At 48.1% G+C, this 269371-nt stretch overlaps 5 protein-coding genes across 17 annotated transcripts; 3 read left to right on the top strand and 2 right to left on the bottom strand.

The window, feature by feature from the left end:
- Nucleotides 1-89296: 89296 nt before the first annotated feature.
- Nucleotides 89297-131007, top strand: WNT2B (Wnt family member 2B). Its single transcript, XM_077839143.1, has 5 exons — nt 89297-89478; nt 112692-112912; nt 119918-120195; nt 122997-123261; nt 130778-131007. Exons 1-5 carry the CDS (start codon nt 89297-89299, stop codon nt 131005-131007), a joined length of 1176 nt encoding a protein of 391 aa, XP_077695269.1.
- Nucleotides 131008-145772: 14765 nt separating this feature from the next.
- ST7L (suppression of tumorigenicity 7 like) lies at nt 145773-188442 on the bottom strand. 9 transcript variants are annotated; one of them, XM_077839135.1, is made up of 16 exons: nt 183348-183418; nt 181981-182035; nt 177302-177384; nt 175427-175589; nt 174476-174548; nt 173580-173695; nt 170385-170463; nt 169413-169567; nt 168579-168676; nt 167424-167538; nt 165641-165713; nt 164725-164827; nt 156812-156962; nt 155349-155441; nt 151511-151650; nt 147147-148962 (listed from the first exon to the last, which is right to left on the bottom strand). In XM_077839135.1, exons 2-16 carry the CDS (start codon nt 182000-182002, stop codon nt 148909-148911), a joined length of 1518 nt encoding a protein of 505 aa, XP_077695261.1. In that variant the 5' UTR covers nt 182003-182035; nt 183348-183418; the 3' UTR covers nt 147147-148908. The 9 variants fall into 9 exon arrangements, with proteins under 9 accessions (XP_077695264.1, XP_077695263.1, XP_077695261.1 ...); XM_077839137.1 differs by lacking the exons at nt 147147-148962; nt 181981-182035; nt 183348-183418 and adding exons at nt 147011-147128; nt 188235-188431; XM_077839136.1 differs by lacking the exons at nt 181981-182035; nt 183348-183418 and adding an exon at nt 188235-188436 and having other exon boundaries at nt 174476-174530.
- Nucleotides 188443-188641: 199 nt separating this feature from the next.
- Nucleotides 188642-207795, top strand: CAPZA1 (capping actin protein of muscle Z-line subunit alpha 1). Its single transcript, XM_077839192.1, has 10 exons — nt 188642-188770; nt 197948-198011; nt 199492-199543; nt 200559-200622; nt 202086-202292; nt 202933-203012; nt 203417-203495; nt 204100-204171; nt 204972-205034; nt 206685-207795. Exons 1-10 carry the CDS (start codon nt 188732-188734, stop codon nt 206823-206825), a joined length of 861 nt encoding a protein of 286 aa, XP_077695318.1. The 5' UTR covers nt 188642-188731; the 3' UTR covers nt 206826-207795.
- An 8017-nt stretch (nt 207796-215812) lies between these two features.
- On the top strand, nt 215813-233003 carry MOV10 (Mov10 RNA helicase). Of its 2 annotated transcripts, XM_077839346.1 has the most exons (22): nt 215813-216077; nt 218983-219079; nt 219576-219694; nt 220142-220380; nt 220923-221163; nt 222826-222924; nt 223334-223496; nt 223652-223806; nt 224160-224336; nt 224457-224604; nt 224719-224880; nt 225427-225530; nt 225994-226091; nt 226435-226554; nt 226895-226997; nt 227397-227514; nt 227634-227825; nt 228352-228426; nt 228911-229036; nt 230430-230518; nt 231366-231487; nt 232069-233003. In XM_077839346.1, the coding sequence occupies exons 1-22, from the start codon at nt 215944-215946 to the stop codon at nt 232116-232118; spliced, it is 2931 nt and encodes a 976-aa protein (XP_077695472.1). In that variant the 5' UTR covers nt 215813-215943; the 3' UTR covers nt 232119-233003. The 2 variants fall into 2 exon arrangements, 1 of the variants encoding a protein (XP_077695472.1); XR_013348532.1 differs by lacking the exon at nt 232069-233003 and having other exon boundaries at nt 230430-230716; nt 231366-231438.
- A 2022-nt stretch (nt 233004-235025) lies between these two features.
- Nucleotides 235026-268951, bottom strand: RHOC (ras homolog family member C). 4 transcript variants are annotated; one of them, XM_077839182.1, is made up of 6 exons: nt 268822-268951; nt 241043-241200; nt 240266-240386; nt 237742-237872; nt 236949-237144; nt 235026-236543 (listed from the first exon to the last, which is right to left on the bottom strand). In XM_077839182.1, the coding sequence occupies exons 2-5, from the start codon at nt 241196-241198 to the stop codon at nt 236971-236973; spliced, it is 582 nt and encodes a 193-aa protein (XP_077695308.1). In that variant the 5' UTR covers nt 241199-241200; nt 268822-268951; the 3' UTR covers nt 235026-236543; nt 236949-236970. The 4 variants fall into 4 exon arrangements, with proteins under 4 accessions (XP_077695308.1, XP_077695305.1, XP_077695307.1 ...); XM_077839179.1 differs by having other exon boundaries at nt 235026-237144; XM_077839181.1 differs by lacking the exon at nt 268822-268951 and adding an exon at nt 266784-266804 and having other exon boundaries at nt 235026-237144.
- Between the last annotated feature and the right edge of the window lie 420 nt (nt 268952-269371).

Below are 269371 nucleotides of genomic sequence, written 5' to 3'. Positions count from 1 at the left end.
CGTCTGAGGACAAAGCAGGGATTTGAATCAAACCTGTCTGACTTGGCTTCAAAATTGCCCCCCGAGCTCCAGCATGTTAGTAGTATGGCTAGTTCTCAAAGAACAACTCTCCCTGCCACTGGGGCAGCTTTTCTTCTGCAGAGTCTCATGTCTTGCTTTGCAATGTTCCCACAGGCCGCGCGGCTCACTCTGGGACTGAGCAGAAGGAATCCAGCTGAAAAGCTGAGTCTGATATTTTTCATCTTGCTCTGAAAACAAAAGGGAATTTGTTTCATGTGGAGTCCAAAGTTCTGTTTACATGTTAATTATGCAGCCCCATGTGCTACTAATAAAGAGCTTGAGAAGCACTGTGCAGAGCTGCATGTGGGAATGAACTAGCCTTTAGACTGCACCACATCCTGCTGGAGACTGCCAGACATGCCCAGCGTTGGGAACAGAGGAGATCAGTATTTACTGACATCTCACCTTGCCTGTGTCCCCTGCAGTCCTGTGTATGGGTGCCTAGTCGCTTCTCTGCCCTCCTACCCTTACAGCTCCCAATAAGAAGTTTCTCAGACAGCTAAAGGCTTGGAGACCACAAAGCTCCCACACTGATCTGGGGGTTTGGTTGGAATTACACCTGCTTTGGCTTGGTTGGTCAGGTGGGTGCAGGTTCCATTTGATTGACAGCTCACAATTGCCTTTCTGAAAGATACACTCTTGCTCAACCAGAAGTTGCAGACTTGCTGCAGACATCACAAGGGGAAATTCTCTGGGGTTGTGTCATGCAGAAGGTCTGTCTAGATGATCAGAGTGGTGGTCCCTTTTACTGGACCAGGCCCACGTATACCCATCAGCTAGAAAAAATTCATTGCCCCCACAGGTTGGAGTAGACACCTACCTGGTGTCATCCCCAGGGTGGATGAAGATGCAGGAAGTGTTGCAGTTTCTCTATGTCATGTTTAAATGTTATCAGGCATCCAGTCAAAAATAAATAAAATCACAGAAAGGGCCAGGACTCATAGAAACACAGTTTAATTTTGACCAAATTCAGCAGAAAGCTTCTAAATACACTTGAAAGGCAACTGTGTGATTGTACGGCTTTGGGCAGTCTGGGACGTATATAGCACTCTGTGATGTATTTTAATGTGTTTTCCTGTACTTGTTTTGCCTTTGGCTAAAGCAAAAGTCTATAGGCACGTGACAGTATAAGCTTGTTCGATACCCTATAATACAGCAAAATACTGGTCGTTAGCTGTAGAATGGACTGATGTGAGAAGTTGGTCTATTTTTTATTAAGTTATGCAGATAGATAGTTTGGATGTTATCTGCTCGGCCAGAGACCTAAGTCTAAGCACACATGGTACAACTGTAATTATCTTCTTCCTATCAGTGAATACAATGACAATACATGTCAACTACTTATAACAGTAATGACTCTTACTGGAAGGGCTGTAGAATGTCTTCTGTGGAGAATAAAGTATAACCCTGTACTCTCATGTAATTGCTACATCGAACTAGGTGCTACTGACAGTCTAATACACCCCTTGGAGCAAAATAACTCCCCAAAATAGTCCTGGTCGTTTGCAGATGGTTAAAACATCAGAATCTGTCTGATTTGCTCAATATTCTGTCGCTATGCCCAGTGCTGTGGGGTCCATCGGGGCACCCCAAATCTTCTCTGTGACATCTTGTTGCACAGGTTCCCTCAGCCTGATGCTGCACCATGCTTAGGATTGCTTCGGGATCAGGGGGCAGCACCATCATGTTCTGTGCTAACACCCATCCATTGCTAACAGGGGACACATGAAGATACCAAGACCAGACTGATAATTTGCACATTTCAGATGCTGCCTGAAGGAGGCCAGTGTTGGTGTAAGTTTCTCACTTATTTGGTTATTCTTAGCAAACAACTCGCAGTGCATATTACCCAGCGACACTTGTTTTTTACCACTGTACAATAAAGACACCAGTAAGACAGAGGCTGCTGACTGAAAAAGCCGCAGGCGAGTTGGCCTGCATTTACCTCCCTGCAGGTCTTGCTAGGCATACTATTGTGCAAGGCCTACTTGATCCAGCTACTGCTTAGTTTTTCATTAACTCCTGGGTTAGGTCAGGTGTGTCCATGCCATGAATTCAAAGGAATGGTTCTAATTGATAAAGCCACAGTTGGGTCATCTTTGGGGTGTGACCATGGCTGAGAGTTTCTGCTCTTTGCCCTCAGAATTGCTCATACTGTATGTAGTGGGAGTAGCTTATAAATGACAGCCTGGAGTTAGGTTACTGATACACCACAGCTGATATTTCACGCTTGTTCTTGGAATGGGAAGAAATCACTTTTCTGTTGCACAGAGCTAGGCTCGGAGAGAGTCTGGCTCACTCCCCCTTTGGCTTAATGAGAAGGGATTTGAATAGCGATCTCCCGCCTAAGTGCTGGACTCTGAGGTATCCTTCAGTCTTACCTTGGGAAGCACATCCACTTTAATTACATATTAACGGGAGAAGAGTCCTTGCAAGAAGCCTTCTCTAGCCTGGTGGTTTGGGTACTGGCCTGGAATGATGAAGACCCTGGTTCAAGTCTACCCTCTGGCATAAGAGGAGGGAGATCCCTCAGGCTTCACTTTTTGAAGTGGTTCCACTTGTAATTAAAGATTAATAGGGCAAAAGCCAGTGGCTCAAGCAAGATGCCTTCCCTGGTCTAGTGGTTGGGCTAGTGGCCTGAGATGGTGGAGGCTTGGGTTCAATTCCCACCTCTTCCTTAGCAAGAAGATATTTGAGCAGGTGTCTTGTTACCTCAGCTTTCCTTTTAATGGACTATTAAAAAGCGAATCACTCTTTTGCCCCCCGCAGCCGGCTACCCGCCCAGGCGGTGGGAGAGCCCAGTTCCAATCCCCCCTCTGCGAGGGGGTTGGAACAGGGCTCTCCCACCTCCCAGGGACCGCCCCCCCGCCCGCCCCGCCCCCCACCCCTCCCACCCCACCCCACCCCACCCCACCCCACCCCCCTCTAGAGGTGAGAGGCCCGTGTCTGAGATCCCCTCCTTTTCTCAGGAAGACAAAGGCTCCCCCGAAGGGGAGGGGACCTAAACAGGAGTCTGCCACCTCCCCGGTCACCTGGGAGATGGGATTTCCCCATTCAAACCCCTTCTAAAGGGGCAGAGGGAGGATTCGAACCAGGAAATCCAAGGATCTCCCGCTGCCTAAGCAAGCACCCAACCGCTGGACTAGAGAGTGATCCTAGCCCGCCCCCTGCCCCAACTCTTACTTAAGTAAAGGGGAACGGCGCCAACAGGAAAAAGCAGACACGGGCCGCGAACTCGGGTCTCCACTGCCCCAGGGGCGTCTAACCTAACCACCGCGCCACGGGCGGCTGCTGGCCCCGCGCCTTGGCCCGCTTAACAGGGGCTCGCAGGCATCGGAGGAAGGGAGGCCTCCTCCCTGCCCCGGCCGGCATTCCGGACGTCGCCTGGGGCCGCCGCAGGTCGCTGCCCCGATGCCTGGCTCGCAGGCTCATGCCCGGCTGGCCGGCGGCGGCTGGCGGCTGCTCTGGGGGAACGCGCCCGGGGCTGGGCAAAGGCGGCGGGCCGCACCCGGGCCCCGTGCAAGCCAGCCGGCTGCAAGCGCTCGCCAGCCCGCCCGCGGAGCCCCCCGGCCATCCGGCCCCAGCTGAGCCCCGCGGCCCGGGTCGCCCCTCGGAGCCCTGACGGCGCTCACCGCCCCCGGCGCAGCAAACCCAGCCCGGGGGCCACACAAGCCGCCCTGCCGCCGAGCCAGCCCCCAGCCGCCCTTCGCCCGCGGGAGCCTCGCAAGGCTCCGCCGGCCGAGTCGCCTTTTGCCACACAGGCTCCCGCAGCGCCGGCTCAGCCCCGCAGCGCCCCGCGGCGCCTGGCGCTGCTCCGCCCGCCCGCCCGCCGGGGGAGAGGGGCTCGGCAAGGCTGCCGGCGGAGAGGCCGCGGGGCAGGGTGCCGCTGAGACGGGCGGGCTGCGGGGGCCCGGGCGCAGCTGTGTGTGACAGGGACGGATCACCGGCCCGCGGGCGTTTGTTTGTCTAGCAGCTGGATGTGCGTCGGGGAGGGAGAGGAACGTCTGCTGGCACTCGGGGGCTGCAGGGAGGGCTGCCAATGAAGGGATAAAACTCCTGACAAGTTTGGACTAGCAGGCGAGTTGATTAGCTGAGAGATGAAAATTCACAGCTCTGCTCTTGAAAGGGCCATGAGCTGCTGGAGACGTGTTTATGAGAGAGGAAAACAAACACACACAGGCACACACAGAGCCATCAGACGGATCTCCTCCTCACTTTCCATTAAAGGCTCTCTCCCCCCATCCTACACACCCTCTGTTCACACACCCGCACAGAGAACCAACTAGCCAGCAAGCTCTTTGGGACACAGAGTGTATCTTCACATGTGGATGCAGAGCACCTAGCACCATGGCCCCCCTGATCCAGGTCTCTGCATGCTACCCCAATGCTACTGTTCATAGATTCATAGATATTTAGGTCAGAAGGGACCATTATGATCATCTAGTCCGACCTCCTGCACAGCACAGGCCACAGAATCTCACCCACCCACTCCTGCAAAAAACCTCTCACCTATGTCTGAGCTATTGAAATACTCAAATTGTGGTTTAAAGACTTCAAGGAGCAGAGAATCCTCCAGCAAGTGACCGTGCCCCATGCTACAAAGGAAGGTGAAAAACCCCCAGGACCTCTTCCAATCTGCCCTGGAGGAAAATTCCTTCCCAACCCCAAATATGGCGATCAGCTAAACCCTGAGCATACGGGCAAGTTTCACCAGCCAGATACTACAGAAGGGTAACTCAGATCCCACCCCATCTAATATCCCATCACAGTTCATTATTACTATGAAACTTGAAGGGATTAGGAGGGAAGTTTTCTGCGGGGCGGGTGGGGGGAGCTATGTCATAACTGCGGGGTCCTTTGCAGCTCCCTCTGAAGCAGCTGGTGCTGGCCAGTGCTGGAGATGGGATACTGACTAGAGGGACCCAAGGTCTGATCCATCCTGGCAACTCCTATGATCCCAATAATAGCAGGCTGTTAAACAAGACGATACCCAAGGGATGGCTAATAGAGCCATCTTTCATTTCCTAAGGTGCCCCAAAGCACTTTGCAATTTAAGGAGATACCAAGCTCATGTAGTTCTGCCAGGCTTGCAGAGCAGCTACCTCTGGGGTGCGTCTCCTCTTCTCAGCTATAGCAGAGACCGTCAGCGTCCAGAGAAGGGTAAGGACAACGAGCAGGGTCCGAGAGAGCCTTCCCTACGAGGAGAGTAAGGCAGTTAGGACTGTAGATGAGCTGAGTAAGAGATGACATGACAGCGGTATATCAACAACAAAAAGTATTATAGAAGGAAGCCAGACCTGGATTTGGCCTTCCCACAATAAAGCCCTAAAGAAGGGATGACACCAGATGAGTTAACTCTTTCTCTAGGTGTACACATCATGATTTTCAAAGCTACCCGGACACAATGGTGCTGGACTGTGCCCTAGCGAGGATGGTGGATGGAACTGGGAGCTCTTAGTTACCTTTTGTCAACAAGGGGGGCAACCCATCATTTAAAGTGTGCCAAACTTAAAAAGGATACAAGCAAACACCTTTTTTTGCCATGTATAATTAACTTATGGAACTTCCTGTTACAAGATAACATCAAGGGCAAAAGCGTAATGTGATTCCAAAAAGGGCTGGCTATTTACCTGAATAAGAATACCTGGAGTTACACTAAGCATGGAAAGGTACAAGCAAGATCAGTCCTCTTGCTTCAGGTCAGAAACCAACCACTAACTGCCTGGGGTTAGGAAGAAAGGAGGCTGCTTTGCCTAGTGGTTAGAGCCCAGCATTGGCCACCAGGAGAGCTCTGCTTTTTGACTCTACCCCTGACTCAATGTGACTTTGCTGAAGTCACCCTGAATGTGCCTCAGTTCCACACACACACCCCGGTAGAGTGGGGCTGAGTCCCCTTTTTGCAAAGCACTCCGAGATCCTTGGAAGGATGGTGCTTTAGGCAAGTGTAAAGCACTCTGATTATCACTATTCCAATTCACTTGTGAGTTTTGAGTCTCTGTACATACACACACACGCTCAGGTGCGGCGAGCCTTGTCCAGGCAGCACAGATGCTGGTGGACTGTGCAGCTAGGAAATGGAATTCCCTGACGCAGAACACAAGCCTCAGGCAGGACTTCCCTGTTCCATCATTTCCGATAGCTGGATGCACTGACACCGTTAATGTCAGTGCATTTGGGACTGAGCCTATCAGTCAGTCCCCTAGGATCCAGCCGTAGCATTGACCTTGCTGTGCATCTCCAGAGCGGGGCCTAGCATATGCCTAGATGCGCTTCCCCTTCAGCCAGAGGATGAAGGAAACCTGGAGAAGAGCACAGGGAAGGAAAGACAATGTGGTTTCTTAATTGTGCAGGGAGCTTCCTCTCTGATGGCTCTCTTCCCCCTGTCAAGTGCTCTAAATAGCAGCCGGCATGGGGCATACAGTGCCTGGAGCTCATCTGGCTGGCAGCTGTTTGGTTTTCTTGCTTCACTGAGCCCACAGTGAGGTGCAAGTGGTGGGAGGGACACAGGGTGGAATCCACCATGGTTGTTACGCAGATACAGGAAGTCAGGGCCACCCACAGGTGACTGCTCCCCAAGGCACTGTAAGGGCTCATTGCTGAGGTCTGCAAGATACAGCGGCAAGCAGAGAGGAATATGTGCACTTATCTCTCTCCCATGCTGGGCCATTTGGGGGTCTGAGCAATTAAACACTATAAATCAGACAGTATGAAAACCAAGGTCAATACCCCAAAGCCAATGGGAGGCTTCATTGTGAAGAAAGATGACAGAGCATCGCCGTGCATGGCCGCGCTCCCACTGAACATGCACATGTAGAGTAGCAGCAACATGCATCTGTATTCTGGCTAGAAAGTGCCCTGTGCAAAGACCTCACCACTCCAGAGCAAACAATCCCTGCGAGGGGCACAAATACTCTGTGGGCCTGAGTCCTAACTGCCAGCCCCTTTAGCACCACCTGCACTGGGGAGTGGGGGGAGGCATGTCTTACATGCACTGTTGCAGCAGTTTAAACCTTTATGCCACTTCCATCACTGGCAATGCCCAGGGACAATAAAGCAGGTGTAACTAACTGACTCCAACTCTCAGACAGCTTCATGCTGCCATCTCAATATAAAGTGACCTTCATATAAGTGAGAATTGAGCCCTTCCTTTCCGGCCTGGTATTATTTTACACTCACTGTGCACTGGGCCACTGACAACACAAGGTGCAGGTCACCTGCCTGAGTGTGACCAGGTACATAGGAGCTATTGGGAAGTGGGGACACTAGGCTAACAGGCTGCACATCTGCCCCAGTCATGCAGGACTTACAGGATTTGGGGGCAACCAGTATCAGGGAACTCCATGCTCCCACTCCTGGGCCCAGGTTTCAGAGCAAGCACACCTCTCGCTGCCTGCCAGGATCTGAGCATCAGAACTGAATCCTATTGCACAAGATTGTACCTTGAGAACTGGATTAACAATTGAGGGGGAAAGAAATTGGCAAAGGGAGTTTAAAGCCCTTGTCTACTGATAGCCCATAGTCATTGCTACCTTTGATGGTACAGATTAGCCTGTGACGGACAGAGGTAAATGCATACAGCTGGAGGCAGAATTAATTGATTCAATAAGTTATGTAATTGCCTTGAAAATAAGGTAATGATTGGCTCTTGGAATGCTTTGATCTTATCAGGAAGGCAAGAAATACACTAATAGGTTTAATTAGACATTTAGGATTACATTAATTCAGTCTCTTGGGTGAGATCTTTCAGGCAATTGGCTGTTGGTTGCAGACAGTGATTCTTTAATCAAATCTAATCTTTTTAATACCCACAGAGTTATGTGTGTGTGAGATTCATACATAAAGTTAAAAGAAAAGGAGTACTTGTAGCACCTTAGAGACTAACCAATTTATTTGAGCATAAGCTTTCGTGAGCTACAGCTCACTTCATCTGATGCATTCAGTGGAAAATACCAACAAATTTATTTGAGCATAAGCTTTTGTGAGCTACAGCTCACTTCACTGAATGCACCCAATGAAGTGAGCTGTAGCTCACGAAAGCTTATGCTCAAATAAATTGGTTAGTCTCTAAGGTGCCACAAGTCCTCCTGTTCTTTTTGCAAATACAGACTAACACGGCTGCTACTCTGAAACCTCTCATTATGCATAATGTTGTATATATATTCTTTATGTGCAAGTATATGCACACATGTATATTATTTGGATGTGTAGTCATATTTATCAGTCTTTTCCACACGCTGTGGTAGACCTAAAAGACACCAGTGATGGAGAATCCACAATCTCCTTTGGAAGCCTGTTCCAGAGCTTAACCACTGTATAGTTAGAAAGTTTTTCCTAATATCTGACCTAAAACTCCCTTGCTGCAGTTTAAGTTGATAACTTCTTGTCTTACCTTCAGTGGCCATGGAGAACAATTGATCCCCATCCCCTTTATAACAGCCTTTAAACACTTGAAAACTGCTATCAGGTCCCCCTCAGTCTTGCATGCACCTAGCATAGCTAAATATTCTTTAATGAGTTCTTTCCTTATTCTGGCTTGCATCCCTCCTCTCCTGTTGTTAACATTAATTGTGTTGAGCATTTGCTCACAATTAACCTTTCAGTGAAAACTGAAGTGAAATAGGTATTAAACAGCGGCCTGCTAGGCAAGGCTGAGGCTTCTTAACGAGGCTTTGATCCCTAAGCCCTTTAGCACCCATTAACCTTAACCAGGGGGTGGGACTACTCAGGAAGACCAGTGCTTTAAAAAGCCTGCTCCTAAACAACCACAGTAGCTAGGGAACAGGAGTAGTTCACAGTAGCAGTTTTGGCAGATGAAGGAGGCATGATTACACAACCCTTGGGGTAAGTCTGCTGTCTTGTGGGTGTGGGTGTGCTGCTTGACTGAAATATACTGTGTGGTCTCTTTGTTTGGGAGACCATGTGGTGAGCCTAGTGGCCTGCTAGGCAAGGCTGAGAGCTTCTTCATGATGCTTTGACCCCATCAACCCTTAGCTAGGGGGTAGGGCATGGCTACTCAGGAAAACCAGGGCTTTAAAGAGCCTGCTCCTAAGTGACCAGAGGAGCAAGTGAACAGGAGGGACTAGCAGGAGTTTTGTGAGGGGGGGTCTAGAATACACTTACCATTCTTTAAACCTAAAGCTCTCAACAAAAGAATGAGCTACAGGAGTAAAAAGATAATGCAGGTAGAAGCCCAGCAACTGAGTGGGGTTACTCAGTTTATTGCAGTCAGTGCAGCATGTATGATTACCTGCCCTACAGGCAGGTGGTGTATGTGTGCATTTGGCTCAAGTGGCCCCTGGCCCTCAGACTGTGTATGGGCTTTGGAGACCAGGGTGGCTGAGCTGGAAGAGCCAAGGGAGATAGAGGTACATGGAGGAGACTTTCTGGGACACAGTAGAACAGTCCCACCCCTGGTCTGATCACCTCTGAGCTGTTGAGGAGGATGAAAGTCTCCAGACGGAGAACATCCAACTGGAGCAGAGGGAAACAATCCCATAGTTGAGACCCTCCTTCCACATGATGATGTGGTATCCTCTCATACTGAGGATACCTCTACAGGAGCGGGAAATCCGGTTATTGGGAAGACTGGCATTAGTCATGGGCGATGCGATCATTAGAAACATAGATAGCTGGGTTTGCAATGACTGGGAGAACTGTATAGTGACTTGCCTGCCTGGTGGCTCTCTGGAGACCACTAGGTAGACTTGTGTGTAGTGCTGGGGAGGATCTCATGGTTGTTACCTACATGTACCACAATGTCCTCGGAAAGGATAGGAGAGAGGTCCTGGAGGCCAAATCTAGGCTACTAGGTAAGAGATGGAAGTCAGGACCTCCATGGCAGCATTCTCTGAAATGCTTCCAGTTACAGGCAGAGCTGCAGGGTCTCAATGTGTGGCTGAGAGGATGGTGTAGGGAGGAGGGGTTTAGATTTATTAGGAACTGGGGAACCTTTTGGGAAAGGAGGAGCCTGTACAGGAGGGATGGGCTCCACCTAAACCAAAATGGAACCAGATTGCTGGTGTATAACATTAAAAAGTTTGTAGAGAAGTTTTTTAAACTAAGGGCTGGGGGAAAGCTGACAGGTGCAGAGGAGCATTTGGTTTGGACAGACATTCCCTTAAGAGAGGATCTATTAATGGAGATTGTCTATGTCCTGGTAAGGAGGAGAGGATGGAAGATGATAAAATACAGGTAGGATCTGACGAGAAACAGTCAAATGAAAAAGTCCCATTCAATTTGATCATGTAATGGCAGATTGCTAAAAAGTGATAAGCTTTAAGTGCTTATATACAAATAGAAGCCCAAATAAGATGGGTGAACTAGAGTGCCTCATATTAAATGAGGACAGTAATGTAATCATCACAAACTTGGTGGAATGAGGATAATCAGATATATATTGTACCCTGGTATTACTGTGTCCCATTGAACAACAGACTAGGTCATGCTGGTGGGGGAGTAAAAATCTGAAATGAACCAAACTGTACCATAGAATCTCTAGGGATAGTAATTCCATGCTGTAATAAGAATATAGCCTTATTGGGATCTATTACCAACCACCTGGCCAGGATGGTGATAGTGACTGTGAAATGATCAGGGAGGTAATAGAGGCTATTGAAATAAAAACTCAATAATGGGGATTTCAACTATCCCCATATTGACTGGGTACATGTCAAGAAGCTCTCCATCCCATCCTGAGGTGACATCTTAAATCACTGCTACTTAGAGCAGCTAGTCCTGGAACCCACAAGAGGAGAGGCAATTGTTCATTTAGTCCTAAGTGGAGCACTGGGTCTGGTCCAAGAGGTGAATACAGCTGGACCACCTGGTAATAGTGACCATAATTTTTTTTTTTTACATCCCTGTGGTGGGGAAAACACCACAGTAGCCCCAAACTGTAGCATTTAATTTCAGAAAGGGGAACTCCACAAATGAGGAAGCTAGTTAAACAGAAATTAAAAGGTACAGCACAAACAAGGAAATCCCTGTAAGCTGCATGGAAACTTTTTAAAGACCCCATAATAGAGACTCAACTTAAATGTATACCCAAAATTAAAAAACCTGGTAAAAGAATCAAAGTGCCACTGTAGCTAAACAACAAAGTAAAAAGCAGTGAGAGGCAAAAAGGAATCTTTTTAAAAAGTGGAAGTTAAATCCTAGTAAGGAAAATAGAAAGGCGCATAAACTCTGGCAAACAAAGTGTAAATATATAAGTAGGAAGGCCAAAAATAATTTGAAGAACAGCTAGCCAAAGACTCAAAGTAATAACAAAATATTTTAAGTACGTCAGAAGCAAGCCTGCTAAACCAGTGTGGCTACTGGATGATAAGGCCATTGTGGCGAAACTAAATTAATTCTTTGCATCAATCTTCATAGCTGAGGATGTGAGGGAGATTCCCAAATCTGAGCCATTTTTTAGGTGACAAATCTGAGGAACTGTCCTAGATTTAGGTTCTAAACCTCTTGTAATGAGACAAATTGATACACTAAACAGTCAGTCACCAGGAGCAGATGGTATTTACACAAGAGTTCTGAAGGGGGAATATGATAGAGGTCTATAAAATCATGTTGGGTCTGGAGAAAGTAAATAAGGAAGTGTTGTTGACTCCTTATAACACAAGAACTAGAGGTCACCAAATGAAATTAATAGGCAGCAGGTTTAAAACCAACAAAAGGAAGTATTTCTTCACTCTGTGGAACTCCTTGCCAGAAGATGTTGTGAAGGCCAAGACTATAACAGGGTTCAAAAAAACTAGATAAGATCATGGAGGATGGGTCCATCAATGGCTATTAACCAGGATGGGCAGGGATGGTGTCCCTAGCCCCTCTTTGCCAGAAGATGGGAATGGGCAACAGGGGATGGATCACTTGATGATTACCTGTTCTGTTGCCCCCTCTGGGGGAACCTGGGATTGGCCACTGTTGGAAGACAGGATACTAGGCTAGATGGACCCTTGGTCTGACCCAGTATCACTGATCTTGCATTCTAAACACCTTAGCCTGTTTGGTGTCATTCCTATGCTGTGTGCGATTGCTGATGAAGGTTGACATGGAATGGATGACTGTCAGAGCCCTTGCACTTTGACTAAGACACTCATCCTCTTATTACAAGTACAATTTGGATAATTGCAATGGTCAAGATTTTCAGAAGTGACAATTTTTTTGGTGCACAGTTGGAGACACTCTGGCCTGGTTTCCAGAAAAACAACTTCTCAAGATGTATGGTTCCTTTTTTATGTGTGGGGTTTTTTTTTTGGGGGGGGGGGGGGGGGGGAGGGTGCCCTAATCTCTCTTGGAAATCTTGACCATTCTGACTATCTAAAATCCCCTGCAAATTTTGCTTGCCTCAGCTATTTCCCATTTCCATGCTTAAGATGGCTCAAAAAGATAACCGGTTAAACACTCGTCAAGTTTTGCCACATTTTAGTGGCAGGATGAGTATCACTATTTATAGTCCTATATATAATTCCCCCACCCTGGTTCTGTCTTGGCTATTTAAATTGTAAGCTCTTTGGGGCAGAGCCTAGCACAACAGGGCCCTGGGTTTGGTTGGTCCTTAAGCACAGCCATAATAAACCTGGGGAATAATAGGATAGTCCATTTACCCAGATTTTTTTTAAAGTTGGCAATATGCTTTTGGCTCCTCCCTGATGAAGTGTCTGTAACAGACAAATAATCAGGAGCCAGGATACACCCTGCTTCTGATGGGGACCATTCTCACTGGGACTGAGGGGATCTGCCTGTCGTACTAGTTTCATTTACACACACATTCCTCTGCATTAATTTTCCCCACAGGAGCAGATATCCGGCTGTACACTACAAGCTCTTCAGTCCAAAGAAGATCCAGATGTTATGTCTGTCTTGTCTTCCTGAGGATGCATTTGAATAGAGTTTTTTTTTTCAAACAGACCTGCCAAGAGAAATACTGCCAGATCTCTACCTGCAACACACACTTCTGTCTCTGAGACAGCCTTCCTCAGCAGGCAAAGCACAGAAACGGCTTGGGTTTGTAGGCTCAGAATTGCTGCTAGAAACCCTGCTTGTGCTATTAGCTTACTATAGCTAAGCAAACAATAAAACGTTCTCTCTAATCAAAACAGCCTGTGGCAGGTCCCACTACATCAACTGGTACAGGTGCTGGCCCTAGGGGTGCAGAGATGCTGCTGCACCCCCTGGCTTGAAGTGGTTCTATCATACACAGGGCTTAGTTTGGTTCAATGGCTCTTGGCACCCCCAGCGGGTGGAACAGGCCTCCCCCCTTAGCTACAGACCTGTTGAGTCACAAGACATCCAGGGACCATCCTGTGACACCAAGGCCTGCAGAAACATCAGCTCAGGGGAAATCATGCTGCACTGGTTAGCCCTTAGTCTAGGACAGGGGTTCTCACAAGAAATATCTTGGTGGTCTCAGACTGCAGCCACCAACTATTGCTGGTGACCACTTTGACCATGTTTCCTAAAATACTGTAACTTTAGGAAAAACAAATATGCACATATACATGTCCAAATATTGTAACTGATACAGGGTTTTTTGCAAACTCAATAATAATGTACAGTTTTCTGTTTACTGGGTCTAAACAGCATAGAATTGTATATTGTCCTTTTCTTTTTTTGGTTGCTTATTTTTTAAGATGTGCTAGCTAGTAAGTCTGTTTCTGTGAAAAGGGGTATTTGTATGTTTAATATTAGTTTTCACTGCCTCCCTGATAGCTAGCAAGTCTGCTTTGAAAGGAGATTAACATACATACAGATATCACTTTTCACAACAGACTTAATCACCTCTACCAAGCTGGGGGACAAATTAAGCCCTGGAGGGGGAGGTGAGTAGGGTGGCAACTTGGGGCCAGGGGTGGAGAACTCAGTAAGGCCCAGGGGTGACGGCCAGTGGGGGTGGTGAGCTTGGGACTGGCACTCATTGCTGCATAGCTGGGGCTGGATCATGTGGCCCTAGGGGTGGAATCCAAAACTCTGCAGCTGGTGCAGGGGGGCAGAGCCTACTGCTGTATGGCCTGAGCCCCACAGCCTGTCTCATCCTCCAGTGTTTGTAACTCCCAAGGGGCTGGGGCCTAACTCTTCCTGGCCGCACTGAGAGCAGGACCACTGCTTTCTCTGTACCCTATCCCCATCACCACCCAGCAGGCTGTAGGCTGCATGAAGAACACCTGGTGGCCACAGAGATGATGGTCTAAGAGCACAAGGCTTGAGATCCCTGCTCAGTGAGAAAGAAGCACACACACTAGGCTGTCCCCTTTCCTTAGCTTAGCCCCACTTGCTGTGGGCAGTCCTTCAAATCAAAGATCGCATCCTCCCTGTCCTGGTTCCCTGCTGTGAAGTCAGCAGGGCAATAACTTTGGACACTAACACCCAGGAAAACTCCTGACCTCTGGTGTTGTGGCATGGCTAAAATTTCAGCAAGATTTTAATCTTTTCTTGGCTAAGCCTCCAGGAAGTTACATAAAGCACCTGTCCTTTCTCTTCCACAGGGCATTGTGTCCTAGCCCTCCAAGGAGACCCTATGCTGCACAGGGAGCTTTCTCCTTTCCTTCAGCTCGCCCAGGGCAGAACAGGGCGGCCTGAGATGGTTCTGCCTGCAGTCAATGGAAGGGATGCAGGGTGAAAGCTACCCCCATAGACAGCGCCAGCCCACCATCTACGCATGATGTCTGTCCCTGGGCCGTGGGCAGACCTGCTACAGGCATTCTGTGAATTTCACGCTGGAGAACGTACAAGAAGGAAGTGAATCTACCCTATAGCCACTGGTGTAGCGACCTCACGCAGTATTTAGCTTGGCCACTCTGCCCCTCCTGTGTGTGTGTGTACAAGGAGAGAAGCCCCTAAAACAATATTTATATAAAAAAAAAAACCTGCACCATCCAACACAAGCAATTTTGCTTCATGTTCCAGGAGTGCATTGGTTGATTTCCTTTCCCTAGTCATCCTAGTGCAACAGCTAAGCCCTTCCCTTTGTTGACCTAGGTTCTTGACAAATCTTGTGCGTGCTGAAAGTGCCTTACCAAGAAACAAATCCACACATGCTCAGTAACATCTTTTAAAAGCAAAATCCCCAAAATTACTTTTTCTTTTGGAAAAAGATGCCTGGAGGAGAACTAATAATGAAGGATGAAAGCTTAATCCTTGAAGTAGAATAGGACTTCTCCGCGGGGGGAAAAATGTATAAACGTGGCAGTTGTTGCTTAGTGTATTAGGTGGGGGAAAAGACTGTGTGGAAGAACTGAGAAGGTAACTTACGTTACATTTTAATGATTTGGAGGAAAGTGATTTAATGGTACTTTCATTTCTGAAAAACTCTAGACTTATAATTTAAACATTAATTGGTGCAAGCAACAGGGAAAAAATGAATGCAGTGTATTCTTAGCTAGGGTAGGTCTAGATTTGCCAACTCCTGCTGGCCTTTTATAAGTGAAATGTTAGGAAAAATAAAGGAAGCTCAATATGCGTGTAATTCAGCAGGATGATACGTACTTAAGTTGTGGAGTATTCCCATAACCACCAGCGGCTATGCTGCAATCTTTAATTCAGCTTATATTTTGGCAAATAAAATACCTACATCTTTCATTTTTTTTTCTTCCCTTGTTTCATAAATATTGATACTAATGGGCAATTCCATACAATGTTATGGTGGGAGTTCATATGCTGGTGTGTGGGCTCTGGCAGATAGGCAGAAACGTGCAGACCTGCCATTTCAGGGGAAAGATGTGGTTTTGCCTCCAACTCTCTCAGAGTGGAACAAACCCAGAACAGAAGAAGCAAGAGCAGGTATAGCTGAGCTGACAAAAGAATTCAGAAGATTTGAATACATTGGCTGAGGCTGCGTTCATCACCCTTGTGTGTTCTCTTACAGTGAGGATATCCAGAAACACTTCTACTGGCAGGAACTTTTGTGGAAACAACACATTTTAAAGGAAATGGTGGGGCACATTCACTGAAGGAATTAAATTCACCCTGTGCAGAGAGCTTGGGCTCCATTCAGGCCTTAATCTGAAGGCTTAAATGGAACTTAACTGGTGCATGGTCCTTGTGTGGGCATCCTTCACAGGAGTAAATTTCACCCACGCTGAATTCTGAACTCATCAACACCAGTATTTGCACTGGAAACCTAAACCCAATGATCACCAGTCAAGAGGAACAATACCACATAACTTGAGTGACCCATCAGAACTAATCACATCTCAAACTCTTCATGCCACATACACAACTTATAGACCAAGAACTAGTCACAGGAAGTAGCCAGTGAGTGATATGAAAGAGCAAATAAAAGTGATTAATGGACAGTTAATGCCTTTGCAGGTTTATTTCTGCATATCACATTTCAAATCAAGCACTTAATGTCAAAAGTGCATTTTCTGTATCAGATCAAACTTCAGCTCATTGTCTCCCAATGAGCTGTAAAGGACAACACAACAAAGAGATGAGCATCTATTACTCCCTCAGAGCATAGTTTACGAAGTGAGTCACAGAGCTGGTCAGGCCCTAGGAGACACAAAGATGGAGTGGAGTGGAGCTTTTTAAAAGCTAGAGTTTAGAAACAACGCAAAGAGCTATGAACTGCTGAACAAAAGCGGAAATAGGAGGAAATGAGCAAAAATAACCCAAGACCATGAGGAGTGGGCGGTGGATACAGAACCTTTCCTCCTGACGTGATTAGGGTGAATGTTTTTCAGGGTTGCAGTGACAAAAAGTCTTTGCACTCTGGTGATGTGTGTGGGGGTGGGGTCCTCAGCGCAGCGCTTAATGGACAGGTGCCCATATAACACCAGCTAACTACCCCAGTTTCTTTAGACTCAGATGAAGACCAAAGACTGAATGAGGCAGAACTCCCCCACCAGTGATCCCTCCAGCTCAGGGCTGAGAATGAGACCAGCTGGAATAGCAATTTGGAAAAGCTTGCCCTGCTGCTGCCCAAATTGTACTTGATGTAAATGCTTTGAAGTCAATGGGCTTTTGGATTGAGCCCTGTACAACTAGTTCCCAGGTCTGCCATTCAAACAATTTTTGTGAGCACTAAAAATTCCCTTAGGATAAAAGAGAGAGAGAAAGACAGTGTGACCCAGAAAAAGGGGGGGGGGGAGTTTAAAGAAGCAGATCAGGAAAGAAAATAGAAAGGTAAAAGATTCTATTGAAGAAAGCAGTTTCTTGACACAATCCCTGCCACCTGCTCTCAGAATCATCATCAACCAAACCATTCTTCTTCAAAGCCAGAGAAAGTCTGTTTAAATCAAACGTGCACCCCAGCAACAAAGCAGTTCCAGTCAAATGAAACCAAACGCTCTGCAGGTGGACAGCATAAAACACAAAATATTACATTTTCTGCAGAACAGCAATAAAACAAAAAGCAGGAATAGCGGAGGAAAAGATCAGAACAAAAAGACACATCCAAGTGTCTTTCTATGCCAGAGACATTCTGGCTGGGGATAAGAGCTTTAAGAGCTCTCCTAATGGATAGCACAGGAAAGGTGCAGAATGCCATGATATGGACGGAGAGACTGAGAGCTGCTGCTTTCTTCCAAAACATAATTCTACCTGTGCAGAGGTGAAAAGAACAGCTCCAGCTCAGGACAAGTTCTGGGCTCAATGGAGGAACCACTGAGCAGAACCCTCTGCTGGGTTTTTGTGCAGCAGGTCAGACCAGAAGATGACAACTGTCCCTTCTAGCCTGAACAACCCTATTAAGGTTTCTGTCAAATACCACAACAGCAACTGGGCTGAAGAGGAACAAACGCAGTCTATGTCATAACCCTCTGCATCTCACCCCTGATGAGCTGTGGCACATTTGAAAGGGAAGACCAAAGTGACCATTCTGGCTTCCCTGCAGAACTGACCAGCACAACACCAGAGCAGATCCTCACAAGCTGTAGGCCTGAATCTCCTTCCACTTGCTCCTGCATAATGCCACTGATTTGGATGCCGATGCTCCGGATTTCCACCAGTGTAAGTGGACCAGAAACAGGCCCTATTCAGTTATTTCTCCCAAGAAAATAACCACAACTCCCCCACCTCTCCAAAACAATCAACTAAAACGAAAAAGTTGCTTTGGATTAAAGGCAAGAAAGAGTCTGATATAGACCATAGAGTCCACTTAGCGCATGGTGTCCCAGGGCTTGTAGACAACACAGCACACAATACAATACAGCACAATGCTTATAGCTAGAGCTAGGCATGAACCGGATTTTTCATTTCACAGGAAAACATTGACTTTTTTTTCATTCTGAAACTGATTAAAATCTTCAATTTTTGTTCCCATAAAACAAAATGCTGGGGGGGAAATGTTTTGGGTGGCCAAAAGATTTAGTTGTAAAATCAAAATGTTTTGTTCCAATTTTGACTTTTTAAAATGTTTATTATAATATAAAAATTTGTAAAATTAAAACAGTCATTTGAAATGAAAAACCAAAATGTTCTGTTCTAAAAAGGTCAGAACAGAACATCTATATTGAAGGGTTTTTTTTCCCCAATTGTTCTTTTGAAACAAAATCTGGTTGAAATCAACACTTTTCCATGAAGCTTTTCACTCTTGCCAAATTGCCGTTTTCTAGTAGAAAAACATGCCATGGGGACATTTCCAAGCAGCTCTCCTGATAGCACACTGCCTGGGCACCAATGGCTGGAGTGCTCAGATCAGAAAATGATATAATTAGTTAAAATCAGATGGAAAAGTGCAGTCCCCACCTCCCTTGAACCCCCATCAGTGTCCAGACTGCCCCCAAAGGCAAGCAATTTGGATCGAAGGAAAATTCAGGGTTGTTCTCTGCAGTACAGTTACATTACTGAGTCTGATCCAAACTTCCCCCAAATTCAGGCAGTTTCAGGTCCAGGGTTGGACCCATCTCCAGCTGCAAGTTTAAACCCTTAAAACCAGCTCACCATCCATTAATCCCATTTGACCAAGAGTGAAAGGGTTTAAACTAGGCTCCTTTTGGCCCTTCACCAGTTAACTGGTGCTTTACTATTGCTGCCTCTTGAGGGTTAGTGAAATTTCACATGGGTGGCTGATAACGTGACCACCTCGTACCATCTCCCCGGCCTTGCTCGGGATCAGCACTCACAAGGCTGATGCAGTCAGAAAGGCAGAAATGGGATTTGACAAGGCGGCCAGTAATTTCATATGTTACAGGTGTTCCGCCCAACACACTGATTGACTTTGACATAAGAAGCCAGTCCTTTCTCTTAACCACTTTCCAAATGCCACCAGCCGATAATCTGCACAGCAATTCTGGGAGGGAGTTAACTCTTGCAAGGCAGGGAAGGAAACCTCTATGCATGTCCAGCAGCCAGACAGCCACCTGGGTCTTGGTTTGCCTGCCACCCCATACAAATCCTACCCCATGCACTCCTGCTACAGAATGGAAACTAATCTTTCAGTGCATGGGAGGCAATACCCAGGAGGAGAGCGTATGTGCACTTCGCAGCCCTTCAGTTCACTTCCCAATCAGTACGGTGCAAGCCACGTGTTTTCCATTAGTCTACGTTTCTCTAATCTAGATGCAGATGCTCCCCTTGCCCCCGGGTTCCAGACTGGGATCATGACAGCTTCCACACACTCCACGCCTGCAAAGAGCTGGTTAGTTTCATATCTTGGCACCTGCGGAGCTGCACAGCATCAGGGTCTCTCTGAGAGAAGATGGGAGCTCGCCCCAAATGCTCTGTAGCACTTGTTCTCTTTGGGAGGCCTGCATCTCATCGGAGGGATTAAGAGTGCCCTGGATCCAGAGGGGAAGGATTCCAATTCACTACTGGAGCTGTGGATGGGCACTGCCATTAGAGAACATCTGGCATTGGGCTCACTGGTAGGATGACCAGGCCTACAGTCAACAGGGTGATGGGGGTGCCAAATACGTCCTCTTTAGACACTATTCAGTAGTAAACTGGAATCCATCTCTTCTGCCATTCAGGGCTCCAGCCCTTTCGCCCCCACACTGCTCCCTATGCCAGGAATAGCCTCCCTTTCCTGGGACCTCAGGGGATTTCCCTCTCCAGTCCTCACTCACGTCCTCCCGCTGATCTCCGCTCCCAGGTGATCCACTCCTGGCTATTTAAAGAAAAGAACAATCCCTGTCTGACCCGGTGAGATGCCAATCTCCCTCCACTCCCCCTCCACAGGATAAAGACATTTGCATGAGAATGAGGGGTAAGGGCATGTAGGCAGCAAAACTACCAATCACTCTATGCTCACAGCTTGGTTTTACAGCCTTTACAAGTCTTTACAAGTCAAAAATTTTTCAAACATTGCATCAGAGACGTATTTGCAGACCCACCTCCACCCCCACTCCACCCCCCGGTTCTAGGATAGACATGCTCTCCCTACATACAGTCCAAAACATCCTGAGCCCTCAGCATCTGGTCCAACAAGGACAGACAAGCTCTCGTCACTTTAATTATTGGTTTTGGTTTGTTTTTTTTAAAAAAAGCCTTTTACACTATCCAGAACACAACCTGCTCTGCATTTGCTGACCGAGCTCAGAAATGCTGTTTACTGTTTCAGATTCCAAGCCTCTCCTCTCCAAATGTCTTTAAGATGTATGTCCTCATATGCCATTTCTCCCTCTGGTAGCTGTCTCCCCTCAGGTGGATCTGGAATACGTCAAAGCAGGAAATAAAGTTGTTCATGAAAAAAAGGGCCAGGGGTTAGACTCCGTGTCAGGTAAGGAGTTGACAGAGAGCGTAAGCTCCTTTGCCTGGTGATTCGGCCTGTCGGGTCTCAGCACTGGGACAGGAATCAATCTGCGCAAATGCAAAAGTGACGTCTGCTCCTAAGCCTGTCATTCCTCCACTCTGTGTCTCTGGGCAAGGCACTCAGGTCATTGGGTTTCTAGATAGGCCGCTCATTCTGGCTGCTTCAGTATCTGGGTGCCCAATGTTAGACACCTCAGGCTGGATTTCCAGAGGTTCTGAGCACGTGCAGCTCTTGCTGACGGCCTATCTAGCATGGAGACAACCCAGAGGAAAGGCTCCTTTCAACCACTCTCTGGACCTCAGTGCCCCCATCTGAACAGCCACAGCAACGAAGGCGCCAACACCCAGAGGCACACGTTGTTAGGGGGAATGCCCAGCTGCAATAGCCGCCAGAGAGCCAATTCCCTGAGCGGATTCACTAAGCAGCAGCAGGACGAACCTAAAACTCTCCTGCCTTTGCTGCTGAAAAATGAAAGCTGCATGTGACAACAGTCATCAGGGCATTCCAGTCAAGCTCTGTCCTTCCTACCATCCTCGCTCATCTCTGCGGGGCCTATGATTGCCACCCCAGAAGTGAGAAGCATTGGGTGAGAACAGAGAATTTACCACAAGCTCATTGTGTGACCAGCAGTCACAGAACTAGAGGCTTCCCCACCATTATTTATCTCTAGCGCCGGAGCCAGCTGGCGAATGGAGAACTGCACGGATGTTCTTTGTGTTTTGCACCCTGTAGGCTGCCTACGTGCACAGCTCCCTCCCCACAGGCTTCACATTCTAAACAAGCAGGCAGCCAACGCTGGGGGACATGAAGATCCCAGACAGCAGAGAGCCTGGGGCTTATTTCAATATATACTAAAGACCCCCCTGGCCACCACCCATGCATGCCTCTTTCTTTGTGCGGAGCTTTAGGCCCCCTGGAAGATGTGTGTTTGCAGGAGGGATTGCAAAGAGGAGAGTGTATGCGGGGAGAGATCTGGGGTGAGGGAGGATACATTGGGAGCGATTGGGCATGAGGTCTGAGCAGAGGAATCTAGGGCTGGGGAGGAGGAAGGGATGAGCACAGAGACACATGCTTTCATCCCCGACACTTAATGAGAACATGAAGGATAAATTGTTACTGTTGACAGCAGGCCGGTGCATTCATGCTGGAGGATTGTTCCATGCCGTAGACTTCCCTGTTCCAGCCCAGGGCTGCACTGTAGGTCTGGGAGCAGTTAATGGCTTCCAGGGCAGGGGGAGATCTTGCCAGATCCATCCAAGACAACTGAAGCCTCATATTTTGGGTTTGTCAAGTGGTGGGTGGAAATGGAAATACTGCATGCCTTAGATACGAAATATCAGGAGAACTTTGGCTCCTCATTACCACGTGCCCTTGGCAGCCAGAGACTTCAGTGCTGTCAGAAAAGGCCTAAGGTACATTTTGAGCACAATGATTTTCCCATTTGTTTGTTGCTCTGAAGAGATACGCTACATCTATGGCACAAGAGGCAGATTTCTCATCAGCACCTCAGATGGGCGTTCTGCCTGGGTTAAGAAAGTCTGTTTGGAAACACTTGCCTAATTATTCATCATGCCTGCAAAGTCAAATGGCGATGTAAGGAGCCCATGGTTAACTGCTCTTCTGTCTCCCTTGGGTGGGTTGGCTGCACTGTGCGGGATATGTTAGCAATGACACTACAGAACTAGGCCACCCCCAATTTCCCCTCTTGCCTCCTGGGGTTTGCCATAGGGTAGTGAGAGTTCTCATTGTGCATCTGTCCGTCTTTGCTAATCTCTGAAGCCCTCGGAGCACTGAAACAGATGAATGTATTTATCTGAAGTGACTAATGGGTGAATAGAAAAGGAGGACTTGTGGCACCTTAGAGACTAACCAATTTATTTGAGCATGAGCTTTTGTGAGCTACAGCTCACTTCATCGGATGCATACTGTGGAAACTGCAGAAGACTTTATATACACACAGAGACCATGAAACAATACCTCCTCCCACCCCACTCTCCTGCTGGTACTAGCTTATCTAAAGTGATCATCAAGTTGGGCCATTTCCAGCACAAATCCAGGTTTTCTCACCCCCCCCCACACACACACACACAAACTCACTCTCCTGCTGGTAATAGCTCATCCAAAGTGACCACTCTCCCTACAATATGCATGATAATCAAGGCGGGCCATTTCCAGCATAAATCCAAGTTTAACCAGAACGTCGGGGGGGGGCGGTGGTAGAAAAAAACAAGGAGAAATAGGCTACCTTGCATAATGACTTAGCCACTTCCAGTCTCTATTTAAGCCTAAATTAATAGTATCCAATTTGCAAATGAATTCCAATTCAACAGTTTCTCGCTGGAGTCTGGATTTGAAGTTTTTTTGTTGTAAGATAGCGACCTTCATGTCTGTGATTGCGTGACCAGAGAGATTGAAGTGTTCTCCGACTGGTTTATGAATGTTATAATTCTTGACATCTGATTTGTGTCCATTTATTCTTTTACGTAGAGACTGTCCAGTTTGACCAATGTACATGGCAGAGGGGCATTGCTGGCACATGATGGCATATATCACATTGGTGGATGTGCAGGTGAACGAGCCTCTGATAGTGTGGCTGATGTTATTAGGCCCTTTGATGGTGTCCCCTGAATAGATATGTGGGTGAATGCATTCCTGGCTGTACTATCATCTGATTCTCGTAATGTTAGTCACAATTAGTTCTAACATCTCATCGTGTTTTGGGGCTGATTTGTAAGGCAGCACAGTAGAGGCTAAGGTGGCATTTGTTTTCCAGCAAGTGGGCTTTTAAAAAAACACAGCGTTATTTCCAATCTGTGTTATTTCCTTCTAGCAACAAGCAGTTGTCAGAGCTGCTTTGCTAGAGTTGGTAACTCGTATGCCTCAACCCGGAGAGCGTACTCCAGCAATATATAGGATTTGGGAAGACATGGAGAAAGCATGGAGCAGGATGAACTGGGTGTGAGAGGAGATATAAATTAATCATTAAAAGCTGATGGGGTGGAGGAGGACAGCTGGGCTTAGAAACAGACGTCCAGCCCATGGGACTGTTTCAAGATCATTTGAAATAAGAGCAATCTGCTCCACATGGCTCCATAGGTCTTTTTCACACAGCGCAGCGAAGGAGTTGAACTACAGGCTCAGATTGCACTAGGGTTCTCTGGCATTTCCAACAGCGCTAGTGGGAAGTTTTCCGTCTACCCTATTTATTTAATTTATTTATTAAACCAAAAATTGGGTTTTCGACAAACAAAAATTTTTAAAGAAAAAAGTGTCTGCGTTCCATAGCCAACTTCAACTTTTGATTTTTGGTCAACAAACAAACCACACAACAACCAACATCTATATCTGGAAATACCACTGCAAGGCCTTTGTGGAAGTGGTAATTCAGCTGCCTCATTTCTCCTTCCCAATGGGCCAGACTCTTGAGCCAACATCTCCCATGATGCACCACAGTGGCTCAGACTAGGATGCATCACAGGAGATGTAGTCCAGCCAGAGTCTGGCGCACAGAGTAGAATGGAGAAAGGGGATCTAAATTACAACTTTGAGGAAGTACTATGGCAGTAACTAAAAAAAATCAATTTTGCGGAGTTTCACCTGAATTTTTTCAATTTGGGATTTTTCACAGAGTAGTCAAAATTTTCCATTGAATATACCCCATTTACCAACCAGCTCTACTTCCTCAGTCTATGATCCTACTGCACTGAAGTCAAAGGGAGTTTTGCCACTGTATACAACATGGGCAGGATGAGGGCCCATGTGACTCTCAGTGACTTGACAGCTGGAGAGATGAAGGGAAAGAAAGAAGTGCAGGAGAAGGAAGTGGGTGAGGAAAATGTGGCATTGGCTGAAGGCTGAGGCGAAGGAAGCTAACTTGCTACAGGAGGAAGCAAAATATAGTAACCCCCCTGCACAGGACGCTGATAGTGTTGCATACCACTTATAGCCTGTTTGCTGATCTTCGGTAATGCATAGGCATTGTACTGACTTTCTGCATTTCACCCAGAGAAAACAGGACAGATACATGTAATGGAATTAAAGAGTGTGTCATGCATGCTTCAACTGTCATTGTCTCCATCACAAACTATGACAGCACACCTCCAGTCATCTTACACACTGCTGATAAAACAGTTTATACAGCGTATGTCGTGCTTGGTCAGACAAGGAAAGGGAGGATTTCTCCATTGGAAGAAGCTTGGGATTTTTAAGACTTCATGGACAATATACTTCCTAAGAAGCAAATGCTCAAAGGAACCTAACTCCCTACAGGCCATGTTGTGCAAAGGTTTGGTTGTGTGCTGAAAAAGATTCTTCTTACCCCCATTTTATCACCTCTTTACACTGCCAGAGTGGAGCAAAGTGACCTTAGGGTAAAGGCGAATCAGCCCCTGGATATCTTTCTAAATGATCCACAGTGTGAAATCCTGCCTCCATCCTAGGGAATGGTAGTTTTGCCATTGACCTCAATAAGGCCAAGATTTCCCATAGATTTTAAGCCCAGGAAGGGACCATTATGATCTTCTCTGATATCCTGCCTGACAATGGCAATAGAATTTCACCCACGGATTCTGGCACTGCAATACTTCAAGGAGAAAGGACAGTGATTCTTTTTTAAAAAGACATCCCATTTTGATTTAAAGACTTCAAATAAGGAAGAATTCATGGTGAGCTGTTCCACTGGAAATAATGTACAAGATTTTAACAATGTGAATTTCTCTAGCTTCTGCTTCCAGCCATTGGAGCTCATTCTGCCTTTCTCTGCTCAATTAAAGATCCCTCGACTCTTAGAAATCTTCCCCTCTGGAGCTGACACAAATCAATTAAAACTGGACACGTGCACTCGGAGGGCTCAGAACTAAAAGATACTATCGTCTTTATTTCCCCATCCTGCCTGGAACTCAGGCTGCCAGGTATCACTTCTGGTTTCAGCCACTTGTCTACCCAGTGGGAACGTTAAACAGGTTTGTTGAGAAAAGTGTACTTGTGAGTAAACATTCAGAAAATAAATAAGAATGAAACTGCTGGAACCAGACCCAGATGCCGTAGATTAGAAAATTAAAACCTGAATAAGATCTCTGAACAAGCTATTTTTCCAATCATGAGGACAGAGGGAAACCATTATTTGGCTTTAAAAACAAGAAAGGAAAAACTGAAAATTTAAAAGAAAAAAAGATTTTTGGTCCATTGTCAAAATTTGCCCAAATTTTATTGTCAGAAAGTCTATTTGTGATTAAACACAATGAGTTATGGAAATATTAGAACAATGGAACAATCCCGTTTATTGCTCTCAATTTATTCACACTAACCACTCCTCTTAACTAAATGGAATCTCTTTTTCGATTTTATGGACTTGCAAAAATGTCTCATCACCACTGTGCATGTCATAAATACCAGGCCAGGATGTAGGACTTATGATTAGGTTTTAAAGACCCTTCTTACCCTAACCCTCTTTCAAGGGAGATTTTTATGGGGTTAGTTTGATTTGGCAATCTTTCTATTAGAACCTGCTTGAACAAGAGGGGCTCCAAATTCCTTGAATCAAGGCCAAACATCCGGATTTCTGGTTCCCATGCTCTTCACTTTCGCTCTGTGGGAGTTCCTTATCTGTCAGTCACGTACTGGGCTTATAAATTTCCTGGCAGTGTATGGAATAGAATTCAAGGGTGTGTCATGCACACTCCATCTGTCAGGTAAAGAACTGCAAAGGCAAGGGGCAGCCCAGTAATTCTGTTATCACGTGCTTCCAGCAGGCTTAGAGCTTCAGCACAGACCAGTTTTATGCCCTGTACAACAGGCCTGTTAGGAAGCAGAATCATCCATTTCCTCACAAAACATGAATGAAGTTAGGGGGAATATAATGTTTAGTACTTGGAACAGGATACAAATAGTCAGGACTCCTGGGGCACCTGGAGAAAGTCTCTTAACCCCTCTGAACCTCCAATTTACACCTGTCAAATGGCTACAAGCCCAAACTCAGCTCTCGTTTATACCAGTTTAAGAGCATTGGGACCTAACAATAGATATTCCATGGATTAATAATGATTTTATATGATGGACCCAGCATATATCTGAGAGGTAGGGAAAGCAGCATTGTCAGCATTTTTAATAAATACATTTTACAAATGGGAAGCTGAGGCACAGAGAGGTTAAGCCAGATTCTCAAAGGTATTTAGGATTGCTTTCAATGGGAGTTAGGCACCTAAGTGCTTTTGACCATCTGGGCCTAAGTGACTTGCCCAGCAACATAGAGAGAGTCTGTGGCAGAGTCAGAAACTAAACCCAGCTCTCCTGATCCCCAGTCCAGTGAATCAGCCACAAGATCGCCCTTGTGGATATGGTGATCTTAAAAGCCAGAAGCTGGCCCGTAGTGGCGATGTTCTGTGGTGGGAAGAATGACTTCACCCTGAGAACGCAACTGTGTCTGTTTAGGGAGCCATGAACGTACACCACAAATCAGTGAGGACGAAAGAGCAGCAATTTGTAAACAGATGTTTTCTCTAATCTTCTATTTTTATTTTTCTAACCATTTCTTGGCTTGCCTGTCAGGCTGCACTGAGCCAGGCCATGAGGCCTAAGAGCTGATTTACAGACTGTCACGTCAAGGAGCTAGAACCGGAGAAAATGCTACTCTAGAAGAAAATGAGGAACAGGTTAGAGGGAGAAGGTTGATTTGCTGACTGCTGTTCCATGGAGAATTCCAAGCTGCAACAATTTAGCCAGTCCTCAGCATGGTGGCATTCACTGAAGATGTTGCTGAACTGGGATGTCATGGGTAGGTTTAGTTCTTTCTGTTGTATCCCGACCAACAGGACAACAAGTGAGTTTATAGGGCCTATCTGCACCTTCCTGAATCAAGAGCTCCTATCAATGTCTTATAGCTCTTGTAACAAAATCCAAATTCAAATGCAGCTAAACTCAGTTTCCTTTGTGTCTGACACCAAGTACCATATCCAGTTATAGCTCATTGTGTTTGAATCCTATAGGCAGACATTGAAGCAGGCCCTACTTTTAGTGACATGGGTGTAAATCTAGCAGCATGCAGGACAGGTTACTAGGGATTTACAGGGCTGTAAGAGTAAATCGAGCTTGTTTACAGGCTCTAACTGTACATTACAAATATAGTTAGCTCCCAGGAGATCTCATTTTAATTTTTAAATTAAAGAGGGTGTTTTATTTTTAGAAGAAGCCAGGCTACACGTAAGCTATCCCAGCTCTTGTGAACGTCTCAGGCCCCTAGGACTGGGACACAGAACCTAGCTTTTACCTCTTGGACTCTTGTTCAAATCTGCCCAGGTCAGGTAGTAGGGCCTGTTCGGTCCCCTAACGTGAAATTAAGCAGTGGCCTAATTGGCCATCACCTAGAGAGGCCAACAATTCCACTCTCACTTCCAGAGGGGGCTCGAGCAGCTCAGAACTGCTGTGCATTCAGTGAGAGGGAAATACTACAGAAAAGGGGAGCAGAGGGTTGCAATGATTAGGGAAATGCTGTCTGTGTACAGAGGGTAAATTCTGGTTGAGGTTACAAACTTATTATAGTACTGCTGTTCCAGGAAATGCCTGTTTCATGGATGTGAAATCTATTTGCTGATGCGAGCCGTACTAGGTGCTCACCAGCCCAAGGTCAAGGGAGAGTCATTAACCTTAACAATTGCACTCTGACTGAACAATGGATATGCTAAAAAGAGGTTACCTGAGTGGGGAAACCAAGTTTCTCTGTGAGGAGCAGGTGAAGGGGAGAGTGGAAAATCACAAGCAATAGAACAAAGAAACCAGGTAGTGGTGGAGAGAGACAAACTCCAGAGACCCAGATGGTAGGACTCAGGAAACTTTGGGCAAGAGAGGGGAAGAGACTAGCATGCTTTCATAGAGCACTCCAGTTTAATTGTGAAACCAGTCAAGGTCACAGAAAGCAAGCTGAGCAGAAAAATCTCCATGATGCTGAAGGGACCCACAATCTGCTGGAGAAGGAACCTGGAGACAACCCTGGAGGACTCTGCCCAAGCCCAGAGAAACCTGCAGAGCAATGAAGAAACTGAGGCAAGGAAATGCAGACAGACTGCACATTACTCTTTACTTAGATCTAGACAAAAAATACAGACCTGGCTGTTGGGTTTCACTATCACGTGCCCTTGAAGAGTTAAAACTGCAAGCCCAGAGCACACACACACACCCCCACCCCCTACAACTGGAGTTCTGTGTGCTTATGTTATGGGAAGTCTGAGGGGTCAGTAGTGGTTCCTGGAGCTGGACTGCAGGGTCACCTCTCTCAAAAGGGGGTACTACACAGATCGGTACCCCAGGAGTTTGCCTACAGCCCCCAGTTGGCCTGGACTCTGTTCAGACTCCAGACATTTAAAAAGTACTAGGGGCCCAGGGAGGTTGGGGCAAACGCAAATGGCTGGGGTGCATCCAGCTGGAAGGGTGCTCTACCAGGGCTGTATGCGTGACAGGGGAGGCATATGCCATGTAAACCACCTGGTGAAATTTTAACTTTCTATTGACACTATTTTCCCCCTCACACTCAATGGTCTCTTTAAAAAAAAGGGGAAAAAAAGAGGAAAAAAGAGATAAAAAAAGGAGGGAAAAAAAAAAAAAAAAAGTCAGGGCATGAATGAAGAGACTACCAGAAAACAATTCTAGCTAATTGCACCTGTGTGTTAGAGAACCCCCTCCGTGCAGCAGCCTGCCAAGACTGGCTAAGTAGGACCCAGTTCTGTGCAGGGCTGCACCTTGACAGCAATGGGAACCAACACCAAGCTGTGGCTTGTAGGACTGGACCCAAAACGAGATCTAGAAGATTAGCTAATGGTTCCCACATTGCAAGCTAGAGCCTGCTACAGAAGATGATCAGTAAAAGTGTAGACTCTAGTTTGGGAATGTTTAAAACATCTATTGCGAAAAGCTTTGTAGAGAACCAATGAAACATGGACAAAATCCTCCACGATTCTTTGCTCGATAGCCGAGATGCCGTAGGTGAATGTGTCAGCGGAGGCTGAGAAGCTCTTCTGAACAAAGCAACGCTCTCTGGCAGGCTGTCCCCTCTTGTTTCATAACTGGCTGATGAGAAGAATATGCTTTGCACAGGAAGGGTGTATGAGCCACAGGACCTCTCTTGAGCCTTATAAACTGAAACAACTGTTTATAATATTCCTAAGTGCTGTTGCAAGATGATAATTCTTGGATGGGGACAATTTACTTGCTTTGTTTTTAAAGTAAGATGAAGTTACAAAATAGCAAGTTCTAGAAAAATTATTTTTCCCCTTGTGCGTGCTGACCTCTCTCCAGCCCATTTATTGATAAGTGACCTATCGTTCCCAGAGCGCTGCATGCAGTGACTGAAAACAGGTCAGATATTATTACATGAACCCCAAGAACAAAACCCCTACCCTGGGCGGCTTGCAATTGGACTACAGCAATAGGCAGCTCATGCACTGAAACTGCTGCTTATCACAATCACCTCAGTAAAACCTTTGGCCTCCCAGGGGCCATCTGTTTGGCACATTTACACACACCACATCTCCGCCTATACTTAGATTGTAAGTGTTTCAGGCCAGACACCATCTTATGGGTTTGTGCTTCACCTAGCACCATGGGGTTGGGTGCTTGTACGCCACCACCACCATATATATAATAGCGGAAGGAGAAATATGGTGAGGTTAAAGGGGAAATGGGAAAGCCTGGGACAGGCAGGTGTTGGGTAGGGAGGTCTTTGGTGCACGATGACTGGGCAACTCTAGGAAATCTAAGGACAGCTTGGATGGAGCTGCAAAGTGAGAAGAAAGAGAGAGGTAAGCCAGGAGATGAGCTTGGATGAAATACAGGGAGCAGGAGGAGAGAAGGGGATTAGTTTTGCATTGTAAATGGGAAAACAATGACACGTTTAGGAGAAGAAGTGAGGAAGCCAGTGCAGGAGCAGCAGAGGAGAGGTATATCAGCCCCTGAGGGAAAAGCCCTATAGAATGTAATACAGATGGAACTTAAAGGGTTCTAAGGAAATTATTCTTGACTTCCGTTACATGGGTGTTTGGAACCTGCTTACAGAAAACTGATCATTTTCCATAAAATTCTAGGGGACTTTTCAGAAGGGGCAGATGAGGGAGATATCAGCCCTTTGGACTAGACCTGTTATACAGTTCATTTCTTCCCTCTACCTTACCTTGTCATGTTGCTCATGAGAAGAGTCAAGTCTGAAGTCATTATACTGCACCCCTAGGGATGTAAAATAGCAAATGGTTAACCAGTAAGCATTAGTCTTACTGGTTAACCTGCCCTGTTAACCCGAGCCATGCCGGCCAGAGCGACCCCAGCCCCAGCAGTAAACCAGTTAAACAATATCACTTTAATCGTTTAAATGGTTAACTTTTTAAAACAATATTTACATCCCTACCCCCCACTGCTGGGCTGGCAGATGACATAATTCAAAGGCGTTTGCAGTCACTTTCAGACTTTTGTTTGGATACATGAGACATCAAGGTCCCTACAGGAAGGTAAGAGGAAACCACAGCCCATATGCTCACCTGTAAAATAAGGCCACTGCCCTGTTCTTTATTTCTCTTTCACCTGCCCCAGGTTGTTCTACAAAAATGTATAAATGTTACACAATGTTGCATTTAAAGAAAAAAAAATGACATTTTCAGATTTTAAAGCATCACCCAAAATTTCACAATACGGGATCTACACAGAGTGTCACAGAGACCCAACTCATTTTAGCCAAAGGCCCTGCATATTTGGGCTGAGTTGGCAAAAGATGAATTGACAAATGTCTCATGCCTAGCCACAGTAAACTCACTTCTAAAAACTGGATCTCAGTGGAGGCTTTAATGGTTCTCAACTGACAAAGTTGAACTTTCTGGGAAAGCTGCTTGGATTAAAAATGTTGAAAGTTAAAAGTTGTTGACCTTCTGGATAAAACCACTCCTCTGTGTACATTTCAGATCCCCGGGAGAGGAAATCTTCTACTGGAAACAACCCCCCCCCCCCCGCCCCTCTCCCCCCCCACACACACAGTTAGCACTTCACTGAGGATTTACTGATCGTGGAGTTGCTTATATCAAGTAAAACAAAAACAGCAGCAGCAAAGCAGTTACAGAGCAAGGAAACAATGGCTAGATATTAACATCCCTTGGCTAGATATTAACAAAAATGTGGGAAGAGCCTACTGTCGTCCGGGACGCTATAGGACTGTTCTGGTTGCATCTGGGGTAGTTACTCCAGGCTTTACCCCCAGGATCCTGAGCTTTACTCAGTAACTTTAGGGTTTGGAATTGGAAGCTAGTCTCTGGGAGGTTAGGGACGGGACTTTTCTGGCCAACGTTTTGCCTTCACCTTCCCTCCCTCTCACCCAGAGGAAAGAAAACCTGCTCCGACGTGGGAAGGGAGATGAGACCAACTTGCTGTGAAGTCCGCAAGGGGTCTCGTTAAAACAAGCTGCGAACCTTGGAAATACAAAACCCGAGGATGGAGGGATGGAGTTTGGGACGGGATTAAAATGAAATCAGTGCTGAGAAGTGGTGCTAGCGTCTTTGCGGCAGCCACTGAACAGGTAGAATGTGGGCAAAGTGCCTCAGACTTCTCCCACTGGGATGCCAGCAATAACCCCCAGCCTGACCAAGACTGATCACCCCTAGGAGTGAGTGGGCCAGTTGTAAAGATTCTCGCCGTACAGACCTGTCTCCCAAGAACTGGGCCGAGAGCCCTCCCCCCCCACCCCACTTTTTATACCTCAGTAAAGAGCTGCTGGGTCATTACTTTCGGTTGCTATCATTGGAAACAATGACCTAGTGGTGAAAATCTTTATGTCCCGATCCCCTCTCTCATGGAACTTAACAGGGTTCTATAGAAACTGAACAGGATGCTATCAAAATTACTCTAAAAGCACAGAGTTTAATAGAGAAGGATGCCCTTTATATAGGTTCTTTTGAAACCAACCTCTAGAATTCTAGAACAGGGATAAAATTCTATATCATGTTCTACAGGATTGTCAAAAAAGCCTATAGAAAGATTATTAAATTCTGTAGGACTTGTCCTTAAGAACTGAGGCAGCAAGGTCAGTGTCATGGAGTTAGTTTTCACCCCATAAAAAAAAAAAAAAAAACTGAAGCTTTTATTTTCTTCCTGCTAATTACCTACCTGGCCCTATTCACCGGACGTACCTAGGTATACACCTTATACTTTCCCCTTACAGTAACCACTCAGCTCTCTGGGCTGTCCTCAATCAGATGGCTTTGCTGTAACTCAGAGGTATTTCATCTGTTCAGTATCTTTGGAAATTGGGAGTTGGGGGAGGATGTCATATTGTGTACAAGTGACCAAGTCCCATTCCCCCCTTTCCTGTTCAAGCAGGTTCACTGCTGGCTTTTTGGTGGAGCTGAGAAGAACAAATTGAATGTCCCTGAGGACTAACCCAAGCCTCAGATCTCCCCAGGTTCTCTAAAGAGCACTCCAGAGTAAGTAATTCTGCCAGGACTCTCACTGCAAGAATTAGGAAAAGAGTTAGGAATTTTTGGGAAGTTAGTAAATAAACTATCTGTGGCATATGGGAGGAGGTTAAAAAATGCAAAAATATTCTATACAGTGTCCTCATTGCATTGTTCAGTCATTGGATAATTCAGTTCATAAATCAGAAATGAGCTAGAGCGAGAGGCTGGAAAGGAAATGGGAGACCTGGGAGAAGTGAAGGAAGGATGGATGGAGGAGTGGGACAGTGGTTACTGGGCACAGTTATTTCTCCCCACTGCATTTGGGCTCTTTCTAAGTCTGTTTTCTAGATTGGAACTCACTTTGCAGCTACAAACCCCTCTCCCAACCCTCTGTCTGTACTGCACGCAACTTGTATTTATTCCCTTGCAGAACATGGCTCTTATAATTAGTTCCCTATTTCTGTACTATACCTCACTCTGTCGGGGCAGCCGTTTAATACTTCACACGGTTTGATTATATGGATATTATGTGGGGAGGGAAACCAGGGAGAGACAAACAGAGCGAAGGAAGGCATCATGCTCTTTTAACCCCCCAAACATGGGGAGGCATCATAACCCAGACAAGACTCAGCCAGCTCTGGGTACCTCTGCAGCATCGGGTGAAGCCAGGCAGTGTTCTAAAGGGAGGTTAAGAAATCCATTAAACCCCAAAGCTTTCATCTGCCTCAGAGGATACTAGAGGTTGATGCCACGCTTGCAGCTGAGCTCTGGCAGGTGTGACAAATGAGTAAGCCCGGCCCCCTCGCACGCGGAGAGACGCAGGGCAGAGTGGGAAATGTTGGCCAGAGAAGAGAAGCAAACATCAGGGGATAAAAATGAAACCACATTGACTTTCCTGATTTATGGACTGATTTTAAGACTGCAGAACCCTTCCTCACACGAGTCAGCCACGCTGCTTGCAAGAGGCAGCCGTGTTTACCTAGGAGGGTCCAGCAAAACCGCCCACAGGGCAGGCCAAGAGCGAATGACAAAAATCTGAAATGTCCCCTGTGAACTTCAAAGTGCCGGGTCAGAAATAGAGGGATGCTGAGCCTGAGCACTAATGGGCACAGGCACCTTCAGCCTCTAAGTATTTCCTTTCATGTCAACCCGAGAACCTTTAAATGAGGCCCCAGTTCAGCTCCTAGGAAATGCTAGCTCAGCAGCATTGGTCAGCGGAGCAGACAAACTTCGTTTCTGCCTCAGGAACTCAGCGCTTGCGTTAGGAAGTGCTTGTCTAGGGGATTCAGTTGTGACCCCCAGTTGAATCCTGTCCTATGCAAGGTCTTAGCTAGGACGGCAACTCTGAAAAGTCCAGAGAGGCAAGATCACACCCCACTTTGGTTTAATCCTTATCCCCTCACTCAGTTCTGCACTGTTGCTGGTGTTTGACACGAACAATAGAGGAGATGGGACATGGTGGATAGAGCTGCACAAAAGAGCCACAATTTCATTCCAAGTATTTGTCCCCCAAGATCCCCCTCCCCCGGTCAAATATTCATGTACATGATCAGGCAAAATCTAAGGGGGTCCTTCAAAGTGCCACGACAGCTGTAACGAGTGTGAGGAACCTCTTCCTTGAGTCCTAGCAGATTCCATATTTCACCCCATGGGGGGCTGCAGCATTTCCCCAAGTGGGAAAAATAAATCCTCTGACCTACCATTTGGACTGTCAGTTTTTAATAGCACTTTAGGATCCATGTGGGTAAAAAAGTGGTGCTGGGTGCTAAGTAACTCTGGCAGAGAAACAGAGGGGTACATGGGGTGATCAATGCAAAATCACCATCCTCACCACACTCAATTGCCACCCGCACGGTTGGTCATAAGCCACTTGACACCCATGCAGGGAAAAGCAGAGCTCAGGTAAATTGTCGATGATCAGGGCCACACGGTGTCTGGCACTTACTAGACAGGTAGTAAGAGACAGCATCCACCTCAAACAAACAGAAAAGTTAAACCAAGGGAGGGGAAACACAGCCCAGAATAGGGAAAACTTGCCCAGGATCACACAGTAGGTCAGAACGGGGAATAGGTCCCAACTCCCAATCCAGTGCTCCACCTATTAGAATGGGGCCCTGAGGTCAGCTGGAGCCTCTAGAGGCTACCAGAACATGAATAATAAGAATCAATAACAAGAATAAGTAAGTGTGCCGATTCCAGCCGGTGTACCTCTGGCCTGTTTCTCAGGCCCACATTAAGTGCTGTGAATCACATTTGCAACAGTGACATGCAGGCGCTGTGAAAAAAACCTTAATATTTAACACATGGACAGAGCCCAGCTAGAGGAAGGTTTGAGGGTTTTTTCCCCTGCCTGTAAAACTCCAGTAGGTACAAAATGAAAAGCACAGCCCAAGCATCATGTGTCTGACATTTGGCTTTTTAATCCATATGATGCTGGTCTAACAGCTCACAGTTCAAAGGTTAAGCTCTCCAGTTCCTCTTTTTGATCTGCGTCTCTCACATTATTTCCATGTTGTCGGACACAAAGCAAAAAAAAATAAAAAATAAAGAAACCCTCTGAATTATCAGGGTGGAGAGACACTAATCGCTTTCCCAGCTACTCCCAGGGTCAACTCCAGATCACTGGGAACAGAACCGCACCCATTTTACTCAGACTTAGAGTTCAAAAGGGTAAGAAAGGACTTCAGTTCACAAGGCTGATGTCCTGAAAAATATATGTGAAAACGTGAAAGTTCAAGTGCTACTGGCATGTCCACGCTGTGGCAATCAACTTGCTAAAAAAATTGGCTCCCTTCGTGCCATTGGCTTCATCAGAGCCCAGTACAAGGGACTGTAGAAAGGCTCCACCATGATGCAACACTCACAGCCCAGGACTTTCAGCATCCTGGCATAGACCTGTACCATGTGAGCTAAGGAGGGACTTCATTAGCGGAGAGGAGTAATAGGCCAATGCCTCCACTGGGTACGGCACTAAAAACAGAGGCAGCTCACACTTTACCGGTATACAATGTTCAGCAGGAGCTGCAAAAAGATTGGCCTTTGCAGACTAACTACACCTTGCCCCTTCTCTGCCCCAGAGCTCTAGAGGAGATGGACAAGTTATGTCCAACCTATAGATCTTCGGAAGAGTAACTATGCATGAAAAATAATCAGACAACAATAGCCTGGGTCCTTGTAACAATTGTATCCCACTTCACAATCCACATCCCTCCAAAGTAATTGCAATCAAGCTGGACTGACCCATGCTTAACCGGGCAGGAAGCTGGGTTTCTGCTACTTACAGCTTGTATCATTTCTTTCCTGGTCTCTTTCCTTTTCCAAGGATTGTTTCATTTGAGTTTCTGGAACGGTGGAATTCAAAACTCAGCTCCAGGAACCCTTCATTGTGACACAAGACCAAATTTTCAGAAAATACTCAGCCACCAACACGTTGAGCTCTTCTCAAAGTCTTGCCCCCTAGTGCATCTTCCATGTGCATGTGTTAATCCCTACCCGATCATTCCACCTGGGATGCCCAGTTCTGTGCCTGCTCCGAGGCTTGCACTTCTATGAGTTTGTCTCTTGAAAAAAAGAGTAAGGAGGAACTCTGTTAACATCTTGTGTCTTCCTGAGCTTGTCTTTCGCTGGTTCAAACTGCAGAGTGAACTTCTTCCTGGAGGAGGGGCTGTGGGCAAAAGTAGCCAGCCTTTCCACTTCAGAGGTGGTTATTAGAGGTGGGGGAGGGGGTGGTTAAGTTTCACCATGTATAATTTTAACTAATTTTTCATCAAAATTTTTAATTTCAACTGAAAAAGGTCAAAATTTTTCAGTTTCTCAAACAGCTATAGAGCTCCTTAAACACTTCAGAATTTCAACAAAATTCATCTTAAAAATGTCAAATTTGGACAAAGAAAGGATGAATTTTTCACCCCACTGATGTTCCTTTCTTGCAGTGTTTGACTAGTTCGGTGTTTTATTTCAGAAGGGTTGCTGCGTAGATTCATAGAGTTTAAGGCCAAAAGATCTATCCTAGCCTGACCTCCAGCATAACAGACTACAGAATTTCATCCAGTTCTTCCTGTATTGAGCCCAATCATTTGTGCTTGGTAATAAAGGAAAGAGGCTGCAGGCTAAGCCAAGGCCTGAAATAAGAGAGAGACACCTTTGCCAGATGTCTGAAGAAGTGAATTTGCTGCTAGAGTTCACACAGTAAAGGAGGGCTTACTATGGATAAGATGCCTCTATTCTTTCGACACATCTTTCTGTTGCAAACTCAACCAAACTCTCCTGATACGTACACCTTCTCCAAGCCCACAAAAACCATGCGCAGTTGTCATCTCTTTTCTCTGAACCTCTCCACAAGGGTTTGGAGAGCAAATAGGGCATCAGTTGTACTCCTCTCCAGCATAAATCCATATGGACCCTTCAAAATGTCAACAGTTCCATGCAGATGCTTTACAATCACCTTCCTCCATCCTTTCATAGCCTGTGACATCAGTGTAATCAGCAACCGTTAACACACAGCGTGATCGCTCCTCTGTTTAGAAATGAGCACCACAAAGCTTCTGCACCATTCCTCTCCATATTCTCCTTCCTAAGAATATGATTGACCAGACTTGTAAAGCACTTGATGCCTTCCCTTCCCAGTGACTTCAGTGCATCCATAGGTACTTCATTTGGCCCACAATCTATTTTTAAAAAGAAATCAAATTGGAATGGGTCGATAAGTTATGAGACTGGCATAAGTTAGGAGGTGGCTTTCCTTCTTCTGCAAGTGTGTTTGGAATCACCAGGTCCAGTGCCAGACAAGCCTGTAGGACTGGTTCCTCCACAGAGTTTCTGGTTCCAACACCATGTCGTCCATGGACTGTTTCCTCACCAGCCTTTGTAATTCCCCCACCCCTGTATTCACATCTCATTATTCCAGGAGTATCTATCCCCTTCACACCAGTATCCAGCCTCCTCCTTGCATCCCCACTGCTCTTTTCATCTTTCCAGCCCCAAAGTTACAGACACCAGAGCCCTGACTAAGCATTGGGAAAGCAGCCAAAACACTGAGGCACATCAAAGAAGCACCAAACATTTTTAAGCTTGCCCATCACTAGATTTTGCTCGCTCATGTGCAGCAGCACCAGCTTTAGGAAGCCTTCCTTATTGTGCAAGTCTTGTTATTGCGTCAGTAGACTGACAGCTTTCCCCTCACTGCACAGTCCCACAGAAGTCACTCAGAGCTGCAAATCATCATCTAACATTAACATTAAGCTAAACTCTCATGGCATCTGCTAGCTTTCCACGCAATCCATGGCAGGCAGGCAGCAACCAGCACCACTCACCTCCTCGCTCCGCTAATGACCAACAAAATAATAGTGGCTGGTTGCTCCCAGTCTGCCAGCTGATGCACGTACACAGGGCCACTTGGCAAACGGATTTATATTCATTACCAACTAACGAAACGTAATTGGCTGACAACAAGTTCAATTGCTGCCAAAATCCAACATGCGGCCTGCAGATGTCCCTGGGAACAGCAAACCCTTTTGGAAGGTTAGCGCAGTAGAAAAGGTTACCCTTAAATTTGGTACAGATGCTACTCTTGCCATTTGAAAACCATTTTATCTATGGATTTTCTTTTCTCTCCCCCCCGCCCCAAGGGAGAAAAGCATAAATTCAGTTTCAAATCCTGTCCATTAACATCATCTTCTGGTTCAAATTACATGACTAGGGTTGTTTTTTATGTGTTGCAATTTGTCTCTTACCTGAGGGCATTTGAGGGGGGAAAAAGTGAATCTAGCATGAACTCAAGGAAAGAACTGTAGCATACAGTTAGCTGAACGGTCATCAAATTCTCCTTGCAAGGTTAGAACTAAGCTCAAATGAAGCTAGATTCTGCTAATTTTTTGCTAGTAGGGCCAACGGTAAATCCCTGCCAGGGCATTTCCATAAGTGGTAAAATGTTGGGGGAGCAAATGAACTGAACCTCAAAATAAAAGGGCTCGTTCCTATCCTGATCCTGTTGAAGTCAGTGAGGAAGCTGCCACTGGCAGTAATGGCAGGATTAAACAGAGAGTGAGCCTTAATGCAGCTGCCCTTGCAAACTTTCCATGTTCTTTTGAGAGCAGCAGACAAGTAGCAGTTGCCTGGAGAGTAAAGTTAATGAATTTCACCAACACAGCAATTAGAGACTTTGTGAGAAAGATTCCACGGCAAGCACATAACAGCCTCAGCTCCTGCTAACGTGTTATTCTGGGTAATCCAATTGTGCAATTGTAAAAAAGAATGGAAGATTAAAGCATCTGTTATTTATTTCCAGAGCCAGCGGCAAAGGGGGTGCCTGCATGGTTTTTCAATGGGAGTTGACTTCAGAGGAGATGCTTTTGTTAAGCAATTCCTCTAAATACTTCTCAACATAGTAGCTAATGAAACAGCAAATTAATGTTGAAAACTTCAGGCCACTCATTCATTTGCAAAGTTAGTCATGGAGGAGAGTGGGTGGGAACGTCTAGAAAAGAAAAGTCCAACAGCAGGCTATTTCTGTATCTTTTCACTTAATGCCCATGTTAACATCTAAAATCAGAACTCGAGGTTGGAAACATTCAGTGTATTCCTTCTGGTGGGTGCAGGATGGCTCCCAACTGCCATGTACAGCTAGGATAGAGAACACCCAAATAGTGGATCTTCCACAACTTCCCTTGGGAAGCTAGTCTTGAATCTAAATGAAAAGGAAGGATTGGCCGATAGTCAGGGCATTAGCCTAGGATTTAGGTGATCTGGGTTCAATTCCGTGCTTCACCACAATGGAGACATTTACACTGCAGCTGGGAGACTGTTTCCTAGCTTAAGCTAGCATGCTAAAAATAGCAACATGGCAGGGGTGGCACAAGCAGCCACTTGGGTTAGTCACCTGAGTACAAGCCATCCCCAACCCCCGGCCTTGCAGTCAGGCTGCTAGCCTGGGCTGCTGCCCCCAATACCATGGCTACGCTGCGGCTCTGAGCAGAGCTAGTGCAGGTCTGTCTATCAGAGCTGGACACACACTCCCAGCAGAGTTCCTGTGTCACTGGGGGCCTGATGGGAGTCAGGAATGGATTGTTCCCCATCAGTACAAAGGGGATAACAGCACGGCCGTCTTCAGGCACGTGCACAGAGAGTTCAAAGACAGGCTGTGCCTGAACGGATGGAAGGAACTCGTACTGGGGCCAGAGCTGCAATGGCCTCTTAGAATGATTAAGTTTCCTTTAATTTTCCTAGTACAGTCACGTTTACTCTTAAGGGTCAATTCGTTGTTGTCGTATGCCAAGGAAAGCCCATCCACGTTGCTAGGATAACAGATGCTTTTGTATGAAGTCATCTTCTGTCTGTTCATTGGAGTGGTTTGCCAAACCCTAGCCAGAGGTTTACAGAGGATCCTGCTTCTTTGCATGCAACTAGTTCTTGCTTCTTTTTTTCCATTACTGCACACATATTAGTATCTGGCTTGTGGACAAAATCTCCCTTCCTGATGCTGTTGTCTCTTTCCATCTTGCCAGGACATTTCTCTGCAGCAGACTCCAGAGTCCAATCCTCCTCCCATGAAGATTCCAGCTGAAAGGAATGGCGTGGCCACTTCCAACCTAACCTGCTGCTAAACTGATCGTGGCAGTGCGGGCTCTCTCTCTGCAGAATAGAAACAAAAGGACCTCCTTGGGAAGGACACCTGGTTTTCAGTCAATGCTCTTTCATTCCCAGATGAACAGAGTTGTCAAGGAGCATATCATCATTTCTGTATAAAGGACAATCACTAAGTAATTACCAACTGATTTCATGAGGTTGGACTAACCCCTGACTATAGAAAAGCTTTGGTGATGGTTATCGCTGAGCAAAATGCAGCAATATTCCACTGTCAACGGCTCATGGAGTGTCTCAGTCTCAACCCGGAGGCTGTGACCGTCCTCCCATTGCTACATTGTCCAAAGCCCCATTGATGTTTGCTTCTCATGTTTCGCTTTCCTTCGCTTCAAAAAAAGGCACAACTTGCTGTAAGATTCCCACTTGCGCAGCGGCCTGTTACCTGGCTTAGCACAACCAAATGGAGCTTCCTTGACACCGGCAAAAAGAAAAGCAGTTTAAAAAACCCAAACCCTAACAAACCCATCTCAGCAACAGCTTCCCCATGTACCCAGTGGGAGCTTCTCAAGACCGGGAGGTATGCTTTTGCCAGGATCCAGCCCGAACATTCTTGAGAAGAGACATAAGAATGGCCACACTGGGTCAGACCAGTGGTCCATCTAGCCCCATATCCTGTCTTCCCAACAGTGGCCAATGCCAGGTGCCCCAGAGGGAATGAACAGAACAGGTCATCATCAAGTGATCCATCCCATCGCCCATTCCCAGCTTCAGAGACAGAGACAGAACAGAGTTAAAGCTTGAAGCGATCTCTATTGACTTGCTTTTAGTTTAAAAATTCTTTGGAGCCAGGTTCCTAGCTCTGGCCCCATAGAAGGAAAGCAGTGAGGAGCCTGGTTCCAAGTTCTCAGGGCCAAAAATACATTAGAAGATAGTGGCACATCAGTACCTTAGTGTCCTTAGAATAAATTTGAATTAGGAAGTTGGCATTGGTTCCCACAGAGCTAAATTCTTCCCTTAGTTACATCCATGCAACACCCTTGAAGCTACAGCATAGATACGGCCAGAAATCACCCCAGGGTGTTAAAGCACTGACTGATAAACCTCCAAAATGTCAGAGGCTTGGCCTGGGACAAGCAAACAATCATCCTCTCCAGTGCAGCACTGGAACATCTGCAGACAAGAGGGTTACTCATGTTCCTGCTGAAGCCAGATTAGCTATATTGACTTCAGTGGGAGCAGAATGCTGGCGGTCTCATGGGAATAGGCTCTTACACAGAATTTCCAGGGTTTCCTGGTGCCTGTCTAGAGAAAAATACAAGCACAGCTTCTCACATGGCATTGGGACCTTGCAGGTTCTGACTGTGGGAGCCAGGGGGGAGCGGAGGCCACCACTAAAACAACTGATAGGGGGAGTGAGGGAATGACCAGGCTTTTCACACTTTAAAACAGGTTCAGCTCTGACTGCAGTTGAGTCAGATGGACTTTGGGGTAGGAGCCTTGATCAGGTTCAACTCAAGTTAGGTCCAGTGGGTGAAAGTTCAGACTGGGTTTGCATTTTGGGCAAAGGGTCATTTCAGGCTAGATTTTGGATGATTGTTTGGGCTGGGTCAGCTTGGAGTTTTCGACTCAGCTTTGGGTCAGGAATGCAGAGGTGTTGGGAATTAGGAATGCATGGGATTAGGAATGCAGAGGTGTTGTATCACACTCATCCCCACTGTGTGATCTCTATGCCCAGTCCTAGCGTGAAATATGTATTTTTACAATAGACCTGGGGGAAAACGTTTTGCTTTTTCTCTACTTTCCCCTTGTTCCTTAACTACATCATTCTTCGCTCTCTGTCCATAATACAAGAGTTGCTCATAGGCTCAGGTAATCAGTTTTCAATATCTGTAATATCCCACTCCAGATTGTTTGTAAAATCATTTAAGAGACACGGAATGGTTGGTGTTATCTTAGGGTTTGGTATTGCCGCCCATCACCTTAGTACCTGGTCACCTTCAATAAATTGGCTACAGCACCTGCAGGTTGTAGCTCTCTGCCCTATCTTCCTCCTAGAGTTTGTACTGCCAGCCCATCACCATAGTTCCCAAACATCTTCTGCAATAAAATAAGTTGGCAATAAAGCAGCCCCTAAGAGACTTCTCAAGTCTCTGGCTCTTTCTCCTTTTCGGAGGGATACAAAGATCTTCTTGGGGGAGGTTCAGAGGTGGGTGCCTGGTGCTGTGATTGTCATTCTTGTTAAAGTAGAAAAGCTTTACCAAACAGGAAGGTTTGGCAGCATTTCCTAAAGAGTTTAGATTTGTCTAACCTCCTCTGGAAGATTGTTCCACAGCTACATTGCTCTAGCTGAGAGGGTTTTATATCCCCAACTGTTGCGTGCTTTGTCCTGGACTTGATTCATCTGCGTTGTTCTAGAGGACTGCTGGGCTTCCTTCACGGAGGACTTTGCTCCATTCATAGAATATCAGAGTTGGAAGGGACCTCAGGAGGTATCTAGTCCAACCCCCTGCTCAAAGCAGGACCAATCCCCAACTAAATCATCCCAGCCAGGGCTTTGTCAAGTCTGACCTTAAAAACTTCTAAGGAAGGAGATTCCACCACCTCCCTAGGTAACGCATTCCAGTGTTTCACCACCCTCCTAGTGAAAAAGTTTTTCCTAATATCCAACCTAAACCTCCCCCACTGCAATTTGAGACCATTATTCCTCATTCTGTCATCTGCTACCACTGAGAACAGTCTGGATCCATCCTCTTTGGAACCCCCTTTCAGGTAGTTGAAAGCAGCTATCAAATCCCCGCTCATTCTTCTCTTCCGCAGACTAAACAATCCCAGTTCCCTCAGCTTCTCCACATATGTCACGTGTTCCAGACCGCTAATCATTTTTGTTGCCCTCCGCTGGACATTTTCCAATTTTTCCACATCCTTCTTGTAGTGTGGGGCCCAAAACTGGACACAGTACTCCAGATGAGGCCTCACCAATGTCAAATAGAGGGGAACGATCACATCCCCCGATCTGCTGGCAATGCCCCTACTTACACATCCCAAAATGCCGTTAGCCTTCTTGGCAACAAGGGCACACTGTTGACTCATATCCAGCTTCTCGTCCACTGTAACCCTTAAGTCCTTTTCTGCAGAACTGCTGCCTCACCATTCGGTCCCTAGTCTGTAGCGGTGCATGGGATTCTTCTGTCCTAAGTGCAGGACTCTGCACTTGTCCTTGTTGAACATCAGATTTCTTTTGGCCCAATCCTCTAAATTTGTCTAGTTATCATTCAGGTGATCCAGGGCCTGATGCAAAGCTCACTGCAGCCCATGCAAAGACTCCTGGACTATGGATCAGACCCCAGCTGCAGAGTGCAGGAGAGAGATCTGCAGTGCAGACAGATCAAAGGGGATACTTGCAAAGACTGTTTGATGTCTAAATTTGTCCTGTACTAAATGTTTCTGAGAGGGCATCTAATCTGAAGAGATTAAGACCAAAGAGACTGACAATGAGAGCAAGATGCTTAAAGGAAAGGATGGAACTCCTGCAAGCACCGTTGTGCTGCCAATATGATAACAAAGGGCTTCTACCAACTGATTCCCTGTGCAAAGCTCACGGGCCGGGGTAAAAGCCAAGGGTCCCATGCTGCCCCCAGCAGGAATCAGGGAATCTTTCCATTTGTTTCTCCCCATTTAAAACAAATGCCCTTCTCTATAACTAGAGAGTAAACATAACAAAAGGAGGCAGAACCACTCTGCAGAGAAACCCACAAGTGCACTTGGCTGAAAATGCTGATTCCTGAGATATACCCTGGGAGTGCAGCACTTGTGTAATCCACATCGTGTCTAAGAGGAGTGTCTGGGGGTGTCCTTTGTTGGGAAACTTTTAGAAAACACCAATAACAAATGGTTCTGCAATCTGGTCCATCCCCAAGGCAAAATAATTTGCTGCTCTGAAGAATTTTTATGAGCCTCAGGGAATAAGCCAGCCCTGGTGGGGATGACTCCAAACTCCTCCTTTTGGGTGGTGGAATGTTAACGAGGAGCATCCCAAGACCTGGAGGGAGGCACAGGGTTTCTGGGAGGCGGCGTGGAGCAGCACACCTGGGGAGAGGAATCCTGGGGGGACTGGACTGGACTCCAGGATGAGAGGGGGAAGGTTGAGGTAACTGTTTCCTTGCAATCCCTGTAACACTCTGAGCACGGTTTGTATCTTCTTTCAAAATGAAGATCAGATGTGATTGGAAGAAATGCACATTGTATTGGCTCTCCATTTGTCAAGTCCTTTCCCCGAAACAAACAGGCAGGGATTAAGTCAAGGAGATTTATTTCTTCGGACGAGCTCTTTGCACGCCACTATTCTTCTTTATTAGTTTTGACACTTCTCCTGTCCTACTTCTGGAAGGGTCGAATGAACCAGTATCATTTCGGGGGTTGAGGGGGGGGAGGGGAAATCCATGAGCTGTTTTATAAACCCCCCCAAAAAACCCCAATATGTACAGTGGTGAAACCAGAGATTGCGCCACGTTGATTTTGGATTGTTTCATAACCCAATGACTGACTTTATTTTCCCTCTTTGACAATGTGTATACTGTTGTACCAGCAGACCCTCAAGATGGCTGAAGGTTCAGCTCGGCTCAAGTATCAAAGTCGGCCAAAAAGTTCAGATACTTATCCAAAATGTATCTACATGTGTTCTAATCTCTTGATATCAGACTCTCAGGAATCATCGAATGCAGCTAAATACCAACACCATTTGTGTCCACCATGTCAAAAATATTAGGGCCAAAATTTTAAGTTGGGCTCCAAACCTCATATTTAAATAGTGAGCGGATTGTCACAAGTGTTGAAGCTGCACAAATCCCATCTAAGTCTGAGTTTCACAAGATGGCTCATAACTAGAGATGGTTCAAAAAGTAGGATTTTTCTGCAGAAAGTTTTGACAAAAATGAAGAAAAAATCATTTTTCCTATTTCCCTCAAAAATTTAGATTTTTTCAGCAGAAATTTGAATATTGAAACATTTTGTCCAAAAGCCGTCATATCTCAGCAGAAAACTCTTTCCAGGGGAAATATTTCAGTTTTCAGGTGGTTTTTGGTTTTTTGACCAAAAAACAGATGTATCCTATGGCAAACAGACACTTCTCATGAAAAATTTCACTTAGTCAAAACACCCAGTCTTCCAACAGAAATTAGTTAGGATGTTTGAGCAGCCTCCAGAGATAACTACTTAGCTCGGCCAGGTCAAGTCTCAGCACCCAACGCAGACGGATTTTCATTTGGTTTGGTTTGGTTTGGTTTTTTAAAGCACTGCTGCTCATTTTTGCCCTAAGGATGGGGAGGGAATCAGCCTTCCGTTTAGTAAAAATCCCACTCTTTCCATAAAACATAATACATGTGTTTCCCCCCAACACATAAGAAAATGTTTTAAGGCAAGACTTTAGAGATAGCACCAATCAAGAGGTGATGGAGTTCCTATAGAATTATAAGCAAGTTCGAAGTGTCTACAGAGGACTCTAAACAGTGTCTTCTATTTATTCTGTGTGTCCTTTGAAAATGTAAACTTTAGTAGAGCCTGGAAGCCTTTCCATCTCTATGGCCTGTCAATCCGGCACCTTTCACCACCACTAAATTCACAGTATAAATAATTAAGGGATTACACAAACAGACAGAGCTCCCCCTTCCTGAGCAATGGCTACAGGTTGCCAGATAAGCCCTTCGGCCTGCAAAAATCACGTATCACCTCACTCCCAGAGGCACATATCAAACCCCCCCCCCCATGTCCCTTCCCACCATCGACACCCTGAGGGCACAACCCACTCATCTAAGGAAGCCCATCCCATCTTAATAGCTTCCGCTGTCTTTGCTGCTTTGTTACTTCTGGGCATGACTTTCCTGCCGCAAAACATGCTGGTGTTGCTGGGGGACAGGGAGAAGAACGAGGAGCAGAGAAAATGGGGTCCATGCCCTCTTCCCACAATGCTGTTTTGAAAGCCTGATTCTCCTCGTCATGTGCATAGTGCCAAGGCGAACATGGGTGGTTAAGCTACCTAGAAAGAAAGAACCAACCCCAAACCAGATCGTACAGAAAACATTCCATGGGCCACGTTCCAAATCACAAGATGCTGCTGAAACTAGTGCTGCTGGCTGGCATATTTCTCGCTAAAGAAAATGGCTTCAGGCTGTTAGAGCACCAGATAGGACAAGGAGTGATTTGCTTTGGGCTTTTCCTTTTTCATGATTTATTTCCTATTTTCTTCCTTCACCGATAGCGGCCACTGCATCAGAATCGTTTTACAGAAAGCTTCTCGTGCCTGTGTGAGCACACACATTGCAAGCCAGGCTCTCCCCCAACCCGCCATACAGATGTCAGGCCACCAGTAAGAAAAACAGTTAAGGTCCACTGCAGTGTAAACAAACGTCGCGGCTTATGAAGGGCTCTGAGAAGATCATGCAAAAGACACCACACTGACAGGGATGAAATTGGGTGTGGGAGACCAGACCCAGCTGGGAAGCATGTGCAGAGAACGGAGATGGAAATGGTTTTTGTTCCCACAAAAAATGTTGACAAAAAAGTTTTAATAGAAAATTTTCTTTGAAGGTTCTTTTTTTAAAAAACCCAAACATTTGGGGGGCAACGGATATTTTCCCATGGAGACTGCTATTTTGGGGGTGGGGGTAGAGAAGCAATTTTCCACTGAAAAAAGTGGATCAGTCTTATGAGCATATTCATCCCAGGGGGAGAAAAAAGCCTAGTAACCTAGTAGGGACTTGTCACATATTCGGTCCAATAATTATTTGACTTAGGCTATGGTGAAGTGGGTGGGTTGAAAGGGGTGTGTGAGAGAGAGAGTGGGCGGGGGGACTATGGGGATTAGTTTTATCATCCGTAAATATTGTGGGAGGTAAAAGCAGCTCACTGGGGGTGAAATTCATTATGCAAAGGCCCCATGCAAGGCCTAGGTACCACTGAAGCTCTGGCCTTTGCACAGAAATGAATTACACCCCACAGAGGTGCCCAGTTGTCTGACTCGTCAAATCCCTTCATGACTAAATTGCGGACATTGCAAAGTCATACCAAAACTGCAAGCATGCTTCACTGCTGCCTCATTAGCAATGCGTGATGTGGCTGGCGAGCAGAACTACAGGAAGGAGAATTTTACTAAGCATGCAGAGAGGCTCGAGTCGCATGCTGGGAGGCCTGTGTTATTCTGGTAGACTGCGCTCCCAAACTGGGATTGAAGAAAGAAGCCTTGGTGTCAGGAGTGACCCACTTATACTCCTGCTGCCACCATCAAAATTCTAGGACAGCACTCGCCACTGACCCAGTGAAAGGACCGTCTGGCCCAAACTTGCTTCCACTGCCATCCAAGGTGCTAGTTCAGGATGTTGGTCTCCCCGTCAAACTGTGCCCATAGCCAAGAGAAACTGCTCCCTGCATGCAAAGCTGTGAAAAATGTCAGACCTCCCAGCCAGAGCAGATCCAGTTGGATGGACAGAGCAATAACCCAAGATCCCGATAACCTTGCCACCTTTCCTAAGAACCTCTCTCACAAGCTTACAGAGAGCCAGTTGTCGGGTTTTGCCAGCATTAGTAATGATCCCAAAGGGGAAATTCAAAGCAGACAACTGTTACTGTGACTGTAAATTAAGGTTTCTGGGGTTTCCCCATAAGCTTTTAACATCACTCAGGAAGTTAAGCTAGTAAGTAGGAAATTAGAAAGGAAATCTGTTTCTTCAGTCACAGGGCAAGGGAGTAATTGCTGGCAAGTCTATAAAACTCCCCCAAAGCCTTAGCAGGCCCTCGCAGGGCTTCCCAGTTAATGAAACCATGATGTTTCCATTCCCGTTTTCAGAGGGAAGCTGATGACTTACTCCACTTGAGACCCTGCGAAGCCCTAAACACACAGACAACAACAGGAAGGGACAGGGACACCAGCATTACTTACTGGGTGAGTCTGCTTTGGTCTGGCTCAATGGAATCTAGCCCAACGTACAAGTGACGCGTAGACACGAGCCGTGCTCCAATGTTGTTAGCATAGAAAAACGAGTAACACAAGAGTGAGCTATTATTAGGCATCACTATTATTAATTGCTCCCTTTTTCTTATTGACTTCCTAATTATTGACTCTAGTGGCTATCATCAGGCTGATTGGAAAACAGAGGCACCAAATAGTTTTACCAGTAGGTAGCGCTCTAAGTCCATCTCTAGTCCTTAGTCCCTCACTGCCCTTGTGCTGAAGGTACCATAAACATGCTGCTAAATAATTTCACAACATGCTGACGGTCTCTCTCTCTCTCCACTGAAACCCAGCTGATTTTGACATGAAGTTCTGACTACTACTAATGGAATTATCTTGTTTCTTATTTACCCCCAGTAGAAATTATAGTTCTTTTCAGGGATGACAGCTTACATTCCTAAGTGCATCCCCCCCATACAGGTGAGCTGTGCACCTCCATCACTGCGGGCCTTCCAGTATGCCTGACCAAACTGATCTCGGGAGCTTCATTATCTTTCAATACCAAGAAACGGTCCAGACCTCAGCCTTTGTGCAGGCACTCCCACCGCAACACAAACCTGGAATGCGTTTCGCAAGAGTTCATTTAGCTGTTTTCTCCCCTCATTTTGTGCATCTCTGGATTTACTGGCTTCTGCCAAGATTCACGACTAGCGCTGTTCACAGGGAGTCTCCATCAGGACAGAAATCAGGATGCATCAGCAATCAGTTCACTCTCAGCAAATGTCGGAGTCACTCCAAATGCTACCATGACTGGTGCTCTCTAAACATGAGATTGCACCAGCTGACAATTTTTCAGCCTACTTCCTAGACCAAAGTGGTCAGGAACCATGCGTAGAAGTTTGGTATGAAAATCCAGAGAGTTTAGAATCCAACCCTCCCAGATGTTGAGGACATATTAGCATCATTTAGACTTAGGACCCGATGCTGCCCCACCAAAGTCGGTGGGAGTATTTACCTTCCCTTTAATAAGGACAAAGCCAGACACTTCTTACCTGGCCAGCAAGGATTTTAGTGTTCAAGGCATTAGGTAAAGTCTCAGAAGATCTAAGTTCAATGGCTAGCTCCCTGAGTGACCATGGACAAGTATCTGTGCCTCAGTACCCCATCTGTAAAATGGACATAATGATAATCCTCTTCCACACTTGCCCATTTAGAGTACAAGCTGTTTGGGGCCAGGGTTGTCTCTTTTTAGGCGTCTGTGCAGTGCCTAGCACATTGAGGCCCCAATCTCAGTTGGTGCTTCTAGGCCCTATCCTCATACAAATGAATGGTAATATTACCCCTGTGTGAGGATAACCTCTTTTGTACACTGTTCATGAAACAAAAGCCTCTGTGGAGCTGCCACGTGGTGGTTCTGGGCACACTCCAAGAAACGTTCTCCAGGGTGAAATGCAGAGAACGAGCAGCATGGTCTTTCCTAGAAGAAAGTTCTGATGCACTAGGTGGACTGTAAAAAGCAGCGGTGTTAGGCAATTCTTTAACATACTAATAGCAGCACAAGAGCAATCTCCCACTGGTGGCAGGATCCAGTTCATTTTAGTGAACAGGCTGGATTTTCATTAGCCACAAAGGAAGAGGGAGGGAAACTACATATACATAGAGCAGTGCTGTCAATTCCAGTCACGCAGACCAGACAATTCATTACCTGGAAAGGGTTAACTGCAAATTTCAAAAACAGTCCAATCTAGTTTCTGTCAGTCAGGAGGATATCAAATGGCCAGGAGATTAATGGGCGAGGAGAGATGCCATAATGCAGTGTTTACATTCAAGATAGAGCCGAGAATACCCTCACCTTGAGTTTTAGTTACAGCATCTTGTTCTGCCAAGCTCGTAAAGTTTCCCAGATGTTAAGAGGGGCATTGTGAAGTGAGACACACACACACACACAAAATCATATCAGCAGGAACCAAGGTGGGGCTGTAGCACTGTGGTCAAAGGAAAACATGACAGCCAAATATCCAGCTAGCACAATCTCTGCTTAAGAACAGACTTGTTCACTTGCACCTGGAGTGAATTCAGCTGGCATTTTGTAACACTGCAGATGGACTCGTGTTATGCAGAGGCAGCGCAAGCTGCAAGAGCCCCACAAAACATTACAAGTAAGCTGTGTAAGAACAGCAGGACAATGGACCAGATAGATCAGGAGCTTGGGGAAGCTCCTTCACTGGAGGTTTTCAAAAGGAGGCTGGACCATCTGTCTGGGATGGTTTAGAGCCAACAAATCCTGTGTCTTGGCAGGGGGGTAGACCAGATGACCCTTGCGGTCCCTTCTAACCCTATGATTTGTAACCGACAAGCTTAGGTAGGCAAAATACATGGCCCATTATCACTGCAGAAATATTCTCATGCCAAAGCCACTTGCAGGAGCAAGAGTAGGAAGCCCTGTCAGTTCGCCCCATCCGGGAGACCACCACAGCCTCCCCATTCTCATGCCTCTGGACACACCCATTTGGGACATGGACTCACACTGGAGCAAAGACAGGGCGCTCCTTCAAATCCAGATTGAACCTGATCACCTTGCTGAAGTGCATCTTCCAAGATGAGGGTTGCCCAGGCTATTCTAGGTCTTCTCACCACACCCCAGATAACCACACATGATGGAGCTACCAAGAGGAAGCCAGCTCTCTGAGGCCAGGCTCTGGCTTATGTAGATGTTCTGACATCACCAGGATGGGGGCCTCCAGGCAAGGTCATTAATCTGCATTAGCAGAGCAGAACACCCATTTTCACTGAGCTGACAGCTGGCTGGAATGTGCCCATCCTCATTACTGCTAGCAAGAGCCAGGCAAGGGCTGAGGGACTCCTGCTTTTATGGAGGTGTCTGAGGGATCCACTTCTGCAGGTGCTTTGCTTCCGCCCTCCCCCCAGCTAGGCTTTAGCTGGTGTGGATGCCTCAGTCGCATCTCGCCCTGCACGTTACCCATCGTTCCTCCATCAACTCACTTCTCCCAAATTCACTACTGTGGCTACATGGACTCTTAGTCTCATCAACAGTTTCATTCGGCTCAGGAAGAGATCAGTTTTCAGTTTCAGATCAGTTTTCCAAAGCCACCCCAAGGGACCTAGATGCCCAATTCCCATTCATTTTAATGGAAGTTGGGCATTCTAATCACGTAGGCAACTTTAAACCTCCCAGCACGAGCTGTTTGACCCGATATAGACACACTGCAGCCACACTGGAGCACGAACCCGAGGCCTTCAGCACCAAAGCCACTAGCCTCTGCCACTTGAGCAAAAGAAACTCACTTTGCTGTAAGCAGCAGGAGATGGGAGTCCCTGCGGCAGCCACTAAGATAGGACAGGATCATTCACAAAGGTCGTTAATTTGGGGCTCCTCCATTTTTGAGGCACTTCAGGCCTGATTCTCAGAGGAGCTGAGCACCCAGCTACTTCCATTGCAGTCCATGGGATCAGCAGGTGCTGAGCCCCTCTGTCAGGCACTAGATGCCTCAAAAGCTGGGTACCCCCCAAAAATATTTGTTTTTAGGTACTCAAAATTGTTGGACATTGGTGAAAATTGTGGTCCCAGGTATCACTCTTGCATTATTGGTTTTAACTGCAAACGCAAGGGCTTGAATGTATGGGACCCACGGGTGCTATGCAGCAGTATTGTGAATCTATGGGTGCCTGCAGGGTGACACACACGCCCCTATGCCTACACACATGCATGGTGGAACACACTTTATGGAGCAGTAGCTACTACTGTGTAGCCAGTAGAATGCCACCCACAGCTGGCTGGGATGTCAGAGCAGCTCTCTACCGACCCAACCAACAGAACCAGCTGGACACCTGTGTCTATGGAGCATTGCCCGCTGGTTACCGCCTGTGCACTGACTGACGGACGGAACAGCATCTGCATAGCCCTGGCTCAGATGAATATGCAGCTCGCATGCCTGCGGTAGATTCTTTTCTCAGTGCGTTCCAGGCCATCTCCATCTCCCACAGTGGACAATAGTGCACATGCTGCCTCCCAGCCGAGCTTCAAACAGCTGATCCCTGTAAGCTCACACCAGCAGCTTTTCCCATGGACTAACTCAAGCTGCCCCCGCGCCAACGCGCGGCCCCCACTGACTTGCCACAGACGGTTTGTTTTTGCTGAAGAGCTGCTGTAGCAAAAGTGCAATACCAGCAAAAGCTGGCAGGGAGGCAAGGGGCTGAGTAAAAGCCCTGATAACACACTGTTTATACCAGGAATTTATTGGGGGGATAAATCAAGTGAGGAAAACAACAGATGTGAACTCGCTGGATACACTAACGAGGAATGATAACAGACAGAGGATGGCATTGTGCCCGCTGGAAGTGCCATGGTCACAGACGTCTGCTAAGAAAGAGCAATGGGCTTAATTACACCAGTCGAGAAATTCAGTGGCACAAAATCTTGCTCTTGGTGGCAAAGCTGCATCGACACTAGTGTGAGCCGAGTTACACAGGAATAACCAGGAGCTGAATTTGGCCCAGAGTGAATTATTACGGAAGAGACCATTGCCAGGAGCCTTTCCTTGCAGGCTGGGCAAGTGGTAGCAATAAGCCCGTAACCTCAGCAGTCTGGGGATGACCTCACTCCACCTCCTGCCACACTCAGCCTGTGCATTGCACAGGCTCTCTCACCTTCAACTTCAAAGCCCACCGACACCCTCTCCCCTGTGCTCAGGATGCTTTTGGAGTTTGAGCACATTACAAAGGGCACCAGGTGGAAATCCCCAGGATGCAGATGACTAGGGCTGGGCACAGCTTTGTCCAGGATCCGGCATGTCGGTCACCAGGGAGCCACGTGCCACATGCTGGCATACACTGCAATTTACACCCCATCGATTAGGATCCCAAATTCCTCCCCGAGTAAGGAGTTATTCCTACTGCCAGTCACTCTAGGGCATATCCCACACACACATCCCATGCTGAAGCAGCATTCAGCTGCATTTATTTGCACTACAGGACCGTCTAGGGGCCCCATTGTCTGAGGCATGCACAAACTGACAGTCCCTGCCCTGAAAGAGCCTACAATCTAAACAGGCAAGACAAACAAAGGGCCGGGGTGGGAACAGAGCCACAGAGAGTGAGATGAAAGGAACTCTGCATTGATGTCTTTAGCAAGGGGAGGTTGCTGTTAATTCCTTTCCTATTTTGATGGAAACAGATAGATTTTTATTTTCCCAATAATTACTGCAAACAGCCTCAAATGCCAAGTACTATAAATTGGGAATGGATTCAACCCATTCCTTGTTCAGCAAATTCAGAAATTGCACCAGGCTACATCTGAGACAGCTGTTTCCAGGAGACTTTAAAAATAAAACAAAAAAAACCACACACCTAGAAATAATTGAGAATATTTGTAAATATGAAAAGGTGGGGCTGGGGTGGGCTCTTGATTAGCTTGGGAAGGCTTTGGACAGTTAGATCCCTACATGACCTGATCCACAGAGCTTGGCACAGACTGGCTGTGACAAAGGCATCTCAGAAATCACAATTTGTATGAAATCCAATTCAAGCCAAAGAAGTTCGGAAACCAGCCAAGTTCGTGAATCCAGGCCCTGTCTGCAAAGTGTTACAAGAAGGCAGTTTGCTTCTGGGGCTCAGAGAGGCTGTTCAGTAAGCTCTGGACACAGAGTGCTCTGGGTAGCACAATAAACCAGTTGATCATCACTACTCATTTAGGGAAGTTTGATTCAGCACCATAGAAGCTTTCCTACCTGACCTCAGGTCCTGAAGCTGGAACAACCTACTTACCCACTGGTGCCTTCTGCAAAGCTTAGGCTGTGAGAAACATTTCTGCTAACACAGCCTGGACTATTTCTTGTGTTCCTCATCCTCATTTTGTGCCTGACCTTGAAACTTCTGAGCACCTGTAACTCCCCATATTGCCACCTCACACTTCCATCTGTAGATCTCAAAGCACTTCACAAAGGAAACCAGCATCATTATACCTATTTTAGACCTGGGGAAATTGAGGCACGAAGGCCATGACTTGCCCACAGTCACCCAGATACAGAGCCAGGAATACAGCCCAGGTGTCCCGAGTCCCAGTCCAGCACCCTGGGAACAGCATGGCTTCCAATGCAGTCAGGTGTTCACATACAGGCCTTGTCTTTCCTTGAACAGAAAAGAAAGCCCCTGTTCCTTACAACTCTCATCCGCTCCTGCTGCTTGTTCCCCATCTTGGGGCTGAAGCCTGGGTTTGTGGCACCACAGGCCTGTTGACATGAGTTGCTTGGTAATAACTGGGCTGGCTTGTTTGTCTGAGCTGGAGGAGTTCCAGGAGGACATGTCAGCCTCAAGCCGGAGTCACCCACTCAAAGGGCCACCCCTCGAAACACTGAAAACTACTTGCTTCCTTCACCCCATGACCATACAGCACAATGAAATTCTCAGCTGCTGAGCGCTTGTCTCACTATCCCTTAGCCAAAATTTGTGCACATATCATAAGAACGGCCATACTGGGTCAGACCAATGGTCCATCTAGCCCAGTATCCTGTCTGCCGACAGTGGCCAGTGTCAGGTGCTTCAGGGGGATGAACAGAACAGAGCAATCATTGAGTGATCCATCCCCTGCCATCCAGTTCCAGCTTCTGGTAGTCAGAGGTTTAGGGACACCCAGAGCATAGAGATGCATCCCTGACCATCCTGACTAATAGTCACTGATGAACCTAACCTACATGAACTTATCTACTGTCATTCCTTTTTTTAAATCTAATTATACTTTTGACCTTCACAACGTCCCCTGGAAACAAGTTCCCCAGGTTGCCTGTGCATTGTGTGAAGAAATACTTCCCTATGTTGGTTTAAAACCTGCTGCCTAGTAATTTCATTAGCTGCCCCCTGATTTGTGTATTATGTGAAGGGGTAAGTAACATTTCCTTATTCACTGTCTCCACAGCATTCATGATTTTAATGCCCTCTCTTAGTCATCTCTTTTCTAAGATGACCAGTCCCAGTCTTTTAATCTCCCCTTATATAGGAGCTGTTCCAGACCCCTCATCATTTTTGTTGCCCTTCCCTGTATTTTTTCCAATTCTAATATATCTATTTTGAGATGGGGTGACCAGAACTGAAAGCGGTATCCAAGGTGTATGTGTGTGTATCATTGATTTATAAAGTGGCATTATGTTATTTTCTTTATTATCCATCCCTTTCTGAATGGTTCCTAACATTGGTAGCTCTTTTACCTGCCTCTGCACAGTGAGTGGATGTTTTCATAGTACTGTCCACAATGACTCAAAATCTTTTGATTGGTAACAGCTAATTTAGACCCCATCATTTTGTTTGCATAGTTGGGATGATGTTTCCAATGTGCATCACTTTGCATTTATCAACACTGAATTTCATCTGCCATTTTGTTTCCCTGTCACCCAGTTTTGTGAGATTCCTTTGTAATTCTTCACAGTCAGCTTTGGACTTACGAAATTACTCAGAATACTTATCTGCAAACTTTGCCACCTCCCGGTTTATCATTTATGAATATGTAGAACAGCACTGATCCCAGTACAGACCCTTGGGGGACCTGCTATTTACCTCTCTCCATTGTGAGAACTGACCGTTTATTACCACCTTCTATTTCCTATCTTACCCTGTTCCTGATCCAGGAGAGGACCTTCCCTCTTCACCCTGCCTGAAGTGTACAGAACATCCCTCTCCTCTGCTATAGAGACACACCCCGACACACATTTGTGCTTGTCACCTTGGCTTTGGGACCTTGTGCTCTCTTGGCCTGTGGGATGGAGTGATCACCATGGAGATATTTGGCCTGACTCTCCAGGGGCCTGAGCCCTGTAGTTATTCACCACAGTGCGAAGCAGATAGCAGTCTACCCTTCGATGTGTTAGCACTTTGCACCCACCTTACACAGGTGTAAGTGACTGCACAGGGTTAAAGACAGTAGAGAATCAGGTACAGTGACGTAGAGAGGTTAATATGAATCTCATGGATCTCAGGGTCCTTTAGATGATTTCTCCATCCCCACAGCCTCATGGGCTGCACTCCCTCCTTACCAGAGCACCTGCCTAGGCTACAGAGCAATAGGTGGATGTGATGGCCCTAATTCAGCAAAGCACAAGCTCAACTTGAAGCATCTGCTGAGGTTCTGTTGCAATCAAACAGCCCAAAATGGTGTGTGGAGTCAGGGCCTTAGCCATCTTCCCACGCACCAAGAGCCACAATTCGAAGAACAAAGACTGGAATGCAACAGGGAAAAGTAACAGAGCCCTTCAGCTGCCAGCAGGCGTGCATGAAGGAAGGTGTTCGGGGGGCACATGGTCTGGATTAAGCATCCATCCGGAGCGGGTGTGGGTTCCATACCTGTGTATCTATAGCAGTTTAACTATACTGGTATAACTGGTAAGACTTTCCCATGTAGACAAGCCCTAACTACCACATTCTAATGCATTCCCATAACTCTTTGCACACCCCCCTCCACACATCATGCAAGAATATTAATGATCAGTGAGCTATTAGTTTTCCAGTGAGATATTGCATGCCACCTTTGAGGCATACGACATGACAACACTGAGGTGTAGCGAGTACATCAGGCCTGACAAGAGCTGCCGACAGTAGTGAATCACCATTGGGTCCCTGCGTTGCACTTCCCCACCGTCATCTTAAATAATGACATCACATGTTCAATCATATGGCCCTTATCCTACAGCTATCATCCAGAAAGATCCCAAAGCATCTCACAAGCTGGGCCCATATGGCACCCCTGCAACACAGCCACCTCTGCAGAGGGTGGCAGCCACCCCAGAGTGAGGGCATTTCTACCCAAAGACCCCTGGGTGGGAATTTCAAAAGCCGCCAGGTGACAGTCAGGCCGGTCGGGGCTTTGGAACAGTCTACCCCCACTATGCTTGTAAGAGACAGTCTGGGATCTTTATGGCGAACTCAGTTCTGAAGCTTTATCCAACAGACCCATGCACAGGAGCTCGGGCTGCATCCCTCATCCCAGTCAAGCAGCAGCCACCAGAGGCTCAGCTGGTGTAAGTCAGCATAGCTCCTTTATGCTCAGTGGAGCTAGGCTCCTTTCTAGTCGCTGAGAATCTAGCCCAAACTGCTGCTAAAATAAAAGCATTAGGTAAAAAGCCCAAATGTAGAGAGAGGCCTAAACCAAAAACCCTGGAGCTAAATACTCCCCACCCCCAACTCCTCAAAGTTGTAGGATGTTCAGACCCAGATGTGAGCTGAAAGGCTGAGAGAAAACCTGGCCCCAGCAGAGCTGAGAGGGGGCAGTATGGACTTAGAAATATCTTCCAGGTCTTTGCATTGTGGAATCTTAAAACACATTAAATCCAGTTTCATATTCTAATAACCGCACCCACAACCCAGGATGGGGAATGTACATCTAAGCGTGTGCATCATTTAGGAACATTTTCCACGGAAACCCAAATGTGAAATGCAAACCACAGCCAAAGAGTTAAAAACCTAGGGATAGAGCATAGAAAGGGAACCCACTCAAACCATCATCCCAAACCCAGCCCTGGGCCAAATGCTGAGGTTTGGAAAAACTTAGTAAAATGTTTGTTATTACTGGTCATTTGTACTCCAGCCATGCCTAGGGGTGCCAGCCAGGGATCAAGACCCCCTTGTGTTGGGTGCCTGCTCACGGAAACAACAGAGCTTACAGGATAGGTGTGAGTTGTATTTCTACACTTCCAAGGGCCTGATTCCCCCTTTTGCAGAGTCCAGGACAAATGAAACTGGCCACCAGCAGAGACTCCTGAGCAAAAGATCCTGGCCCTTCAGAGGAGCCAGAGCACGCCTCTAGGACTCTCGCCTGGTGAAAGGAGGGTGACTGCTAACCTCACTTCATATAAACCAGGCACAAGGCACAGCTTCTCCACAGCCTCCTTTACATAGGTTTCTTGCCCAAACACAAGCAGTTCCTCAGCCAGTCCAAACTCTGCCAGCTCTTCTCCTCTTCCGGAGCAGCAGATCCAGGGCAACCTTCCTGGGCAGTGGCCCCTTGCTCCAGGGCCCCACCCCACAGATTAGCTCCACTCCCCATCCACAGGCTGACCCAATCACTCCTCCCTTTCCTGCTCCTACAAATCTCTCTAGCCTCAGGTGTAGCCCTGCCCCTGTTAACTGGCTCAATTAGACCCGTTGCTCTGACACAGGGGCACTGGGCCTGGTCTGCTCACAGGGACCCGCTACCCTGCAACACAAAGCTGAAGGCAAGGAGTCTCCCACCTCGCTTCACCTAAGAATTCCCTCAACACCCTCACCCACACTTCCATAGCCAGTTAAAAATTCATTCAAGATACCCTAAGGGTGTGTCCCGGCAGCAAGGGAGGAAAAGAGAAATTATCAAGGCTGTTTTCACTCTTGGGAGGCACTCAGATACCACAGAGATGGGATGGAGGGACAGACAGACTCACTCCCATGAGCTTCATTGGAAGTTACATGGCTCCATGGGTATCTAACTAGGTTCTAGGGTTCAGCCTAAAGCTGCCAAGGCACCGAGTTGAGAGATTACCTCACATCTGCAGTCTCACCAGACACCCTGTTCTGACTGGGAGGTTTTCAGACCACTTGAAGGGTCTGATTAGTTTGAACCCACCTCCAAGCATCTCTGAACAAAGCCTTGGGACTTTTTAGGCTTCCCTATCGCTATGGAGGCCCTCTCTCAGAGGCCCATCATCCCGCAGAGCCAGCTCCAGCATGCCAGCCTGTGGAGAGCCTCCCTTACTCTGTAGGCTGCAGCCAGGGAACGTACAGGACCCGTCAGCTAGATCATATCAAATTCCAAGCAACGTTACTCATCAGCTCTGTCGTGTTCCCCCCCATCATCAGTAGACACCACCTTTGCAGAGGAGACTGACAAGTGCTTGTGTGTCCACTGTCAACTCCAATAAATAGCATGTACTTAATACAGTACTGAGGGAAGGGGCGTGGAAACGCTATCCAGAAACAAGTAGTTTTGATATTCCCTGCCAATCTAATGGCTCCGGTTCTCTTCCTCACAAACAATTAGCTGCACTCTGCTACAGGAACGCTTGGCTGCAGGGCTCGAAGGAGAGAGATGAACTGGCACTAATAAACCACTGACCCCCCAGTACGTTGCTCTAATAGTTTTCCTGCACGAGCCTGCCACGACGTGGCACATTGCTCAGCATGCTGGTCCCTGTGAATCACGCACCATTAACATTCCCAGAGTGACATCTCCAACATACTTCAGGGATAAATGGGTTGCTGGCCTATTTGCAAAATGTTTGGGATAGATTATTAGGAGGTGAGCTGGCAGGGAGCCAAGACCTGACTCATGGTGACCAGACTCATCTTGGTTGTTCCAGGTGCTCATCCAGCCATCAAGCTCAGATCCATCCAGACCCCCAACCCCAGACAGTAATAGCCCGGATGCCGCTCGACCGGAGACAGCGTCACCATTAGGAACCAAACACATAATAACTTCTCAGACTCACTAAGGGCTTACATAATCTGGAGCTGTAGGATAAATGGAATTGTGCTGAACACTGAAGTTACTTTGCAAATGTTTACATATCAAGACTGCTTTGCTCTCTGCTAAGAGAGCCCCTGAGCCTAGTGTGGAGGTGAGGAACCCTGGGCATGTTACGAGTGTATTGCACTCAGCGTCTCAACCCATGTTTATCCCTTTCCAAGATGCAGCATCACCACAAAGATTAAAAACTAACCAATGCAATGGCCTGCAGCCAGTTCTCATCACAAAGCTGGCACTGTGTCCCCCTTGAGGGAGGCATAAGCCCTCCCAAGAGAAAGGCAGTTTATACTAATGACTATTTTTCCCCGTTAGCATTTCTCCTGGTTTGTATTAGAAGAGCCACAGTCATTGAGGCATGTGAGAGCCATGCAGTCGCTTGCTTGAGCTCGATATGGGAAAGGTTTTCTCCCATCGTAAAACACAACAATAACTGCAGAAAAGAAAAATGGCTTCTCATATAAAGGGCCCATCCAGATGTCACCACCTCGGCATTAAGACCTTCCTTTCCCTAGCTGGCAGATTGAGCAATGCAAGATTTTCCCTGTGGATTTATTCCTGAGAGTTATTTGCAGATTGCAGTGGGCTGAGCCCCACGCCCCCCTTACATCCCGGTAACAGCTTCATTGAGGTTTTCAGCTGTCCAGGCATCATGGTTATTTCAACACTGAGAAAAAGGAGGAGATTTAAATGGCATCATTTCCCTAAATATAAACTCCCTGCTCATCCCCACATAGTCTGTGTTGGAATGCGCAGAGATACACTGAATATTAACCCTTCGGGTGCTGCAGACTTACACATGTCCAGCTAAGCACGGCATTAGTGAAGTCCGCAATTAGAAAGGTGCCACTGATTTGAGCAAATCAGTATCTTACATCTCTGCGATCGGATAGTCTTATGTTATTGATATTACAGTAGTATCTAGAGGCACCAAATCGGATTATGGTCCCATTGTACACACCCATAATAGTATCAGTCCCTACCCTGAAGAGTTAAACAGTTTAACCAGATAAGACAGACCCAGGGTAGACCAGGGGAGGTAGGGAGGGGGAACTGAGGTAGAGAGAGATTAGAGTCTTGTTTTTCCAAAAATGACTAGTGATTTATGGTAGGACACTTAAAGAGGCCTGATTTTCAGGAAGTGCTGAGCCTCCACTCCCTGAAATCAAGGTCCCTTCAAAGTGTCTTGTGTTGGTGCCCAAAATTACTAGTCACGTCTGAAAATTTGGGCCCAAGGTCACACATGGAGTCAGGGCAGATTCAGGAATAGAACAAAGTCTGTCTTCTAATTGCATGACGACACTGTCTGACATACAGCATAATGCTCTGAAATGGAACCTAAAATCATCCAGTGCAGTATTTGCCGCTCACCTCCAATTTAACCGCTGCATGCGGTTGTTGCTCAATCCTTGTATTTTAGATTTTCCCGTATGCAGGTAATATTTCTGCATCTGCTATTGTGACTGAGTGGATACAGAATTAAGGGTCAGATTCAATTTCTCCATCAGAACAAACCCACGCGCCAGTGTTAAAATCAAAACAAAAGACCCCATGGCAACTTATCTCTTCTTAATTAAACCTAGAGTCTTGACATTACATGACAGCGTGGAATCTCTATCATCACCGAGTTATGCAACCCAATACGACTGCCTCAGATTTCAGTGGTTAGAAAAGAGAAAAACAATTTAAGACAGAAAAGAAATTGGGCCAGTTTTGTAAATATTAAGATTTCAATTTATGAAGAACAAATCTAACTGGCAACCCAAAGCTCCAATTCCTAAAAACCAATAAACCGGTGGGGAAGCGGACATATAGAATCCCCTGGAGAGGCACCTAACACAAAGCAAGGTAAGAGGCCAGAAGAACCACAAACAACTTCAACCCTTATCGGTCCCTTTCCACGACGACTGATCTTTTCAGAAGCGCTCACATTTTTGGCTTTTCCGGCACAACCATTAACGTGCATCCTGGGTCAGCAAAGAAACCGATGCTAGATATGTTACAGGCCATAGCAAAACCTCAAGTTAGGCATTATAAACGTACGCTGCTTATGAGGGAGGAGATGCATTTCACTAGGGATGGGCGAACCAGCATGGATAAAACAGCAATGGACCTGAACCTCCACTCCAAACTGAACCGAACCCCTGATGCTTAGTTACATTGAACATTTACACACTCCTAGGAAGGGTAGAATTCATTGCTTGATTACAAACTGTAAACAGCCGTACAGAGGAAGCCATTAGCAGTGCACAATGACAGTATATTTTATGGGTCCTATAAAAACCAGGAACTCTGCTACATATTCTTGAGAACCACTTAAGGCATCATATCTATTAACTATTTACACACATACAACACCCAGCACTGTCTCCACTAGATAATGTGGGTCATCAGGCCCTCTGCACCCAGGTGCCTTGCACACAAGGGATGGGAAAGGATTTTGAATGGGTGTCTCAAGATAACCAGTTCCCATTGGCACCTTCCATCCATTGGTCACTGGTTCAGTTTGGTTAGTATCACTGGTAATGGTGTGTGTTGCATGTACCCTTTTCTCCCACATTTTCTTGTTCTATTCCTCATTGAATGCTCTGGTCTAAAACCCTGTAGCTGGCCTAGCTAGATGCAAACAATGGGCCTCCCATAACCATCTCTTGGAGCATGTACAAAGCCTTGCCACACACTCACAGGTCCATAGTTCAACAAGGTTCTAATCTCTGCCTTCACTTGTGTAACCAAACAGAGCCCCACCATAGCCTTTCTCTGTTTTTCCATGTGGTAATTAGTTGGGGCTGGAAAGGAGACGGATTGGGGGGGCTATGTGATTTGGAACTGATAAATTCCCCCACTGCAACTAGCCAGCGCTCCCCAGATCCAAACTGAAACTGACAAGGAGAAATAAACATCAGTCAGAGCCGAGCTCAGGATTTTGTTCTTGGCCGGCCTTGGGCTATAAGTCTGTGCTAAGTAGAAGGCCAGATATGAAATCTCTTTTGGAGGCACCTGTAAAGTTCTGTATCAGTCCATCAACAATGACGGGAAAATCCTAGGTGAGACAAAGCAAGAGATCAAGTTTTTATTTAGCCAACTGAGCCCAAAAAGCCCTTCACAAGACTCTAGCTCTTGTAATTCTTCACTGATAAATGTGAAGTTCTGAGCCTTTAGCATGTTGGGCAGCTGCTGCTGCGAAACATTAGTTAGAAAGAGAAACGTCACTGGGAATTTATTGCATGTACTTTCTCCAGTGTTCTCAGAATTTTCACACTTGAAATAGTTTACGTTACACACATACATCAGCCTCGCATCAGTCTTTTAACCCCAGATTTGCTGTCTCAGGCTGTGTCAGTGGGTTTTGAAACAGGTATTCTTCATGATTAACTCTGACATCTGATGATTAGGCTGGAACTCCCTGTATGTAGAGGACTATTTTCATAAGTGAGAAGGGTAGGATAAAGAAATGGAGCTAAGAAAGGGAATATTTAGGCGGACTACAAGAAAAGTCTTCCTAACGGTAGAGATTTATTAGCTGCAGGACAGTCTCCCTTGGGACAATGGATAGGCCTCATTACCACAACATTTAAAGCAAGACTGGGCAAAGCAACAAAAAACGTGCTGTAGAGAGCTTACTACATTAACAGGCAGATGGAGCGGAGCCCTGATAGATCCTTACCCATTTCTGACTTTGGATTTCACAGTTGCAAGGGGATGGAAGTCAGGAAGAAGGTGTTACTACTTATTCTGCTCCCAACTTCCCCTGGATACATTCATTACGGCTGGACAACAGGTTTGGGGGTTGGTTGCTTTGCTTTTGTCAGAACATTTTTATCAATGAAAAGGGGCTTTTGCAAACAAAATGAATTTCCCCCTCCCCCAGAGAATTTGCATATTAGTCAGAATATTACGATTTGGTCATAACTTTGCTTTTTAAGAAAACCAGGCACCTGAAAATATTGGGCAACATTTTTGCTTTTCCAGCATCGAGGAAGCGTTTGTCAAATGAATGTATCCCATGCTCCCAGCTGCCCCCCTCTCTCGACTCAAATATTCAGAATAAAATTTCCTTCATAGAATGAATACCCAGCATGCGGTCTCATAGCCCCCTCCACAAAATCCAGTGATCAACCTGTGAAATAACCCTATCCGATTTCTTGTTCGGAGAGGTCGCCTCCATCTGCAGTGAGGGGGTGTGAAATTCCTAGAGGTGAGAGGAAGATCACAGCAATGAAGCTAAGGATAAGGTAAATAGCACTTAAAGCCTAGGAAATCCACAGCTGGGAAGAGGAAAGACATTGCCTGGCTGGGAAGCTATTAAACACTGCAGGCCAAATAGCAGAAAGTGGAATCAGTGTGCAGGATCCCCCCCCCCCCCGCTACATATAAAACATGTCCAGTCACAGCATATGCGTGGCCAGCAGCAATACTCAGAGATCTGGCTAATTAGCTATCTTGGAAAGATGAAAAAAGCCCACACATTCTTATATTTTTATAGGGACATTAAACAAACTTCCAGGGTTCTTAGGAGTTTGCTTCACATTTCGTTACAAGAGAGGTGGGGGGTCCCTTCGGCTCTTGACTAATAGGGTGAAAGGTGACACAGACGAACAACAATGTGCTCCATGTATGGGTCTGCGCCTGGAGGGACACAGGGAAATCTCCCTTGGAAATAGGAGAATGCACACCGCTGCTGGCAGGATTAGCCATGCCGCAGGACAGCTGAATCAGACACAGCCTTTAATAGGATTACTCACTTGGGAACTCCAATCAAACAACTAGCTAGGCAGGCTTTGCTCTGGACTCCCTCTCTGCCTGCAGAGGGTCCCTGCAGCGTCTTCAGGCCATGAGACACATCCATGTTTTGTTTAAAATGTCATAACAAAGGGTTTTGCTGAACTCTTGGCATTGATGGGAGGGTGGAAGGGGGGGGAAGAGAGAGGCTTGGTTTTCCATTATATAAAGAGGGCTTAGACAGCGTGAGCTCATCCTGGTGCTCCAGTCACCACAGGGACATCTCACTGAGTGTGACAGCGGGGCTTCCACGCTCCCACAAAGTGTGGGTGTGTCTGGACTCTGCTCTTCAGGGGTGCTGAGCACCTGCAGCTCCCGTTGACTCCAGCTGGGGCTGCAGGTGCTCAGCACCGCTGCCAATCTGACCTGTGAAGTTTAAGATTCGCTGCGTGGGATCTGGTCCCCTCAAATGTTTTTCCGATGAACTCCGGGGCCCAGATTCTGTGCCCAGCAGCTCCCCAGTGTGTATGCAGACAAGGTCAGATACCGTGTGGCCCCACTGAAGTCTCTGGAAGTTTTGCAGTTGACTTCAGCAACAGCTGCAGGTTTGGATGCAATCAACAACCCCATGTCAGCTTCTCTGCTAACTTACCTTTACATAGGGGTTCTCGCTGAAGTAAATAGAGCTAGGCTGACTGACACTTGATGAGAATCTGTCCCTGGGCTTTTAAAATGAACCTACTATGGAAGGATTCAAAGAACAGCTAGCTAGAAATGGCCTGTGGTGACATTTTTGAGCTCACCTCCCCAGGATTTGTTCTTCTCACAACTTGATCTCCTCTCCAGCCAGTCAGAGAATGTCACAGAATCCCAGGATTCAGACAGGGACAGAAGTGTGAGGGGCAGACAGGCCTCTACAGAGCCCCTCTGTGAAATAGGGGGCCTTTCAGAATGTGTTAACACACACAAATAAAGGGCTCCCACCTCCCACCAGGGAAATTACTCAGACTGCCCTAAGCCCTAAATAGAGACCTTCATACCTTAGGGATGATCTACAGCAAAGACATTCCCAGACTCCAAGACCCTGCTGCTCTGGATTTCTCTGAAATGCTCTGACTTTTGTTTTCATGCTAAAAGCCCACCCCACCCCCTCCCCTTCACTTAGGGGACCCCCCTCCTTATCTCCACCTTGCACCTCACACACACACACACACGCAGGGCTCAATCCCAATCTTACCCATTCCGTGACTCAGTTTGCCATCGGTACAATCAGCGTAACAATGGTCATCAAATGAGGACCTACCTCATAGCAGGTTGTGAGGCTTAATTAATATCTGCAAAACAGTTAGAGCTCCTTGGCTGGAGGGTGCTGCATAAAGCACGAACATTATGCGTGAGCCTTTATAACACACTTTGGATAATAACAAGACTTAATTCTTCACTTCTAAGGCTCTCTCTTCCTGAAAGAAGGGATTCAATGACAATATTTTAAGTCATTCCAGATGAATGGAAAAACGTGCCCCATGAGAGAGATTCCCCTTCCCAGGGGATGGGCCCTGGAGCTCTGTTACACACACACACAGGTTCTGTTACTGCCTTCCACCATGATCCGCTTGCATTCATTAGGAAAACTACAACTCATCTGGGTTTTTGCAGCAACACAATCATAGTCTTACAAAGTAATTCTCAGCAAAAAGGATTTGTATACCCAGTTAAATTCTCTCTGCTCATGGCAATCTCACACTAGAGTGGGATTTAGTTTTTTAGTGGTGTTTCTTCCCCAGCAGCCAGGCTCATTCTGTTCGTATTATACAATATACCCGGATTCTTACCAAGATCCCTGGGGCCCACAGCTCAGTCAGGCCAGCCATAAAGGGGGCACCACTCAGCTGCACCAGCTGGAGAAGAGCAGAGCTGGAATTTGCTTTCCCCTGGATGCTCCTCTAGGATATCTGAACGCATCATTGTGCTGGCAGGGGGTCCCTGCACAGATAGTGCTTCTTTCCAAAGTGCTTCAGGGCAAAGGGAAACACACTGTAAATGTTGCTGGAGTCCTGCAAAATTAGACTGGGCACAGTTCTAGAAAACCTTCTGTAAAGAACAAAGATGCACTGGTCTCCTTGGATGACAAAGCTGATGGGATCTAGCCCCTTCTAGAGCCTGATCCAAAGCCTGTTGGAGACAAACGCAGTCTTTCCATTGACAATGGATTTTGGATCAATCTCCTAATTCCCATGACTATTTGAACCCCACTGAAGTCTAACCAGATTGGCCTCTGGCATGTTCCTGAGATGGGGTTTCGGCCATCTTATTCTTCCCAGACACACTTCTTCCCTCTGACATGTCCCTTGATGGCTGAACTGTGAGATCCATAGTACATCATCTTGTGTGGGACATTCCCCAGAGTACAATCTGGACTGTTGAACAGCAGTGTCCCCTGAACTCTCTAGCCTGGGATGTCTTTTCACCGTTTTACTGCCAGAACAGCCACTCTTGGTTTGCTCATGCAGTCTTCAGCATGTGAACTCGCTCCCAGCTAAATACCCAAACGCTCTCCTAGCCACTCATGAACGACATACAGGGCAATACCTGAAAATTCTTAGTCCCAGCCTTGTTCCCCAGAAATGTGTGTCTTGCACTGCTCAGTATTCTCCTGGACAGTACAAGCTCATAGTCAGTCTGTCATTCCAACCCTGGGTAATGATAATGCAGCAGTCTGGTTATCCCCAATGGATTCCCACACACACTAACCCAGGTATACACTGGTTAAGATAAACACAATAAGATACGTTTACTAACTACAGAAAGATAGATTTTAAGTGATTACAAGCAATAAGGCATAAGAGGCAGAATTGGCTACAAAAGAAATAGAAAGATAGAAACACAAGCTAATTCCTAAATGAAATTAAAAGCAAAATGTCTTCCTCACACCGAGCTGCAACAGTTCACCAGCTGGATTCACCCCACCCCCACCCAAAGCCAGGGACCCCTCCTCCAGTTCAATCTTCTTTAGGTATTTGTTGATGCTGTAAATAGGGAGATGGAAGGAGGAGGTCACCATCTCTTATTTTTTATCCCAGCCCCCTTCTTTTCTCTTTGAGGATTCCCCCTACCAGGGCATAGATGAACAGCCCCCCGTGTATGTGATATTTGAAACGTTCCTGTGATAGAAACAAGAGATTTACATTATACCTTCCCATTGCTAAAGAATGGCCAGTTAAGCAGGTAATGGCCCACTTGACTTTGTTGATACCTGTGCCTGGGGGGGCGTGTGAGGGGGTGCCAGTGTGCCTTTGTCACTGAGAAACTGGTTTGTGGGTGTTACCCAGAACTACAACATATTTCAGTAACAATCATAGAGCAAGATCTCATTTTACATGCGGTGTTGTTACACACTTTGCAACAGAATAATATTCAGCAGATTATGAGTTGTCAAATGATACAAAATACAGCATGGCCCTATAAAAGTCGTGAACACGGGGTACAGGGTACCCCAACGTGCACTTGTTTCCTAGGTGCCCACCTTGTGCTGGGGTTTCCCTTTGGGTAGAGAGACTGCTGCTAAGTTTATAGAACTATTTTGTGAAGGGGAAACCAATTTCATAATCCCTCCTTCAGGATCATTTTAGGCTTTTAAATGTTATGGTTCCATTCTTTTTTCCTACACCTGAAAATGCTGCCTTGGACCTTCAATGTCCTGTATGGTTTGGATTCCAGTATGTGAGGTGGAGCTTTCCGGGACACTTCTCCCAAAGAGGGAACAAGGGCTTAGACCAGAGTAAGAATGGCTAATATGGGTCCGAGAGATGTTATTCTCTATTCCATCTTCCAAGCTCTTAATTTCTAGGGCACAAAACCAAGATGGATCTGCATTAGACTAGACATTTTAAAGCATCAGCAAGCAACAACCAAAATGGCGCAGTATGATTTCCAGTTAACACTAATTTACACCTGCCTCACGCTAGAATTGCTGCAGTAACTAAAGCTATCTAACGCTCAGGCTCTTTACACATCAGCGCCAGTGTTTATCAGAGCAAATAGTTAAGTTCTTGGCATACTGGGGCTGAAAGTATAAACACATGTTGCCCTGACTCTGTCAGATTTCAGAGGGGTTGCCAACTGAAAAGCTGATCCAATTTAGCAGGAGTTCGTTATCCAGCATAGCATGACATCAGGAGGCTTGCAGACATAATCCAGATTCCTCCAGCCTTGCAAGACGCCTATACTAGAGGCAAGGAATCAGACCATTCACTGGTATCTGCTGGGCAGGTGAATGTAAACAGCTTGGATTAGACACCTTGGGCTGGTTTCTGATCTCTGTAACACAAAGTTAAATCCAAATTAACTGTGCACTTCCAGATTTACACTAGTGACCCTGAGATCAGAATCTGGCCCCTTGTTTTACATTTTGTCAGTTTAAAAAACAAAAAGAGCTAACTTGCTTCTTCTGCAGCTTCTGGTTGAACTTGGTGTCAATACAGAATTCAGCTTCAGAGCATCCTTCATGTAAACCAGACACACACTTTCTGGAGATCAGAGTGCAGGAGAAAATGGTGTAAAGGCATTATATTGTTAAAGTGCGTGGTCTGAAGGCCAGCCAAGGAGCAAGAGTCAAGAGATATGACGGGGTAGACTCAAAAAGGAAAACCCACCGAAACCCCACCCTAGGGCTCATAACCATGAATGCAAACTTGATTCATCAATTGTTCATTAATTGATAAGAACCTTTGTTCTTCGCAGTAGCACTAAGCCCAAACTGTTCCAACACCATGAGTCAAGTTGGTTTCAAAATCATTAGGTTAAAAGGCGGGGGGTGGAGGGTGGTTTTTGTTTGCCTAAAAAGTGAAAGCTGCGATTCTGCCACCATCCCCTGGCTCCAGGGGCTGGGGCTGTAATAAAAACACCAAATAGCAGGAGATTCACAGTCAAATCTCAAGATAAATGCCCAAAGACAGTCTAATCTATCTTGGTGTAAATGAGATCCCACCCTCTCTCTCACCCCGGGGTAAATGAGGAGCGGGGGCCCTCCTGTAGTATTTGTTATTGAAGAGAACAGCCACAAAGGAGCAGTAGCCTCTCCCACTGAGCCCAACCAAGGAGAAGATCATGACAATCTTGTCATACCCAATGCCTCCCTCCCTCACCGCTGAGATCCCGCTCCCCCAATCGATGTTTTCAAGAACACATTACACCCGTGCTGTACAAGCCCCACTTGCACCAGTGCCGCCCACCGCATTTTGCTGCCTGCTCTGCCCATCTCCTCTAAACAAGCCCCATCCTCCACCCCCAGTCTGTCACCAGGCTCTTCACAGCCAGGGGATTGTCACTGTGCATTGCAGCCATCACTATGGCACCACGCAGGAAGCCGGAGTACACAGGGCAGGACCAAGAGCTGGTCTCCAGGGGATTCGGGGGGTTGGGTCTTTCATTGTCTGTGCTAACAGCCAAGGGGGGCTGTGGTGACTTTTTCACATGGCTTTAGAGCTCAGAGGATGCATTATCCGAACCCCTTTGCCCCCAGGACAGGTACAGCATTGCAAGCTTGCCTAGCAATTTCCACCAACCCCTGACCTGGAGAAAGCACTACCCACAGAGCGAAGAGGGTACATCAGACTCCATGGCCCAGTCAGCCCTGGCCCTCTCTATTGACACTACAGTATGGCCAACACCAAGGTTCAAGGATCATGAGTCAGGGCCCCCAAAATCATGAGAGTAACTTAAAAACATCCATGGAATTTACAAGATACAGGTCACGTTCCGTTTGCCTTCTGGCATGGGAGAGTTTAGGGGACATGTTCTCTGGCTTTTCACTGCAATCCCAAGGCTAGAAACATACTTTTTATTTTAAATGAAGCTGGAGACTCTCAGGCAATCACCTGGCTCCAGCAGCTGGGACTTTAACAAAACACCCAATATCACAAGACTGACTACCAGTGCAGGTTGTGGGGTGTTAATGGGTTTAGGAGCAGAACCAATCCCCATCTCCCCACACTGCTGACAATTGTTTTTAAAACAAACAGCTCCCGCAATCACTTCTCAGCCAACCTTGGCCCAGCAGCAAAGAATCCATAAATGGATGGTCCCAGCCTGGGATCCCTGCTGATGTGCTTCTGAGCTCCAGGGAGGAAAGAGATGCAGCTGCACCGAGCAGGGATGTGTCATATTTCTTTCCCCTGTACCTATGGAGAAGGCTGTACAACCCATATGCATTTTCTACAGCACATCTCAGATTTCTTGGCCAAGATTTCCAAAAGCGTCTAGTGATTTTGGGTGCCCCAACCTCAGATGCCTTGAAGGGGCCTGGTTTTCAAAGCACTCCCTGGAAATCAGCTCCCTTTCTTCCCCATGTCCACCTCCCCGCACCCCACTAGTCACTTTTGAAAATCATGGTCCCCTTCCCATAGTCCCCACCTGGGTTGTGCAGCCCAGACTCTCCCTTGGAAAGTGTATCCTGCTCATCAGGGTGCAGGACACTTCTCCCATCATGCTTTATAATAATCTGTTATCTGATCTGGATTTCTCTTGCCTTTCAGGGGCTATGAGTCAATCCAGAAGCTATGCTCACTTAAAATCCATCTTCGATAATATTAAAAAAACAAAATCTATGTGTTGTACATTTCCTACCCTAGTTTGGTTTTATCCTTGTACTGCCCCTAGTTCTTCCACTTTCTTTTCTGTGTTCCCAATTTCACAATAACTGTGCTGAAGAAACAACAGATAAAACTCTGTGTGAATGTTCATGGAGATTCATTGAGATTAGCAAGGCCATGAGAAATCTTAGCAAACCACTATGGAAGGAGAACTGAGAAGCAGCAACCCATTCCCCTCCCCACCAAAAGAAAAGGAAGCTGTACATTGGTTCATACCTGCCAGCCTGGAAATGTCAGAAATTCTTTCTAAAGGCAGAACAAAAAAACAAACAAAACAAAAAAAAAAAAAGACGCTTTGATCTTGACAGACCAGCTGTGAGTCTCCCACTGTCCTAGGACAGATTCCTAAATTCACAGCTGAAGATCTTGAAAGAAGAGCCCAGCGGATGGATTTGATTTTGGAGAATACAGATGGTTTGCACATAGTGGGCATGGTCTTCATTCAGACTAATGGCACAGTAAGGGGCCATAAAAGCCAGTGGAAGAATACTTTATACCCACATAGGCCCCATTGCACTGCCAGAGTTGGGTAAAGAGGCCTTATTGTAAATAAGAATCAGGCCCACGATGTTAGAGGAAAAGCTACATACTTTAAAGCTTACTTGCTACGTTTTGTGAACTGTGTATACATTCCGGACCGCATTGACATCAGTGTAAATCCAGAGTAACTACACTGAATTCCAGCGAGCACCACTGCTGCGAGTGGAAGTAGAATCTGGGTTAATGATGTGCAGTACAACCTCGCTAAAAGCCACTAAATAAAGTGCTATGAGGATCATGTATTCGCCTGTATAGGCTGACATCCATAACACGTTCTACTGTCCGCTGCAAGCATTATGCGTACAATATAATGAATGGGTTTCACATTGAGGAAATTATTCCTAATATTTACATGCCAACAATATTCATGCAGAATAGGAAACTGAAAGTATGTAAACCCTTAATTACATTTAGTGAAACAGCAACTCGTTCTCCTAAACACGTCAGGTGGATTAACCCTGGCCTGTTTACACACTCAAGTACTGCAGCCAAGTGTGGGCAGGAAGCGGGCCAACCTCCTCATGCTGATTAATCACTGCTTGATAAACTCTCCATTAAGGAACAGTTCTGCAGATACAGCAGACAGCTCCTCCCTTCAGACTAAGCACTGGAGAATGGACATTCCATTTCAAGGAGGATTGAGAGTTCAAGACCTGTTTTCATTTCAATTTAGAACAAAACCCTAAAATTTCAAAAAATTCTCTGGGAAAGAAAATTCCAATATTAGTTTGAGATCAAGTGAAATGTTTCGTTTCTATAGAACCAAAATGATTTGTATTGATTTTGGCTTTTTACATTTTATATTGTACACATACTACAATACAAGATTTTTAAAATGTTTAAAGTAAAAGTCATTTTGAAAGGAAAAATCAAGAGGTTTCTTTCAAAAAATATGGAAGCAGGACATTTGACAGGGTCAGCGCTCTTCCCTCCCTCCCTCCCTCCATTTCTTCTCCTCCAAAATGAAGTTTCAGTGAAATTGTCACTATTTTGCAAAGCATCTTGATTTTGATGAAATTGCATTTTCTGACAGAAGACTGTTCCATCAAAGTTTTCTGATTGGCTCTACAAGGCACATTTGCAACATAACAGAATTTTGAAGTCCCAACCAGAGGATCCTGATGTCAGATGAAGAAAAACAAAACCAAGGAGCAAAAGAAAGTTGTTAGAAATAAAGATCCTATTTTCATGAAATAAAAATGAAACAGGGGAAAAGGAAGCGCAGAAATGATTCTTCCCTGAAGCAGAATCTAAGCTGTGTTTGAACCGATGCTAAAGATTCTTTATGTGGATGAATTCAGATAGTTTAAGTCCCAAGTCTCAGCAAATATTCAGAGTTGGCATATTCCCACAGGTAATGTGTGCAATGTGCTTACTGGGAAGCAGAGGACTGTATATAAAGTTCGGTGTTATGCTGTGAGGGAGGTTAATATGCTATGTCTTTCCTTATCAGCTGGAGACAGAAGGAAGTGCCCTATGACAATATGAAGTCAATCACTCTCAGACATGTGCCATTGAGAAGTGTCCCATAGTTCAGCATTTCCCTGATTTATAAGGTTTGTTTGGAGTGGACAGGCTCTCTCACTCAACCAGATTTAATCCCCTTCACGTTTTAATGGACTATGCAGAATAGCACATGCGGTGGAGGACGAAGAAGGGTCCCTTTCACACAGAATCTCATCTCAGTGGAGTGCTAACATATTGGCCAACAGAGGTATCTGAACTTGGGGGGAAAGGGGGCGCGCGAGGGGGAAAAAAATCACTCACTTGCACAAAGAAAAGGAGTACTTGTGGCACCTTAGAGACTAACAAATTTATTTGAGCATAAGCTTTCGTGAGCTACAGCTCACTTCATCGGTGCCACAAGTACTCCTTTTCTTTTTGTGAATACAGACTAACATGGCTATTACTCTGAAACCTGTCACTTGCACAGTGTCTCTCAAAGGCTGCTTGACTGAGGATTCAAACACTTGTGAACAACTTGTTACAAGAGTGTCACTGTAGAAATCCAATTCAACCACTTGCCTCGTTATAAATAAAACAGCCACTGACCTTGGAGATTAATCAGTGGACTCGTGTCTCTGGCTGATGTCACCCCCTGTCAATGTTGGGCCCCGTCTGATCCACCGATGACAGAGGCTGTGCCTGGCTGACCTCCAGAGAGGGCAGGGTTCTAGGATTTATATACGGGGGGGAGGGATAGCTCAGTGGTTTGAGCATTGGCCTGCTAAACCCAGGGTTGTGAGTTCAATCCTTGAGGGGGCCATTTAGGGATCTGGAGTAAAGATTGGGGATTGGCCCTGCTTTGAGCAGGGGGTTGGACTAGATGACCTCCTGAGGTCCCTTCCAACCCTGATATTCTATGATAACCAATTCTCCCCTCACTGTCTCAGCAGTATACTCGCTCTCTCTATACACCACACCGCATGGGACATACCGATTGCCTCTAGGTGATGAAGGCCAAGCAACATAAAACCAGGGCTACTCTGCCTTGCCCTGGTATTTTTAGTAGTGGCGCACTGCTCCTGAGCTTTGGGGACTTTGTGACTAATGCACCTGGATTTGCCACAATTAATCTGAATCTGGTCAGTGCTGCACACGGAGCACGGCATCGGCCTGTCCACCCCATGGACACCGCCAAGAAGAGGATCTGGGGCTCTGCTCTAAACTGAGACCTCATCAACAGTCGGGAAGGCACCCAGCTCCGGCTGATTTAGTTTTATGTTGCAAGCCAACAAGCAGCACCTCCAGCTAGGGATCCAGGGAAGAGGGCGAGAGAAGCCGAACTCCACGCTGCAGAGATGATACGTGCAGCTTTGGAGGCTGGGGGACAATTACCCGGGACAGAAAACCAGGCACTTCTCTGCCTCTGAAGTTACAATCAGCTGGGTCTGGCAGGCACGCCACAGCTACATGCATGACCCAGTAGGGATTAGAGGTTGGCTCTCCATTTGCATAGCAGATATTGGTACATGAAGCGGCTCAACTCATTCCCCCACTTAGACTACTGGCTGGAAAGCAGGCTTGTAGCCTGGACGCAGCTCTGTGGCTTATACTTCAAAGCAAAAAGCTTGACAGCCACTCCTACTGCCTGCATCTCTTCCTGCCACACAGTATTGTAATTGTGGTGATATTAATAACCCCCAAAGCAGCTCAGTGACCCTTACCCTGTCACAAAGCAATGGCTATTCTTTGTTATTGGTGGGAGGCTGGGAACACAGGGCTAATTGGACTGGTAAATATGCTGGAGAAGCGTCAGGGTCATAGCTGTATGGGAGCATCATGGGGATTAGCCTTCTGTCCCTGGGACAAACCTAAACACAGTTGGCCCCCCTGCTGTGCTGTTTTCTCTCAGCACAACTCTTCTACTACTGGATGTTAGCAAAGGGGTGACTTCAGCCCATGCAGAGACCCGTGATTCTGGGTAGATGTGCGCTGGTAGGGTGTGTCTGCACGTGCTGTCGCCACACCTCCGATTGTAGCATAGAGGTACCCATAGGGTCATCCCAGCTGACAACCAACGGGCACACATGAGAGTCCCTGATGTCCACCACCTGAGCTGGAGAAGCCCCAGTGGCACTAACTAGAGGCTACGGGCCAGATTTTCAAAGGTATTTAGGCACGTAGGTGCTGCTGCTGAAAATCCACTAGGCACCTATCTGCATATATAGCAAAAGGTTTTTAGGGGGTCTAAACACTTTGGTGCGGGGACTGCCTCTTACTATCTGTGTGCCAAGCACAGTGGAGCTAGGAGTTGCAGTGATACAAATAACGAACCTGGATAAGTCTGAAATGCCTCCTTTTCAGAAACCATTTTCATGCTCTCCCCCAGGCACGGTGTTTCGTCTACACCAATATCCTGGGAATGAAACCAGCACTTGGCCAACAGCGGGAACCTGTCAGGTGGTTGCTGAGACACTGAACCTCAGGCCACAGAATCCTCATGTCAGGATGGGGACAAGCACTGGGTAAGATTTTGGTGGGACACAGCCCCTGTTTCAGGCACGTGTAAACCGGTCCCTGTTTCTCATTGCTAAGGGACCGGTTTACGTGTGTAAACAGGAAGGTTGCTACAGTTTTCTAGGCAACATCACAGGAACAAGCCCAGGGGGTTCAGACACAGAAGAGGTCCTTTTCCTCCCCCCTAAGTTCCAGGAATGGCCTCATCTATCCTCAGAAAACTTTGGTCCCCTTTGGCTTCTGTTCCATCACCACAGAGATTGGGGGGGGGGGGGCGGCAGTGCCAGGACAGAACTGGAGAGACAGCAGCCTGCACGATGCATCAACGTGGCCGGTTCAAAACTGCCCTGCGCCCTTCCAGGTGCTGGGAACGTTGCAACGGGGAAAACAGCCCCTTGCGGCTGACAGCGACATTCAAAAAGCCTTTGGAAAATGCCAAGCATCCTTCTATTTAGATACGACAGTCTGCGAAACTCCAGGAGCAGCGTTAGCCAACACCATGGCAAACCCACCCCTGCCTGGCCTACACTGGTGCACCCACCATGGGGGCATTGGCAGGGCACCTGAAGCTTCTCCACGCTGACGAGCCATCCACACAGAGCTAGGTAACACAAGAAACCCAAAAGCTCATCACCTCCCTACAACTGCAAATAAGGGGAACTGTAGTCTCCCAGCACCATCCATGGGGCACTTACATAAGCAGTTTGTGAGAGAACAAAGTAATTAGCGTGGGGGTCAAGATAATTAGGGGGAGACACTAACAAAGCACGTCTGAAGAGTATCAATAATTTCTGTTTGTTTAGCTCCTGTTTCCATGGTGGTGCGAGAGGTTATGAATGACCAATTCATTGCTGTTTTTTCCTAGCCATCTGAAGTTATTAACACAGACCTAAAAGTGAGACCAAATGGTTTAATTAAAAGTGCCTCACACTTTGGGAAGTTTAATTCCTCTCCAGCTAGAAGGAAACTTTCTTACAAATATGTATTTAAGTAGAGAGGTAGGCACTCACTGCACTAATGGGCAGTGATTCAGCATTAATGATGCTGGGACTCAATTTATTACACCATAAAGTCAGAGTTTCCAAGCAGCGGCCCAGGGTTTCATTGCAGTATTGGGTGCTCCTTCCCCACAGAGGGTTAGAGTCAGCCACTGGCTAGCACCTGCCCTGCATTGAAACCAGTGTGACTCCTTACAGACACTTTTCAGTGCCCACAGGGGGTGTCACGGGGTGCACTACTCACCACTGGTCTGGCACTTCCTCCTGGTCACCCTGGGGATTAGCTCTCGAGGTCGACGTTCCCATCCACAGATTGCACACCATGGCTGTCTCTCTCTCTCACAGGTCTGCAGCCCTTCTCCCGCTCCAGGAATTGCAGCATAGATAGCCCTAGAGCTGGCTAACTGAGTGTTCCCCACTTCCAGGGTAGAGGAGTCCTTTCTCCCTAGCATCCCTGAGCAGTCTTCCCTCTCACTGCCCCATGGTGCCACTCCCTCAATGCCCTCTACTCTAGGGTCCAGGCCAGGGACCCTCAGCTCAGCAGTTCTGGGCTTAGGGTCCAGGCCAGGGACCCTCAGCTCAGCCCTCACTGCTCCCTACCATGCCTGGTTCCCCTTCTCTCTCTGGATGTGCCAGCTCCAAACCCCTTCTCTCTTCCCAGGGAGTGACTGCTGCGTGCCGTCCTGCAGCATTTCACCAGCTACCTGGCTTGGGCCCTGCTTGTTCCTGCACAGCTGAGCCTGCTTTCAATTAGTTCCTTGCTCCCTGGCTCTTCCTTCAGGTGCAGCCTGTGGAGTTAATTGGTCTGCCTGGCCACCTTAACCCCTTTCAGTCCTGTGTGGGGAGGGTCGAGTCTGAGCCTGGATCAGTTGCGTAAATTGCTGCATGGGAGATCCCAGCAGCCCTGGAGTTGGGTGGAGAGCCCTGTTGCAAACATGGAGCTTTCACTTTTCAAGAACTGTGGCCCTTTCTCAGGTAGCTTGATCATCTTAGGTACCGGAGACATACAGCATCGGCCACCGTGGACCCATGTCGCATAGGGACGTACCCCTATTACGGAGGCTGTCAGATGCTACAGTGAGCAAGGGCTGTATAAAAACTAGAACAGGGCTATGAAATGGGCTATTGCCATTCACTCGGGGGTGGAAAATGGCCTAGAACTGAGAGGAAAGCAGCATCTATGATAGGCTTCAGTCCTGCTGTCAACTGCACAAGGAGTCCTGTTGCCAGGCATGGGTCTGAGTGCAGAATCAGGGCCTTAGGGTACGGGTGGTCAGCTAGGGGGCCGTGACCCATCACGGTATCACAAACAGTCCTCGGGGGTTGTGACCACCCTGCCCTTCGCCTACTGCTAACTGGGACAGGGATGATTGTAGCTAGGTCCCATGTAGACACTGGGGAGGTCCCAGCATGGGGAGGTTTAAGGCCCACTCTCTCGCTGCCCTAAAACAACAAATGGCACCTTTAGAGTCTTGTTGGAATCCCATCTAACCAAGAACAGTTCAGCTTCCTATGAAAAACCTTTGGCAGGTCCTGGAGACATACCTCCTTTGCTTAGATGCGCCGCACACAAGGCTTTCTGCAGAGAACTATCCTCCCTGCCCGCTTGGTGACAGAGTTCCTTGGTCATGTTGCCTACAGAGGATCAGGCTTGGCTATCAGTGTCACTTTAATGTCCTGTTCCAAAATAAGCTGTTAATAAATGGTCTATTTATAAGCAGCTGCGTCTCCTCAGAAAACAGGTTTCGTGTGAGGTCAGAAGGACTGATGCTGGGGGTTGTTTTGGGACAACGATTTTCCTCTTGAGATTCCAAGCAGCTGTGACCACACAAGGCTCAGAGTTACTTTAAAAAGGAAGTTTTAACACAGTGAACAGGCTCCCCAAGAGCTCTCTTTCCCTGTTACATTATTGATCTAGCTCAGGGTACAAATCTGAGCCCCTACACATCCTAGAATTACAGCTTACAGGGTTAGAAGCTTCTACATCAAAGTTTAGTGTTATAGCTCCAGATAACACGGGAGTTCCCATTCACAGGAGTTCATGCACGTTTTCCTCCAGCTTTGCTTTGCCAAGGGGCTGAATGTGACAAGATTCTCTTGTTCTGGGGGCTGAAACCAGAAAGTTTTACATTTAACCAAAACCATAGGTTCGCCTCACACTCACTTATTGTATGTATTACAGTAGCACTTACAGCCCCAATCCAGGTTTTGGCTCTATTGTGCTGGGCGCTGTACAAACACATAGTGAGAGACAGGCCCTGCCCCAAAGAGCCAGGACAGAGGCAGGAAGGATTACTGTCCCCATTTTACTGAGGCCTAGAGAGATTAAGTGACATGCCCAGGAAGTCTGTCAGAGCCAGGCATGGAGCCCAAATCTTTTGGGTCCCAGGCAGTGTCTTATCCATAAGCCCTACCCCTCACTCTACTGCCACCAACAAGTAGAGCTGGTCAGGAATTTTCATACAAAACATTTAATTGGAAAATGCCAATTTATCAAGACCAAAACTTTTTTGCGAGAGACGATCTGAATTTCACAACTAAAAAAAAATTGAAAAAAATTTGCAAGTTATCTAAATGAAACATTCTGAAACTTTTCAAAATAAAAAAATGCCAGTTTTTCAATTCAGAACAACTTTATTTAGGATTTAAATTAACTATAATAAAAAAAATATTAAAATGACCAAAATGGAAACATTTTTAAATTGACGAAACATTTTGTTTCTTGAAATTTGAGATGGATTTTTGTCACAACTCAGGATGGGAATCGTTTTTGAAATCTCAAAAGCTTTCATGGGTTGGGAAAACTGTTTCCCACCCAACCCTACTAAGAAGTCGGAGATGTCACAAACCAGCCCTCCAAACAGGTATGCTACGGCACGGTCCTTTGCGGGCTGGATGCCACCCACCATCAGTTCTCTGGAAACAATGTCTATAAACTTTTTTTTTTAATTTCCTCATGCTCTTCTCCTCCTTTTACAAACCTCAAAAAAAAATCAAAATCAATGATAAAGCCAACTGTGTGGGGGTGGGGGTGGGGGTGGATGTGTGCACACACACACACACACACACACACACACTGCAGCCCCCGGATCAGAGGCATGCTGACAAAGCAAAGGGTTACTACTAACAGACACAACAGCCGCCGCACCAAGCCAGTGCCAAGACCCGGCAAGAGCCAACAGCCACCTTCAACACCAAGGGAATGAGAGTTTCCAGAGTGACTGACCTGTTAAGAAAATAGTTTGTTCCTTTGAAGTTAATGAACCATGAAAGCCTTTGAAAGCAGAGCCTTGTTTATTTACGCACAGCAGCTCATGTGTATAAAACACTCACACATTCTGTGCACGCTGCTAATTTGAATGAAAGATCAAATACACACTCTTCCGGCCAGAGCCAAGCAGGCCCCGGCATGCAGCAGTTTGTAGAGCAAGACTTGGGCTCCCTCTCCTTGTGAAATCTTCAGCCACTTTGAGCCACTTAAACCCCACCGAGATTTATTCTTACATACAGTCTAACAAATACAAGCCTGATTCAACCCCCCGTGAAGTCAACAGGAGTCTTTCCCTGTACTGTATATCAGAACCTAGGGACAGATTTTCAAGAGGACTCCACTTCCATCAGTCACTAAAATAAGGAGCTATGTTTCCCAAAGATTTCAGCATAATGGGTGCAATTTGGATGCTGAGCTCTGGAAAAAATCTGACACTGACTATGGGTGCTGTGCACTGTGAAATCTGGCCTTCTGGGTGCAGCTCCAATTCTTTCTCAAGGACTAAATTAAATCACACACACACACACCCTTACCTTGCTTTTTATCAGAGCCAAATGGAAGTCAAAGCACAAAGAATGTCCCCTCCCCACTCTAAGAGCACTCTTATCTCCACTGTCCGCCCAGAGCCTCAGCCAGTCGCTCCATTACAAATCCAGAACCTCAATCATTCCAATCCTGACCAGTTTTCGGGCAGGTTCTAAGTTTGCCCAGTGGAGGTCCCATCCGTAGACCCAAGTGATGGGGCTGCCCATTTGTATTCTTACCAACTGGAAACGAATGTGCTTTAAAGCACGATACTTGCCATTTCTTCTCTTCCTTTGCTGAAAAAGAACTAAGACCAGAGCCCTAGGTGTCCATTGTGACAGCACTACTATCACCACCTAAAGAACATAGCTCCCAGCTCTTCATCCATCCTAGGGTGGGGTACAGCCACCCATCACCATTGTATCTGGGCTCCTCCCACATAGAATAGATTGGCAATAGTGCAGGCCCTTGCAGCCTTCTTAGGCCTGGTCTACATCTACAACTTGGGTCCTCCTAGCTACATTCCACGGGGCTGGAAAAACTTCCACGCCCTGTGTGACATCACATTGACCTAACCCCCACTGTAGATGCAGCGAGGTCAATGGAAGAATTCTTCATCAATCCAACGACCACCTCTCAAGGGGGCAAATTTACTACAGGGATGGAAAACACCTACCGTTGCTGTAGTAAGTGTCTGCTCTACCACGGCATAGCTTCAGCACCACAGCTGGGCCGTGGTAGGACTTCTAGTGTAGATAAGCCCTTAGAGTATCTGACTCCTCTCTCTTTCGGGGGGCATAGAAAGCTCTGTGTGTGACGGGGTGTGGGGTTGGAAGTGGGATGAAGCAAGAGGAAGAAAGGAGGAATAGTTGATGGGAACTATCGGAACAATTTTCAAGAGGTCATGATGGATTTGCCATCACTAGTAATTTTTAAATCAAGACTGTAGGAATTATTTTGGGGGAGGTCTCTGGCCTGTGTTACCAGAGATCAGACAAAATGATCCCTTCTGGCCTTGGAATCTATATTTTTTCCATTAGAAAATGCCAATTCATCAAAATCGAAAGTTTTCCCTGGAAAGGGTCCGTTTCAATGATTTTAAAAATAAATTTTGAAAAAAGTTTAAAAATAGTCAAAACATTTCTCAACATGTAAAAAACAATCTAGTTTTCTGGTTCAAAACAACTTTGTTTCAACATTTAAGTCACAGTTTACAGTATTTTTAATGTTTTTAAATGGTCACAATCAAAATAAAATGTTTCAAAATCAACATGCAATGTTCTAATTGACCCAAACTGTGTGTTGTTCTTTTATATTTTTGGTTCATGAAAATTTTCAAGATTTTGACCTTTCATCCCAATTTGGGACAGGATCATTTTTTGATCTCATAATTTGAGTGAATATCAGCCTGTTTACAGTGGGAAAGCATCATGAAATAGGAATGGTTGGTTATTATTTCCCAGCAATTATTGATGGGAAAGCACAAGACTCAGGGGGCCTGCATCTTGGCTGGTTTTATAACCCTTCCAGCAAAAAATAAATAAAAATTCAGAGCCATGAATGAAAATTCAATACCCAAGTTCCGGCACTGAAGAAAGTTACACTTCATGGTAACAGCCTACAGCAGAAACATGCCCCCCCGTGGGAAATATTACCAACTAGAGAGTGTGCCCCAGGCTATTGTATTAGGTTGAAGCGAATGGAATACAGTGTGTTCTGCTAGCAGCCCTCAGTGTTCGCTGGTCGCAGAAGCAGCCGTGAGATCATAGCACACTATACACTATGATGAGGCTTCTAAACAAATCCACAGCCTCCAACAATCGTCTATATATAGATATTTCAATTTTTTGTTCCCAGTGGGATAGCTTTATAAATAAGATGTAATGCAATATTTCAGTTGGGTCGCAGACAAAAGGACCAAGTCCCGCTGGCACTTGCTTTCTGTCACTGTAATTTTGAGAAGTCTAATTGGATTAAAAACTGGCATATGTCTCTGGTCTCAGTTTCTTAGGCCAGTGAAGTCATTATTTAATCTAACAATTGTAGTATGAAGGAAAGAGCAGAGAGCGCCTGGGGGTGGCTCTGGCTGGAGACTCTGGCAAAGCGAAGGCGGCAAAAGATCCCAGGACTCCAGCAGATACTGAGGTTTGCAGTCCCATGAAAGCAATTAGGCACCACTGAAAGTGCCTGAAAAGCCACTCAGAGGAAACCTGCTCCACACTAGTCTAGACACCTGCTGGCATCCAACACCAGGGAAGGACAAGCCAGCTAGGGTCCATGACAAAGAGCCAGCTCTTCAAGGTAAGATCAGCCTTTGTGAGTTGCCGGACAAGAGTGTTATTGTGATAAGGTGTGTGGTTTTGAACCAGTATGCAGCAGAGGGGCAGATCCTCAGCTGGTGTGGTGTCATCGCTCCACGGTCAATTGAGCCAACGCCATGCCCCAGTGGGCCAACAGAAGCAAGTCTGACTGAGGCCATGATGGTAAATCCAGCACAACCGTATTGAGCGGAGGGAAGTTGCGATGCAAAATTTGGTGACTGGGGAGATGGAGGGACCACAAGGCAGAGAGTTACAGGGACAAACAGGACCTGATGGGAGTTGAGAGAGTGAAGGGTTCCCAGTGAAGGGTAGGGTTACCACCCTTGTGCTCCCAAGCACGGAGCAGCAAGATGAGCTGCTCTGTGGGCTGCCCACTGAACCTCAGAATGTGGCATTTCTCCCATTTCCTTGCCCTGCTTTGGGAAGGGAGAGGCTCTGGCTGAGCCCCCGACAGCCACCTGCCCTGTGATTAGAAGACAACAATCTTCTGAAGAGGCTTGCAGTAGGAACTTAGCTGCCTGCTCTCCTTGCACTAAATGGCAAGGGTGAAATCCCGGCCCCCACTGAAGTTAAAGGGAGTTTTGCCACTGACTCCAGCGAGCTAGGATGTCATCTCAGTCCTGGGGTATATGGTCTCTGGGATGTCCGATTTTGGGTGCTGTCATGTGACAGTGCTAAGGAGTCACAGAAAGAGCTGTTTTCTTCTAAGACTGAATAAGGAACTTTACTGGAATAAAAAAAAACAGTGTTATCCCTAAAGCCTTCTGTCCATCTCTACTTCCAGTACCTCCTGCAGCCCCCAATTCCTGCCTGGATTTCTGTTGTAGATTTAAAGAAACAGTGCACATCTTCATGAAGTCTTGCCAACTATCACAACTTGATCATAGGTCTCAAGATATTTGGTGTTTTTCTTAAGGCTCTAGTTCTGTTCTTACAGGACAATCTCAGCTTTCATTTAAAATGGAAAGTAAGTTTCTCCTGATGCAAGAGAAAAGCTTGAGAAATGTGAATCCTGACGGCTTAAAACCCCAGCAGGCAGATCAAAAGAACCCAGCATTCATCATTCTTTAAATTCCCATGAATCCAGGGGCCTGACTCATCATTTTTGAACACTCAGGATAGTGATACTGAAACCATCAAATGGTACCGCTCACCTTACACGACTGTCTTCACCCATTTGGTTGCTGTCTGAGAGGTCTGACTTCCAAAGTGCTTACCTTAGACCCGCTTATTCCCGCTTCCTCAGGAGTTTATATCCGAAATATTTAATAGGAATGAAAAACAAGACCCAGAAGTTTGAGGGTTGGGTTAACTTTATCACAGAGCCCCGAGACCATGCATAGCACCTGGCGGCTCATCCCCACCAGCCTGTCTATTCCAATTAGGGGAATTCTCCCTCTGTGCTTATGTTACAAGGTGGAGTGGGGTCAGACTGCTCTGAAAGGAGGTGATGCCGGCGAAACTGAATACCATGGGGACTCTCCTTTAAATCCTTTCCATTAAAAGAAGAAAGCCAATTGTCTGGATCCTGATCCCTGCACAGGAAAGCTGAGGAGATCAACCCCAAAGTGTTCAGAAATCATGAGTCAGATCCCCGAGCTTTCCGCTCAGGCAGTTCACGAAGATGTTTTCCTACCCAGTCCTTCCTCTCTGCTGGGTGAGCCCAACTAACAAAACAGATCCCAGGTGCCTACATGGATGCATTAGCCACAGTGAGAAGACAAATTCTGCAGGCTCAGGCCCTCACTCCTATGCACAGTTCTCCAGTCTTCCAGGGCATTACTCAGGTGAGTAAGGGCCTTGAGGGATCAGGACCTGCGCTAGAAGCCAAGCGTCTGCTGGCAATACAAGTGTTTAAGTTACCGTAAGCATCAGTCAGTGTTAAGTGCTGCAGTCATGGTGGATTTCAGCATGTGGTGAGCGCAAGAACAGTCTGTGATCCCCCCAGCTCCTGATTTCTGTTGGCCTGCTTCTGCCTCGGGGAGCCTTGCCACTGCAGGGACGTCTGAGCTCCGGGGGCATGCAGCAGCCCTGCTGCGCCTGACCCCATTGTAGGAACACAGGGCTGGCCAGACTGGGTCAGAGCCCTGGCCCAGGGAGACCAGCATCCTGTCTGGGAAAGTGGCAGCATACGGCACTTCCAAGGAAGGCTGTCCGAACCCTGCTGTAGCGATGCACACTGGGCAAAGGTCCCAGTGATTTCAGTGGGTGTGCACAACCTGCATCAAGCAGATCTTAGACACCCGGTTAATGTTTCTGACTGAGCTACCAGTCAGGGGGCTTGCAACTTCAGGCAACAGGAAGTATTTTAACATGAAAGTTCTATTCGCTGCATTTCTCATTGTATTAACAGTCAGATCAATTAGAATCATAGAATATCAGGGTTGGAAGGGACCCCTGAAGGTCATCTAGTCCAACCCCCTGCTCGAAGCAGGACCAATTCCCAGTTAAATCATCCCAGCCAGGGCTTTGTCAAGCCTGACCTTAAAAACTTCCAAGGAAGGAGATTCCACCACCTCCCAAGGCAACGCATTCCAGTGTTTCACCACCCTCTTAGTGAAAAAGTTTTTCCTAATATCCAATCTAAACCTCCCCCACTGCAACTTGAGACCATTACTCCTCGTTCTGTCATCTGCTACCATTGAGAACAGTCTAGAGCCATCCTCTTTGGAACCCCCTTTCAGGTAGTTGAAAGCAGCTATCAAATCCCCCCTCATTCTTCTCTTCTGCAGGCTAAACAATCCCAGCTCCCTCAGCCTCTCCTCATAAGTCATGTGTTCTAGACCCCTAATCATTTTTGTTGCCCTTCGCTGGACTCTCTCCAATTTATCCACATCCTTCTTGTAGTGTGGGGCCCAAAACTGGACACAGTACTCCAGATGAGGCCTCACCAATGTCGAATAGAGGGGGACGATCACGTCCCTCGGTCTGCTCGCTATGCCCCTACTTATACATCCCAAAATGCCATTGGCCTTCTTGGCAACAAGGGCACACTGCTGACTCATATCCAGCTTCTCGTCCACTGTCACCCCTAGGTCCTTTTCCGCAGAACTGCTGCCTAGCCATTCGGTCCCTAGTCTGTAGCGGTGCATTGGATTCTTCCGTCCTAAGTGCAGGACCCTGCACTTATCCTTATTGAACCTCATCAGATTTCTTTTGGCCCAATCCTCCAATTTGTCTAGGTCCTTCTGTATCCTATCCCTCCCCTCCAGCGTATCTACCACTCCTCCCAGTTTAGTATCGTCCGCAAATTTGCTGAGAGTGCAATCCACACCATCCTCCAGATCATTTATGAAGATATTGAACAAAACCGGCCCCAGGACCGACCCCTGGGGCACTCCACTTGACACCGGCTGCCAACTAGACATGGAGCCATTGATCACTACCCGTTGAGCCCGACAATCTAGCCAGCTTTCTACCCACCTTATAGTGCAATCATCCAGCCCATACTTCCTTAACTTGCTGACAAGAATACTGTGGGAGACCATGTCAAAAGCTTTGCTAAAGTCAAGAAACAATACATCCACTGCTTTCCCTTCATCCACAGAACCAGTAATCTCATGATAAAAGGCGATTAGTCAGGCATGACCTTCCCTTGGTGAATTATTTGCATTACGGTAGCCCCTGCAAGGCTCCTTGCCACTGGGTGCTGCACAGATGGACAGCAGTGCCATGAAGAGCTCACACACACATTCCAGACACAGCACAGGGTGAGAGAGATGGGAAGTGACTTGCCCAACGTCATACAGCACACCAGGGTCAGAACCATGAAGACAGCCCATGTCTCCAGTCCCAGTCCAGTGATCTAGCCATTCGGTTATGCTGCCCTCCCCTCAAATACATCGATTTAATAGCGTTTTGTCCAAAGCAGCAATTTACCCAAGCAGGGGTGGGAGAGAAATCCTAAATTGTAAAACATAGAAACCTGGCCTGGGATGAACTCTTAGTTATGCAGCCTAAAAAGGGCAACTTAATCTCATGCTTCAGGGCATCATCTTCTCCTCAGCAAGGTTAGGAAGGATTTCTCCTACCATAAAGGGATCACTCTGCCCACAGCAACTGGCTATTTCTGCTACAATGATCAGTGCTGCTTAAACCAGTAAAGCTGGTCAGCTAAGACCCTGACCCTGCCAACATTTATGCACATGCTTAACTTTAAACCTGTGAGTAGTTCCAGTGAAGGCAATGAGACTTAAGGCAGGCCCTTCAGTGTTTACAGGATTGGGGCCAAATGCTTAACTCCCTGCAAGGATTAATTGGTTAATGTTTGCAAAGGGCTGCTTTGAAGATGAAAGGCACTGGGACAAAGTGTGAAGCATTTTTATTACTCTCTAGCTGGGAGTCAGGAAACAAGTTATCAGGGGAGGTTATAAAGATACCCTGAACCCCAGAATTTTTGCCCAAACCATTCCTTATGAGAAATGAGTGTTGCTTCAACCATCCCAATGGCCAAGGCCTGGGAGCGGACCTGTCCCTCTCCCACAGCCTTCTCTGAGAACTTGAAAGGAAATCCTAAAAAAGCCAAAGGTTAACGGGGTCTCCTTTTTTCCAGACCATGTGCTCAGAATCTCCCTCCCTCTCCCTGTGCACATCAAACCAAGGACCGGAGCCGCCTGCACTCACACCGCTCCTCTCCCCTCTGAGCAGAGCCAGAATTGGCCCAAAAACAGGACAGACAGGAAGCCACCTGAGATCCCCCCGTAGAGAAGCCGGCATTTGTAACTGCTTTTGCTACAGGTTGGAATAAACACTTTGGGACTTGGACCCAGATCTGCAAGATGCAAGTGATTTGGGGGTGAGGGTGAAACGCCTTAAAGGAGCCTAATTGTCAGAGTCTTACACTGGGCTCCCCAAATCACTCCTCACTTTCGGGAATCTGGGCATTGCTGGTTAGTGATTCACACGGGGGGAGTTCGCAGAATCATCCCCCAGCTGCTCTGGTTTCTCTCGCCCTCCAGATCGCCCCAGTAGTGGGGGGCGGGGGGCGTCCATACCTGGGCAGTAGCGTCTCTGGGCCCGGGGGAAATCAGTGACCCTTATCTGACCGTCTCCACAAGAGAGAAGCATTAAAATAAGCCCGTCCTCATAGGCGTGCGGGGCTCAGAGTTTCGGCGGAGGGAGGCCGAGGTGAGCTAGAGGGCGAGTGAGTGGCTGGAAGTCCTGTCCCGCCAGGCAGGAGTGGGGACCCCAGGGCCCGCAGGGGGTCACTGGCCAGAGGCAAGTCTGCCCCACCGGGGCTGAGCCTTCAGTGGTTCCCCCTCCCGGGAAGTGCTGGCTTGTTGGCAGTCAGGGTCCCGCCGGTCCCCCCAGGCGCAGTGTCCGGGGCAGGACGCGCACCATGCCCCGGGACAGCCCCAGGAAGAGCTGGGGGCTCCGTTACAAGGAAACCCTCCTGCTCCGCCCCCAGCCCAGCCCAGCCCAGCCCCTGCTCGCTGGCCCCCGCCTGGGGAAGGGACAGTGCCCCCCCCCCACCCTTTGGCAGAGCTGTACCCAGCCCGGAGCCGGCCGCTCCCTGAGGCGCTCGGAGCCCAGCCCAGCTCCGGGAGCCGCGCAGTGTCTCCAGGACCCCGTCCCGCTCTCGCCGGGCAGCAGGTGGGCTGGTGCCTGGGGGGCCGGGACCCGCAGCCTGCGGGGGGTGGCTAAGGCGCCCGTGGGGAGAGGGGAGCGCAGGGCCGGCTCCAGCCCCGCTGACTCTGCCCAATGAGAGCCCGGAGCGCGCTGGAGCTGTCAATATTTCTAGGCTGCCCCCACGCCCGCAGCCCCAGTGTGTCCGCAGCCCCCGCGCCAGCAGCTCCATGGAATCCGCCCCTTCCCCGCTCGGGAGCCGGCCCGCGCTGGGGGCTTAGCCCGGCTGCAGGTGCCCCCCGCGGGCGGCGCGTCCCCAAGTCAGCCGGTGCGCCCGGGCGCATGGAGCAGCCCTCCTGCCCTCGCCTGCTTCCCGCTGCCCACGCAGCCGCGGAGAGGGGGACCTGCCAAGCCGCGCTCGGCCCCACGGACGAGGCGGAGCCTGGCTGCCCCGGAGGAGTGAGGGGGGCCGGCCCCGTCCCGCGCCCCGAGGGAAGCTGGATAAAACTTGCCCCCGTTCTTTCTCTGTCTCGAGAGCCGCCCGGGGGAAGCGATGCTGAGCCTAAGCCGCGGGGCAGGCGCTGCTAGGATTCCCTGGGCCCCCCGTGGCCCCGGCTGCAGCCAGCTCCCGCGGACGGTGGCCCCCGCCGAGGGCACGAATGCCAGCTCCCGGCTCTGCTTCGCCCTGGTGTTGGTGCTGCTGACGCTCACGCCCGGAGTGGACTCGTCGTGGTGGTAAGTGATGGGGGGGCGGGTTTGGGGGAGCTGGAGCCCGCAGCCCCTCCGGGCCGGGCCCCGCTGCAGCCCCAGCAGGCTGGCTGGGAGCGCTCCGCTTCGCCCCCTGCCCGGACAGGACCCAGCCCGGACAGGACCCAGCCCCGAGAGCCGAAGGGGCGACCGGGCTCCCGCCCGCAGCCAGCGCGCGCTGACAGCTGCTGCCTCGGGCCCCGGCCCGGGCTGGTCCCCGGGGGGTCCGCGGTAGAGGGGCGGCGGGGGGTCCGCGGAGCTGAGCGCACGGCGCAGCGAGGGTGGGAAGGGCCGAGGGGGGCCAGGGCCAGGGCCAGGGCCGGGCAGCGCTACGCCCGGGTTGGCTGAGCTGAGAGAAGTTACTGCCCTGCTAACCCCCCAGCCGGGTTTGTAGCTAGCGGGGGGGGGGGGGGCGCACATTCCCTTGGCCCAAAGCTCAAACCCCAGAGCGAGCGCGTGCCCGGGCAGGGGGGATCCCGTCCCCCCCAGGCCGGCTCCCTGCGCGGGACAGGAGCTGCCGGAGCAGGGAGGTCGCTGGGGCGGGTTCCAGCCGGTCGAAGGCAGCGTGACAAGAAGTGAAGACAGAGAGGCTAGGCCCTAGGACCCCACCTATCCTGGCCCGGGGGGCTGGCCCTGCCCTGCACCCCTTCCCCTCGCGTGAGCGCCAGCCCCGGGGCGCAGGGCGAGCTAGCTGCGGCTCCGCTCGCCCCGGCTGCCACCAGCCCCGGCGCTCCCCGCTGAGGCGCTGGGTTCAGGAACCGAGGGGACCCTGGCCCCAATACAACCCCCATTCCCCTAGCAAAACTGCCCTGGGAAAAGCCCCCCTCTGCCCTCAGACACATATCCGGGGGGGGGGAACGAATAGTCCAGGCAAGCTGCTCGTTTTGCCGGTTGGTTAGGGTGCCGTCTCATGGCGAAAGCAAAAGTTTACGCTTGTTCTTGTTAATGCAGCTTTGGCACAAACAGGGCTTGAGCCTCCTACCCCCAGGATAGTTTTAATTTCAGGCTGTTCTTATTTCTCGTACTTTGGAGTTAAATCAAAGCTCCCTGAATGACTCCGGCCGGGGGGCCGCTGCGGCAGGACCAAGGAGGAGCTGGTCCCATGCCGCCGCGAGGCAGCCCCCTTGAGAGCTTGGCAGCCCAAGCTGCGATCTATAGCGCGGGGCTCCCGTAAGCCACGGAGACAGCCGGTTTACGCACCCCGGATTTCACTTCGAGGGTGGAAACCCCCGAGCGAAGAGCCGCGCGCTGCCGGCGGCCCCGCTGCCCCTTGAGGCACAGGCGGCTCGATGTACAGGGAAGAGCGGCCCGAACCTCTCCCAGTCTCGGGCCCGTGGCGTGTTTAGCCCTCGAAGAGGGGGGCTGTAAAGCTGGGAGAGGCAAGAGGCATGAAAACAGGTCCTGTTTCCCGACGGGAAGCTTGACCGGGAGAAGGTCCCCAAACCAAACTTGCAGCGCCCCCCGCAGCCACGCCAAACGCCTCGTTACCCAGGCGAGCCAGGAGCCTGCTTGCATGTCCCTGTTTCAGCCTGCACAGGGCTGCGAGAAACTCCCCCCTCAACCACGGGCCTGCAGCGGGGAGGGCTTTGAGCAGCACAGACATGGGGGCAAAGCTGCAATTCTCTCTTCAGACACACCGTAGTCACCCATTCCGCCCCCCCCATCTCCAAAACCCCCTCCCTGATGTCTCCTGGCCTGGGACCGCGGGTCACTAGCTGCGTCCATTTCAGACCAGAGAAGGGGGGTTGCAGTTTTCCTCCTTTGGGCTACTACAAGTTAAGAAAAGGAGAAGGCAGCGGACCAGATGCTCGCTTTTGTATTGCTACGAAGCCAGATCGCCGACAGAAATAGGGTGGGAAAAACAAACACGGGGGGGGGGTCCGACTTCCACAGCCAGATATCCAACCTGGCCAGGGGAGGGCGGGTCATGGCTGAATTCTGCAGCGGCCAAGAGGGGGGTCGGTAACCCACGCGGGTGTCCTTTGGAGAAGGCTCACCTGGGGGGCTTTACGGAGCGGAGCTTTCGGATCATCCTAGGGCCTCTGGTGCCGCGGATACGGATCTCTGGGGCTTCAGTCTCCCTGCTGCTCCATACACCGCCTTTCAAGTTCGGCTTCAAGGAAGAAAGCCCAGCCAGACCGAGATCAAACCCAGTTTCCCTTCAGAAGCCCCCGTCAGGTTTTGCTGCTACCAGCCTTGGCTGCACTCCAGGGCAGGTCTGTTCTTCGTCTCGTCAATGTCCTTGAGACCGGGGATTGAAGGCCCTTGCTCAGGGTAACGGTTTTAGGGCCTGACCGGGAGCGGTGGTGAAGTCAGTGGGAGCCAGGACTGGTTCAGCTCCTCTCGGGTCACGCCCTTAGCCAGCGAAGTTCAATGAGCTGTCTCAGGTTTTGCTAATCCCCGGCTCTGAAAGATCTGTGAATGCAGCTGACCCAGCCTTGGGTCGGACAGGTGGCTCGTATTAAGAATCAGAGCGTGTTAGCGAGGGCCTGCTCTGTGCTTTGGAGTTGCCAGGACCAGGTTTTTTAGGAAAGCAAAGTGAAGCGAACATGGCATCGCGGCTTTTCGTACTGCAGCTCTGGGCAGAGTCTCCGCTCCCCTGGAGAAAGGTGGGAAATTCCTTATTGCTCTCACCGGTGGGGGCGGAGGGAGAGCGCTTGAAAATCTGGCCCCAGGTGTATTTTAGGGGTTTGTAATGCCCCATCGCGACCCCAGCACCCGCAGATTCTGCCTGAAGTGAGATGAAACCCTCTCCAAATTGCTTTCAGCCATAAAGTCCCCTCCCTGCCCCAGAGCCCCCAAAGCATTTGAAAGTCTTTTTGGCCAACACACCACTGTGTTTGCAAAAACCTCTCAGCTCAGACATAAAAAAAGTAACCCCCTTAAGCAGCAAAAAATCAGTGCCAGCCCTGGGGTATCATGGGAGAGATGCCCATGTCAGAGACCAGGAAGAGCAATTTAACCCACTACATTCTTGGGCTGGGCTTGTCAAAGGAACCCACAGCGTTTAGGCACCCACAACATTTCAAAGGGTCCTTTGAAAATTGCAGCTTGAATCCCGCTCTTGAGCGGTCAGTCACTTCACTAGAGGGTAGCTTTTATACCAGAAGACAGATGGAATGCCTCTCCTCTACACTCTGCCATGCAGAAGTCCTACTGTCTGAATGGCTCTGGGCTAGTTTATTTTCTGGGACATTTGAATCAAGACAGGAGCTTTGCTCTTTCAAGAAGGAATCATCAGGAACAAGAGAACTTTGAAATAGGTAAACTTCTGTCAATCATCTCTGTGACAACTTGAGAATGAGGTCAGAGAAAACTCTTGTAGGGATAAAGCAACAGGAGCCAGTCAGTCTTCTAGTCCTCGTCTCCTTCCTTGTGAATTCCCTCAGAAATAAGTGGACAGAAACGAGAGCAAGAGTGACCAGGAAAGTGGAGAATGTGAGGTTTTCCAGAAGGCACGTGTGGCTCTTCAACATTACAGTGATGCTAAGATTGAATCAGTGTCAGCTGCTGCTCAGATACAGGGAAGCTTTCAGTGCAGTCCAGCCTGCAAAGGGCCCTCACCCAACATGGATTTAGTAGCCACTTTCTGGCTTTGCTAAAAACTGGGAGTGAAAGAACCAAACATGACAGCGAAGAGGAGCTTGTCTTCTCCCCCTGCTTAATTCTCTGCAGCAATAGCTCCTTGAGGGGCAGGTGCCATCCACGTGCTCTCCAGCCAGGAAGAGAGTCGTTCTTGCTGTGTGGGTGAGGACAATTGCATTTTCACTGGCATAATCTCAGAGACCAGCTCCACAGTGGTAACCTGAGGGCAGCTGGACTGCTTCAGCAACTGGTAAGAGGGGAGAGGCGAAGGGGGATGGGCACTGAGCTCATATCCCAGAGTTTAGTAAAGGAGAAGAAGTGGTGACATTAGACACAAGAGGTGGACTGCATGAAAGAGCGCCCCGCACAAGGGGGCTCTGACCACAAGCGTAATACAAACAAATGAAAAGGAAGAACACTGTTCCCAGCAATACCCAGAGATGGACTCGTACGGCACCTTCAGCCCATGTGGAACTGAAGTGACTGGGACAGCAAATGTGCATCACTAGCCATGCGTAACAGGTTGATCCAGGCACTGGCCTGGGGCCACCACTATCTATGGCATCTGCCCCCACCTTCAGGGCAGGTGAGAACAGATCATTCTCCTCTTGGAATGTTGTGTTTCTGATGCATGAGTTGCTGAAGAAGCAAAAGGCTCAGGGAAAAGAAGGGGAGCTGAAATATTCTCCTTACCAAGGAGGAGGGAGAAGGGAGGGCTGGTTAAAGGATTGTGTGTCTGGGAGAAAGGGACTGGAAGAGACCTCCATGGGCCAGCTAACAGCATTTGGAGTAAGTAGTAATGAGTACTGGCTAGTCCCAGCTGGTGTTTTCTATCTTAACTGAACTGGTAGGAAGAGGCCATTTATTTTTCATGGGAAGTTTAGAAAGATTTGTTGTGTCCGCCCCCACCAAAAAAAATCCTGCAACTTTTCTTCCATTTTTTCCAACCAAAAAACATTTACTTTGTTTTCCTCTGCTGCCTCCCCTACTTTTTCCTTTTGTGCAGCTGACAGAGGAGGAAAAGCAAAGAAACAGGGAGAAATAAAAGGACCCATTTGTTTTAGGTTTATGATGAAACACTGACCTTTCAAAAGGGAACAAATTTTCTATGGAAGTTTTCATTTAAGAAAAAGGCCATTTTCTGTTTAAAAATATTCAACGGATAGGTTTTGACCAGCTCTAATCTTTAGATTTTATGAAGATTTCTAGGTTCTGTGCAAACATACCAGAAGATGCAGATCATGCCTCTGAGCTCACACTCCACCATTCCTGCTCTCTCACAATATAATCCTGTCTCCACTCTGCTGGTTAGAAAATAATGTTTGGTCAGAGGGTTTATACCCCTCCTCCTCACACTGTAAATGTAACTGCCATTTTGATCACAAGGGCATGGGGAACAGGGAGATAGATGTGATCAGTGCCAAGGAGCAGATCAATCTTACATCTCCCAATAGTTTGGAGACTGCAGATGTCTGACATCAGTGTCTCCAGTGTCTAGTGAGAACATAGCAAGAGTAGGACCTGTTCTGGATGAACAAAGCTAACTCCTCCAGTGCTGAATTCCAGGCTGTTCTGCAGCATGGAATTGTACTTCTTATAGATCCATAGATAATAAGGACTGAATGGACCATTAGTCTGACCGCCTGCATAGCACAGGTCAGAATTTCACCCAGATTCCCTCAAGGGAAGAATTCCCTCCACTGCAGGAGTTCCTGATCCAAACCCTCTGAGCTTCAGGCAAATTCAGATTCAGACCAGCTTCCAAACTTGGGCTGACCCCTGGGATGAGGCTCCAGAAATCTTAGCACCTGCATGGCTACACAGGTCTGATCCGAGCACAGCATTGTAGTTGGATGCTCTCAGGCAGCCATGGGTAACTCAGGAACCCACATCCAGGTGTCCAGACTTAGGTAAACACTGCAGTGAAGGCATACCCATAGCTGCTAGCACCCTGAATGCTGCACCCTTGGAAGCTACAGATTTAGATGCGGGTCTAGCCTTTGTGCCCAGACTCCCTTCCCTCCCGCCTCTCTTGCTAGACTGAAGGGGGGTGGAATTCCCCAACATCTTCAATCAGAGCAAGGTGTGGCCATAGTTGGTATTTATATAGCACTTTACAGAAAGTGAGAAAATACCAAACCTCCTCCCAAGAGCTTACAGTCTGTTAGATATTCTAGTTACTGGCCTGCTGCTCTCCCAGTTCTGGAACTAAAGAGATCTCCTGTTCTGACAATTCAGCACCTTCTACCACCACTAAATTCACATTAAAAATATTTTAAAAGTTGGACTTTTAGAGCTGTTGAGCTGTCACTCAGATACTGGGAATTCTAAGGGATTCCCAGGAGATGGCAGGTGTGGACCTTTCCATTTTAGTGACAGATAACAGCTAAGTTGTGTATCCAGATTCTTATGGGCACCCCCCATCACCATGGTATCTGATCTCTGAAGGTCTACAATTGAAGGTCTCTCCCCCTTTTCCAATTGATAGGAGTAAATACTTCATTAGATTTAGGAGCATGTGTAGCATGTGTTCTGGGGAAGCTCCATTTAGCTCTTAAGAGCCATCTCCCATGCTCTCAAGATGACCCTCTTGGCTGGCAGGTTTTTTTTAGCTCTAGGGATGGGGTTTTGCAGAACCAGGAAGGGCCTTCAGGTGATAAAACCCTGTGTGGGTAGTGGCATTAACTCCATGCTGGCTGGGGAAAGAATTCTGTTGCACAACATTGAGGTTTCCACATTTGTTTTTGTTCCACACTGAAATACAAAGAAAACCTTTCAAATGTTTTTTGCAACACAGTTATGTGAAAATGGCTGGTTTGGGTCTGAAATGCTCAGGTGTTCACAGTTCAGGTCTCTGGTCAGATGTGACCAGTGGAGCCTTGGACCTCAGACATTCCTGATGAAAACTTTGTTGAAACCATTGTATCTCCTTGAAATATTTCAGTATATTTAGATGAAATGACTTCACAGAAAGTGTTCTGGCCAGCTTTTCTTTGAATGCTATCTTCCTTGTGATCTAGATAGGGTCGCAAGCACATCTTTTGTGCTATTGATATTACAGTAAATACTTCTGGTGGTGCATCATCACTCATTTTTATTATTGCCAAAACCCTTTAGGGATTGACACAATATGCTTGTGCCCTAGAGGAAATGCATCTCCTTTTCCCAGTCAACTTTTAAAGGAGTTTAATTGAAGGAACCGGATCAGTTCAGCCAACAGTGCATGGAAAGGAAATATCAACCAAATGCTTCACCTAAACAGCAAATTATGGATTTTCAGTGACATCAGGCAGGCCCACATTGCTTCACCAAAGCTCCAGGAATTGGCAAACTTTGTTAGTTGAAAACAGTGTTTGTTCAAAGCTTGTAGCTCTGAATATTTGTTATTTACACTACCACAGAAGCTCAAGTTCAAATTATGACATGGGCTCACTCAGAGTTCTCAAAGAGCTGTGAAAGTTTGTGGTGCCATCACATCTGGGTTTGTGTTACTCAGTGCAGTTCAAGCATCACAGTATATTGTGTTAACTAGCAACAGCAGGAAGAAAGAAAGTCATGTATAAAGACTCATGTAGAAAGCCTCCAAACTATAAAGTGTTACTTGCAACCCAATACCAGCTGATCACTGAAATTGAAAAAGGAGTACTGAGGGGAAAAATCTCTAAGTCACATTTGCCCATGAGTGCACACTAGTGTAAGGAAGCCAGCTTCATATACAAAATGACTCCAGGACTGGGGAAGCCCAGTTGCTCCCAGTCTCTGCTCTGGGATACAGCTCACCTTGCAAAACCTTACTGCAGTGCTTAATCCTATACATGATAGTGGGACTATTGTATGAAGAAGATCAGGCCCCACAATGAGCCTCAAATTTCTTTCGAAAGATTTGGGGCAGATTAGACAAATGTTGCTTGTCTATATAAACTATGCAACAAACAAACGTGGTGTATAACTTAGTAGAGTTTACTCGCTGTTGAGAGCTTGGTTACTGGAGTGTGGAAAGTCATTTTAAAATAAAGGTTTGGTTAAAGAAGAATGTACACAAACATGTGCCCCCCTCTCCCTCAGACACCCAACCCTCACACACATGCCCCAGCCCCCTATAAACTCAAAGCCACACAATCCTCCTTAGCTAACTTGTTTAATGCTAACCACAATCCTCGGAAATTACAAATATTTAATTTCGTCTGGCACCAGAACAGATGTGAGGCATCAAACTCCTTAGAGATAAAACAAGCAAGCTCATTCCCTGGCTCAGAAGCTCATGGGATACGAGGGGCCACTTGGGTTCCTTTAAAACCACAGATACAATAAGGGAGATCCTGCACTAGCACCAGTCATATTCACAATGGAATTCTGTTTAAATCCCCATGAAGATGCATCCCAAAGATCATTCCTGGGACAGACTGGCAGTACCCAAGACAGGCAGTCAAGTCAGACATTCAGAAGAAACAAGTCATTGGCATAAAGTCAACCTTAAAACTGATTCTTACAGTCAGTGTAGCTCTCTAGCGAGGGTATATTCGAGGGTTCCCTCTATGCTGATTGGCAAAGGATCTGTTACAGCCCCCCCAGACAGCTCTGGCCCACACTGTAGCAGATTATGCTTTTAGCTTGGAGGTCCCTGGTTAAATCTCCAGTGCATCTGCCAAGATAGCAGCTGTCCCAGCAGCTCTCTACATAGCTCTGCCTTATGCAGAGTGCACTGTGGTTTGCTTCTCTCTTCCACAACACCTGCAGCAAACTACAGAGCCATTCCTTTCTACCCAGTCTCATCCCACATGGCTGAGTAGGGGAAGGAGGGTGCAACAGGCAGGTTCCTAGGAAATGGACTCTCCAGATAAAAGGAAGCACATACACATCACTCCTGAATGATAGCAATTGGGGGTCACAAACCAGGACGTCTTTATGCTGAAGTGCTCTAATGCTTGCTATCCAACAATGGCTTTTTTGAAAAATAAGTGGTTGTTGTTTTTAAGGCAAACCCAGCTAAAAATGAACTCTGGCCTGTGGAGTAGTTCCAGTGTGCGTTGGTGGGAACCTATTGCAACAAATGGGTTCAGTCATTGCACACAATCTGCTCTAATTGTATTTCTTGGTTCATTCTTCAGAGGAACCTTTACCTAGACGGTATTTCACTGAAGAAAAAGAAGGGTGTGGGGGGGAACTCATCTGTTGCTCTTACAAATCTACAACCCATTATTAATACTCACTGCAGCAGTGCCTCCAGGCCTTAACGGAGATCAGGACTCTGTGCTAGGCTCTGTCCAGACACAGGAAAAGGTCTCTGCCCTGAAGAGTTTACAATCCAAATACACAAGACTGGATGGGAGAACTATTCTCCTCATTTTGCAGATGGGGAACTGAGGCACAGAGACTAAGTGACTTGTCCAAGGTCACACGAGGAGGCTGAGAGAGCCAGGAATCCACCCCAGATTTAAGTCCCAGCCCAGCGCTGGAACCACAGACCATCCTCTCTTTTAGAGCTACCAAAGGCCATTATCCAAGCTCTTGAGCAGTGTAAACACTGTAGTGACTAGGAACTCGCAAGCCCTGGCTTCTAGCTCCGGTTCCAGCATTGGTTCATCGTATAAGCTTGTGCAAGTCACACTGAAGCCAGGGATCAGGAATACTGAGCACCCTCAGCTCCAGTTGAAGTTGATGGGAGATGCAGGTGCTCAGCACCTCAGAATAAACAGGTTCCTCAGTGTATTTGCTTCCCATCTATCAAATGGGAGAGATACTGATCTACCCTTTGTAACAACTTTCAGCCTGTACTGAGCTAGATTTCATTATAAGGGAGGTTGTTTCCATTCCCTACTGCTTTCTAAGACCACATTTGTGTCTTCTCTTCAATACAAGAATACAATACAAGAATATTCCTTGGCCCAACACTCAGGAGACCTGGCTTCTATTTTCTAGCTTAGCCATTGACCTGCTGTGACAAGTCCCTTCGCCTCTGTGCCCATCTGATCTCTGGGCCTCTTTGGGGACGACATTATCTCTTACTACAGGTTTGTACCCCACTGAGCACAGAGCTCCAAGTTCAGTTGTGGTTCCAGGCACCACAGCACACCCACACAACCAACATGGGGTGTCACTAGGCCATTGGCCAGTTCTTGGGGGCAGGCTCTTTGATTCTTCAGATCCAGAGGAGACCAGTAGTTTCAAGACACTTGTTTATGAAACAATTCTCTGTAGTAACCGCATTTTGATACCACAGGCATTAGGGCTGTAAGGTCATGGAATGGGGGCTTTGATCAGGAATCAGCCACAAGGCTGGGGAAACAAAATTTAGAAAGTGACCAGAGAGCAAAGAATGGAAAAAAACACACAAATTAAATGGGGTTGGGAAATTTAACAGCATAATGCTGTGCAGTTATTCAAGTGAGACCAGCATTTTCAATATGCAGAGCAGTGGCTCTAAGTAAGGAAATTAGGGCTGTTAATCATTCCAAGGTGTTAACAATTGTAACAGGCCAGGATGGCTCCACTCCCAGTACAGCTTAATAAAATATTAAGGATTTATAACAAACAAAGTAATATCTTTCACATATATAGCACCTTGAGGTCAGACAGCTGATCATACTAGTCCCTTCTGGCCTTAGACTCCATGAATGAATCCTAAAGTGCTTTGCAGTCAGCTAGAAATTCTGTACCCACAGTAGCCAGGGCCAGGAAAGGAAAAAAAACACAGTATCCATGTGAAACCGGCCCAGGGAACAGTCATCCTGTTTGGAATTTGCCCCCTGCTTTTGCAAAAAAACCCATCATGGGCTCTTTAGCAATCAAAAGTGACCAGGATCTCCATTTTACATCTCACCTAAACAGACCTCTTCAGTCTCCGGTGTCCTCCAGCACCATACTGATGCACGGGTTCAATAATGATTCAATGGGAAGAGCCCCATCTACTGAGTCACCAGCACCCACTTCCTGGAGTGGAGAGCACCATGCTAGGCCAGGGTTCAGTGCACAGGAGGATTGGCCCTCCAAGTCTATGATTCTCTGTGATAAGTTGCAAGAGTCAGTGGCACACTGAAAATGGAAACCACAGGGACAGCGTGAAATAAATGGAATATTAAACTAGCTAATGCCACTGTGCTGAGCATCTTGCTCATGTTTAAACTAAGTGGATGCAGAACCTGGGAACCCTGCTGCAGGTCCATCTAAATGTGGCATGCGTGGGAGCACTGGATATTAAAGCAACTGAGAACCAAGGGGGATTCCACAGGGGAGCTGGAAAGGTCAGAGATGAGATGTAGAGGTTTCCTCTCTACACGAGGAAATCTTTTCCAGCCCAGCACCACCTGAAGTGATGCCCAGTGGCAGCCTGGGGGTCTGCTATATGAAGTGAATTTGTGGCCCTAGACTACTTCCTAGGGCCTGATTCTGCAAGGTACAGTGTACCCTCTAAGGGGGGGTCCAGAGCCCTTCACTCCAGTGGGTACTTGCACTCTCCCTCCCATCCGGGGGGGCAGAATGTCCCCCCCTCACAAAAACCATTGTAACACTGCCAGTCTTGGAGAAGAGGCAGAGAATGAGAACAAAATCTGGAAGCTAGGTACACAGCTGTCAGGACTTTGGAGGCTTCAGGATCAACCTGTCACTTATGGATTTGTGGCCTACTTTACGGTCTGTGTGCTGTGTTGAGGGCCTGGAGACCCCAGTCTCTTCCCTCCACAGAAGAGATTACAGCAGGGCAAAACCTCCCCTGCTCCTGCCCTTACTCCTGTCCCTTCCAGAATAGAATCCTAGAATACACCCTTGTATGTTGCCCAATATACAGCTGGCAGCAGCCCATATGCCAGAGATCAGAATTAAGCCTTTAAAGAATCCAGCTCTGATCCATTCCCCCAGCAGCTAAGATATCCTGTGCTCAAGTCATGTTTGACTGAGGTTATAACTCAATTGAAGAGGTTCTGATGGCACCGTTTGCTTAGCAGCAGAGGGATTACATGCTTAGCATTTCTTCCAAATGATGCTGAGCCTACTAGCCTGAGTAAGAATAGGTGGGAGCGTGACATAGGACAGGCATCCAACACCCAGAGCAGGGTATTGAATGGGGGAAGAGTGTCTGATGCGTGGGCCAAGAACAATGGATTGGCTGCTTTTAACAAAGCCTTGTCAAGCTCTGAGCCTGTGAAGACTGCTCTGCAGAGAGCCACAGGACAAGGCTGCCAGCATTTCTTTGCTTGATCCAGTCTACCTGCAGCTGCCAAAGCTGCAGCTTGTGACTAAGAGGTGACTATACTGAAGGGGTACAAGGGAATTCAGAGCTTCCAAACTGTCTTAAGGGAGTATAGGAAAGTTGAGTGCCAGGTACTTCAGTGTGAAGGCACCACCCACTCCATCGTTCTGTGCTGGACCTTTCAGAGCAGGTCTTAAAGCCCAGTTTGCCCTAAGCGCCTGCTCCAAAGGAGTCAATCTAAAGTCTCCTACAGACTTCAGCAGGCTTTGGATCAGCTCCGACATGGATATTTTCAGAGTTAGGCTTTACTCTGCTTTCCTTGGTCAAAATATCCCCTCCTGACTGCCCTGCTGTGCACTGTTCAATCTGGGTGATTGTGGATAGTCTGCAAGATGCCTGGGGAGCTCTTGGGATGAAAGCAGCTGCAGGAAGAGCAAATCTTATCCTGGCGTCAGTTTGCCGTCATGACCTCTCCATGCACTACTGAGAAGTAGAGCTAGCACCTTCTGCCTTGGCTCTGTCCATGCCGGAGCCGGCAGCCTGTGCACCCTTTGTGTCTGAGCTGAAGTCAGGGGGTCTGAGGCCTTGCCTATAATCAGAGGTGCATTGGTTAACTGCAGAGGAGTTTAAAAGCCAGCTTAGTTTTACTAGTGCAAATCCATATGGACACCCTTAATTTGATTTAAATCTTGTTCACCCTATTTAAGTAATTTAAACCAAGTTAAATCAGTTCAAAAACAGCACCTTCCATTGAACTGGTGCAACCCTAAATGCTATAATGCTGGTTGTAAAATGGAATTACCTTCCCAGGGCAAATCCTGACCCTTCAAAATTGACATTTATTGTGAAACAAATTGCAAAAGTATTATGATTTGGAAATAATGAAAAACATTGAAACATTTGAGGTAAACATGTTTCACGTCAGTAATGTCAAAACATTATGTGAAATGCATTCATAATATTAAATGAATATTTAGCATACAAGTCTCTATAAAAACAGACATTAGCAAAATAAAGTAAAAGCCAAAATGATTCCTTTCAACTTTCTCCCATCTAAAATCAAAGACAACAACACTGCCACAAAATGTTCCAATTTTCCCACCCCCACGAAAACCTGTGCTTCTGAGCATTAGGCTATGTGGATCCTAAAGGCAGGCAGAGGTTCCTATTATTCTCGCTCTCTGCTCCCATCAGATCACTACCAGAGCCCTGAATAATGACCTTGACTGTTGCAAGGTCAGTCGCGGGGAGGCCTGGACAGTTTCCCTGCATGCTCAGAGCACATGGCTTGTGTTAGAGAAGGAGAATCTCCGATATTCCGGAGGAGCAGCTCGTGTCATGTTGGTATTCTAGCAGTGATTCAATCCCCACACCACACTAGGAAGAGGAAATATTTTTGCTTTCAAACTAGCAGCCTGTCCCATAAACATGACCGTTCTTTTCACCCCAGAGCCGCCTTGATTTTATTAAAGCCCTTTACAATTGCCATGAAGTAAGAGCCCAAGCATTTCCACCAGAGCACCAGAAAAGCAGAAGTTTCCCGTGATGAGTCAGGGGACAAACTTAATTATTTTCAGACAGTGAGATGCTCTGCTTTGCTGACTGGCAGCAACAGATAGAGCCTCTGCAGGGCTGTTCTAGTCAGGATTTTATATTCGTCACCAGAGCACCAAAGCATCTTCCAGCCATGCATTATGCCTGATGCCTAACATCTGTCACGTTGTTTGTTCTCTCCAAGGGGAGAAGCATGTGCCATGGAGTGCCTTGCTCTGGTAGGGGGTGTCTTATTTATATCTACACACCTGTTGCTGTGTTTGTTAGCGAAGGGAAGGTGAAAAAAGCATGCCAATGCACTTGGAGTGCTGAGGTTTCTGATAGCCCTTAGCTCCTGGAGGGGTTTTATTCCCCAGCCTTGGACCAGGCCACAAGAAGTTGTGTTTCACACTGAAAAGTTTCTCCCTTGTTGCAAGTTCCACTGTCCCAGAGGAGTGTAGGTGATTACCATGGGCTTTGTCCCAGAGCTTTAGATAGTCTTTTTGATCTCCTGGGCCCAGGCCATGGAGCATTTTGAAGATAAAAACCAGACTTTGAACTTGATCCAGTATTCCATATGAAGGCAGGGCAGAGAGCAGAGGACAGGTGTGATGTGCTCATGGAAGCCTGTGTTGCTGAGGAGACTCAAGGCCGTGTTCTGTACTAGTTGGAGTTTCCTACATGCCAGAGGCCTCATGCCCATGTACACCATTGCAGTAATTCAGCTGAGAGGTAACAAAAAGCCAGAATAACTGAGACCAGGTCAGTGTCTGCCAGGATGGGGTGGAGTTTCCTAGCCAAGTGGAGATGGTAGAAAGCACTACTCATGGATGCTGCTATGCGAGAGCTCAGCATTAGTGGGGAAATCCATAAGTCCTCCCAGACTAGACTGAACTGGCCATTGGGGAAGAGAATTTGCCTTCTTTACCCGGACTATTGGGGCTGGGGTTATCTGTAGGAAAATTGTGACCCACCTTAGGTTTTTGGGTTTGTTTTTTTACACTAATTAACACAATTAAATTGTTTTCCTTTTTGCTGGTGCAGAGGGGATTGTTTCACTTGTAACGAGCCCTGTGCCCCCAGGCTTGAGCTGATGAGGAAGCGGGGCAGGCAGACTCTGCAGGCCATCGCTACAAGCAGCTTTCAGTGCGGCCCTACGGCCAAGTCAGTGGTATTTGGGGAGCGGATTTGATTTTTAAACAGTAAAAGCTGGGATGTCCTCTGGGTTATGTCTAAGGGGAGACTAAGCTGAACTCCCCCTTCTCCCTTGGCAGCTCTGCCCCCCCCAACCCTCTGAGTAGCCCCCCTCCCCTATGAAACAAAGGCAGTAGCCGCTGCTTTGCAGCCCTGAACCTGTGCCTCCATTTCTCCAGTGGACACCTCACCATGCCAGGGCGGCACTCCTCCTGAGCCGCACACGGGTGCTATAAACACGCTAGTGCAGAAGCGCCGGCTTCCCTCCCAGGGAGGCTTTAGACAGACACAGATAATGGAGGCACTTTCCTAGGGAACAGGAGAATATGCGGCTCTAATTGGGAGCAACTAGGGTCAAACCCAGCTGGCCATCTTAAGGCTTGTCGTCCGTCTGTATAAGCAGGGCTATAAATCAGGCTGCGTGATACAGAAGCAGTTCACGCACTTAGGCGAAAGCAAGTCGTGGAGGGAGAAGGGGCATGAAGATTCTAAAATTGTCAGCATTCTGGAGAATGGTTTCTTTTAAGCCTCGCAGGCGGACTTTGCTAACTTACCTGCACTCTCCCTGGGGAGCCATGTGCCATTTCTGTAAGCCTGTAGCAGAAAGCCATCGCCGGGGGAGGTGGGGAAAAGATTCTGCACTACTGCAGAGGAAGAGTCGCCAATTCTCCCAATTGCTACCAAGTTCCTTGTTCAGTGTTAGAACGAAAAGGTTTTTCTGGTGATTTTTTACCAGGGTCTCATAACCCTCCTAGCCACATGCCTATTGCTAGATATCAGTGAGGCAAGTTAATGGATGCAGGCTTTTCAAATCCATTCATGTGGCAAAAATTAAATTTATTTCACAGCAAATATTCCCAGTTCTTTGGAATATTTGGTATATTTGCTCATGGCCTCAGCATGCTGGGTCTGCTTGAAACCCAATTCCTTGTATACAGCTGCTCCCCCATGGCTTCAGCACCACAAGTCCCACTTCAACCCAGAGATGGGGAGACCTTGTCCTGCCTCTACAGAGGGTGGCTGGGACGTGGCTGGTACAGCTGAGGGTAGCATAGGGCTCATTGCTGCTGGCCTTTGCAGAATGAGAAGCAAGGACTGTCCAGGTCCCCATTACAAAAGAACTCCGAGAACAAAATGTTTCATTTCTAATTCAGGCCCAGAGAAGTTGTGGCATTTAAACACAGGAAGTTTACCTGAGCCTGGTCTATAAATGGGGTCAGCTGTTCCCTTGACTGGGGCTTGATAGTCTCACATGCAGCACAGCCCTGAGAGCTGGCTGCAGTCTCAGGTGCAAAAGAGAAGGGGCAGGATGGAGCCATAGGTAGCTGGCAGAAGAGCTGATGGGGTGTTTGCCAAGTCCTTTGGGGTGTGTATGCACTGGGAGCTCAAAGTGCACCGTCTGGGTTGGAGACAGCTTATAACCAGTTCTAAATCCTGTATACAAGTGTGCTGTTTGTCCTGACCTCCCCAGCACCCCCAAGACTACAGCGGTCACTGCAGCCACCCAGATGGCATGGCAAATTTGTTCCCATGTTAGAAACAAGGATCAGAGGATCTCAGGGACAAGTTCTGTCCTGGAGCAAAGCTCCAGTTCATGAAATACAATGAAAATGGGGCAGGACAAACAGCAGGAAGTAGTGAGAAAGAACAACTGCCTGGTGAATAAGTAGAATGATGGGTGTCAAAACCTCTCCCAAGTCACAGCCACAGCTCCCAGAACATTCCAGTCAGCCTGGGGACTGGTCATGGCAGATTGTGGAGGTATGTAACAGGAACGCATCTTGCTGGAGAAGGAAGCCATAAGACAATTCCTCTCTGCTGTTTGGTGTCACCCTAGCGCTTTCAGGATGCTGCTTGTTTCACAGATACAGAGGTGTGAAAAACCCCACACAACACTGACATAGCTATGCTGACCTAACCCCCACTGTAGACAGCTAGGCTGACAGAAGAATGCTTCGATCATTGTAGCTAACTTTATTCAGGGAGCTGCATCTCCCAGGAAACCTCAGCAGCCATTCCTGCATGCAATACACTGGTCTTTCCTCCCTTAATCCACAGGGCAATTGAACGTAGAACCTCAGGAGAAGCGATGAGGGCAGGAAAGCCCATAACCCTGGACCTTATTTCATAGCTGTAGCAGTAGGAGAGCAGGGATGTGATGAAGGATTCAAATCTCTCTTGGATGACCCAACCTAGTGCCAGCAGCCTTCTGAGAACATGAACCCTCATGGGAATTTTTCAAGAACTGGAGTGCGCGCCATACAGGAACACCCGCTGGTAGGGGGTTAAAAGGAAATGTATACTGTTGAGTAAACAGATGCGTCTGCCTCCAGTTTGTGTGTTTATCTTAGAAGCAATTTAGGGTTCTCCTTGTTTATAAGGATAGAAGTCAGCAGATTCTTAGAACAAGAAAAACAACTGGAAGCCAACATGTGACAGTTCTCTTCTGTTCTCCCTCTGCACTGGAGGAGCCTGCTCTCAGAAGCAATTGAGAGAGCCCACGTCAACTGCATATTTGGATTTGCTTGTAAGAAATTTACCCATGGGAAAAAAAAATAGTAGCAGAAGGTCAGAACCACTTTACCTCCTTGACATCTCCGGCTCTCAAAGCCACTTGCCCGTGTGTAGAGCAACCTCAGCTCTGGAGTTAGCACTCAGATTGCCAATGCTCTTAGAGTGTCTTATCCAATTGCTCCTGAAGGAAAGAGTAACAAACAGAAGGTGGAAGCTCTGAGAGTAGGAATCAACATTAGCCTGGCATCTCCCATGATCCTCCTTGAGGCTCACAGCCATCTCCTGGCAGTAGTGGGATCTGAGCTCTGTAGAAATGGGAGGTTTGGATGCTGCTCTAACAGGTCTCCTGTGTGCTATTTGTAAAGAGTAGCACTGAGGCCATAAAGCAGTGATATGTCATCGCCAGGTGTTGCACATGCAGAGCATCAACCCTGACCTCTACCTGAGCTAAACTACTAACTCCTTTAGCTGGCAGCAGCTGGGCTCTTACCCTCCATGCGACCAGCCACTAGAGGGGACATGAGACTATGAGCATGTCAAACGACACGTTTGCAGGAGTCACAGACTTAACATTACACAAAGTAGGTCTCCTATTTAGCAAAACTTGAGGGAAAGAGCAACATCCCAAGATTAGTGCCTGTGAGACTGGGTGTAGCTGTGCTCCCTTTCCACTATCCCTGGGGATGGAAGAGACACTGGCAGAAATAACCAACCATAGTAAGACTTACCTCACTGCCTGCCCCCCAGTCAGTATAGAGCTATCCTTGTGCCCATTTTGCAGAAAGGCAATGCTTCCCCTAGTTCCCCCTGCCCAGCTCTCCACTGGCTCACCCGGCCTCCTGCATGCTCTCCTCAACTCTCCCTCTCCAATATTCAGCAACTAAAATAGTCTCCCTCCCCTGGCACCTGCTTCCCTCTGTGGCTTGTCACTGGTTCCCTGGTTCTTTCCACAGGGGCTAGGAACTGCTCAGCCTTGCTCCTGGCTGAGAGACCTCAGCACCCTCACATCAGCCCATCCCCATATGTGCTTCTCCCCATAGCCTCTGACATTGCTCTGATCACCTGGACAACATCTCTCCTCCACACCCACCTGTCTTCCCTGCTCCCACACCCCTTGCTCCTTCTCACCTCCCTTCCCCATTCAAAGGTGATCATGCCAGAAGAGCCTGCCTGGGCCATCTCCACGTGCTGGGACCATTCTGCTTCCCTCCCTTTGCCTTCCATCCCCCAATTCCATGGCTGCCTAGTGGCAACTGCAAGCTGAGGTGGCTGACAGTTCATTGGGGGCAGAGGGGTCCATCAGAAATGCAAGTTTATCAAAACACAGCATTGAAAGGAGTCAGACTAAAATTCTCTTTTACAAACCAAACAGAGCATTTTTGTAAGATCAGTGTCCCATCTCCACGTTCTCAGAAAGGAAGGCTCCAGGTTTCTGTTTCAAAATGACTTGGTTCCATTTTTTAATAATTGGGGTTATGAGTGGAACATTTTGATTTTATCAGCCCAAAACAATTCCTGTCCCCCCAGCAATTGTGTTTTCTGGGAAATTTTGAAGAATTTCCATTCTGAAATGGACCAAAACCAAAAACTTTGAAATCACAGAATTTTGCATGGTGCCGTTGGAATACAGGGCTTGATTCTCCATTGTCTCTGCACCTTGTGTAGTCACTGGCACCTGGGCAAATTAGGTGCATCAAAAAAACCCAACCAAACCCAACCTCTTCCTGTGTAGCATTGTACACCTGCTTTGCACAGGTGTACATGACCATGAGGTGCAGGACAGCAAAGAAAAATCAAACCATTGTCTTTCTTCCAGATTGTGGACAGCTGCAAATAGCACTCACACAGCATGGAAAGGGAGCTCTGGGAGCCAGACATGCTGGCAAGGTGTATCATGGAAAAATGAAGAAATCAGTGACCCTACTCTGTTCTCTCATCCCACTTTCTCCTTCCAATAATATTTGCTGTGATCTGGCTATTTGGCAGCAGAGCTGAGGAGAGCAGAAATAATTATCTCACAGAATGAGAAAGGGAGTGCCCGGTGTTTATCTTGCTCAGAGGATTCTACGTGACCAAAGCTTCCTGCGGGGATAAGTTAGTCAGTTGCCATTAGCGATATGGCTTCCTGCTATGAAAGCATCTCCTTTGTCGGCTCACGGTGTTGTCTTCTTCAAGCCAGCAGCCCCCATTCGCCTCTTGCTTACACCCGCTTCAACCTCCATCACTCTGGGGACATCAGCGAAGCCATTGCCAGCTTAGACTGGTGCGAGTGGGGAGCGTCCAGGACCTGGGGCATCTTCCAGAGCCCCTAGTGCTTTGGTGAGGTTCTCCTAGGGGAGTTGGGAGGAAGGCAGTAGGAATATTCTCAGGCCTTGCTTAGTAATGCCTCCTTCTCTGGGCACCTCTTCCCATGCCCATGGAGACTGAGCATCTGTTCTCCAATTGCTGCAGCCAACCCCCCAGTCTCTCTCCTGAGACTCCAGCACTGGCCTCAGCCGTGGCCACTGGTCCCAGAGAGATGAAGATGCAGACACCAGACCTGACCTCTCCATCCTCCCCCATCTCTCTTGGGGACACATGTATTACTAGTCTCAGAGCCCCCATCAGCCCACACTGATCACATAATCCGACAGTCACAGAGCCCCCCACTGCAGCCCAGAAGCGGGAAGAACCTCAGTTACAAGACTGTGGTTCGGCCCCTAAGCAGAACCCTCCCAGCTCAGAGCAGCTCAGGGGCAAACAGTGGCTCTCTTAGCCCACAAGCAGCATCTCTCCTGGTGGACCCCAGAGCCAAGCCAGGCTCCACATGGTCTCTCCCGCCACCCCCAGCAGGCTGAGCTAGCAGGCACTCTGGTGAGCCAGACTCACCCAGGAGTCACCATCTTCCTCCTGCCCCATTTCCCTGCTTTGGGGAGGAGCCTCAGTTTCCTTTGAAGTTCTGGGGAACTTGCTTTGGGAGCAGAGAGCCCTGCCCTGGCTTTGCAGAACCAGCCAGCCCTGCCACATGCTGCTGCACATCCATGCGATGGCTTCTTGCCACTGGGCTCTGGCCCATGCTAGCAGCGCACAGAAAGTCACCCTTAAGCCATATCGGTCGATCAGCAGCAACAGGCCAGCCTGCAGGTGGGCACCTGAGCAGAGCACACCACTCAGCTCTGAGTTCCCAGCTGTGCCCTTGCCTGCTGAGTAAACGTGGGAGGGGAAAACCCCACTTCCTGTGTGCGCCCCTGCACTCAGTGCAACACTCCCAGAGCAGGCTGAACTGAACCCAGCTTGCACCCCAGGCAGCCGTGATAACCCATCCTCCCTTTAGAGCAAAGCACAAGGGAGCGGTTACTGGCCTCCAGCCCCTGGTAGTGATCACTTGGTGAGCTGCTGTTGGCTCTCCCCACCTCCCCTGCCCTGCTGCTGCCTGATGAAAGGTTGATGAGCAGGCTTGCGAAAATCATGTGCCTTGGCCAGCACAGCCCTGGCTTGCGAAGCCATAGGGAGCGGGGAGTATTATCCACAGCTCCAGCCTGAGATGACCTTGTGTTTCTGCCAGCATTTAAACAAAATATTTTTAAAAGGTGGTGGTGGGAGGGGAAGCCTTTGCTCCCTTTCTGTAGTCACAGGGCTTTCCTGGGGCTGCCAGCTATCTGAGACAGATATAGAGCACAGCCAGAGAGAGACAGTGAAATATTACCCACATTTATTGCTTTTATTATTAAAGGGAGGGTCTTATTTCCAGCCTACAGGCTTGAAAAAAAATCTGACTCCCACCCCAAGCTCTCCTCTTCCAGCCAGCAATGCAGCTCAGTGGTATGTGGCAAAGCCCATTCCCAAGCACAAAGTATCAGCTGCTTTCTGGCTGGGGTAAACAAAGGACCTAGGCAGGGCTTTTGGCTAGATCTGGAAAATTCTCCACCCAACTCTGTTGTCTGTGTTGCTTTAGAGTCAGCAGAGAAGTCTGGCACTGAAGGGGAGTTGAGCCTACTGGCACAGGCGACCGAGGACACACCATGCTTGTTTGGCAAAGGCACGTTTGCCACTACAGACGAGCCGGGGCTGCCAGTGGATGGAGAACATCCAGAACAGCAGCAGTCAGGGTTTTAAAACCCAAGTGTTTTGGAAGGGATAAAACACCCCTGCTTTGGGCCAGGAGTCAGCCTCTAGCTAATCGGGGGTGAGGGGAAGAGACATTCCCCAGGGGCAGGTCATCACTATCACTGCTAGTGCAGGATTCTTTCCCCTTCCTCCAAGGCAGCTGGTCCTGGCTCCTGGCAGAGAGGAGGCTGGTCTAGATGGACCTGAGTCTGAGCAGACAAAGCAATTTTAATGCTTTTTGTGGTCCTTTCCCCCTGGTCTTGATTCTTCTATTGATTGGCAGTAGGGGGCTGGGCTGCCCTGCTGATTTCTGGGATGTGCTTCCATATGCAGGAAAAAAGGGGGAGAGACTGTCAGTGGCTATTGAGGGCAGATCCCTCCACCCCCTGAATGTGTCACAAAAGAATGGGGCAAAAATGGGATCTCTAGAGCCCAGGGTCACTGTTACCCCCAAGATACACTGCAGGGCTTCTACCGTATTCCATGTGGCCAGCTGAGACCCCTGAATGCTGTTTGTTCTGATGTCACTGCCTCTCAACCCACCGCTGTGCTGCATGTCTGCTTCATCCAGCTGTTGCTTCCAGTCAGCCCTGTGGGTCATGCTCTCTGGGGCAGGGACTGTCCCTTTTCTAGCTTGACTGTACAGTACCTAGCACAAGAGGGGCCTGCTCCTTGATTAGGCTCCCAAGGGGCCGCAGAGCAGAAATGAATTAATGGTAATAATCAAGTCCTGCCCATGCTGGTTCATGTGTTTGCCGCACTGCTCGGAGCTGGAAAGAGCTACTTGATCAAATCCTGCAGCCGCCAGCAGAGCTGGATTCATGTGGCAGGAAGGACAGGCAGGGCTAGAGGGTTTTGCATATCAGCCAGTTCCATCAGCTGCCACCGCAGTAACTTATCCCCTGAGCTGAAAGTTCAGCAGGCTTTCACAGACAAATGTCACTTTTGAAAGCTACTGCCTCCCTCACGCACCTGACTTCAGCATCTCAGAAGGGGAACCTGCTCCCCAGGTTTCTTTGCTTCCTACAGCAATAATTCAGGTCGAGCACACAGCTCCCCTCCTCCCATTCTGGGCTTGGTGCAGCTCAGGGTTTTGTTAGACACAGAGTCCCTGATGGCTCAGCACTGCAACATCCCTACACCCTGCCAGTCTGGTTTAATCACAGCACTGGGAATTTGATACAAATCCAAGCAGAGCGCTCCAGGTCTCCCCATAAAGTACAATGAGTGGAGCGCTGCCTCTGAAGGAGAAGGGTCTGCTTGTCAGCAAAACACAGATCCTTGTAGGCAGTTTTCCCCATCCTGGCATCAAACAGGGCTAAGCTCACGCCACTGGAAATAAAGATTGAATCCCTTCTGCGTTGAGTGCACCACTCTTAAATGGCAAAAATTAGACCTTTAATAAGCAGCCAGGTAGGAAGAGATGCAAGTGTGCAGCAGAGGCGTGAAACTGGGGGGCAGGGGAGAGAATCACCACCTTTGTGCTCACACCCCCAGCCACGCCTTGCTGCAGAAGCATATTCCACCCACCATCCCTCTGTCATGGTTCCTTTGTGCCATCCTGCTGATGGGGAAAACCGGGGCTTAGCCCCCAGTCAATGTTCTCCCAAAGCAGTCATCGTAAGTCAAGTGTCTATACCAGCTTCACCAGCAGGAGGCAAAACAGTCCCTCCCAGAATGGCTTCTGGCATGCAGGGAGGGGAGGAAGGCTGGGGAGGTTGAAGCAGCCGGTTGCCTGCCCAGTGCATAATCCAACACTCAGCACAAGAAGGAGAGGAACTGGGGCACACCAAGCTTACCACGGTGTGAGCAAATCATACAGAGTGAATGGCAGTGCAAGGAACAGAACCCAGAACACCTGACTTCCAGTTCTGCCCCACCCTCTTTGCCAGTAGACCCCTCTTCCCTCCCAGGGCCAGAGCTGAAGCAAGAGTCCAGACTCCTGGTTTTTAACACACGAACCCTCATTCCCCTCCCAAAGCTTAGACTAGAACCCTGGAGGCCTGACTCCAAGTCCCCCCTGCTCTAAGCCATGGGACCCCACTCCCTGAACACAAAGTGCTGTGAAAAGTCAGCACAGTGCAGGCGTGTTCTCTTTCTACAGGTACATCGGGGCACTGGGGGCAAGAGTGATCTGCGATAACATCCCTGGATTAGTCAACAAGCAGCGGCAACTCTGCCAGAGGTACCCCGATACCATGCAGTCGGTCGGGGAGGGAGCGAAGGAGTGGATCCGGGAATGCCAACACCAGTTCCGGCATCACCGCTGGAACTGCAGCACGCTGGACAGAGACCACACCGTCTTCGGGAGAGTCATGCTACGCAGTAAGTGCTGTCAGCTTTGCCTTTCCCACTGAGCCCGGCCCTGGGTAAATTACTGCCCAGCTCCAGCCTGGATGCAATTTGTCTATGGGAGGGAATTTGGAGAGTTGATTGAAAAATGCCAGTTATTTTTTGTAGGAAATTTTGAAGAACTCTTAAACAGATGTTTCCCCTCTACAATTTCTCTGGGGTTTTTGACCAAAGCATGAAACTGAAGAGCATGTTTTAACCAAAAAACAATCTTCAAATGTTGTGTTTACATTTTTCCAATCAAGAACCAGATTGGGTTTTTCCAGCAAAACTGAATGTTGATGGAAAGACTGACTTGCTCTACTCTGCATACAGTGGCGGAGAGAAACCCGGACATAGCCCCAGATACAGGAAGAGGGTGGACAATTTCTGTTTGACAGAGGAAAGGAGCATTTGCAGAGAAGATTATTAACTAGGATCTATAAAGACCTTGTATAACACACTGGAAGGAAAAGAAAACTAGCTAGTCCCTCCCTCTAGATTTAGGAGGCGCTCTGCATTTAAGTTCTTTCATATCTCTGAGTCATGGAGTATCTGAAGGCGAGGCTGGAAGTTGAGAACCCACAGGGAGGGGAAAGGGTTGCTAGAGGATCTGACATTGATGCTCCTAGTCATTTGACTGTTGGGTTTCTCCCATCCAAAGCAGGGTGAGGATGTAATCCTAGAAAGGCCAGAGAGTCAGATTGCACAGCGCTGCTGCATGGCACATTGGGATAAAGCTATGATGCAGCAACCCAGGAAGCCCAGGGCCCGACTGGCATTTCCACCACAGTCCATTCATAGCAGGCACAGAGAGGCTGGGTAACTTTAGACACACCCCTTTCTTGTACCAGCGTGATGTAATGGGACCACCGTAGCACACTGGTTGCTCAGGGCCCAAAGGCATAACAGGCAGGGAAGAGGAGAAAGGGTGGCTAACAAAGGAAAGTGTTACTTCACAAGCACATAGGTCCAAGGGGATCCCAAAGATCTGCTTTCACTGAGGATCCCTGGCTCCTTCCCTCACAACTTAACCTCACGGAAAGTCAAGGCACCCTATGCCAGGGGCTTACCTTGCCACACATCCCATCTGACAGTCTCGAGCCCCTTCCCTCCCAGACTCACCCCTGCAGCTTGTGGCCTTCACCGCCTGTCTTAAAAGAGCAGCCAGTTCCCATCTCACTTGCACAGGGTTCTGAGCACCCCAGAACCCTGCAACTTGGCCTGCTGGACTCCACCACCACCGCTGGGCTCATCTTCCTAGCCCTGCTTCAACCACTGTCCTGCCAGACCTGATGTGAACTCAGCAAGCTTCTGCCCATCAGTAGGAAGCCAGATGCCCGGTGCCCTTGGCTGGGTGACTTGATGGGAGCCATCGCTCACACCCATCCAGGGGACAGTTGTGTCTCTAACCATGCTGTGCAAGGGTTCATTGCAGCAAGCTCTGGAATGCAGCCAGGACAGGATTCTTCCTATGAACCCAGGAACAAATCCCCAGCAGTGCAGCACCCACCCTGGGAAAGAGGATGGCTTTGTGCTTGAGGCATTGCACCAGGATTCAGGGCAGCTGGGTTCATTCTTGCTCTACCATCAACTCCCTGGGGGAACCTAGGGCAAGTCCCATGTCATTGGCACCAGATTTCGTGTGCTCAGCTTCCAAAGGGACACTTATGGCCAGACATGCAAAAGAGCCCAGCTCCCAACACGCCATGCCCCTTCTGTTCCAGCAGGGGCATCCAGAGCAGTGTGGTAGGGATTACACCTCCTGGAGCAATGCCCAGCTGAAGAGGGATTCGGACAAGGTGAAGGCATATTAACGCCCTTCTGGAGTCTGGGGGACATGCCCTGTGTCCATTGCTACTGCGCGAGCTATCTGTCCCTCCCACACCTTCCTACTCCCAGACCCCTGCTATACCCAGAGGCTAAAGTCCCCCCAAAAAGCAGAGCCCCAGAGCCTTCCCAGACAATATCCTCCTCCCCAGCCCTACAGTACAGCCAACCCCCGCTTCCCTTGCCCCCGCTATCCATCAGCTAGGTGCCCTTGTAAAGCCAGCAGCTTAGAGTTCCTATTGTGCCAGCACTCAAGAATCACTTAGGAACCTCTTCTTCTCCTCTTGTTTCTCTGTGGCTCGGCTGCCATGTGAGACAGACTGGGTTACTTCCTTGGAAGCATGACTATTCTCTAAGTTAATCAGGCGGTAACAGGAGCCTATCATTGTTCTGGGACAGGAGGGGGTGGGGGAAGGAGACACTTCTGAAGAACAGGCATGTATGTAAACAGTAATGGGATATACAAATATTTGGAGAGTAGGGCTGGCCAGGAGTCAGCTGCTCACATGGGAACTTGCTGTCTCCCTACATGAGAGGGAAGCCAAGACAGAGAGCAACTAGATCTCAGGACAACCACAGCTTTGGGTCCCAGAGGAGTGGGCCATAGGCCTGGCACTGAAGTGACCCTCCGCCCCAAGATGTAGGGACAAGGAGGGGCAACAGGTGCACTGTACCATAAATCAGAAGGTAATTGCCATGGGTCAGCAGCGGGACTGCATCCTTCTCTGAAGCCTCCAGCATTGGCTGCTGAACTAGACAGACCATTCTCACAGCACTCTGTGCAGCCATTGCTCTGCTCTGGAGAGCGAGCTAGGGAGGAAGGGTACTGACCCCACAGACCAGTCATCTGACCGAGTGCTTCTGGTCCTCACTCCCTGGCCACAGGTAGCACAGCCAATTCGGCGCGTACACAGATCAGGACTCTGGCTCTCAAATATCCAGAGATTACTTTAAAAAACAGGATTAAAAATAGTGAGTGCTGAGGTCTGTTTTCCACCTGGCCTATGAGCCTATGGGGGCCAGGTTTTCAGGCTACCAGTCGCACTAGAAACTTCCCGTTAAAAAGACAAATCAGATTCTCACATAGCACTATGACTCCAGGAGTTGGGGCTTTAAGAAAAAGCACCAAATCCCATGAGACTTGTGACAAAGTTACAAGAGTTAGGAACACCATGAGCTCAGACAGTGGGAAACAATTTGCATCCTGCATGCCACAGTGACCACGCTGAACAGATCTGATACTGTAGCTCCTACATCCATGGAAATGACAATAACCAAGGTTAGAGTGTCCACAATGCCCCCCACATTAGCAGTCAAAGTCCAGGGGACCCCAAAAGACTCATTTCTTTTAGGGTAAGAGTTCCCAGCCTGTTGGAGATACTTTACATCAGAAAGATGCAGGCATCTCCTGGGAGCAGAGGGAAGTGCTTGCTAGGCAGAAGGGCAGGTTGTCACTCAGCTACTCTGAGGAGAAGGAAGAGCAAGGAGGAAGAGGGGTGTGGCACAGTGGAGCCACAAAACTGTCCAACAGAACAACAAGACCCAGCTCAGAAAGTTTAAACAAACAATACCAAGACTTATTTTAAATAAAGGCCAATAACAGCAAAGAATACCTTTAATAATGTCACTCAAGCAGAGCCAGGCTCCTCTAGGTAACTCTTCCTCCAGCAGCCCTGAGAAGCTGGCTTGCAGTTGCCAGTTTTATAGAGGGCTTCCTTACCCAGAACCCTTTGCAGGGAAGGGAAGTCCTGCCCCATTTCTCTGGGTGATTGACAGCCCATTCAGCCAATCAGCTCTCTTTTCCTCATTCCTAGTTCTGCAAAACTTTCACCACTTCACAAGGAGTTCTGACACCCAATGCTATCTGGAGGGAGTGTTTTTAATTCATGTGTGATCAATTGTGGATGAGGCTGGAATCAGAATGATCAAGCAAGAAGATAGATGGTCCTGTCCTGTCCCACCCTGCCTGCCCACCTGTCCTCCCCCTCGATGCAATGGGTCACATTCAGCCACAGGGCCTGGAGGCCAAGATCAGCTGGGAAGGTGCTTTCCTTCACCCCAGATCACTCACCTGGTGAATGTCTGAGCACCCCCGGGTAGGAGGCAGAGGTGCTGGCACCCTCACTGTACATCCAGGACTGTCTAGGAGGCAAGGCAGCCTAGGGAGAAGGGCGAGCGGAGGAGGGAGCTAGCTAGATCCTGAAAGATCCCAGTGCGGGTTACTGGAGGGAAGCTGGCAGGGTGGGAGGAGGCAGAGGGGGAGCACTGTCGGCCGCAGCCTGCAGGAGAGATGGGTCCGGGGAACTGTCCCAGTCCCTGACTGAGGCACACTTGCTGCTGGGTCAGAGCCTTCCTGTCCCTGCAGAGCCAAGGGCAGAGGCTGGGGTTAAACCTCTTGGAGTTATGGGCCCCCCACAATCAGATGCAACCAATGGCTTTAAGCCCCCCCTGCTCCCCGAATATGATAGAGACCAGGGACTGCTGGCCTTCATCCCTGTCCACCCAGATGTTCAGAATGCAGAGCCTGTGACACCTGGAACTGCCTATGCTGAGTTACGGGGCGGCCTCCCCAGCCGCTCTGTTCTTTGAGGCTGCCTTTGAAAGGGTCCCTCCTCAGTGCACCGCTGCATGGTTTTGATTTGCAGCTGCTTTTGCAACATATAAAACCAGCTGTGAACTCAAACCAGAACCGTAGAATACCAGGCGGCATCCTGTGCTGCTTTGGGGCATCCTGCAGCCCAGCCATTTGCAGCTCGGGCAGGCTGGGGTTGTAAGCGCTTCCCAGCGCAGGAGGGGGAGATGAGAAGGCGACAGCTGTCCCTGCCCAGGATGGAAGGGCTCCTCTGCTCAGTCTGGCCACAGCAGGGGAGGGAGAGGGAACGGAGGGACAGAGGGCGGTGTGAGGAGCTGGGAACTCAGCTAGAGGTTTGCAGCCAATGCCCTGCAGAACGCCAAGCTCGCCAGCAAGAGCAGGCACACTGGGCATGCCTGAGAAATTACCCTGAGAGGCAGGACAATCGGTGTCTTTTCTAGCTAATCCTCAATCTTCCCTGGCATGGTGCGATTGTACACGCCCCCCTTTCCATCGGCTCTGCTCTCTGGCCTTTCCCCTTCCCAGCAGGGCCCAGCCCTTGTGCTTTCAGTCTGCCGCCTCCAGGGCAGTTCCGCTCTCAGCACCCTAACGCCCTTGGGTCTCTCCTCTGTCACGCTGTCCGTGGCATCCCTCTCAGGGGTTGGACTGTGCGCCCAGGTTCCACTTCAAGCTCATACTCCCCAAGCCCGGCTTTGTGAGGTGAGGGATCTGCCGTGGGGAGAGCTCTGTGCAGGGATCTGCTGGAATCTGCCTCTGCTTTGTTCTTCCAGGGAACTCCTATCTGCCAACAGGCCGCCCCCTTTATCTCCCTGTTCCTTCCAGGGACCTTAGACTCTGACCTCACCAGAGGGCAGCTCTAGTTCGAGCATATCCCAAACAGGACCCCAAGCTCTGTGCTCATCAGAGCCGCCCCCCACCCACTGTCATCCCAGGGAGCTCCCTGGGTCCCTCTCTCAGAGCCGAGTTACACTGCTCCTCTTGTGCTCAGGGTCTCGGGGAACTGTCCAGCAAAGGAGCTCTGAACAGGCTGGTGCAAGTGCTGAATATTGACCAGCAAGGCTGCTGGATAGCCCCTGGGGACATCTCCCGTCTCCTCCAGCTCCTCCAGCAGAGGACGCACTAAGATCCATTACGCTTAGCAGTGCTCCCCACCGCCCACTCAAAGCCCGCCGTGCCACACTGCTGCATTGCTTCCTGGACTCATTCACACCCACCCCCCGTTAACAGCCTCTCCTTTGGGCCCAAGTCCCCTTATTGCTTTTTAATGAGGTTACAAAATGACTGGGGGGCAAAATGAGCCGCTGGAGTTCTTCAAACAGCCAGGCAGCAGGACAGGGTCTTTGGGCCAGCAGCGCACTGCGGCCCGTGGATCCACGAACCCAGCCCGTTAGCCAGCGGTCAGAGTCCCTCGGAGGGGTAACACATGGGGGTGATTTGTTTCTCACTAGCCGCTACAGGGCCCAGTAAGATAGTGGGGGGCCTTTGTGCCAGGCGCTAAAAGACAGGCCTTGCCCCACAAGGCTCTCAGGAAGCATGACACGAGACAACAGGTGATCCCACAAATAAAAGAGGTGGGGGGGGGCCCAGGTAAACTGTCCTAATTACCAAGCTGCCAAGACCCCAGCCAGGCAGGGGGTGGGCTGGCATGTGATGGACAGGCATCCCGGCAGAGCGAGAGGTGAGGGGGCTTTGGGGTTGACAACCCTCCAGGATTGTCCTGGAGACTCCAGGAATTAAAGATGAAATAATTCGTTAAAGATTATGTCTTGTGATGAAACCTCCAGGAATACGTCCACCCTAAATTGGTAACCCCAGGGGGCTAGCCTAGGAGCTTAGCAGCCGTTTGTTGGGGCCGTGGGCAGAAGCATTTCGTCACTTGAGGGAGAAGTGGAGGTTGAGTGATAAAGACCGGCACGGCCAGGCTGCCAGTTCCCCCCGGCTCAGTGCAGTTGTCACCCCCTCATTGGCAACCACCTGGCTCTGCATGACCCCGCGCCCTGGCTCATGCCGTGCACTGCTCTTGCCGGGCAGCGTGATGGGGGACGAAATGCAAGCACTGCCAGCCAGCCCCCGGGGTGAGGTGCCCTGCTCACGCTGTTCGGGCTTGCAAGCTAGCCGGGACCCTAGCAGTCCAAAGCAGCTAGCTCCAGGTCAGCCCGGGCATGGCCATGGGGCAGAAAAGGCAGGCATGGGCAGCGCCAGCCAGCTGCCTGGTAAGGTAGGCTGCCTCGTGCGGTAGGAAGATGGAGTCCAAGCAGTGCCCCCCTGGCAGTGGGCATAGCAGACGGGCGGAGCTGGGAGGAACTGGTGGCCTTCAGCCCTGTGAGTCTGTTTAGCCAGGTTCAGTTCAGGCCCTGCCTTTTCCCCGGCCTGTGGCCTTGGCCGCTTTGACGCCCGTGGGTTCAGCACCCGGAGAAGCGTGGGGGGACAGAATGAGGCTACGGGGCCCTGTTGGAGGGGTCTCAGGGTGGGCCAAGCACACCTTGGGGTATCTCTGAGGTTTCCTGCTCTCCTGGGGCTGCCTCTGCCCGAGCCCGGTGCACACCCTCACGCCCGTCCCTCGCTCCCCCCGGCAGGCAGCAGAGAGGCGGCCTTCGTCTACGCCATCTCCTCAGCCGGGGTCGTCTACGCCATCACCCGGGCCTGCAGCCAAGGGGAGCTGAAAGCCTGCAGCTGCGACCCCCTCAAGCGCGGCCGCTCCAAGGACGAGCGAGGGGAGTTCGACTGGGGCGGCTGCAGCGACAACATCCACTACGGGATCAAGTTCGCCAAGGCCTTTGTGGACGCCAAGGAGAAGAAGGTGAAGGACGCCCGGGCGCTGATGAACCTGCACAACAACCGCTGCGGGAGGACGGTGAGTACCAGGGTCCAGGCCCGGGCCAGCGCCAGAGCCCGGTGAGTGCAGCCGGCCCAGGCCACAACCTTGGGGCAGGTTGCAGTCTGGATTCCTACCCTGAAGGGCCCCCCTGTGCCCGGCCTGGCGCCCAGCAGCCAGGGCTGTCGCCAAGCTGTGGGCACAGCTGGTCACACCCCCATGTGGGCTGAGCACCTAGGGACAGCATGGGTCATGAGAACTGAGCAGCAGCTGCCCCAGGCCACTTGCTGCAGCCCTAGTTGGCCAAGGGTGCCTGGCAGGAAAGCAGCTTCCCTGCCTAGCTGGGGCATCTCCTCCCCAGCTGGGTGCTCTGGGGTATGATAGCTGCTGGCTCATTCCCAGCCAGAGGCACTAACTCTCCAGCCAGGGGAGGGGGGGACCCCGATCCAGCCCACACCTTCCCCCACCAGCCCCACTGGCAGGAATGCCCTTGCCTGCCTGGACTCCCCGCCTTGGCTGTTTGTAGCACAGCAGTGCTCATTTGTGGGGGGAAGGTAAGGGGGCTGGGAACAGCACATCCAGCCCCCAGGGCACAATAGGGCCCCCGTGTTTGGGGTGATTCCCCATTTAACTGGGACTCTCTCAGAGGCAACCAGACTGGCCGTGGCCCCCGCCCCCATGGCTGAGCTGCTTGCTTCCAAGCTCTTCTCTGCAGCAAAGAGCCCAGGCTTCTGCACAAGCAGCTGGGAACATGGAGGAGCAGCTAGCGCCAGGTCACCTAGCGCTGGGTCACCTGCCAGCTCCCTGCAGACTCTGGGGAGCAGATGGATCCTGTGGGCCACCAGGGCCTGCAGCCCTCCCTGCAGCCCCACTGGCCTCAAGGAAGGCTGATCCCCATGTGACATTCCCCAGGGTATAATCTGGACTGCTGAATAGCTGTGTCTCCTCAGTTCTCCACGCTGGGGTGCCTGTCACACTGCTTTACTGGTGAGCAGCCCCTCCTGGCCAGTTTACACAGAGCCTCCAGCATGTCACTTGCTTCCAGCTGCACAGTACGAGTGAATTACATGGCGGAAGATCACCGACAGATTCCTGGCCCCAGCCTTGTCCCCCAGAAACATGCATCTTGTACTGCTCAGCACACTGCTGAACAGTGCAAGCTCATAGAAAGTCCATCATTTCATCAATGGAACATGATATGCACCAACCTTGTGATCCCAAATGGAGTTTCCCACACACTTTAATCCAAACACACTGGTTAAGATTAAGATAAATTTATTAACTACAGAAAGATAGATTGTAAGTGATTACAAGTGATGATTCATCAAAGTCAGGATTGGTTACAAAAGAAATAAGAGTAAAACACCAGCTAATACCTAACTTAACAAGCTAAGTGAACTGAAAGGCAAAAGGTTTTGTCTTGCCATACATTTACAGCAGTCTGTACCAGCTGAAAAGCCAGCCAGGACCACCGCTCTCTCAGTTCAATGATGCTTTCTTTGTCTTTCCAGCATTGCAGCTGCCATGAGTAGAAATGAGGGAGAGAGAGGTGATTTGAGGCCACTGTCACTCATTCTTATATCACTCTCCCCTCTGAGGATTACCCCCAGCTGGGGGCTGGTGCCAAGTAGTGTCTTGAGGACGTGAGTGTTGAACTGTCCCTGTGATGAAATGTAGATTTCTCGTTCACACCTTCCCTTGCTGGAGAATGGTCGCTGAACTAAGTGATAACCCAGGTGACTGTGTTGATACCTGTCTGGGTGTGCCAGTGTCCCTGAAGAACTGGTTTAGGTCGGCCTGTCTGACTCTGGAACATGTTACAGCAACGTTATACAGTAGAAACTGGTAACTTTACATACACAGCTGATACACACATTTTACCAGGACGATAACGTTCAGCAGATTACAACATTTCAAATGATACCTAACAAGCCATACTTTGTACAAAATTTATCATAGTCTTGTAAAAATGGTGAACATAATACTATTGACCATCACACCCCCTTAGCACTGAAGTCGGGCCTGGGTCTGTGAAAGGGCATCCCCTTCTGGACAGAGCCTAACCTCTGACCTGTCCCCAGCCCATGAACTCAGTTTCATAAATGCTGAAAGCTTCCTTCTCTCAATCAGTCTTATCACTCCTCCCACCCCGATTCCAGGATAAATGGCCACAGGGCAAGGTAACGAGCAGTACCACAGACCTGCTTTCAACTGAAGCTTTGTCTACACTGGCAAGTGAACGACAAAACTTTTGTCATTCAGAGGCGTTGAAAAAAACCACACACCCGAAAGACAAAAGTTTTACCGATGCTTTATGAACAGTGCTTTGTCGGCTCTCCTGCCAACAACGCTAACACTGCTCGTTGGGGGTGGAAATTGTTTGTTGGCACAAACAGCGGCTACATTGCGCACCTTTTAGCAGCATGGCTGTAGCAACACAGCTGTGTCGCTAAAAACTGCATAGTGTAGACATAGCCTGAGATGTGTCCTGTGCGTAAATCATGCCTGTGGCCTTTTGGTGTCAGAGGTGTTGCAAGGGGAGAGAGGTTTGTGGCATGGCAGAGACCTTCTGCCTTCAATCCCTGCTGCTCGGTTCCCTGGGGTGATCAGGGGGCTTCACAAAAGCCAGTCTTTCATGATTTTCCAAAGTCGCCCTTTGGCTCTTCTGAGAAGGCTCACAGAACTCCCTGCCTCTTCCCATGAGCTACCACCATCCCACGTGGGCACGAAACAGTGAGCAACTCCAGGAGGCTGAACGTCCGTGGCTGGGATCTGACTGACGTGAGTGCAATGGGCTGTCTTGGCCCTACCTTTTCCTCATGGCCTCTTTTCTCTCATAGGCTGTAAAGCGATTCCTGAAGCTGGAGTGTAAATGCCACGGAGTCAGCGGCTCCTGCACCCTAAGGACTTGTTGGTTGGCAATGTCAGATTTTCGGAAAACTGGGGATTACCTTAGGAAGAAATACAACGGGGCCATCCAGGTGACAATGAATCAGGATGGCACCGGCTTCACCGTGGCCAACAAGAACTTCAGGAAACCCACCAAAACAGACCTGGTGTACTTTGAGAACTCTCCTGATTACTGTGTGATGGACAAGTCAGCAGGTAAGAACCTGCCCCAACAGTTGTCTGCATGGCCGGTGCGGCGGGGAATCTAGCAAAACATCTCACACCCCCTTGTCAGGCCTGCAGCCTCCCACTAACCCAGGGTAGGACTCCCACAACCCATATTAAAGAGCAACCCACCCCTTGAACTATTCGTTCTCAGCCCAATTGTCAAATTTAGGCAGCGCAGGGCTATCTCACCTTGTTACCACTTAGAGAGACAAGATGGGTGAGGTCTTTTCTTTTATTGGACCAACTTCTGTTCTGAGAGAGACAAACTTTCGAGCCACAGAGAGCTCTTCTTTAGCCCAGAACTGTCTCTCTCCCCAGCAGAAGTTGGTCCAATAAAAGATATCACCTCCCCCACCTTGTCTCTCTAATATCGTGGGACCGACCTGCTACAGCCACACTGCAGTTACTGCTTGGCATTTGGCTCGCATGTGTAGAGCGCTGCCTAGCAAAAAGTGAGGTTTGAACTGGGGCCGGGGCTGCAAGAGCAAGGCAGAATGTAGGGTAACCTACAGCACACGCTGTGCATTCTCTGCTATTCCATCTCTTTGTGGAAGGTGTCCAGGTTTCAGAGCCATATTTATTCCCTTCTCTCTGCCCTCAGAGGCCCCACAAAACCAGTGAGTTGCAAAACAGCCCCTGAGGGTGTTTACTGTGGAATTTCTCATGAGAAGAAAAAAATTAAAATAAAAAACCAAACAGCATCTTCCCAGCCAGAAGAGTCTGTGATTGTGAAAGTGCAACTGGCAGACAGCTGCCACTTGGCCAGGCTGAGAAGCAAGGGATTATGGGAGCTGCCGTAGGTAGCACGAAGGACATGAAGGGGGCTGGCTCTGTGCTGTATGCCTGGGAAATCAGAGGTGCCTCAGGCAACAGGGCAGGGGAGGGCTTCAGCAAAATACCAGCTCAGTCGGCTGTGAATCTTGTCCCTTCCACGCCTACAAACGTCCAGGTGTGAGGAAATGGTGAATGGCAGTTGTCAGACTGCTGCTGGGAAGGAATCAGAAGAGCCCCACACAGGCAGCCCCGCTCTGGGAACCCCCCAGCCATTTGTAAGCCTGCTTATCACTGGGTGTCACTCAATACTGAGCGAGGGAGTGGTGGCTACTTCTCCTCTGGGGCTTCCAGCCTAATGTACTAATCAGCTCGGAGTCCCAACAGCCGGGGGGGGAGCCAGCCCACTGGAGTTCGCCTTACTGGCCTCAGGAAACTCCTGTCAAACGTCCCAGTGCCCTTCACAGCGCAGGACCCAGCTCTAACCAGCGTGGGTTTGATCTGGTTACCCTATATGCTCAAACAGTGCATTGAGGGCCCAGGAATATCAGGGAACCATCCCCCAGTATTACCAGGCAGCTGCTGCCCACCTGCTGCTGCCCACACCTGCCCTCCAAGGTATCAGCATGGTCCCTGGGCAGCAGCCCGCACTAGATGTGAACAAGGGGCAGAAATGCTGCTGGGACAGAGATTTGCGTTGCACCGGTTTGTCTAGAATTTCACCTGCCCCAATTCTGGTGTATGTGATCGGAGACTCCCTAGGCCCTTCGTGGACACACTGCTCCAGCACGCAGCCAGGCAGGGTGTGCACGAGCTGTTACTGCAGGCTTTTGAGTCACAGTAGCCACACCGCACGGGCTTGGGGTGACGTGCAGAGAAGCCCAAGTCGCTGCTACTCAGCTTCTGCGGCGAAAGCACCCGTCTCCTGTGTGACAATTCTGTCCACCAGGTCAAACAGCCCTGCCTGGCCATCGGCTTCCCTGGCAATGGGCACAGCTCCCCGGACCCAGCCGTGCAGTACCCAGGCAATCTGTGGGAGAGGAAAATAGCAATGAACAAACGGTTTCTACATTTAAATGAGCCACTCGCCCCACATTTATTCTGTGCCTCAGCAGCCCCGAGGTATTTCTACCTTCTAGTCCCACCAGTCCCCTTAGAATCATAGAATCATAGAATATCAGGGTTGGAAGGGACCTCAGGAGGTCATCTAGTCCAACCCCCTGCTCAAAGCAGGACCAATCCCCAATTAAATCATCCCAGCCAGGGCTTTGTCAAGCCTGACCTTAAAAACTTCTAAGGAAGGAGATTCTACCACCTCCCTAGGTAACGCATTCCAGTGTTTCACCACCCTCCTAGTGAAAAAGTTTTTCCTAATATCCAACCTAAACCTCCCCCACTGCAACTTGAGACCATTACTCCTTGTCCTGTCCTCTTCTACCACTGAGAATAGTCTAGAACCATCCTCTCTGGAACCACCTCTCAGGTAGTTGAAAGCAGCTATCAAATCCCCCCTCATTCTTCTCTTCTGCAGACTAAACAATCCCAGTTCCTTCAGCCTCTCCTCATAAGTCATGTGTTCCAGACCCCTAATCATTTTTGTTGCCCTTCGCTGGACTCTCTCCAATTTATCCACATCCTTCTTGTAGTGTGGGGCCCAAAACTGGACACAGTACTCCAGATGAGGCCTCACCAATGTCGAATAGAGGGGGACGATCACGTCCCTCGGTCTGCTTGCTATGCCCCTACTTATACATCCCAAAATGCCATTGGCCTTCTTGGCAACAAGGGCACACTGCTGACTCATATCCAGCTTCTCGTCCACTGTCACCCCTAGGTCCTTTTCCGCAGAACTGCTGCCTAGCCATTCGGTCCCTAGTCTGTAGCTGTGCATTGGGTTCTTCCGTCCTAAGTGCAGGACCCTGCACTTATCCTTATTGAACCTCATCAGGTTTCTTTTGGCCCAATCCTCCAATTTGTCTAGGTCCCTCTGTATCCTATCCCTGCCCTCCAGCGTATCTATCACTCCTCCCAGCTTAGTATCATCCGCAAATTTGCTGAGAGTGCAAACCACACCATCCTCCAGATCATTTATGAAGATATTGAACAAAACCGGCCCCAGGACCGACCCCTGGGGCACTCCACTTGACACCGGCTGCCAACTAGACATGGAGCCATTGATCACTTTCCGTTGAGCCCGACAATCTAGCCAACTTTCTACCCACCTTATAGTGCATTCATCCAGCCCATACCTCTTTAACTTGCTGACAAGAATACTGTGGGAGACCGTGTCAAAAGCTTTGCTAAAGTCAAGAAACAATACATCCACTGCTTTCCCTTCATCCACAGAACCAGTAATCTCATCATAGAAGGTGATTAGATTAGTCAGGCATGACCTTCCCTTGGTGAATCCATGCTGACTGTTCCTGATCACTTTCCTCTCATGTAAGTGCTTCAGGATTGATTCTTTGAGGACCTGCTTCATGATTTTTCCAGGGACTGAGGTGAGGCTGACTGGCCTGTAGTTCCCAGGATCCTCCTTCTTCCCTTTTTTAAAGATTGGCACTACATTAGCCTTTTTCCAGTCATCCGGGACTTCCCCCGTTCGCCACGAGTTCGCCTTGACCTCAGCCATCCCATCACACACACATGCAGACCCACAGCTGGCCTCTGCCCCACGTGGAGGGAGCCCAGCCATAGCTGCCGTCGTGTTGCAATCAAGCCAGCAGGGGGTGCGTACGCCGGCGGAAAATTGGATGAACTGACAGGGCAGAAGTCGCTCATGACCAGTTTGTTGCTGCCTTTGGCACCTGGCAGCCCCATGGAGCAGCACGAAGGTTTCAGTAAATACCATGAACCCTCCTCCGGATGCAAAGCCGTGCTCCAATCAACCAAAACACACAATAAACCAACCACAAACTTTGCCACCCTGGTATAACCTTCACAGCCAGCCGGGGCCACTTCAGACATGCCTGTACTTTTAAACTCACAAAGAGGAGCAAAAGAATCATCAAGCCAGGCCCAGGGCATATTCAGACCCGACTCTCTCACTCAGACACACACACACACATACACACTTCTGACAAGCTAATATTAAAAATTTAATTGTCAGTAGGGAAAAAAAACTTAAATTTTGTTGAATAATTTTTTTCACCATTTGGGGATTTTTTGGTCTGAATTTTTAATTTGTGAAAAAATTCTAAAAAGCAGCAAAAGAATTCAAAAACGTTTCACAATGACTCGTTTTCCAACTAGCTCTAAAAAGCCCTAACAACATAGCAAATTAAAACCAAATAGCCCATGGTTTATTAATCATGCAACTGGAATTCCATTGCGATTGCAGCCATGCACGGCAGGGCTCTGCGGCTGGACTCGGCGGGTGCGTCTACACTGCAGCTGGAGCGAGACTCCTGGACTCGGATGACAGACACACACAAGCACTGGAGCTAGCTTGCTAAAAATAGCAGTGTGGATGTTGTGGCCCAGGCTGGAGCTCAGGCTCTCCAACCCGCCCGCTTCCCTAGGCGTCAGAGTCCCAGCCACGGCTGTCTACACAGCTGTCTCTACAGTGCTAGCCCAAGTTTGTGGAGTCGGGGCAGGAGGCTCACTGCCAAGGGCTCCAAAATGCTGTGCAGACAACCTGCCAAGCTGGGCTGCAAGGCTCACCCCCAGCTACAGTGTAGACATGCCCTGACGTCCTGGCTGTGCCGTGCACCGTGAAGTCAGTCAGAAAAGAGACTCAAATGACTTGACTTTTCAGTCTTGCTTGTTTTGGGGGGGTTGTTTAAAACGTGTCCCAAATACTAAACCCACACACGGCACTAGAGTAATGCCAACAGTCCCCAGGAGATAGGATTGAACCTGGGACCTCTGGAGCTTAGTGCATGAATCTCTACTGCATGAGCTAAAGGCCAACTGGATGTTAGCTAAGGCTGGAGAGCAGACTCCTTTTATCTCTCTCACTAAGTGGGCTTGGTGCCAGTAGATGGGTCAAAACACCACATGCAGGAGGTGTGTGGGTTACACTATCCCCTTCCATCAGAGACTCGCAAAGCACTTTACGCTGCACAAACATCAACCTGCATAGCAGGAAGTGACAAGAGCTGCTCAGGAAAGAATTCCCTCTCCTCCCCCAAGGGGAGAGGGTTTTGATAAAAAAATGAAACCCCCAAATCTAGCACAGTTTCAGTTTAATACCCAAAAGTTTGTTTGTTTTCAGTGAAAACATGAACATTTGTCAAAAATAAAAGTTTTGAATGAAAAACTAACCATTCTTTTTGACAAAATTTCAACCCCCCCTCTAGTAACTATTACCCTGTGTTACCGCAGTGGGAATCAAAGTAGAGAGGAGTGAAGTAACTTGCCCAAGGTTTTGCAGTGAATCAGAGGACAGAGCTGGAAACCCAGAAGTCCTGTCTCAGTTCTTTGCTCTTTCCACTAGACCTTGCTGCATCCGCCAATAGACTCATAGACTTTAAGGTCAGAAGGGACCATCATGATCATCTAGTCTGAGCTCCTGCACCTTGCAGGCCACCACACCTCGCCCGCTCCTGAAAGAGCCCCCTAGCCTCTGGCTGAGTCACTGACGTCCTCAAATCATGGTTTAAAGATTTCACGTTACAGAGAATTCACCATTTACCCTAGTTTAAACCTGCAAGTTTAAACTAATCCTATCTAAACTCTGTCTCCATTTCAGAGGCTGGGAGTCAGCCGGTCTGGCTGACCGTTACACTGGTGTTAATCCAGAGTAACCCCATTCATTTGCACCAGGGCAAAGCTAAGCAAAATCTTCCAAAGCGATCTTCAGTCACTCAAAGTCTCCCTTACCTACCTAGACCATTGCAGAGAGCAATGAACAAACCTTTCAATGGTGTTTTCAGAGCAGCACCATGCCCCGATCCTTGTTTTTTTCTTTGCGTGACCAGAGAAGCCAGTTCACTGGCAGCTGCAACAGCTTTGCAAAGGCCGTTAGCCCTGGAGAGGACCTCACAACTGGAGTGAGACATTTCCACTTCTAAATCGGGGTTGGCCAGGGCCACTTAACTGGACACTCAAGCCAGCTGTCTGCCGATGGCTTGGTACAGGTCCCAGGTCCAGTAGCTTCCTGCTGTGTATAAACCCTTGCTCCTAGTAACTCAGCCTCTCCAGCCATCATACAGGATAATTAAACCAGAAGTGAAGGGAATTTGACACGCGCTAGTGGGGAGAGCTCAAGGGAGGGCTGCTGTGTGTTCCATCCAGCTCCAACTAACTCACCCCAGGAGAGACAGGACCAGGCACAGCGAGAGAGCAAACCCAGGGAATGCAGAGCCAAACAGCAAAGACGAGAGGGGGGTGAGGGGGATAGCCGTGGCATGTACCTGGCTCAGAGAACAGATTAGTGCATGGACAGAGGGTGGGCTGGGGTGGGCAGGGAAGATTAGCAAATCTGAGGGGATGTTTAATAGGAGAGTTTCAGCCATTTTAGGAGGTTGCTTCCAAATCTCCACCTCTCACACACTAGGAGCTGCCATGAGGGTCTAGCTTCCCAGCCCTTCTGGCTGATGAGCTGGTGCAGCCAGAAGGCTCTGGCTAGGAAAGGCAGCTGGGAAATCACCCCGGGTATGCAGCGCTTTCCAAACGAGCAGCGGCGAGCCTGAGCCCAGGGCTAGCCCTGGTTGTGCACACAGGTAGACATGCGAGGAAGGTCCCCAGGGCAGCAGGAGGGGCTAAGGTAGCAGAGGCTCTCCGTGTTGTTTAAAGCATGCATGACTGGGTATTTCCCTGCTGCTGTTAAGGGGGCTTAGCTGATCCCATTTAGGTCCATGCATGCAGAGGCCCTCATGTGTGGGAACCAATTCCCCATTTCCCTGCACCTGGTGCAGTCATTTACACCAGTGGAGAGTGAGTGTGGAATGGCACCATGCCAACGTGGCAGTGGTTCCCACCCATGTTGCACTGGTCTAATCATCAGCCTGAGGTGCAGGATCACGGGGAATTGGGTCCCAATGATTCCTGAGCACTAGCCAGTAGATGCCACGCTTGTGCTTTTGTTTATGGGCTTAACACAGGATCCGGGACTTCAAGGCAGGCCACTTCGTATGACCAGGCTCTACCATGGGGGCCAATTCTCAGAGCAGCTTGGGGCAAAGTGTCTCTATTTCTGAACCCATCTGCCCTGTGAGTTATGAGCCACAGGATACAAATGAAACATGGTTCAAGGATGTGGCTGGTTGAAAATTCATCCAGAAAATTGTGCTCTGCATTGCATAGAAAGATGCCAGGGCTGTTGTGTAACGAGTCACGTCCTCTCTGGGCGAGGAAGCTGAATGCTAAGGCAGAGAGACAATTCGTCCATAGATCTGTAAACTTACTGATGTTAACCCACAAGGCACAGTGCAATCCCTGCACACAAGAACCTACCATGTAAAGCCAGTAAATTAGGAGCTCATACACTGCTAAAACAGCATGTGATTAAACTCAGTCTCTCCAACTTATATTGCAGTAGGGCCTAGTGGCCCCCCAATCCTGACCTGGTCCCATCATGCGAGGGGCTGTTCAGACAGAGAACAAAACAGGCAGGCCCTGGCCCACAGACCTTACAGTCTGGATGGACAGTAGTTGGTTGCAGAGAGCCCCTGATAGCAATGGGTGGGACATCCTCCCAAGAACTATGCAAGGGACCACCATGGAGCGTTTTCATTCATAGCGAGATTGAGCAGGGACAGTGTAATGAACCCTTGCTTCCTTCCCACAGGCTCCCTGGGGACGGCGGGTCGCGTGTGCCATAAGCTGTCACGTGGGACTGACGGCTGTGAGGTTATGTGCTGTGGCCGGGGCTATGACACCACCCGCGTCACGCGTATCACCAAGTGCGAGTGCAAATTCCACTGGTGCTGCGCCGTGCGCTGCAAGGAGTGCGAGGACACCGTTGATGTGCACACGTGCAAAGCACCGAAGCGAGCTGAGTGGTTAGACCAGACGTGAGGAGACGGGAAGCAGAGAGGGAAAAACAAAGTCAGGCACGACCTGTGCTCCATGGGCCATGGCATTCCGGGAGCTGCAGTTCAGCTGCATGGCTTTTATTTAATTAATTGTGCAAAGCACTAATGACAGGACTACATTTCCCAGGAGATACCGTGGACCCTTCCAACTTGCTCAACAAAACTATCCCCTTCCCTAGAAGGAGTCTGCAATCATTGCGTAAACTGTGAAGCTTCCTCTGCCCATTGTCATCCTGCAAAAGGTCAGTGCAGCTGCTTACGAACTTGAGACCGATCATCGGAATGTGAGTGACTGGTCCCTGCGTGTCCCTAAAGAATTTTGTTGCTATAAATTAAATTTCACCAGAAAACCAAAAAAAAACCCAAACCACCATGACCAACCTAGAGCGAACAATGAAATCCTTGCAGAAAGCTCTCTCTTTGCTTTGTTTTTAGCAAGGCCCAAGGAAGGATGTTGCAAAGCCTAAGGAAGCTTGATGGTCTCAAACAGACCCAGCATGTTAATGCACAGCTGCACTATAGACATAAGATGACAAGAGCAACTCTTTGTAAGTGGACTTTTCTTCCACTCCTCAATGAAGATGACAGGCAGAGTTGCAAATTGTCACCCAAAATCTGAATAACTGCTAAAGGAAAAAAATATCCATCGAGTGAGAAAGAAAGAGAGCAAAGAGTCTGTGAAGATACTGGTAGGTGTTAAAGTAAACTAATATAACAGTGGCTCTTTGTAAAACTCATTGTATGTTGTGTATACTGCTTTATTATTTTAAGATAAAATTCATTATAAACTTATATCAGAAACCAGCGCTCTTTGCTTTGTGCATTACTACACATGTGACTGGGAGCGAGAGCTTCTCTGCACAGTCTCCAGTACAGAAACCAACCTGCTTCCCCACTCTGCTTAAAGCCTGGTGCCGTCTTCCAGTGAGATTTCCACTGAAATGATCATTCTTGGCTTTCCGTGAAGATCGTCAGCATGCCAGACATGTCCCACCAGAACAGACCAATGGTTCATATACTCCAGCCTCCTGTCCCTACTGCTGGCTGCCTCATGGGCAGGCAGGTCTCTGTGTAAGCCGCCTGACTGCACAGTGTACTAGGTTAGCCTCCAGAGTTTCGCTGAGTTGCTAAAACTTCCACATTATTGACCAGAATTGAAGTTGATAGAAAAAAATATTTGTTAGCACCCCACACACACTACCCCTGGTCCCCCACCACCGCAAGCCCTAAATTAGGTCTAGTCTACACACAGAAACTGCACCAACTACCATTTCTGAATGAGTATAGTTCAGTCAGCTCAGCTGAGTCAGCTCTCCATTTGGTTTAAGGGTGCTTTACATTGATTTGTTAGCCACTCTGAACTGGTTTAAGACTTTCCTAACCAGCAGGTCACACCAATTTAACTAAATTGGTTCAGCAACGGATTTAGCTAACCCAGTGTAATGTTTGCATATAGACTGGGCCACTATTTGTGGTGGGCAGTATTGTGCCGTAGGAGTTAACTGTAATATAGTGTGTCTGATACACTACCTCCCGCCTGGTGGGTTTGCAGCAGTGTATTTACTGGGATACATGTATAGTTCATTTTTGTGTCATTCTATACAAGTCCTTTAAAGGAAATATATATGAAATGCCATGATACTGAATCAAATTGTAAAGGATGCCTCTAAACTCTCCTCCCCAAGTTTGCTTCCCTATTTGCCCAGGGCGAGTCATGCTTGTGTGATGGCTGAGTAAAGTGTCACAGGGTTTCCAGGATCAATCATTCTGCTGAAGGGCAGGCGAGTAAACGGCGTGCTGACCCTGTACATTTTCATGCAAGTTTGCAAAGGTATCATAACCCTAAAGCAACTGGAATGAAACCCAACTTCCGTGGAAACATGGCCCACTGGTTTCCATGGCAATGGACAATTCAATGGTTACATTTTTTTCAGCTGCAAAAAAAAAAAGGGGGGGTGGCAGGTGGGAGTCCTGTCTGTTTTCTGTACCTCTTTGTATTTCCACCACGCCTCAGAGAGCTGGGAAAACTCTCTGATGATTAGCCTCCTCGAGCACTCAGCCGTTAGAGATGCAGCCAGCAGAACGGGGGCAGGGAGGGATTAAAGCAAAGGGATTTTTTTATTATTATTTTTAAACCATGCCTGTGCCGTTTCACTGTTCGGAATGAAGCTCCTGCCCTGGACTGTGATTTTACCCAGCTCTGCCTCAGGAGTGACTAGGCTGAAGTAGTGGGGGAACCAGCTTACCTAGACGCATCCCAGGAATCTAAAGCGTTTGCTGGTGAGCCAAGCTGTGAATCCCTGCCTCCGTGTGGCAAGTTGGTGTGGTCTGCCCAGGTGTGGAAGGGGCTCCCCGTCTGGCCCCTGCTGAATCCTTTTCATATAGACAAGGTAATGAGCTGAAACTTTAACTAGAGTCTTGCGTGAAATGCAGTGGCAAAGAACTCACCCCTCGGCCAGCCTAGAGTAGGGCCCGTGCAGCACTGGATGGGGGTGTGTGTGTGAACACGGACTAGAGAGGGCATTTCATCAGCACTACGAGACGGTACATCTGTTACAGCCCAGTCTGTATCTGCAGCGCGTTACCAGCCCCTGCTGAACTCCTGTGATGGATGAAATTGCTTTCGCCATGTGTGCACTGGGTTTCCACTGCCCAAAAGGCTGGTGCCTCCAGGCACTGATGTGTCCTTTAGACAGGCAGGACAAAGTCTTCTCTCAACCTTGCTTTATCAAGTCCAGATTTTAAACCTGCCTCTTCCAAAAGCCAGGCCGAAGCGCCTGAACTCCTTCGCTTTGCGATTGTCACTCACATGTTTCATCCCAGTTAACAACAAGCCATTTTAGCAGCTGTTCCCTACCTGACAGGCGCACAGCAGCAGCAGGCTCGGGGCACACGACAATGTACGCACCGTGCACTGGAGCAGAGGCGTTCACTTCTGCGTGGCCATGGTGCAAAGCCATTGTCCCTGGATCGCTGTTGTACCTCACTCTGGGCCTTGCAGCCAGCGGAGAGGGAGCAGAGGCGGTTTCTCTTTTGAACGGTGCTCATATTAGGCAGTAGAGCGCCCACCAGCAGCTCCCAGCCTCTCTCAGCTGATGCAAGGCTTTGGTTCAAGGTCAGGTTTGTTCATCTCTGGTGCCTCCCCTTGGGCTTTCCAAACTCCTCTGGGTTTCCGACATTATGCAATTTTCACAGCAATTTGTTTCCTCGCCAAAGGGTGTTGGTGGAATTCCTGCAGATGAAGGGGAGGAGAAGGGCTTGTACTCCACCCAGGGCATTTCAAACCTGCCGTAGCGGACGTGTTCACCAGTGCCAGATCTAATCTACCAGGAAGAGCACCCCTCATTTATCTTCATTACGGCCCCATCTGCCATCAATTTAAGACAAACTAATGTGGGTAATGCACCCTGAATGGGCCAGAAAGGACCCCAGTGCCCTCGGAGCGGAAGAAACTTTTCCGTCTCCCTGCAGACCTTTCAGGAGTGCTCCTCTGGCAGAAATACAGTGTTGCTGGTTTACAGGCCCACCTGATGAATGATAGGACATGTGCTGCACCTTCATCATGAGTTGCCATTGAAGCCTTGGAATATTTTTTCTCCTTGAACGTGGGTGTTCAATATTTTAAAGCAATGCAGAAAAAAGTCTTGAGCACCATCCAACAATGCTGGCAGGCTGCCTCAGCCACTGGGGTTTATTGGCTTTCCCTTCCTAGCTGCAAACCACACCAACTCTACAAGGTTAACCTTGGGAAAGCATCATTTCACGGTGGGGCAGCAGCTGAAGGGGCAAGCCTCTCAAGCACTGGTAATTGTGGCCTTCCCCAACCCTGCATGACGGGGAATTAGAATGACACAGGGCAGTGGATTAAGGATGTCTGTTAACAGTTATTAGAGAAGCGGCTAGCGGCCCCAAGTGAGATCAAGGCCCCATTGCACTGGGGGCTGCACATATCTAGTGTGAGACGGTCTCTGCCCCAAAGAATGTATAGTCCTAAATAAACAGGTAGACAAAGGATGAGAAAAAGGAAGTATTCTCCACACTTCACAGGTGGGGAACTGAGGCATACAGAGACTAAGTGACTTGCCTAGGGGCACACAGGGGCGTCTGTCGCAGAGTTAGGAACTGAAGCCAGATCTCCTGAGTCCCACTCTAGTGCATCACAAGACCGCCCTGCCTTTTGGGTTAGTTTTTTAGGCACGAAGAAGAAGCAAAAATCACAAGGGTCCAAATAAATGCAAATGAAACAATCCACCACTACCAATGTGTGCTTCTCCTAGAGACATTACTGGAGACAGATGAAGGGGAATGAGCAGCCAGAGGCAAAATAATCATTTTTTCTATAGGACATTAGAGACAAAAGTCTCAATTCTGGCTCCAATAAGCTTACAATGCATGGTAGACATGAGATGCGTGGGGGAGGTGAATTTTTATGCAAAATTAGGGAGTGACTTGGTTGCACAAGGGGCAGGTAGGGGATGTGTCACTCCTCTGTCGATGCTTACATCTATTTAAACAGGGCAGAAGTGTGACATCTGAGGGACTGGGAAAATACAATCTGAGCTTTAATATACTCCCAATAAGGCAATAACAAGTTCCAAAATATTTCAGATGAGCTGTGCCGGATCTGTGTGAGGCACTCACCCAGGTAGAGAGAAACCGTGCAGGCAGGTGCGTGAACCAATGTTGGAATACGTCTAGGAGATCACTCAGGTTGGGTGCGTGTGACCTGCACGCAAGGCAGGAAATGTTAAAGTTATGTTCTCCCCACAAAGGTGGTCCTTAGCATGATAGACATTCATCAACCCGCACAGCACTGCGCAGGATTATCCCAGTCTTGCAAACAGCAAGACCAAAGCAGGAGAGTTAAGGGCCAGATCTTCAAGCACAACTGCAGTTGAAACCTAGGGGAGCTGCAGGTGCTGAACACCTTTGAAAGCTGGGCCTTGCGTGGTTTGCTTAAGGCCTGAGGAGGAGTCCAAGCAGGACTTCATGCACATCCCAGACCTAGCAATGTAGAAATGTATTCTTTTTTCCCAGCTGTGCATGGGATAAGGCACAGGGCAGGCAGTGATGCCTGACACTTCCCTGGGTTTGAGTGGGTTGCATAAACAAAGGAGCTTGTATCGATGATACTGAATCATGTCCAAAGTAGCACAGAGAAGGACAGTGGCGTTAGAATCACAGAATCTCAGGGTGGAAAGGGACCTCAGGAGGTATCTAGTCCAACCCCCTGCTCAAAGTAGGACCAATCCCCAATTTTTGCCCCAGTTCCCTAAATGGACCCCTCAAGGATTGAGCCCACAGCCCTGGGTTTAGTAGGCCAGTGCTCAAACCACTGAGCTATCCCTCCCCCTAGATAGGGATGGTTAGCAGAGGGCTCTCTCCTGGCTCTGCAACCAACTTGCTGTGCAGCCTTGGAGAACTCCCTTTGCCTCTCCACCCATCTGTGACTACACAGAGGCCATTGTGAGACAGCTAATGTTTGCCCTTTGTTCTAACATCAGACAAGGGATTAGTAATTAAATATCTAGCAATTAGAAATAAGTTGGCTATATGGAACTACCTTCTCATGCTTAATGTGGAGACTTTCCATTTGCAGGGCTAATGAAATTCAGACCTCCCTTGCGCTCTGCTACAAACGGAACCGACAAACTCCCCCTCCATTCACCACAAGCCTCCTTAGAAAGCAGATGTTTTCTATCTGTAAGAGCTTACTAAGGCTGGAGTCTTGTCAGGGGATACTCGATTCCACTCACTAACCTCTCTTAAGTGATCTGTGCTAAGTGTATGGAAAGCCCTCCATGGAAGATCACGTGCTAATCATCCTGAAATTCATCAAGGCCTGTCTGAACCAAAAGACAAGCAGCAGAATTAATTGCTTGATGGATTTCTGAATGGATGTCTGTGAAGCTGAGATCTTGGACAGGACACATAATGAGGCCGGGTAAGAAGTAGGATGCCGTGCTTAATTTGTGCCAGGGCTGAGCCCCGGCACTCTAGGCTTGCTGCATCCGTTATGAATGTAAAACAATTGCTTGAGCCCGGGCACCAGTTTCATTACAAATGAAGCACCGGTTGGATGTATCCTACACTTCTAAATGGACAGAGATTGAGTACAGAATTTTCCTCCTCAGAAGCCGGGCATGAGCGAGAGCCAGCACTGCACCCTGGCTACACAATGACACGCTCTTCGTAGATAACATGGTGCTACTTACAAGACATGGTTAAGGTCAGTAACAGGCTCTTAAGGAAAGCCAGGGGGATGCTCCAATGCGCCCCAGCCCTGAAAGTGCCTCCTTGCTGCCATAGACCCATCAACAATTTGTACACTTAGCCAACAGCCCATGCTGTGCGCTTCTCCTGTGTGTGTGCGTGGACACAAGGAGCTCTGCCAGCAGCCACTAGCTGTCACCTTGGGGGGGGGGAGGTACGCACATGTGCTCACCAAGCAGTCATGTTCCCCCGCAGCAGGGACCAAGCGCCAAGCCCCAGGGTCAGAGTTCTTGGGACCTTTGTTGCATAACCTGTTGTGACCCACGTGGGAGGACTTTGTTTGGTTTGGTTACCGCCTCCAAGTCCATTATTACTGAACATGAGACATGGGAGGCTGCCCCAGAGATCATTGGAGGAAGGGGAAGGGCTGGATTACGGCCCTGGAATCTCAGCTGATGACTCAGGACAAGAGAACGCACTAGCCACAGAGTCCGCTGAATGACTGATGATAGCCTACAGCGGGATTACAGGGAACATCTAGACAGCAGGGTGTTTCTGAGCCCAAGCTGTGGTTGCATAATTCAGAGACTAACAAGCACAGAGGAATGCATCACTGGACAATGCTCCAGGGCTAGAGCCAGGAATTCACCAAACAAACAAGGAGCCAAAGACTAAGGAGAAGAGATCCCCTACTCTGAAACCTAGAGAGAGAGAGACATTAGCCCCATGGAACGAGCCTAATACAATGAATTATGGTAGAGACAGTGCATTACACAGCATCCTCCGTGCACCGAAGGGCTCAGAAAGGGTTTCGCAGGTTTCCAATCCGGACTGAAGGGGAAGTGGCTCAGAGGAGAGGCAAAGCTCAAAAGAGACAGGCAGCACGAGAGACAGCAACCCGCCTCTGCCAAGCCACAGGCAGCAGGGCACGCGATGCCCTGACAGGGAGGGAGGGAGGCTGGTGGCCAGAAGGGCGCAATGGGGCAGGGAAGCAGAGTGAATGGGTGGCAGGAGACTGGACGGAGTGAGACCATAGAGGGTTCAAGGTGGGCGTGGGTTTCTGCTGCCATGGTCTATATAACCCCAGAGTGGAGGGCACAGCAGCAATCGCCCTACACTGCAACCTGGATAAAGAACAGTGGAAGCCAGCTGCCCAAAGGCAAATGAGATGCCCGTTCACTCTTTTGAAGTGCAACATACATGGAAAGCTGGCGCTGCCCATAGGCTGCTGGGCAGGACTTTATACTGCACCTCTTCCTCACCTCCCGCTCTCTGTGCACCTTCAGCAGCTGCCCTGTCCTCTGCTTCCTCGGGAGAGGAACCCCCTGCCTCTGCAGCCCTTCCGACCCTGAAATCCTGGGCCTTGGCTCCCACACCCCAGCACCAGATACTAGCAAACTGGGGAGTGCTGGTCCTCTCCCCCAGCCCCGAAAGGATCGGTTCAGTTAATTTATGACCATGGGAATCCGATAAAAGCATCCACCTCCTTCTGGGGAACTAGCTCACTTTTTAACCTCTTCGATCTGCTGGTACTAGAGACCTGTGATCCAGCTGAAGGAGCGAGGCAAGCCCCTGTACCACCCCGCACCCGCTAACCCCTCTCCAGTCTGTATTTCTGGAGGTTTTCACCCATTGCTTCCCAGAGAGAAAAAGGATGAGCATGTATTTAATAACTGGAAGACAAATAAGCTCCAGCTACTGCTGCAGAATTACAACACCAGAGAACAATTTGCTGCATTCCTCCAAAGCCCTGTAGAAACCCAATTGCCTGCTCTCAGCCAACACAGGTACCAGACACCAAGTGCTCCGTAAGCAACCAGACCGAGCCCCCAAAGTGCAAAAACGAAATAAGTAAAAAGCTTCACGTTACATATAAACCAGCCGTTTGCACCTTGTTATTAATGGTTTTGCCTGTGACCCCTGAACCCTGCCTCGCTCAGAGTCAGGGATCTATGAGCCTTGGCACCTTCACAACAATTCCAAAACGAGGGGGTGGGGAATAAATAAATTGGACGCAGTAAGTGGGAATTAGGCTGCAGCAAAACTGCCCCAGCCAGGCCAGGGCTTTCTTCGTGCCAACATTACATTTACACGGCGCTTGGGGAGCAGTGCATTCCCACCCCGTGGGTAGTGCTCTCACTAACCACACGCTGATGGATAAGAGTGAAGTGAGCGGCACGTGCACCTGTACAAAAGGCTTGCAGTGTTGTAAATAAATCACCAGGAATCCTACTTCACCAAGGGCCTTCCCTCTTTGGCTTAGAAGCCTGAAGGAAGTGATGTCGTCTCACACAGACCCTGCTACACAGAAACATATTGCAACCCGCAAAATGCCACATCAGTCACAGCAGGTCAGTGAGTGGAAATCGTTTTAATTACAGGATTTATTTGATAGATGTTGCAGAAACAGGAAACGCTCATACCCGTGCAAAGGGGACTAAATTATAGAGAGAATTTCTAGCAGAAACAGGTTTATTTCTCTGAATCATTCATTTATCCAGGCCTCAGTTTAGGAGCATAAAAAAGGGAACACCACAAAGGGAGACTATGCTCCGTGGCTGAGTGCGTTAAATGGGCCTGAGAGAATTGGTATCCCAGCCCACTGACTTCCAGTGGAATCTGAGCACTTACCTCCTGTAGGTGGCTTTGAAATCTCAGTCCTGACAAAGTTATAGATAAGCGAGCAGCCGAAAGTCTATGTTGTGTCTCAGGGGTAATTCATAAAGTCATGTGTAAAAAGCCCAAAATGGCTGAGAATTTCAGAGCTGGAGGGCAATGGACTGCAAAGCCCAGTGAACAACAAACCTGGCGATATTTGAAACACAGAGCACTCTCAGCCATGCTTGCAGCTGTTTCCATCACTTCTCACTGACTCAACTGACTTCTAGGCTTGAATGACGTTTGTGGCTATTGTGTGGGCTGGTTGTGTAGTTGTGCGGGTGGTAAAGGATGGGGCGTGCACTGCCATGAGGAGCTGGGTGTGTTTCAGGTTATTGTGTTGCACTTTGCTTCAAAATTCTTAAATGGAACACATGGTAACAATAGTTGATTTTTCTATCTTCCCTGAGCAGTCATTACTCATTTCTATAGATGTACCTGTGCATACCACTGAGGGATAGTTAAATGGCATTGCAATGTATGGTCAGGTGCTGGGACACTGCTCACAAATGGCAAAGGAATGCTATGTAAGGCATGTGTGGTTCCCCTAAGAAATGAAGCAGAGCGGCTCCCTCATTAAGAATCCCTGACAGCGGTGGAAAGGCTAGCAGATTTGCATGACAGGGGAAGTTGCTAGCACTACTTTCGGCACAAGCCCATCCCCTTTCTGTTACTGTTATGTCAGGGGAGGACAGTGAGAGAAAGCAGCTCTTGGGATGATACATGGGAGGCAGGGCTTCATTTATAACCCCACACAAATGCTGGAAAATGTTCAACTTTAAAAAGCATTAGATTGGTTACCTTCTGGGCCCCTGTGGGCCATGAAGTGAAATTACATGAGCACAACATGTCTATTAATCACAGCAATGATTCCACAGTGAGAAATAGCCCCACTGGCTTATATTCAACTGGAAGGAAAAGTTGAGAAAATTACCTACAGGTAGTTGGAGAACTCCAAAACTTTGTCAGTATCTTTCTGTAGATCTCCCCTCTTGACTCCTCCTAAATGAAATCAAGTATTTTACCTACTGCTTACAGCAAAGGCCCCGTTAACGCAACTGTACAGTAGGAGATGATAATGCTGGGCCCTGGTGCCTACCAAAGGGGGGTCTTTCTCTCAGACACAATTGTGACATAAGAGATACTCAAGAATGGATATGCTAATGACTGGCCGCTTCACAGTCCTTCAATGACAAATTGAGCATGGATTAGCCAACTCCTGCATCAAGAGGGAATTACGGGGAAAATCTGAACGGTAGGGGAAACATCCCTTATGTAGCCTATTGAGACTGCATTGCCACTGTTTGAGATCAGATTTCAGACCCTGACCTTGCCCACCTGTTCCTTGGCTAGGACCTGAGACTGCACTGAGGGGCTGGTGGGAGGGGATGCTTCCACAGGATCAAAGGTTTGGCTAAACATGGACTTTATCTGTACTGATTAGAATACCCTCATCTCCTCAGGAGCCCTGACTCCATTAAGCAGCACAACCACAGAAGCGCTTAAAGAAATGGTCAAAAGAACCTTGAGTGTCAAACCCCTCCTTACTGATCTTGAGTTATGTGTTGTCAAACAGTAACATGAGGATATGCAGCAGCTTCTTCCATTAAGGGCATAGAAGTTAGTCATTCTGCATTTGGCTGGCAGTAACAAGAAGCAGGGTGTGAGAGGACTCCATCGGCCCCCACAATCTGAGTTACGTGCCCAGAGTGCAGTGAAAAGCATCACGAGTTGCTGCACTCCTGAGACCTCTGTGAAATGGTTGAAATGTGAGGATAGCAGCCTTGTACAGCCTCCCTGGGACTCCAGAAGTGAATGCAGATAAACACTGATATTTATTAATAGACACCTCCCCCACCCAAAAGCAGATACCTTTACATTTACGTATGTTACATTTTTCGACCTCCATACTTCAAGGGGTCAAGGTTAGTGTGGTTTTGTTTCCTCAATAAGGAGGAACAGAGACCCAAGCCCTGTAAGCACAAAACAGGCAATTTTCCCCCGGATGTCTCGTTTCAATTGTCCCAAGCCATGGTGCTGCCAGCTACCTCCTTTGGGAGATTCTTTTTGTTACTGACCAGTAGAAATCTACATAAGTATGCTATCCCTCTCAGGAGTGCTCAAAGTTTACGTTGTTTTCACACTTCAGAATCAGTGGATGCAAGTATGTATCTTGGACCTACCTTTAGCAGTCCCTGCCTCACAAAATGACTCATATATAGGTATCTCAAGCATTTTGGGGGCACTTTAAAAGCCAATTCTTAAATCCTTTCACTTTGAAAACAAAAACAAAGGCAGAGTGTTTAGCATTTAACCTAGAACGATCTGAATACTGAATCCAGAAGTTTTTTCTAAGTTTGCACCTTAGTTTCCTTGTGCAATGTAACCCTATGGGATATGACATAAGCAGACTGCTCATGCTGCTTACTGTCTAGTGTAACCTGTCTTAAACAGCCACTTAAAGGGTCAGCAAATTCAGCTACTTACAAAAGTGGCCTTCTAATAAAGAGAGTGCAGAACTGTACTCAGGCTTTTAGGAATACTTAAACCAGGGAGGTTGGCTAGTGAAGGTATCATTATTTACAGTTCAGAAGGAAATGCCAACACTGAAAACATCTGCCTGATTTATTATGTTCTGAAGTTTAGTACAGAGAAAGTACATCGACTTGTACATCTGGTTCAGGGAGCAAACAAGTTATTGTTCAACAAAAATGTTTTCTTAAATGATTATAGATCCTAAGGCCAAACAAGGGATTTGGTTACTTTAAGCACCATTAACAAGATGGAAGACAACAGTTTAAGTAATGCAGCTTATCTTCCTTTCACTCCTCTAGCTGCCAGGTAAGTGCTCCATTGCCCAACGGGAGCTGGTGGTAAGGTTCCTGAGAATATCAGCACTCATTACTGTGCAAAACACATTCCTGTCAAATTTGGGTCAGCTGATGCCAGAAACTGGATGGCAGGAAGCGCTTAATCTTTTCCATAATGAACCTGAAGGGTGAAAGAAGCATCCCAAAGAACTAGAAGAAACAAAACAGGAAAAGTTTGTGCTTGAGTTAAAAAAGCAGGGGGATCTCTCATACCGTTGGAGTACGAATGGAGAAATCCCACATCTTTCTTCAGCTCAAACCCAGGCTGCATTATCCCTGCTGCTGTACCTCCACCAGGGAGTAGAAATTTAATACTAATACTGGTTTACACTTACACTTATCTCAGAACCTCAGTGCATGTCACGATACATTAAACCCTCAACACTTCAGTGACATAGAAAGTCTTATTCCCATTTTAGAGATGGGCAAAATGAGGCAGAGGGTAAGTGACTTGTCTGAAGTTGATGGGACAATGACAGAGCTGGGGATAAAACCCAGCAGATCCCAGCCTCCAATCCTTTGCTCTAATCGCACCTTAATGTTTCCTTGTATGACACTCATGGCCACAGTATAGTCCCAACAAGGAATGTGATAACACTGTACAGCACATGTGTATATAAACTCATCCAAGAGTAACTTTTAAAAAATTTTTTATCCTATATTGGAGGGGCTGACAAATCTACAAAAAAATCAAGAGAACTCAGAGGAGGAGCTGAAACTCAATTTAACTCACCCCACTGTGCTTAGATGGTGCAGTCTGCTATCAGCTGGATGCCAGTGTTGGATCTTATTAAAGAAGTTCTGTATTAAAATCACAAATGAGTTTGATTCCCCATAGTTTAAATTCCAGGGTATTACTAATTAAGAGGTCTCTTGGTTTTTATACTGTTTCTCTCCCTCTCTGTGTGAAACTTGCAAGCTGCAAATTGTGTTAGTACAGATTTAATATTCTAAGACAGAGTCTGTTCTCAAAGCAATTCTTTGTAACAACCACCACTCACACAGAGAGAGACTCAAAGCAATACTCTGTAACAACAGAAACAGCACCCAGAGACTCCCCGCCCTTTTGTTGTATTCATCTTGCTTTGTTAACAATTGTGATTAAAATAGAGATAGAGGATGTATGTGGATGGATGCTTGGTGTGAATAATAACTGAATGATCAGGGAGGGGCCAGCCTAAGAATCCAGTGTCCATCGGCTGAAGAAGGCATCAAGTGGAAATAACCAGAGGACCCCTGGAGGGCATACTGGAATCCACCTAACAGCCTCAAGGATGGGAGAACCAAAGAACAAGATAACATCTGGAAGCACGGAGCCGTCAGGAATGTGCCATCTGCTGATTGATTCAGCAACAGCATGATGAAGCAATTCCCATAGACTGGCATAGGAAGAAATTCCTATAAAAATGGACTCTAGAAACTGAGAACTTTGGGGTCTGATTCTGCAAGCCAACTTCCAGGAGCACCAGATGTGCATCTGACAAGGCCCTGCTCCCTCCTCGTGTCCAGGCCACCTGGCCAGTGGCTTGGCATGAGCAACTCTAAGGCTGGTAAGTATGATAACAACCATGCAGAACCTGTGTGTGTGTGTGTGTATGAATGAATGTGTGAATAAATATGAAATTGAATGGAATGTTATAGCTATAACTAACTGCTTCTATGATTCTTTCTGTATTCACAATAAATGTGGTATTTTGCCTTTTCCCCTTTAATAAAATCCTGCTGGTTTTTATTTTATTGGTATAACACCAAAACACTGGGGGAACCTGCACACCAAAAGAGCCAAAACACCTAGACGAAACAGGATGAGTTAGGATGGAGTTTCTCTTTGCTCTGAATCTTCCTGCTGCTTCGTTAAGTTCTACCCCCTTGATGTTGATCAGGGAGGCTGGGGGAGGAATGCGGCACATTTCCTTAGTTTTCCAGGAAAGAAGTGCTTAGACCATTGATTCAATAGTATAAATACAATCTAACAAATAGACAGTGCTCACAGATATAGTTCATATTCTAAACCACCAAAACTTTCCCCCCCTTTAATGTGGCACCTTCACATTAAATCCATGAATTAAGATGTAGATTAGCAAGGCAAGAAACCTTTGCCCTTGGCATCGACACACACAGCTTGTTACAGGACACATTAGGATTTTTTATATGAAGTGTAGAACTATAATCGTTACGTATTGGCAGGGAATTGCACATCTCCAAACTACGCACATTTTCTCTTAGATAAGCAAAAGCTTCAAGTGTTTATAAATATGAAAAGTTCAGCAGCTGGGTAAAAAGCTAATTCTCCAATTTCACTTAATGAGCCTTCAGAAAATGGTAGCGGATTTGTTCATAGAGTAAAGCAGATTGTCACAAAAACATAGGACATGCCACACTAGATCAGAGCAATGGTCCAGTGTCCTGTTTCCAACAGCGGAAGTACCAGCTGCTTCGGAGACAGCAGCAACTAACCCTCCAGTAGGCAGCTCTGGAATAACCTGTCCACAGAGAAAGTTTCTTCCTAATGCCATCAGAGATTGGCTAGGTGATATCTTTAAAACAAATCCCCAAAGACCGTTCCTTTGTTTTGGGGAAGTCTTTTTCTTCTTACATTACTGAGCAATTATTTTATTACATGGTCTGCAAGGCAAGGGCTGCCTTACAATGGGTTTGTGCCATACTCAGCATAGTGGGGCTGTTCTGTCTGGAGACTGGACATTACTATATTGCTAAACATGTATAAGAAACTAATAGGGGCAAATTCCAGCCGGATATCCTGGAATACAGTTAATATGATTTATAAAGTAGGATTAATTAAAATGACAGACATCCAGGTAAAATGCTTTACCTTGAAAACAAAATAATTTACCTTGAATAAAATCATTATCTGATACAGATTGATAGCAGCTATTGTAGAACTCTGAAGTATGTGTCGGCTTGGCAGAATTCAATTTTTTATAATTTCAGTGGAGAATATTGGTGTTTATTTTAAAACACTTTTATTGATTTACATTTTCCCAGTTGCAGGAAATTATGGGAGGTCAGACAATTATTTAATGACAGCAGACAGATTCAAAAAGTGAAAGGTTTATAACCATTAAAACAAATTATCAACATCACATCAAAATATACCAAGTAAATACCCTTAAATCAAACTAAGACATTTTCAAGCAGCATTTTTCTTACATTCCCTATCTTAAATTTCGATTATCAATAGAATTTTTTTTTGTCGGTTTGTGTGTATATGGTGAAATCGATGTGTACTGATATTTACTGATAAAAATCTAATCCCATTCCAAACCTAAGTATATGTAAGACTGCACACATTGAAGAGTTGGGAAACTTTGCTTCTACAAGTGCATTCATACTTTTGAAGGCCTAATTATCAGAGACAGACTTTAAAGCCAGAAGGGATCATGATAATCATCTAGTCTGAGCTCCTGCACACTGCAGGCCATAGAACCTCACCCACCCGCTTCTGAAATAGGCCCATAGCCTCCAGCTGACTTACTGAAGTCTTCAATTGCGATGTAAAGGCTTCGAGTTACAGAGACTCCACCATTTTACTTTCGTTCATACCAGCATGTGACCCATGCCTCATGCTGCAGAGGAAGGTGAAAGCCCTCCAGAATCTCTGCCACTCTGACCTCGGGGAAAATTCCTTCCCAGCCCCAAATATGGCGATCAGTTAGATCCTGAGCATGTCGGCAAGATACTAAATTCAAGCACTAAACTGTGAAAATATTTAAACCAGGACTACTCAACTCAATACAAAGAAGTATTAACATTTGGGCTTTTATGAAGCATATAGTTAACAATACAGAGTCAAACAGCTGAAAACTACGGTTTGATTAAAATAATCTACTCAATGAATTACATATAAGAAATGACATTAGGGTTTACATTCACCTAAAGCTTAACAGTGAAAAATCTAGGTATTACACATACCATTCTACCTCACCCACCAAGCCCACACTTGTGTGTCTTGGATTTTCTATAAACCCATCCTTGGCATCACACTTCACTATGATCAAACCATTCAAAATTTCCATTACAGAAAAAATCCTGAGTTATGTAATAAAAACAAATGCACAAAAGTATTATGATTTACCTGGAATTAGGATTTTTCCATTTCAAAGGGATAAATTTAAGGCAATTAGATCTTTATGAAGGTATAAAAATAAGACTTATGTAATAGTCACAGTATAGTGACACATTTATGTTTAGGAATAAAGAAATTTTAACCACTTGAGTATTAATCAAGTTTATAGCGATAATCCTGTTTTTTAAATAGCAGAAAGCCAGTAGTTGTATGCTTTGTATCCTTGATATTAACTTCAGTAGATTGTTGTAGAGCTGACAAGTTTTATGTTGCTCACTACAAAAAACAAAACAAAAACACATTTCTACTTTGCTGCTATTAAAACAAAAATACCACTATGTGGCAAGACCAAGCCTTTTCAGGATTCGAGGACAGGTTTTCAGACTCCCCAGTTTATGTGCTAACCACTAGGCATTCTTCCTCAAAAGGAAGCTTTGATACATACTGGATTAGTTGGATTAGTTTCTTTTAAAGAGTCGATATGAAGCACCTGTTCTGAATGGCACTTTAAGAACTATTATTGCACCCAGCCAGGGGAAAGAACACATCCAGGGGTACTGCAAGTCACTACAACCATTTCTGTACTTTCTGTGGAGGTTATCCATTGGGATCCTGCTAGGAGAGGCACAGAGGCATGCACAGTTCTCACCCATCTTTTCAGCTGAACAGGGACTAGAAAACCATCCCTTCCCATGGATAATAAGGGCAATTTATAGCACTGCCCAATGAATGAACCAGGCTAGTGCTTTTGCCCGTATTCACCAACGTTCCACTTGACATGCAAATTCCCTGTTATGCAAAGCGAATGTAACGCACACAAATTATATTTTTTTGGTTGAAGAAACTCGGCAGAGAGAACTTCCCCAAGCAATTTTTTGTTAGTATAACATCTGACCTTGTATCTCTTTGGAAATCATACAACTCTGCTAATGCAGTCCTTAAAGAATTAATCAAGCAAATAGTTAGACCCTGGTTGCCATGAAGCCAGCCAATTACAAGCAGCACAGAAATTTGTCACTGGCACATCCGACTACATTTTCCCACATAAAGATGAACAGAGCAGTGTGGCAATGGGGCCCCGCTCTCAGACCTGCGTGGCTTGGCCACCACTGTGCGGGAATGTCAGCAAAACAAGGATTCCATCAGAACTTTGCACTTTTAAAATAAGTTAGCATTTTTGTTCCATCTGTCTCATTACCTGACTTGCTCACCAGCAGGAAGTCTGACGCTCTCTCATTCTCAAGTTATTCAAGGTTTTTTTAGTTCCAGAATAATGACTGAATGTGTGTTCAGTGGCTCTGTGGTTAGTGCTCCAGGCTACCACATGAAAGACAGGAGGGCAAGCACATTGCAACGTGGTTTTGATTTTTTGATGATTTTTATTTGAGGGATAAGCAGGGTGGCAAGCAGCTTGTAGGACTCCATAGTTTTTGCTCTTTTCTAGAGCGGCATAACCTATTTTTGAGAGCCAGAAGGAAGGTTACCACTATGTGCAACCTTATATGGGGCTGGCAGGGGAGAGAAACCATGAAGAGAAACAAAAGGTGTGGGTGGGAAGAATCAGTTCTCTGTGAGACATGCAAGATACTCTGTGTAGCACATTTCTAAGTGCCTCACAGCACATTACAGAAGGTAGGCAGAAATCCCCATTTCACGAGTAAGGGGATTGAGCACAGTAAATCAGGATCAGAGCCTACATCCAACTTCCATCCTGAAGCTCATACTAGCAGAACATGGTGCTTCCTTAAAACAGAACGAGTTAACTATGTTGTAAGAGTCATCCAACTTCCCACCTAGGAACTGGAACCAGAATGTTTTATATCCAATTGCTTTAGTTTCTAAAATGCAAATGGCAGTTAATTAACAGCTGGCTTGGAATCAAACAAGTAATCCACCTCTCTGTCCTGGTCAGTCCCATTCTGAGACTTTCTTGCTCTTAGCAACTGAAACATTTTCTCTGGCTTCCAATCTGCCTTTTCACCCTCACTTTTCAGAGTTTCCAGTTTATTTTTTGCAGCTCACACACTGTAAAATTTTATGAAAATAAAATCTGTCTTCAATGCAGTGCTTGGTAGGGAAGTTTCCCTGGGGCTGAAATGCTCCACTGCCCCTATAAGAGTACAAGTGAAAACCACAGGATGTTTTAATCACTCCACTTCTTTGTCCAAGTTGACTATTGGTTTTACCCCAACTTCAAAAAGCATTTTTCACAAATTAGTTCCTTACAAAGCAAGACAAGGTGACTCATGACCAGTGCCTCTTCCTGAGAAAAGGTTTAGAACTTCATTTTCACCAAGACAAGCCAAAAGTTTTGAACTACACTGCAATATGAACATGTTAGAAGACAGCAACTGTGTAAGTGCCAAGTTTACATAGCTTTGATTAACATCTATCCACATATCACCACAGTATCTTAGCACTCAGGCCATGTAGTAACAAAGTTCACAGACAAAGTGTTAAAATAATTTTTAAATCAACAGAAAGATAACTACATAGGAACCTATTTTTAGGCTTTATCTCATTTATTTCTATTATATAACACCTAGGAAACCCAATCAATCAATGGTTAAGGGCCCCAGTGCAGTACATATATTGCAATCAAGAAGAATAAGACAACAGTCCCTGTTGCAAAGAGCTTACAATTTAAGTATCAGATGAGATGCAACAAGTGGATGCAACAAACAGGGTAAAGGAAGGAAATGAGGTAACAAAACACACAGAGCTTAGCATGAAAGAAGAAGTCAATTTACTTACTAATGGTGCAAAGTCCTGATTGTTTCTGCTTAACACAATTTGAAGAAATCAATTTGGGTGTTTTTAAGTCACAAGAGTTTAACAAAAGAAGGTCTGAATGTATAAGGTGCCTTTTGCACTCCAACATCTTAGAAAATGTTGTATGCCATTACCACTATAGAAATGAAACTGCTGCATTTAGACTCATTGCTGTACATGCCCAAGAAGCTTTTCCATCAGTCTCAAAGGACTTGGAGAACATTGGTTTTGTTCTTTAGCCCCCCCAGTCTACCATATATACCTTACAGGCTCTTTTCAAACTATCCCAGGGGTTGCTGCGGGCACCATACAAATGCACAAATCCCAGCTCCTGGCTAATTTCTCCATGAGGGGGCTACTAGAAGCATGTATGGAAGTTATCTATGTAGGGTACTCCCATTTCACTCCACCCTGTCACTGGACTCTTCTGTGCAGCTCCCCATGGAGCCTAGCAGTGACCCTTGCACATTAGCCAAGGGGTGCACAATGCTAAGGGATGTTTCCCAGTCCTCCCGCTAGGGACTGGCTCCTGGGCCAGTGTACTACTCCATTCAGTATTTTTGTAAAATCCCCTTGTACTGTCTGTTGCGTGCTTAGAAAGAACTCTCTCTGAGCAGCAGAACAGCGCTGCTCTGGCTGGATGTAGACGCTGCCTCCCAGGCTCACGGTAGCAGTGGCTTAACACAATGCAATTGATGAAGAGGCGCTCCAGGGAGACCGAGCGACTGTAATACTGCCTGCGTGTTCATAAAACAGTAGCACCTACAGGTCCCAGCGGAAACAGGGGCGCCTCCGCACGGAGCACGGTACAAACACATAGTAAGAGACTGCCTCACCCTGAAGACCTTACAGTCTAAACTGACAAAAACAGCAGCAGGGAAAACCCAGATGATCAGTAGAAGAGCTGGTCTCCTGAGTCCCAGGCCACTGCCCTGCCCACAAGGCCACTCTCCCTCTAGTCTACATAGGTTTTATACCGTACTCATCACCACAGTATCTGAGCACTTTCCAGAAGCACACTAAGTAACTTAATTAACACCTTTCATGTGCAGTTTGGCCTTCCAGATCTTTAAAGGCAAAGAAGAGGCACAAGAGAGAAGTGAGATGCAAGTGAAAAAAGGGCTATTTTATTAGCAGGCTTTCTGGGGATTCACTGATTTGCTTTCCAACTTTATCTGATGTAATGGAAGTCTTTTGCAGACGTTTTTCAGCCCTTAATGTCACTACTGAAGCATCTTTGGACTGTCACTATCCAGCATTTTGCAGAATGAAAAGCAACAGCATCAAGCAACAATGGGGTAGGAGGAGGAGGTTAAACAGTTTGAGAGCGTGTGTGCAAAATGTTATTTGTTAAGCACAGACAATACCCTTGGCATGGTACAAGATGCAGCTATAAACAGAGTCCTTGCCTCAGAGAGCTTACAGTCTAAACGTTCCCATAGCTTTGGTTTTAACCCATTAGTTACTGAAGAGCCCTTAACTCAAAATTCAGAAGCTTTTGTTTCAATAATTCAATTTAAACTAAAAATGAGAAGCTGTGACTAACCCATAGATCTAATGTGCAAACCAAATTCTTCTCCACAGCCTTTCCAGCCAAGGGAGAAAGAGAGGGCTGGATTGTTCCTAAGTTGGTAATCGGGACTGATTATCTACTAAGATCGATCTGCAGAAATCAGCTTTATAATCTAAAAATAACAGTCTTTACAAAATGAGGAACTCTGAGTCCAAGTGAAGAATCAAGTTTAATAGTTGCATGACAAGTAACTTCAGAAGCACATGACAATGCATATTTACTGCATCACAAAACACCTGCACAGACAGGGCCCTCGGCTTCTGAATATCTCACAGATACTCTAAGCAAGTCCTGGACTGGAGACAATACTTACAGCTTTAGCAAAAATGACCATGAGTTCAGGGAATTGGTGTGTGAGAACGGCAAGCATTGCCGAAAAGGAACACAACCCTGCTGTGAAGTGGATGAAAAAAGGAAGCTCCTTCTGTGGGTAAACGGAGACATCATGAAACGCTGAAAGGGAAATATTGAAAAGTTATTTGACATTTTAATATCCATTGACTGTTTTACAAAAGGTCATAATTACACACCAGTTTACATTATACAAAGATGTCAAAGAGAACTATTATTGCAGAGCAGCTAGTGTTTTACATTCAGATTTATAGTTCCAAAGGACATATACATGGACCCAAAGCTTAAGTGCAACACAAGACTAAACCCCTGACATTTACTCAAAGCATATTTAAGTGGCTTAGTCCTGATATGTTTTCTAATATACTACATGTTTTTGCTCTTCAGTTATTTATTGGTGTCACTAAAGCTATCCTTCCCCCACCACTTTTTCCCCCTCCTTTATTTTGTAGAACATTGCAGGGTTAAGTTTTGGAATCAACTGTTGCGACAGAAGAGAAGAAAGTAACATAAAACTCACAAGATGTCATCAAGACAAAGGTTCCAATGAAAACACTTGGTCCAATTTAAATAATCAAGGAATTTTTAACAGTTACAAATGCTGAATTCTGTTATTTTAGTGAACGCCAATGTTTTAAAAAGCAAGCACCCTATTTTTTCCTACTTTTTATGTCATGTTTTTCTAGCTTAAGAATTCCCATGTCTAAAAAGTAAAATAATTCTGAAAGCAAATCAGATAATATACATGGTCAGATTCTGTTAAAACTTCCCAAAGACTGCAAGCTGGCAGGCTACAGTAAATTTCAGAGCAATTGACAAAGCAGATCTCAAAGAAAACAGCATCAAGACTGGGGTACAAATTTTGTACACAACCATTACTTACACTTTAGGGCAAAGAAATCAAAATAATTTCACTAGACAGCTCTTGGGAGTGGAATATGGAGCTTTCACAGCTCAAGACATTGAAAGTAGTCACCATCTAGGGACTGTGACAATTCTAGATTTTTTATCCAAGAATTTTGCAATGTTTTAAAATAAAAGGAACAGGCAGGGTCTGTACATGCAATTAAGTATGGAAAGTCCTGTGTATTCTTCAGTAAGCTAGACTTAATTCTGGAGCAGACCCAGCAAAAAGTACCTTTTGATTTAATTAAATATGGAAAATAGATAGATAAATAGTCAGTGCAATAGCCAGTGTTATTTATTTTTTTATTATTCACTTTGGGGCTGTGCACGTTTTCAGCTTTCAGTAGGCTGCAGAAGGAAATTTAAAGATGACAGAGTTAAATCAAGCTGTCACCAGGTTTCAGGTTGCCTGCAAATTCAGGAAGTGATAACTGCAAATGTGACCCAATCTACGATGCAACCTTTCCTTTGTAACCCATGAAGGCTAGAAAAAAAAGGTTGAATGAAAGCTGAGATTCTGAAGCACAACGGTGTGGAATGCATAAGGCTTTCTGTGAGGCCAGATGCCAAAGGGAAAGAAAATAAGTCCTAATCAAACATGCTTAAGGGTGTCCCCCTCAAGATTCTCTCTCATTTCACCTCCTTGACATCTAGTCGTCCCTGTTACTCAGCAGACTACTAGGATATCCATGCTGTTCTTCTACTGGACAAACAAAGCAGTGGCCTGCCCATGATGAAACATAACATGCAATACACCCCATCTACCATCAGCCATCCTCATAAAAACCTAACTGGGACATGGTCAGCTCAGAGAATGGTGTGTAACCATATATTAAGGACATATATGGGTTGTGAGGGGGTGCTTTTTAAACAGGAACTCGAGAGAGGAACAAATAGTAGAAGACTAGCAACCTGAACACAAGAGTAAGAAAGGCAGGAAAAATTGGGGAGCGCAACGAACAAAAATATACAAGAATTCCTTACGCTCCCAGAACTGCCACTACACAAGTAATGCAGGATCAGGCCCAAAGTATGTAAAGAGAGCTAAATAGATTTCTGCATGGTCAGAGCTCTCTCTCTGTGCATCATTACCAATTAGAACAATTAGCCTTCTATTTGAAGTTTATCAATTTAAGCCTCAATTTGGTTTACTTTCTATTTTAAATATATTAAAAGTATTGATTTTTTTAAAATTTCAAGACTTCTTGAGAAAGCTGCACAATAAAAAAATGTTAAAATGGCTTTATTTATGAATAGCCTTGTATTTAAAATGTAACAGGAATGTGTGAATGATTGTGTTGAAATACATGCATGTGCTGGTGTTTAATTATGCTGGAAAGCCTACAGCTTAGGGTTAGTCACTAACCAAGGAATTCCTTGTGCAATATCCTGCATAAGTGAGAAATGAATAATTTAAAGGAGTCTGGGGGCAGACTTCAGTTACACATTTTAAATTTAACTTTTCACTTTTTGTAACAGAAACACACGTGTACGTTTGCTCTTCTGCAGCTGTATCCCTCTGACACTTTAGCAGTAGCCCCTGCAATTCCATGAAGAAGCTGAGATTTCCAGAGATGTAGAAGCCCACATTTAGAATCCCACCAGTAGGTAAGATGAAACAAGAGCCCCATTATCATCTAAGTGAATAAGCGACAGAGTGAGTGACGGTCCTAGTGGTTTATTTTCAGGTTGCTTTACACAGAATACATGTGGGCTAATACCTGGATAACGAAGTAGGGGAGAAGACTCATTCTTCAGTGTCAAATCTTAGGTCTCATTGCTGATGTATAGCAATGTATGATAATAAATATTCCATGGAATGTACAATTAATCAAATCAAATTTTGGAACAATAAGGTTTTCTCTCAAACTACAGGTTAACCAAAGATGATAAATATAAAGGTTCTGCTGGGTACCCTCATGCAAGAGTCTGGAATGTTTATCAATCTACCTGCTACTTGCAGATAATGATGAAGGAAGCAGCTCCACTACAACAGCCAGGGAACCATTACTTAAAAAAAAAAAAAAAGAAAAGAAAGAAAGAAAGAAGAAAAAGAAGTGATCACAGAGGACTAGCCCAGTTTTCTTGCCCTCCAAGTTGGGAAATAGAATTTGGAAGCACCAGGCATGGAAGCCTCTTTCCGCCAGACATGATGTTATTACAAAATCCTCATGACATAGGGCAACACTCACTGGCAACTCAGTACGTCTTGGTGGCACCCTCCGCTAGGATTTGGTCCTGATCTAAGGAGACAGCAGAGAGGTGTGCTTTGCCATTGGTGGGGACCCCATCCAAGTGAGATTGAAAACTTAATTTCTGATAGCCATTAGTCATTAAAGATCCCATGGCACTCAATCTAGGTGTACACACTAAACTGGAATTTGGTAAGGATGCCAAGAGTTATTATAGGTTTCAGAGTAGCAGCCGTGTTAGCCTGTATCCACAAAAAGAACAGGAGGACTTGTGGCACCTTGAAGACTAACAAATCTGCTTAAATTCCCCTTGCTGTTGCAATTGGTATGGTGCTTCTCACTCTCCCCACTAAACTGTTGGGCAGTGCCGCTATTCAGTTACACAGTTTATTTCATCCAAAAGGTGGCTGCATTTCAGTGGGAAAGTATGTAATATTATATACTTATATATCCTCCCCCCACACACACGTTTGTGAAGTGCCTTGGGATCCTTTGGGATGTAAGGTTACAACGTATACTGCTGTTGAATTTGCACAGTGCATTTCCAAGTACACCAGACAAACAGCAGAATCCATGTCACAAGCAGTTCATGAGCTAAGGACACAAGAGAGTAAATACACAGCAACACAGTACAGTACATACTGGAATTTTATTACATATATTTTATTCTAGTTATTACTTAGAAACAAAATAACCACTTACTTGGCAACAGCTCTCTGTCTGCTGTCTCTGTGCAACTGGGATAGGGATAGAAAAGATGGCCCTTCTCTAACGGGTATGGGATCATTCTAAATGCTGAGGACAAGACAGTCAGTCAGACTTATGCTAGACCAACGTACAAATCAAACCCCCGAAATGCCACCAGAAAGAACATCTCAGTCACCAAGAAAGCACATCTCAGTCACCAAGAAAGCAAATTTAGAAATAGACTGGAAACAGCTGCATGTTGTAGTTTATATTTTCTTTTAGAAGTGAACTTAGTGAAAGGTGTCATCTCTCCAGTAAGAATTCATACCAGCCTGGGTTGGGTCCTGCCACAGTATAAATTCTTACTATTAGGATTGGGGCCCCATTATGCTGGGTGCTGTACAAATACAGATGAGAGAGAAGATTGACAGCAACATCAGAGATGGAAGAGCCCTATTACTCTACAGATCCGTTCCAGTATAAGCAGCAGCGCCTGCTCCTTGCACCTCCCACCCCACGTGTTTCTATCGGGGAGGAAGCCCCTCCAGGAGTAAGACGGAAGCTCAGTCTCCAAGGAACATTCCATGTCTCCCTGCTGACAGCGCCAACAAGGTGACCAAAGGCACGTTAAGGCATGATGGCAGAGGGGGTGGGGGTGCCACGCTGCACTGCTGCTGCTTATGCTGGCCCCCAGTTCTGGGGTGAATGAAGAGGATACTTCAGTCTCTGTACTGTCTAGCTCCAAACAGTGACTTAACAAATATTAAGATAAACATATTTTAATCCAACAGTGGAAGAAAAATGAACGATTAACAAATCCAACGGGGTCTTGATCTGAGGTGGATTGGTCTCTTCTGCTCTGGTCTTGTTGAGGCTGCTGCTGCTGTTCCTCATCCTGACCTGCCAGCAGGAGCACAGGAGCTGTTGCTGGCTGGCTGCTAAGCGAACACAGACCTCTTCCTAGGTGACTGTACAGGACCTACTCCCCGCCCCGCCCCATCCCAGGTCAGTGGCTGGCTGTTCTCAGCCCTTGGTCCCTCTCTAGGTAAGTGTGTCTGCAGCCTCAATTCTGCTTTTTATACCCTGGCTGCTTGGTGGCACTGGCTCCAATTGACACAGACACCCTGGGGAGCTTTTGGGGGGAGGTAACAAGTTGGTGGAGGCCACAAAAAGTGTTAGTTCCGTATATGGCTGTGAACAGCTATCGTTGGAGGCCTGCTGATGAATACGAATACTTGTATTGCTTGACTGTAGTTGTCTGCATCCCCCTGGGTAAATCCCTTTGCCTTCCTGTAATGTGGCATCAATTAAGCATCTCCAGCAAAAAGCCAAACAAGAGCGCTGAGTTCCCTTTGAAACTGAACTGAACAAGGATGCCTTAAGGAAGCTCAGACGCTGGTTAAAGTATGCCAGTTATGAATTATTTGAATAAAAGGTAGAGGGATTAGCTAGCTGCACTGGAAAAAAAAGATACTTACTTCCCTCCCATGTACAGTGCAGCAGGTTAAGGGCCCCTTCTATCCGCTTCCAGTGCTGAAGATGGAAGAAAGCATATGCTACTGCCTCACTGTCCCCTCGTTTCAGAATATGCTCTGGAGGTAGAATTAAGCTTTTCATTTCTAGTAAGTACTAGAAGTAGAAAATGGAAAGAGAAAGCATGCTTAATTACAGGGCCATGCCCAAATCCTTGATTTCCCCAAATTTTTCAAAATGATCAGAACATAGCATATGGAGGTCTTTCATGCATTAGGGAGGCATTGCAATTTAGGGCCCAGTTCTGATAAATTCTTGCCAGATCTTATTTACACAGAAAAACTGGGAGGTTGGGCTGCTAAACTCAGCAGAATGTTACATTCAGAATGTTAAGAAGTATACGTGCTATCAAAATGGATTTGCATTTTACTTCAGTGAGGAGATAAACACTTCTATGGCTGCAGTGTAGTTCCTGGATCATAACACATAAGGTAATTTATCTGGGGAAACGCACACACATAGACACACATTTTATGCTGCATCAGGTTGTGCTCCATGAATGCCAAAGGAAAGTGAACTGATTTAGCACAAGTGTTTCATGCGCAGGTATCCCAGAAGTCAGCCGTTAAATCTGTTAAGAGCTCCATGTAAAGCAATGTTAATGCTATGACACTGAAGTGCTTGCTGCAAGTCTAGGTTGATTTGCACCTTGATACCTTTGCCTCTGAAAACTTTCAATCTAAAGGTTTTAATATCTGTTAGTTCCCAAGTGTCAGGTTCAAATTAGAAACTGATGCTAAGTGCCAGGCTACCAGGTATATCCTTGATTATAAAGTTTAGAACAGTATTTTTGGAAGCATCAAGCATGGATCTAACTCTAATTCCACTGACTTCAATGGGAGCTGAGTTAAACCAATGTTGAGCACTTTTTTGAAAATCCCATCTTTAATTCACAGCTGTGTTGTGCTGGCACAACTATAACTGCTGTTACAAGCTGATGGGAGAAGGCAGAAATGTGCCGATACACAGGCAGAACAGCTGACTTGTTTCCAGGCAGTGAACTCCCAATTTTAGATGCTCAGAATGAGAGGTGGCAAGCATAAAACTGAGCATATGCACTATGAAAATTGCAGAATTACTAAACAAACATTTTACATTTTTCTAAAACCTTACAGGAGGTTCAGTTTATTTTTATTTTTTAAAATGCAGCAGAGGAGGAGAAGCCAATTTGTTTTAATCCTCAACTTTGTTTTTAAGAAATGTTAAATAATTTTACAAGTTTAAAATGAATGTTCCAATTTTCTAGTATACGCTTATGAGTTGTCCTTTCATAGTATATAGTGTCCCACTCAATAATGGCCAAAGTTAATCCTCATCTTTGATCAGTGTAGCTGGCAATTCCTTTAACTCCCTCCCAAAGTATAAGAATGCAGTCAACTCACCAATTTATTTCAGCAGATGCCACAAACTATGAGATTATTTACTAATCCAGTTTGGGGACTTAACTTTTCCCATTCAGATTCTTGAAGGAATGTAGCAGAGGTTGTGCTCTGGCCAAATAAAGCACATTTACTGCCTGGCTAGGTTCTTCTCTTAGTGCCTTGGGCCTGCACTCTGGAGGGTAATATTCTTGCTAATCCTTTTTAATCCCTTCTATTTTTTATTTTTTTTAACACGGTAAAGGATCACTCGCACAGGGCTGCTGTGGGAAAATGGTCTCAAATATCTGACCTTTGACATGACTCCTCACGCTCTCTGCAGTGACTAGTTGGCAGTTGAATTAAGTGCTTAAACAGTAAGGGAAGGAAAATGTAGCAGCAATGGTGAAGCCTCAATGTAATTATTAGTGCCTCAATAACATGTTTGTCAGTTCTAGAGGGCATGGATCATGTATTCTGCCTTGTGTGTATCATGCCATGCACACTTACCGTGCTGTCCAAATCAAAGATGCAGTTGCGAATTTTTGAACTTAACTTCTTATAGTCCCTGTTTAACCATTTAGTTTTAGGTAATAAAAAACAAACCAGGTACTAATGCTGAAAATGTCTATTTCCAAAAGCTACTCAAAGATACTAGCTTACCCAATTCAAAGCAAACTTGTATTTGCAATATTGAGACACCCTTTCCTAATCATCTCCTGGTTACATCTCAGTGCCTGTATTTCCTTCCTATTATAACATACTACAGGGGTCTGGATTGACAGCTGTGACTCAGTACCTCACCTCTAAAGGGGGAAACAAAAGAATATGTTAAGATGACCCCCACCCTTTCAAAATAAGATCCATCTCAAAGAAGTGTCACTGCAATGGAAGGAAAAACCTCTTGTTCACTTCCCTTCTCCTTTCTTAGCGTTAATCTTGAATGCTGTGTAATACAGCATAATGTTATTCCCCCAAACCAACCACTTTCATTAAATGCAAAGAAAGATGGATTTCTATCTTATGTACATACATTTTTGGTCAGGGGATAGGACAATGGACTGAGACTCAGAAGAGCTGGGTTCTATTCCCAGCTTTGGCACTGACCTTCTGTGTGACCTTGGGCAAGTCACTTCACTCCCTGTGCCCATTTCCCCGCCCACCTTTTGTCTGCTTTGTCTGTTTAGACTGTAAACTCTTCAGGTCACAAACAATGGGCTCCCAATCTCAACTGGGACCCTTAGGTACTACTGTAATACAAATAATAAAAGTCTCAACTGGCACATGATTAGAGGAGAAGATATGGTTATTGAAACATAATACTAATTTATTTGATTGTCTACAAAACTAGTGAATGCGCCTCACATTAAGTAGTTAATATAACTCTTTCAAAGAGCATAAGGGTTTTGAAGGAAGTGAAGGATACACAAAATAAAAGAACTTTTAGATAATGGTAACCTATTATAATCTTCTTCCCCTAAAGGCACAGTCTGAAGAAAAATCTGTCTGAGACTGCCTGAAATGAACTTGCTACACTCTTGATCAATCATGCGAACAAGCAGCAATTTCTCTCAGCAATTAGCTTTCTCCATGCACATTCTATTAAACTGGACAGGCAGACAGAACACAGTGAATAGATAAATTCAGACCTTCATGGCTAGATTCATTTGGACTCCATGATTAGTTGAGGAGAATTAGGGCTAAGCCAACTTTCCACTTTCAAGACTATAACTTGCGTATTATATAGTAAAGAGGTTGCTGAGAGTTCAGTAAGGTTAGCCTGAAAACAAGAATTCCATTTCACAAAAAATTCTGAGGTTTCAACTTTTGTTTGCATTGTGCATTGGAACAAAAATCTAGACCTTTTGAAATTTTTCAAGAAAAAACACGTATAGGAGAGAGAGAGAAAGAGACCCACCCTGGAATAGCCAATATCCCAATGGTTAGGGCAAGTGTCTGGTATGTGGGGGGACAGCTTCAATCCCCTACTCTGCCTAATTTGGAGCAGGGGGCTTGAACCTGAGTCTCCTTTAGCAGAGGTGAGTGCCCTAACCATCAGGCTGTGGGAAGTTCTGGCAGGGGACATCTCTTGCTCCTTCTTCCCAGAGATTTTGTCAAAACTGACATTTCCATGAAGAGTTTCCTTTTCAACAAATTGACATTTTCCCTAGGCAAAAAATTCCTGCCCTGCTCTAGATTTCAGGTACATGTCCTGCTTGGGGTGTCTAATATCCTGGCCACTTCAGGTATTAGCAGACATGACCTGCAGCACAAGAGTGAATTAGTTTTATTTTTCTTCATACACAGACCAAGGGGGGGCGGGGGCGGGAGATGAACACATACTGTTCTGAATTAGAGATCTCAGATCTCATACAATTATCAGGGTTTTAGAGGTGCTCTTGCCAATAATCTAGAAAAACAAAATAAGTAGTTACTCCTTGGAGAGGCCTGTCCAGCTTCAGGGATTTTGAAGACTACACATTTTAATTAGCCCTTACCCTTGCCTGACAGTGCCTTCAGTAGCACACAAGCAGACTGCCCTGGGGAGGACAGGAAATTTTAGCATGGATTGTAAGCTTTTGGGGACAGGAACCATGACTGTGGTTTGTATAGCACCTCACACAGAGACCTGGTCCGGGCCTCCAAGTACGACTGTAATATAAATATTAAATGGCCTAATACCAATAATGGGTTGGAATTACCACAGTCCTCAAGAACATTTCCCTGATAAGGGGAGCGTACAGACATAGGCCTTGTCTTAGCAGGAAATACTGCACAGTGAGGCTTAGACAGGCAGGGAAGAGGACTTGTGCTGTAAGCCAGTTTTAACAGTTCATGGGGATGCAGTTATCACGGCATATTGTGACAATCCTGGTGAAACAGCGAGGACATCTGCTGCAGGTATGGTTGCATTTAGCCCATTTGTTCAGTTTTATATTTCATTCGGTTCTCCTGAAGGCTGAGGCTGAATGAAAAGTGTGTTCTGACACTCTTGTTTTTCAGCTTCACAGACATTCTCATAGTAAGGAAGCTACTGCTGTCACAGTCTGCAAGCGATAACCAAATAAGCCATTTCTCATCTAGGCATAAATATCTTAAATACGCTGCTGATTTTTAAAAGATCTTCCTATGTAACCACAAGCATGTAGCAGCTTACATGTGTTTATGGATAGCGGTTAAGCCTAGAATTGTTCAAACTATTATTTATTCAGATGAATCAAAGCCCTGTAGAAGCAATCAGTGCTAATGAAATATTTGCAGCCAAGGGAGATTAATCCACCACACTAAGTTTCCCTCTTTAACAAAATGCATGCTACAGATAGCCAGGCCCTATAAAACTAGAGGGGGAAATGGCAAAGAATCCCTGATAAACAATTCTATCTGTAGCCGTTTTGCTGCTATGTTCTTTAAAGATAACGCTAACTCTTGCCAATGTTATCAAGTACAGTGTTAAAAAGGCGGCTTTACTACATAGAAAAGTTGTTAGTCCCAGGAGATGTTTAGGAAAACAAGCCTGGAAAGTCCTCTGGTAAACAGACGGTTGTCAAAAGTTTCAGAAGAGTAATCTTCTGTCTTTGCCCCAAGTTTGCAGGTAGAACAAGTGGTGTGTAAGGTGGTGAAGGAGCTTGCCAAAGATATTCCAGTAAATTACTCTCTTCGGTCACATGAGACCTCAGTATCATCTTGACTTCTAGTCCTGTAATCACTAGATCACAGAGCCTTTACTAGCCAGGACAGCATGAAAATGCAGCCAATTCACCATTTTCTCCCAGAAGTTGTGTCATGGCTTCTGGGCCCTTAAGCATTCTACTAGCTTTGTGGCAGCAGCAGGATTTCTTCTAGTATGTAATTACTGCTGCAACAGTAGTAGGCAGTCTGTGCTAAACTAGACATATTGTGCAGTTTGCCTTGGAAGGGAATATCGGAATATTATTCCATGCACTTGTTTATTTACAAGTGGGAGAAATTTTTGAGAGAGATTGGTACAGAAATTAACTAGGGACTAAAATGATGACTCAGCCATCCTTTTGGGAATCATCTGTTCTCTATTGTTAATTATTTGATCTTTTACATGTCCAGTCTTTATCTGCACTTGCAAATGCCAAAATTTCAGACGTTTAGAAAAAGCTTTTAGTTATAGTTAAAACACAGGAAATTTGATCTAACAGATTCATTGTTTGAAATTGTCAGAGAAGCTACTATTAAGAGCATGAAATTTTGCTACTTATGCCCAAATTTCTAATTCAAGAACAGTTTGCACCAACATACAATAATTATAGTCCCAATTCACCTTGGGTTAAATGGGGGTGTTCCATCAAAGATGAGGTTATCATAAAATCGTCAAACTAAACAGCTTCCATCTATATCTGCTTCTGGACACCCTTAACCTCAGTGGTTGTAATTTCCCCAGCAAGAAGTTCAATAGTAGTAAAGGTCATACCCATTAGACAAGTACCAGTATTGTGCCCATTTTACAGATGGGGAAACTGACAGAAGTTAAGTGCCTTGTTTGAGAAGTGTTATAGTGGTGGATTATGCACGGGCACAGCAACCAGGACATGTGGTTTCTAATCCTAGTTCTAACACAAAACTTTGAGAAAGTCATTCCCACTCTTTGTGCCTGTTTTCCCATCTGTGAAGTGGGGACAATTATATTTTTACCTACTCTACTGGTGTGCTAAGAGACTTAATTAAATGTTTGGAAAGTGCTAAATACTAAGTTAGTAGCAGAAATTGGACTAGAAATCAAGAAGTCTAGCATTTCTCTAATGCGGCCACCATGGCTGCATGCAGCCATCAGGAGCTTTTCTTGAGGACACAGCCTCCTGGGCTGTGATCGGGGTGGGAGGGGGGTGGAAGTAATGCCCCTTCCCCCTCCCAGTTGCTCCTGGATGCATCGCCTTGGGGTTGGTTGCTGGGGCCACCAGTACGGGCTGGCCCTGCCCCCCCCGGAGTTACCTGGTGCACAACACTGGAGGAGCAGGGAGCCAGTGAGTTCCCCACCTTCCCAGGGGTGATGAGGCTCAGGCTCTGGGCTTCAGCCCTGGGGTGGTGGGGCAGCAGGCTCTGGCCGCAGGGCTTCAGGTTCCAGCCACAGGTTCTGGCTGCACAGTGGCAGGCCCCAGGCTCCGGCCACATGGCTTTGAGCTCTGTCCCTGGGCCTCGGCCTCTCCCCATGGGGCTTTGGGCCAGGGCCGGCTCTAGGTTTTTCGCCGCCCCAAGCGCACAACTGCCCAAGCAAAAAAAAAAAAAAAAAAGATGGCCAGAATGCTGCCCCTGGAACTGTGTTGCTTCAAACATGTGCTTGCTTTGCTGGTGCCTAGAGCCGGTCCTGCTTTGGGCTATGACCACAGGGCTTCAGGCCCTTGATGCCTCCCCCAGCCCCACTGGCCCCCACTGCTTCCCCGACCCTCCATCCGGGGCTTAATTTGCCCCCAGGCTTGCCAGGGCTGATTAAGTCTCCTGTGAAAAGTGCTACTTGTATGTTTGTTAACATCACTTTTCACAACAGACTTACTAGCTAGCAATAAATAAATTACAACAATTTGGATGTGTATATGTGCATATTTATTTGGTTTTTTTAACACTCGAAGTATTTTAGGAAAAAGTGAGAGTGGCCACCATCAAGAGTTGGTGGCCGCACTCTGAGGCCACCAAAAAATTTGTCCTGAGAACCCAAGCATTCCAGCTAATTCCTTTAGGCCATAGGTTCTCAGGATGGTAGCAGCAGCAGGAGAGTGACAATTACTTTTAAACACACTTTGCATGTTTAAATCAGCTCAGTTGTATGGGCACTTCACCATGCAGTCAAACAGCTGCTGCCACATGACTACTGAATCTATGTTTAGAAATGCCACTTTCAGTTTTCCACTGAACATGTGCTGTAGTGTATTTTCAAATGTTCTTAACCTGTATTTTACAACCATTTTATGAACTGCCCAAAGCGCAACCTTATCATAGAATAGAATCATAGAATATCAGGGTTGGAAGGGACCTAAGGAGGTCATCTAGTCCAACCCCCTGCTCAAAGCAGGACCAATCCCCAGCTAAATCACCCCAGGCAGGGCTTTGTCAAGCCTGACCTTGAAAACTTCTAAGGAAGGAGATTCCATCATCTCCCTAGGTAACCCATTCCAGTGTTTCACCACCCTCCTAGCGAAAAAACCTTCTTCTTATAGACTATGTACAAGACTGAGTTTAAAGGCTGGAAAAGTTACAAATGTGCAAGAACAAGAAGATATGAAGGAAGATGATTTGCAACTTCAATTATAGCAGTCATTAGTGGTGGATGCTATTATTTCTATCCATGCTACGATTCACCCAGGATTTCCAAGTAGTTTCAGGTTTTACATGAGCTACCCTCAGCCTACTTCAACCACAGAGAAGTAGTCACATGTTCCACAGAGGTAGCGAGACTCCAGGACCACTGCAAATAGTGACTATATTTCAGATAGTAAGCTAAATTGATCCCCATAAGGAGAAAAAAAGTCAGTTCTTACCTTTGGGACATGAGGGTTAAATTCCACAGCTCTGTGAATTGCTTCCACAGCATTAATTTCTGCTGTGCTGAGCCCTCTTCTGGAGGCTGTTTCTGGAGAGAACCTGCATGGAAAACCCAAACTCAACAATTTACTAAAGAAAATGCAAACAAGAATGATACTTTAAGATTGAAGCTCATCATAAACTGTGGGAAAGACTGATTCTTGAGAATGAGAAAACGCATTTTGGCTCAGCCCTGCTTTGCTCTTTATGCAGTTCACCACCACAGGTGACTGACTCAGGTATCTTGACTACCATCCTTATTCACGTGCCAAAGGCATCTTAAGCTTTTGGAAACCAAGTGGCGCTATGGAATTATTTTCTCTGGAGCATAACAAACACAAGAAGTTGAAGTGATGACCAAGATACTAGAAACTTTTCCATCTGGAGTTTTCAGATGGAAACTGGACTGAAAGCTGAGCATTCAATTAGCATTAAAAGATTTTATGATGACACACACTAAGAGGCAAAGCTAAAATTAGCAGAGGATGCAGTCAGCAAGCAACCAGAGCGGGGTGGGGGGGGGAGGAGCACCAATCTCCATGAAGGGTCAAGCATCCATCTTCCACCCACACCCTCCATCATCTCAGCACGCGCTCAGGAAGAGTGAACCATCTAAAATCCAGAAGAGCTAAATATCGGATATTTGTATGGACTAGTTGTGTGTGTAATGTATACTTTAAAGGAAGCACGAGAATAACAGAAGAAGAGAGAAGCTGAACATTTGCTCATGAATAAAGAAAGAATCTGTCTTCAGAGATATGAATGCTACACATGGGATTTAGGGTTTTGTTTTTAATAATTGATCTATCTTTTTACACCAGAATCCAAGATTAGCATAATTCACTGATTTCAGTAGTTTCTGTGTTCACTTACCTATCTGAAACAGCTCTGGCCTTCAACAGTGCTGCTGTGTAACATATTGCTGCTGATTTTGGAAGACTGATATCTATGGTACAATAAATAGTTAACTTTAGGATTCTAAAGTAAGACAAACATTTTAAATCTGTCTCCTCTGAGCTGAATGATTTGCATTTGGGATGGCCCATACAGTAAATTCAACATCTGGAACATTTCAGTTATGACTAGAAACTTTCAATTCCTTAACTGCTTTGCACCAGTCCCCAAAATCCTCTTTCAGAAAAATCCCCTGGTTTTACAGTCCCAGTTGCAGGGTCAGGAATTGTTCTTCACCACTCATGTCTGAGCATAGTTATCAGATATGATGCTGTAAAACTGAATTTATATAGAGGTACATTAGTGGGTTAAACACCTTTAGAAAGCATTTTCAGCTGTGTTAAACACCACGCTCAGTATTAAAACAAATAAATTTTAACCTTCAAGTTATTCTTTGCATTTCTTAACTTAAAAATATACTAGTCAGTTTCTAGTAAATTTCATTTTCAAGTTCTCACACATTAGCACCTTTCAACATTGAATTACAAACACTACAGGGGAATTTAACTAAAATATCTTACCATTTAATTATTTTTAGTTCTATGGAAAAATATCTATCGGTTTTAGTTTCTGTAAAACCTAAATTTATACAAAGCTTAAATTTGGTCCCAAATTTGACCTGACTGTCTTTAGGAGAGTTAAAATTCTACAATACAAGGTTATTGTAAAAATAGACAAAAGATTCTGTTCCTAAATAAATTCCTGAATACTAGTCTTTGCGTACCAGTTGAACTCCTCCTGTTTCTTAAAACCTCTCTCAGTCTTGTCCATCATGTAACAAACCAGCCAAGCATCTGGCAAGTACCATATGGGAAGGATTTCTCGCAAGTTTCTCTGAGTCTACAGCCCTCTGAAGCTCATCCTAACTGTTCCAGATGTTTAGAAGGAATCAGTGCCCCCTAAATTAAATAAGTGTCAAACTTTCTGAAGTCAACATGAAAAAATCCCATGACCACATAAACATTTTTACCGTGTTAATGAAAAATACCCACACAACACAGCATGGATTGAGTAATATCAGCACACTGGCCACACACTTGGGTATTAGGTTTTGGCAAGACCCTCATGCCACTTACTCCCTGAAGCAATAGTGATTCAAGGCATTACGGAACACACTGACTCCTGGGTGCGAGGAAGACTGCCAGAAACATTGCTTCTGTAGGCCTCCTCTCTGAAGCTGATTTAAGGGACAGTTTTGAAAGTGACTTGGGTGTAACATTCTGGTCCCCGACTCTAAGGACACAAACAAAATAGCTAGGCTCTTCCACAGAATCTCTAAGCATACGGTACACTGGAAGCAGGTCAGCCTGGAGGACTAGTAACTGTGCAACATACTGCAACATAAGGGATCAAATGCTTGAGTCCTGATCTCTCTGGCAAACAGGATCCGAGAGTGGTATAAAAGACGCAGGTCAGACAGTAGGGAAGACTGCCTCTTTTCTGCTCACTCGCATGGACAACTCTGGTGAGGGGAGCAGCGCATTGACTGTGAAGGGCTGAAAAAGATCAGTTAGCAGTGAAGGAACTAGGAGAGGTAAAAAAAGAGGTGCTCCTGGAGCTCACTTTGTCCCCAATACACAGAGCGGTTGTGTTTGTTCACGGACTAAAGCTGAGGTTTGAGGAATATCTGTCACATGCTCTATGTTAACACACACAATAGCAAACATGAATGTTTTTAGGCATCATGACAAATGTGACTCACCATCATACTTCGCTAAAACTGCCTGGACATCGGCATATGCCTGTAATTCCAGCAGCGCCTCCAGAAGGTTTTCGTGAATATTCAACATACTAAGAAGTGGAAACTCTTTCATTAACTGCACATCAGAAAAGAGAAATACCTCCATTTTACTCAAACTTACCATAAGCGGGATCTGAAAACACAGAAAGCCTTTTGCCTTTATTTATTAAAATGGTAGTTTGGGCACAATAACCCCAAATATAAGAACAAAAAGAATCTAATTTAGCCAAATAAGATGTGTCTGGTATTTGTGCTTCAAATTATTCAAGGTCACAAAAGCCCAAAGAAATCAGCTTTTCTGTGGAAATCCAGAAAAAAAAAGTTGATAAATAACCCATTTTAGGCCTTGTAATTCTTCCTGCCAATGCAACAGACACACTTACTTATATTCAATCTGTTAATCAAAGCAAGTAACCATAAATTGTTCCAAAATGCAATATCAGAACTGTATTCATTTTCCAGTGTTGTTTAGGTCACTGTTTCACATCCTTAATAAATTATCAGCTCTGAGCTGCTAACCCAAACCAGATGATAAATCTAATCACATTGTCCAATAAATTCAGCAAGGCATTTAGATAAAATAGAGTACATAAATATTCAATGCAATGGTTTCAAGAACTTAATAATAATGACTGATGTTCCTTTTCATCCTTTACTTCTTCCCACCTCTCTCTGCCCCCCACCACCAAAGAGACCACAACAATTTTTTCTACATTCATCTGCTCAGTACACTTGTTTCCCAGGTGTTCACACAATGTGCTCCCCGCCTGACTTGGCTAGCTGCACAAAGTAGTTGGTTTGATCTATAATACATGCCTGTGTAAAAATAACTTACCATCCACCTTGGGCAAGTGAAAGAAATAAAGTGCCATAGTACGAAGCATATAGTTTAGCTACTTTAACAAGTTAATCATCAAGCCAAACAAAAGGGGAAATGGAAGGTAAAACTCTAAATACATTAGCCATATTATGTACATATATACTTCACAGATATCAAAAACTAAAATTTTGTTGAAAACATTCGTATCTCACTATGAAACTCAGTCACAACCTAATTGTTCCATCCCCTCCACTGTGGTTACCCAAGTTGTTTACGTTTTATTTAAAATGACTTACATCTCTCATCATTTTTACTGCTTCTTTTATTCTTCCAAGTTTTCTTGCACACATGGCTAGTCTCCTTTTCACGTAAACCAACACATTGGTGTCTCTTCCTGAGTAACAAAATAAAACAATCTCCATTCTAAAAACTCACTTTCAATCTTTATTATGTTAAGATATGCTTAGTTGCAGAAAGGGAGTAATAAAAAAGGGCTGCGGGATGTGTTGTGGACATCTCTCTAATAGAGTGCCTAAAATGGCATGAGATGACATTATTCTCCAAGAGAGAATGCACACCACCCTTTCCCTAACCAGCAGCAGAGAGAAGTAGTAAGAGTATGGAATAATCACCTATACCTTCCCAGCCCAAATTCTGGCAGTGGTCCACCAAGACCAAACCCAGCAATTCACTTCAGTTTGGTTCCCAGTCATCATATGGCAAGAACTTTTGAGTTTCTTTCCATCTGTTGGGTGGGATAAAACTAGTGGTGAACTGCACCATTAACGCTTACTAATCCTTCTATTATTCCCCACCACCAGAGTATCAGATCAAGACATTAAGATATACTGCCACATGTTTGCAGAGGCCCACCAAGGCAGAGTGACATACGCTACTGTGATGACTACACGCTCTATCTGCTTTTTTATAGACTTACTCATATGAAGACCATATAAAATTCATACAGCATATCATGCTAAAGTGTAATTACAGAATAAGTACTAACAGCGATTCTCCTTATCTGGGTTTGGTGTTTCAACTGCTACCCTAAAAACAATCACATTTCTTTCATTTTGCTTTTGTGCTCAAACAGAAAAATCTGTTTAACTAGTCAGTGCCAAGGTGCTTACTAAGCTGCGCTTCATGCTGGGAGTTTTGGGGATGGCAGTGCTGAGATTTTCTGAAAACTGTTTCTCCTGCTTTTAGCGCCTGCTTAAAATACTTCTCAGCATCTGTAATAGTTGTTGCTTCTTCCTCGGCTAGGAGAACATATGCAGTGGCACAACTGTAATGGAAACAAAAACAAGAAAGCCACAAACTACTCAGACGGAAGTCAGTTGTAAGGATTTTTTGCACAAGAAAGTAACGGCATCAAAGGTATCTACAGGTTTTGTCCTGTATGTAGCACTTGAACGTTTATGAAAACCCATTACTAATGAACAAAAATTAAGTATGTAAGAATCCTTATCAAACACCCAGTGAAATACATGGTACCTAGCAGAGTATTCACTGGACTACAGTCAAGTGACAAGTGCTAGGAAAACAGAAGCCTTTACAGTTTTAAGAACTTAAGGTAAATGTCTCAAATGGAAAAATAAGTTTGTTGCAGCAAGGAAAATTATTTTCTCAAAAACAATGAAAAGGTAGTGTGACAATGTCGAAAATGGTTCTTTGTGGCCATGAAATCTGTAAGTCTGATTACAACGTTATTGGGAATCAATAATGATATTGCAATAACAAGACTGCTTATGAAGACTTACTTTGTTTCACCTCAAAATAAGTTTTTTCTCCTTGTGTACGTTATTTCTAGTGACCCAAAGACAGAAATGGCACAAATCAAACTAATGTACTCTTTTTAAAAATTAAAAGATACGCAGGCCAAAAGCTATCTTTTAATCAAACCTGAGCTAAGTGCTGCAAAGTACTCCGATAGCCACATTTATTTCTAATTGATGCATACAGGAAAACCCTCACACTATTCGAAGACATTCCTTCTTGCTAATTCTAAATTTAAACAAAAAGTGACAGTGTGTCCTGGGTAAAGCACTTTGTTTTTTTTATGCCAGAACTTAGATTTATGTTTATATTAATTTCAAACTTACTCATTATTTAACTCTAAAGCTTGATACGCTGCTTTGATTCGAGCTTGAGGGTTTCTCTCTCGCCATGCCTTCTGCATAACTGTTGGAAAAATGTTTTAAAACAGATCATGAACAGAAATGCTTATGCATGAAATATACAGTTAACCATCCATGAAAACTAGAGCTTTTTAAGAAGTTAACACTTAGGTTATTTATACATCAGCTCCACTTGACCAACAATCATTTGTACTCTGAGCTTGACTCTATTCTTCCCTCAGATGCATGCAGCAAAAGGAGATTTAAATCCTGAGGAAATCCTTCCACCACCAACAGAATATTATGACATCTGATTAGATTACAAATTCCACTTAAAATGGGAATATCTGCAAGGAGATTATTCATTGTTCATTTAAAACCCATTTTATATGCAAATCACATAGTTCCTGTGCACATACAGACTGGTGTACAATTACTCGATTGGTGCACACTGTTTTTTGCATGCACTGACAGCGGCCCTGGCACAGTCCTGCATGAAATCCTAGTTTTTGTTTTTTATTGACAATACTTTTCTTTTAAGGAAAGACATAATAAAAAAAATTATTGTTCTGGTGCAGTTTTGTGGTGTTAAATCCTTGAGTAAGTGCCTTCTCAAAGCTGTTATTTAACAGATTATACACGGTTAAGCAATCCCTTTTAAAGTTTGGGTTAGAAAGCAAGAGCAAATTCGAGTGGCATAACATGTTACAGCCAATTCAAAATATACTGTTACTGTTTATCATCTTGTTGAAAGGTGCTACGAAGCTGCTAAAAATACACACAGATCAGAACATGCTCTTTATCTAAACTATGTTTGAATCTAGGAGGTTTGTCTGAATTCTAATTTTCTGTAAAAGAATTACAGCAAGAGGAGGAGTGGGAAGAGAACCAATTCAGCACAGCACATCTCTGGACAACATCAGCCCACATTATGAAAAAATGGAACCCAAATTTAAGAGCCCACTTTACCCAAAAGAAGGGCAATGTTCTTACCACTACCATTTCCTAGGCAGAATTAGAGTCTTCACACCCAACAGCATTTCTGAAAAGACTCCAAAACTGTTGGTTCATGGAACTGAATATCTGGCCTCGCTCAAGTTTGATAAGAAAAACTGGAGAATCTATACATGTTTCTTTTGGAACAAAAACTGCAACTGTCCAGTAAGAATAATGTGGAAAATATTTGAGTTTTCCTTTGGAAACAAAATATTAGTCTTGGCTTAAAAGACGAGACAATATACTCCATTTGTGCAACAAAAATACATTCCTCATATCAAACATGTCACCAGCTAGCTGACAGCTAACGCTTCCTGAACTTGACAAATTGATAAGAGTTAGCACCTCATCTGACAATAGCCAGGTAGGGCATACTAACTGTACAAAAATGTTGTAACATTACAATACACTTAAAGAGACATGACTGTTCATTAGTTATGGCCCCAACTGTGAACTTCTTTAAAGACATTAAACTAGTGGAGAACACAGTCCAGGTTTTAAAAATATATAATTAGGAAAAAACAATCCTGTAATGCCTAGTTTATGCATTATCCTACAATATTTGGTTTTCTAGATGCACAGCAAACCGAGACAACACAAGATCTCCCTTTTCACCAAACTGTGAAGCACTGTTTACCTCCATGATGTTGTAAATGTAATCAAAGGGAAAGTCCTGTGGGCTAGTTTAATAAGAAACTGATTGAAGACAAACAAGGAAAGATGTTATTTTCAAACTTCTGAAATGTATTACAAACAACAAAGTAAACAAAAACAAGAGTCTCTTACCATATCCCTTAACAAATGTAATTCTGCAATCTATACTAAAACACCAACAAAGTTGCAACCATAGCTCTATTATATGACAAGAGTTTTAGTCCTGTATTCTGGATGCCAAACCATCTTGAGCTGAAAACTCATCAGATCTCAAGCTAAGCAGGGTTGGACACAGCCTGTTCAATGGGAGAACTCCAAGGAATGTCTAGGTCAGAGGTTCTCAAACCGTGGTCCATGAGCTCCATTCAGGTGGTCCACGGATAGTTCCCTCTAAGGTGCGTGCCTGGGCAGTCACACACAAGAGAATGAAGGGCCACCCACCTAATTAGTGGAGCCGCGCAGGCATGGCTCCACTAATTAGGTTCCTGGACCCTGGAGAAGACGCACATGTAAGTTGAAGTGGTGGCCTTGGGGGAAAAAGAGGGTTGGTGGGAGGGGACAGTGGGGTGAGAAGAGGGGGTGGGGGGAATTTGGGCTGTGGCGGAGAGAGAAAGAGGCGACTTTCCCCAGCTCCAGGGCTGCGGCGGCTGGGGAGAGATGGCCCTCCTTCCCAGCCCCAGCTAGAGAGGGCACATCCATTGCATCAGAAAGGTAAGACTACTGATATTAAAATATGAGTTGTGTGCTTTTATCTGTAGAACAAAAAAACGTTAATTATTATGTTTTAATATAGCGCTTTCATCCAAAGCGCTTTACAATAGTTAGCTAACGGTACAAACAACATTTGGAAAGATCATTAAGTGATCTGCCGAGACCCTCAGCAATTTTCAAGTGGTTTGTGAAAAAAAAAGTTTGAGAACCACTGATCTAGGTGATGCAGGAAGCAGGCGCTCTTCTTTCTGAGTCAGTATTGAACTAATGACCAACCACAGTACCGAGGGCAGAAAGCTGCTGAGGGGACCATTTTTCAGGAGACCAAACTACAATACTAAGCATGTCGTAGAGTCTAAAGCACCTTTTGCAAAAGCAGGAACATTTTCACAACTTACTATTTCATATACGCAACACACTGTCTTTAGTGTGTCTTTCATCCAAGGTTCTGAGCATTTAGGCGAACATGAAGCCTCATCATACTCCTGTAAGTTACTTTAGCATTATCCCCATTTTATAGATGGGCAAACTGAGCCACAAGACAGGAAGTAACTTGCTCATAGTTACAAAGTGAGTCAATGGCAGAGTTTAGGAATCACTTTAAACCTCTAGACTGCACTCCCTATAGAACTCAGAAGTGTATCACTAAACATATATTTTGTACTCCCTAAATTGCTGAATTATGCACTTATTGCTTTATAGGTTTCCAGTCAGTAGTTGGGATCACCTTAGGGTGAATATTTCCAATATACTTTAGATATTTCAACCATTCCATATTTCACACATACATCCCTGTTTTCATGCAGAAATAGCTAGTACCTGTATCTGAAGGACGAAGAGAGTCTGTGTCACATGTGAAAAAGGTCTGATGATCCTGAGCAGACAAATTCATGTCGTAGTATGTAAGCGGTTCCTTCCCAGTCACCCACGTGTACCTTTAGCAAAAGGCAAGAAAAGTCTCAAAACGTGTTGGTAACAGCTGTTACAGTGGGATGTCTGATGTCTTCAGAAACAGGGGCTAGCACTGAAGGATCATTTGTTACCTGCATTTTCTAATCATAAGATTGCAACACCAGTGTTCTGTACAGGTTACCAGATGGCTTCCTGGCAATAAGGCAATGCATGAATTTTTAACCTAAAAGCCAAAATGGTTTGGCAACTGCCTGTTTGAGAAATGCCTCTATCCCTGTGCAACAGGGTCAGAGTTATGGACAACGACAATGCTGAAGCTGAAACCACCGCTCTATAAAGGGAGTGTGGGGTTCCACTAGGGCGTTCTATATGACAGACTCTACTTCGGAACTCACTCCTCAAGATTTGGAATGAAATAGCCCAAATCTGTCAGCTTTCCGGGCATGCTGCAAAGCTCAAATCTTTACAAGTTTGCAGATATTTTAGAATTTTGGAGAAAGAGGGTTGCGATGAGCACTGGAACAGCTGTTTCTTTGCTTTGGGGAAGCTACAGAGTTACTTTGTTTACAAGAATATTTGAATTTCTAATATGGGATGAAGGTGCCTAGAGCTCTGGAGAGATATTTTTTAAGTGTAGGACTGGTATAAATCCCAACAATTATCCATGATGCTCTTTGGATCTCACTATTATTTCCAAGAAGTGCAAGGATGAGAGCTCTGGCAACAAGTTAAAAAGGTGTGTGTAGGCTCTAAGTTCATTTCAACAATTGCTTGTTATACTGAAAATAAAATGAAATTAATACCTGCTATATTCTGCTCCTCTGAAAAGATTAAGAGGGTTTCTCCATACTTTGCACTCTGCAAAATGAAAGAGCACTACTTCAAGTTTGAATAAAGTTCCAAAATCACTCTCCTTATAGTGTGTATGGGTAAGACCCATTGTTTCATGTTCTCTGTGTATATAAAATCGTCTTACTGTATTTTCCACTGCATGCATCTGATCAAGTGGGCTGCAGCCCACGAAAGCTTATGCTCAAATAAATTTGTTAGTCTCTAAGGTGCCACAAGTACTCCTGTTCTTTTTGTGGATACGGAACACGGCTGCTACTCTGAAAATTAATCCCTTGTCTTTAAACAGCTACAGCCCTTTCTGTAAAATCCACATAACTTCAATTCATTCCCTGATCACTTCCTGCTGGACATGACTTGTCCAAAGCCAGAGGTTTCCAGCATTCCTGTCATACAAAAGCACTTGGGAAGAAGGTTAAACACTGTACGAGAATAACCGGAGCAATGCTCAAATTGTGTAATTTTGGAGCCTGCAAACCGTAAAATGTTGGTGTCTGCAAAAGCCTGGTATTACTGGGACAATTCAGTGGTGTGTTTCAGTCTATTTTTTGCATTCAAGCTGTGTATTAATCTCTTGACTTAAACTCTTATTTCTAATCATTATGTAACATACTAGGCAATACATAGGTTCCTTCTTTCAGCAGTTCTAACAAATGCAACGGTATTCACAAAGCAATTCCGGATTTTACTTCACTGATTTCCATCATCATTTCTCTTCACTTCTGCAACTCTCTCGTACTGATGGTCCCAAATGAGAGAACATCTTTGTCTGATTGTTACTATAGGCACTAACGTGAAGCCAAGACCATTCTAAGACAGAAATCCAACTAGTTTGAACAAATCTTTCTGGGTTTAGGGGAGACACTTAACATGTCCCTGTAAAGCCAAAAGTTAGAAGGAATTACCTGACAAATTCTGCCTGTTTGTCTCGTTTTCTCCGTTGTTGTCTGAAAAACCTGGCACTGGAGGACTATTCTCTACTCCCCCAATGAGCGGCCTCAAATGGCTCACAGACACCTGCTCAATGAAAGAGGTGCCATGTTTTTGGAAGTACCACCATTCGAATATCTGCAATGGGAACAAGAGAAATATTGCACCCAAGTGTTTCACTGGACAACAAGTTTCCAGTATTCACAATAGACATGAAACAATAATGTGAGCCATGTGGACACCCCTTTGCAACTGATTACAGACACTATTTATCTATATAAAATATTGTTAATTTTTATATTTCCTTCCACTAAACAAGAGAGACATGGGGCTCTCCATACACTGAAGGAAGAAAAAACATTACGAAATTTGTCAGATTTTAGCCTAATAATGGATCATCATCCACAAAAGTATGCTAATTTCTGAAGCAATTACAGCAAATAAGGTGTCTGGATCCTGCAGCCCTTACTTTAGCACATAGCTAAAGGGACTTACCCCTGGAAGTAAGGACTACATGACTGGGCCTAGCTTTGGGTTTCATTCTTCCAAATTCACTTTTTTTGCCCATTTTGTATCACCTGCAATATGCTTTGTTGATAGCCTGTGAGAGTCCAGGGAGGGAAGTCATTTAGTTCATTTATGAGATGCTGAAGGTTAAGAGTGTTATTTCTTTCCTCTTTCCTCCTGTAGGCCTTATGAGGCATTTATATGTAATGATCTCCGGGAGTTTCAGTAGAGGACCACCCTAGACCAATTCATCTGGGTATTTCCATCAGCATGAAGAGAGAAGTCACATTTGAATACACGGCATTCCTATTGTGCAATGTTGCAATAACTCATCCATTTTAAATGTCAACAAAAAAATCCACTTTTTTCTTTAAAGCGGGGATTTTTCTGTATCTTAATTATGTAAAATGACTAGGGCAAACATCATCATCCATCTCCTTCTTAAACAGCTCTTCCCAAATCCCCCATTCAGTACTCACAAACCACATTCTTCCTGCAGCGATGGTAAACAAATTGCTTCCTTCACATTAAAAAAAGATTTTTCTTTTCTTTTAACTTTAGCCACACAAAATGTCTGCTAAACACAGCTTCAGCATATTCTGGTAACTGTGTGTGATGTCTGACAGTGAAAGAATGTTCCTAAAGGCCCTTATCCTGCAACCAGATCTGCCCACACAGATCTGACTGCAGGATCAGAGCCTGATATCTCAGACGGCTAAAGATCTATCAGAGTTCAGCAAGAATAATTTCTTTTATAGCCCAAACCCTCTCCCACACGAGCCTCTCTTCAGATGTAACTTTTTAATGAACTCAGTGCTCGTGAAACATCCAGAAAAGCTTTCACCCCCCAAGGCAGTCAATTTGTCCAAAGAACACGTGCAATGTGGCAGCAGTGCAAGCCTTCTCTGCACGCACCACCCACGACTTGAAGGGACCGCTTCCAACGGTGAGAGAGGTGGTCAGTTTTCGTGGTCTGGCTGCTGCGACGGCCAATGAGAGAGTGCCAGTTGTGGCAGTGGCTTTGTAATGCAAACTATCCATTGGGAAAGGGACTGAGTTTCCCTCTTTAAAACACAGGAAATTATGTGCTATTTTGAAGGTTGAGATTCAATTAGCACAAAATTCAGGAAATTCAGAGTTAAGGTTGTTGTGGGAACCATAGCTATACCCTCTTCGGGTAACAATGGATAGAGTCCTGTGTACAGAAACTACTGAGGCACCTTCGTTTCTTTTACAGTATAAGGACACCACCTAGAGACTGGTCAGAGAACAGGAGGGTTTCTTGCATCCTCACTTTAACAAGAGACATGCAAAAGCTCTAGTGAGAAGAGGAATCTACTTACAAATATCAGTCCAGATATAAGAGATGAAGTCCCTGTAAGTGCAACGTAGAATTTTGGAGTCAAAGTGCTTAAGAACACAGTCACTGTTAAGAGGGAAGAACAGCACAGTCAATAGGCAGAACTAGAAAATTCCAAATATGTTTGAAAGCAACATAAACAACCATATATAGCGCACTACACACACCCCCCCCCCCCAAAATTGCTTAGGTTTTGCAAGGGCCTTGGTAGTTTCACAGATGGAAGAGTACAGCAAGCAGAAAGATGTTAGTTAAAAGAAGATACTGTATCAAATACAGCTTGTGTTTGTAACCAGAACGATTCTATACAAATCCTTTGACCAGACAGCAAAATTGTAATGCTCTCACTACACCAACGGATCTTAACAGTTGCATGATTATTGAATGAGTAAATAATTTTGACAGATCATATGTTTTATTGTAATTTAGAAGTGAGCTATATTATTTTGATACAAGTTTCTATTAAGTCTTAGCAAGTAAAATGATCAGAAGTTCTGTTTTAAAAAGGCACATAGAATCAATAATCAATCAACAATAAATAGGTGCTGCTAGATCCCAAATATTAAAAAAGGCACAACAAAACAAAGAGTGCACCAAAAGTTATTATGTTCAAATACATTGTACTGTGTAGATTTACACAGACTTCCATTCCTTGGTATTTACAGAACAGAAGAAACCTCTTCAATGTTACCACCCTGAGTGAATCTCACATTTCCAAGTAAGAAAGGCATGTTTGGTCTGAGTTGTTCTACTAATCCACTGCAGGAAGCAGTAACAGAGGAAACTGGAATCATATAGCACCACCAACTGGAGTATTACATAACAGAGATAGCCTCTGTTTCCAATGTCCAATATTTACTGCAGGCTGAGCATATGTTGAGTTTAATACTGCAGGTTGAAAATGGGCTTCTGAGAAAACCTGAAAATCTAATTTAAACAGTGGCCAACAGCTAAATGGAAAAACAGACCCAAGAAACATCCAGCTTTACCTTTGAAAAGAAACTAGTACACATGCAGGAAGAGTGACAAGAGTCATGTTGGAATCACAGCAAGGGTTGCAAGCAGAAAATGAACTCTCTGTTAGATGAGGATGCTATTACAGTAACATAGTGTAATTTCTCTAACTATCATAAAATCCTGAATTCAACTTCACACCAAAATGTTGGAATACTAATTCCTCAATAAGTAAATATGCTCCCAGGAAGAGAAGAATTCATTTTAAATAGATTAACAGACAGAAAAGCAACAATACAATCATCAGGGTATTTTAAAAGAGGAGGGGCAGGAAGGAAAGAACATATGTAATTTTCACTGGAAAGTCACAAGCCAGAATCAGAGTGCATAACATCAAAACTTTTTTTGCACAAATAATCCATCTTTTACAGCTGTGGAGAGAGACATTAAATATACTGACTACCTAGCCATTGGCTAAAGAAAACTGAGGCAATCATCTATTGCAGACTTTTCTGGAAGAGTTAATTTTAAGGAGCAGGTCCACCACCTTCACAGCATAAATCTATTTAACCAGCCACTGATCCGCAGTAAAGGAGAAATAGAAGAAAGAAACATCTGATGACAGCAAGTCTGAAGCCTATGTAGTTCAGCAATAAGTGCCATGGTCTAGTGTCCCTTCAGTTTTTAAACGATGCTTGTGACCACTGCAGTTTCACCAAATCTTTACCTATTTCTAGATCTTTATCTAGAAAACCATATTGTTCTCGGAAATGTGACAAAAAGACCGATTTGAACACTAGACCAAATTTGTGCTAAACTCCCACAGCTCAGAGAATCTTACAGACTCAAGAAAAATATCAATTTTCATCTCATCTTCTCACCCACCTGCAATAAAGCAGACTAAAGATCCCCTTTGTGGGACCAGCTGGGGTGTAGTGTTGAGTTATTCCAGAGCACGCCCAACCACAGGTGACATTCCAAACTGAGCTGAAATTATGGATATAAGGTAACGAGAACCTTCAAACTGACGGTGGCACAACCAAAGAACATGGCCTAACAGTCACCAGCCACCATTCCAATACCAGAACATTTGTGTTACCAAAGGGTTATCCACCATCTCCCAAATAACTCAAAACCAGGGCCAGAAGGGACATTTCCAGTTGCATCAAACAAAACATACAATATTGACAAACCGCAGAGGAAATTTTAATTTCTGAACATCTCTAGGATTTGTTGAGTGAATTTCAAAGCACTGAGCTTGAGATGCTACCCAGTATTCCATAGCCTATCATTACCTAAGGCCCAGTAAAATCCTTCTAATTGACATAGTTCATACAAAATAAACATGCCAATTAAACCATCAACCCAACTCTTCCCAGGCCAAAAGTAAACCATGGCAGTGGGAGATATTTACTTTTATTTCTTGAACTGCTTTTTACATAAGCATTGTACAAAGTATTAGAACATTTTCAAAATCTACATGAAGGTAAATGTGTCTTGTATGATAGCCACAAAAAAGAGCCAGGAAGCAGTCATCAGTGGAGGGACACAAAAACCTTGTCTACACTAACAAAAGTTACCCACTATTAAAGGATTTATGCAACAACTGCAGTTGAAACAACACTGAACACAACTTAACTGCAAGTTCAACCAAGAACAAACCACACTAAGGATAATTTTGGAAACTGAAATTGGGCATTTTTGTTAGGCAAGGCAGAAATTGGAAGTTAGTACCAGAAAGCTCTAATTCATAATGGTTAATGTTATGAGACTGTAAATATTAACAAAAGGGTGAGTGACTGCATCAAATGAATTTTGCTGAATCTGTTCCTTAGCAAGTGCCTTGTGCAATTTATTAAGGAGCTCATTAGGGAAAGGCCAAGGCTTGCTGAGTTTGTTTCCAAAATTAAGGGTGACAGTAATAATTAGTATCTCTAAATAGATAGCAGCTCCAATCCATCCAAGAATTTCCAAGTATTTTACAAGTGTTATTATACAGCACTTGAAATGTTTATAAACACCAAATGTCTAGGAAGGAGCTAATACAAAAAGATGAGGCTTGAACCACACCCAACAAGAGGTGTTAAGGCACCAACCCCATTCCAGCAGCTGGAGAGCATACTGAGCTTCTTTCCAAACGCTCATACCTGCACATTCGCTCAGGAGGTTCCATCTTTGGTATCAGCCTCTGGCTAATAATTAACTAATAAACCTGAAGAGTGAAGCTTTTTCCCATTTTCCCCTGGCTCCTGGAAGACAAGAGAGCTTTCTCCCTTATCTCCACTGCTAATTGCAGCATCCTCTGTAAGATGCTGTCCAGAACCCTATGGGCTGAAATGAAACTCAGATTGGGTCAATTTCACCCAGTTTGGACATCATCAACTTGAAATGCTTTCATCTGAAGAGGAAAAAAAAGTGTGAAAGCAGTTACAATTCCTCGACCTGCCTGAGTCTCCCTGAAAATTTTGTCACGTTGGAGTCACATATTCCAACTTTTTTAAAAAAAAATTCTTCCATGCTGATGTATGAAAGATCCACACAAAGAAAACTGTACAAAAAAGCTGCCAAATGCACAGAGTAAACACAGTAGAAAATAAGAGGAAAAGCATTGTTTCTTCTAGACTCTTTCAATTCTAGACATGTTAAATGCTACTTGAAACAATAACAGCCCTACTAAATTCATGGTCATGAAAAACGAGTCACGGACCTTGAAATCTGGTCTTTTATGTGCTTTTACCCTATACTATACAGATTTCCCGGGGTAGACCAGCATTTCTCAAACTGGGGGTCCTGACCCAAAAGGGAGTTGCAGGGGGGTCACAAAGTTATTTTAGGGAGATTGCGGTATTGCCACCCTTACTTCTGCACTGCTGCAAGAGGCAGCGCTGCCTTTCCAGCTGGGCAGCCAGAGAGCAGTGGCTGTTGGCCAGGCTCCCAGCTCAGAAGGCAGCGCCCTGCCAGCAGCAGTGCAGAAGTAAGGGTGGCACAACCTTCCCTACAATAACCTGGGGACCCCCACCAACTCCTTTTGGGTCAGGACCCCTACAGTTACAACACTGTGAAATTTCAGATTTAAATAGCTGAAATCATGAAATTTATGATTTTAAAAATCCTATGACTGTGAAATTGACCAAAATGGAGGGCAACTTTGGTAGGGCCCTAATAAGGGGTAAGACATTTTTAAACAGAAGGGTTGGTGTCCTTGCAAGTATCATGCCCAAGCCAACATACAGAGCACATGAAACTAGCAGTATTTTTATTTCCAGTAGTGCCCACGTGTAATTAACAACCAGACCAAAAACTCTGCAGAACTGACAGTCTATCCTATGCTTCAGGAAAGCAAAGGTCTCTTCCTGCTCCACTTTTCTGGGCTACACTTGACAGTCTGCTGTAGCTGGTTTATTTATAATGAGCACTAACAAAACAAAGAACAAATCCCAATTACTTCTAGATTTTGACAAGATTAGAAGAAAAAAATTATTTCTTCCCTACCCACCCTGTTTGTTTAATATGTGCATTTGACAGTTTTGTGAACGCTACAATCAGTGTCATTACTGTGGGTGGGATCTTTCACAAATCAAGGGGTGGGGCGGTAAAAAACCATAAATGTGACTGTAAAACCATGGCAACTATCAAGCAGCCTCAGCAGTCAGGCGCAGGAGGAGCAAGCTGAGAGGAACCTGGGGCTGACATAACTTTAAAACTTACTTTTATTTGGAGTTAATGACATTTCTCATGATTGGTGGTGCATCAGAAACCTCTTCTGGGCCCATGGGAAATTGTGCAAAGGGGTCAGAAACCAAAAGCAACTACCTACAGGTAATACCCTCCTGCCTACACTACAGCCACCCCTCACCCCAGGGGAACCCTCGCCCCCAAATTGTTCCCTTAGCCCCAGGGAACCCCCGCCCCTCCCCAAGAACCCACCCCACTCCCAGGGAGCTCCCACAGCCCTGGGGAAACCTCCCCACCCCAACGTGTTCCCTCAGCCCCAGAGAACCCCTGCCCCTCCCTGAGAACCCACCCCACTCCCAGGGAGCCCCCACAGGCCTGGGGAACCCTCCCCCCCCAAAGTGTTCCCTCAGCCAAGGGAACCCCCACCCCTCCCCAAGAACCCACCCCACTCCCAGGGAGCCCCCACAGGCCTGGGGAACCCTCACCCTCCCCAACGTGTTCCCCCAGCCCCAGGGAACCCCCGCCCTCCCCGAGAACCCACCCCACTCCTAGGGAGCCCCCACAGGCCTGGGGAACCCTCACCCCCCCGTGTTCCCTCAGCTCTGGGGAACCCCCGCCCCTCCCTGAGAACCCACCCCACCCGCAGGGAGCCCCCACAGCCCTGGGGATCCCTCCCCCCCGCAACGTGTTCCCCCAGCCCCACCTCCACACCCCAGCCCCCGCACACCTGCCCTGGGGAACCCTCGCCCCCTCCCACCGTGTTCCCTCAGCTCTGGGGAACCCCCTCCCCTCCCCGAGAACCCACCCCACTCCCAGGGAGCCCCCACAGGCCTGGGGATCCCTCCCCCCCCAAGTGTATCTTCAGCCCCAGGGAACCCCCACCCCACTCCCAGGGAGCCCCCACAGCCCTGGGGAACCCTCACCCCCTCCCACCGTGTTCCCTCAGCTCTGGGGAACCCCCGCCCCTCCCCGAGAACCCACCCCACTCCCAGGGAGCCCCCACAGGCCTGGGGATCCCTCCCCCCCCAAGTGTATCTTCAGCCCCAGGGAACCCCCACCCCACTCCCAGGGAGCCCCCACAGCCCTGGGGAACCCTCACCCCCTCCCACCGTGTTCCCTCAGCTCTGGGGAACCCCCGCCCCTCCCCGAGAACCCACCCCACTCCCAGGGAGCCCCCACAGGCCTGGGGATCCCTCCCCCCCCAAGTGTATCTTCAGCCCCAGGGAACCCCCACCCCACTCCCAGGGAGCCCCCACAGCCCTGGGGAACCCTCACCCCCTCCCACCGTGTTCCCTCAGCTCTGGGGAACCCCCGCCCCTCCCCGAGAACCCACCCCACCCGCAGGGAGCCCCCACAGCCCTGGGGAACCCCCGCCGTGTTCCCCCGGCCCCGCCTCTCACCGGCCGCCAGGTTGTCCCGGAGCCGGAGCGGGACCCGCAGCCAGTAGAGGAGCCCGAGCGCCGCCAGCAGCCCCAGCGCCCGAGCCCAGGGCACGGCGGCCAGCCCGGCCCCCCGCCGCCGCAGCCGCTCCCACCGCCCGGGGGCGCAGGCCGAGCCCGCAGGCTGCGCGGCCGGAGCCGCCTCCCCGCTGCCGCTGTCCGCCATGGCCGCGCCGCCGGGGCCGGGGCCGGGGCGCAGCGCTCGGCCGCGCGCGCGGGGGCGTCCCCGCCGCAGACGGACTGGGCTGCGCGCGCGCTGCGCTCGGCGGGGTCCGCGCGCTGCGCCTGCGGCTGCGGGCTCCTCCCGGGGACTCGGGTGCATGTAGCACCGGGGGTGCGTGCCCTGCTCGGGGACTGCGGGGGGGGGGGGTGTCCTACACTGATGGGGGGCGCACACAGTACTGGGGGTGCGTGCCTTGCTCGGGGACTGCGGGGGGGGGTGTCCTACACTCATGGGGGGCGCACATAGTACCGGGGGTGCGTGCCCTGCTCGGGGACTGCGGGGGGGGGGGTGTCCTACACTCATGGGGGACGCACACAGTACCGGGGGTGCGTGCCTTGCTCGGGGACTGCGGGGGGGGGTGTCCTACACTCATGGGGGGCGCACATAGTACCGGGGGTGCGTGCCCTGCTCGGGGACTGCGGGGGGGGGGGTGTCCTACACTCATGGGGGACGCACACAGTACTGGGGGTGCGTGCCTTGCTCGGGGACTGCGGGGGGGGGTGTCCTACACTCATGGGGGGCGCACACAGTACCGGGGGTGCGTGCCCTGCTCGGGGACTGCGGGGGGGGGGGTGTCCTACACTCATGGGGGACGCACACAGTACTGGGGGTGCGTGCCTTGCTCGGGGACTGCGGGGGGGGGTGTCCTACACTCATGGGGGGCGCACATAGTACCGGGGGTGCGTGCCCTGCTCGGGGACTGCGGGGGGGGGTGTCCTACACTCATGGGGGACGCACACAGTACTGGGGGTGCGTGCCCTGCTCGGGGACTGCGGGGGGGGGGTGTCCTACACTCATGGGGGACGCACACAGTACCGGGGGTGCGTGCCCTGCTCGGGGACTGCGGGGGGGGGGGGTGTCCTACACTCATGGGGGACGCACACAGCACCGGGGGTGCGTGCCCTGCTCGGGGACTGCGGGGGGGGGTGTCCTACACTCATGGGGGGCGCACACAGTACCGGGGGTGCGTGCCCTGCTCGGGGACTGCGGGGGGGGGGGTGTCCTACACTCATGGGGGACGCACACAGTACTGGGGGTGCGTGCCCTGCTCGGGGACTGCGGGGGGGGTGTCCTACACTCATGGGGGACGCACACAGTACTGGGGGTGCGTGCCCTGCTCGGGGACTGCGGGGGGGGGGTGTCCTACACTCATGGGGGCGCACACAGTACCGGGGGTGCGTGCCCTGCTCGGGGACTGCGGGGGGGGGTGTCCTACACTCATGGGGGCGCACACAGTACTGGGGGTGCGTGCCCCGCTCGGGGACTGCGGGGGGGGGTGTCCTACACTCATGGGGGACGCACACAGTACCGGGGGTGCGTGCCCTGCTCGGGGACTGCGGGGGGGGGGGTGTCCTACACTCATGGGGGGCGCACACAGTACTGGGGGTGCGTGCCCTGCTCGGGGACTGCGGGGGGGGTGTCCTACACTCATGGGGGACGCACACAGTACCGGGGGTGCGTGCCCTGCTCGGGGACTGCGGGGGGGGGGGTGTCCTACACTCATGGGGGGCGCACACAGTACTGGGGGTGCGTGCCCTGCTCGGGGACTGCGGGGGGGGGTGTCCTACACTCATGGGGGACGCACACAGCACTGGGGGTGCGTGCCCTGCTCGGGGACTGCGGGGGGGGTGTCCTACACTCATGGGGGACGCACACAGTACTGGGGGTGCGTGCCCTGCTCGGGGACTGCGGGGGGGGGGTGTCCTACACTCATGGGGGACGCACACAGTACTGGGGGTGCGTGCCCTGCTCGGGGACTGCGGGGGGGGGTGTCCTACACTCATGGGGGACGCACACAGCACTGGGGGTGCGTGCCCTGCTCGGGGACTGCGGGGGGGGGGTGTCCTACACTCATGGGGGACGCACACAGTACTGGGGGTGCGTGCCCTGCTCGGGGACTGCGGGGGGGGGTGTCCTACACTCATGGGGGGCGCACACAGTACCGGGGGTGCGTGCCCTGCTCGGGGACTGCGGGGGGGGGGTGTCCTACACTCATGGGGGACGCACACAGTACTGGGGGTGCGTGCCCTGCTCGGGGACTGCGGGGGGGGGTGTCCTACACTCATGGGGGACGCACACAGTACTGGGGGTGCGTGCCCTGCTCGGGGACTGCGGGGGGGGGTGTCCTACACTCATGGGGGGCGCACACAGTACCGGGGGTGCGTGCCCTGCTCGGGGACTGCGGGGGGGGGTATCCTACACTCATGGGGGGCGCACACAGTACCGGGGGTGCGTGCCCTGCTCGGGGACTGCGGGGGGGGGGTGTCCTACACTCATGGGGGACGCACACAGTACTGGGGGTGCGTGCCCTGCTCGGGGACTGCGGGGGGGGGTGTCCTACACTCATGGGGGGCGCACACAGTACCGGGGGTGCGTGCCCTGCTCGGGGACTGCGGGGGGGGGGTGTCCTACACTCATGGGGGACGCACACAGTACTGGGGGTGCGTGCCCTGCTCGGGGACTGCGGGGGGGGGGGGTGTCCTACACTCATGGGGGACGCACACAGTACTGGGGGTGCGTGCCCTGCTCGGGGACTGCGGGGGGGGGGTGTCCTACACTCATGGGGGACGCACACAGTACCGGGGGTGCGTGCCCTGCTCGGGGACTGCGGGGGGGGGGGGGTGTCCTACACTCATGGGGGACGCACACAGTACTGGGGGTGCGTGCCCTGCTCAGGGACTGCGGGGGGGGTGTCCTACACTCATGGGGGACGCACACAGCACCGGGGGTGCGTGCCCTGCTCGGGGACTGCGGGGGGGGGGTGTCCTACACTCATGGGGGACGCACACAGTACCGGGGGTGCGTGCCCTGTTCGGGGACTGCGGGGGGGGGGGGTGTCCTACACTCATGGGGGACGCACACAGTACTGGGGGTGCGTGCCCTGCTCGGGGACTGCGGGGGGGGGGTGTCCTACACTCATGGGGGACGCACACAGTACTGGGGGTGCGTGCCCTGCTCGGGGACTGCGGGGGGGGGGTGTCCTACACTCATGGGGGACGCACACAGTACCGGGGGTGCGTGCCCTGCTCGGGGACTGCGGGGGGGGGGTGTCCTACACTCATGGGGGACGCACACAGTACTGGGGGTGCGTGCCCTGCTCGGGGACTGGGGGGGGTGTCCTACACTCATGGGGGACGCACACAGTACTGGGGGTGCGTGCCCTGCTCGGGGACTGGGGGGGGTGTCCTACACTCATGGGGGACGCACACAGTACCGGGGGTGCGTGCCCTGCTCGGGGACTGCGGGGGGGGGGGTGTCCTACACTCATGGGGGACGCACACAGTACCGGGGGTGCGTGCCCTGCTCGGGGACTGCGGGGGGGGGGTGTCCTACACTCATGGGGGACGCACACAGTACCGGGGGTGCGTGCCCTGCTCGGGGACTGCGGGGGGGGTGTCCTACACTCATGGGGGACGCATACAGTACCGGGGGTGCGTGCCCTGCTCGGGGACTGCGGGGGGGGGGTGTCCTACACTCATGGGGGACGCACACAGTACCGGGGGTGCGTGCCCTGCTCGGGGACTGCGGGGGTGGGTGTCCTACACTCATGGGGGACGCACACAGTACCGGGGGTGCGTGCCCTGCTCGGGGACTGCGGGGGGGGGTGTCCTACACTCATGGGGGACGCACACAGTACCGGGGGTGCGTGCCCTGCTCGGGGACTGCGGGGGGGGGTGTCCTACACTCATGGGGGACGCACACAGTACCGGGGGTGCGTGCCCTGCTCGGGGACTGCGGGGGGGGGTGTCCTACACTCATGGGGGACGCACACAGTACCGGGGGTGCGTGCCCTGCTCGGGGACTGCGGGGGGGGGGTGTCCTACACTCATGGGGGACGCACACAGTACCGGGGGTGCGTGCCCTGCTCGGGGACTGCGGGGGGGGGTGTCCTACACTCATGGGGGACGCACACAGTACCGGGGGTGCGTGCCCTGCTCGGGGACTGCGGGGGGGGGTGTCCTACACTCATGGGGGACGCACACAGTACTGGGGGTGCGTGCCCTGCTCGGGGACTGCGGGGGGGGGGGTGTCCTACACTCATGGGGGACGCACACAGTACTGGGGGTGCGTGCCCTGCTCGGGGACTGCGGGGGGGGGTGTCCTACACTCATGGAGGACGCACACCGTACTGGGGGTGCGTGCCCTGCTCGGGGACTGCGGGGGGGGGGTGTCCTACACTCATGGGGGGCGCACACAGTACTGGGGGTGCGTGCCCTGCTCGGGGACTGCGGGGGGGGGTGTCCTACACTCATGGGGGGCGCACACAGTACTGGGGGTGCGTGCCCTGCTCGGGGACTGCGGGGGGGGGGTGTCCTACACTCATGGGGGACGCACACAGTACTGGGGGTGCGTGCCCTGCTCGGGGACTGCGGGGGGGGGTGTCCTACACTCATGGGGGACGCACACAGTACTGGGGGTGCGTGCCCTGCTCGGGGACTGCGGGGGGGGGGGTGTCCTACACTCATGGGGACGCACACAGTACTGGGGGTGCGTGCCCCGCTCTGGGGATTTTGGGGTGCATGTCCCACACTAGAAATTTGAGGGGTACCCAATACGAAGGGCCTGCCTTCCCGTACGGCCCGGGGATGAGGCTTGGCTGTGTCAGTGTCAGGCCTAGGGCTCACCCCTCTGGCGTGCGTGGGGCCCCTCCACGCAGTACATGCCGGCCCCAAGGAAGCACAAATCGTGCGATTAGGAAGTAGTTGCGGTGCCCTTTTTGCTTTCCCATGGCTGGCAATGCCGTCAACGATTCAGTCACGTTCCCAACTCCCCTTTGCAGCCCGGAAGGCAGAACCGCTCCATATGCCTTTCCCAGGCCTCCAGGAGCTGGGGCTTCAAGAGCCGCGGCACCCAACAGTGCGGGACGCGCCACGCACCAAAGTCATCGCAGCCATAGAGGGCGGGGCTGATCCACTGCCCAAGACCGAGATGGCGCCTATTAGCGTCAATGAGAACTACCGGGGCCCACGATTGCCCTCAAACAAGATGGCGCCGGCAGCGCTTCCGGCCCGGCACTTCCGGATGGGCGGTTGCCTGCGGCCCCAGCCTCTCCCCCGCTGTCAGTTCCCGGCGTGCTTTGCACGGGTGGCCGGCGGGGCGGGGCCCAGCCACAGGATTCAAGATGGCGGACCTCGAGGACCGGGTGTCGGACGAGGAGAAGGTAGGGGCAGGGTTTTCTTGCCTCCCCTGAGCTTCCCGGGGTAGTGCCCCCCACGGGCAGGGCCTCGGTCCCGCTGTAGGGCAGGAGGAGACCCCCAGACAGCCCCTTGCCCTATCGCGAGGGGGGAAACTTCTCCCAGAACCCCCCACAGCCAGGGAAGAGACCCGCTGACACTGTCCCCCCACGCCCGCCATGCCGCCGGGAGAGACCCCCTCCGATGCCCCCACATCTCCCTCGAGCGGGGGACGAGACCCCCCAGTGCCCCCCTCTGCTGCGGTGTCATCTTGCCTCCCCCAAGGAAGATCGTCACCCCCCAACGAGAGAGAGGAAACCCCTTATGCTAATTTCATGACCCAGTACGGCACACGGACACGTACAGCACCCCACAACGGTGGGACGACACTACATCCAGTTCCTAGTAGAATTCCCCCTCCCCCGGCTCATTTCAGAGGGGGTGGTGGATAGTACCTCCTTCCCCTTTTAGTCTGTCTAACAGTGGGGGAGAATGGTGGGCTCTTCCTCCGCCTTTTATTGCTTCACAGGCATGGGATGGGAATTGCTGCTTGGCAGCACACTTAATCTGGACTGTTTCCAGGTGCCACGGGAGGAAGACCCAGACAGGCACTAGTGGGGAGCCAGGAGAGGAGCAGTCAGTTCCTTGTGACGATTAGTTTCCTTCTAAGGTTTTTGTGCAAATGCTCTTTCAAGTATCTTTTTCAGTGACTGTGAAAAAAACTGGAAATGTCCATTTTCTTGTTGATATCTTGTCCTCTTCTTGTAAGTCTCAACTCCTGCCCCACTGCTGAGTGAACCAACCTCAGGTTGGAAGTCAGCAAGCACACAAGTTGGAGGAAGGCTTGTGGCGAGCCCCATCTCTTATGAAAAGTCATTGGAATATGTAGCGTCAACAGAGCAGACAGGGCCTTGCCTACTAAGCAAATACACTGACAGTATAGATGTAGTCAATCTAAAACTTTCATTTTGCCTTTATCATCTTTAGTTCAGTTTTTCTAAATTCTCTTCTGATCACCCCCTATGAAAAGAACACAATGAAAATTCAGAACATTTAAGAGATTACAACCATAATTTAGCTGCATAACCTGAGAGTATATGGCTGTAGTCTGGGACATGTTCAGGAACATGAATTTGCCAGCACACTGTGTAGGCAGACCGAGCATGACCTGCTTGCTACTAACTACAGTGTATAAAAGACAGTGTTGTTCTCAGTTTTCTTTCCAGATCTGGTCAGTCAGGGTGTGTCAGTTCCTTAATCTGCTTCTGCTAGCAATGGGAGTTCTCGTTGATTAAACTTGGGTTTCATATGCAAGAAGTGGCACAAGGGGTAGATACTTTGACAAATTGAAATGTGGATAGGAAGATTTGTTTTAAGGATAGCAATCTACATTGCACAACTTCCTGCTTACTCTCACTTCTAATAATTTAATAAACTCTACTGAGAAGGTAATAGCTTGACAGTGGTTTTGGATTGTAGAAGACAAGAAAGATGGAGTGAGATCACTAGAGCTCTTCATAAACACAAAAAAAATTTTGTTTCAGTGTCTTAAACTGCCATTGGGAAAATAAATTTACTTTTTTTTCCCCCCTTCCCTGTAACTTATCACTTCCTCTCCACCCCCCCAATATTCTTTTAAAAATTTTCTGACCAGCTTCAGCTCATAAGGATTTACTTCATAGATTCATTTACGTATTACCCTGGCTTTCCTCTCACTTGGAAGCTAGAATTACCTGCTGAATGTTGATACTAAAAATGGAGACATATTTTACTTAGCTAACGCTGGTATTTTAAATTGATATTTTGGTACTTCACATTATTGATCTTTTCATAGCTTTGAGTGCAAGTACTATGTAGTCTAATTAGTAGTATGGGATAAAATATGCTTTTTTCTGAACAATTCTAAGGCTAATTTCTAACAGTTTTTTCCATTTGCAAACAGCAGTTTTTAAGCCAAACATGCAATAAGTGATACCTGGACTTTGTCGTGATTCTGGCCTTCTGTTTCTGAAGCTTTCTTTAGTCCAGGCCTCTTCCTAAATCAATGAGGTTAGTGACCCTTTGCAATAGAAGACAGGAACAAACCAGGCAAAGGAACATAGAGGCCCCTATTTACAAAAAAAAATAATAAAAATTTAGGCTCTGCTGTGTTTCACAAAATCCCCACTCAGCTGCTGCCTAACCCTGTAGGCACTTACATTTTTGCTGTAAAAGTTTCTAAGGTGCTTAAGTTTCAGCCTTTTGGCATGCACACCACTGTCTCATACCTAAGCCCTAGTGTGATCATAAACCAAGAGAGTTAGGTGTTGCCCTGTCTATTGTGCTCACCAGATTGGGCCCTGCAAGCCAACTCCGAGCATACTGAATTCTACACAAAATGAATGGAGGAGTGACCACCTCCTTTAATACCTTTAGCCCAGTGGTTAGGGTTTTCAGGTGAGATGGGGAAACGCTGGTTCAATTACCCCACCTCTGCCTGATGAGAAAAGTGGGAAATCCTGGTTCAAATCCTATCAGGTGAGTGTCCTAACTACTGATTTATAGAGTCACTCATGCTGTCTGTGGGCTAATGCATGTTTAATTAGATATACAAAATGGGACAGCTTCAACAAGAGAAATTGAGAGAGACTTACATCAGAATAACCCATAGTCCTTTAGTTAGGGTAGTTTGCTCAATGTTATATAGTATAAATTCTAACCATAAGATTGTATATTTCCTTCTTTTGAATAAATTCCTACCATTTTCAGCTATTCATACTTTGTAGTTCATTACTGAATTTCAGCTGAAGATTTTAACAAAATAAACTAAGCCACCTTTTACCCCTTTCAGTAGGTGTTTCCCCAATTTTAAACATGCTGGAATCAGAGGGGAACTGAGACAGAAATTAAACGAGTTGCCTGTGGCATCGCTGACATTGGCAGAGCTGGGAATAGAAGTCAAAGCTCATAGTCTTCTGTTCTAACCGATAAACAACGTTGCAAACACTTTGCAGACAAATTTAGGGCATTGTTTGTCTTGCATACACTTTCTCTTTTTAAATGCTTAGCTTTAACTGTACTGACTTTAAAAAGATAAAAAAATCAGTGCACATCACTGAGAGACCAAGCAAAATGAACTAATCTGGTTTGTCGCATCTAAAACTATCTAGTCATTAAAAAGAAAAGGAGGACTTGTGGCACCTTAGAGACTAACAAATTTATTTGAGCGTAAGCTTTCGTGAGCTACAGCTCTCTTCATCGGATGCATCCGATGAAGCTCACGAAAGCTTATGCTCAAATATATTTGTTAGTCTCTAAGGTGCCACAAGTACTCCTTTTCTTTTTGCGAATACAGACTAACACGGCTGCTACTCTGAAACCTATCTATTCATTGTCCCTCATAGTCATAGGTAAATGTTGGATAATTGAAGCATATGCAGCATATTCAAGACTCTTTGAATCTATATTGCTCTGGCTTCTTATGAATTCTTTGTACTGTCACCCTTTTTTCTGCTTCTATTTAAAAAAAAAATAGCGGTCAGGTGACTTCACTACTTGATGCTTTCCCCATTTCAGAAAGAGGAAGTTAGCAGAAGCTAACACTCTGCAGAGATACCTGAAATGGTAATGATGAGCCCGGAAGTAGGTCAGTTTTGCAGAAATAGTTAGTTTCATACTTCTGCAGACTAACATGCTATCAGTGTGCTGACACCTGAAGGCGAAGAGACTCTGAAGTGACAACAGTGCAGAAGCTTGATATATAGGATTAATATCTTTACCAAATACAAAGTCTGCTTCTTCCATTTCATGAGTAGGCATTGCTGTTTTCAGTTGTGTAGAGTAATGCTCTCTTCCATTTTTTTTCAATTGCTCCAGAGCAAAGGGAGAGGAGAGAGAGGATAAAGTTACAGTTTATAAAAAGGATTACATGTCTTTGCAGTGTGTGTTTTGCTCGTGGCTGCTGTTTTAATGGCACTTGTCCTAAATGTAGATTTGTCAATCACTGTCATATCTAGTTAACTTCACCAATCTTACTAAAGTGGGCGAAGTTACTTACAGATTGAAGTGTATGTAGGAGTTATGGTTTATTCAGGGTTTGAGTCCTGGACTTAGTCTTTTAGGAAGCAAACTATTTTAGGTGCAGAGCAGAATTTGGGTCTAAGGTGGGGTATAATACCAAAAGAGAGGTGGTTATGTCTTCCTAACTATAATAAGGCCCCACTTTATCAGGGCCCCAAGTACAATGCAATTGTGCAGCTGCATTAATGACCAGCCACATCATTTATCTAATTACCAAGATGTTGCATAAATATAGACACTGCATAATTATTTTTAATGGCCATTTTATCCAGCTGTCATTTTAGGAGCTCAGTTGGAAGAGAGCAAACTGTGTCCAGTTGTGGAAGTGGAGTAGGGGGACTGTATTCCCTGCTGTGATCCTTCCTATTGACATGGATCTTGGCATCAGTTAGATGAAGTTGTGTGAGTTCAGCAGTTGTAGTAACGCTTTAACATTTACAGAGTGACATGCCTTATGTTTATGCTTATACTTTTTAAGAAAAGCACACACATCAGTCATGTAGGGTAGGACTCACAGTAAAGTCTACAGGGCAAACTGGAACAGCAGTATCCATATTAGTTACTATCCAGTAATCCTGATCACAGTCAAGGATAGTCTAATGCTTTCTGTTACACATTTTCAGAAGTTATATGGATCTTAGATACTCTAACTAGGATGAGAGTTATTTAGCTAGTAGAATTTTATTAAACAATGAAAAAACACATTTTAGCAATTCTAAATGTCTGTCATGCTTCAGCAAAAAGCAGAAGGGAACTAAGGGCTTGTCTACACTGGCACTTTACAGTGCTGCAACTTTCTCGGTCAGGGGGGTGAAACCCCCCCCCCGAGCGCTGCACTTTTCAGCACTGTGAAGTGCCAGTGTAGACAGTGCACCCAGCCACGCTCCCAGTGCTGGGAGCTACTTCCCTTGTGAGGGTGGGTTTTTCATGGTGCTGGGAGAGCTGGTGCCGCGACTACACAGCCACGTTACAGAGCTGCCGGGGCAGCATTAACGTTGCTAGTGAAGACATGCCCCCAGCCTGGAAAGGTGGGCAAACGTTCCATCCCGCTTCATGCCCTTGTTTATGCGTTTTTATTCTTTTGTCAGTTGCACTCAAACTAATGTAAATATTTTCCGCATTTAAAAAAAACATAATTTTTTAAAATAAATAAGTATCAATAGTTTTTGCTTTTCAAGTATCTGTGATGCTGGCACCTTGCTCAGGCTCAGTCCAACTAAGATGGAGGTGATGCTGGTAGGATGGGAAAGCACCAAGAAAGCATGGCAATGCCTCCTATGTCAGTGAAATGTTTTAAATCCCTTCTAAGGATGTAGAATTGCAAGCTAGAAGCCAGAAAAGTGTTTTTGAAGGGGGTTGGCCTCTCAACTCTGCTCCTGCAGATTAATTAATTTAATGATTAATTTGATATTTGTACTACTTTGGTTTGTTATTCAAAATGGCCTTTACAGGACAAATTTAAAACAATACTTGCTGTATTGGCTGAAGACAGTGAATGTAATGCCTTATCCAGAAAGAAAGCCTTAGCCAGCTTTTGCCGTAATTGAAAGTTATGAATAACTGTAAAACTAAGTGGAAAAAAGTGGTGTGTTTTATATAAGCCTCAAAGGGAGCTGTGTAATTGTGTGGCTGAGTCTATTTGTCTCCAGAGTCCTGACCAGTAACATTTTTCAGAGTAGCAGCCATGTTAGTCTGTATTTGCGGAAAGAAAAGGAGAACTTGTGGCACCGTAGAGACTAACCAATTTATTTGAGCATAAGCTTTCGTGAGCTACAGCTCATGAAGTGAGCTGTAGCTCACGAAAGCTTATGCTCAAATAAATTGGTTAGTCTCTAAGGTGCCACAAGTCCTCCTTTTCTTTTTCCAGTAACATTATATTCCCCCAGGTGCAAACCATAAAGCCTATCTTGGAATTAGGGAAACTGTTTAGACTGAAACAAATTTGCCTTAGTACCAAAGCCACGTGAATTCAAATAATACAACACACTAGCATTTAATACATTTTAGAACTCACTGGTGGTTTTGATTTTCCTTTCCCACTTCAAAGTTCAGGAAATCTCAGGTATTACTTTCTTCTGACATCAGCCTGCTCAGACCTTTATCATAGTCCTTCTGATTCCAGATGCCTTAATTCTTTCACTACATTGTGAAGCTTCATGATAGGCCCATAGTACAACTTTCAGTGAAATATACAGTTCTAGACAAATTAATTAACATTGTGTCACAGAATGGCACCAACTCCCATGCCAGAAATGGTCCCACGTTCTGTGTGGAATTGTTTTCAGTTTTTTCCTTAACCGAGGACCCCAAGTGAACAATAATTCCAGACAAGAGAGTAACATGACATTACTAATGATCAGAGATCTTAGCTTTCCATGATTTAAAAAAAAAAAAAAAAATTCTCAGATTAAAAATACCTGATAAAAATCCATGTTTTTCCATGGTTAAAATGAAACACTGAACTAGTTTCCCTAGCCATAATATATATAGGTATCAATGTTTTATTGATATACAGTAGAACCCCATTTATCCGAGCCTCCATTATCTGGCTTTCCATATTAACCGAACCACCAGCTGCGCAGGGACTGACCGCCTATGCCCCAGCCACCCCGGGGCTGACCACAAGAGCTGCCAGCATTGGGCATCTGGTGGTTCAGTTAATACAGAGAGCTGGATTATGGAGACTCGGATAAATGGGGTTTTACTTTATACATCTTTATTTTTTTACAAAATGTAAAAACTTAAGATTCACTGTAAAAATGCAAATTCCATATTTTTTCCATGGCAAATGGATTGCTAGGATCCCTGATAATGCTAAACCATGGTGTCCAATAGTGAATCCCTTAGTCAACTCCATGCAAATTCAGCAACTAATTGCTAGGCTCAGATGAGCTTTAATAGAAATTTTTCTCCCTTGTTTCCAAGTAGGAGGTCTTAGGTCTGAAAGTTTCCTGACCATATTCGCTCCATCGTCTTCTTGCACAGGTCATATTGTGTGGATGAAAGATGGAGATGTACCTGTGTAATCAAAGTAGCATACATACACGATACCCTGAGTTTTAAAGAGGTATTCAGTGCATGCAGCAGAAATAACGTTGGCTTAGGGTTTGCTGCTTTGTATTCCCAAAGGTTTTATGGCTGCTTTTACTTAAGTATTTTGAGATGCTCTAGCTCCAGTAAAAAGGTTTCATTGTGGCTACTTTTTTCTAGACTGTGGCTCCTGCTCTCTAGATTGCAAGAACAAGAGGGTCCCACAGTAGCTGAACAGGTCAAAAACTGAGAGATAAGTGCCTGGCCTCACTGCTGACTAACTCTCTGATCCTTCCAATGTTTGTGAAAAGCCTTAAGGCCATGGGTTGTATCACTGCTCTGCTTAATCAGGCCTATTCTCTTTACAACATGCTCAGGAAATAATGTTTTAATAGCTAGCTTGAGAATAACTTTCACCTCTGGACACGTGTTTGCTCTGGAGGATATCCATCACAAAGCCAGGCAGTGTTGGCAGGAGGTGTGCCCACAGATCAGGGTGGTGGGATTCACCAGAATCGCACAACAGAGGATGCAAGAGAAATCACTTGTTGAAATCTGGAGGCTTGTTTCTAAGGCAGGGTCTCCCTCTGCTGACATCTCAATTTAATTTTGTAACTTTACATCACTGTCCACTTTTGTACTTTGTACGTTTCCATCACTCTCTGCTTTCTCATTTTGTATCTTTACTGTTTCTTCCACGAGTTCTTATGACTTCAGTTACTTTCCCTTTGAAGCCTGTAAAGCATAACTAATTGTGTTTAAAGTAGGCAGGACTACATCTTTATGCAAACTTCTAGTCCCATGGTACTTGGTGGGGAGAGGGTATTTGTCTTCCTTCTTGGAAAGGATCTCCTCTCTCAGCTATCATGTGCTGCTTGTTTCCTGGTGGTCAGTGGCATCTCCTCCTCCTACCCGTCAGCAGCAGCAAAGCAATTACATCACAGGCAACCCTCAATTCTTTCAGTGTATATTACACTTCTTAGCTACACAGTTATCCAGTAGGCTGTCATCTAGTAGCAGGCCCCTCCTCTCCATCCCTTTCAGGACTTTAGTAACTCACTCTGTACGTAATCGACATATGGACTGCCAGGTAGTTCCAAGCAGTGGAACTCCGTGGTGTTTTGTTAGGTCACAAGAAGACGGTTAGATTATTTTTAAAGGGAGAATGTTGGCTAATTGTGTGTGCAGTTGTGCAGGCTGAGCAGTTTGGTGTCTGAGGTGATGTTTGTGATCAAAAAGGGTGTTTACAAAGCAAAGTCCATGTTTTCAAGTGTTCACAAATTTTGGGTGACCATCTTGGGAGTCCTAGAGACTGATTTATCAGAGGTGTTGAGCATCTGACTTCAGTTAGAGTTGTGGGTGCTCAGATACTCTGAAAAATCGGGCCCAAAGTCTCAAGTTGGGTCCCCAGAACTGGAAGCCACACAAAACTAATGGTAGGCTTAGAAGGATTAGATTTTTATCAGTAAATGTCAGTAACCCTCAATTTCATTTCACACACACATACACACACACAATATTTTCTTTGATGATCAAACTTTACAGATGGGGAAAGTAAGAAAAATGCTATTTGGGAACATTAGAGTTTGATTTAAGGGTATTTGCTGTGTATTTTGGCATATGATACTGACAGTTTGTATTTTAACTGTTAAAAAGCTTTAACTTTTTGACTTTCAACATCTGTCACTAAATAATAATTGCCTGACTCCCTCATAATTTCCTACAATTGTGAAACTTTAAATTTATGACCATCAAAATGAATGCAGAAAACCTATAATTTTGTGCAACTGTGAAAATTTACACAGATAAAAATTTAAAAAATACTTAAACATCAGTATTATCCATCAAAATTATAAAAACATAAAAATCAAATTCTGTCGAGCTTTAACTAAAGGACGATTTTGAAAATTTGTGCCTAAATCTCTCCATAAATAGTAGCACTATCTATAACTGTAACACTCAGTTCTGCTAGTGAGCTATGCTGGTGTAAATCTGTTGCAGTGTGTTGGTACCTAAACAAAAAAACTTGCACTGTTTATTGAATTTAGTCTGATGACTATTGTGCTTTACTGCAGGTGCATATAGCTGCAAAATTCATCACTCATGCACCACCAGGAGAATTTAATGAAGTGTTTAATGGTGAGTAAATAAAAGAAAATTAAATAGTTCATAGGATTTTCTAGGTTTCAGCTATTATCAGAAAGTATTTAAGGTACCTCACAAAATATGATTGGCAGAGAGGCTATACTTTTTATGGCCAAGATTTTTTAAAAGTGGCTAATGATTTTAAATACTGACTTGAGATACCTTACAAGAGGCTGGATGCTCAGCACTTTCTGAAAATCAGACCATGTTAAAGGGTCCCAACTTAAGCACCTCATAATTGAGGTACCCAAATCAGCCATTTGTGGAGTCAAGGCCTAAGATCCTAGGTTTAACGTAAATCTCCCCACTGTATTTTCCACTGAATGCATCCGATGAAGTGAGCTGTAGCTCACGAAAGCTTATGCTCAAATAAATTTGTTAGTTTCTCAGGTGCCACAAGTACTCCTTTTCTTTTTGCGAATACAGACTAACTCGGCTGCTACTCTGAAACAAGTAAATCTTTTTGTGATCTTTGTTTATGTGTGCATGACCCGTGGATGTTGTTCTATTGTGTTTCCTTAGTACCTTTCAGGCTTGATCTGAACTGTTTGAAGCCATTCATATGAATGCAAAATCCTTTGTCTGGATGCTATTTCACTCTGCTACTTTGGTACAGCATTGACTTGTGCTGAATAGTAAATACTCTAAACTGGCTTTTACCAGACAAATGTAACATCTGATTGTAAAGGGATATAATCAAGTACTCTGAAGTTTATGTTATGGAGACATAATAGTAACTAGCTTTCCATTTATGTAATATATTTTGGACTCCATCGTGAGAAAACACCACAGGAGCCATTTTCACTGTTCAACAATGGTGTGGCTGGAATTTTGTTAGAGCCAGAAGGGTTTTTGGTTTACTTTCATTCTACCATAACTCAAAAGTGGCTAAAGAAATTCTTTAACTTAATAATAATAATAATTAAAAAAAGTTGTTCTGAACAGTGACCAAGAAAGAGAAAAATTAGAGCCCGAAAGGTACATGTTTCAAAAAGCTGTGAATGTATGAAAATGGAGAGTATAATGGGAAAATGTTTAATTCTTATTCTACTACTACTAATAATAATAATCTTATATAGAGTTTCATCAGTAGATCTCAAAGAACTTTACAAAGCATCATTATCCCCATTTTACAGATGGGGAAACTGAGGCATAGAGGTAAGTGGCCAGCAGGCCAATAGAGTTCAGGTCTCCTGAGTTCCAGTCCAGTGCTCTATCCACTATAGCGACAGTTACTTGTAATGACCAGTAGGCTAGCCCGTCTGCCTAGCATGGTTGTGCTTTACTAGTCTTTAATCAGAATCATCACACAGACAGCAAGGAGGGAAGAATTTAGTTCCATTATACAACCACACACTGTTTAGTAAAATGATTTACAGCTACTGTAATGTTTGTTGAGCCTCTGCTTCCATTTCAATTTTAGGGTGCAAAGATAGACATTTGATACTCTGTCTGAACACTTTCTTTTCTCTAGATGTCCGATTACTGCTTAACAATGACAATCTTCTCAGGGAAGGGGCGGCACAGTAAGTGTTGTTTAAAACAGGTTTCAGAACATTTTAAGGAAGTGTATAAGCTTGTGTTTTTTCAGTCTAATGACATAATGATGTGAATTGCGATCAATTGTAGTGTTGGTGGAGGGGGCGATGTACTGTAATTTCCCCCTTCCAATCAAAACACCTGGAAAGGAAGGTCATCTCCCAAAAGTCTAAGCAGAACTATCTTTGTTTTAATAGAATCTAAACAAATGAGGAGAGCCAACATATATATATATTGTAACCTTTTAGCATCTAAGGAATGATTCATCTTTGTTCAAACCGCCAGAGGACTGGTACCTGTCACGCTGTCTGGAGTGGCTCACAATCATGAATGCCATCCTCAGGGCGGGCAGGTGTCAAGAAGCAGAGCCAAGACCCCAAACTAGTTATATGGTCTATAATTGGCTTTCACCAACCCGGTAACAAGTGTGAATTCCTGAAGCACAACAACAGTCGTACTGTGGCATCACAGACAGTCCCCTTGGGCACGCCAGTAAGCTGGACGGAGGGCTTGGGACACGTACAGTGCTGCAGCTAAAGCACTGTAACACTTTAGTGAAGATATTACTACGCCAAAGGGAGAGGCGGTAGTTATGTGGATGGGAGAAGCTCTCCTGTTAACCTAGCACTGTCTCACCTAACACCGGGGGCTAGGTTGGTATATCTACGTTGCTCAGGGTGTGGATTTTTCACACCCCATAACAACGTAGTTACACCGTTGGGAGTTTGTAGTGTAGATCTGGCCTTAGTGATAGTTGGTTGCTCTATACCAAAGATCTCAAAATATTCATGTTGCTCCCATCACAGGAAACTAGTCATTTACCCCAGGTCAAGTCATACCTTAGATATCACACCAAAAAATATTCCCAAGGCCACTGTCTATGAAAGTATTAAATATGGACATTTTCTCTGTACTGGTATTTCTATTCATTAGTCCCTCAGTGAAAATATAAATAATAAAGATTGCACAGTTAAAGCTTACCTTTTTTTCCATTATTAACAGTGCATTTGCCCAGTATAACATGGATCAGTTCACTCCGGTGAAGATCGAGGGGTATGATGATCAGGTAAGACGAAGTTTTGCTGCCTGTCTTTGCAGGTTTTCATATTGGTATCCATCACTGCAGGTATTACGATGGCCTTCCATACTGAGCTGGGTGGGAAGTTGTGGTTAGGTTGAAAATATGATCATCTGATCACCTAACATTTTTCTTTGCACTCAGTACTTAGCAAACTTCTCTCCTTACAGAAAAGCCTCCGACTGACCATGGTCTCTATTGCTAACGAAATTCAGTACTTCTTCCTTAGGCACAGTTCCCTGCTAAAGCCAGTGGAAGTCTTGCCTGAGGCAGAGCGAGCAAAGAATGCTTTTCTTTTAGGGCTGTTTAGCAGCTCTCAGATGCTGCATACTCCCAGCTCCCATTGGTTTCAATATCAGGCTCTTAAAAAATAGCATATGTTTTGTTTTCCATTTCCATCTATACCAAACCCCTCCTTATCCAATTATTCCAAATATATTGGCTCTCCCATTATATCATTTCAGCCTTTCTGCATTCCCTTCTCCTGTATAAAATCACAAACTAAAGAACTTCCCATTTGCCTCCAAAAGATGATCTGGGAATTTTTTTGCCTCTTGATACTTACAGACTGAAGTTTCACGAAGGGTACAATTAATTTCCATTTTTCAGAGGCAGAAAGTGGGCCCTGTTGGAGACTGAAAGCAGGCTTGGCTGCCTCTGGTTTCTGAGCTCAGTACTGATACAGGAACTGCATCCCAGTGTCCACTTGTGAAAGAGGGTTCGGTCAAGTGGTGCAGGCATGGGAAGTATAACAGTACTAGGCTGCCAACAGAAGCAGATTTGACAGAAGCTGTACAACCTGTGAGAAAGAGGTTTGGCTCTTCTGCTTGGTCTGGCTTCTGAGATGACTGATCTTCTGGTGAGGCAGGGAATGCCCTGTTGTGCTGTTCAAGACCATTCACCCTAGCCTAAACCTGATACATAGTGAAGTAACCACATTTACTCTCCCTCCTTGATCAGAGGAGGAGTTGCTGCAACATACAGGCTTATGGAAGGAAGAAGAGAGAGGAAAATGATGGAACCCTGAGGTACACCCACCCTTCTCTCTAGGAAGGAGAAAGAAATGGGGCTTGAGTTATCCTATTAGAGTTTGACAGAAGCAGAATAATTGATGTTTGTATTTCGTACAAAGGATCCCAAAAAACGTTGTAAGCATTCTATAAACAACATCAGTGAATGCAGCCATCTTTGGGCTGGATAGCTACAACATAACCATGGTGAGAGGGAAAGTTTCTCCAAGGACCTCAGAGCAAACCCCAAATCATTAAGTGAACCACAGAACCATTAATGTCCTTGCAAAGGAGAGGGCACTTCAGATCATAAGGTTTCATCTGAAACAAATAGTGCCTTGGGGTGAAATTGAGCAAACTTGCGCTCAAGAGCCCCAGAAGAGCAAAATGAGATTTAAATCAGCATAAGGAAGCGCTTTGATCTTTCCCTTTATTTTTCAGGTCTTAATTACAGAACACGGTGACCTGGGCAATGGCAGATTTTTGGATCCAAGGAACAAACTTTCCTTTAAGTTTGATCATTTAAGGAAAGAAGCAGGCGACCCCCACCCTGAGGACACAGAAGCTGCTCTAAAGCCCTGGAGAGATGCCTGTGACAGTGTGCTGAGGGCATATGTGAAAGAGCACTATCCCAATGGCGTTTGTACTGTTAAGTACCTGCCTTATTTCATTGATGGGTCTTTGCCCCAGGCCTGTGAGCCCCACGGGAGACTTTGTACTGCATTTTGAGCTCGCATCTTCATTAGTTTCAGAGTAGCAGCCGTGTTAGTCTGTATCTGCAAAAAGAACAGGAGTACTTTTGGCACCTTGGAGACTAACAAATTTATTTGAGCATAAGCTTTCGTGAGCTCACGAAAGCTTATGCTCAAATAAATTTGTTAGTCTCTAAGGTGCCACAGGTACTCCTTATCTTCATTAGTGTCTGTCTTGTAGGTCCTTATTCTTGTACAGCAAAGACAGGAGGGTTCCGAGATTTTGTGTGCACATTCATATCGTCTGTAAACTAGTGGCAAAATGTTTCCCTTAATTACCTCAATCACCTGTGGGTAAATATGCACTAATGCACCTGGCAGCCCTCTCCAGTGTTAAGCTGACCAGGAAAGGGAAGTAATGTGTACATGCATAGACAAGGTGTACGTGCACGGTCTGCGTGCTCTCAGCGCTGTGATATAGCAGGATATTGAAGCTCCATCTAGTGTTACCGGGATTAGGACCACAAAGCTTGTGTAATACACACAGCAGGAACATGGCACTATGATGCTTATTTTTCATTTCTTTATGAATTCAGGTTTACGGCAAGACTGTAGATGGACAGCAGACAATTATTGCCTGTATTGAGAGCCACCAGTTTCAGCCCAAAAACTTCTGGTAAGAATATTTTAAAGTATTCACACTCCTTCCTTTTCTAGCCCTTTGAGCACAAGCAGTAGGCTGATCCAGAACAAGTGCTCTGCTTCCTCTCTTGCCCACTTCCTGATAACTTCTGCTTCTGGCCTGCCTCCCTGGCAGGCTGTATGAAATTGCTCTGAGAGAGGCCCCTGTGCTGCTCCATGAACCAGCCAGTGAAAAAGGCACTAGTGAAGCCAGGGAGCTGTAGCCCTCATTGTTTCGGAGCCCAAGCTGTACTGGTGCATCATTGCCTTGAACTGCACTGCACCAAGGGAACGAGGTGCCCAGTGAGGCCTTTGAATATGGCCACAGGGCGCGGGGAGAAGAGCAGAGGCAGCACGCTGGGCTCTTTCCCAGTCCGTTTGTGCTTTGATTCTTTTTAGGAATGGCCGTTGGAGATCAGAGTGGAAATTTACCATCACGCCCCCTGCGGCTCAGGTGGTTGCAGTGCTGAAGATCCAGGTTAGTTACACTGCTCAGCAACAATCACATCGATTGCATTGCTGTTTCTCAAGGGGTTCTTGTGGATTTGACTCAAAAAGTAAATCCTTAGGTGTCCACAAAGATGCCATTTTAAACTACGACACTTCACGACTGCTGAATTGTGCATCGGCTGTATGAAATGCTAAAGAAATGGAATCTTTTGAAAGTTATAATAGCTAAAGTCTGGCCTGACGGTTTAGTGTTAGTGGATTGTATTACCATGTGGATCCAAGCTCTGCACTTCACTTCTGGTCCCTGCTAACCAGGAGTAAGCCTACAAGTTGTCCAGTGAACCCTTTATTGCCTGCTCTCATCCCAGCGGTAATGAGTGTTTACTGCATTAGCATAATATTGAAAGGTCCTGGCTGAGAATAAGATCCCTTGGAAAATCCATCCAGCCTTGGTTAGTCTCCACTGGAGACTGAGAAACCTGTCACAATATTGTTGTTGTGAGTTTCTCCTGGTCTTTGGCCGCATCTGTGGACAGCACCTAGCATAATGGAGGTCTGGCTCGGTTGGGGCCTCTAGGTATTACCACAATATAATGTGAATTATAAACTGTTCTTGTTCTTTCTTTGTGCAGGTTCATTACTATGAAGATGGCAACGTGCAGCTAGTTAGCCATAAAGACATCCAAGACTCTCTAACGGTTTCAGTGAGTATGGAGAATTTACAACATTTCAGCAGCTCTTTTGTGTTGATTTATGTCCCCAAAGGCAGCTTTACTCTCAAATATGACTCCACTCTTGTGTCACTTACTGTAAAGGCTTTTGATCAAATTATAGGCTGACCAGTCAATGAGCAGGAACACATACAGGGGCATGTGGGAAACCCAGCTTCTTACACTGCTTGTAGACTAAAGACTGTAGTGAGAGGCACGCTGCAGGGTGTTAGTTGTATGCTCTTCAAGTTTAGAGTAGGGGTCACGTATGCCTTGGGGGAAACTAGTTGCCTTCTCTTCCCTATGGGAGGAAAAGGGAGAATTTGAACCAAAATACAACAGCACATTTCTGAAAAATCTTGATTCTTCAGCACCAAGGTCAGGCAAATGTAGTTGCAACAAGTGCTTGGGAGTCCTCAGAAGAGAAGGTAACTTTATTCTTGTAATGACAATTAGGCTGGAAGAAAAAGGCGGTCAGTAGTGTCTGCTCACAAGTTTGTTCTGTATCGAGAATGCCCAGTTCTCTTTTGCTCACTAGAGGGCAGCCCTGTCTTTCAGTTGTTTAATGTCAGCTTCACTTACCTCTCTTCCCTGCTGCACCCTGCTGAGCAGCAGCCCAGTTACTAATGGGTACTGGCCCGATGTAGGTCGGAAACTGTCAGCTTTCTTTCCCTAATCACCGATGAGCTAAGTATTTACAGAATTTCATTCTAGAAGGAAACCCATTTAATAGATTTTTATATTCAGCCTTTTGATTGAACTTGAAAGTAAATTTCATTCCTCTTACTCTGTAGAATGATGTCCAAACAGCCAAGGAATTTATTAAAATCATAGAACATGCGGAAAATGAGTATCAGGTAAGAGAATTTAGCAGGGATCCATGGGATTCCATTAGGCTTGTTTATTTTCATGGATATTTTAAAAGCTATTTCCCTCTATTTACAAACAATCAGAACATGAGAGATTAATGCTCTAGTTTTGTTCCGCCCCTTGTCCTTTCTTCTCTACCTTCTGTTTCTAGTTTCATAGTCAGTTTATCTGATTTTGATTGTAAATTCTTTGGAGCAGGGACAGTAGTTTATCTGTAAGCCACCAGGCGCAGTTACGGGGCTATATAAGTGTTTAAAAACAAATGAAATAAAGTCAGCAGTTTAGGATATTAACAAGAAAACTGGAGCGGGGCCTGGAAGGTGCAAAGTCACTGATTCCAATTCATGAGAAGATCACACTGGATAGACCTGTTGGCAAGCTCAGCAGAAAGGCCAGGGAGCAGATGAGTCAGGGAGCCTGAACTCACCTCTCCACCTCCCTGTGACTAAGGCTATGGCTACCCTGGCACTTCACAGCGCTGCAACTTTCTCGCTCGGGGTGTGAAAAAACACACCCCTGAGCACTGCAAGTGACAGCACTGTAAAGCGCCAGTGTAAACAGTGCCCCAGCGCTGGGAGCTGTGCTAATCCCCTCGTGGAGGTGGAGAACCAGGAGCGCTGGGAGAGCTGTCTCCCAGCCCTCGGCGCTAATCCCCTTGTGGAGGTGGAGTACCAGGAGCGCTGGGAGAGCTCTCTCCCAGCCCTCGGCGCTGATTCCCTCGTGGAGGTGGAGTACCAGGAGCGCTGGGAGAGCTCTCTCCCAGCCCTCGGCGCTAATCCCCTCGTGGAGGTGGAGTACCAGGAGCACTGGGAGAGCTCTCTCCCAGCCCTCGGCGCTAATCCCCTCGTGGAGGTGGAGAACCAGGAGCGCTGGAGAGCTCTCTCCCAGCCCTCGGCGCTGATCCCCTCGTGGAGGTGGAGAACCAGGAGCGCTGGAGAGCTCTCTCCCAGCCCTCGGCGCTGATCCCCTCGTGGAGGTGGAGTACCAGGAGCGCTGGAGAGCTCTCTCCCAGCCCTCGGCGCTGATTCCCTCGTGGAGGTGGAGAACCAGGAGCGCTGGAGAGCTCTCTCCCAGCCCTCGGCGCTGATCCCCTCGTGGAGGTGGAGTACCAGGAGCGCTGGGAGAGCTCTCTCCCAGCCCTCGGCGCTAATCCCCTCGCGGAGGCGGAGAACCAGGAGCGCTGGGAGAGCTCTCTCCCAGCCCTCGGTGCTAATCCCCTCGCGGAGGCGGAGAACCAGGAGCGCTGGGAGACGTCTCTCCCACCGCTGGCGCACGACCACACTCGCACTTCAAAGCGGTGCCGTGGGAGCGCTCCCCAGTTTCGAGTGTAGCCATGCCCTAAGAGCCTTTGCTAAGGAAAGGTCTGCTACAGCTTCCCATGCAGTGCTTGTTCTGTGCGTAAGAAGGGGCCTTACCACAAGGCCTTTTGCAAATAAATTCACGGGAGAAGAAGGCAAGAGAGACCCTTTCTCAACACACACACACTCACTCTCTTCCCCCCCCCCCCCCCCCCCCGCTAAGTTTGCTTTATCAGTTAGTTGGTAACTAGCATGCCTGGCTTTAATACTGAGTAAAGCTTTTTGAAAGCATCCATCCTCCTGCTCAGACAAACACTTTCAATGTGGTTGCTCTTGCAGACGGCAATCAGTGAAAACTATCAGACTATGTCCGACACCACGTTCAAAGCCTTGCGTCGGCAGCTGCCCGTCACTCGCACCAAGATTGACTGGAACAAAATCCTCAGCTACAAGATTGGAAAAGAAATGCAAAATGCTTAAGGGAGAACTGATGAGATTGATGAAACGGTAGCATACAAAAACCTAAATGTGGTTGTATGCCAAGTAGGTGGTTTCCAAACCAGTGTGGCATTTTGCTAGGGCTTTCAAAGTTAACAAGTTTTCTAGCCTCAAGAAAAACTATTGAACAAATTGCATTCTCTTTGTGTTTTGTGTTCCCTACCATATAAACTTCCTGTTACTGCATTTACTGGTAGGTCATTTGAATTAAACCACATTAATGGTTCAATTATATAGTTCTGTTTGGGAGTCACTGTAATTGTACTGGTTGGAAAATTTCCTAGCCCTGAAAGCCCCTTTATAAATACAGGCCGATGGTGTTGCGAGTATTTTCCCTGCACCCTTATACAGCACTCCAGGTACTTCAGTAAGTTTCAGATCTGGTAACAGCTCACGCTGCTGCGCTGCAAGCTGTAAGAAATGCAAGAGAAGGCGCATCTCCCACACATGCCTGCTGCTGATCTCCACATAGCAATGGACCTATACGCTTAGATTTTAATATCTGGAATGAGTTTACATGATCCCTTACAGAAATCTCAAGAAGGCCAGATTTTTGTGTAAGTAATTTTTTTAAACCCAAAAATTCCATGTTCCCGCTAAGAGAACTTCTTTTTTTTTTTTTTTTTGGCTTTTCTTTTCCCTGGAAGTGTGGTTAACAGACATCTGCATTTTTACAGAACAGCTAATCCAGTTAGTTCTTTCTCTCTCTTTCTCCCCTTTTTTTTTATTTTTATTTTTAGTATTGTTAAATTTGTTAGTATTGTGACTGCTGAGACATTTTGTCTGGTTGGAGATGAAATATTAGAGTTAAAAATGCAAATGTCTAAGGAATAGTAGGTATGTTGTGCTTTAATGCTTTGTGGCAGGTTCCTAGAGTTTGTACCACAGGTGTATGAATGGATGGTGTATTAAACGATAAATAAAAGATTTGCACCGACGTGAGAGAAAATCACTTGCAATCTTTGTCTCTTTCTGTTGGGGCCAGTTTCTTCTTGTTATACTTGGAACGCTGGGATTAATATCTGCTTTTGAAAACTTGCTCTAAATTATTCCATTTTTCATAGAAGAGAAAACAGCTGAGTGATTGAGAAGCAGCTTCCCCCAAAAGAGAGGAGGACATTTTCTCTCTCTCTAAGGCCATGTCTACACTAGCACGTTTGTCAATATAACTGATATCACTCATAGGTGTGAATAAAACCACACCCTGGGCAACACAAGTTACCCCGACAGACGCACCGGTGTGGATAGTGCTATGTTGGCTGGAGACGTTCTCCTGCCAACGTAGCTACCGCCGCTCATTTGAGATGGTTTAATTATGTCGACAGGAGAGCTGTCTCCCATCGACATAGAGCGGCTTCACGAGCGATCTGACAGTGGCACAGCTGCATCGGTATGCTAGCTAGTGTAGACATGGCCTAAGAAACCAGAACATGGATGCACTGCTAAATGAACTCTGTACAGCTAATTCACTCTGCTTGGTTTTCACTTCGTCGTCCTTCCGCCTTTCCCAAGGTCGTCTTAAAGCTGTGTTCCTATTATTAAAAATGCAAAGAAAAATGGCAGGTTGTGCATTAAACATCAGGTTTGCTCAGTAATACCACAAAATAAGAGTGTCGGTGTTCCAGTCCTCGTGAGAAGTTTTGTCAGAATAAAATAGATTTGTATTTGCCATTCAGAATATCCATGCATTCATCCCTCACACATCCTGTGTGTCATCTGTTCCAGTAGAAATACACCAGTCTTTGTTCTAAAGCTACTTGTGTCTGTCCTTTATGATCTTTGATATTTATGCCTAATCAAAATACAGTTACCTGCTAGAGGAACTCAGCTCTGCAGCCTGCTATAATGATGCATATCCTGACATGAGTAGTTTGGGGTAGCAACAGTGAGGGCAGTACTAGACACTAGGCTACCAGCAATTTTTCCACCATCTCACATAAACCAGCTTAGAATTGGAGTCCTGAACTGAAAGCTGCTATATTCACATGCCTGTGAGGACTGCAAAACAATCTCTCCTATTCCAGTATTACACACGGGGCTTATACCGTCTGTCCCTGTAGTACCTTGATATGTTATATGGTATCCACCAAACTCTCAGTAACTCATGCGGTAGTGTATCACGGCTGCAGCTAACACCTGGGAACAATCAGAGTTCTGTCAGATACCTTAGGGTACGAACAGGAATAATACACATTGTGCATATCTGCACCCTGATTGGTTGTTTTACGGGCTGTTGGCATATCCATTGCAATGAACTGTGTAAGCCAGTTACCTGCTGATTTGCTCTTTTAAATAACCTTCAAACGACATGTGATGATATCCACCAGTATTAATGTAACAAAGTTTCAAGATCAAACATTTGCGTCAGGGAATTCCGAAAGGTTAAGATTGTGCCGTTAACTCAGTCGGGTTATGCGTGCACAGTATTTCCTAATCCTCTTTCCCTCTTCAGTATAAGCCTTAACGTATTGCACTTTAAGAATGTATGCCAACAAAACACACAGTAGGATACTGTGAAAGCTTGTCGCTTTCATCAACTGAAGTTGGTCCAATAAAATAGGGGTGCCCAACCTACAGCCCATGGGCCATATAGGGCCCACCAGAGCATTTCATAAGGCCCACAGCAGGGCTCAGGCTGTCAGCCCCTGACAGAGAATCTGTTTGTCCCACACAAGGTTGTGCTTTGGTTTATGTGGCCCACTCGTGTAATAAAGTTTGGCACCACTGCACTAAAAGATATTGCCTCACCCACCTTGTGGTCTCTAACATAATGTGATTGACAGTAACTTGCGAGGGTGCTCCGAGCAGAGCTGTGAGCAAGAAATCTGGGTTCGGTTCCTAGCTCTGCTGCTGCTCTCCCATGTGACTTTGGGTAAATTGCTTCCTTGCTCTGCCTCCATTTCCCTAATTTTTAAAACAAACAATGGAAACTTACCAACTATCTCAGAGGGGTATGTTGACACTTGACCATCTGACTGCAGTAGCGTCTAAGGACCTGATCGAAACCTCACTGGACAATGCACTGTTCAAATAAGCAACAGAGACTCCCTGTACTAGTGAGTTCACAAGCTAGGGCCTTGTCAGTGTTACAAGCTTAACTAAAATGGATTTTAAAAAATTAAAAAAACTGGTATAATTGATTTAATTAAGGATGGTAAGGAACCTGCTTGTGCTAACTCAGTATAACCCACATTTCAATTGATGTCAGAGTCTCCATACAGAAGGTTTGCACTAGTCTAACTAAGGGCTTGTCTGCACTTGGAAGTTAATGAGTAAGGTAGGGTGTGAATTTAAAGTGCAATAGCTGTTCCTGAAGAATGCCATGTGTGGACAGTCTTTGAAAGCATAAGTGGGTTAAGCTAAACAGGAACAAAAAGCACTTTTATTCTAGAATAAGGGTATCCACACATGGAGTTAATCACAAATGTCTCCTTAGGTAGACAAGCCCTAAATCAACTAAAACTCCACTGTTCGTTAAAGGTTTCAGAGTAACAGCCGTGTTAGTCTGTATTCGCAAAAAGAAAAGGAGTACTTGTGGCACCTTAGAGACTAACCAATTTATTTGAGCATGAGCTTTCGTGAGCTACAGCTCACTTCATCAGATGCATACCGTGGAAACTGCAGCAGACTTTATATATACACAGAGAATATGAAACAATACCTCCTCCCACCCCACTGTCCTGCTGGTAATAGCTTATCTAAAGTGAGCAACAGGTTAGGCCATTTCCAGCACAAATCCAGGTTTTCTCACCCTCCACCCCCCCACACAAATTCACTCTCCTGCTGGTGATAGCCCATCCAAAGTGACAACTCTTTACACAATGTGCATGATAATGAAGTTAGGCCATTTCCTGCACAAATCCAGGTTCTCTCACTCCCTCACCCCCCTCCAAAAACCCACCCCCATACACACACAGACTCACTCTCCTGCTGGTAATAGCTCATCCAAACTGACCACTCTCCAAGTTTAAAACCAAGTTAAACCAGAACATCTGGGGGGGGGGGGTAGGAAAAAACAAGAGGAAATAGGCTACCTTGCATAATGACTTAGCCACTCCCAGTCTCTATTTAAGCCTAAATTAATAGTATCCAATTTGCAAATGAATTCCAATTCAGCAGTTTCTCGCTGGAGTCTGGATTTGAAGTTTCTTTGTTTTAAGATAGCGACCTTCATGTCTGTGATTGCGTGACCAGAGAGATTGAAGTGTTCTCCGACTGGTTTATGAATGTTATAATTCTTGACATCTGATTTGTGTCCATTTATTCTTTTACGTAGAGACTGTCCAGTTTGACCAATGTACATGGCAGAGGGGCATTGCTGGCACATGATGGCATAAATCACATTGGTGGATGTGCAGGTGAACGAGCCTCTGATAGTGTGGCTGATGTTATTAGGCCCTGTGATGGTGTCCCCTGAATAGATATGTGGGCACAATTGGCAACGGGCTTTGTTGCAAGGATAAGTTCCTGGGTTAGTGGTTCTGTTGTGTGGTATGTGGTTGTTGGTGAGTATTTGCTTCAGGTTGCGGGGCTGTCTGTAGGCAAGGACTGGCCTGTCTCCCAAGATTTGTGAGAGTGTTGGGTCATCCTTTAGGATAGGTTGTAGATCCTTAATAATGCGTTGGAGGGGTTTTAGTTGGGGGCTGAAGGTGACGGCTAGTGGAGTTCTGTTATTTTCTTTGTTAGGCCTGTCCTGTAGTAGGTAACTTCTGGGAACTCTTCTGGCTCTATCAATCTGTTTCTTTACTTCCGCAGGTGGGTATTGTAGTTGTAAGAAAGCTTGACAGAGATCTTGTAGGTGTTTGTCTCTGTCTGAGGGGTTGGAGCAAATGCGGTTGTATCGCAGAGCTTGGCTGTAGACGATGGATCGTGTGGTGTGGTCAGGGTGAAAGCTGGAGGCATGCAGGTAGGAATAGCGGTCAGTAGGTTTCCGGTATAGGGTGTTTGTTAAACTGGTTTGTTAAACTGGTGCCACTTGTAAAATAGACAAAGCCTTAGACTGAGACAATATGCAGCAGTTGAGTAAATCATCTGTGGGTGGGGAGGACAAAGGTAAAGATGTTTGCATAAATGGTAGGCCAGCATCTCAGTTGCCACAATGTTAGCAAAGCATTTGAGGTGGTTGGGTGGAAGGTGCTGAATTACAAAGTGTTCTCAATGAACCTATTAACATTCAGCATTCCTTCCTTGCATTGCTCTGATGTTCCCATAACCCCCCACCCGCATATTCCCTTTCTAATCAAGTAGCTGAATGCCAGTGCTGTCCACTTTGATGACCGTAACCTGGGTTCGGTCATTCAGGGGCTCTTGTAAGAAGTTAGTCCTGCTTCCTGGACAGTAAGGTTCTGTTACAGCAGGCTCATTTTGTGAGAAAATTTCTCAGAACAGCTTTCAGCGGCAGCGCTAGGAGCCACCTGGACCCCTGTCTTACCATTGCCAGTGCTGGGGGAGCTGCACCAGAGGCATGGAGGGAGAGGAAAGGGCTAGTGCTAATCAAGTCATAACCCAAGTTAAACCCCAAACCACACCTACGAGAGTGAGTCAATTACACACAAGCCAGTTTATGGAGAGACATGGTCATAACAAACCTTCAGCACCACAGTCTCTCTAAATCACGCCCTTTGCTGACCCATGAGCCCACCAGCCCTCTCCCACTTACTGGGAGTTTGCAGTGCTCCCCGAAGGACTTTTCCTCCAGTGACTCCTGAAAAGGAATAAATGGCATTACACCCCATGCCTGGGGACCTATGGTAGTTGGCCCGAAAATCTGAATATATTACAATCTTCCAGTAGTATTTGAGCCTTATCCACACCCCCGACTCCCTCTGGGGCTGGGAAGTACCATGTCCCTGGTGTACAAGTAGGAAACTGAGGCACAGAAAGGCAAAGGGACTTGCCCAAAATCACACTATGAACAAGTGACAGAGCTGGGCATATGACCCTTAGCTCCCAGAAAAAAATGCCTTCTCCATGCGGCCATCCTTCCGTGCTGTGTGCAGGGGGCTCGATCAATCCCTCCTCTGTCCCCCCTGGCCTGGCTGCCTTTCCCAGAATGAAAATAGCAGCGACCTAGGTCATAACTGTTCACCCTGAAGAACGGCCCCTCCATGGGCAGCCAGTTCTCCGGGCCCCGGGCAGCAGGAACGTCCCTGGCCCGGGTCTCTCCCTCCCCACCGCAATTTAAAGCGGCCGGGGGGGGTCCACACACCACCAGCCGGACCAGACTGGAGAGGCTGCTGCCTGCTCGCTCCATGTGGCTGCCGGCCAGGGGCATCGGGGTCGGGGTCTCTGCGCTGTTCCTGCCCCAGGCGCCCCTGCAGCCAATGGGAAGCTGTGGGGGCAGTGCCTGGGGGGGAGCAGCACGTGGAGATCCCCGGCCCACCCTGCCTAGGAGCCCCGGTAAGCGCCACACCTCTGACCCTCTCGCAGAGCCTACACCTCCCACCCCCCTCGCATCCCCCACCCCCTCCCAGAGCTTGCACCCCTTCCCACCACCCCCCTCCTGTCCCCAAACTCCCTCCCAGAGCCTGCACCCCTCAACCCCTCCTCCTGCACCCCCTGCCCCAGCCCAGAGCCTGCACCCCAGACCTCCTCCCCCGACCCAAACTCCCTCCTAGACCCTGGGGTGGGCTCTGGGCATTCTGGGCACCACCAAAATTTCTACAAACCTGCCGCCCCTGTCCTCTCCCTAGGCACAAAATCAGCCTCCTGCCTGCAAGCAAAGGGATCTGCTGCCTGGCCTCTTCCTCTGCTGCCCCTTCCCCGTCCTTCTTCTGAGCCAGGATAACTTCCGTTTCTCTGAGGCAGGGAGCCATCAGCTAGTTTACTCACTTGACTTGCCCAGCCAGTGACTGAGTCACCAGCCTGTTGATTAGGGCGCAGCCAGGCTGTGATAGAGGGTTTTAATTTTTCAAAGGCACAGATCATTCTGTGCTGGGGAGTCAAAACTGCAGAGCTGTAAGACAAGCGCAATGCCAGCTGGGGGAGGCTCAAAAGTTGAGGCTCACTCTGCCAAGAGCCCCAGAACAGCAAACATAGGCCAAGTTCTGCCCTGTCAAGCCAGAGTTATTTCAGTGAAATCGCTGGGGTAGCAGGGTGGCATAGAGCCCTTGCACTCTGATCCTGCACACGCTCACGAGGAATGGAATGACTCCCATGCATTACGGTCAACACCTGAATAAGTATTTGCAGGGTCTGGGTCCAACTGCTTAAACGTCAAATCTGTATCTAGTGCCCAGGGTATCTATCAGAACCTGTGATTACAAAGCTGCAGAATGGAGGAGAGGTAGTATGGTCTAATGGCTGGAAGACTGGACTGGGAGTCAGGAGACCAGGGCTATCACTGGCCCAGGCTCTGATCCTGGCTCTGCCACTCACCTGCTGGGACACCTGGGGCTAGTCACTTCCCCACGTCGTGCCTCGGTTTCCACATTTGTAAAATGAGGATAATGATACTGCCCTCCTCCATGAAGTGTTTTGAGAGCCACTGATGGAAAGTGGAATACAACAGCTCGGGATGCACTTAGGTGCACAGGAGCAAGCATTGGGGTAGTTAAACTTGGTATGCTATCGAAATAAATTTACAAACATTCTTGGACTGACTCATGGCCAGCAAGATCCAGGTGACTTCCGTCCCAGTGCAGATATTCTTAGCACTTCCACGCTAATACGACAGACGGAGCTAGTTCCGCAGAGTCAGAGCAGCCTGTCTGGAGATATAAAAGGATGCTAGGGGACAGCAGCATCTCCAGACTATAACTGAGCAAAAGGAAAGCTAGCCGGAGCCGAAACACACTGTGCCAGGCTGACTAGCAGCCATTATACCCTGGCATCCTGTGGCCACCATAGAGAGGAGATTTCTCCTTGAGACACCAGGGGACCCATTTTCAGAATTCAGGCATTTGCAGAGGTGGCTCAGCCGATGGGGAGAGCAGAGGCGAAGAAGGGGGAAGTAACCCAGCCAAGGTCATCCAGGGAGCAGCCAGCGGCAGAGCTGGGAGGAGAACCCAGCTTCCCCATTACCTCCACTCCCCCCACAACGAGCCCACATCAGCTCTGGGCAGGATTGCGCAGTGCAATATTCGCAGGACAGGAGACTCGACTAGTGCAGACCACTGCCGCACATCCCCCCAACAACACCGGCTGCCGTGAGCCCATGGGCCCTGCCCTCTGCCCTCTGCACTGGCTTCCACAGAATACCCAGTTTAGGCCAAGGACTTTGTCCTAATGGTCAGGGCGCTCTGCAGCCTGAGCCCTGCGTAGCTAAAAGAGCCTAAAGCGCCGGGACAAAGGCCCTGGTTGAAAATTCACCCCTCTGGCACAGCAGAGCCCTCACTAATAAGGGAAAAGCTCACTGGGGGGGACTTCCTTGGGGGGCTGCCAGAGACCGTGGCATGATCTCCCCCATGAACCAAGGCCCATCCCAAATGCCTCACCTGCTGCTCCAAGGACAGGCCCATTGCTTTGACCTGCCTTTTCCAAAATAAACAGAGTAACCTGTATAACATGAATATGAAACAAACCAACAAGCTCCGAAAGGAGCCCCTGGCCTGCATGCAGCCCTCTGCCCCAGGGCAGGCTGACAGCCAACAGGTGCCTCAGGCACGGGAGCTGGTGTGAGTCCCTGCAGAGAGCAGGCCAAAGCAGCATGGCGGGGCGGGTGCAGCTCTCAGAGGAAGGGGAGCGGTTCTGATTTTTATTCAGAGCTTCCACAGAAAACTTTGCCCAGTCTGGGCTGAGCCCTGCCAAGCACTTGCTCTCGCCCTGGCCCCAGGGTTGGGACTTTCTCAGAGCCCTTGAAGAGGAGGTTCCTGAGACTTCCCCCCCCTCCCCCGGGCATTTGCAGCTGCTGCTAGAGGGCCTGGCTCCCTGGACAGTGCTGTTCCCACCCCCAGCCCAGGCAGGGGCTGTCTCCAGGATGCACATAGCCTCTTTCACTTTCGTTTCAGCCTGCTGAGAGTTTGCTATCATCTTCCCTCTTTGATAAGCACTTTGCTGGCAGATTTCACAAGCAGAAGCCCTGGCCAGGAGCTGCTGAGCCAGGCCACCCCACAGGACAGGACAAGAAAAGGTCTGGGGGTGAGCAGCGGAGCCAGAGGAGATGCCCAAGTTCACCTTTCGGGAGAGGAGGGAGTTTGGGAATCAGTTTGTGCAGCTCCTAAAAGACACAGGCAGAGAAGCTGTGAGCAGCCGGGAGGCACTAAGGACCATCTACAATCAGGAGTTCAGGACCAGGTAACAGGCAGACCCACAGAGAGGGAGCGGGGTGCGGATGGCTGATTCCTCACTCCAAGAGCACCCCATTGTCCAGGCCTGTTGCTAGGGAGAACACCTTTCCTCGTCCACATTACCTGGGTCTGGGAGGATTTCTGCTTGGCATCCTGTGTGCAGGGGCTGGGGACAGCTGCAAGCCCCCCTGTATGGAGCATGGCCAGGTGGGATGGGGCCAGCAGGACAGGGGGAGGAAGTTTAACTTAAGGGCTGTGGCTGTTGGGAAGCCATCAAACTCCCAAGCAGGGAGAGGAGAGTCTGTGTCGCCCCAGACCAGGAAGGAAACGCACCCCACTCCACTGGGGCTTGCCATTCTGTTAAGATCAAATCCAGGGCAAACCATCTCTCCCCTGGCTGATGGGGTGCAGCCCGGGCCTGCCACAGACCCCGTCCCAAATCACTCGCTAAGTCAGGCCGGAGATGTGAGTGCCTCCATCCTGGCTGGGTGGCAGGAAACAGCATTGGCCGGGGAAGCCGGTCTTCTGCTCAGGCGGACGGCTGAACGGCTCCCTGCGTCCTGGTGTGAGGTACTGGGCCAGATCTTAAGTGACATACAAAATGGGCAATGACTGCCTAGGAAGGAGTACTGCAGAAAGGGATCTGAGGCCATTGTGGACCACAAACTAAATATGAGTCAGGGGTAGATCAGCACAGTGCCGCTGGCTTTGGCGCAGCTCCAGCCATTGACACAGATGAGGATCTGGCCCATGGCTGAACAACTCAACCCGCCAAGAGGGGCCCCTGCTTTGGAGCATTCCCCTGCCAGCACAACTAAGTCTGGCCCTGGGCACCTGACAGCCCCAGGTAATCACTGACGGGCCAGCCTGCCAAACTATCAGAAGGCAGCTACAAATACATACCCACAAATAAAATACCACCCTGACTTCCCCTTCCTGAGCACTTGGGGAGCCGGGAGAGGATGTTTTCCTGAGAGAGGGGCTCTATTCCAGCAGGAATGAACTCAGCTGTTCCTTGGCTGGTGTTCTACAGGGGCCAGAACAGATGCTCACCCAGGCCCATCTGGCCTTGGATTGAGGACTCTGGGTCCTGGGGCTAACTGCTGTGGGGCGGCCCTGTCATTGGGCCTTGGCTGGGAATGAAAGGAGCCCCCGCCAGCTCTCCTCTGCCCCCTCCCCAGCAGCCAGCAGGCTGAGACATGCAGCGCTGAGGGTCCTGCTCCATTCGGATTCAGAGCCGGATTCGACTCATCCCAGCAGTAGAGATGGGCCTTGGAACGGGATGGGGTGGGACAGACACACAAACACCTCCCAGCCCCCAGGGCTTTGGGGTGAGCATGGGCCTGTCCAGGGGGACTAGCACTAGCATGTGTAGTGACAAAGGGATGCCTCTGGCATCAGGGCACAGCGTGGGCAGGCAGCAGGCTCAGGACTGCTCATGGCTGCTGTGCAGCGACAGCCCTGCGCCATCCGGGCCGTGGGGCGTCTGCAGCAGGGGCAGCAGAGTCCAGTGCACACCAAGGCCAGGCGGAGGCAGGCCCCGGGGGCTCAGGCAGGAGCAGGTGGAAGTGTCCTGGGCAAACACTCCTCTGACCCCGCCAGGTAAGTGTTGGGCCTGCTGGGAGCTCTGCTCCGGTACCATCCCCTGCATGCCCAGGGCAGCAGGGCGTCTCTGTGGCCCTCGTGTACCGGCCGGCAGCCTTTGCTCCAGCTCTTCAGACCCGACTTTGCAAACACTGAGCAAAGCTGCCAGGCCAGCAGCCTCATGGTCCCCCACCCTGGCCTGCACACTATGGCAATTGGGGGCCCCCACCTTCCCCATCCCCAGAGTGGGGTCCTGCCCTGGGGGTGGGGGTTGGTCTGTTGAGACTGAGTCCATCCCGCACTCACCCCACAGGGGATCCTGTCCAACGGGGCTGGCCCAGCTCCCTGCTCCAGCCCATTGGCCCTCTCCACAATGTGTGGGCAGGGCCCTACCCCTGCGACCCCCGCCGCCTTCCTGGCTGGAAGGTGTGTGACACACGCCTGTGTACGCATGTCCCGCCCACTGGTCGGGGTCTCCCCTGAGATCCCCCTAGTGCACGTTGGCTGATCCGGCCTGACCCCATCCCCCGGGCAGGGATTACACCCTTTGCGCTCGGTCACACGGTGAATCGGTGTCGTTGCTGGGGAGAGAACCCCCAGGCTTTGCTCTAACCTCTAGCCGGGCTGAGGCTCAGTCTGCCCCCAGTGCTGCCAGGCTCACCCGGCCATAGCACGTTGAGGCTATCGCAGCACGAGCCCTGACCCCCAGGCCCTGGGCTTGTTTCCCGCTGGAGTTCCTTGTGTGCAGCTGGCTGCGGCTGGCTTTGCTGGCCAGCCCGTCGCTGCGTGAGCAGGGAATAGACCAGCCCTGCTCCCAGGCTATCACTGCGCTGTGGGCGGCAGCTGGATCTGCAGCTACTACTAACCCCCGACACTGTGAGCCCCGCCTGGGTTGCAGTTGCTGGGGACGGTCACCCCCCAGGGAAGATGCCAGGGCAGGGGAATGGCAGAGCTCGGGGTGCCCATGCTGCGTTCGAGCAATGCCCTGGGGCTCCTGCTGAGTTGCCCACATGGCAGGCGGCGGTATAGGATTTGGTTGGAGATGACGAAGAGATCCCCCCACTCTCTGCAGTCGGGGCCCCTCTCCCCAGAGCAGAGCACGGCCCTGCTGCTTCCCGGGTGGCAGTGGTACAGAGGGCCAGGGCTGACCCTAGCCCATCGCTCTCCTACCAGAGGAGCGGGGGAATGCTCCTCGCCCCAAACACTGGCATCTCCCTGCCCCTGCTCCTCTCCCTCCTGCATCCTGCCAGCTCAGTCCCTCCCTGGAGACGCACCCCGGGTCTGGGCATCCCGCAGTCACAGACTCTCCCGCTCTGTCATTTCTGCAGGAATGACACGAAGACACCCAACTTCTCCTCCATCCTGTTCACCCTGGGCCAGAGCGGCCGGGCCGAGGTCCGGGGAGACTTCGTGCGCTTCTGGAAGGTAGGTGCTGCCCACGCGGACCCCGGCAGGGCTGCTGCATCTCGGCTCCCCTGGCAGACGAGGGCCCGGTTGCCGAGGTCTGTTCCCAACATCCCTGCGCCCTCGGGGAGCCCTGGGGCTGGTGTCTCCTCCCTTGCTAGGGGCAGGACTGTTCCCTGCAGGCCAGAATCCAGGGCTGGGCGGGCTTGAAGTGGCTCAAGCGGTGGGGCTCCCCGTCCCTGGGCAGGCCGATGCACCTACAGCTCTCACTGCTGGGCCTGGCTGCATGTTGAATATGGGGGTGCGAACCGCCAAGCCCGCCACCATCAGCTGGTCCAGGGGAGTGCGCTCCAGCACAGCCCTGGCTCAGCCCTGGGGCCAGCCCCACTGAGCCCACAGGCTTTGTGAGTCCACTCTGCTCCCTGCCCCAGCTTCTCCGGGGCTGCCCCGCCACATGCTGGAAGCCTCCACTCCTCTGCCAGCTCCTACCCGCTGGACAATTGCTCTCCTTCCCCAGGTGAAAAAGAAAGTGAAGGTTACCAACCAGTACTGGACACCCAGGCCAGAGGAGCCCCCCACGGACAGCCAGGAGGCGGGCACTAATCAGTCTCCCCGCAGAGGACGTGCCAAGGAGAGGTACCAAAGCCCACCCAGGCACAGCCTGGAACCCCCCTCGCTGTAAGAGCAGCACGGGCCAAGGGGACAACGAGCCCCTAGGCAGGGGCAGCCCAGAGCAGGCTAAACGTTGGCAGCTCACAGGCTGTTCCTGGGCTCCCCTCCAAGCAGGACGGGGCAACTGGGGGGCCGGGGAAGAAGCAGGAGGGCTGAACAAGGAGTGCGTGCTCCGGCAGCTTTCGGCCCGCTCTGTGGGCCTGAGCCAAATGCCTCTGAAATCGACAGGAGTCTTTGCATCGAGGGCGTTGGCCCAGCCCCAGAGCCCCAGCAGGGTCTGGACCCCGAGGGACTCCGGCCCAGATTCTGTTATAATAAGAGGGAAGCGGCTCCTAGGGCAGCCCCGGCCCGAGGAGACGCAGGCCAGCTGGGACTGTACACGCACATCCAACCCGCACCCTCTGCCCTCAGAGCGGAGTTCATCGGTGGGAAACACAGGGTGGAGATTCTCTCAGAGCACGACCGGGGGAACGGGAGCATCCGCTTCCCTGTTACGCCCAATGAGGCCGCAACAGCCAGCATTTGGGTTCAGAACAACGGCACCGAGGATGTGATACTGCTAGGATACAGAGCGCTTCGGAAGCGGTGCGAGATCACCTTCCACGACGAGAGCAAGGTGACCAGACAGCAGCCCCGGGTGTTGCAGCCAGGTAAGAGAGTCCAGCTTCCCACAGGAGCAAGGTTCTCCTTCGCATCTGGTCCCACACTGACCTTCAGCAAAGCTGTGTGACTGAAACAGCCGCTGCATTCAAGCCAAGAGGTGGCTGCATCACAATAGTGGGCAGTGTATGGTCCTCCCTCTGTACCCCTTTCTCTGCATTGTCCTGGCTCCCCCATCTGGTGCACGCAGCTTTGGGGAAGCAAGCATGGTAGGTGCAGTTGCCAAGCCATCTGGGTATGTGGGTGAGGGTGGCACGTAGGGGTGTGGAAGGAGGAACTGCAGGCCTTGCTCTCACTCTGCCCTGCCAGTGGACATGGCAGCATAGAGAGCTTCTGAGCGCTCTTCTCCCAGCCGCCCCCCCCACACACACACTCATGGACAGCCGCCTTCCTGGATGTCTGAGTTAGCGTCAGAGACTTGGCAGAATGTTGCCGTGGGGTGAAATGCCCAGGGCCCCCTGGGAGGGTGAGGGAAGCACGTGGGGACCCCAGAAGGGGGAGCTCCCTGTTCACACATCTCCTTTGACTGCAGGGGACTCTTACTTGATCGAGGCGCGCTGCCTGACTCAGTACTATGGTTACTTCCCCGTCACCGTGCTGTTCGAGTTCACCAAGGAGCAGGACGGGCCCTTCAGCATCGGGCGATTCATCTCTGCCATAGCCAACAGCCGGCTGGCTGAGCAGCTGGGGCCCACGGCACCATACAGGCCTTACCAGGCCAACCTGAAGAAGACGGTCACGGTCACCACAGAGGATGGCGTCCCTCCTGACAGGTATGCAGGGGGAGAGTTGGGCCAGGCAGCTTGCACCCAGCATCGCTGGCTGAAGGGATGGATATTGGTGCAAAATTGGTTTGAAAACCATTCCCAGAGAGTAGTTATCAGTGGTTCAGTCATGCTGGAAGGGCATAATGAGTGGGGTTCCACAGGGATCAGTTCTGGGTCCTGTTCTGTTCAGTATCTTCATCAATGATTTAGATAATGGCATAGAGAATACACTTACAAAGTTTGCAGACGACACCAAGCTGGGGGAGGTTGCAAGTGCTTTGGAGGTTAGGATTAAACTTCAAAATGATCTGGACAAACTGGAGAAATGGTCTGAAGTAAATAGGATGAAATTCAATAAGGACAAATGTAAAGTACTCCACTTAGGAAGGAACAATCAGTTGCACACATACAAAATGGGCAATGACTGCCTAGGAAGGAGGACTGCGGAGAGGGATGTGGGGGTCATTGTGGAGCATAAGCTAAATATGAGGCAACAGTGTAAGTCTGTTCCAAAAAAAGCAAACATCATTCTGGGATGTATTAGCAGGAGTGTTGTAAGCAAGACACGAGACACAATTCTTCTGCTCTATTCCACACTGATTAGGCCTCAACCTGACTATTGTGTCCCGTTCTGGGCGCCACATTTCAGGAAAGATGTGGACAAATTGGAGAAAAAAAAAAGTGCAGAGAAGAGCAACAAAAATGATTAAAGGTCTAGAAAACATGAGCTATGAGGGAAGATTGATAAAATTGGGTTTGTTTAGTTTGGAAAAGAGAAGACTGAGAGGGGACATGATAACAGTTTTCAAGTACATAAAAGGTTGTTACAAGGAGGAGGGAGAAAAATAATTTTTCTTAACCTCTGAGCACAGGACAAGAAGCAATGGGCTTAAATTGCAGCAAGGGCGGTTTAGGTTGGACATTAGGAAAAACTTCCTAATTGTCAGGGTGGTTAAGCACTGGAATAAATTGCCTCGGGAAGTTGTGGAATCACCATTGCTGGAGATGTTTAAGAGCAGGTTGGACAAACACCTGTCAGGGATGGTCTAGGTAATACCTGGTCCTGCCATGAGTGCAGGGGACTGAACTAGATGACCTCTCTATCTTCCAGTCCTATGATTCTATGTGCAGCTGGGATCCAACCCCATTCCCTAGCCGGGGCGAAAGCACCTGCTGGGCTTTCATAGAGCCAAAGGGACCGTTGGCTCGTCTAGTCTGAGCCCCTGGATAGCACAGGCCTGCCCCTACCCCAGCAACCCCAGGGTGAGCCCAGTAACTTGTGTTTGGTTAGAGCATCTTCCAGTCAAGAGCTGGAGAATCCACCACATCCAGCGGCTGATCACCAGCTGTGTTACCCACTGGTACCTTGTTTCCAGTTGGAATTTGCCTGGCATCAGCTTCCAGCCATCGGTTCTTGTTCCACCTTTCTGTGCTAGATGAACGAGCCCTTTAGTTCCCGGTAGTTCCACCCCAGGGAGGTGACCCAGCCACCTCTCCATCTTCTGTGTGTGTGGGGAGGCAGCTGGCTGGAGACCCCAGCCACCCGGGTCCTGAGAGCCAGCATCCCCCTACCTGAGCCCCAGCGCTGGAGTCTGTCCTGCCGGCTGGGCAGGGCGAGGAGCTCATTCCCACAGAGCCCTGCAGTAACCCTGCATCTCGTCTGCCTAGCTCCCAGCACCCCGAGCTCGAGCAGGTGATCCCGCTGGACTTCTACAACTACCCAAAGGACCTGAAGGATACGGTCAGCGCTGAGCGCAGCAGGCTGCAGTGAGTGCTCGTGGGAGTGGGGGTGGGGGGATCATCCTGCTTACACCACACTGGTGGCCTCATTGCCCTCCCAAGGAAGAGCGCCTTGCCCCGCACAGCCATGGGGCCCAGCACCCCTTAGCCAGAAGCCCCCCTTAGGTGAGCTGCCCAGAAAGCAGGGCCCCAGGAGCAAGCTCAGTATCCCAGTGGTTCCTGGTGCTGGGGCCAGGCAGGGATTCCTTCTCCCAGACACTAAGCCACGGAGACACATGACAGCCTTTACTGCCACTGCTCGCTCCGCCCCTTGCCTCTGAGGCCCTGCCACGCTGCAGGGCACCTGGAGCTTGCTGCCTCGTCTGTCGTGCCACTAGTCCATCCCCGCTGTGCCCGGCGAGGTCAGGATAACCCCTGGCTGGCACTGGCCCTGCAGGAAGTCCCTGGCAGCCAAGCTTCAGTTTGAGAACTACCAGGAGACGTTCCGGCTGCTGCTGCACCTGGAGGAGCTCCAGATGGAGGTGGACATCCGGCGCTATGACATGCAGGATGCCCCGATGGTGAAGGACACGCAGAACAAGAGGCTGCTCAGCCTGGAGGTGAGAGCCAAGGCCTGATGTCCCTGCAGCGTGCCCCCTCCCTGCACGTCTGGGCTGCCAGTATGGAGGAAGGGGCCCGCAGGATGGTTGGCTGCCAGGGGAGCACAGCCAGGCATGCTCCCCGCTGAGCTGCCCCTTCTCTGCTCTGTCCCTAGGTCCCTGGCGTGGCAGAGAACCGCCCGTCCGTGCTGAAGGGCGATCACCTGTTTGTCACCCCCAGCGACCAGCGCACCTTGCCCCAGCATGTCCAGTACAAGGGCTATGTGCATGCCGTGGAGCTGGAGAGGGTCAAGCTGGGCTTCTCTCCGAAGTGAGTTGCGCCCGTGTCCCTGGGGGTCTCGGGCCAGCCCCCGGGGCTGGGAAAGCTGGGCCCTGACTGGTGGCACCAAGTGGTCTGCGTGGAACAAGACTGGAGGGGCTCGGGCCAGGTCCAAGGCAGCTGCATGATGCAAGCCAAGCAGCCCCTGCTGTTAGCACTGATGGGTGACTGCCTGGGGGAGTGCAGCAGAGGGGGAGGTGCTGTGCTGTGGGGTGCAGGAGTGCCAGGCTGAGCAGGGGTGGGAGTGGGAACCACGCGCAGTAGCGGGGAGGGTGGGACTGGGCAGGACAGTGCCTGGGGAGGGGTGCCTAGCGCTCTGTCCAACCCTGGTCACTCTTTTTCAGCCTGCTGAAGAGCTTCGTGAATAACCTGAAGTTCGATGTGATCTTTACCTTCAACCGGCTGCCACTGCGGGTGCAGCACCGGGCCGTGGAGCTGGCCAAGAAGAGGAACCTGGGTGACATCCTCTTCCCATCCTTCTCATACGGAAAGTCCCTCCTCCCCGAGGGAGGCCGGCTCAGGTGAGTGCCTGGCTTCAGAGGAGAGCCACTCTGAGGGCTGGCTGTGTGGGGAGTGGGGTGGTCACACGCAGCAGGGCCTGGTCTTCCCCTCAGCACCTGCCCGGCTCCATTTCCCCTCAGGCTGTTTGACCGGAGCCTGGAGACCAACCAGGAGCAGTGCGACGCTGTGCGGCAGATCGTGACGGGGATGGCCAGGCCGGCACCATACCTCATCTTTGGGCCGCCAGGGACCGGCAAGACCGTCACCATGGTGGAGGCCATCAAACAGGTGAGGAGATCCCCTGGCTTCCCAGTCCAGGGCAGTCAGCCGGCCCACAGCCCCTCTCTCCCCTCTGTATCCATTGCCTCCCGCCTGGGCTGCTACGCTCTTCCTCGTTCTCAGGTGGTCAGCTGCCTGCAGGACTCCCACACCTTGGCCTGTGCACCGTCCAACAGCGCCTCAGACCTGCTCTGCCAGCGCCTGATGAAACACCTGGACAAGGGCAGCATCTACAGGGTCAATGCCAGCAGCAGAGACTATCGCCAGGTGCCGGAGGAGATCAAGGTACATGTGCGCCCCGGCACCCCAAGAGGCACCCAGAGAGACATCGCCCGTGGAGCAGGGCAGGAACTTTCCTCTCTGAAGGATTTTATGATGCCCTTTAGCATACTTCAAATTTTCCATGGGAAAACTGAAATTGGGGGTGGAAACCAGTTTTGCGTTGGGAAAAATAGTCAGGGCAGCCCGCCTGGAAGGCTCCTGTGAGTTTCACTTTCCGCAGACAGGCACAGAGTGAAATTGAGGACAGCTTCCCAGGCAGGCCTCTCCCAAGCCGAAAAATGCCAATTCAGGACAAAAGTTTTTTTCAAAACTGTCATTTCCTTGTGGGAAGGGACTTCCATGTTCCAGCAGCTGTAGTCACCTCCCCAGGCTGCACGGTCGATAGGGGTCCCTGCCCTCCCTGCAGGACCCTCAGGTCACCAGCCAAGACGCACATGCCACTCCCAGTTAGCTCAGGGCTTTCTGGGGGGAGGCATGTCTGCCCCCAACTTCCCCAAGGGAAACAAGCTCCGATCCCAGACCTTGTCTAAATGCTGTTGGTGTTCGTAGCCCTGCTGTAACTGGGACGATGCCCAGCAGTGCCACGTGTACCCAGGCAAGGAGAAGCTGCAGCACTACCGGGTCATCATCACCACCCTGGTGACAGCAGGAAGGTAGGAGGGGCCCGGTGCAAACCCCACTTCTGAAGACTGCGACTGTGCTGGGGGAGCACAGTAGGGATGCGACTGGGGGATACCTGGCTATGCTGGGGGAAGAGAAGGGAATTCTTTGGGCAGGGTTTACCGGGGGAAGAGGCGTAACAGAGAGATGTGGGCAGGGGCTGACCGGAGGGGGCACAGGACGGGGGCACATCATCAGGCCGCATTGGTCACTTTCTGTAAAAGGGGAGGGCCATCCCCTCAGACTCCAGGGGAGGAGTTCTCCCCATGCCCAGCCCTGGGCATGGCCATGGAAGCCCCTGCTCGGTGGGGAGGGGGCATTGCCGGGCTCAGGAGGGGGCCAGCGGCATGGCAGGTCCTGCAGAAGGCCTCGGTGGAGCAGTCTGGCTATGCAGGTGGCAGGGCAGGGAGCCAGCACTGTACAGGCTTGTTCACTGCCTCTCCCTCTCCCCTGCAGGCTGGTAACGGCCAGCTTCCCTGAGGGCCATTTCTCCCACGTCTTCATCGACGAGTGTGGCCACGCGGTGGAGCCGGAGAGCCTGGTTGCCATCGCAGGTGAGTAGGGATCTGGGGACAGGAGCACTGCACCCCCAGGCATCACCTCATCCACCCTACCCCGCACGCCCGGGGCCTTGGACCCGGCCGCCTCACTCCTGCTCAGACAGATGGCCAGCGCCTGGGGCTGGCCAGCACTGGCTCCTGGCGGTGCATTCTGGGTCCTGCATGCAGCCCTTTCTCTGCGCTGTAAGCTTGGGGGAGCCCCTCCCGGCTGCTCGACGCAGCTACAGCCGTGATGAGGCCCTTTACCGGCTCCTCACTGTGCGGGGATCAGTCAGCGACCTGCCTGGGCAGGGGTCTCCTACCCCGCCCAGCCGCCTCAGCTGTCTCTCTGCCCCAGGAATTCTGACAGCGATGGACCAGGAGACCAACACCAAGGCGGGGCAGCTGGTGTTGGCGGGAGATCCCAAGCAGCTGGGTCCAATCCTGAGGTCCCCATTGGCCATCGAACACGGGTTAGGTGAGTGGAACAGAGGGCAAAGGCACCGGGTGGAGAGCGGGGAGTTCTCAGACATGCTGATCTGCCCCACTCGTCTGGGCTCGGGGGCCATCTGGCTTTGCACAGCCACTGCAATGGCATGTTAGTGACCCTGGGCGCCTCTGGAGAACAGGGAGAGGCTCGCTCTGTGATAGGCGGGTGAAAGTCTCCCCCACGAGAGCCACTGAAGCTCCTGCCCCCTGCCTCCTGCTGAGAGAGGCCCAGGCCAGGCTATGACAGGCCTGACTCCGTGGGGCTGCTCGTAGGGGGCACAGTCCCAGGCCAGGGTTGCTGGTAACGGGGGCATTGCTCTCTCTTGCAGAGGTCTCGCTGCTGGAGAGGCTCATGCTGCACAACTCCCTGTACCAAAAGGGAGCCAAGAGCTACAACCCGCAGTTCGTCACCAAGTTACTGCGGAACTACAGGTGCCGTATCCGCCCCCCCGGGACCGACGCTGTGGCATGCGGGCGCCGGGCGGGCTGTCAGAGCCGGGCTGCCAGCAGCAAAGGCTTCCAGCCCCCATTCTGCTGGCTCAGCCTGGGATGCTTGTGTCTGTCCATTTCTCTGATACCCACCTGCCTGGCGTGGGGCTCATTTAATCGTCACCCAAGGGCAAGAGACCTTGGACGGAGCAACCTGGATTCCTGGGTTCTGCTCTCCCTGCCCGGAAGCCCGGCCATGGCCACTCTGTGCCCAGAGCAGAGGTTTCTGGGGCCCCTCCTGTTGCTGGTGAGTGGGGAGGGGGCCTCAAGGCTGCTGCAGTGCAGGTGGGTCTGAGGAGCAGCCGAGCACCCCCGGAAATGCTGTCACGGCTTCTTCCCCAGGTCCCACGCCGCCCTCCTCCAGATCCCCAACCAGCAGTTCTACGACGGGGAGCTGCAGGAGTGCGCCGACCGCCTCCTCAGCTATTCCTACTGCACCTGGGAGGAGCTGCCTACGCAGGTGAGGGTGGGGCGGGGAGCAGGCACCCAGCCTAGCCCCCACCCCGGGCGGGGCAGCGCCAGGCGCCCCTGCTGGCCACGGGGCTAGCTGCAGCCCTGACCGTGGTACTCTCCCTCCAGGGCTTCCCGATCATCTTCCACGGAGTCTCCGGGGAGGACCAGCGAGAGGGTAACAGCCCCTCGTTCTTCAACACGTTGGAGGTCGAAACCCTGGTCACCTACCTCAAGAAACTGCTGCAGAGTCAGGGCAAGCAGGGCCGCTCCAGGATCTCCCCCAAGGAGATCGGTATCATCTCCCCCTACAGGAAGCAGGTGAGATGCAGCCCGGCCCCCAGGGCTGCCTTCCCCACACATCACATGCCCTGCAGAGGTGCAGGCAGCCCAGCCCTGAGCGCCCCCATCCCAGGCTCCTTAGCCCCACATGCCGTCGCCCTGCTGCACCCCATCAAGCTCCACTCTCTGCTGAGTATCTGGAGGGAGTGCGCAGTGCCCCGTGTGGGGGAGCCCCCTTGGGGCAGGGGCCAGGAGCCCTGGGGAATTGCCCCAGATGGAGGGACCTGCCAGATGGGGCTGGGGAACCCCAGTGGTATTCTCTGGCCAGTTGCATCGGAACAACCTAGAGCAGGAGCCTGCCCGGCACTTGGCTGAGGGGTCGAGGGTGTTATCTCAGAGAGATGGCGGAGACCGAACAGGAGGGTTAGGGCGGGACCCAGTGGCCAGAGGCAGCTGGCCATCACAAGGGCGTACAGGCTATGAGAGGAGCGATCACGGGGCTGGGAGCCAGGAGCTCCTGAGGGCGGCAAGAGTCCCATCCACTCCTCCCTCGTCCCTTCCCCAGGTAGAGAAGATCAGACTAGCCATCACGAAAATGGACCAAGACCTGATGAACCTCCCAGACATCAAGGAGCTGAAGGTAAGTCCCTCCCTCCCCCCCATCCCTCTGGCCGCACCTGGAGTAACGGCTGTGGCCCGGCAGCTACGCCAACAGCCACGCCCAGCCTGATGCCAGACTGTCCCAGCTCAGCAGTGGGACTCGCTTGGCGCTGGGCCGGGGGGCAGCTCTCCGCCAGCAGACACCAGGCCAGCCTGGGGCCCCCCATCCCTTGGGCTTGGAGGGCAGAGTGCTTCGGCCGTGCGGAGAAGCCAGCAGCGCAGCTGTGGGCTGCCTCTCCTTTGTGAGCCCTGCAGCCGGAGCGCTGGGGCCAGACGGGCTCCGTCCCGCTCCCCCATCGGCCAGAGTCACAAGAGCAGGGGAGGAGGTTGGGGGGACGCTCTGCCCCACAGGGTCCCTTCAGAGCAGCCGAGGGAAGGGCCCCCTGCACAGCTGGGGGAGGCGGGGGGGTGTGAGGGAGGCTGCCAACGGGGGATGGAGATCCCTGCCCTCTGCTCCCTGCTAGGTGGGCTCGGTGGAGGAGTTCCAGGGCCAGGAGCGGCGTGTGCTCCTCATCTCCACCGTGCGCAGCTGCACCGAGTATCTCAGCATGGATGAAAAGTTCAAACTGGGCTTCCTCAAGAACCCCAAGGTAGGCACCCTGCCCCTGCTGCCCCAGCCTGGCCCCGAGGAGACTGTGGAGCCCTGAGGGCAGTCATGGGCTCTCAGCCAGGGTGCAGAGCTGCCAGCCATCCCCACCCCATCTTCCTCACTGCCCACCCCCTCACCGCTCCCCCCGGTTTCACAGGCCATGGCTGATTCATGGCATAAAATAAACTACGGGCTGCTTTGCTGCCATGGACAGGAAGCGTGCGCTAGTGGGCAGAGCAGGGCCAGGACTCTGGGTCCCATTCCAGGCTCTGCTAGTGACCGTCTGCAGGACCTCAGGTAACAAATCAAAGCCCCCCCGCTCCATCCAAGGCCCCAGTCACACAACCCTTCCCCCAGCGCACAGAGCCTGCCCTGGGGACAGTATCAGGGAGAGACCACTCCAGGGGCACGGGCCACTAGCCCCAGGACAGGAGGGCAGGTGAGGCTGCTCTCGCAGTGGGGCCCGTTCCCTAGCTCCCGTGTGGCAGTCGGGGGAATGGTGCAAGATCTAGAACCCCACGGCTCGGGCATTCCCCGCCCTGCGTCCAAAGCCTGGGGCAGAGCCAGCTCCCACAGGGCCAGGCTGCTTAGCACCCAGCATTCAGGTCAGTCCCGCAGGCCTGGCCTCCCACACCAGCTCCCACACTGGGGAGACAGGAATCCTCCCTGCCCGCTAGGGTCTCTGCTCACCTTGGGTCAGCTGCAGCTGCTTGGCCAAGGGGCCGAACGTCCGGCAGAGCCTAGAGCACTTGCACCAGCTGACGCAGACTGTGCCTGGCCCGGGTAGGGTGCTCTGGCCCTGTGGCTTGTCAGAACCACTTGCTCCAAAGCCTTCCTCGGGCCTGAGCCTCATCATCTGTGACAAGCGAGCGCTGATCCCAGCAGAGCCCTTCCCCACGCCGCTTCCTGCCAGAGCGGGGGCACCTGTGGAAAGGAACACCCTTTAACCCTTCCTGGCTGGGCAGGAGGCGGGGCACGTGCGGAGAGCCCTTCTGCCCCCCACACGGTTGTGTGCCAGTCTGGCCAAGCGGGAGGCAAAGGCTGTGACCAAACATAGCAGAGCGGCACTCGGGCCAGCCCTTCTCAGGACACAGCGTTCCCTGCGGGTGCAGTGCCACTGGTGTAGACGGGGCTCGGACTATCAGCTAGCCTTGCTCAGAGCTAGTCCAGGCAGCCACAGTGAAACCCAGCTGAGGCCAGCCAGCTGTGGGACTGCACCCTGGGGAATCACAGATCCTGGTCTGGACACTGCCCCACCCCTCCCATTAGCCCACTGACAGCCCGAAAGCGCTGGGGCTAAGGACCAGCCCTAGAGCTGTGGGGCAGGGCAGTCCGGGCCGGCTCCCCTGCCCATCCTGGGCGCCGAGGGGCCTCATCCTACTCTCTCTGTTTAGAGGTTCAATGTGGCCATCACCAGAGCCAAGGCTCTGTTAATAATCGTGGGCAACCCGGCCGTGCTTAGCAAGGATCCTCACTGGAACACGTAAGTTGCATCCTGCAGCCTCCTCCTTCCTGTCCTCTGCCTCTTCCCAGGGCCCAGGGGGCTCCCCCGTCCCCCAAACCACGTGGACCCCTCCTCCGGCCTGAAACGCAGCGCCCCATTCGCAGGGGTTAGCACCTTCGGGTGGCTGCTCGGACACCAGCCTGCGACCGGGCCCCCGGTGATGGGACCCGCTCTGAGGTGACGAGGGGAGGGGAGGGCCGGCACTGGGCTGGGAAGCTAGGCTGGGAGATCTGGAGGTGGCAATACACTTCCCTTGGGATCAGGACGGAGCCAGTGACCTCGCAGCGTGCGGGGGGCAGGGACACACCATCTTTTGAAGGAGACGTTTAAACCCTGTTCCAAGCCCTTGCCACTTGTGGTCGTTAAAGACCTCAGGGCACTTTCTGTAAGCTAGGGATAAGTGCTGGGATCCTGGTGAAATCCCAGCCGGGCTGTCACCCTTCTGCCCCGTCGTTAGGACAGAAAGGGGAGTGTTGCCCTGCACGGCTGCCCCCCAGAGGTGGCTGCAGAACTTGGGGACGGTCGTGCCTGTGGAAATGCAAGATGCTGCTGGGCCCAGAATTGCAGTGGTCGCTGCCCGCAGCACAGAGACAGGTCAGGCCCTTCATCCTCCATTGCTGGCCCCAGGCCTGCTCTGGCCAGGGCCTGCTGGCTCTGGCCGGGTGCTCTCAGGAGCGGGTTGACCGTGCCATTGGCCTTTCTCACACAGGTTTGCAAGCTGCCCAGCAGGCCCCCCGCCGAGGCGGGCCATGCCCAGCGGGCTCTCCCTGCACTGAGGAGGTGGGCCATGCCCAGTGCTAATGGGCACCTTTGGTTGTACCTGCAGGTTTCTCAGGTACTGCATAGCGAAGGGTGGGTACACGGGGTGTCCCTACACTGAAGAGAGCACGGAAGAGGATGCCCTTGTGGATGAGCTTAGCGCTCTCTGCTTGAGCACGCAGTCACCAGGTAAGAGCAGCACAAGCTTGCACCCAATCTGGGTCCGACAGGGCAGCCCTCTCCCCAGCTCTTTGGGAGGGCGGGGGGCAGGGGTGTGGGATATGGCCTGGCTGCAACAGCATTTTGGGGCCCAGCAGCATGACTTGTGACTCAGCTATGCCCTCTGGTGTCCCGCTGACAGGCCCAGCATGCGTGGGGGGAGCAGCGGGGGCTGGGGAACACAGGTGTTCGTTTATGCAAAGCAGACAGCCGCTACTCTGTGCAACGAGTTTGGTGGGTCTCAGCCAAGGTCCGCGTTGGGCCGGCAATCACTTCCCGGAATCCCCCTTTAGCCTGGCTCCGGCACCCCCTTGTGGGCAGCCTTGGGAGAGTGTCCATGCCCCTGTTGCACCTCTCTGGGGTCTCTCAGGCGACTGCAGGCTCCTGCCCCTGCCACTAGCCCTGACCGCCTTCCAGAGAGAGGAGGGAGCTGAGGGGTACTCTGCTCACCCCCTCCTGTGCCCTACACAGACGTTGCCCTGCTCCCCACCCCCAGCCTTCCTGGGCGCTGCTCTGCTCCCCCCTCACAGCCGGCCGGCGTCTCTCTACAGGGAGCCACATCCAGCAGCAAGTGGAGCCAGCGTGGAGACACGAGCACTGAGGCATCACCTGCAGCTCGTCCTACTGCCATGTCAGCACCAGCGGGGCGTCTCCTGCCTCGCTCTGCAACCTCCCGTCGCCCTCTGTCTGGTCCCCTCAGCCACCTCGCTTGCTGCCGGGGGCTTTCCAAGCACCCTGGGGCGGGGCAGCGGAGGGGAGCAATGCAGGGATTGAACTGGGAGCGTAGACCCGACCCTACCCCCTATCCCAACGCCCCCCTCTCACATGGACCCAGCCCCGACTCCTACCCATTAGCCTGGTCGATGTAGGATCTGGGCCCAGCCCTGAGGCCCGCTCGCTAACCTGAGCCAGTGCGATTCTGTAAACTCTTGGAAGCACAAGGGCAGCTGGACACAGAAACTGGTCTGCTTGGCCGTGTGAGGCGTTTGTTTGCACCCTCTCTCCCCTGTCCTCTCTCTGGCTGCTGTCAGGACGGGGAGCTGCAGCAGGAAGCCCTGGCTGTTTGCCGACATTGCCGCACAATGGCTTAAACAACGATTTCACGTCCAATTTTTGAAAAATGACACTTTAAAAAAAAAAAATCCCACCCCGTGGCTAACCTGACCGGCCTGAACTGGCACTGCAGAAACCCAGCCCCCCCAGCGACGGCGAGAGCGCCTCCTCTAGGGCTCACCTTTTCCACCCATGGAAACCTGTTTTTGAAAATCAAAATTCCCAGCTACTGGTCAACTGACCCCGCTCCTCTGAGCTGGAGCCGTTTCCAGAGCCCAGCGGCAGGGCCTGGAGCTGCTTCCAAGTGGCTGGCTACAGCCCTGCTCAGGTGTTGCGGTGATGCTGAGTAACTCCTGGTTAGCGCTGGGGACCAGCTGGGCTGTAGCTCCTGACCAACAGGCCCCGTGCAAAGGTGCTTCCAAAATAAAGGGTGAGAGGAAAACACTGTGTGCTTGTCTGTACAGCTCTCAAGCAGTGCCTCGGCTGTCCCTGGGCAGCTGGGCACTGCTCCCAGGGGACGGGGGAGCCGGATTCACGGGCGGAGCATAATGCTGCTGGCAGAAGCCGAGGCAGGGGGCAATGCTGGGCACTGTTTACAGGGGAGGGATAGTATGAAGTGGGGACAGGACAAATATGTTCCCCCTTCCTGGAGCCGCACACGAGTCTCTAGAGGCTTAGGAGATAAACCTGGGCTCATGGCAGGGGCAGAGGTAAAGTAGGCAGGAATCATGTAACCAGCTGTGTTCATTTCTGTGGAAAGAAAACTAAGCAGGAGCCATGCCAGGCCTTTCCCTTCCCGGCCTTGTCTCAGCCTGAGAGAGAATCTCTCTTAGCCTCCCTCCCGCTCAGCTGCAGTTTGCACTCTGGCTGGGGCTGAGCGGGCCGCTCTTTGCACCATTCACAGCCCCATAACTCAGCTAGTGAATTATGGGAGCAGCAGATGCATGGGGTGCTGAATGAGGCACCCCCAGCTGAGCCCCAGCCCCTTCCCTTGCTGGTTGATTGCCTGCCAGGCAGAGACAAAGTGGGAAGGGGGAGTGTTTTCCTTCCACAGGACTGGGCTCTGGCGCATCTCCTGGCTTTTCTCTAGCCCAGGCCCTGGCGCTCAGCCGAACGTGGATACCATCCATTGGCTGGAGGGAGTTCAGAGTCTGGTGAGGGATTCCCCGGCCGGCCACGTCGCTCCTCTGGGGCTCAGCTGGAACGCCAAAGCCTGTGTCTCCCGCGGAGGAGAGGTGTTAGGAAGAAGGAATTGAAGTGGCAGCAGTAAGGGGAAGGGGCACTGGTTTTCCAGCGGCTTGTGTGCAATGACGGGCTGCTCACAGCAGCTCCCCGTCTGCGACTGGAGAAGTCTCACTTGACGAGCATGTTGAGTACAGCACACAGCACTGTGTCACGCATCAGGCAAGGCTCAGCAGCTCTCCAGTGTCACTCTCATGGCTAGCTCCCTGGGGCCAGTGACTTGTGAAAGGAGAAGGCACCTGGGGAAGGGCCTGTCTACGCTGCAGTCGGGTTTAGCAGCAGCACGTGTAGCCATAGCTGAGCTAGGCAGCACCGACAGCAGGGACTCCAGCATGGCCACACCAGCCTACCTCGGGTCCTCCCACGGGCAGCAAGCCCCACTGCAGTGTGCTGCGATGGGCACCAGGCTGGTCACTGCTCTCACAGCGCCAGTTCAGCTGTGGGGGGAGACCCTTGCTGGTAAGAGGCTTTGACTCATGGGATGTTTATGTTGAGCAGCAGTAGTTAGGGAGCACAGGGTCTCTTTCCTTTGCTCACAGCCCTGAACTCCCCTTCTCCCAAAGCCCTAGAGGAGCTGTGCATGGCCCACCGCAGACTAGGAATATGCTGCTCTACGGGAACAGGCATCCAAACCAGAGGCGGGGGTGGGCAGTCAGGCTCATCTCAGACAGTTCACAAATAATTAGCCCCCAAATGGGCAGGGGAGGTTATCTGAGACTAACCCAGCACTGACAGCGCATTCATTCACCCATGCAGCAGACACACAAAGGTATAAGGTTTGCCTTACGCTAGGCATTTGTACTGCTTTCTATCTCCACTCCTGCTGGCCACAAACAGGACAGGGCAACAGAAAGGGCTGTACTGTTCCCCAAGGTGCATTCTGGGCATGATGCAATGTGGTATTTCTTCATTTCAAACATCCTTCTTCTCTCTGCTCAGAAGGAGGAGAGAGGACAAAGTCCTGGTGCCCGCAAATCCTGTCAAAGATCCCCTACTCTAAACCTGACATCTTCCAAACATTCAGGCTCACGATTAAAGCAGGCAACAGCATCAGGATGCTCCAGGTCTATTTGCCCGGCCTGAACGTACATGTGCATTTGCTCCCCCTGCTCAGTGTCGGGGAACTAGGGAGCATTTCTAGAGTGTGGACAGAACGTTCCAAGAGCCCGGTTTTCAATCAGAAAATGCCATTTCACAAAAACAAGACTGCCTGTGGGAATGCAGCTGCTGGTGAAATTTTATTGAGAAAATGTCAGAATGAAGTGTTGTGACGGTGCCCAAATGTCCCAACTGACATCAAATCGGAACTGCTTTTTAAAAATCACTTTTTGAAACAGTCAAAATTATAACAATGTTTTGACTTTATCAAAGGGTTTTTATCAGTCAAAAAGTCGGGTTTGGTTTTTCAGTTTGGTTTTGTAGAAAGTTTCAAAGTGTTTTATTTGTTCCAATGCGGAAAAGGGAAGAGATTTCGGTTTCCCTATCTCATGTGAGCATTGGGTGAAACCCCATTGCAGAAACCGCTGGCGTACTGGGGAGTTCCCAGCAGAGAATCAGCATGAGGTGTTGCAGACGATAACCACTGTTAGCTGTGCAGAACAGACACACACTGTGCTTCTTAGGGAAGAAAGCTGAGCCACCCCATTTCCTATGACCCAGCCCCGGAACAGCATTTACATAAAGACTCTGACCAAACCACTCATGACATTTCCTTTTGCATTTCGTCATCATGGAACTCGCCTCCCCAGAGCAGCTCAGCTGTTCGGTTTCCGTAACGTGCCCAAAGTGCTCAACCCCTGTGCTGGCAGGGGATGTAGAATCCTCCCATCCCTCCCGTCTTAGTTGTAGCTGGGCATCCTCCCCTCGGCCCGACAAGGCAGAGGTGGGGAACCTCAGTCAAACAGGGTGATTAGAACTAGGGCTTGAAAGAAACTGAAAGATGCAATAGGCAGCCTTTGCCCCTCTCCAGGCCGTTTGCAGGGCGCTCAGGGTGCATTAATGAACACCAGCCTGTGAAGCAAGTAGTTCTAACTCTTATTTTGCAAACAGGGTGGCCGAGGTAGGAGGCACTGTGCCTAAGGTTAGGCAAGTTATGGACAAAACCATTGAATTTCGTCCACAAGAACCAAGAAGTCCTGACTGGCAACTCCCTGCTCTAGCCCCTCAAGCCAGCTGCATGGCACGGGGATAAATGAAGACCATCCCCAGGAAGCTAGAGGAGAGGGGAGCAGGAGACCCGAGAGGTCTGTGTGCATGGGGCAGAATAATGGTGCACAAGCGCTAAGTTACGGTTATTAAAATGCCAATTTGCATTTATTCTCCCAACTATGCATTTTAATGTACAAGACGACCCAGCCAATGGTTATTTTACAAGGCCGTACTTTACTTAAAGAGGGTAAGAGGACACCACCACAGGGCAGGTCCAAAGGGAAAGCACAGCAGAGGGCATTTCTGAGAGCAGCAGAGCACAGCTCCTTGCAAAGCACTGGTGGAATCGGGCAAGGCTCTGAGTGCAGACAGAACAGAGACTGCTTTGGTGAGTCTGTGTACAAAATGCAGGTGGGTGTGCTGTACACCTTAACCAGAGGGAGAATCCAAACCCCCCTGGAGCTGGAGCCGCTGAACATCTTGGCTTGGAGAGAAAAACACAACCAGGATTCCAGGACAGGAACACACACCCACAGGCAAGGATTAGAACAGACTGTGTCAGAGCTTCCTTATTGTGCAGAGTCTAATGGAACAGTATGAAGGCAGAGATTAAATATTGCAGAGAATCTGTACAGAGCATCAGACAGTAACAGGGGATGAGGGATTAGTATAAAATGGGACTGAAGTACAATACCGAGAGCTACTCAAATGCACTGTATGGTGTATACAAAACAGAAGTGTCTGCCAAAGACGTTTGGCCCTTCAGAGCCCAGGACCGGCTTAGGAGGACAGTCCACGCATGGCACAGAGAAGCAGCACTAGACGCCTCCCGTACGTGCTTCAGGTAGTGGGTTTTGGGCAGTGGGGTGCAGGCCACATTGTATTCTCTAGACATCAGACCTAACAGCGCTTTTCCCATCCTGTACCCCGTTCACACACATGGGAGGGGGGTGCAGGAAAAGACAGATACAGTACAGATGGCAGTCACCTTCTTCACGGGCATTGCTGCTTTACAGGAGTGGGCAGCCTTTACGCTTCTTGTTTTTCCTGACTTGTAAGCCAGCCCGAGTGGCCATCTCAAAGACTTCCCGCACGCCATCCTTCGTCTTGGCAGAGCACTCGAGGTATCCAAAGGCATTGATTCTGTTAGCCATGTCCCTCCCTTCCTCCGGCTTCACTGGCTCCTAAGAGTAATTACAAAATAAACCTTTAGAATGCGGAGTTAAGCAGGCCAGACATGCAGTCAGAGAGGCGCCGCACCTCTAGGTACTGATACAACCATGACTACTCCTATCTGAGTGCCTCCCTCTGTGGAGGAGCAGCTAGGATCGTCTCTGGAAATACTTTAATATCCTGCACCTCTCAGGGACTGGGATTCTGCTGGAACATTAACAAGGCAGCAACAGCAGTCAGTAAACCTCCGCAGGAGTAACTGCACAGCTGGGAAAGGCATCAGCAGGTCAGTCTGGGCTGAGCCAAGGGATTGCCCTGTTACTGTGGAGCAGGGATCACCATTGCCTCGTGCAGAGGCAGCTGCTCTCAATGGGCAACCACCCTCTACCCCTCAATGCACGAGAGGCTCCAGGGCACTCTGAAAGAGGAAGTTACAAGTAGCTGCAGGCCTGACTTATCCCCACAGAACATGCCTGACCCCAGATGCACTGTGGTTGCCGTGGGGCTACGCAGCACAGCAAGAAGAGCAAACGTGTCTGCACAGATGTGGTGGAACTTTCCTTGAAGGGATGCTGGCATTGCAACTAGAGGTTATGTAGCCCCTTTACCTGCTTCATCTTCGCTAGCTCCCTCCGGGTGTGCTCATCATTCCGTAGGTCCTTCTTGTTTCCGACCAGGATGATAGGAACATTAGGGCAGAAGTGTTTCACTTCCGGAGTCCACTTCTCAGGAATGTTCTCTGGAAAAGCCAAGCACAGGTAAGGACTTTGCACTGAGCTGACAGGGCTTTTTAAAATCATAGCAACCCCCTTGCAGGCCAGGCTACCGCTGCTGCCTTCCTACGACGTTATAAAAGGCACATGTTTTAGGTTCTTTCCTGGAGAAATTGTACTGCTGAGCTGCACAGGACAGAGATACAGTGAGAGCCTTATCCGCACACCCTGACGGCTGTGTCATTAGCAGAGAGGCTGGGTCCTATACCCCCATCACAGCTTCAAGCGGACACTGCTCTTCACACCACCGAAAAAAGCGTGAAGAAAAATCTCCACCCAAACCCCAGCAGGATTGCTAGTGACACCCCTACAGACATGGCAAACAGAAGGGCCTTCAGAGAGCGAGAACATGCCAAGGAGCTGGGGGAAGGGAACAGACACTCATGAGGTCTGATTGCCAAGTGTGTTGATTCCAGCTGGTAGAGGGACAGCATCATTTGCAATTAGCCGCCATTTCCTTGTGAAAAGGAGCACTGTAGTCCCTCTCTCCCTGATGGACAGTACTGAAGGGCACTTGAGCAGGATGTGGTACAATCATGCACGGGCCTGCAAGCCAAATGGGGTGGTTTAGCAAGAGCTGTAATCACAGCTGTGACAGACAATTGTTCACCCATGAGCATGGAGGAGGGGACTTCTCTTGCCAGTGGCACCAAGGTAGCCAATTCCTCCTTGGTCCAGAGAGTCCCACTGCCAGCCCCCCTCCTCTCTCCCAAGCAACTGATGAGACACTGTACCAAGCAGAGAGCACTCTGGGAAACATCCTCACACCTATCTTCCCTCAAAGCCTCTGCCTAAACCTGCAGCCTGCCGAGCACAGCAACTTACTGAAATGGAAGCATGAAGATTTGGGCCTTATCTATGCTCACAAACGGCCCCGATTCAGCAGTGATGCAGTGACACCAGTTACTGCATTGGGGCCATTCTTGAGCGTAGACAAGGCCTTAGCAGTGATTGACGTTGACATGAACAAGTTACACAACAGGTTTCCCAGGAGAAATTTCTTTTTCTTTACTATGAAGAAGCGTCAAAGGAAAGTAGATCATCTGCCACAAAATATCCAGGGTCAGGGAGAACCACAGGCAGCCAGGAATGGAAGTCAGAACTCCCCTCAACACACCCGCTTTAACGAAGGCACTGCCAGCATGTGAATTACACATTGCCAGTGCAGCAGGTAGGAGAGGAGCAGAATCATGTCCTCTTCAACACAGGAGATCATTGCTACGGAGGGAGAGATCCTCTTCAGCACGAGCACCAGCTCCCCTGGGTTTGGACTAGATCTTCACAATGTCAGGACAACCAGACTGGACACTAGATTTAGCAACGGAGCTCTGGTTTGCTGGCAAAACTGTGCTCCTGGCTCCACTTTCCTACGGCCTTCTTGTGGGCTGTGAAAAGACACTATAACCCTGCTGAAAGCCAGGAATTTGTTGGGCATGGAGCGCCTGAGAATGGAGCAGAAGTGCCACAAGGTATCTGCACTTCTGCTCCTGCAGGTTTCACTCTAGTCACCTAAGGCAGGCTGCAGAAGGGGCTGGTGGGAGTTCTGGATAGACTGCAGGCCTCATCTTCCGGGATCTCTTTCTGGCAGCATAAGCAAACGCACTATATATAAGAGCAGGGTAGGTTTTTGCTGATGCCCAGAGCAGGACAGAGCGCATGATACGCCCTTTGGCTACAGGGGAGACCAGGCCGAAATCAAGACCTGGCAAGTGACTAGTGCTAGCTCAGACACATGGCTCTCTTCAGGAGCCCCAGCCATTGTCAAGAACAGCTGAAGCATTTTGGCCCCCAGGCCCTATCCCTGAAAGCCAGGACAGAGTATCCACTGGAATTCGCCCTGACATTGCCAGACAATACCTGGATCTGCCAACACCTACATTGTCAAGTGTCAGACTCCTCTCTATCCACTTGGGTTTACACCCAGGTGCTGCAGAAGGAATGAGCGGCGAGGGCATGGGGCGGGTTGGACAGGGCTCCATTTATTTTGCAGCTGAGGAGGTTGCACGAGGAAGGAGTTGACTTGCAGAAGCCGAGCAGGAGCGATGCCGTGACATTCTAAGTCTACTGAGTGCCGAGTTTGTTTGCTAACAAGAACTTTTCCGTTCCTCTCCAGGCTATTCTAGGCTTTCAGCCAGACGCATCTCTGCAGACTGCAAGCAGAGCGCTCTCAATCCAAGCCTGGGCTTAATGGTTTTGGAAGAACATGTTGTTAATAGTCCTGTTTAGAGCGAACTTCACCCCTGTGCAGCGGGCCAGCAGCACAAGGCCCACCCACTTACCAAGTGGCTTTGTGCATAGCAGTGAAGTTCAGTCTAGTTCCTAAACCCCACGTTTGTTCCCCTGGCCCCAGTGATCTTACCTAAACTGTCTGGGCTGTCGATGGAAAAGCACATGAGAATAACGTCTGTGTCTGGGTAGCTGAGGGGCCGCAGCCGGTCATAGTCTTCCTGCCCCGCTGTGTCCCAAAGGGCCAGTTCCACCTAGAGAAGGAGAGATTTAAAGAAGGCAGCAGCATACCAGACGACCAACCCCCCCCACCCCACCCCAGCCCCCAACTGCCTCAGGCTGTAATGATGGCAATTCTCTCTGGCAGGGAAGCAATCCGTTTTTCTCAGTTAAGACAATTAAATTGCTTTGCTAATTCTGGTAGATTTAAAGGTGACCAGGCAATGCCCCTTCCCTAATCCATGTCCGTGGGCCCACCCTGCTGAGCTTGCCACTGCATGCTGGGTTGAGGAGAGCATTGCTGGAAGCAGCCTGTCGGTCTTTGCTTCTCTCTTCCTCCCCTGCTGAAAGGCCTTTCCTCCTCTCGGAGGTACTGGAGAAAAACGGTAAATAGCCGAGACCTCGAATAGTCTCAACAGTAATGCCTGGCACAGGGCTTGAGGAGCCAGGCTGCCATGGCCAAAGCATTGGGACAGGGGGATGAGTTGTGTCACTGGACAGACGGCATGGCAAGAAGCGGGCAGATGGAGGGGAAGAGCACACGGCAAACATTCCACCAGAGGGGAAGCGAGCAGATCTGCCGAGCGCACGGCAGCTGTAGCTGAAGAGTCCCTCGTGCAGAGACTGTCCGCGGCTTGGGAATACAGGCGCTAGGCAAACGCAGATGGCCCAAGACCCCCAGGAAAGTTACCTGCTTTCCATCTACTTCGATATCAGCAATGTAGTTCTCAAAGACTGTCGGCACGTAGACCTCAGGGAACTGGTCCTTGCTGAACACGATCAGCAGGCAGGTCTTCCCGCAAGCGCCATCTCCCACAATCACCAGCTTCTTTCTGATGGCTGCCATTGCTGCAGAGACAAGAGCAAGGTGAGCCACAGCCCCCAGGAAGGCCAACGGCACAGCACACATCGCTCATTTTGTGCTGCTCTCTTATGGGCCACGCAGCCCTGTGCATTTAAGTGCAGCACCAAGATTTGGGCTCCACATCAATGCCAGAACTCAGTGTGGGGCTGGTTTGGGGGAGGAGGGTACACTGCAGATCCCTTCTCCCTGATGGTACATAACAGAGGTTACTTTGCCCCACCACTTGCAGAAGTCCTTATGGCACACTTCACTGCCAGTCAGGAGTAAGCCCAGGGGCCTAGCCAGATTCTGGTAGGCAAGTTACTGCACTGCACAGAACACCCGTCACGAGCCTGAGCATTCCCAGCATTGCACGTATCCACGTTGCTGCTTTTCAAACGTGCTTTGGATCCTTCTGAGCACGAGAAGTGGGTCTCAAATTTTGGGGGTACAATCATCAGGATAGGCCACACGGCTTATTGCTTGTGTCCCATTATGAATTCTGGGTACATCGTGGATTTATAGACATTCACATGAAAGAGCCCAGAGTCTGGGAACTCTATAAATCCGAACAGTCAATAAAAAGAGCTGACAGTGCACTAGTTTTTAAAATGCAACTTCCTGGCTACATCCCCGTGCACACAATCTTTCTGGGTCTTTTCGCAAGGTCAGTAATATAATTAGAGAAAGGGAGTCATGAAGTAATGGGATAAAACCCGACCAGCCTTTAAAACTAGTCTTGATTTAGAAGATCTTCAAGTAAAACGGTGAAGTTATGAACTGCTTCCATTTGCCAGGAGGGCACAGCAAACATGAGCTCTACAGGGTAAGAAAGCAAAAGCAGAATACCATTGGTCAATTCCCTGCTGGTGTAACGCCACTGAAATAAACAGGGAATCTAGCAGCATCACTCTGGATTTCTGTAAGTGAACCTGCTGGGTAGTGCTTAGTATCTACCCTCCTCCCAGATTATGAACAAAGATTCCTATATGCACAAGAGGCAAGGAACATCAGGCATGGTCAGGATTGGACCAGTTTAGATGGAGTCTCAGATACCACTTGCAATACAAAACAGCTGGTTCCTGCTCAATACTGAGGACTCCAAGAATTCCAACTCTTAAAATTAGATTCAGTGTCTATGCCAGAAGACGGATCAAATGCCTGACTTCAGTCAAGTGGCCAGCAGTAAACAGAGAGCCAAGGAAATGGCAAGTGACTACATCAATAGTGTAGACAGAGGATACAGGTCCACGCTGGGTGATAAAGTGAGGTTTTATTCCTGGAACACTTTCCAGCCTTGCCTTTGAACACAGACTTATCAATCCAGAGACAAGGAAGGGCTAAGCAAGAGGCAGAGATAAGCAAGAGGCAGTTTTATTGCCCTCTACTGAGGCCTGGTCTACACTAAAAAGTTAGGTCACCCAGCTATCTCACTCAGGGGTGTGAAAACTTCACTCCCAGGCATGGTAGTTAAGATGAGTTAACGGCTGGGTTAACCTCTCCAGGGATTGTATTACCTGCGCTGACAGAACCCCTCCCATCAGCTAGGCAGTGTCTATGCTGTAGCATTTCAAGTGTAGAGAAGCCCTGAGTGAAAGTAACGTATGAGAAAAGTGCCACGGTGACAATTCAAGAGACAAACTCACTTCTTCTTCACCACAGGTGTAACCTGTGCAGTGGCACTGAACGCTCTCCCCACACCACACCTTGCTGACCTGGAGCACACCTTCCACTTCCTGTTTTCCAAAGGTGACTGGGTAATTCATTCTTTATCTCCGTTCAGTTCTTGAGTCTACCCAGCTTGCTAGCAAGGGGGACAGCTACGCCACTGCGATGGTGGCCCACAAGGAACTGGACTGAGCCATTTCACACAGGGCCCTGAGCAGTAATGGGCACAAATAGCAATCAAAGCACGTTGATTATTAAAGTTGGGTGGAAAGAAGAGCACCTTAGACAAGTCTGTTAGAGCTGCACAGATGGCTGCTGCTGCTAGAGAACAAGTCATGAACTGATCCACAGGTCTGCAGTGCAGAGCCGGGCACCTAATACCACTATTCTGAAGGGAAATACTGTGCAACGTTCATGGGAGGTGACTTTGCTCTCTGCCTAGACAGCAACCCTTGCACTCGCTACAGAGGCGAGGCAACCCCTCCTGGAGTCCCCGGGGAGAGGAGGTTCCAATCTGTACAGCCCATAAGCGCGACTGCTGTTTGCCCTGAAATGCCAAACTGCACTGGGCCACCAGCTGCCCCAGTGTCCCAGCCTGTGGCTAAATTTTGCACACCCTTATCTGGATTTGAATAACGACAATGAGCACCCATCCCCAGCTCCACATTTACATAAGGATTTACATACGGTTTGTGCCTGCCCTTGTAACTGCACTAACCCGGGAAGTCCGAAAACCCTCGCTCTACTAGTGTACCCTTGACACTCAGAAGTATCCAAAGCACATTACAGTGCAATCTCTCACATCACTCTGTCTAGAGATACCACTCAAGGTCAGGCCCCAGGCTGTGCCACCATATTAAAAGACAAGGTCCCTGTGCTGAAGAGCTCACAGTCTCAGTCCTAAGGGCTGGTTTACACGGAGAACTTACATCGGCATCACTACATCTCTCAGGGGGGTGAAAAACCCACATGTAGTTACGCTGACCTCACCTCCCGGTGTAAAGCAATGGAAGAATTCTTCTGTCGACCTAGCTACTGCCTCTCAGGGAGGGAGACTGACTACGCAGAAGGGGGAACCCCTCCCGTCAGCAGAGAGCGTGTCTTCAGTGCAGCATTACAAAAGGGCAGCCACAGCCGTGCTGCTACCATGGTTTAACTGTAGACACGCCCTTAGTAAATTTCGAGGACAGAGGTTTGACCTGGTGCCTTGTTACCTACCCAATGGGTCGGAAGTCAGTAGAAACAGTATGTTCTGCTCATACTGTGGCATCTGTGTATGCGTGTCATGTCACATGCATCATTCAGAGAACCCGTCTGTTTTGCATCTTTTTGCATTCACGAGAACTTGTCACACAAAATGCCTATTATCTGTTGCATAGTGGCAGAAAGGATTTAACAAGCTGAATCCATTTTAACATGATGAGCAAATTATTCTCTCTCCCCCCCCCACCTTGAAAAAAACAAAGTAATGATTAAGGTAATTAATTGCCTTACACTATGAGATTGTGTTTCTAACCTCTCACTAAAAGCTCACTTGGAACACACGAATGGGCTGTCTTTCAAAATAAGTGTGTGATTAACTGATCACATAAACGTCATCACATCACAGCCTCATCCTGACTGAACAGTAATTATTTCAGTTACCACAAAATAAGCCTGTAGTGCCATGATGTAATAACTCAAGACCCAACATGAATAAGCATTTCTACTTGAGGAATGTCCACCAATCAGCTGTACAAGCTGCTGAAGGGTGGGGGCTAGAGGCATTCATGGAGTTAATTCACAGAAAAACCAGTTGATATTCCCAGAATTAGCTGAGAATCTCCAGATAGCCACATTTAGGGGTCGAATAAGCTCCTAGAGCAGCGTTTTCAGAGGACACCCAGCCTCGTTTGAGGTATGTGTTTCTTGCACCATATTCACAGTCTGCAGGATGTGGAAAACCCGCAGAGCGTAAAAGGTGTGTTACTTATGCAGGGCTGTTTTTAGGCCATTTGTGGATAACAGCTGCAATGCTAGTGAGGAACCTATGCTTTAGCTCAATCTATCTAGCCCATTTTAAAGGCTGGAGCCTTGTCTAGACTAAGACTTTTCAAACATGTTACTGTGCTATCCTCATGCCTTCATATCGCTGGGGCCTTGTCCAGATGAGGATGTAACCTGCGCTCCCAATCTAATTTCCTTCTCCCACTCTGGCTGTTTCTGTCATTCTGTGCTTCTCTGTGCATGGAAAAGGCCTTACAAACCCATTTCACCAAGCCACTACCCTCTACATTCAAATCCCTCTGGGATTCTTTCACAACACCAACTCACAAATAAAAAAAACAACTCTATCCCCTCCAGGTTACACACACCTATGGTGTGTTCTTCAGCTGTAAGCTCTTTGGAGCAGAGACTGTATTTTTGGGCCTGTTGCATGGCATATTTGTCAGCACTTAAGATCAATGTGCAAAAGTGTTCGGAGAAGAGGAAGCAGAGGCCTGTGTGTGTAAGTGTCAGCTACACGCCTGGCACAGGGCAGCCCACTCAGAGCACATCTGGCATCATTTTACCCAGGGTCCATAACAAAGCATCCTTTGCCACACAATTACTGTTTGAGTTAGCCCTGGTACGGAGAGTAGGCAGTGCTGCCAAACTGCACTCAGCAAAGAGCACTGAAATCCCTCGATAAAGTAACGATTCTATTTTCAGCCTGAACTTCAAAAAGGGACAGGTTTTTTTAAAAAAAGAATTATGCCTTCACGTCCTTGAGTCTCACAATATGGCAATTATAACTTAGCCACAGAGGGCTCAGTGCTCAGGCACAAAATGCCTCCTGTGAAACAAGAACCAGGTAGCTTAAAACTAGGTTGAACAAAGCAATAGAAAAATATATACTCGAGGAAACAAACATCCCTTGGCTGGGAAATGCACTATAACCTAACAGTTCTTTTCCATCTCCGATTTACAGGATTCCTTGATCCTAAGAGTCTGACTCGTTCTTTTATCATCTGCAAAACACACTGAATTCCCTGTGTCCAGGGAAGGCTTGGGACAGGACTTCAATGATAGCTCACTGTCTAATCCCTTATTAATTACAATTCACTCCAGCAGTGGGGAGGACAAAGCCTTCCAAAGCAGCACCAGCCCTGACCATTCTGAGCACTGTAGCCTGAAGTCAAACACTGACTTGCTGCATACCTGCCGAGATAAGGCTGCCCCCAAGGGATTAACCTACACGATTTTTGTAAGCACAACAGCCACAAGCTTTCCCTGCGGATCCTGCAGGAGGCAGGGTTTTGGTTTTTTCCTATAAAGCCAGGTATGCCACCTTCACAGCTTAATTTGATTTTTTCCCTGCAAGGTAATAAGACCATTTTTCAAAATATCAAAGTCCCTCTTGGAGACAATTCATCATTCCTGGGCCTTCTATCAGCGTTTCTACCTCACCAAGTAACGCCTGCCCTGTGTATGTGCTCTTTTTCTCCCTCCTCTCGCAAAGATGTGTTCTGCAGGTCAGGAAGAGTGAAGGCAGACTATTCCCTGCACATTTTAATTGTAAGATAGCATGAGATTTCCCAAGGACAGTCCCATTTGAAGAGGTGCTTCCATATTTTTGCACCTTGTTCAGCAGTGTAGACCTGCAAGCCATTTTTCCTTTTTAACTATTATTTTTCCCTGCTTTGGTGAAGCAACACACATGCCGCCCCCCCTTTAAGCGGCATGGCACAATGGATAGTAAACAATACAAGGCACTTTCATAGTTACACTGCTATGTCCACACCATGGGGTCACACTGGTATAGCTACAGAACATGTGTCTAGACCAGGCCTTAGACTCATTTTACAGGAACTGAGTGTAGCTTACCTAAAGCTATACTGGAAATCTCTGTCAGAGCCAGGATTAGAACTTGACATTCCTGGCTCCCAGGCTGGGCTCAGACTGTATCCTTCTCCCGGAAGTAAACAGGGAGGGGGAGTACAGTGTATGATGTGGACAGAGGCATGTGGATTTGTCCTTATGTTGGTTCATGGCCCAGTTAAAAGGAAAACAGATTCCTTCAACTCACAGGAATAATTTAAGACAGCCCGGCAAAATATTCACAAGTTTACCAACATAGGTACAAATGAAGATTTCCTTGACTTTCACCATGACGTGGGAAGAAACAGTAGTGATATTTCACTCACCTGTCTAAGGCTATGTCTACACTTGCAGACTTTTTGCGCTGTCAGTTTCACCGGTGATAGAAAGCACTGGTTTGTGTACTCACTTTCTGACGCCTATGGAAGTGAGTGTTTACATTTGCAGCCCTTCCATCCCTGATGAGAGCAGCGCACTGAGGGCAGCTATTCCACAGTGCAGCTCTCTCCATTTTGACAACAGGCCTTGGGGGAAGGGGGCGTGTGATTGCAGGGCATCCTGGGTCCCTGCACAGCCTCCTCTCCCCAAACACTGATCAGCTCCAGGAGTTCAGCATCGCTCCAAGCAGGGGATCCCATGGAGCAGGCATCGTCACCTGACCAGATAAGTGAGCACTTGCCAAGAAAACAAAAAGGCGAATTTAAAGTTCCGGGGCCTTCCAGGGGACGGGTGGACGTCTGTCTACCTGGCGTCAGAACAGCAGAGCTGCTGGCCAGAGTGGTCACCCGGGCACGGTGGGATATCCTGCAGAGGCTAAAAGCTCTGTAAAAGAGGAAGAACGTGTCTTCACTCACACATCACTGCAGAAGCATCACTGTTAAGAGCTGTACGCCTCTCATGGAGGTGGTTTTCTGAGTTTCACCGCAAAAAGTCATTGGCAAGTGTAGATGCTCCCACGGTTTATGCACAAAAAAGGGACTTTTCCCGCTTTAAATGGCAAGCGTAGACATGCCCTAACACGAACGAGTTGATTGCTCAACCAGAATGTTGCAGGGCTGGCTTTAAACACAAATCACCTCAAAGAAAGAGCAATAACAGTCCAGTCCCTTTAAAAAGATTTCATGGCCTAGTGTCCCCAGGTTTTGTCCTGTGTGACCATTTCTGTTAGGGGCGTGATTCTTTTTTAATCCTGAACAGTTATATCAGCACAACCCCATAGTGTGGATGCGGCTATACCAGAATAAGGGAGTCTTCAACCATTATTCCCATTTTCACACAAGAAGGGAAATATCTCTACCAGAATAACTGCATACACATTCGGGGGTTGTACCGCTTTAACTAGACTGGTATAGATCAAGTGATGCAACTTTCTAGTGTAGACAAGTCCTAGGAGTAGGAAGCTTTTTAAGCAGAGAAAGGAACTAGTTAGTTGTACACTGTGCTCTCTAGCACTAATGCAGGGGGACTTTACTCTCACACTGACCTGCTTAATCTGAATTGGGGACAAAGCACCTTTGATTAGGTCAGCTTTCATCCAGAGTGATTTTTACGTGCCTGTCATCAATGATAAAAATGAGTGAAGATCACACTGAGCTGGAGATCTCCATTTCATTTGTCTCTCCCTTAACAGGTTATTGGGCCAAGACAGATTAAAATGGGAATTGCTAAAACTCCAATCTTCTTCAGATAATGAGAGGGAAAAAGTGCTCAGAGCCCTCCCACATCTCCCCTCAAAGGCCTGTGGCTGTCTAATTTAGATCTGCAAAAATGTAACTTTCCAGACAAACTCTTTGTAAACAGCCTGGGCCAGCGTGTGAACGAATAATGCATTGTGCGAGCTCTAACTGTGTTTCCAGTGCCTAGCTGTACACGCAGGGCCTGAACGTGCAGCTGCTTTGTGCCCGAATAGCAAAACTTTGTCAAGTCATTAAACTGAATTCCAGGACAGGACAAGAGGAGCAGCATGCAAAGGTAAAGGGCGAAGATATTCCCCCATTCTCCAGAGTGGGCACTGACACCCAAACTGAAGAGAACATTGCTAATTTCCTTCCCTCCCCATAAAGCTTCTTAATCTCAGGCAATTTTGTGACAACGACGCACAGCAGGATGGGCAAAGTGGCTGGCTCTCCATACTGGGGATTCTTCCTCTGGCATAGCTACATTGGTGCAAAAAGGCACTCCGCCACTTCCGCTTACCTTTGTACAAGCCTCGTATAACATCAGGGCAGCATGTCTACACTAGTGGTCTCAACTGGTCCTCAGGACAGACAGGCCATCAGGCCCTGCAATTCTATAGGACTCTGAGGGCTTGGCTACACTTGCGAGTGACAGCCCAATAAAGGAGCCCCGGGCGCACTAGCTCACTCCCCATCCACACTGGCAAGGCACGTAGAGCGCTCTGACTCTGTGGCTACAGCGCGGCTGGTCTCCACCTCGGCGAGTGGGATAACGTTTGCTGCGCCCCCGCTGGAGCGCCGCGGTGCCAGTGTGGACGAGGTGTTGCTTTACTGTGCTCCGACCAGCCTCTGGAAATGTCCCATCATCCCCTTAAGTCAAGTGGCCACTCTTATTGTTTGGAATCGACTGTAGGAATGCCGAAACGCCCTTTGAAAGCTCCTCGTTTCTGACAGCCGGCTGCTTATCTGCTCCGAGACAAAGCAACCATTAGTGTGGAATGCTGTGCGTGGGGGGTGGAACTTATAAGACAGCATCCTGACATGCTCTCAGGCCCCCCAAAACCCACTCTCTCCCCCCACATACACACAACACACTCCCTGTCACACTCCACCCCACCAAGGAACAGACAGTTGCTGCAGTAAGTTAATATTCTCGCTCATTTCAGACCCTTCTTTCTTTGGGCAAGAAGAACAGGAAGGTATTTAATAGTTTATGCGCACATGAAAATTCCAGGTCGCACTAACTGAGGAATTTCATCTAGGAAGGATTCACATTCCCAAATGAGCTCACTAAACCACAAATGCACAGATTAGCTGACAGTCAGGAGCCCTGGCTGGTCACAAGTATTTTATTTAAACAACACGTTCGTACGTGAGGGTTAACGGAATGAAAAGCTACTGTAAGAGAACCCAGTCTGCTCCCAGGATGATTACACATGCACCCAGCTCCTACATTAAAGGAAATAAAAGATTAAGGCTGCATCATAATTAGCTGGAAGCGAAAGATTAAGAACGAAATTCAGAGGCTGACTTACATTTCAAAAGCAAGCTGAAGAGGGTGCTTCTAATCTGCATATTTAGTTCTGCTCTAGCTCCTGCTACAAAGCATCTGGGAAAGAATCCCATAGCAGAGGCTTTCCTAAAGCTGCGCCAGTCACAAAGGCAGCAGCCCTGCATTCACTTTACAACCCACCTCTGTAAATCAGGGGCAGCAGTCCAGCTTTTATAGCCTCTGAACAGCACACTAAACACTGTCTGCAAACATGTCTGGTGTGAAGGGGAGTGTGGAGACGTTTTATCATGGTAAAGCCAAGTAAATTCGTTAGTCTCCAAGGTGCCACAAGTCCTCCTTTTCTTTTTGTGGATACAGACTAACACGGCTGCTGCTCTGAAACTAAGTCTTGTAGTAACCCCGGAACGTAAGAGGTCAGCAGGCACTGCAGTCCTAGCACAACCCATGGAGCGTTCCCTGCCCAATGCCCGTTATTGCCATAGGGCTAGTAATAAAAGCTAACCTGGAATTTACCAGATGGGTAGGATTAGAATGAAGGAATCAATTTGACAAGACCTGACAGCCCTAACCCAGGAGAAATTCAGGACTTTGAAATGAATTCAAATCCAATTAAAAGCAAAAAAAAAAAAAGGTACAGTAATATTAAAACTGAAGGTAACTCTGTGGTAGTTACTAGTTAACTTTTTAGGACAAGGCCAGTTTTACACAACATGTTAAGATTTTACTTGACTGACCTTAACCCAAGTTGCCTGATGCCTTTTTTCAACAATTGTTTGTACAGTCCCCACGCAATTGTATTGAAAACAATCCTTTGCACAAAGGAATTGCCTCTCATCAAAAGGTCTGAAGCTCTTAAACACATTAAGCATTACATTAATCCCCTTTAAACACACACTTGGGAAGTAGAGAAGTATCAGGAGTTTAAGGCCAGATGAGACGACCAAATCATCTGTCTGACCTCCTGCATATCACAAGCCACTAAACCCCTGCCAGTTATCCCTGCATTGAGCCCAGTAATCTGGATTAGACTGAAGTGTTACAGCCCCCAGATCCCTGCATTACTGTATGCCACAGGGTAGATAACAACAGAGACAGAGGTACACTAATGACTGAGGCCCCTGCAGTTGACCAGGTGAGAGATACCCAGGTGAACCTAGCTAGCATTCCGCACAGATTTGTCCAAAGGCAGTGCCAGGAATAAAACAATGGAGACTTGGCTTCCAGTCCCCACAAAAACTACATCCCCTTCCACCCCAACAACATTCCCCAACATCAACAAGCAGCCTTGGTTTCCACAACTAACTTGCACCTCTCCTAATTAACACACTTAAATTACACTCCATGATCCATATGACAGACAGAGAGACAGACACAAAATCAGAAAGGATTCTGGGGATTTCTTTGTTTGGTGACAGAATCCCAGAGGATTTCAGCCCAAACCTGGAAATAGTCTTTACAAGTGGCTCACCACTACTCAGCTAGTAAAACTTTGAAACAAGATTGCTTTTGTGCAGCTCTACATGAACAGTGGCTTTTTAGTAAGTGGTGTGGTAGATTTAAGATAGAGATATTTAGAATATCAAGGGCATTCCAGGTTAGAACAGCAAGTGGGAAACCTCATCAGGTATCAGGAATTTTGCAAAGGAGTTGCGATATTTTGTGTGTTGGGGGAAGACAGTGAGTAGACAGACACTTTAGACCCATATATCCAAACTATGTGGCCATCCTGGGCCATTAACCTGACAGTGGATAGCATGGACCCCCAACAAGCTGGCATTAGGGGGAAGGGGAAATTTCCTGAGGAAAGCTTAAGAACTAAAAATAGCTGCAAGCCATCATCAGCTGAATGATGCAACTTGCAAGGGCAAATCCCCACCCATCCAGGCTTCAGCATGTTGAGCTCACTTCAAATCACAGCACTAGTCACCTTTAACGGCTGCACCACCACCACTTCTGGGCCCAGAGCTTTGCAGGGTTACTTGCGGGGTTTGAGGCTGCAACATTACTTAGGTCAGCTCCAGAAAGGGCCCATTGCCTCTGAGTAACTCTAAGGGCCTGGGTGCGAAGGGGAAGTCCTCCTAGGCTGGCTCCCTCTTCCTTGGTCTGGGAGCATCTCCCTCCCTTAGCACCATATGTAACAGTACGATGAGGGCACTCCCCCCTGCCCCAGCTACGGGCCAGCCTGCTCCCTGGCACTGTGCTGCCAATCCCTCTTGGCTGCACCACTGGGGTGACCCTTCAACAACAGAGGGAAAGGATTCCTAATTGGTGGTCCAGGGACCCCATATGACCTGAGATTCCTGTCCCCCCAAGGTACTCATACCCCACAGATGCCCTCCTTACTTAGGATTCTATCCCTGCAGGAATATTACTCACAGAACACCAACCCCAAGGCTGGGCAGACATGCAGATGGCATCTTTCAGGGCAATGTGTGGTCAAGAGACACACGTAGGTTGGCTGTGTCAGCTGGAAGGAGCTGTTCCTGGACAGTGACGTGTGAACCTGGGCCTTCCAGGAGTTTCTATCTGCTACAGATCAGGGCTCCCTCTGACAAACTGATCTGACACCAAGGCTTGTACAAAGGTCGATATCCGGGTCCCAGGAGTTCAGCTCATGAAAATGCAAGATGTTGGCGCGACAGACAAAAATAAAGGGTATGATATGCTCTGATGCCCACATCTCTATAGAAAGCTTGTGCGGGACACTGTATCCAAGCAGATGAAGGAATGAATCACCTACATGTTAGTCCATCTTTATTTACCACGAGCAGCAGATCAGCTATGCATGCATCACGCCACAGATTCATTAGACAGGACAAGGTAAACCTGGGGCCACTTAACATATTTGCCTTGGGACACAAGAGTCCTTTGCCCACCACTAATCCCACTTTCCACCTTGTGTCTGTTATTCCATAATCGAAAAGCCTTTAACTGAAGGGGACAGGGGTTGTGAGCCACCCTGATGTTCCTGGGAAGGGCCAGTCTGCAGGGTGGCGAAAGGAGGAAGTTCAGGGAGACAAGTGGCCTGTTCCCAGAAGACAGGAAGAGAAAGGCAAGGAATGTGAGATTAGCCAGCACAGAGCCCAGCAGGATTTCTATTGAAGATGATGTTAAAACTATGTAATACACAGGTTAAAAGATCTCTATACATCTGGGTAGAATGCTTAAAAATTGTCCAAAAGTACGGAGTTTGGTTTAAAAAGTCATAAAGTACATCCAGTACATAATCTGCAATATCCCAAATTAAAGTTAATAAATTTAACAATACAGTTTAAATATTAGCATCCAAATATTTGGTAAAAGCAAACCCAGCCGGCAATCTGCGCCTAACATGGAAGAGCAATACTAGCCACCATTAAAGCAGGGCAAAGGGCTTTTTGGCAAATATTATATTATTTGGGGCACCAAAACTATTTGTGAATCAGGTCGAGTTCAATGAATAGTTTTGGCCAAAAACAAACACACACACCTTTAAAAGATTCCGAAATTTCAAACCATTTCCATTAGACCTTTTGTTTAGAAAATGTTGTTTTGAAATTAACATTCAAAATGTTGCATTTGACTCCAATGATTTTTTTCATTTTAGCAAGAAAAACCTGAAAATTTCTGTTTCAATTCAAACCAAACAAGAACCAAAAACCTCAATTCTTCTCACATCTCTAGCCATAATGCAACTCCACCTCCTTCTCCCCTCCACTTCCTTACTCCCCTAGCTAAGCATTAATGCTGCTGAAAATACAACAGTGTTCTAAACAGATGCTTTTAGAAGTGGCCAGGCTCATTGCAGAAAAGCCAGGAGCTCACAGATTGTTGCCTTGCACTTTACAGGCCGTTAGAAATTACATAACATGATACTGTGTTACGTAATTTATTAACAGCCCCTTACAATATTCAGAGATGGAGGAATTCAAGATACTCCCAAAATTGTGGGGGTCATCAGGCCAAAAGGCGGCTTCTCCTACCCTGCCCTTGTCCCATTCTTTCTTCCTCTCTCCCCAAATGCTACCATAGAAGTCTTGATCTTACAGAGAAAGACATCTCCTGCCCCATGTTCTCCATGCATCCTGTCTGAGGCTGAGCAATCAAAAGACAGATCCATGACTCATCCACCCAATAAATTGTTCTACCCCACCCATAACTTGAACACAGAGTTGAGACTCACATGTATTCACAAGGAAGGGTAAGCAGCCAGAAATAGTCCTTCGAGCAGAGATTCCAAGATATTAAATGCAAGCTAGTGTCAGAGAACTTGTGACCAGTTGGATGGAAACGCTGCCCAGCCATTACAATTCCATTAGAAGAAATACATGTCATGGGTCCATTTCCTCCTGCTCCTCTTTATAACAACATCATACAAGCAGTTAGTCCAGATATTTTGCTGTCATCCAAATGCAAAATGACACTGACCATTGCCAGACACTAACTCAATGTTTGTTCTCTATGTAAAGCCACCAACCCATATCCCTCTAGTTTTGCTCGTAACAAGCCAAAAGCTTAGAATCTATTTTAACTCAATCATGCCTGTTTAACACTTGATTAAATATTTCTGGTGAAATAAGTTTGAGATATTCACTTGTGCAAAAGCTACATCTCTTTAGGTCTCCCCAAGTGCATAATTCAAATGAAGACACCTACAATAAAATTTCTTTTGCCTTCCAATATTTCCCCCTTTAGCTTCACCCTGAGTGCATTCATCTTCTTTTCCAACTTACTTTTGGAGGCTTACTTTAAAGTCAGACACACATCCCAAGTTTTTTTCTCCTGCTGATAATAGCTCATCTTAACTAATTAGCCTCTCAGTTTGTATGGCAAATTCCACTTTATCTTCTTACTATATGTTCCATTCTATGCATCCGATGAAGTGAGCTGTAATTCACAAACGCTTATGCTCTAATAAATTTGTTAGTCTCTAAGGTGCCACAAGTACTCCTGTTCTTTTTACACATCCCTTAGGATCTGCCATCAACATTCATAAAATACCAGCCTGCATTCTTTTCATAAAGAGATTAGCTTATCTTTTCAGGTAGTGTTTGTGTCACTCAAGACTACAATGTCCTTCCTGGGGAGTAGCAGATGCATAATGCAAAAGGCTTTGTTTGTGTTTGAGATAACAGTCCCTAGACCACAAGAAGTTCACAGAGGAAATCATGAAGAAAATTTCAGGAGATTAGTTTAAAGTTGCCAGCAGAAAATCTGAATAATTAAAGGGCATCAACATCAGACATGGAAAGCCTCTACAGCCAAAGCTTTCAGGAGGAACTAGCAGATTTTGGGTGTCCAACCTGACATCCCTCAAAGGGGTGTGGAGGTGGGTATTCAGCTTTTCATGAAAAGCAGACTCCTTTGAGATGCTTCAAGTTGTGACTAGTGATTTCTGAGTGTTCTTTACAGGGGTCTCAATCATCTCAGATTCAACTCCCATGAACATTAGAGGGGAGTAAGAGACTATCCTTATCAAATAGTTAATCTATTTCAACATTTCACAAATTATCCCTCCCTCCTTCTCTTTTCCAAACTGGGAATTTAAGCGAAGGGGACTGAGCTACTGAAGAAAGGATGCCAGGTTTAAGAAACATTTCCGAGTAACAGCCGTGTTAGTCTGTATTCGCAAAAAGAAAAGGAGTACTTGTGGCACCTTAGAGACTAACCAATTTATTTCCGACGAAGTGAGCTGTAGCTCACGAAAGCTTATGCTCAAATAAATTGGTTAGTCTCTAAGGTGCCACAAGTACTCCTTTTCTTTTTAGGTTTAAGAAAAAGTCTTGGTTGTGAAGATACCTCCCCTCCCACAAAAAGAGGCAAGTAGTCAGAAATGTCTAAGTAGGCTTTTGAAAGGTTTTTCCTATATCCTACGTTAATGTCTGTTCTGAGGGATTGTGCTCCAAGCAGCTACAACAAACTGAATTAATCACTGCAAAAAATAGCAACAATTCTATCATAGCTATTATAAGTCCTCCTTGGGTTTAATGACTCAGGATTGAAATTCCTACCACATAGGAAATGGGGAATTTCTTTGGTAAAAGAATACATCTTTCATCCAGTTGCCACTGTGGGAGCAGGTTCAAGACAATCCTACACTCATGATAGTTATGGAGATAGAACTTAAATCCAAGTATACGAATACGTGATCAGGATAGGGAGGTTCTCATCAAGAATAAGTTGCACTATTAAAGAAAATAGCACAGACACCAAGCAGGGGCAATATCCTGAATCAGTGCTAGTTACCATCTGACCCAAATGCTATTACATACAGATGGGAAATATAGCCACGGGTACTTGTTCCTCATGTAAGAAAGGTTAGCTAGCTTGTAACTTTCAAAGCAATTAACAATACTGCAGAGAAAGTTACTGCCTTAGTCTTCACTGCCAAAAAAGAGATGAATTTTTACCATGGGATAACTAACACGTGTTCGGCTATCCCACTGTAAAATCCTAGTGGCCATCAGACATTGTAGTTTTTACTGTGAGGTAGCTAGCTACACAAGATGAACATTATGTCCCCGCCCATGGCTGCCTTCATCTAGTTACCTCATAATAAAGAACGCCTGGTCTCCACTAGAAGTTTGCAGTGAGATCGCTGAAGCGCATTGTAAAACCAAAACCAAACACACCTATTTTGGTGCAGTAAAGACATATGCACCGTGCAAGCCTCAATACCATTTCAGTTAGTTCTGTGAGCAGCATAACCAGCTTTACTCAAGCCCAGTGGACAGACACTCAAGAAGAGGGGAGGGAAATAACACAAAGTAAAGCAACCCAAGAAACTGTTTCTGAAATGACACTGCTGACAGACTGGCAAAAGATGGAACAGGCTGTCTGAACGCTTTGATGATTCCTTGAGTTGAAATGGCCTTTGTTTGCATTTCACCTGTAAGAGCTTGATCCACTTTCCCCATCATCTCCACCTTGGTCATTGTGGAAGCCTTTCTCGTGTCTCAGAAAGTTCCCAGTATACACCACTCAGGTAGCTGATTCACAGTCATGATATGGTGGTCTAGCCACTTAGTGCGCTGAGCACTAAACTGACCGGGCAGTGACTAGAACACTCCCTACAGTAGCTTCTGGAATGCAAGGAGCTGACTTTTCTCCAGGAGATGAGCATGGATCTCTAATGGATCCCGGACCAATTTACTTCCCCGTTTCACTATCTAGCCGGGCTGGATAACACCACTGAGCTTTAGGGAGGATTTTTAAATTTAAAAAACTAAATTCACACATTTTTCTTCACTGTTTCAAGAAAGAAGTTACCAGAGTCTGGATGAGTTTCCCCACTATAGATCTGTCATGTTAGTTTCAAGGATGCCTCCTAAGCACATCTGTGCCAAAGAGCCAGCACACACACTGGACTGACATGTCCCAACATCCTTTCCACTTGAACGGGCAGCACTGAAGAGCTATTGGCCATTGCAAACAGTCCAGAAAAGCAGGGACTGGTGCAAGTTGAGAGGGTCCAAATCTACTACTTTTGGCAAGAAAACTGCAAGAACAGATGGAAGCCCAGCAAATCCGGCAACAGAAAAATCTGAAGTCAATACCACAGTGATTAGTACAGAATAAACGCCCCAAAACACAGGATTAAACTGCTTATATCAAAGTCACTGACTAAGCTAGAGAGACGGCAGAAGCAACAGTCCAGGCAAAAGCCAAATGTCTGATTCAGGAAGGGGAAAACCCTTGCTTGTACCTAGTGGTGACCTACCGCTGGAACGTGGTTTGAGACATATGGGGACACAGCTGCTACAGAAATCCTAAGCAGCGCTGTCTCAGCACTGCACAAGGGGACAAGGTGCATTATTTCGGGATGAGCATTTCACTTTCTTCTAACGGGTGGTCACTGACTGAGGCAGCGAGATACTGCTCTGTATGCCCCAATCCTACAGAAGCATTCTTTGCTCAGGTACGCGGATGAGGCTGCTGGCAACATCAACCCAGTCTCTGAAAACCAAGCTATTGTTTCTCCTGGTTTGTGTGTTTGTTGTCTCCAAGGAGGAGGAGCCTGGAGTCAGGCTTTTGATGGTAGTTATGTAAGAGGCTGAACAACAGTTTAGTTTATTCTGCTACAACTGGGGCAGCTCTGTAGGGCTAACAGCAATAAAAACCTTGTTCTTGTCAGTGGATTGAAGGAACAAGACCAGGCAAAATTTATATGCCAGACGAGGTGCTACTTTTATTGTTCCCTTCAGGTAATTTTGGTCAGTAACTCTATCCCTTCCTCCCCCCGCAAAAAAGAGAAAGAAACCAGCTCCTTTTAGCTGTCCTGTCCCTCATGGAGACAAGGGATGCTAGGAAAGGAGAGGGAACAACTGTTCTAGGGCAGCAGGCTCAACCCAACGCTACTGTATGGCGCATGGCAACTGAACTATTCACAAAGAGGCGATCTGAAAACCAGAGACAGATGATTACACAAGGGAGACAAAACCTCCAGCTGCCATCCCCAAATCACCATTTGCTGTGGCAGCCAATTCCAAACCACTTCAATCAAGGATATTTACTATTTTAAAATCTCCGTGGTCCCAGCTGCCAGAGGGGTAAGGCCTGTACTAGCTAGTCCACATGGTTCCGCATAGGGTCATTCCTGAAGCACTGGGGGAAGAGGTGATAGGCAAACTGGTGTTATGGAGCGCCAGCTAACGTCATAATTCACTTGTCTTTGCCTCCACGACACCAGCCACATTCCCTGATGGAAACCTTTCTGGTCTCAGCACAGCTCACCATATACAGTGACCACTAACAGGACATGCTACTTTTGTCTGAAATAATTATGTGGCCACAGATTGCTGATTCCAAGGGCAACCAGACTCCTGAGCTGGTAAAGAGCTTGTTTCATTGCAAAGATCCCTTGCAATAAAGGCTGATGGAAAGGAGCAAAGAAGATACATCAACAGCTGAGGTTACAATCCCCTCTTCCCAACACACGATTCCAGGAGCAGAGGTGTCTGAATCCCTATATTTCTGCAGGTTTCAGAGTAACAGCCGTGTTAGTCTGTATTTGCAAAAAGAAAAGGAGTACTTGAGCTGTAGCTCACAAAAGTTTATGCTCAAATAAATTGGTTAGTCTCTAAGGTGCCACAAGTACTCCTTCTATATTTCTGCAATGGTTGCACAGGTTAAGCATGAAAACTTTGATGCTTTTCCATCTGTAATCAGGCCTCAAAATGTTTACCTAGATAAACTCCTGGAGATTAGAAGCCCTGGCTAAAATAATGTCTTGGGCCAGAAATTTACATAGCTAAACAGGCTTTCGTGGAGAGAGAACCTATGGGCTTGTCTACACATGAAGTTGTTCCCGATTAACTCCATGTGTGACAACTTACTCTGGAATAAGAGTGCATTAGTCCTGTTCATCTTATTCCAAAACAACGTCTACTCATGGAGTTAATGAGGAACGCCTCCATGCATGGAGGAGTCCTATCTCATAAGAGTTGCAGTCAGTTCTAGAGACTCCTGGCTATACTGAAAGCAATCTAAAAGTCATTGTGGAAGGGTTATCCAAAAGAGCCCTTGCGTCATGCAGTATGCCCCCTGCAATTTCAGAAGACTGTTCTGATGAAGTGGGTCCTAACCCACGAAAGCTTATGCCCAAATAAATTTGTTAGTCTCTAAGGTGCCACAAAGACTCCTCGTTATTTTTGTTCACTTATGCTGCACCAGTGGAAGGGCAAGGTATCAGATTTCATTTCCTTTTATGCCAATTGGACTAGTCTGGATTTCAGCAGATTTTTTTTTTTAATCTACATGATTCTGAATTGCTGCGTGACTGTCTCTTTTACGTCCGCAGCTGGCAACATGAACCAACACTTGCATACACAGAGAAAGCTGCTTCAGTTCAACTTCCGTTGATTTAAAACCAATCTACCCCTGCCTGGGTGCACTTATCAGTTTAAAGCTGTTTTATGAGTTTCTACACACAAGGCTGTAGCACTTCAACCATCACATCTTTAGTTAAACTGGTGCAGCTATGTTTTTAAATCAGGCCTTCGATACAAGGCTCATACGAGCATCAGAAACTCCCTGGGTGGATACAAACCTGTCTTGTTTCTTCAGGCACCTGGTTCCACACTCTGAAAACAGCCTTGCAAAATTCTATATACCCAAGTAAGTAAAGATCCCCAGTGTCTCCTTAGCAATCACCTTCATAAAAGACAGGCAAGTACATTTTGGACTGAGTTTCCATGGCAGTTTTGCACGGAGGCTATGGAGTGCTCCATCATGGGCTTCTTCAGGGGTTATTAAAAAAGAGTTCCACGTTTAGAAGTTCTCTACATCCTGGATATTGATTAAGAAAAGAACAAGTGCTTCAACACCACCATTTTTTTTAAATCAAAGTGAAACATGTCTCCAGAGCCATTTCACAGAGATCAGTTTGGGGGTCAATGAGGGACAGAGAGATGGGGTAGTTTGTTTGATACAAAAGGTGGCAAAAGTCGAGCGAATGCTGAAACATCTGCATCCTTCAGTATAACACAGGAGCCTACACAGCAATTAACAAGTCTATATGCGGCTAAACAATCGTCTCCTGGGTCTAGCTTCCATGGCAGTGGCATAGATCTATTAGCATCTGTAAACTGTCAAGGCACCACTATCCAAGCAGCAGCACTGCAGGGGTTTTCCACCCCACAATCAAATACATTAAAAAGGAATGTCTACGCTGTCCTACACCCGGGTAGAGGAGGAAAAGAGGACTTGAAGGGAGCAGCTGTCCCTTGTTCCACAAGGGACGGAAAGCAGCGTATCCTTTTCCACCCCTTCGGTCGCAAGGTATCAGAACCTTTGGCCTTGTCTACGCTGGACTTAAAAAACTTCCCCAGTTCCACCACCCCTCGGGGGAGTGCTAGCAGGCCAGTGCACTGGCATTCAATGGTGTCTTCTCTGCACCGTCCACTCTCAGCAGGGTGCTCAAAATGCTGTTGGCCTGTCTACGTCTACACTATACTTTCACCATTGCCACGGACAGAGCTGCACCAGTGGTAGCGAGCATCAGATTTCCTGTGAAAGTCTAGCGAAGACTCTCTGGTGAGGCTCTCAGCACTGCTGATTACCCCACAGAGAACATTTTCACCTGTCCCCCCTCTAGCCACGGCTATGCAGAAACAAAAGGGAAAAACGTTGTACAGATTAAAGCATAAACCACTTTAGGCCTTGACTGCATTATACATTGCACTAGGTTAAGTCAATTTACTTAGCTTGTTTTGAGCAGTTTAAGTTAATTCATTACCAAATTAAGTCAAGTCAATATAAGCCTGTTTTAAAAAGTGTAAGGGTATCTACCCAGGGCTTTAACTAAATAGTTTTAAAAAACCCAAGCGCCCTCCCCCCCTTTAAACCAATGCAACTTGTCATTCAGACATGGACTAAGTGAGATCATAGCATTTAAACATTGGTGGAAAACAGAACCAAACACAAGAAGGGTGCACAAGGAAATGCCTTTCACCAGCACAGCCAATGGCAAACTGACTCCACATCCAAGCATAGCTGTGCGTGCACAAAGGATCGATGCCACATACCCCAAAAGCACACAATCTGAGTGCACATAAAGATAGCCCCCCAGTACAGGGGACAGGCACTACTAGGGGTGAGATTAATTCATAACTGGATTAACATGCATTTGCAACAGGCCAGCCACAAAATCAATACCTGAACTGTAAACCTCGGAACCGGAAACAGATAAGTGGAAAAAAGCAAGAGCTGTTTGAGAAACCCACCAAGAAATTTAAATGAAGAAACTCTTCTTCTCAGGGTCCCCAGTCAAAACTGACCACTCCTCTGAAATATTAGAAACAAACACACACCACATCATTGCAACCTGAAAGCACGTGCTTCATAGGAATGACAGAAAACATCAAGAATGAGACAAGACAACTCAGCTTGGAGGGGATTCAAAGTATTTGGTCAGACAGAATGGCAAAAGCAAAGGTACACACACAAACACACAGGAACAGGCTCAAAGAAATTATCCCTTAGAATTGCTTGTTTCACAAGATGAAATAAAACCCTCAACAAAGAGGAAGCAGAATGGTCCTAGCAATGAATCCATCTTTCTGACACAGTTAGGACTGTCAAAAGAACACCAAATTTCCACAATCAAGCTTAAAAAGCACCCCATCGGGAGAAACTATGTTCACTGAGCTATCTACACTGGAAGAGCCAGGATATCGTACTGTACACTGTACTCTATCTAATGCCTCAGGTATGAAAATTCTGAAAAAGAATCTGTGGAAAAAGTTCTGAAACTGTCTCCAAAAAGAAAAGGCAGCACCTTCTAGTGACACATGCTGGAAACCAGAGACTATTTTTGCCTTCACAATTTCTGGAATGATCCCAGCTTTCAGAGATCTGATCAAAGTGGCATGTTTTGGCAAAGCAAGGGACCACAATTTCACGTACATACAGTTTGTAGGCAGCACATTCTGTGTACTACCATACATAAAGCAAAGGGCCCAAGCCTACAGCCCTTATTCATGCAAATAATCTTTACTCACAATTAATACAATTAGACCTGTGACTACAAGCATGAACCTCACAAATGAGCAATCCAACTCCCACATAAACTTACACTGCTCCCACAACCTTCCCCAGAAGCACTTGTTTGTATTCCTTTAAATCATAACAGTTTAGAGTATTTTCGGTGGGGGGTTGTTGGGTGTCAGATAGAGGCAGTTACTTTTTCCTTATGACCTGTGAACTCTTTGCTGCTCCTCCATACTCCCCATGGCCACTTACAGGATTTCATCAGAATAAACTAAGGACTGTATCTTAAAGGAGGTTAACCTCAAAATTTACATTTAAATTTAAAGATCTTACAAATCCTTGTACTAGAAATAGTTTAATTACATATTTAAGTGTCATTAAAGACAGCTTGAATTTAAACATTCCCTTTGCAATGTTTGCAGCATGGTGCATGAAAAGGAGAAAGCGAAACTGTCTAGAAACCAACCATAAACGGAAGTGAAATTGACACCCTTGTTTTCATTGTCAAAACTCAGAAAAATGAAAAAGCAAACAGCATAAATGGTGAGAGGTACTTTGGATTTTAAAGATTCTTTCAGTTCTAACAGTGCTTGAAGCCTGTATGCCTGCGTGCTGTGGGACCAGATAGCCCACTTCTCACTGCAGTGAGATGAAAGAAGGCAGAAAGAGTTGGAACCATCATTTCATTCCTTAGTTCATCAAATCTGAGCACAGTGTTTTACTAATCAACAGGTTTCAGAGTAACAGCCGTGTTAGTCTGTGTTCGCAAAAAGAAAAGGAATACTTGTGGCACCTTAGAGACGAACCAATTTATTTGAGCATAAGCTTTGTCAAATGCATGTGCTGAAAATTTCCAGAGGCAGGTATAAATATGCAAGCAAGAATCAGGCTAGGGATAACAAGGTTAGTTCAATCAGGAAAGCTGAGGCCCTCTTCTAGCAGTTGAGGTGTGAACACCAAGGGAGGAGGAAACTGCTTTTGTCCTTGGCGAGCCATTCACAGTCCGTGTTTAATCCTGAGCTGATGGGGTCAAATTTGCAAATGAACTGAAGCTCAGCAAAAAGAAAAGGAGTACTTGTGGCACCTTAGAGACTAACCAATTTATTTGAGCATGAGCTTTTGTGAGCTACAGCTCACTTCATCCAGTTTCTCGTTGAGGTTTTTTTTGCTGCAGGATGGCCACCTTTACATCTGCCAGTCCTTGCCTACAGACAGCCCGCCAACCCGAAGCGAATACTCACCAGCAACCACATACCACACAACAGAACCACTAACCCAGGAACCTATCCTTGCAACAAAGCCCGTTGCCAACTGTGCCCACATATCTATTCAGGGGACACCATCACAGGGCCTAATAACATCAGTCACACTATCAGAGGCTCATTCACCTGCACATCTACCAATGTGATATATGCCATCATGTGCCAGCAATGCCCCTCTGCCATGTACATTGGCCAAACTGGACAGTCTCTACGTAAAAGAATAAATGGACACAAATCAGATGTCAAGAATTATAACATTCATAAACCAGTTGGAGAACACTTCAATCTCTCTGGTCACGCGATTACAGACATGAAAGTTGCGATATTACAACAGAAAAACTTCATATCCAGACTCCAGCGAGAGACTGCTGAATTGGAATTGATTTGCAAATTGGATACAATTAACTTAGTCTTGAATAGAGACTGGGAGTGGCTAAGTCATTATGCAAGGAATGGCAATATACAAAAACCTGTAGGGGAACACTTCAATCTCGCTGGACACACAATAGCAGATGTAAAGGTGGCCATCCTGCAGCAAAAAAACCTTCAGGACCAGACTTCAATGAGAAACTGCTGAGCTTCAGTTCATTTGCAAATTTGACCCCATCAGCTCAGGATTAAACACGGACTGTGAATGGCTCGCCAAGGACAAAAGCAGTTTCCTTCTCCCTTGGTGTTCACACCTCAACTGCTAGAAGAGGGCCTCAGCCTCCCTGATTGAACTAACCTTGTTATCCCTAGCCTGATTCTTGCTTGCATATTTATACCTGCCTCTGGAAATTTCCACCACATGCATTTGAGGAAGTGGGTATTCACCCAAAAAAGCTTATGCTCAAATAAATTGGTTAGTCTCTACGGTGCCACAAGTACTCCTTTTCTTTTTACTAATCAACATTGGGGCCTCAGGGCGCTCTTGTTGTTTATTTGTTTTGTAATAATGGTACATATGAAGTTCTTTAGATAGTCAAAACACCATGCAAACAAACAAATTTATAATATAATTTTAACCCAAAGTCCCTCTTAAAAATGTTTCAAGATTATATGTATGGGAGAATGTCTAATGGGCTTGGCCCATTCATAAAGTCTCAGCTCAGTAATGAACAGGCATGTGGCAATAGGTATTAATAAATAACATATGCATTAAACATATCCTTTACCTAATACTGAGCTCAACACTTTCTTCAGAATCGTAGCTCTGAACTTTGATATTTTATATGTCACAACACTAAAGTGCAAAAGCTAACTTTTTTATAGTTGCTAAACCAGTCAGGCTGCTTTGAGTTCAGGATCTTATTTTAAAAGAACTCAAACTGAAGTTCTAGATCCTCTGACTGGAGTTTAATAGATCCTCAGACAGGAACTTATTTTAATAGAACTTAGAGCTAAAGGAGCATAGGGCAACCAAAGAGCACACAGTAAGGAACACTCCTTTAGTACTGCTAGGTGCTAAAGACAGCCTTCTTTCTTCCATTTTTTGACTCCATCTGGAGTCTGCATTACTTTTGTCCCCTCATCCAAGAAAGGAATGAGTGCAGATGGTAGCCTTTCCCCATAGGCAATAACCTCAGAGTATTTCACCTATTGTATGGATTTATTTAATAAGAGGCTTGTCAATTACAAGACTCTTCATTATACAAACGGCAGACTGAGAGCGCTTCGTAAAAAAATTAATGCTCAGCAGCATCTAGGAATCAGTTGCCTGCCGAGCCTGATTTCATCTGATACATGACCCCTTTAGAAAGCACAGAATTTGGCTTTATATACCACCTTTCCTGCTTTGTGTATCCCCCGCGCTTTGCACAGTAGTGCATCAGATTCCTGCTGGCTAAAGAGGCTGCCATTTTACACTTGGCATTCACACAAGGATTTGTTTATAACCGTGTGTTGGGAGGGATGCTGGGCAGGACGTGAGGATTATTCCATGTTCTGAGAAATGCCACAAGATTTCCTTAGGAAGTTATTGTTGCAAATCACCTCTGAATTCAGATGACTGTGGCTCTACTTTTGGAAGTTTACTGTTCCACAAAATTTCTTTTCAAAATAGGGAAACAAAGGCTCAACATCCAAAGCCATCTGATTTCATTGGCACCTATCTCAGTTTTCAAGGAGAGGAAGTGCATCTTACATAAAAAATTCTTACAACCCACCACACTTTAGAATGTAGAGACACGTCTCCCCCACCCCCCTCAATTAAGCTATCTAGTCTATCTTCATTCTAAGGCAGCATAGGTCTCTTATTACACATTTATTAATACAAGGGATTCTGTCAACATTTATCTTCAGGAATAAGGGACATGTTATTCGCTTCCAACAAAAAACCAGGTTTCAGAGTAACAGCCGTGTTAGTCTGTATTCGCAAAAAGAAAAGGAGTACTTGTGGCACCTTAGAGACTAACCAAGTACTCCTTTTCTTTTAACAAAAAACCAGTCTCAGGAACTGTTCCTACCTGGTGTAGTTTTGTGCTGTTATTGCCCTGGAGCCAGTCAATATTTGTATAATACATTCCTTACATTCCTTACCTCTAATCCTCACAAACAGAAGATTACAATGTATATTTTGTTTACAGGTTTCAGAGTAACAGCCCTGTTAGTCTGTATTCCCAAAAAGAAAAGGAGTACTTGTGGCAACTTAGAGACTAACCAATTTATTTGAGCATAAGCTTTCGTGAGCTTTTGCTCAAATAAATTGGCTAGTCTCTAAGGTGCCACAAGTACTCCTTTTCATTTTGTTTACACAAGCTTCTGATAACCTGCTGGGTGTGGGTCACGTAACTCTGTGCATTTTCCATTTAGATACAACCTCTCTAAGCAAATATCTTCTACTAGGCACATGATTCCAGTTTAAGGCCCCTACACTCTCACCCGTAGCTAAGGAAGGAAAACAGACCATAAATTACAGCTGTTTGGAGGCCAGAAGACACTTGGTACAATCAAAGTAAAGTGTGACTGAAAGTGGAATATAAATAGGAATGCACAACTAAAGCACTTAAATAGTCTCTTGTCTATGTTATAACACAATTTTAAATCCTTTTCACAATTTGCTTAAAACGTGACTTTTTCCTTTATCCATGACCCAGTTAGTTTCAATCAGCTTGAGGTCTCAGCACACAACATGTCCTCCAGTCACAGACTGCCCACTATAAACTGACTCCACAACTTACTGTTTTATGCTCGGGTTGTCTGGCGGCTGAGGCTGGATTCAGGGGGCTTGGCTGCTGCTGAAAAGACTTGGCTGCCAGACTGTTAGTGCTGGAGAGAACCGCTCAGTCATGGTTTTGGAATGCTTACTTACTCCTAAGACACTACAAAGCTATTCCTCCTTCCCACCCCCCTAACATCAGTGTTTAAAAACCACCTCAGTAGTAAGCAAGAAGCACTTTTTAGAACGCAGAGTTGCTGTTCAGAAAATATGGAAATGCAGTTTGTTAGCACTGGGACACTGCTCCTTTAACAGGAAAATGACCAGAGGAGCACGCACACACACACAGCAAGTCAAATAGTGGGGGCATGGGGGAACCACCACCATTTCAGTCAGCTTGGTTCAAACAAACTTCTTCTAGCACCAGCTGTAGGTGTTCTCCAGTTGACAGTGACACAGGAGACCAAGCAGCGAGCACTCCTACGCTGATTAACAAGTCACACTCTTGCTACACTCAGACAGTAGTGGCCTCTGCACGCAGCTCCTCAGGGGAAGTGGGTGTACATATGCAAGAGACGGTCACGGAAAGGCTAGCCGAGATGTTTGCTCAGCTCAGCTGGCTGTTCTCCCCCCACCCACAAGTCTCTCAGTGTAGCCCAGGCCCCCACCCATCCCCAGTTACTCAGCACACCCCCAAAGGAAGGGACGAACCAGCCAGGGAAGTGTTTCCTAACCGCCCTCCCTACACCAGCTGCTGGGCTGAGACAAAGCTCAACCCAAGCAGGGCTTTATCCCGTTCGGCAGGGCAGGGCGGGGGGATGACCCCCAAGAGAAGGGGACACAAAGGGGTAAATGAACCCCTCCCTCCAGAACAGGATAGGGGAGAGAAGGCTTTTCCCCCACACCTCACTGCTAGAACCCCACTGCACACCCACTACAGCCACCCAACTACCCCCACCCACCCCTGTTCACCCCTACGCCAACCCCACTGACCCCCACACCCCCCAGAACAGCCCTGCCACTCCCAACTTCCTAGGGCCCCATCTCACCCCTGAAGCTCCCATAACCAAGTCATGCCCCAACTCCCCACTATGTCCCCTCTTAGCCCCCAACCCACACACGTCCCCACAACCTCCTCACCCCCAATGCCCATCATAACACCGCCTCACACACAGCCCCCACCCTGAGTGCTCCCCCCACCAGCCTCTACCCACATACCCCCCTGACCCCAGACCCCATAGACCCCCTCTGACCCCACCAGCCTCTACCCACATACCCCCCTGACCCCAGACCCCATAGACCCCCTCTGACCCCACCAGCCTCTACCCACGTACCCCCCTGACCCCAGACCCCATAGACCCCCTCTGACCCCACCAGCCTCTACCCACGTACCCCCCTGACCCCAGACCCCATAGACCCCCTCTGACCCCACCAGCCTCTACCCACATACCCCCTGACCCCAGACCCCATAGACCCCCTCTGACCCCACCAGCCTCTACCCACATACCCCCTGACCCCAGACCCCATAGACCCCCTCTGACCCCACCAGCCTCTACCCACATACCCCCCTGACCCCAGACCCCATAGACCCCCTCTGACCCCACCAGCCTCTACCCACATACCCCCCTGACCCCAGACCCCATAGACCCCCCTCTGACCCCACCAGCCTCTACCCACATACTCCCCTGACCCCAGACCCCATAGACCCCCTCTGACCCCACCAGCCTCTACCCACATACCCCCTGACCCCAGACCCCATAGACCCCCTCTGACCCCACCAGCCTCTACCCACATACCCCCCTGACCCCAGACCCCATAGACCCCCTCTGACCCCACCAGCCTCTACCCACATACCCCCTGACCCCAGACCCCATAGACCCCCTCTGACCCCACCAGCCTCTACCCACATACCCCCCTGACCCCATAGACCTCCTCTGACCCCCTCTGACCCCACCAGCCTCTACCCACATACCCCCCTGACCCCATAGACCTCCTCTGACCCCCCCACCGCAGACCCCCCACCCGCCTCTACCCATATCTCCCCCCGGGCCGCCCGGTACCTCGGCCGCGGGGCTGTCGCTGGCTCGGGCTGCTCGGGCTCCGCGGCGAGCGGGACTGAGCCGGGCAGGGCGGGGCCGCGCGGGACTGACAGCGCCGGGCCGCCCACCCCGCCGGGCCTGCTGCGGCCGCCACCGCCCCGGGGGCGGGGCGTATGGGGCGGGGGCTGGCACGGGGAGGGGGATGGCACAGGGAGGGGGGATGGCTCGGGGCATATGGAGGTGGGGGATGGCACAGGGCGTATGGGGGGATGGCAGGGGGAGGGGGGATGGCTCGGGGCGTATGGAGGTGGGGGATGGCACAGGGTGATTGGGGGGATTGCAGAGGGAGGGGGGATGGCACGGGGCATATGGAGGTGGGGGATGGCACAGGGCGTATGGGGGAGGGGGGAAGGCACGGGGCATATGGAGGTGGGGGATGGCACAGGGCGTATGGGGGAGGGGGGAAGGCACGGGGCATATGGAGGTGGGGGATGGCACAGGGTGTATGGGGGAGGGGGGAAGGCACGGGGCATATGGAGGTGGGGGATGGCACAGGGAGGGGGGATGGCTC

The sequence above is a fragment of the Eretmochelys imbricata genome, chromosome 21 (assembly GCF_965152235.1).
Source record: "Eretmochelys imbricata isolate rEreImb1 chromosome 21, rEreImb1.hap1, whole genome shotgun sequence".
In the NCBI taxonomy this organism is placed as follows: domain Eukaryota; kingdom Metazoa; phylum Chordata; order Testudines; family Cheloniidae; genus Eretmochelys; species Eretmochelys imbricata.
This window is presented reverse-complemented; position numbering and strand designations above follow the sequence as displayed.

Coding starts and splice junctions, on each gene's coding strand:
- MOV10 (XM_077839346.1), top strand. CDS start 215,944: ATGCCCAAGTTCACCTTTCGGGAGAGGAGGGAGTTTGGGAATCAGTTT. Junction 220,381..220,922: donor GCCCCGGGTGTTGCAGCCAG/GTAAGAGAGTCC, acceptor CTTTGACTGCAG/GGGACTCTTACTTGATCGAG. Junction 230,519..231,365: donor AAGGATCCTCACTGGAACAC/GTAAGTTGCATC, acceptor TTGTACCTGCAG/GTTTCTCAGGTACTGCATAG.
- CAPZA1 (XM_077839192.1), top strand. CDS start 188,732: ATGGCGGACCTCGAGGACCGGGTGTCGGACGAGGAGAAG. Junction 199,544..200,558: donor CTCAGGGAAGGGGCGGCACA/GTAAGTGTTGTT, acceptor CATTATTAACAG/TGCATTTGCCCAGTATAACA. Junction 204,172..204,971: donor AAGACTCTCTAACGGTTTCA/GTGAGTATGGAG, acceptor CTTACTCTGTAG/AATGATGTCCAAACAGCCAA.
- ST7L (XM_077839133.1), bottom strand. CDS start 188,271: ATGTACTGCGTGGAGGGGCCCCACGCACGCCAGAGGG. Junction 173,696..174,475: donor AGAGGAGCAGAATATAGCAG/GTATTAATTTCA, acceptor CTTTTGCTAAAG/GTACACGTGGGTGACTGGGA. Junction 169,568..170,384: donor GCTTTAGAGTTAAATAATGA/GTAAGTTTGAAA, acceptor TTTCCATTACAG/TTGTGCCACTGCATATGTTC.
- RHOC (XM_077839179.1), bottom strand. CDS start 241,198: ATGGCAGCCATCAGAAAGAAGCTGGTGATTGTGGGAGATGGCGCTTGC. Junction 240,387..241,042: donor TCGAAGTAGATGGAAAGCAG/GTAACTTTCCTG, acceptor CTCCTTCTCTAG/GTGGAACTGGCCCTTTGGGA. Junction 237,873..240,265: donor CGACAGCCCAGACAGTTTAG/GTAAGATCACTG, acceptor TGGCTTTTCCAG/AGAACATTCCTGAGAAGTGG.
- WNT2B (XM_077839143.1), top strand. CDS start 89,297: ATGCTGAGCCTAAGCCGCGGGGCAGGCGCTGCTAGGATTCCCTGGGCC. Junction 89,479..112,691: donor GGAGTGGACTCGTCGTGGTG/GTAAGTGATGGG, acceptor CTCTTTCTACAG/GTACATCGGGGCACTGGGGG. Junction 120,196..122,996: donor ACAACCGCTGCGGGAGGACG/GTGAGTACCAGG, acceptor TTTCTCTCATAG/GCTGTAAAGCGATTCCTGAA.